General features: G+C 43.2%; 2 protein-coding genes across 5 annotated transcripts; one reads left to right on the top strand and one right to left on the bottom strand.

Annotated features, from left to right (window-relative positions):
- Nucleotides 1-47,277: 47,277 nt before the first annotated feature.
- LOC121289004 (prostaglandin G/H synthase 2-like) lies at nt 47,278-54,522 on the bottom strand. The gene is made up of 10 exons (XM_041207875.1): nt 54,375-54,522; nt 53,507-53,623; nt 53,265-53,408; nt 52,515-52,658; nt 51,976-52,157; nt 51,697-51,780; nt 51,306-51,552; nt 50,572-50,858; nt 50,128-50,275; nt 47,278-49,284 (listed from the first exon to the last, which is right to left on the bottom strand). Exons 1-10 carry the CDS (start codon nt 54,454-54,456, stop codon nt 48,866-48,868), a joined length of 1,854 nt encoding a protein of 617 aa, XP_041063809.1. The 5' UTR covers nt 54,457-54,522; the 3' UTR covers nt 47,278-48,865.
- Nucleotides 54,523-88,781: 34,259 nt separating this feature from the next.
- On the top strand, nt 88,782-269,875 carry LOC121288920 (cytosolic phospholipase A2-like). 4 transcript variants are annotated; one of them, XM_041207783.1, is made up of 19 exons: nt 88,782-88,918; nt 98,012-98,182; nt 155,191-155,272; nt 177,060-177,092; nt 180,972-181,120; nt 186,989-187,105; nt 199,350-199,387; nt 209,815-209,959; nt 213,486-213,622; nt 214,641-214,863; nt 223,873-223,987; nt 226,196-226,333; nt 228,172-228,267; nt 244,690-244,758; nt 246,093-246,335; nt 256,384-256,568; nt 260,019-260,214; nt 263,405-263,562; nt 269,408-269,875. In XM_041207783.1, exons 2-19 carry the CDS (start codon nt 98,150-98,152, stop codon nt 269,579-269,581), a joined length of 2,331 nt encoding a protein of 776 aa, XP_041063717.1. In that variant the 5' UTR covers nt 88,782-88,918; nt 98,012-98,149; the 3' UTR covers nt 269,582-269,875. The 4 variants fall into 4 exon arrangements, with proteins under 4 accessions (XP_041063717.1, XP_041063719.1, XP_041063718.1 ...); XM_041207784.1 differs by lacking the exon at nt 88,782-88,918 and adding an exon at nt 89,200-89,483; XM_041207785.1 differs by lacking the exon at nt 177,060-177,092.
- Nucleotides 269,876-288,358: the final 18,483 nt, after the last annotated feature.

The following is a 288,358-nucleotide window of genomic DNA, read 5'->3' as shown; positions in this document are numbered from 1 at the left end:
GTCTGTGGCTCTGACTGCATTTCTCATGGACAGAATTTATGTGTTCCTTTTTATTGCCCATAATCAATATGTTTGTATGTAAAAGGTGTGTGTTTTCTTATCCTCAGAGTGATTGTCCCAATTTAAATAATCCTGTAGCAAGTTTATTGTGAGTTTATGAGATAAAGAAGATACTTATTATCACATAAGTACACTGGAGGTTCATAAAAACATTTCACTCACTTGACTCAGCCACACCATTACACACACAAAGATTCGAAACAGATGGAAGTAAAACAATACAATTACAATTTATAATTGTCTCAGCCTCTTTCATGGCTAGCCTGTAGTTTTTTAGATGAGTTGATGCTTTGTTTGAAATGAAGGTCTTGTATGGCAGACAATTCTCAATTAACTGCAAGGCTTCTTCTAGGTGACTTTCCAGGAGGTTTGTTCTCAGGTAAATTCAAAGTTGGAACAGATTTGGTAGAGTCCTTCTCCTACTTTCAAGATATTGCTGATTATTAGCCGGGCTGCTCAGATTATTTGCAGCTGGTTCGATGGCTTTCCGATGGAACTCTTTCTGCAAAACAGCTTCTTGTTGTTATTTTTTAAAATTCATTCAAGTGATATGGGCTTCGCTGGCTGGGCCAGCATTTATTGCCCATCCCTAGTTGCCCTTGAGAAGGTGGCAGTGAGCTGCCTTCTTGAACTGCTGCAGCCCATATGGTGTAGGTACACCCACAGTGCTGTTTGGGAGAGAGTTTCAGGATTTTGACCCAGCAATAGTGAAGGAACAGTGATATATTTCCAAGTCAGGATGATGAGGAACTTCCAGGTGGTTGTGTTCCCATGTATTTGCTGCCCTTGTCCTTCTAGATAGTAGTGGTCATGGGTTTGGAAGATGCTGCCTAAGGAGCCTAGGTGAATTCCTGCAGGGCATTTAGTAGATGGTACACATTGCTGCTACTGTTCATCGATGGTGGAGGGAGTGAAGGTTTGTGGACGGGGTGCCAATTAAGTGGGCTGCTTTGTCCTGATGGTGTCAAGCTTCTTGAGGGTTGATGGAGCTGCACTCATCCAGGCAAGTGGAGAGTATTCCATCACACTCCTGACTTGTGCCTTGTAGATGGTGGACAAGCTTTGGGGAGTCAGAAGGTGAGTTACACACCACAGGATTCTGAGCCTCTGATCTGTTCTTATATCCACAGTATTTATATGGCTAGTCCAGTTCAGTTTCTGGTCAATGGTAACCCCCAGAATGTTGATAGTGGGGAATTCAGCAATAGTAATGCCATGAACATCAAGGGGCGATGGTTATATTCTCTCTTGTGGTAGATGGCCACTTGTGTGGCATGAATGTTACTTGCCACTTATCAGCCCAAGCCTGGATGTTGTCCAGGTTTTGCTGTTTTTGGACATGGACTGCTTCAGTATCTGAGGAGTTGCGAATGGCACTGAACATTGTACAATCATCAGCGCACATCCCCACTTCTGACCTTATGATGGAAGGAAGGTCATTGATAAAGCAGCTGAAGATGGTTGGGCCGAGGACACTTCCCTGAGGAACTCCTGCAGTGATGCCCTGGAGCTGAGATGACTGACCTCCAACAACCACAACTATCTTCCTGGACAATATCCAGGCTTGGGCTGACAAGTGGCAAGTAACATTCACTCCACACAAGTACCAGGCAATGACCATCTCCAACAAAAGAGAATCCAACCATCACCCCTTGATGTTCAATGGCATTACCATTACTGAATCCCCCACTATCAAAATCCTGGGGGTTACCATTGGCCAGGAACTGAACTGGACTAGACATATAAATACTGTGGCTACAAGAGCAGGTCAGGGGCTAGGAATTGTGCGATGAGTAACTCACCGCCTGACTCCCCAAAGCCTGTCCACCATCTACAAGGCACAAGTCAGAAGTGAGAAAGAACACGCTCCACTTGCCTGGATGAGTGCAGCTCCCACACACTCGGAAGCTTGATACTGTCTAGGATAAAGCGGCCCACAAGATTGGCACCACATCCACAAACATTCACTCCCTCTACCACCCACACACAAAGGCAGCAGTGTGTACCATCTACAAGATGCACTGCAGGAATTCACCAAGGGTCCTGTGACTAGTGACGCTGTGCTCTTGAAGAGCTCAGGTGCTAAAGGTGGACAAAGCATCAGATGCTTCTAAAGTTCCATAGCTGCATCTCTATGATATGACCCTGATCACAGAGTGCAAGCGAGCTGCCCTCAGCCAGATGGGAGTCAGATATTCTCAGAGGCAATGTGAAGATTTATGGAGTGTCCCCACTGCATGTCATCATCATCCTCCTCCAGCAATCGAGCGACTATTAGGAGCTCCACTGCGTCTCCATGACAGGAGCATTCTCACAAAGGTTATTCGCGCTGCCATAAGCCAGGCTGCAGTCAAACATTCACAACTGCGATGTGAGGATCTATGGGGACACCTCGCAGCATGTCATCATCATCCTCCTCAAACCTAGCAGCCATGAGGGCCTCCTGAGCGTGCCTACCTCGTCTGGCTGGTACACGGGCCTCATCCCTGTCATCAACGCCTCTGTGGACTTCTTCACCCTCATCCCCGTCGGTGTCCTCTCATCGGAGAAGACGTGCAGTTACTCCATCTCCTCCTCAGCCAAGCAGTCTCCCCATTGCACAGCAGATGACGATGATGCATGACACCCTCTGTGAACTGTATTGCAGGGCTCCACCAGACCAGTCCAGGCACCGGAACCTCATCTCCTCAGATGGTCTGCTCCACCAAGTTGTGAGTTGCTGCATGAGCCTCATAGCGCCGCTCTGCTGCAGTCTGAGGCCGCCACATGGGTGTCATCAGCCATAGCCTCTGCAGTCCTTGCGCCTGAGGAGCCATCCCTGCAGTTTCTGTCGAGCCTGGAAGTCTGCAGGGATCTGTGACCGACTGAGGATGTAGGCATCGTGCACACTCCCTGGAAACCATGTGCAGGATGTGTTTCTAGTGGTTGTACACCAGCTGCACATTCAGTGAGTGGAAGCCCTTGCAGTTGATGTAGTCCACCGAGTGTAGCGACGGAGACCTGAGCGCCACATGAGTGGAGTCAATCACACCCTGCACTTGTGGGAATCCTGAGATCAGGGTGAATCCAATGGCTCTTGCATCCTGGCTGTGCCAGTCCCAGGCGAAATGCACAAAGTTGTGTGCCATGGAGAAGATGGCAACTGTAACCTCATGGATGCATTTGTGGGTGGCAGATCATGAGATTCCACAGAGGTCACCTGTGGAGCCCTGAAAGGAGCCACTGGCATAGAAATTGAGCGCTGCAATCACTTTCACAGCCACTGGCAGTGGATGTCCTTCATGTCTCCTTGGCGCCAAGTCCTGCAGTAAGTGGCAGATGTGAGCGAGCAGGTCTCTAGACATGCGTAGACTTCAGTGATGCTAGTGAAGGGGCAGGGGGGCTAAGTTCTGGAGTGCTTGGTGGCACTTTGGTGACCCCACATTGCTTGTGTGGGCGGGCAGGCTAGGAGCCTGATCCCAATCCATATCACTGTGGCTGCGCCTGAACTGTCTCAGTTGCAGAGGAATGGTCAGTTTATACAGGTGTCCCTAATGCATGGCCGCTCCCCTCATCTGCCCTAACCACCTCAATTTCATCTGCGCAGGATCCTCTGCTACTGGGCCGCGTTGCCCCGGACAACCCACCCCAACAACAGTCACCTCAGAGGCTGGGCAGCATTGCCCCGGACACCGCCCCCCCCACCCACCCCCCAACAATAGTCACCCCTGAGGCTGGGCAGCATTGCCCTGGACACCCTCCCCCACCCCACAACCCCCCACCCACCCCCCAACAACAGTCACCTCCGAGGCTGGGCACAAGTTGCCCCGGACACTCCCGCCTGTGACAACAGTTGCCTCTGTGGCAGGGTGGCACTTCACCCTGGCCCCCAGGTGCCCCTGAATCCTGCTAGGCAACAGGCGACCCTGGCAAGCTCTACAGAACGATACTGTTCACGCACCTCCAGATCCCCCAAAGCAAAGGCCGCCAAGAGAACGTCACTTGTGTGCTGTTGTGAAAGACGTCGACATGCTTTCTCACCGACCTGGACGGACAATCCAACGGGAGTCCAAGAGCCTGACAGGATGGCCTATTAATGACCTGCTGATATATTACAATGAGCTCCCCGACACCCATTGGTGTGAAATGAGGCCCACCGTTGGCGAGCTGAGCGGATGGTTACAACCTACCTTCCAGCTGTCATGAAGCCGATTGTGCCATATTGTCCGCACACACCACCTATCGAGGCCGCTGCCAGTAGGCACGGAAAATTCCCCCCTATAGGTTCCAATGAGCACACCTCATTCTTCGAAACTTTGAAACTAAAGGCCAGTCTACTCAATCTCTCCTCAGAGGGCAACCCTATCATCTCAGAAATCAATCTTGTGAACATTTGCTTCAACTTCTCTGAATCAAATATAACCTTTTTTAGGATTGGAGGCCAAAGCTGCATGCATCACTCCAGGGGCAGGTTTTTAGGTTGGTGTGTGGACGCGATGAGCAGCCAGGGAACGGACAACCACCTGTGATCAACCTCTGACCGCGATTTAACGCTGGCTGGCCAATTAACATCCAACCAGTGTGCAGCACGTACTGAAATGCTCAGTACTGCCAGGTGGGGTGGGAGGAGGGCAGGCGCTAATGTAAACTCTTTGAAGGCAGAGAGCTGCCTCAGGGAGCTGAAGACATCAAAACAATTAAATAAAGATTTTAAAATCCAGAATAAAATGTCCACGCATCAGAATCAGTCACCTGAACATATACATGATGAAAATTTTGCCCATACATTTTTATTTTTGTTTAATTTAATGACGGAAACCTCATTCTGCCCTTGGATGAGGTTTCATCAAAAATGCAAAGTCCGCCTGGCAGATTCACCCATCTGCCAACTGTAAGGTTGGACGGACCACGAAAAATTGGGGACAATTGGGACTTTAACAACTTCAGTTGTCCTCTTAATTGTCAGCGGGAATGCTTTGACACTCGCGCATGCCCGCCAAATGAAATATCACACTAGCGCAGTACGCTCGCCCGATGTCATCTTGCGCAATTTCATGTCCGATAGGGTCAGGCACGCACCCGCACGCTGACCTAAAAATGTTGTTCCAGGTGTGTTCTCACCAAATCCCTGTATAATTGAAGCAAATCTTCCTTACTCTTAGACTCTAACTCCCTTTTGTAAAGGCTAACATTTCCTAGTTGGCGATTTAATTGCATGATGTACTGCATGTTAACTTTCTGCTCTTTGAGTGCCAGAACATGCAAATTCCCCTGAATACTGCTGGAGACGTTCAGCCCTACCAGCCTACTAGTTAATCAACATTAACTAGTCTCAGACTTTAAAAAAAAATGTTCTACTTTTCTATTCCTCCTATAAAAGATGATAATTTCACATTTCCCCACACTATACTCCAGCTGCCACCTTTATCCCCAATCACTTACAGCACATGCTTTTGCAGCCTCTGCATTCTCCTCACAGCTTATTTTCCCACCTGGCTTTGTATCATCAGCAAAATTGGATATATTACAAATGGTCCCTCCTCTAAGTCATTGATATAGGTTGTAACCAGCTGAAGCCTCAGCATTGATCCTTGTGTCATCCCATTAATCACAGCCGGCTAACCCAAAAATGATCAGCTTATTCCTACTTGATGTAACTTTTTTTTTACTGCATTTAACTTAAAGTAAGGTTTTTTTTTCAACTAGAGGCATTGGCAGGGCAGCTCAGTCCCATGTTATGTACCACCTGCAACATGTGGGAAGTCCGAGACACACCTTGCGCTCTGACCGACCACGTGTACAGGAAGTGCCACCAGCTGCAGCTATCTGAGCTCCAAGATTTGGAGCTTGAGCAGCAGCTGGAGGTGCATCCGCAAGGCTGAGAGTTTCGTGCATAGCACGTTTTTAGACATGGTAACCCCACAGCTTACCGAAGTGCAGACAGAAAGGGAATGACTGACCATCAGTCAGAAGAAAGGTGTCAGGCAGGTAGTCAGGAAATCCCCAGGGTGCATCTCACTCTAGAACCATTTTTCTGTGTTGGAAAACGGTGAGAGTGATGGTTTCTCTGGGGAGTGCAGCCATGCTCATGGCACTGTGAGTGACTCAGCTGCACAGTGAGGGGGAGGAAAAAGAGGGGAAGAGCAACAGTGGTAGGAGACTCAATAGTAAGGGGAACAGACAGGCATTTCTGCGGTCATAGATGTGACTATGCCAGGGTCAAGGATGTCACTGAATGCCTGCAGGGCATTCTAAAGGGGGAGGGCAAACAGACAGAGATCGTGGTACATATTGGTACCAAGGACATAGGTAAAAAGAGGGATGAGGTCCTGCAAGCAGAATTTAGGGAGCTAGGAAGCAGATTAAAAAACAGGACCTCAAAGGTAGTAATCTCTGGATTACTTCTGGTGCCACATGCTAGTGAGTATAGAAATAGGAGGATAGTCCAGATGAATGCATGGCTGGAGAGATGGAGAGCAGGATGGTGGGCTTTAGATTTCTGGGGCATTGGGACCGTTTCTGGGGGCGGTGGGACCTGTACAAGGTGGACGGGTTGCACCTGAACCAGAATGGTACCAACATCCTTGAGGGGAGGGTTTCTAGTGCTTTTGGGGAGGGTTTAAACTAACTTGGCAGGGGGATGGAAACCTCAAAGGAGATTTAGCAGGGGAAGATGCACAGCCAAAATTAGAAGAGAGAGCAAGTGAGCCTGGAAGGCATAGAAATTATAGGCCAGTTAAGGCACAAGAGAGTTTGGCAAGGTTGAATGGTATTTATTTTAATGCAAGCAGTCTGATGAATAAGGCAGATGAGTTGAGGGCACAAATTAAAACATGGAAATATGATGTTATTGCTGTCATAGAGACACGGTTGAGAGGGGGGCAGGATTGGAAACTCAATATTCCAGGATATAAGGTCTTCAGGTGAGACAGAGAAGGAGGTAAAAAAGGAGGGGGTACCGCAATATTGATCAAGGAATCAATTACAGCAGTAAGGAGGGATGACATCTTAGAAGGCTCCTCAAATGAGACCATATGGGTAGAACTGAAAAACAAAAAAGGAGCAATCACATTGCTGGGAGTGTATTTTAGGCCCCCAAACAGTCAGAGAGATAGAAGAGCAGGTTCGTAGGCAAATTCCAGAGAGTTGTAAAAATAATAAGGCTGTAATAGTGGGGGATTTTAACTTCCCCAACATTAACTAAGTTAGTCATAGTGTGATAGGTTAAGAGGGAGCGGAACTTTTAAAATGCATCCAGGTGAGCTTTTAAAGCCAGGACGTAGAAGGCCCTGCAAGAGAGAGGGCAGTCCTGGACTTAATTTTAGGGAATGAAGCCGGGCAAGTGGTAGAGGTATCAGTGGGGGATCATTTTGCAGATAGTGATCATAACTCTGTTAAATTCAAGGTTGTTGCGGAAAAGGACAAGGATGGGCCAGAAATCAGAATTCTAAATTGGGGGAATGCTAATTTTAATAAGATCAGATATGATACGGCCAGAGTGGACTGCGAGTGGCTACTTTTATGTAAATCTACATCACAGCAGTGGGACTCATTCAAGAAGGAAATAGGGAGAGTACAGGGCCAACATATTCCAGTAAAGATAAAGGGTGGGACCAACAAATGCAGGGAACCCTGGATGTTGAGGGATATACAGGACTAGATAAAGAGAAAAATCTGCTTATGGCAGATACTGAGGGCTCAAAACAGTGGAAGCCCTACAGGAGTATAGAATGTGTAGGGGGGAACTTAAAAAGGAAATTAGGAGAGCAAAAAGGGACACGGAAAAATATTGGCAGGTAAAATAAACGAAAATCCAAAGTTATTTTACAAGTACACTAAGAGTAAGAGGATAACTAGGGAAGGAGTAAGGCCCATTATGGGCCATAGTGGTAATTTGTGTGTGGAGCCAGACGATATAGGTAGGGTTCTAAATGAATACTTTGTGTCAGTGTTCACAAGTGAGAGAGATGATGTGGGTATGGAAATCAGGCAGAAGGATTGTGGTATAATTAAAGAAATTAGCATAGAAAGGGAGGATGTTCTAAGTGGTCTGGCAGGCTTAAAAGTAGATAAATTTCCAGGCCCAGGAATGTTTCCCAGGCTGTTGAGTGAGGCAAGGGAGGAGATAGCGGGGGCGCTGGCAATAATTTTCAATACCTCTCTGGCCACAGGAGAGGTGCCAAAGGACTGGAGGACAGCCATTATGGTACCATTATTCAAGAAGGGAGGAAGGGATAAACCAGGGAACTACAGGCCAGTCAGTTTAAACTCAGTGGTGGGGAAACTATTGGAAGCAATTCTGAGAGACAGAATTAATCTACACTTGCAGTGGCAGGAATTAATCATGGACAGTCAGCATGGTTTTGTTAAGGGGAGATCATGTATGTTCAATTTGATTGAATTTTTTGAAGACATGACCAGGTGTGTAGATGTGGGCAATGCATTTGACGTAGTCTACTTGGACTTCAGCAAGGCTTTTGATAAGGCCCCACATGGGAGACTGATAACGAATGTAAGAGCCCATGGGATCCAAGGCAATCTGGCAAATTGGACCCAAAATTGGCTGAGTGGCAGGAAGCAGAGGGTGATGGTCGAGGGATGTTTTTGTGACAGGATGCCTGTGTCCAATGGGGTTCCACAGGGATCAGTGTTGGGTCTCTTGCTGTTTATAGTATATATAAACGACTTAGACTTGAATGTAGGAGAGTTGATCAGTAAGTTCGCGGATGACAAGCAAATTGGTGGGGTGGTAAATAGTGACAGGATAACCTTAGGTTACAGGAGAATGTAGATGGGCTGGTCAGATGGGCTGATCAGTGGCAAATGGCATTTAATCCGGATGAGTGTAAGGTGATGCACTTGGCAGGACAAATAAGGCACGGGAATACACGATGAATGGTAGGAGCCTGTGAAGTACCGGGGATCAGAGGGACCTTGGTATGCATGTCCACTGGTCCCTTAAGGTAGCAGGACGGTAGATAAGGTGGTTAGGAAGGCATATGGTATACTTGCCTTTATTAGGCGAGGCATAGAATATAAGAGCAGCGAGGTCATGCTGGAACTGTATAAAATGCTAGTTAGGCCACAGCTAGAGTATTGAGTGCAGCTCTGGAATCCACATTATAGCAAGGATATGATTGTACTAGAGACAGTGCAGAGGAGATTTACCAGGATGTTGCCTGGGCTGGAGAGCTTTAGCTATGAGGAAAGATTGGATAGACTGGGGTTATTTTCCCTGGAGCAGAGGAGATTGAGGCGGGACATGATTGAGGTGTATAAAATTATGAGGGGAATGGATAGGGTAGACATGAAGGAACATTTCCCCTTTGTGGAGGGATCAATAACCGGGGGGCATAGGTAAGGGGCAGGAGGTTTGGAGGGGATGTGAGGAAGAATCTTTTCACCCAGAGGGTGGTGGGAATCTGGAACCTACTGACTGAAAGGGTGGTAGAGGCAGAAGCCCTTAAAACATTTAAAAAGTATTTGGTTGTGCACTTGCGATGCCATGGCATACAAGGCTATGGGCCTAGTGCTGGAAAATGGGATTAGAATAGTTAGGTACTTGCTTGACTGGCGCAAGCCCGATGGGCAGAAGGGTCTTTTTCCATGCTGTAGACCCCTATGACTCTATGATTGATGTTTTCAGTCCATTAACTAATCTTCAGTCCTTGTTAACATTATTACCCTCAGTCCCATGAGCCCCAATTTTGTGACCCAGCCTTTTTTGTGGCACTTTATGGAATATATTCTGAAAATCCAAATATAATACATCCACTAGTTCTCCCTGATTGACACTTGCTGTGCACAACAGGTGGCAGCTATGTGTCAACTAGCTGGCTGCCTGCTGAACTGCAAGTGGAGCTTTCTTGGACTGAAATGATCCTCCCTGCCAGTACTACCTTCACCTCCTGTTGCTGGCAGCCCACTCTGCTCACAAATGCTTTGTGATACACAGTACATGGCCCTCTAGCTTACTGTTTTACTTCCTTGGGGAGAACATCTCCATGCTAATGCATGGGCTCGTGGAGTGATGGCACATGCTATGGCGTCCTAGGGCTTATGCATTCTTCCTCAGTGTCATCTTGAGGAAAAGAAAGGAAGAATCCAATGATGAACAGAATCGACATGTAGCTCAGAGTACAAACAGTGATATGAGGGTTTCATATTATGATTTCTTGCCAGTAAATGCACAGCACATTCAATGAGATGGAAGAGAAGTAATGTTTTGTAGTGAATCCATAGCTGACACATACCTTCCTACTTCCCCCAACTCTATCACCAAAACGATCCTCCCTCTAGGATTTGTTTCATTAGAGGTTGACAGATTGGAGTTTTGGGATATGGTCCTCACCTTGTTATGGGCTTTCTTCCCTATAAATAGGATATAAAAACAGAAAATACTTTTTGTTCGTATAACATGCTGTGGAACACAGATACAGCCTATAGCAGATATGATGACAGCTATCTGCAATAAACAACAGCGACTACTTATATTTAACCAATCATTAACATAGTCAAACATCCCAAAGTGCTTCACAGGCACATAATGCTTTTTAAAACCTGTACCACTCCATTTGATTCTTTTGTAAGTCAAATGTTTGTAAGGATGTGAAGGGATGAGTACAAATTACTCTGGAGTCCTCCAAGGATCAATGCTTTGTCCCCTCCTATTTCTCATATTCATGCTGCTCCTCAGCAACATCATTCAAAATCAGAATTTCAGGTTCCATATATACACTGGAGACATCCAGCCCTACCTCATCATCAGCTCTGATAACATCTCCACTGTCTCAGCTTTGTCACACTGCATCCAACATCCAGTACTGGATGAGCAAAAATTTCCTCCAGCTAAATATTGGGAAGATAAACTATCATCTTTCAACCCTGCCTCCAATCCCATTTCCTAGCCACTGACTTCATCACTGTTCTTGGGAACTGCCTGAGGCTGACCCAGGGTGTTCACAATCCTGATATCGTGTTTGACCTTGAGATGAACTTCCAACCACATATCTGCTCCATCACAAGACCACCTACCCCCATCTCTGTGGCATCACCAAACTCCGCCTTTGCCTCAGTTCATCTGCTGCTGAAACTCTCAGACATGACTTTGCTACCTCTAGGCTTGACAATTCCGATGCTTGCCTGGCCAGGCCCCTGTCTTCCGCCCTACATAAACTTGAGCTTATAGAAACCTCTGCTGCCCATGTCCTTACTCATATCATGTCCTATTCACTTTATCAACCCTGTACTCACTGACCAATATTGGCTCACAGTCCCACAAAGCCTCAATTTCAAAATTCTCAGCCTGGCTTTCATGACCTCTTCCCTCCCTATCTCTGTAATCTCCTCCAGCCCACCAACATTCCAAGATATCTTCACTCTTCCAATTCTGGCCTCTTACCCATCCCCAATTTGAAAGCTCCACCACTGGTGACCATGCCTCCCAATGCCTAGGCATTAAGCTCTGGAATTTCCTAACTACATCTCTCCACATCCATCCATATTTCCTCCTTTAAAACACTCCTAATGCCAAGCTCTTGATTATCCATGCTAATATCTCTTTTATGGTTTGGAATCAAATTTTGTTTGATAACACTCCTGTGAAATGTCTTGGATGACGTAAGGCATTAAAGACACTATATAAATGAAGGTTGTTGTTTTGGGGGAGAGTAGTGAAAGTGGCAGAAATGTTTACAACTGTGTATTCTTGGAAGATGTGTGACTTCTGTTACTTTGGCTGACCTTACAAAGTCATTAAACACTTCTAGCTGAGTAGAGGGTGGTGGAATTTAACAGTTGTCTGATCTTGACACCTCCTTTAATTATCTCTAGGCTATCTACTTTGAGACCGTATAGCATTTGATGCCCAAGGATATGCCCTTCCTTTTATCTCATCTGCTGCAGTTGTGTTCTCATTGTCTGAGGGATTCCCTGCACTCCCAGAGACCTGGCTTGCACCCAATTAGAAAATCTGGGCTGTTATTGAGTTTGCCCAAATCTGCATTCACTTTCTATCATTGAGCTTCAACACCTATAAATTGGTGAGTTAGAATAAGAACATCAGAGTTTGCTTGAGATTGAGTTTTCTCAATAGATAAACAGTGAGCACTCTCACTTGGTGATAAATACTAAATAGCTAATCAGCTTATCCATCACAGAGGTCAAATTCCTGACCCTCAAGGAGGTGTAGTTTTTAAAGAAATGCTCTCTGTAGATTGGCAGAAATCAGTTTTGAAAAAAAAATAATGTAGCAATATTTAAACAACTTTTTAAAACATCTACTCCTGGAATTTTTAATGGAATTCTTCCAGTCTCCCGCTGTAATTTCAGTAGGAAGCAATGTACTCAGTGTTTCCACTGAAGTCATGGTGGGAGATCAGGGCCCAATAGTTCAAATTCTACCTCATAATATTTCTCTGATTTACTTCCATACTAACATTTTGTTATTTATCACCAACCAAAAGCTTTTCAAATATGATCTTATCCATTCTAAATCCTTTATCTGTAAATCCAAAAATTGATCACACCCAAAAACCATACTTGTTTTGAACTTCATCAACATTTAACATGGGAAGTCTGTGACCTGAGCCCACACGAACTTCGCCGACCACACCCAAGCTTTAATGCGGAAAATTTCTGACCCAAGCCAACACGACTCAAGCTGACACAAACTTTGCCAACCGCACTGACCTTTACGTGGGACATCCCTGACCCAAGCTGACACAAACCTCAATGACTGCATCCAACCTTTAGTGCGGTAAGTCTCTGACCTGAGCCGACATGACCCGAGCCGACAGGAACATTGCGCACCGCACACAACCTTTAGCATTGGAAGTGTAGTTGTTTGTCTTCACTGTTTACCTTGTGATTTTTGTCTGCACTGTTTACCTTGCAAACCCTTTCCAGCAAGCAGAATTGCAGATGGTGCCACGGGTGGGAACTTATTACAGGTACCCTGTATTTATTATTCAGTGGCACATCTTACTTTTCTAGCCATTTTATTTACTTTAGACTATAGCTAGCCTAGGATTCAGTCATTGTAATGTAAGTAGTCCTAGGGCTATATGTGGTTTCCGAAAACCAAAATTATCTGAAGCGCGATTGGCCCCAAGGGTTTCATATAAAGGATACTCGACCTGTACTGATGTAGGAATTTAATTACTGGAAGGCAGTGGAAATGAACTTTTAAGTCAATGAAACATTTTAATCAGTGATAGTAATATGAGATTAGGAGTTCACCAAAGAATAGCTTCATAGTTTCAATCCTCTAAATTGCATTATACAAAATGATACCGCTGTTCTAATTATATTGTAAAACGGTTGACTGTAAAATAGTTCATTTGTCCTCCCCGTGGATAAATATCTTGTGTGGTCTGACATCTTTCAGGCTGGAAGGTTCTTGGTTCATTTTTTTGGTGAGTCAAAAGTCAGCTGACAGCTAATAACCAATGTGTTGATAAAGATGCTGCAAATTGCCTCCTGGATGAAGAAAGAGAAAATGCAATGTGCCAAGATCCCTGATCACTGGTAAGTAAGTTTGCCTGGATGACAGACAAGGGCCAAATCACACTTGGCTGTGATGGACCCTGTAAATGATCATGAATTCACAAAATCATGAAACTTCTACAGTGCAGAAGGAGACCATTCATCCCATCATTTCTGCTCCGGCTCTCCAAATGAGCAATTTATTTAGTGCTATTCTCCTGCCTTCTCCCCATAATCCTGCACATTGTTCCTTTTCAGATAACAGTCTAATTCCCTTTTGAATGACTCAATTGAATTTGAGGCAATTGAATCCACTACACTCTCAGGCAGTGTGTTCCAGACCATAACTGCTCGGTGCGAGAAAAAATTTTTCTCATATTGCTTTTGCTTCTTTTGCAAATTACCTTAAATCTGTGCCCTCTCATTCTTGATCCTTTCACAAGTGGAAACAGCTTCTCCCTATCTACTCTGTTCAGACCCCTCATGATCTTGTATACCTCTATCAAATCTCCCCTCAGTCTTCTTTTCTCCGGGGAAAAAAGTTCCATCTTCTCCAATATATGTTGACCTAAGTTGATTTGCTTGACTAATTTTCTTTATTTTGACAATAACTTGAATAATTTTAAACATGCATCCTTATGTCGAGGCGGAGGGGTCTTTTCAAAAGCACCATCCATACAGGTCAGTATAGTTTGAGAAGAATTTCTGACCAGTGAAGAAATTAAGTTGTTGAACTAGTAAGAATGCAACTACCATGGTCTACACCAGAGCTAAATTGAGCTGTCAACACATACAAAAGATAATTGGAATTAAATAAATCTAAGTCACAATGTGCAAAGGTATGCAACAGAAAAACCAAATGCCCTTGCAAGATTCAGTGGGTGCGGGGGAGGGAAGATGTCTTGTAGGGAGTAGAGGTGCCTAGATGGGAAAAAATTATATAATCCATTGTGCCATTTGGCTAAAAAAAGGCATATTAAGAAGAGTGCATTAATGGCAAACAGCTCAGAATTAGAAGCCAGTGAAAAGCACCTTAACTTGAGTGGGTGGGTGTAAATGAGACAAGATGCACAACCAGGTCTGTCAACTCTCTCTCCTGTTCTGGAACAATAAAGAACTCCCAGGTGCAATAGCCTTCAATAGATTCAGAACCTGACCTAAAAAATAGCATCCCTGGGTTCAGTCAACCTCTTCACAAAGTTGTGATTTTGCTCTATGAACAATTAATGGCAGAATTGCACTCAGCAAGAATTTTTTTCTTACCATGTTTCAGAACCTATGACATCTAAACGTGTTCCTGTGTTTAGCTTATGTATCATCTTAAGTTAAATCTTTAACACATAAACCACAGTCCTGATAGAAATGAAAAGATTTGTGAAAGTCATGCTCTGTTCTGGATCAGCACCCTTTATCATTTGTGTTTAAAATAATACCACTTGATGAAAGGTGATATTAAAATGAAAGACAGACATTTCTCAATGCACAATGCATCATCAAGAATATCATATTAAGGCTGTTCTAAATCTATTCCCTCTTCCATTAACACAGTGGCTGCTGTACGTATCATTTACAAAATGCACTGCAAGCATGGTTTATCAATATTTCCCAGACCTCTGCAGGACATGAGTAGCAATAGGGGGACTCCATTACCCCCACAAGATCCCCACCAAGCGACACATCACCCTGACTTGGACATATCTCAACATTGCTTCATTGTCGCTGGGTCAAAAGCCTGGAATTTCCTATCTAATGCCATTATTAGCACATGAACTGCATTGGTTCAAAAAGAAGACCCTCACTATCTTCTCAGGGTGTAGAGAAATAGGCAATAAATGAAGCCTTACATTAATAAGAAATATCAAAGCTTGTGTGACAATGTTCAAATTTGTCTTTTATTTAAGCTTTTTGAACATCGTATAGTACAATTTTATTGTTAACTTGTGTCCCATTGCCCCAGGTAGGGCTCAAGTGCTGAATCTGCAATAGAAGACAGAGTGGAGTTGCTCAGTCTGTGGACTTGGCCAATGTCATTTGTGGTATTTGAGACCAAGCACTTAGCAGGATTGCTGACAAGTGTGCAGTAAGCTAATAACTTCTTTGAGCTTGGGACAATGAGTCAGCAGAATATACAGAAAAGACATCAATATTGAAAGTCATTCTGAGTGAAATGAGGGAGAAACCAAACAGGATTTCTAAACGTTCAGTGCTCAGCAAAGGACTTAGTTTCATATCCTTACACCCTCATCTCAGTGAATTTCGGGCTCGGCACGATGCTGAACTCTTCTTCCACCGCCTTCGTCTCCGTGTTCACTTCTTTGGGCAGGAGTCCTCTCCCCGTTCAATAGATCCTTTTAGCCACCTCCAATATTCTCCCTCCACGTGGATCCCTCCCTCTGGATTCTTACCTCCTCTTGATCTTTTCATTGAGAACTGTCAGCGTGACATTAGTCGTCTCAATTTCTTTGCTCCTCTCACCCATTCTAACTTGTCTCTCTCTGAACTTACTGCAATCCGTTCTCTCAGGTCCAACCCTAACATTGTCATCAAACCCATTGACAAGGGTGGTGCTGTTGTTGTCTGGTGCACTGACCTCTACCTCGCGGAGGCTAAGCGTCAACTCGCAGACACTTCCTCCTACCTCTCCCTGGACCGTGACCCCATCACTGAACATCAAGCCATTGTTTCCAGAACTGTCACTGACCTCATCTCCTCTGGAGATCTTCCTTCCACAGCTTCCAACCTGATAGTCGCCCGCTTCTATCTCCTACCCAAAATCCACAAACAGGACTGTCCCGACAGACCGATCGTGTCAGCCTGTTCCTGCCCCATGGAACTAATTTCTCGCTATCTTGACTCCCTTCTCTCTCCCCTTATCCAGTCCCTTCCCACCAACATCCGTGATTCCTCTGACACCTTACTTCAAATCAACAATTTCCAGTTCCCTGACCCCAAATGCCTCCTCTTCACTATGGACGTCCAATCCCTCTCCACCTCCATCTCCCACCGGGATGGTCTGAGGACTCTCAGCTTCTTCCTCAAACAGAGGCCTGAACAATCCCCATCCACCACTACTCTCCTCCTCACACTGAACAATTTCTCCTTAAACTCCTCTCACTTCCTCCAAATAAAAGGTGTGGCTATGGGTACCCGGATGGACCCCAGCTATGCCTGTCTCTTTATGGGCTATGAGGAACATTCCTTGTTCCAGTCCTACTCCGGCCCCCTCCCACAACTCTTTCTCTGGTACATCGATGATTACTTCGGTGCTGCTTCATGCTCTCGTAGGGACCTGGAAAAATTCATTAATTTTGCTTCCAATCTCCACCCCTCCATCATTTTCACATAGTCCATCTCTGACACTTCCCTTCACTTCCTTGACCTCTCTGTCTCAATTTCTGGTGATAGACTGTCCACCAATATCCATTGCAAGCCTACTGACTCCCACAGCTACCTCAGCAACAGCTCCTCATACCCTGCTTCCTGCAAGGACTCCATCCCATTCTCTCAGTTCCTTCGCCTCCATCGCATCTGTTCTGATGATGCTACCTTCAAAAACAATTCTTCTGACATGTCCGCCTTCTTCCTTAACCGAGGTTTTCCACCCATGGTCGTTGACAGGGCCCTCAACCGTGTCCAGCCCATCTCCCAAGCACGTGCCCTCACGCTTTCTCCACCCTCCTAGAAACATGATAGGGTCCCCCTTGTCCTCACTTATCACCCCACAAGCCTCCGCATTCAAAAGATCATCCTCCGCCATTTCCGCCAATCCAGCATGATGCCACCAACAAACACATCTTCCCCTCACCCCCATGGCAGCATCCCATAGGGATCGTTCCCTCCGCAACACCCTGGTCCACTCCGCCATCACCCCCAACTCCTCAACCCCTTCCTAAGGCACCTCCCCATGTGAACGCAAGATATGCAACACCTGCCCCTTCACTTCCTCTCTCCTCACCGTCCAAGGGCCCAAACATTCGTTTCAAGTGAAGCAGCATTTCACTTGCATTTCCTTCAACTTAGTCTACTGCATTCGTTGCTCCCAATGCAGTTTCCTCTACACTGGAGAGACCAAACGCAGACTGGGTGACCACTTTGCAGAACACCTTCGGTCTGTCCGCAAGCATAACCCAGACCTCCCTGTCGCTTGCCATTTTAACACTCCACCATGCTCTCTTGCCCACATGTCTGTCCTTGGCTTGCTGTATTGTTCCAGTGAAGCTCAACGCAAACTGGAGGAACAGCACCTCATCTTCCGACTGATCACTTTACAGCCTTCCGGACTGAATATTGAGTTCAACAATTTTAGCTCTTAAACTCCCTCCTCCATCCCCTTCCCTTTCCGTTTCTTCCCCCTCCTCCTTGTTTTTTCCAATAATTTAGATAGATATATCTTTTTCCACTTATTTCCATTGTTTTTAATATATTCCACCAATCATTTATCTATATCTTTTATGCCCTTTTAGACTTATTTTACCCCACCCCCACTAGAGCCACCTTGCTTGTCCAACTATCCATTCTTAATTAGCACATTCTTTAAGATAATATCACCACCTTCAACACCTCTTTGTTCCTTTGTCTGTGACAGCTTTTGGTTATCTCCTGCTTGCTTGCCCCAACAACCACCCCCCGCCTTCTCTCTCCCTACACCCTCCCCCCCTTAAACCAGCTTATATTTCACCCCTCTCCTACTTTTACTTAGTTCTGTTGAAGGATCATGAGGACTCAAAACGTCAACTGTACTCTGCTCCGCCGATGCTGCCAGACTTGCTGAGTTTTCCGGGTATTTTTTATTTTTTGTTTAGGATTTCTAATGTTCTTTTTACTTCACATTTTTGTGAAATTTTATTGGGTATGTGTCACTGGGTGGACTAACTGCACATAAGTGACTGGAAAGCTGGAGCAGGCTTTTTAAATTGTGATTGACTAATTGTGGGGCTAGGATGCTTAAAAAAAACTTTCTTAAAGAAATTAATTGAACACCACACCACACACTTCATCCCTTCTCTTCATTCCTTCCAATAGACTCCCTCTCCCCTATTTTTTTGATTCTTTCACAGGATGTGGGCATTTCTGGCTAGGCCAGCATTTATTGCCCATCCCTAGTTGCCCTTGAGAATGTGGTGGTGAACTGCCTTCTTGAACCGCTGCAGTGTATGTGGTGTAGGTACACCTACAGTGCTGTTAGGAATGGAGTTTCAGGATTTTGACCCAGCGACAGTGAAGAAACGGTGATATATTTCCAAGTCAGGTTGGTGTGCAGCTTGGAAGGGAACTTTCAGGTGGTGGTTTTCCTATGCATTGGCTGCCCTTGTTCTTCTAAGTGGTGGAGGCCACGGAGTTGAAATAATCTGTGTCTAGAAACTTCAATTTGCAAATGCAACCTACAACTACGCACGTGGAAATGCTGTAAATCCAAAGATGTTCAGTGCTGCTGTCAGTAATATAAACTCTCCCTGCAATTTGTAATAACAGAGCATTCAAGGCCACCAGCTGTCTTGCATGTCGCCAATGGAAGCAGCTGCCCAATATAATGCAGCCTGACTCACGTTTCTGCTTCCTTCAGAAGAAGTTGGGTCAGTACTTGCTATATTTGAGAAAATATGCAGAGGAGTGAGGTACTCAGTGCTATAAGGGTAAAGTATGTTGTGCAAAGCTTTCTGTGGCTCACCACAGAAATTTCTGAATTCAAAGTGTTAACACGGACTTGATATTGTAACTTGCATTGATAAACAGTTCTGCATGGGTGGTCCTATTTTACAGAAATTGCTTTAAGAAGTGTTTGCTGCTGTATTAATGAAGCTTCCAGTACAGTGCAGCTCGTCCATTGTAACGTGAATCCCACGGTTCCTGAACATCATAAAAACCACTGTATGTCTGTAGTTATGATATTGCACAATTTATAGTTTTACTGTCTGGCTACCATATATTCGCACCCCCCCTCCCACCTTCCCCTCGATCTGTAAATGACTTCTGACTTTCTCACCTCCCATTTCACAAATAATTGCAATGTCTGGGGAACGTACTGTTGTAATTTAATGCCAGCACTCTTGTGTCTTCTCTGAAAGGATGGTTTCCATAAGCAGAGCTGACACCTGCAGTATTTTACATATCCTGTGTCGGATGATGCACCAAGATTAAAAATAGCCACTCTCCAGGTATTGCAGCAAACACTGGAATGTTCAGAGTAATTCCCTAACCCTTCCAATTGATGGAAATACCACGCAGTCAAATCAATACCGACAGGCTAAAACTAAGACTTATTATCAGATTAAATACCATATATAACAAGAATAGCTCTTTAGCCCCTTGACCCTGTTCCCCCGTTTGTTTATATCATGGCTCAACTGCATCTTGACTCCATTTACTCATCTTGGTTCCATGTCTTTTGCCTAACTTGACTGCGTCTGACCAAATTGGGATAATTTCTGTGTTTTATCGATCTCTCATCTCACTTGAAAATTCCCTCGCCCATATGAAAAGAAGAGACATGTGAAACCTGTATGAAAAGGTAAGTCAGCTGCTGGACAACAGGACAGTCAGGGAGAGAGATAGCCATACTGCTTCCTCATTTGCTATTGCATCAAGCAATGTTTCTTGAATTGAAGAGAAAATTAGTGTGTGAGATTTATCTACAAACACTGAAAACTTTCACATCCACATTCATAAGGTACTTATTCTTATTCCATTTTCTAGCACAATGGGTTGGATTTTGGGGGGCCGGCGAGGATCTCACCCAAGGGTCAGAGACTCGATGGGGAACCCCTGCCAGTTCCGTGATGGAGGCGGTGATGCCCTTCAGGTATTCAAGGTGGCCACTGTAAAACCTTCCCCACAATTGAACTCAAGAGCAGCAAGCCAATCAGAGGCCAGCAGCTAAATTGCCGCCAGCGGGATTGGTGGCTGTTGGTGGCACTGCACCCATCAGAGGCCCAGGAACGTCTTGGACCCCAGACCAAAGATAAATGGTGGGGTGGGAGTCATGGGCATGAGAGAAGGCAGAGGAGACTGAAGGCAAGTGTATGGGTTAACTTTTAGCTCCCACCCCATTCCTGATGCTGGGTCCCCAATTAGACATAGTGCTGATAATGAGAGACCCCTTGGGAGGCCAGTGACAAACCTGACAGGGTTCCCTGGGCAGCCTGCCAAGGGTGCAGGAAGCTGTGTGGCCACCATTAAATCCATGAGTCATCACTAAATTTTGGGATAATGGGTATCAATTGGCCCATGAATAAACCTAACTGACAACCCCCAGCCAGCGGCCAGGAATCCTACATCAGTGCCTTCTGCCCTCCAACTTAGTCGGGGTGATCCAGGGCTTCTCCCACAATTAACTTAAGTGGTTGTGAGATTTGGATGTGGTATTCAGCAATTTGTTGGAACTGCTGGCTGACAGGTCTTCGGGTCCTGGAAAAGCTCAGCAGGTCTGGCAGCATCTGCGGAGAGGAGCACAGCTAACGTTTCAAGTCCGAATGACCTTTCAACAGAACTGAGTAAAAATAGAAGAGGTGAAATATAAGCTGGTTTAAGGGGGAGGGGTGGTGGGACAAGAAGAGCTGGATAGAGAGCAAGTGATAGGTGGAGATAACCAAAAGATGTCACAGACAAAAGGACCAAGAGGTTTTGAAGGTGGTGATATTATCTAAAGAATGTGCTAATTAAGGGTAGAAAGCAGGATGAGCAGGTACAGATAGCCCTAGTGGGCGTGGGTTGGGGGGAAGGGATCGAAATAGGCTAAAAGGTAGAGATAAAACAATGGATGAAAATACACTTAAAAATAATGGAAGTTGGTGGGAAAATAAAAATCTATATAAATTATTGGAAAAAACAAAAAGGAGGGGGAAAATCGGAAAGAGGATGGGGATAGAGGAGAGAGTTCATGATCTAAAATTGTTGAACTCAATATTCAGTCCGGAAGGCTGAAAAGTGCCTAGTCGGAAGATGAGGTACTGTTCCTCCAGTTGCATTGAGCTTCACTGGAACAATGCAGCAAGCCAAGGACGGACATGTGGGCATGAGAGCAGGGTGGAGTGTTGAAATGGCAAGCGACAGAGAGGTCTGGGTAATGCTTGTGGGCAGATCGAAGGTGTTCTGCAAAGCGGTCACCCAGTCTGCGTTTGATCTCTCCAATGTAGAGGAAACCGGATTGGGAGCAACAAATGCAGCAGACTAAGTTGAGGGAAGTGCAAGTGAAATGCTGCTTCACTTGAAAGGAGTGTTTGGGCCCTTGGATGGTGAGGAGAGGGGAAGTAAAGGGGCAGGTGTTGCACCTTCTGCGGTTGCATGGGAAGGTGCCGTGGGAGGGGGTTGAGGTGTAAGGGGTGATGGAGGAGTGGACCAGGGTATCCCAGAGGGAATGATCCCTGCCTAATGCTGTCAGGTGAGGTGAAGGGAAGATGTGTTTGGTGGTGACATCATGCTGGAGTTGGCGGAAATGGCAGATGATGATCCTTTGAATGCAGAGGCTGGTGGGGTGGTAAGTGAGGACAAGGGGGACCCTATCATGTTTCTGGGAGGGAGAGGAAGGTGTGAGGGCGGATGCGCGGGAGATGGGCCGGACACAGTTGAGGGCCCTGTCAACTACCGTGGGTGGAAAACCTCGGTTAAGGGAGAAGGAAGATATGTCAGAGGAACTTTTTTTGAATGTGGCATCATCAGAACAGATGCGATGGAGGCGAAGGAACTGAGAGAATGGGATGGAGTCCTTACAGGAAGCGGGGTGTGAGGAGCTGTAGCCAAGGTAGCTGTGGGAGTCGGTAGGCTTGTAATGGATATTGGTGGACAGTCTATCACCAGAAATTGAGACAGAGAGGTCAAGGAAGGGAAGGGAAGTGTCAGAGATGGACCACGTGAAAATGATGGAGGGGTGGAAATTGGAAGCAAAATTAATAAATTTTTCCAGGTCCAGACGAGAACATGAAGCAGCACCGAAGTAATTATCGATGTACTGGAGAAAGAGTTGGGGGTAGGGGCCGGCGTAGGTCTGGAACAAGGAATGTTCCACATACCCCATAAAGAGACAGGCATAGCTGGGGCCCATGTGGGTACCCATAGCCATACCTTTTATTTGGAGGAAATGAGAGGAGTTTAAGGAGAAATTGTTCAGTGTGAGAACAAGTTCAGCCAGACAGAGGAGAGTAGTGGTGGATGGTGATTGTTCGGGCCTCTGTTCGAGGATGAAGCAGAGAGCCATCAGACCATCCTGCTGGGGGATGGAGGTGTAGAGGGATTGGACGTCCATGGTGAAGAGGAAGCGGTTGGGGCCAGGGAACTGGAAATTGTTGATATGATGTAGGGTGTCAGAGGAATCATGGATGTAGGTGGGAAGAGACTGAACAATGGGAGAGAGAATGGAGCCAAGATAGCAAGAAATGAGTTCCATGGGGCAGGAACAGGCTGACACAATCGGTCTTCCGGGACAGTCCTGTTTGTGGATTCTGGGTAGGAGGTTGAAGCGGTCCGTCCGAGTTTGGGAGACTATCAGGTTGGAAGCTGTGGAAGGAAGATCTCCAGAGGAGATGAGGTCAGTAACAGTCCTGGAAACAATAGCTTGATGTTCAGTGGTGGAGTCTTGGTCCAGGGAGAGGTAGGAGGAAGTGTCTGCGAGTTGACGCTCAGCCTCCACGAGGTAGAGGTCAGTGCGCCAGACAACAACAGCACCACCCTTGTCAGCGGGTTTGATGACAATGTCAGGGTTGGACCTGAGAGAATGGAGTGCAGCAAGTTCAGAGAGAGACAGGTTAGAATGGGTGAGAGAAGCGGAGAAATTGAGACGACTAATGTCACGCCAACAGTTCTCAATGAAAAGATCAAGAGAAGGTAAGAATCCAGAGGGAGAGGTCCAGGTGCCACCTCAAAGGATATTGTAGAAAATAAAAGCTCATGATGTAGGGGGTAATATATTGGCGTAGATAGAAGATTGGCTAGCTAACAAGAAACAGAGAGTGGGCATAAATGGGTCATTTTCTGGTTGGCAAGATGTAATGAGTGGTTTGCCACAGGGATCGGTGCTGGGGCCTCAACTATTTATAATTTATATAAATGACATGGATGAAGGGACTGAAGGAATGGGTGCTAAATTTGTTGCTGACACAAAGATAGGCAGGAAAGTAAGTTGTGAAGAGGACATAAGGGGCAGAATTTTCTGTGCCCGCTGATGTTGGGTATGTTCAGTGGTGTGTGCAGACAATATGGTGAGAAGGCCAAAAATCAGTTTCACAATGTCGTGACCCGACTTGCGACCATCCACTCAGCCCGTCAGGCGCATTTGCCACCATCGGACATCAGGGACTTCATTACAATACATCTGCATTACATTATAAGGCCAACCTGCTGGAATCATTCCCTCACTGCTGGATCGTCCACCCATGTCGGTGTGATTGCACGCTGACATGTTTCACAACAGTATATAAAAGATGGGCTGCAATTTGAGGGGAACTGGGGGTGAGTGCACAGTAATATTGTACAATGCTTGTAAGAGTTGCCTGTTGGACTTCAAAGTTGAGGCCAGTTGTGTTGGGGGGGATGCAAGGGCTGACCTGCAGTTGAGGCAACTTGGAGGAGGGGCAAGGGCTGCCCTGTGGTTGAGGTATATTGAGGGGCAGGGCTGGGGTGGGTGGGGGGGTGGGGGCAAGGCCTGCCCTGTGGTTAAAGGTACTGCGCGAGCATTCGGGAAACCTTGTATAAAGTGACCATTCCTCTGCAGCTGAGAAAGTTCAGACGCAGCCACATTGACATCCGTGAAGTCAGGTCTCTAGCTTATCTGTCCACTCAAGCAAGCAGAGCCATGAAAGTGCCACCAAGTGCTCCAGAGATTTTCACCCCTTGGGCACAGGCTGCAAAATCATGAGCATTTTAGTGGACTGCAGAACAGTTGGACAACTGGGCACATTTTACAATCTCCTCACTAAAGCCGGCCATGGAGAAGCTACTGCTGGAGGTGCTCACAGCCCCTTGCAATGTTAGCTTCCCAGTCAGGGCCAGTCTCCCCCATGGTTCAAGCTAACAGTGCAGCCTTGCAGTGTGGGTTAGGAGAATACCTGCACCTGAGCTGAGAGCACAGCATCCAGTCCAATGGGCAAAGCTGCTGCCAACAGGTCTGGTGGAGTGGGATGGAGGTGGGTGGGGTTTCGGGCAGCCACGCAGCGCACTTAACTCTGGCCATCCAAGTGGTGCCAGCATTCTCGGGATGTGTTAAGGGGCCTTCAGACTTAACCTAGCGAGGTTCTTAGAATGCCCAAGCTAACTTTCATCCTACAGGAGTACATCAGGATCATGGAGCCTGGTGAACTAGCTGTGTGCCTCATAGCATACAGAGAATGAAAATGACAGAGAAGAGAGCGACTGAGGCTCCTGGCTGTGCAGAGGGAGGAGCAGCACCCTCAGGAAGAAGGGGTGGCTGGGGATCCTACACACACTGCTGAAGAGCCACAGCAAACCATCGCTGCTCAGTGGCTAGCTAGACCCAGGGCCTCTAGATGCCGCCTTTCATTCCTGTAGATGACTGGGAACCAGTGTCACCAAAGACTGCGCAAGTCTAGGGAACTGGTTGGTCACATCTGCCACCTACTGCAGGATTTGGCGCCATGGGGACATGGAGGGCATTCACTGCCAGTGGCTGTGAAAGTGACGGTGGCACTTAATTTCTACACCAGTGGCTCCTTTCAGGACTCCACAGATCACCTCTGTGAGATCTCACAAGCTGCTACCCACAAATGCATCCATCAAGTCACGGATACCATCTTCACAAGGGCACACAACTTTGTGCATTTCGCCTGGGAACAAGAAAGCCAGGGTGCAAGAGCAATTGCATTTGCCCAAATCTCGGGTTTCCCACAGGTGCAGGGTGCAATTGACTGCATTCATGTGGTGCTCAGATCTCCGTCACAACATGTGGTCAACTATTGTCAATGCAAGGGCTTCCATTGGCTGAATGTTCAGCTGGTGTGCGACCACCAGAAATCCACAAACTCATCTTGCAGGTCTGCACACGGTTTCCAGGCACTGTCCACAACTCCTACATTCTCAGTCAGTCACAGATCCCTGACGTCTTCCAGGGCCCACTGAGGCTGCAGGGTTGGCTCCTCGGGGACAAGGGCTACCCACAGAGGATGTAGCTGATGACACCCATGCGGTGGCCTCAGACTGCAGCAGAGCGATTGTGTAATGAGGCTCATGCTGCAACTCACACCTTGGTGGAGCAAACCATTGGGATGTTGAAAATGGGTTCTGGTGCCTGGACTGGTCTAGTGGAGCCCTGCAATACAGTCCACAGAGGGTGTCACGCATCGTCGTTGTCTGCTGCGCCCTTTACAACTTGGCGCTGCAACAGGGAGAGGAGCTGGTTGAGGAGGAGATGGAGGAGCTGCAGGTCTCCTCCGATAAGGAGGATGTCAATGGGGATGAGGGTGAGGGGGGTACTCAAAAGTGATGATGACGGTAATGAGGCCCTCGCACTGCCCAGACGAGGCAGATGCGCTCAGTGGGCCATCTTAGCCTACTGAGGTTTGTGGAGGATGATGACGACATGCAGTGAGGTGCTCCCATAGATCCTCACATTGTATCTGTGAACATTTAACTCCAGTCCGGCAGCACACACACTCTGTGATAATGATCCTGTCAAGGAGACACAGTGGAAGCCCTAATAGTGGCTCAATTGCAAGAAGATGATGACAACATGCAGTGAGGAAACTCCATAGACCTTCACATATCCTCTGAGAACCTCTGACTCCTGTCTGTCCAAGGGCAGCTCACTTGACCCTGTGATCAGGGTCATATCATGGAGACACAGCCAAGAAACTTTAAAAGCACCTGATCCTTTGTCCGTCTTCAGCACCTGACCTTTTTAGGAGCCCAGCATCGCTGGTCACAGATGCTGAAGAGATGGGGGCCAGCCCCACCTTAAGGGTTCTGAGAGCACACCGAGAGAATGAAGGATCTCTGTGATGCCTGCCCATGACATTCTGGCAGCAATGACAAGCACTGTCAAGGTGCAAGCATCAGTAATGTTTCCAGGGAGTATGAGGCTGGACCATCACTTTTGTTCAAAGGCTGCACAAAGCACAGGGCAGAGGCTCTGAACTGAGACACCTGCCTTTATCTTGTGCAGAAAGGTTTCACATCTGAGTGACACGAACACTGCTCTTCAGAACAAGGAGCCATAGGCAGGGAGACATTATTGGGAGTTTATTGACAATAGTGAACATTATGTACAAGTGATTAACATGTGTGTCCAGGCTGTGCATCTTCTTAACTTTCCTAACCCTGCTGCTAAGTCTTGGTGCACCATGGATATCCACAGCAGAGGCAGAGGCAGCCTGCTGACTGCTATGCCCCATCTGTGATGACCTTGATGGGCATCCTGTAGAGGGCTGCGACCTGGAAGATCTCGGCGTCTTGCTGAGTGGCAGTGCACCCTCCTCGGCCTGTGGAGCTGGAGCTGCTGGGGTCACAGAAAGAGGTGATTTGAATGGGCTGGACACTCCTAGAGACACTTGGGTGAATGGCCCCAGGGTGTGCATCTGCTGATCCTCCTCCCTATGGTTGCCCGAGGGCCCCTGGCTGACTCCTTAAGGAGCAGGGGTAGCTGGAGTGAGATTGAGCTGCCCCGCACCCCTTTCATGTTCACACTGTTGGAGGCCAACTATGGTGTCAGTGATGGAGTTCAGCCTACGCAGCAATGCAGGAGCGATGTCCTTGCCAAGGTCTCCATGGTTGACCTTGCATTGGCATGCCAGCACTATCATCTCAGACTGAAGGCAGATGGCCTCCTCCATCGTGCCTTGCAATCTGAGGAGTGCAGCAGACATCCATTCCTGATGTTCCCGAGCTTGCCTTTGCAGCTCCAACAAATGAGGTATGACTGAGTACAGAGGCTCGTCATCTGACTCAGGCTCTGCAGATTTCTGGCTTCCTGCAGTCTTCCGAGTGCCAGACACCTGGGAAGTCCTTGCCGTTGCCTGCTGTGGATCAGAAAGTGCTCACCAGATTGTGACCCCAAGGTTACTCTAAAGCTAGGTCCCATCGAGATGTGTGTCTCTGCACTGGTGGAGGTTGTGGGTGAGTGCTGTGATGGGACTTCAGGGAGAGTACCTTCAGGTTCCTCATCAGAAGTTTCTTCGGGGCTTGATTGGAGGCCCTGGATCGTGGATTCTGTTGGCTGTTTCCCAGATGTGTCTGCGAAAGCTATAGGGGATAATTAGTCCATGGCAGTGGCCTTTGAAACAGGACACATCACTCACAGCATGGTTTTCTACTGGATGTTGCACTGTTGGATCCTCACTTGGTAAAGCAGCGCTGACCTCACTGTCAGCACAGGAATGGTCCAGATTGTAGCCAGCCAGCTGGATGGCTCTGTTTTCAAAGTCTGTGAGGACCTTGATTTCATGCATTCCTCCACCGGTCTGCCACCTCTTCCTCTTGTTTTGTGTCAGCACATGACAAGCATATTTTGCAATTGCTCACAAAATTGTGCCATTTCATTTGCTATTGGAAAGTAGTCTTGAGGATGAAGATCCCTCTTTAAAATGTATCTGTTATCTAATCCCTGATCTCCATCCAAATTCCAAACTATGTTCTACTGCGTGAGATGCAGGAAACTCTTAATTCTACCAACAGAATCCATTTGCTAAATAAGGTAATAGATGGACAAAGACCACAAGGTCAGCTAAAAGACTCATCATCTACAACTGTAATTACCACAAGCATAAATGTCAAGCTTTACGTGTGTGTTGGAATTATAATTAAAGAGTTGAATGCTCTTTGTAAGAAATAAACACAGATGGATCAGCTATTCCATCATTTGACTCACTCCTGTGTAGACCAAAAGAAAAATTTTAGATTCTAAAAGTTTGACTCAGACCAGCGCACCATGGAAAAAATCAATTTTGCTTTCACTGTCTGGAATGAAAGCAGCACATGGATCTTTCAAAAAAGTTGCCAGACAAAAGAGATTGAAGCAACTTCAGAGCGGGGCCACAGCTCTTTAATATCTATGACCAATGGCAGCAAATTGCTGGTTTTGAGGTGTCTCATTTGCCAAGCAGTGATAATTTTGGTAAATTCTGCAGTTTTCACCTTTCATGTCTGTCTGATATTGAGAATGGTTACATCTGTAATGATTATATGACAACTTTATGCAAGATGTCCAATGAAATGGTAGATTATATTCAAAAATAAGTATTTTCTAGCCCTAAGTTTAATCGATTTATTTTATAATGTTCTCACTGACACAGGCCAGATTTTCCTGTTATTGTGCCTGGGCATATTGGAATAGCTCAAGTAAAATCGAAGAGAGAGGATTGTATGCTAGGAATGCAACCCATTCAACGTCTCATCCATTTAGTATATCTAGAAAATTGTTCAGGCTCTTTTACAAGTATGAACTCTTCCTTTAAAAAAATCTTATATGTGTTGTAGGGACCAACAGAAGGAATGCATTAAGAGAAAGATGGTCCTGGTTTTTGGAAGCCAATCATCTCAGTCCCAGGACATTGCTACAGGAGTTTCTCAGGGTACAGTCCAAGGCCCAACCATCTTCAGCTGCTTCATCAATGACCTTTCCTCCATCATTAGGACAGAAGTGGGGATGTTCACTGATGATTGCACAGTGTTGGTATCATTTGCAACTCTTCACGATGAAGCAGATCAAGCCCACATGCAGCAAGACCTGGACAACATTCAGGCTCGGGCTGATGTGACAAATGACCTTTGCATCAAACGAGTGTCAGGTAATGACCATCTTCACAAAAAGAGAATCTAACCATCTCCTCTTGACATTACCATCATTGAATCCCCAACAGAAAACATCCTGGGGGGTTACCATTGGTCAGAATCTTAACTGGACTGTGGATACAAAAACATGTCAAAGACTGGGTATTCTGTGGCAAGTGACTCCACGAAACGTTTTCCAGCAACTACAAAAGACAGGTCAGGATTGTGGTGAAATACTTTCCACTTGCTTGGACACATGCAACTCCAATACCACTCATAAAGCTCAATGCCATCCAAGACAAAGCAATCCATTTGATCAGCACCACATTCATCACCTTAACCATTTTCTCCCTCCGCCACAGGAGCACAATGGCAGCAGTGGATACCATTTACAAGATGCAATGCAGCAACTTGCCAATGTTTCTTTGATAGCACCTCCTAAACCCGTGACCTCTACCACCCAGAAGGACAAGGAACTCTACCACCTGCAAGCCCCCTCCAAGTCACTCACCATCCTAACTTGGGACTACATCACTCTCCCTTCACTGTTGCTAGATGGAAAGCTTGGAACCCACTTCCTAACAGCATTGTGGATGTACCCTCACAGTCTGCACAGCAGTTGTTCAAATGGTTCACCCAACCTGTAAGGGCAATTAGGAATGGGCAATGAATGCTGGCCTTGCTAGCATAAAGCCCAACATCTAAAGTGGTGTTTATATTATAATATTCCTTTCAGTCTTTGTAGATTACATACAAAGCATTAAAGCATGTTTTATCCCAGATGACTTTCTTCAGTCACTTGCTGTTTAATATTTCATTAAAGAAAATTAATTTTATTTTAATGTCTTAAATTAAAAAGAAAATCTCCCTACACTCTTCTTGGTGGTCAATGTAGTACTTGGTGCTACTGAGCCACAGGGCCAAGAATGTTCTACATTTCTGCTATGCTAACTTTTTATTTATTCATTCGCATAATGTGGGCATTACTTGCCCTTTAGCTTTAAATTATTCATTCACAAGATGTGGCTGTGGCTGGCAAGGCCCACATTTAGTTCCCATCCCTAATTGGTCATGGGAAAGAGGTGGTGAGCCACAGCTTTGAGCCACAGCAGTCCATGTGGTTCATCCAGTTTTATTCTTATTCTACTTTTTGCAGTGGTTTGATATGACTAAGTGGCTTACTAAGCCATTTCACAGGGCAGTTAAAAGTCAACCATACTGCTGTGGATCTGGAGTCACATGTGGGTAAGAAAGACCGCGGACTTTCCTAAGGGACATTAGTAAGCCAGTTGGATTTTTGCAACAATTTGATAGCCCCATGGTCATCCTTACCTAGAATAACTTTTCATTCCAGGTTTATTTAATTAACTGAATTAAAAATTCACCAACAGCCAACGGAGGATTTGAACTCTCCAGATTATTAGTCTAGGCTTTTAGATAATTAGTCAAGTAACATTACCAGTATGCTACCAGGTATCTCTAATTGCCCTTAGGAAGGTGATGCTGAGCCACCTTCTTGAACCATTCTAGTCTGTGTAGTGTAGGTATTCCTAGTGTTGTTAGGGTTTAAATAAGAAATGAGAATGCAGTTGTCATTTAACAGCGTAGAGAAATGTAGTTTGAAGATAAATGGAAATATTCATTTTAAAATATGGATTTTTGTCACTTTGATATACGTAGATGTAATTCAGAAACCAGGTTGATGATTAATGCAAACAGTTGGCGTGTAAAGACAAGGTGCATTCAGGGTTTTTGAAATGCACAGCATGTTTAATGTGCTGTCACTGTATTTACACATTACTACTTCATTCATTGGTTCCTCTTTTTTGGACACTTTTTATAATTTGTTGTTGGCACCATCTATGTGTACAGTTTGTGAAGGATTCCTAGTTAACAAAATGAGGCAGGTTTCTAAGGACTGATTTGATGCCCACAGAAAGTGTGTGGCTGGAAATCATAGATGCACAGCCTGAAATGAATTTTCCATCATACTATCCCTGGGAGTGTTGCTCCCTACTGAAATCTCAGAATCAGCCTTGAACATTAAAAACTTATTATACTTCTCAGAGCTTTCTTACTGCTCTTATGTTTTCTCTCATATAACAACCAGAAAAGTGATTTTGCATGTGAATCTTGTGCATATTATAATCAAAAGAAGAAAGGAAGACTTATACACCAACAGCATCGCTGAAAACCTCAGCATGTTTCATAGCATAGTACAGCTGATTAAGAGCTTTTGAACCATTCTAATATAGGAAATGGGACAGCAAATATATGCACAGCAGGTTCAAAAAGGCAGCAATTAAATAAATTATCAGTTCATCTGTTTTATCACGTCATCTGGTTGAGGGGATAAATGATGATAAGGACAACTCCCATATTCTTATTTAAATTGTGTTATCAGATCTTTTACATCCCCCTAAGAAGTTGGGTGGGACCTCAGTTTCAACTGAATGAAGGCACTTCTAGCAGTGCAGCATTCTCTCAGCACCGCAATGGAGTGTCTGCCTGGTTATGTATTCAACATCTGGAGTGGCACTTGAATGCTGAAATTTCTGTTGCAATCTCCGTAAGGACTTTTAAAAATAAATTTGAATTTCTAGTTGATAGCTCCAAGAACCACACAACAAAATTTTACTTTTTAAGACTTTTACTGTAACAAACAGAACTATTGACCAAAGACTATCTTTGTATGCAACTTATGTTGTAAACCATGAACAGAACTTTCCCCTTTTACTTTTAACTCAATCAAAAAAACAAATTCACAGGTATACTTTAAGCTGTCCCTTAAGTAGTTGTTTGATTTTGCTGGACCCAGTTCAAAGTGAGTCTTAGCTCCCAAAGGTTTAATTCTGTTCCTTCCCTTTCCCAGCCCGGTAACTTTTAACCACATAACTATCTTCCATGGTCAGGGTTTTTCCTAAAGATCCTCCCTCAAGTTCAAGCTAAGTGAATCTTGCAGTCTCATTTCAAATCTTCATGAATTTGGTCTTTTCAATCTGAGCATGAGCTTCCACCCATATTTCTATAGGTGAACCATAGGGACTTCAGTCTCTAGCTGCTCCCTCTCTCCCAGATCTTGGCAGGCTGCCTGAGTCTGAGAGTTTCAGAGATATCTTAGAAGACCTTCCCCTCTCAAAGCCTATCTCCATGTCAATGTGAATCATGCTGGCCTTGAATCCAGGCAGAAATGTTGATTAGCTATTCTTTAGATCCCAATTCTACTCTACCTTGAAAGCAAATAGACAGTTTAAAGCATAACTGCTTACACCCCAACATTCCTGACATCTTCCAGGGACTTTGAAGTGTAGTAGTCTAACCACTGTAAACACAGATGCTGCTGCCATTGTCTCCAAGCATGAACACCTTACACCTTCTTTCCAGCAAAACAACCTGGGCCTCCCTTCAATCTTTAACAGCGACATCACACCAGTCTGTTGTCAGGCACCATCTACATGTACAGTTTGTGAAGGATTCCTAGTTTACAAAATGAGGTGGGTATCTAAAGGCTGATTTTATGTTCACAGAACAGGCCACATTTTACCTTAAATTAAAGAACTAGTCCTAAAACATAACAATCTTATAAACCTCATATTTGTAATGCTTCATTTGTAACACTCAGAGGTGAGAGTGCTACCATTGATCCATGACATCAAACTGGGAGGAGACTGTCAATACTGAGAAGGACTGCAACAAATTACAGGAGGATATTAATAAATTTGTAGAATGAGCAAATAATTAGCAAATAAAGATCAACACAGATAAATGTGAGGCAAAAATTTTGTTAGGACGAAAAGTGAGATCACTTATTACTTGGAAGGCGCTGGTCTAGGTGGGGTGGATGAACAAAGGAATCATTAAAAGTTGCACCATAGGTTAAAAAAGCCACAAAAAAGCAAACCAAGCACTGGGCTTTATCTCTAGAGATATAGAATTCAACAGTAAGGAGGATATGCTAAATTTGTACTGAACTTTGGCTAGATGACACTTAAGAGTATTGTGTGCAGTTCTGGTCACCATATTATAAGAAGGATAGATAGAGAGGCACTGAGTGGGTGCAAAGAAGATTGACAAGGGTGATACCAGAAATGTGTGAGTATAAATATTGGATAAGGATTGACAGGTTGAGTCTCTTTTCTCTTGCAAAAAAAAGGTTGAGGCATGATCTCATAGAGGTGTTTAAATTAGGAAAGGTTTTGTACAGTGGATACAAAGAAAATTTTCTCTTTTTTGTGGAAGGACATAACTAGAGGCAATCAATATAAGATAGTCACCAAAAAATACAATAGGAAATTTCTTTACTCAGAGTGGTAAGAATGTGGAACTCACAATCACAGGAAGTGATTGGAGCAAATAACATAGATGTATTTATGAGGAAACTGTACAAACTGCATGAGGGGGAAGAAAATAGATTGGCATAATGGATTGGATTTTAATAGATGTCATGATCCCTATGCCCCCCTCCCACCAACTAAAAAGTCAGTGGGGAGCCCGCCCATGGGAAGAGTGGCTGCCTCACTGTTGTTTCATGGCTAAATGGCTGTTAAGAGGCTGGAGGCGGGATTTCTGTCCCTCGGGGTCAGGATGTCACACCTCAGAGATCTGCCGACCAATCACATGGCCGACAGCTCTGTAGTCTCAGCAGTGCCAGGTGGGAACAGTGCCCACTGCAGGGTCTACAAGCAGTCCCCAGTGGAGAGCATCTTTGGAGCAGGACACCAACGTAAGTGAGAGGTGGCAGGGGAGGGGGTGGATTTCACTGGAGTCAGGCCGGCAGACCTGACAAGTGGACTGAGGGGTTTGGGAGGTCAAGTGTGAGAGGCTGGGGGATGGGGTGGGCAGCCATGGGTGATGCAGAAAGGTAAATGGGTAAGTGGTGGGGGGGTGGGGGTGTCTCCTTTTGGCACAGAGGACCTGCAAAGGAGTATCCCCATCTTAGCACGTTCAGCTAAAACTAGTGGATAGACTGCTTGGATTGGGCTTCCCCATGCGTGGAGAAAAAGCAGTGGGGGCAGAATATGGGGCCCTTAAGTGGCCATTAACAGGCTCTGGTGAGTCAGGAGGTGAGATACTCACCTCTAACCTGCTCTTCTAGCCACAGTGTTTATATGGTCAGCTTAGTTAAGTTTCTGGTCAATGGTAGACCCCAGGGTGCCGATGGTGGGGTATTCAATGATGGAAATGCCATTGAACATCAGGGGGAGCTGATTACATTCTCTCTTGTTGGAGATGGTCATTGCCTGGCACTTGTGTGGCACAGCTGCTACTTTCCACTTATCAGCCTAAGTTTCAAAAGTTTGCATGCGGACAGGAACTACATCAGTGTCTGAGAAGTTGCAAATGATACTGAACACTATGAAATCATCCACAAAGTGACCTTATAATGTAAGGAAGGTCAATGATAAAGCAGCTGAAGATGGTTGGGCCGAGGGCACTACCCTGAGGAACTCCTGCAGTGAGGTCCTGGAACTGAGATGACTGACCTCCAACAACCACAACCATCTTCCTTTCTGCTAGATATGACTCCAACCAGCAGAGAGCTTTCCCTGATTCCCATTGACTCCAATTTTGTTTAGTCACTTTAATGTCACGCTCTGCTTTGATGTCAAAGGCAGGCACGGTCACCTCACCTCTGGAGTTCAGCTCTTTTGCTCATATTTAGACCAAGGCTGTAATCAGTTCAGAAGCTGAGTGGCCCTGGCAGAACCTAAAATGAGCAACAGTGAGCAGGTTATTGCTGAGTGGGAGCTGCTTGATAGCAATGTCAATGACACCTTGCATCAGTTTACAGATGACTGGGAGTGGAATGGTGAGGCAGTAATTGGCCAGATTGGATTTTACTTGCTTTTTGTGCATGAGACATAACTGGGCAATCTTTCTCATTAATACAAATTTGCTAGAAGTTGTCGCAATACATGTACATTAACTTAAATAAGATCTACCAATGTTCAGTGAGAAACTTTGCAGTCTCTCTCTTTCATGGCAGTTCAGAATTCAGCCATGAATTTATTGGGCACACAATATCTTAATGCAGCTTCAAGTATTTTGTTTGGGTGGACAACAGTTGTATGTTTTACTTTGACTTCAGCAGAGTGATTGCTAAAAATGTTGATTTCCTCAACAAGTCATGCCTGACATGCCCAAACTCTCTATCCAGGACGCTGTTGAATGATTCTTGCCCTTCAAAATAACATGCCATGCTGGAACTACTAGTTATTGCATCAATAATCTATTTTAGAGGAAGCTAGATCAATGCATGTGTGATGAAACTCAAATACTTAATCTGAAGTCGGAGGTCAGGAACTCCAGTTCCCAATGGGCCTTGGTCCTTTCGTGCATGTGCTGGCCGGGAAATGGCTGCACATTTACTTTACCTTCTTCGGGCTGGAAACCGACCCTGCATGCCTGCGCAGGAGTAAGGAAGGGCAAACAGCGTGAAAGACAGATCAGATAACCTGAACCAAGTAGGTGTCCCAGGGAGCAGGAGGGGGGCAGGGGACAGGGGGAATGCCCCAAACAAGGGTGGGGGCAATGACGGGTCCCAAAAGGAAGTCCCAGGTAAAGGACAAAGACAGGGATCAGGGATAGGTTCTGTTGAAACCAAAAGAAGGGAGCAGAGAAATAGAGTCTGAGTTAAAGAAAGAGCCCTAGTGAGCAGACTTGAAGTGAAGTGGGCTTGAGAGAAATCCTGAACACCTGAGAAGGCCGCTGAAGGTTGGTGACTCTGTGTTGTGGGCGATGAGGCAAAGGCACCCCTTTGAAGCAGTGGTGTTCGGCTTGGCAAGACCGAAGATCTGAAATTGTACTTGGAAGGTGACAATTGAGTATAGTTGGAAATCCAGATGAAAGAAATCTCAGAAGACAAGTTTGAAACCCTGCAAGGTGTGCCATTGTTGAAACTGTCCAATTGGGAGCAACGTTTGGAAAGAATCCCAAGGCCTGATCTTCAAATGTAGGGACTGGAAACCCTTGTGAGAAAGACAAAGTTTCAGTACGATTGGTTGGCTCACAAGGCGATAAACATCTGGGTGGGTTGTTAAGAGATCTATGGAATCTGTTTTGGTCGTACCTGTCATTTATTGGAGTTGTTCAGTGCGTGTCATAGAGTGAAGACAGGGAATTTAAACTCTCTGAGAAGAAAAAAAATACAAGGCTATTGGAACAGTAGTTAACTGAATATCAGATATAAGACTCAGTAAAATTATCAGTTTTGCAGAGGTGCTACTGGAAGACTGAGTTTAGGGAATTCATTTGTTTACTCTGCAGTTGAAGAAACAGTGAGTTTAGAGTGTGGTTTTTGGGTGTCTCAGGGAGAGAGATGAGTTGGGTGAGAAGCATCAAATGAAAGCTCAAATTCAAATGAAAGGAATTCGCCAGAAAAAAATCATTTGCAATTGTGCCAGTCCCAGGTGAGAAGCTTTTGTGTCAAGTTATTGATAACTCTTCACTGGTTTATGTGTCTGTAAAGATAATGCTGGGGTAAAGAAATAGTGGGAATTTATTTGAATCATCTTCTTGTGTTTGTACTGAGATGTTTCCAACCTCTTTGTGTAATATAGTTCACATTTCTTGTTTTAATAAATACTTTATTCTTTGTTTAAAAGTTCATCAGCAGATGCCTGTGAATTTGTTCAGTGATTTTCTTCCATTGTTTCTAAAAAAAAATTAGGATCTATCATGCCAGGTTTCACTCTGGGATCTGAATTAGTAGTATCAGTATTAACATCAGCTGGGATCGTAACACATGGGGAAAAAAGAATGAAAGTTTGTGCTGATAGGGTGGGACGAAGAGGGTGAGAGGAGGTTCCTGTGGAGCATAAAAGCTGGCACAGACCAGTTTGGTCAAATAGCCTGTCTGTGTGCTGTACATTTTATGTAATTCTATTGGTTGGGTTTACATATTCTGCTGGCATGCAGAGGTTATTCTGATTGTTAAGCTGATCATAATGACAGTTCCCCTCTCCATATCATGTTGTTGGTGTTTCCGTAGTGCTGAATTTTGCCCATTTCACATGGTGCTACACATCTTTTTAGAAGATAAAGAAGTATTAAAGGAAGTAAAGCACAGATAACAATCAAAAAATACTCTGACTCTGCATCTTTTCTTGCCACTTTACCTACAAAGGCAAAAAAAAGTGCACATGGACACACCTTGCGAATGTATGTGTAAATCACATGCTCACTCACACAGTGTCTATTACTTAATATCATGAATAACAAATGAAATTAGCTATGCATAGCTATTCGCTAATTTATTGAACAACACTAGCTTGGATGTTTTTGTTTATCTCAATTTAAAATAGCAATGGAATATAAAGCACTTGTTTGGTAAAGACACAATGGTCCAAGATTATATCATAACTGAGTTAGGGCTCAAAGAAAGAAAGACATTTTCATTATTTTGTTACATTCATGTTCTTAGAATGTCCAAAGATGCTTCTCAGCCGATCAGTTGTCTTTGAACTGTCTCTCTTGCCAGCGCTCAAAAGGAAAAACAAGAGTAGTTGGTTTTATTAAACATTTGTGTGGTTTTCAAAAGAAAGGCTAGACCAAGCCCTGTTGATAGATCTGCTACTATCAAGATTTATCTTCCTTTCTTGGCAAAAGCACAGGCGTCTCTGTTCTATGGAAAGAGAGAAAAGATTGTGCAAGAAAGATTTCTGTCAAGCACCAGCCAGCTAGTTCCAGCAACAAACCTGTCTGAATGAGGCAATGGCAATCAGTTTTGTTCGGCTGTGTTCACGGTAAATGTCCCATACATTGTGGTCAGGAAAGTAGCTGAGCAGCAGGAGACTGGGCCATGATAATGGACAGGTACTTTTATAATTGGCAGGATGTGACTAGTGGTATCCCACAGTGATCTGTATTGGTCCTCAACTATTCACTGTATTTACCAGTGAATTAGATAATGGGATAGAAAGTCACATATCCAAATTTGCTAATGACACAAAAATAGGTGGCATTGTAAGCAGTGTGGATGGAAGAATAAAATTACACAGATATTAATAGATTGAGTGAATGGGCAAAGCTATGGCAAATTCATTTCAATGCAGGCAGATGTGAGGTCACCCACTTTGAGCATGGAAATAATAGAACAGGGTACTTTCTAAATGGTGAAAAACTAGAATCAATGGAGGTCCAAAGAAACTTAAGGGTCCAATATATAGATCAGTAAAATGGAATGAACAAGAATGGAAAATAATCACAAAGGCTAATGGAATGCTGGGTTTTAGATCGAGAGGAATAGAATACACAGGGTGTACAAAGTTATGCTTTTGCTATACAAATGCATTGTTATATCATCCCTCGAGCACAGTGAGCAGTTCTGAGCACCACACTTTAGAAAGGATATATTAGCCTTGGAAGGAGTTCAGTATAGATTTGCCAGATATATACCTGGACTCCAAGGGTTGAATTATGGGAAAAGATTACACAAACTCAGGGTTTATTGTCTAGATATTAGAAGCTTTAGGAGTGATAGAGTGAAATTATTTCCACTGTTTGGGGAATCTAGGACTAAACATTTAAAGCCAAATGTTTCAGGAGTGAAATTAGTAAGCACTTCTGCACACAAAAATTAGTGGAAGTTTGGAAATCTCTTCCACAAATAGCAATTGATATTAGATCATTTGTTAATTTTAAATCTGAGATTGATAGAATTTTCTTAATGAAAGGCATTATAGAATATGAGGAAAAGGTGGGTAGATGGAGTTCGGTATCAGATCTGCCATGATCTCATTGAATGACAGCACAGGCTCAAGGGGCTAAATGACCTATTCCTGTTGCTATATTCCTATGAGTCATGTTTCACAAGCCTTGGTTCACAAGGTTCCTGGATTAGCATTAAAAAAATACATCAAAGTGAGTGTTCCCATATCCAAACTTACACCAAGTCCTGGCTGGCCTATATTGGCACATCTCAATTTTAAAATTTTCATTTTTATTCTCAAATCCCTCATCGCCTCAACCCTCCCTATCTCTGCATCTTCCTCCAGCTCTACAACCCTCCAAGATCACTGAACTCTTTCAATTCTGGCCTCTTGAGCATCACCAATTTTAATCATACAACTATTACTGTCCTAGCTCTGGAATTCCTTCCCCAAATCCCTCCACCTCTCCACCTCTCTTTCCTCCTAAGTTAAGTTACTCCTTAAAACCTACCACTTTGAGGAAGCTTTTAGTCACCAGACCTAATATCTCCTTTCATGGCATGGTTTCATAAAGTGCCTTTAAGATGTTTTTATTACATTAACAATGTTACATAAATGCAAGCTATTGTTGGTGAACCAAAATTAAAATGTAAATGGTTCTGTCCCTAAGGTACTGCAAGCCCCTTTCAAAACCATGATCAACACGTTCCTCCGATTCATAAGACCTGCCTTAACCCTTCCGTTTCAGTAAATTACCACCCACTTCCAACATCACTTTCCTCTCCAAAGTCTTTGAATTTATTGTCACGTTCCAAATCTGTACCATCTTCCTGTAACTCCATTTTTGATTCCCTCCAATCATGTTTTTCCCTTCCTGCAGCACTGAAACATAATGACATAAGAAGTAGGAGTAGGCCATATGGCCCATCAAGCCTATTCCACCATTCAGTAAGATCATGGCTGCACTTTGACATCAATTTCCCCACTTTCTCCCCTTACCACTCAGCATCCAAAAATCTATAAATCTCAGCCTTGAATATTATCAGCAACTGAGCATTCTCAGCTCTCTAGGATAGAAAATACCAAAGATCTAAAATCTCCTGAGTGAAGAAATTTCTCCTCATCTCGGTTCTAAATGGCCAACCCCCTATCCTGAGACTGTGATTCCTAGTTATACAGCCAGGTAGGAAAAGCAGCCTCTCAGCAACTACCCTGTCAAGCCTCAATAAATATTCTATGTCTCCATGAGATCACCTGTCATTCTTCTAAGCTCCAGACAATATAGCCCAATCTAATCAACCTCTCCACATAAGATAACTCTCTCATTCCAAGAATTTTGTTGCAATGCCTCCAAGGCAAGTACACCCTTCCTTAGATAAGGAGACCAAACCTGTGCACAACACAATCTCTCCAAGGCCCTATATGAGTCAAGTCGCAAATTACATGCTCTGTGTTAGTGACTGTGGGACACTATCAATTCCGTCCTACTTAATCTGTCTTCAGCCTTTGAATATTGTTACAACCATCATCCTGCAACTTTTCTCCTCTGTCACCCAGCTCAATGGTTCCACTTTTACCTATCCAATCATAGCCAGAGCAACTCCAGCAATGGCTTCTTTGCCCACTCTCAAACTGTTACCTCAGGGTGCTTTCTCCTCTTTCTGATCTATATGTTTCCCTTTGGTGACACCATTGCAAACATGGAGTTAAGTTCCTTATGTACACTACTTCTCAAGTCCTTCAGTGTCTCTATATTATCAGTTCACTTATCCTCCCTATCTCTGTAATCTTTCCCAGCCTTACAACTCTGTGAACTCTGCATTTCTCCAGTTCTGGCCAATGTGTTACCCATTCTCTACCGTTGAGGGTCGTGCGTTCAGTCACCAAGGCTGCAATTTTCCACCCCCTCACACCAGCGGGATCTTCTGGTCCCACCAAAGTGAATGGAGATGTCAAAAGCTTGCTGATCCCACCAAGAGGAACCCGCTGCGGGGAACCCACCATGGCGGGGCTACACTTCTCTGCCTCCCTTTCCTCCTTTAAGACGTTCTTTAAAACTTACTTCTTTCACCAAACCATTAATCCTAATGGCCCCTGTGGTTCAATGTCAATTTCTGCCTGAGTATAATTCTGTGAAGTGCCTTGGACATTTTCCTACATTTAATTATTGCAAATTGTTACTGCTGAATGAGATCATCGGTTTGAATGTTTTATTTATTTTCATCAAATTACATAGAATATACAGCACAGAAACAGGTCATTCAGCCCAACCAGTCTGTGCTACTGTTTTATATACCACATACATCTCCTCCCATGCAATCTGTCACATCTCAGCCTTTCAGCATATCTCCCTTTTCCCTTTTCTCTCATGCTCATCTAGTTTCCTTTTGAAATCATCTAAGCTATTTATGTCGACCACTTCCCATAGTAGAGAGTTCCACATTCTAACTATTCCCTGAGTAAACAAATTTCCCCTTGGTTCCCTTTTGTATTTATTTGTGCTTGGGGTGCAGAATTTTGACCTTGGTGGCGGGTTCAGCAGGGGCAAGCAATGGAGGTCAGGAAGCCACCTGCAATTGAGGCCGGAAGGTGATTTCACGCTGGTGGGCCATTTAGGGCTCACCCAACATGAAAGCCAGCTGCAGAACCTCCGGGAAGGGGCAAGCAATGACGACCTGGCGGCCGATTCAAAAGTGGCCCAGGCAGCCCCAGGGAGGCTGCCTGCGTCGGAGTTGCTAAATCAACATGCCTGTGAGCCAGGAAGGCAAACACATGCAGGAGGTGAGGTCAGCGGGGCAGTTGGCCCCGTGTTTCTCCGAGTGCCTCGATGCCCTCCTGGAGGAGCTGGCTGCCGGAAGGGATACCCTTGTCCCCAGAGGTGGGAGGAGGAGGCCACTGCACCTAACCAAGAAGGGATGGGAGGAGGTGCCAGTCCGAGTGAGCAGCCATAATATGGTGTGGCACACATGGGTGCAGTGCTGGAAGCACTTCAATGACCTGCTGCACTCAGGAAGGGTGAGTATGTGTTGGTATGGACTAGTGCGCTGAAGTGTTTTGGGCTGGCCATCTCCGTGTGAACTCAGGGGTGCTAGAATCTGAATGCCAACTGTCAATGATGCTGGAGTTGGCCAAGTGGCTGAGCCTTGGCTGCTTAGACTCAATGCCATGCAGCTCGAGGGCCATGACTCAGATGTGCCCTGCGAGGTGTTCCTCAGCTGGAGTTGGTCAGGCTGCAGTGGCGCTGCAGGTAGAGAACAGGCTAATCAATGCTCCTCTGTCCTTTCAGGAGAAGACATTTCATAACAATATTGAGAAGTCGCAGACTGGCTGGGGACCCCCTCACCTCCTCATCCTCTCCTACTATGAGCAGAAGGATTTGGAGCTTGAGAGGGGCCATGCACCTCGGTCAACCAGGTGTGGAGAGGCTGGGGTGTCAGATGAAGGTAAGAGTGCAGTGCACTGAGGTGAGAATTTTGGCTTGTACAACCATTCTAGTGTACTCTCTTCATTGATATGAGCCTTGAACATGGAGCCCCCATTGATAATCGGAAGGCAAGGGCACCATGATGCAGATCTCCATTGTCTCACCAGGGTGCCTGGCATGCACAGTGACAATGTGAAGACTTGAAATAATGACATGTCCTTCTTCTCCCTTTTAGGCTCACCAGCAGGTGTTCGCACTCCGGACACTGAAGGGCCACACCTGACCTCGGAAGACCACCATGCTCCGCTCTCTAGCACCAGCGCATATGCCAGCACTTCAGTGGGCATTAGATTGCCATCTAGCAGCTTGGTGCGCCTTAGTGAGGGCACTTCACACTGGCTTGAGGGGCAGGCTGAGGCAGAGAGTGCCCAGGGCACCAGCAGTCAGAGGACTGCCGATGACCAGGAACATCCTCAGTCGAAGGCTGATGATGGGCCCCTGGAGTTGTCCATTAGGTATCAGATACTGGATGTCCAGTGGGATGTGCGGGAGGATCTGGCGGAGATCCATGAGGGTATGCGTGCCATGGTCTCCGTTTTGGAGGAGTCCCTGTGGAGCATGACCACTGTGTTGACCCTCATGGCCGAGTGCATTGCCTTCTCCATGGAGAAACTGGCAACTCTCATGGAGAGGCTGCTCCAGGAACAGATTCAGGGTCCTTGGGGTTGCGCTCAGACCTGCAATCCCTCACACAGGCAATGACCTCAGCTGGTCAGTGTCAGTGTGGGAGATGGATTGGTCACCCAGTATCCCAGCTAGGTGCCCGCCAATCATTGGTGAGCAGGGAGGTCCAGAGCGACCTCACGTTGGTGCAGGAGCTGCCTGTCATCTCTGTGAGCTCCTCTCAGGGTGCTCTAAGTGACAGTAGCAGCTCCTCCACCTCTCTATCAGTGACCGTGGCATCTAATAAGGCTGTGGCGACTGGGTAGATGTCAGCTGTGGCACTGGATGTTCCCTCCCAGGTGGAATGAGCACAGGCTCCACTGGCCAGAGGACGCCTGCTGAGGTCATCAAAGCCAACCAGGCAGCAGAGTGAGCTGCCGGTGCCAGCGAGGGGGAGCACCTAGACGTAGCACCCGCAAACCTAAGTATAAAGCACCTTAAGTGCAAGAGGGGCTGGTCACAAGTGATCAGTTGCTCACCCATTTAGCTTTTCATTTTTTAAAGGTGTGACTACCAACACCAGTTAATGTTTAGTTCAAGAATCTGTGAATTCCAATGTTAACTAACATTTGATTTTGTGGTATTGGCCTGAGTATGCTTCATTTGTTCTGTAGATGCAGGGTAGGCCAGTATTTAATGCTGGACATGGATCTCTTGAGACTTTATTGCACAGGCACTGAGCGTATCTTGGGTGCCAAGGAAAAGGTCATTTCTGTGACCCAGGATGGAGGCAGCAGCCCTGGCATGAGGTGGTAGTTCTTATTTGGCAGCCTAGCTAAAGGAGCATTGGATCAAGGCATCCCTCGTATCCCTGCCTCCCTGGAGGTTACCAAGGTCTGCTTCCATGCCCTCAGTGTTCTCGTCACCTGCTCCTCTTCAGACTCACTATTGGACTCATCACTTGTTGCCCGTGGAGCTGCGTCAACATCCTCTTCCTCCAGTGGGTCCCTCCTTGCCACTTGCCAGTGCCAGATTGAGTGAAGTGCAGCATGCAAACATTATCAGTGACACCAGCTCTGTGGTGCATTGCAATGCGCCCCCTGAATGGTCCAGGCATCAGAAACTCATCTTGAGAAGGCAGATGGTTCTCTCTATCACAGCCCTTGTGGAGGCATGGCTCCTATTGTACCACTGCTCAGCCCCTGTTCTTATGTGGCAGAGAGGCATCATGAGCCACCTTTTCAAGGGATAGCCCTTGTCACCCAGCAGCCATCTATCCAGTCGGGCTGGAGCACTGAAGAGCTTCGGCATTTGGGAGTGTCTCAGGTTGTAAACGTCATAGGAGCTGCCAAGGTACCTTGCACAGACTTACCGAGTCTGCATGCTATGGTCACACACTATCCGCACGTACATGGAGTAGAAGCCCATCCTCTTGACCAAGGCACCGGGCTCACCCGCTGGCGCCTTGATGGCCACATGTGTGCAGTCTATTGCACCCTGGATGCGGGGGAACCCAGCAATCACTGCAAAGTCTCTGGCTCACTGAGCCTGGCTGGCCTCATCTGTACGGTAGTGAATGAAAGTCAATGCACGCTTAAACAGACCATCTGTCACCAGCTTGACACAACTGTGGACAGCTGATTGGAAAACTCCACACAGATCTCCCACGGAGCCCTGGAAAGAGCCGGACGCATAGATGTTGAGGGCCACCGTGACTTTCAGAGCCACTGGCATGGGGTGTCCACCCACACATATGGGCAAGAGAGCAGGGTGGAGTGGTAAAATGGCAAGCGACAGGGAGGTTTGGGTCATTCTTGCGGACAGACCGCAGGTGTTCTGCAAAGTGGTCGCCCAGTTTACGTTTGGTCTCTCCAGTGTAGAGGAGACCGCATTGGGAGCAACGAATACAGTAGATTAAGTTGGGGGAAATGCAAGTGAAATGCTGCTTCACTTGAAAGGAGTGTTTGGGCCCTTGGACGGTGAGGAGAGAGGAAGTGAAGGGGCAGGTGTTTCATCTTTTGCGTGGGCATGGGGAGGTGCCATAGGTGGGGGTTGAGGAGTAGGGGGTGATGGAGGAGTGGACCAGGGTGCCCCGGAGGGAATGGTCCCTACGGAATGCCGACAGTGGGGGTGAAGGGAAGATGTGTTTGGTGGTGGCATCATGCTGGAGTTGGCGGAAATGGCGGAGGATGATCCTTTGAATGCGGAGGCTGGTGGGATGATAAGTGAGGACAAGGGGGAACCTATCATGTTTCTGAGAGGGAGGAGAAGGTGTGAGGGCGGATGCGTGGGAGATGGGCCGGACATGGTTGAGGGCCCTGTCAACGACCGTGGGTGGAAAACCTCGGTTAAGGAAGAAGGAGGACATGTCAGATGAACTGTTTTTGAAGGTAGCATCATCGGAACAGATGCGACGGAGGCGAAGGAACTGAGAGAATGGGATGGAGTCCTTACAGGAAGCAGGGTGTGAGGAGCTGTAGTCAAGGTAGCTGTGGGAGTCGGTAGGCTTGTAATGGATATTGGTGGATATTGGTGTAATGGATATTTATTTTATTAATGAATTTTGCTTCCAATCTCCACCTCTCCATCATTTTCACGTGGTCCATCTCTGACACTTCCCTTCCCTTCCTTGACCTCTCTGTCTCAATCTCTGGTGATAGACCGTCCACCAATATCCATTACAAGCCTACCGACTCCCACAGCTACCTCAACTACAGCTCCCCACACCCCGCTTCCTGTAAGAACTCCATCCCATTCTCTCAGTTCCTTCACCTCCGTCGCATCTGTTCTGATGATGCTACCTTCAAAGACAGTTCCTCTGACATATCCTCCTTCTTCCTTAACCGAGGTTTTCCACCCACGGTCATTGACAGGGCCCTCAACCGTGTCCGGCCCATCTCCCGTGCATCCGCCCTCACGCCTTCTCCTCCCTCCCAGAAAGATGATAGGGTCCCCCTTGTCCTCACTTATCACCCCACCAGCCTCCGCATTCAAAGGATCATCCTCCGCAATTTCCTCCAACTCCAGCATGATGCCACCACCAAACACATCTTCCCTTCACCCCCCCTGTTGGCATTCAGTAGGGATCGTTCCCTCTGGGACACCCTGGACGACTCCTCAACCCCCACCTATGGCACCTCCCCATGCCCACGCAAAAGATGTAACACCTGCCCCTTCACTTCCTCTCTCCTCACCTTCCAAGGGCCCAAACACTCCTTTCAAGTGAAGCAGCATTTCACTTGCATTTCCCCCAACTGTATTCGTTGCTCCCAATGCGGTCTCCTCTACATCGGAGAGACCAAACGTAAACTGGGCGACCACTTTGCAGAACACCTGTGGTCTGTCTGCAAGAATGATCCAAATCTCCCTGTTGCTTGCCATTTCAACACTCCACCCTGCTCTCTTGCCCACATGTCTGTCCTTGGCTTGCTGCATTGTTCCAGTGAAGCCGAACGCAAACTGGAGGAGCAGCACCTCATCTTCCGACTAGGCACTTTACAGCCTTCCGGAATGAATATTGAACTCAACAGCTTTAGGTCTTGAGCTCCCTCCTCCATCCCCACCCCCTATCTGTTTCTTCCCCCTTCCTTTTGTTTTTTTTCCCAATTTATATAAATTTTTCTTTTCCCACCTATTTCCATTATTTTTAAATCTTTTAAGCCCCCCCAACCCCACTAGAGCTATACCTTGAGTGCCCTACCATCCATTCTTAAGTAGCACATTCGTTTAGATAATATCACCAACTTCAACACCTCTGTGTTCTTTTGTTCCTTCGTCTGTGACATCACTGCTTGCTTATCCCTACAACACCCCCACCCCCCCTCCACTTCTCTCCCCCCCACCTTAAACCAGCTTATATTTCACCCCTCTCATTGTAAAGAAAAATCAGTTCTGTTGAAGGGTCATGAGGACTCAAAATGTCAACTCTTTTCTTCTCCGCCGATGCTGCCAGACCTGCTGAGTTTTTCCAGGTAGTTCTGTTTTTGTTTTGGATTTCCAGCATCTGCAGTTTTTTGTTTTTATATATATATAAAAAGTTCTCAGGTGTTGTTCTATCTCCCTAGGAACAGCATTTGCTCTCCATCAGTCCTCTGCCACTCTTTCCTCTTCTATGGAAATATAAGACTAGGAAAGTTGGCTTGCTGGTGCATTCTGCTTCAGTTTAACAATTAATATTTCAACTAGTCCTCCTGTTGGTGCCATTCTTTAGTAAATGTCAGCCTGCTCCTGGTCATAGCCAGGCAAACTTTAGCACAATGGAGCTGCTCCAAGCTTGAATTACTTTAAAACCACACTGAAACCAAGTCATTGTTTTAATTTGTTTTTATTAGTTTGACATTCACCAAGTTTCTTTTTCCAAAAAGTACAAAAAAACATTTACGTATAAAGTGCAGTCTGTCAACAGGGTGTTTTTTTTTACAGAAAGGACATTTTGTAATAGCTGAAAGTGTTCTGAAACATAGATTAATGCTTAATTACAGTGCTAACAATAATCAAGTGTGCTGGCAGAGGTTAACAGTGCATCATTCCCAGTATCAAGGTCTGAACAATATTTTATCTTATTGCTAACATTCATTTCTGATCAGTTACTGTAGCTGCTTCTAAAAGCGAATCCTCTCCCTTGTATGTTCAAGAGAGATGCTGCTTTTGCTTGTGCTATGATGTATTTTTTGGTCACAAGTCTGCTGCACAGCAGCAAAGTTTTTGCTTTAAAAAGACGGACATATTTCTTACAGTCTAGGCACATCAATTTATATAACACATATATGATCAATTAAATGTAAAAAATCATTATAAAATTCATGAATTACGTTACAAATAAAACTCCACCAGACTACAGTTGGAGAATGCAATGATTTTGCCTCTTCAGGGCAAAACATGTTGGGGAAACACCCAATTTGGAATTTTTACTGTGCAACTACCAGCTACTTTAATAATTAAGAATATATAAACTTCAGAAGGCAAGAACACCAATTCCTGAGCCTTTGTTCCTTATCATCAAAAAAATAATATTTTATGTAAACTGCATTTGTTCCCCCATAAATAAATAAGTACAGTTCAGTTTGAATAATAATTACAAATGTTAGACAATAAATAAGTTTAAAATAAATAATAATAAATACAGGAAGTTATTGAAGCCATTTAGGGATGGTTATTGACGACATTCAGGGATAATCAGTTTGCCATTTCCACCCATTCTGTGTTGAAGTTGGTGACTCATGCTGAAGCACAATTCCACAGGCATCAGTGGCCCCGTGAATAAGTCTAGACTGTGAATGTTTGTGAGATATGTGGCTATGAAAAGGCAATCCTGGCAAAAACTGATGCCATTCTCACCAGATATCCACACATATGCCATTTCAGCAAGGGCCACTGACTTGTCATCAGGCATGAGAATCCTCCCCTACCTAGAACAAAGATGTTAGGGCCAATTGCAGTGCTGTTCTATCTGAATTGGAGGATGAGTCATTAAAATTAACAAATCTCATGTGTAACTAGAGATTAACGAGAAAGGAATCCAAAATGTCTGGTTAGAATGGGAGCTAAAGATTACATGGAGGACTATAGGCTGAGATGATCAAATAGCTCATGCTGCACATGGTTGCTGTGCTGAAAAGCATTCAGCTAGAGCTTCAGTAGTGGACATAAGGGGAATGAAGAAATATTCCAGCATTGTGCTTTTTTGCCATTTGAAATCAGGAAGCATTTACATCAAACATTCTTCGGGTGACTCGAAGTAAAAAGCCCTCTGAAGTGACCCAAATTGCTTCTCAGGGCCGCTAAAGAGAGGAATCAATTCCGCCTCTCTAACCCAGGGTACTGAAACCAACTGTACTACCTCCACCATTACTCTAGCACCTTTTATAACGCATTCATCCAATTAAAACAAAACATTTTAAAGTTCTGTTGATTGCTCTTTCAACAGTGCATGTCCCTGTGGATTAACATTGTCCAAGCCTGAACTGGAAGATTTGGTGCTGATAGAGCTTTCTTTGTTAGGTATAGATTCAGGAACACTGAACGAAACCATAGGGCATGGCCCTTTCACATTGTTGCAGACTAAGTTGCTTAGTGTTGCAGTGTTCACAATGTCAAAACCAACTTTCCCACCAAAGGTGCTGGGTTTCCAATATTCTGGGGAGCAAATGGCGTTCCCCAATAAACCCTTCAAAGAGAAAGGGGCCCCCATCTCAACCATTGTTTCTCCAAATATGGATCCAGGTCTTGGTTTTTCTATCATCAAAGCAGGATACATCTCTATTGCATCAATATCCCCATAAAGTTCTCTCAGTTCAGCTGCCATCTCTTTTTCTCCTGCAATATAAAAAAGATATTGTAATGAAATACAACAAATACTATAAATGTATGAACATATTTTAAATGCAATTATGGAAATGATGTCTATATGTTCTTGAACAAACATAAGTAAGCACATTTTAGGTGTTATGCATTCTCACCATCAAATGGTAATCTGTATTATAGTGGCTTTGAGAATGTTTATACAAACTCGGATGAGCACTGTTGTAACTTTAACGTAATCAACAAGCAGAGGCTAATGAATATTGTCAGCTCAGTGATGCATCTCGTCCCTTCATTCTACTCCCTAGGCAGCTGAGCTATGAACTGAAACAATTGCTGGAGGAAACCAGAGAATATAAAACTTCCAGTGGTGCATTTACCCACACAATGGTAGAGTTAATGGTTTGCTTCCACCTGAAATTTGTTTCATGGTCATGAGAATGAGAGATGTCAGTAGTGGAATATTTTCCAGCTTTTGTCCTCAGTGTCAGCTTCAAACACTCACAGGCCAGGTTTTGCATAAATCAGCAGCAGGGTAAAGGTGTATCTACTCTGCTCCAGCAATGTACCTTAATTCCCAATTTCAAAAGATGTCAGATCACGCCATTTTGATATTCTTATAATATTGATCCTGAAAGAGTTTGCTAATTTTAAAAGTTTGTTTGTAAATGGGTTAAGAACATTCAATGCTGCTGCATATAGCATGGCATCAGAGAGGATGCTTTCAAACTCAATCGGAGCTAGATTGAGTCCCAGAATTTATAGTAAAATAGCCAGCTCATTGACCTTTATCCCTTGTAGTGACACTTAAAGTGTATCAAATATTATTGAAATACAATTTACAGATAAAAACTGTACCTGTAAGCTCTTCAAAAGATTCATAAGGTTTCATTAAGAAGCGTTTCCTATATTCATTGAGAGACTTATATCGCATCTGACGAGTGTGCTCAATAGTAGAGATGGCCACTTTAATCAATGCTGCATTCATATTTCTACCCCCAGCAACCTGTAGAAAAACCAGGATCATTAGCTTAAAAGTCACATGGGATTTGTTTTATGAATATTATGGAAAATACTATTCCTTTTTAATCAAAGGTGCATTTAGTAAAGTTTCTATAGTTACTGAGTTAGCAAATTAGAAAGTGAAACAAAGCCAGTATGAATGGCAATATATGGTTTACTTCATGGAGTGTATACATTTGACACCAGGTTAAGAGTTAAAATCTCCTTCACTGTTGCAGCAGAAATTACTTCCTGTTTTTTGCACCACGAGGACAAGACTAAACATAAACTGATTCTTACCCTGCCAGCAATCTGCCTGGTGAATGAGGCCACCATGTTGGAGATGCCATGCTCCAACAATACTGAGTTATTGAAGAGGAATTCACGGTAACTGTATTCTCTGTCCTGGATGTTGAAAGTATCTGGCATGAGAGGATGCCAATGGTAGAGGGTATTGAACTCGGATGCAATCCGGTTACTGTACTGGAATTGTTGGTTGAAGAGGAGCTCTGGGTCAAATTTCAGCTTGAAGTGATAACCACTCAGATGTTGCACATAATCTTCAATTACAATTTTGATGGTCTCCCCTGTTAGTGTTAGTAAGATAGTTTGAGGATTTATTTAAAAACAGTAAGCTTTACATCAAAACTTTTATTTATTCAAACTAAACAATAAATTTTACACTAAAATAAAAGCAAAATACTGCAGATGCTGGAAATCTGAAACAAAAACAGAAAATGCGAGAAAAACTCAGCAGGTCTAACAGCATCTGTGGAGAGAAAAACAGTAAATGTGTTCAGTCCGTGGAGAGTTATGCGGATTCAAAACATTAACTCTGTTCTTCCTTCCACAGATTATGTTAGACCTGCTGAGTTTTTGCAGCATTTTCTGTTTTTATTTCAGAATTGTACAGTTCTATAGATATGCTGTTTTTCTGTTACATGCCAGTGCATTGTATCCGCATCTTAGTATAGGTTTGTCCAAAGGATCAGGAGCTATTTTTGAAGGCAGCTGGATGGGCTGGATCCACTCACCTATCAGTATAAGTCGAGTTGTCTGAAAAAGCCGTTCATCGTCCCAGTCAGGATGCTCCACTTTCAACACATCGCAGACTCGGTTGTGTTCCCGTAACCAGATTGTTGCATACATCATCAACCCTGGAACCAGGCCAAAGAATTCTTGTCCCACAGCAAACTGCAACTGTTCTGGGGTGTGAGGAGGGTAAGTCATCTCTACCCCTGCATCCTTAACAGTGGGAGGAAAGACTTTTCCATTGTGAACCTGCAAATAATTTTTGTGGGTTAGGTAAGATTTCACATAAAGCACATTGAAATAAAGCAATATAAATCAAAAATACTTGGACATTGAACATGCAAATATTACTGTGCTATTAAAATTTGATAACAAATTCAGATTAAAGTCTACCTGGTACTTAAGTTTTCCGTCTCTAAATAGTCTCAGTTTGTGCTGTCTGTCCAAAGTTTCTCCATAAACATGGCTCAGGTCAACCTGCATGATGCAAGAATACAAAACATAAGTAATTACACAATTTTAGAAATAATTAATTTTAGAATAGTAAATATCCCTTTTCATTTGAAACATCAATTTCTAAAAAGCAAGTATAATGGATTATTTTATTTACACCCAATGTTTGTGAATTATTGTTGAAATCCAGCTTAAAACAATTCTATGATATGTACTTACGCCATGTCCCAAACCCCTGGTAAATGCAGGGCCTCGGTTCTGGTCAGTCTTAAAAAACTGGTGGGTGAAATGCTGAGCAAAGAAGGCAAACATCATATTGGTCCTTTGGGGATCAGGCACAAATTTCTTCCTCATGAGGAATCTTTCTGCTAAATACTTGGGATCAGGCAGTGTTTTCTTTCCTGTGAGAGAAATGTACATCTTAAGAACTGTTACCTGGTTCGATTAAAGTGGTGTCATTCTTTCCCAACTCCAAGCAGTAATGCGGATTGTATTTGAATAACAAACCTTTTTAAGGAATGTCAATAGGGATTACAATATTACTGTATCTATATCAATGTAAGAAACACAGATGGAGACAGCACCACCCCAGAAAATATTATCTACCCATAAGTGACATGAATTTGATATCAGCTGTGTTGTTTATTTACTACCAGGGCTCTGGTAGAGCATAAGAAATAGGAGCAGGAGTAGACTATACAGCCCCTAAAGTAGAAGAGGGAATTGTAACAGTAGAGTTTGTTGTGCTATTAACTCACCAACTACTCCCATTGGAGTTGGGCAGTCTTCAGGAGTTGGAGGAAGAGTTCTGGTGTAGTAGGAGATATTGGCATATGCTTCCCAGCTCTTGTAGTCATACTCTGCATTGTAGGTAGGGGGGCTGTCAATCAAATGAGATCTGGCTGTTTGGGGGGAAAGAATTGTACATGTATTCAGATCCCACATGCCGCATACCATTTCAGAAACCACAATTAGAAACAATATATATGTAGTGTGGAACATTATATATATAAATAATGTGGAATGAATAAATTCACTCTTTAGTGAACCTTAAGGTAAGAATTCCTCTGCTCACTCTGTGTAGCAACATCTCAAACCCATGATTTACTTTCCCCTAACTACTTCTGGCAAAATCATAGATACATTTATTTTGTCAGAAATACTGAGCATGCCAAACTTTCACAAATACATTTACCATGTCATCAATATATAGCACCCAAAAGAATTCTCATCCTACGCTATTTTATATCTGCCCTTTGCAACTTCACAGAACTGACCGACATTGCATGGACTGCAGCGATTCAAAGCGGTGCTCACCACCATTTTCTCAAGGACAATCAGGGATGGGCAATAAATATAGTCTTGCCAATGATGCCCACATCCCATGAACGAATAAAAAAAACGATTTTACTAACAGTTAATCTCTAAGTTTAATGATGCCACTTTATGTTTAGAATGATTCAAAGTACTCCAAATCAAAATCATGAACATGGATCCATCTTACTTACACGTTAAGACGTAACGCATGATTCTGTCCCTTAGGAAAGGGATCTGATTAACTAAATTCCAAATTCCTTGATAGTGGGTCAGGATGTGATGGACTGTGTTAGGAGTCGGTTTCAGGCTCAGTTTCACCCAGGTCCAGAACTCGGCTGTTGGAGGGGGAATTTAATGAGAAAGGTGTTAGAGGTGGTCAGAAAGGTGAACAGCACAAGTGTACAATAGAAATGTTACTCGATAAAGAACTTACGTTTGGTGCAGTTTTCGCCGTAAAATCCAGTCCGAGTGCAATCGCACTCATAACCGTCGAAGCCGACTGAGGTGCAAACTCCCTGGTTCTGGCAGGGGTTGGAGCAGCAGGGGTGAGCTGGAAGGGAAATACAACAGGTTAGGCTCACACATCATTTAACAGGCTTGTTTCTTACAGGCTACATATTTTCACCCATTGGACCGCAACCTCGGCTAATCGCAATTGAAAATAAAAACTCAGTGAAAATCACTCATAGGCATTACGATTTATTTATATTCGGAATCATTCCAGTTGAAGAGAGTTACTATTACTGGGTGTGCTTCATTGAAACCCACCCAACTCTTGTTCAGACCACAACCTCCAAAGATCAGAAATAAAAACAAAAAAACTGCGGATGCTGGAAATCCAAAACAAAAACAGAATTACCTGGAAAAACTCAGCAGGTCTGGCAGCATCGGCGGAGAAGAAAAGAGTTGACGTTTCGAGTCCTCATGACCCTTCGCAAATTCTGTCGAAGGGTCATGAGGACTCGAAACGTCAACTCTTTTCTTCTCCGCCGATGCTGCCAGACCTGCTGAGTTTTTCCAGGTAATTCTGTTTTTGTTTTCCAAAGATCAGAATCCTGGATCATATCTATGGGAAGAAACGCTTCGCTCTCTAACGTTTCTGCACAGCTAACCTTTTGGTTCATTTCGTTTATGTATCCGCGGCGGTGATGCGCCTGAGGATTAGGAGTATGAGACCCCATTCCCTCTCCACACTCTGGACACACCCGGCACAAACATTTCCCGCACGCGCTTTCACAACTTAGACTGCAGCCTGAATGAAGCCTTTTGGAGACTGAGCCAGTTTGGCAGCTTCCGTTTACCTGCTTGGTTAAGAGGCAGCATTACAGCGAGAAGTAACAAAAACATCCCCCAGGTATTCAGTGCGCTGCGTTTTCCAAACATCGCTCCTCTCGTTTGAAGCCTGTTCTGAATCTGCTCACCAGCGTCCCCCTGCAGCTTTTAAAACTCTCTTTCTTCATACGTGACTCAGAAACTTGACGTCTTAGAAACGGAACCACGTCTTTGAGGGACCGCCCTCAAACCCAGCCCCCCCCCCCCCCCCCCCGCTGTTTCCTCAAATGGCCATGCATTTTTTTCTCTTCCACTATTTCAACAATATCTGAAGTTACGATTGAATTTTTCAGGCCGCGTGTTCCAGATCACTAAAATTCACTGTATATCAAAAAAAAGTCACCTGTGGCCTCTGATCCTTCTGCCAATCACCTTAAGTGTGTGTCCTCTTGTGATTAACTTTGCTGCCACTGGAAACAGTTCCTCCTTATTTACTCCATTAAAAGCGGTCATGATTTCGAATCAAAATTTCTGTAAAATACTGCGGAATGCTGGAAATCTGAAACAAAAACAAAAATTGCTGGAAAAACTCAGCAGGTCTGACAGCATCTGTGGAGAGGAAAACAGAATTAATGTTTCCAGTCCAGGTGACTTCTTCAGAGGAGTGGTTTCTCTTTTGAAGAAGAGTTATCTGGACTCGAAACATTGACTCTTTCTCTCCACAGATGCTGTCAGACCTGCTGAGTTTTTCCAGCAATTTTTGTTTTTGTCTCTGCTTAATCTCCAATGTACTAAAAGACACAATTCCAGTTCGTCCAGTCTCCCCAGCTAACTGAAGTCCAGCCTCCCTGTTGCTGTTCTAATCAATCTCTACTGGGCCACCTCAAAGATCTTGACATCCTTCCTAAAGTGTGGTGCCCGGAATTAAACACAATACTCCAGCCAAGGCCCGGGTTTCAGTACACATTCCTTGCTTTTGTACTCTATTACCCTTTGATAAACATAAGAATCTTGAGTACAATGTCTCAAGCTGGAAATGCACAGCAAGTGGGTCATCAGGATCTGCATAGAGAAAAGTTTCAGTTTGGACCCCCTCTACAACCTGGAGTGTTGACCCTTCCCACCCATTGTGTGTTTCGTTCATTTTAATTTATTTCAGGCTCCAAGCAATCTGTAATATTTTGCTTCTTGCATAAATTTACTAGCTGGGATCACTTGATAATGATTGGGGAGAAGCCTAACTTGAGCATTTTGGCAAAAACAGAATTACCTGGAAAAACTCAGCAGGTCTGGCAGCATCGGTGGAGAAGAAAAGAGTTGATGTTTCGAGTCCTCATGACTCAACTCAGTTCTGTTGAAGGGTCATGAGGACTCGAAACGTCAACTCTTTTCTTCTCCACCGATGCTGCCAGACCTGCTGAGTTTTTCCAGGTAATTCTGTTTTTGTTTTGGATTTCCAGCATCCGCAGTTTTTTGTTTTTATCTTTGAGCATTTTGGCGTTCACTTTGTTCATGTCACAAAGGTAAGTATAACATAGTGTGTAAGTTCTGACACAGTTGTAAGCAGGTAGTGTAAGATTCATGAAGCTGACAGCTCTGCAATATCTGTTCCTTCAATTCTTTCATTTTTTTGACATCTCCTGCTCAACTGTTTTGATTTTGTTGACAATCAACAGGGCATATCAATAGATACTGCTATTGCAATTTGGAATGTAAAAACAATGTTCAATGGTACAGTGAAGTCAACATTTACAGTGTAAACTTTACTGAGGATATAACTCAGGGAATTCCCCCCACCCCCACCCTGCCTCCATTCTGCAATCTACCCACACATTGTCTGCAGCCAGAGTGTAATAGGTAAACCTGTTAAAAGATCTTTACTAGCATTGTTCTCTGTTAGACATCATCCAGTTTCCTTTAAACCCCAACTTCTTTCTCCCCATTCTGTTTAACTGATGGACTGTGCCAGTCCATTGCCCTGCCCACTGCAGCACACTGAGATTACCTTATTGCCAGCAATGTGATTCAAACTGCCATGGCACCATACAATAATGTTCAACACATTATGCCACTGCATTCTCAAATGTTAACTCATTTAACTAGGCCAACAATCATAGGTGTAAATTGGTAACCATTTCAGATGCTAAATGATGTTTTTGTGTTGATTACTTTTTACCATTTATTCAAAGAAACACAGGGTGACATTAAGTGGGAGAGTTATATATCCTGTACCTCTGTTCCGTAATCACAGCTGTTTTGTTCCTTTTATTCCTCCAACTTCGTCCCTTTGTCTGCTAAAGATGCTGGCACTCACTGGAGGACACTGACATCTTTCCCAGGTTCTTATTATTCATGTATTTGTGTTTACAGTGTGTGTCAGCAGTTTATCTGACTGTATGACCCATCTCATCATATTCTTTAGTTGAGTAAGATTCAAATTTTAATAATGTGTATCACTGTAACTTATTTGAAATGTGGCATCAAGTTAAGGAACTTGTACATGGCATCAGAATCTGGACTCATTTCCTTTCTGTCTCAGCACATTAAAACAAAGGATATAGGTTGAGACTAATCTTGACAAGTCTGAACACTGGAAAGGAATTAATGATCACAGCTAATAGGTGAGACATGAGAGTGTAAGTGATGAAATAAGAATGGAAAATTAGATAATTTAAAAAGAAAGTAAGTCATGATCTCTTAATTACAAGTAGGACACATTGAAAATGATTGTTGAATGTCAGTTCCAATGAGTGGAAAAACATTTTACAGTTTCTGGTTTACCACTTTGAAAATACATAAAGGTTCAGATTTGTGAATTTCTTAACAACTATTTAATTTTTTAAATCCCCCCTTGATACTCATACAAGGGAAGGTGCTCGTATTTTCTTCTGAAAGAACCTGAATTGTGTGTATTATGCAGTAAAGGCACTGTTATGGGGTCTCATTAAATAGACATATTACAGCAGTCTAATTCAGCAACAAACATACGGTTACTGTGGAACTGCTAGAAATAATTTATCTTTCTGTTTATAAATATGAGACAAGACTGATCTTATTTCCATTGTAATAACACTGCTTACATGAGATACCACAGTTGACACTGGGGGTTATACCTCCTAACACTGTCAATGTCTCTATAATACAAGACTTTGAGTAAGGTTTAACAGCAACCTATTCCTTCACCACTTCCCAACAGACACTTTTAGGGCTTTACAGCTTTACTCTTTAGTAAAGAAAGATATGAATTTATACAGTGGTTTACTATAACTCTCAGGTTTCCTTTGAACTGTAATCGCTGTTGGCTAGGTAATCAAATGTGGCAGCAAAGATGAAGAGCTACAGATGCTCTCTTAGCAAGTGATGCAGGCAGTACTGGCCTATCATAGATATCTCACTAGAAGATGGTGTTCTGCTAGCCAGATCCAAAATAATCGTAATCAAAATGGTGCAGGAAGAACTTCCCCAGAAGATACATGAAGGCCACATGGGAATGGAGAAGTGGAAGCTCAGAGCCAGGTCAGCTATGGACTGGATAGGCATGTACAAAAACATTGGAAGAATGGTGTCTACATGCAATGTATGTCAGAAGTACAGAAATACACAGCAGAAAGAGGAGATGATATCTACTGGAGTACCACCCAGGCCAAAGCATACTGTAGGAGCTGATTTAGTCACACAATCAAGACTGGTATCTCATAGTTACAGATGACTACTCAAAGTTCCCTTTTATCCAAAGGTGAAATATTTGAGGGATACAACAATAATCTCAGCAGTACAAGTTCTGTCTGCTGAGCGAGGGATTCCTGAAAAAATATGTGACAACAGAACCCAATTCACCTCCAGAAAATTTAAGAAATTGACTGAACATTGTGAGTTCAACATCATCACCGCATCACCACATAACCCAAGAGGACACAGGTTTATAGAAAGACATGTCCAGACAGTCAAGAGAACCCTCATGAAATGCAGAGAGACAGAGAAAGACCCAAACCTTTCCATTCTGACAATGAAAACAACTGCAGAGCCGTTGAATGGAAGAAAGTATAAGATAACCCTGCCAAGCAAGTTTTCCCTCTAGGTGACCAGGAGACAGTAAGACAACGACTTACTGATGCACAGGTAGAAGGAGGTCAATACTTCAACAAGCATGCTAAATCCCTGCCTGGACTGTTGAAAGGACAAACTGTACATGTACAGGATCCAATCATGAAAACCTGGAACCCAGCAAAAGTTGTTAGTGAAGCTGAGACACCATAGGACCATAGGAATTAGGAGCAGGAGTAGGCTATTCAACTGTTTGAGCCTGTTCCGCTGTTCGATAAGAGCATAGCTGATCTGATTGTAGTCTCAACTCCACTTTCCTCTCTGCCTTCATAACCCTTAACTATCAAGGATCTAGGACTTTGTAACAAGGCAGGGTTAATTTGTAATCTCAAAGGGAAACATCCACTGGGAACTAGTGATCATGATATAGTTGAATTCCATGTTAAGTTTGAAAGTGGCACACTACAATCACAACCAAGAATCTTAAACTTAAACAAAACCAATTACATAGGTATGAGGGGAAAACTGGCTAACATCAAATGGATAAATAGACTAAAAAGTATGGCCACACACTAAGGCCATACATAATTGAGACCAAAACTGGTAAGCAAATGAGAAGGAACAGAGTCCACATTTGAACTACACCTGGAAAAGGAGAAAAGATCATTGATAATGTCAGCAACATCACTAACCAGCGAGACAACATTAACAGCATCACCAACAAGCGGTGCAACATCACCATTGTCACTAGCAAATGACACAATATTAGCCACAACATGCACAACTCTTACAACACCAGGAACAGCACATCAGACATCACCTGTGTCAACCCATTACTGAAAGCAATGAATCTACGAAATGGAGGCCCAACATCTACCACTTAAGTGATACCATGAATAATATATTTAGATAAGAAATCAAGCTATAAAACTTATAAGGTGTCCAGTTTATTTATGGAATTTGATCATTAATCTGCTTTAATTTTTTTAAAAAGTTAATGATTGGGATGGTTATATTGATATAGAGGCACAGTATACATTTTTCATAAAAGCGGGATATTATATTGTTATATTATTCATAAAGAGCTAGAGAGCTAGGAACTAATTATTATGCAAATATATATCCCGGGGTCCCACGTTTACTGCCACACTGTAGTCATGTGCCGAGTAACAATGGGCCAGTGGAGATGCTGTGCACATCGCTGCTGCCTATGGAGATCATTGTGCGCTCACCTTTTTACATATTTTCAGCTGACCTTCTGATCCCTGCTGCAATAACAAAACCTCGGCACAGCCATCCATGGAGACCACTGATGAAGGGAGCAGCTCTGGGAACACACCTTTTTATAGCTGCCATATTCGGTTACATTTTCAAGGGTCTCAGGGCCTTCAGTGGGTTAGTGGGTGGGTAAGTGGATGAATGAATGGGTCAGTGAGTAGATAGGTGGGTGGGTGAATGATTGAGTGGGTGATTGAATGTGAGAGGGTGGGTGGTAAATGGATGGGTGGATGCATGGCTGGTGGGACGGGAGTGCGTAGCCAGGTCAGAGGGCGGGTTGGATCAGGGGCATAGACGAGTTGGGGTGGTAGTTGTGTTGGATGATAGTCAGGTTGGGGTGGTAGTCGGGTTGGGGTGGTAGTTGAGTTGGGGAGGGTGAAGGTAGGCTGAGGTAATAGGGTGAGTTATGCTGTTAATCACTGTTACACCAGAGATTAAAAAGAGTAACAATTCTACAATAAGTATCCGGGTAAGTAGAGCGTATCCAGTCCAAGCCTCTGACACTGAGAACAGTACTTGCATGACAGAACTTCCTCAGGGTCCCAACACTTCAGCAATTTAAGTTCAGTGCATCCCCGCTTCCAATACTAGAAGATCTGGTCTATTGTATCAGTCTATCAGCCCACCAGTCAAACGGAGAGCAGCAAGAAACACACCCGATGAGGCCCCAGCATTTTGTGACTAAAGTGCGATGATTTCTAATTTATGGGAACCAGAAGACACAACACTGGTGGTCCGAAGTGGAGAGTAAAAAGAAATGCTGCAGTACACAGCAGTTAAATAAAAATCTGCATGAAAAGATAGCAGAATCTCTAAACTTCAGAAACCCAGGTCTGATCCACGGGGTCTACAATCTGAAACGTTCACCTATCGTTTCCCAAGTGTTCATGAATTTGCTGTGTATTTCTTACAATTTACATGCCTACAATTTACATGTCTACAACTGTGTGCCTTTTGTAGTGAAGCGCAGAGTTTGCCCGGACTTTCAATACATTAGCATTTTAAACAGAGTCTGAACACGTGTGTGTGTGTGTAGTATGGTTAGAGTTTCGAGTTACATGCGGCCCAAATCACGCTCTAGCAGCTCGGAGCACTTCTTGGCTTGAATCCAGTTTGCTACTACGTAAAAGTTTTTGAAAGGGCAAGATGCCTGGTTTGCCTAACCGCAATCAGCCCACCGCTACGTGTTAGAGGCGTGTCTGTCTGTGTACGTCAGCAGCGTGCCCTGATGGGAAAGGATCAGTCTGGCTCAGGTACAGATCACACGAGCCCATTGAGAATATGGTTGTGTGTGTGCACATGAACAAGGGGATATGTATGTATGTGAACGTGTATGTGAGCATGTACGTGTGAGAAAATCTCGTCCTATACTATCTGGAGTTTAGAAGAATGAGAGGTAATCTAATTGAAACATAAAATTGAGGGGACAAAAACAAAAGGTCTGACAGCATCTGAAAATTGAGGGGGCTTGACAAGATAGATACTGAGAGAATATTTCCCCTGGCTGAGGAATCTAAAACACGGAGGCACCGTATTAGGATAATGGGGGGGGGGGGGCGGGGATGATCATTTAAGACTGAGATGAGGACAAATTACTTCACTTTGGAATCCCCTACGCCAGAGGATTGTGGATGATCCATCATTGAATAGATTTAAGACTGGGATAGAAAGATTTCTGGTCTCACGGGGAATTAAAGGAAATGGGGAGTGGGCAGGAAAGTGGAGTTGAAGCCCAGAATCAGCCATGATCTTATTGAATGGCACAGCAGGCTCCACTGGCTGTATGTTCTACTTCTGCTCCTATTTATTGTGCTCTTGTGTATCTATATGTGTGAGAATAAGTGTGTGAAAGTGCAAGTTTGAATTGGCACCCATCTCAAAAAATAAAAGGAACTTTTTTTTCTCTGAGTGAGAAATGACACAAAGTATACCAAGAAGATTATCACCCTGAAAAATCACCCAGAAAGATCCCCCCCCCCCCACCCCCCATCTGTTTCCAAACACAAATCAATAACAAAATCACCATGTCACTTGTACTCAACCCCCATTTTAAGAGTGGGTCTGTTGTCTTCCAATACCAGAAACAGAAATAGTGCTGAATTCAAACCAGTTTACAGTCCAAATTGTAAGAGTGCTGCCTAGGCCTGTGATACTGATTGTCACTCAGACTGTAGGCTGCGCCAAAGAAGTTAGTCTTATTGCAGTTAACCTTCACACGTGTGTCAGCTAGGCTTGATGTAAGACATTCTCCTGGGAGTTTTTTCCGGCACTGTTTTTAATGTTAACAAGAGTTGATATTGCCATCTGCCAATATTGAAATGGACTAAGTGTCAGGAAGCAGGCAGTTTGCATTGCATTGCCACTCACAGGAGACTGACACTTATAGTAAGGCGATGCTTATAACATCAGGTAGATCTGAAGAAGCATGAGTGCTTTGAAATTTTGTCCCACTGAGCTTTTTTTGTATTACATCAGAAAGTTGCTGTTTTGTGTCCATTCCTTTAATGTAGAAGTGAAGGAAGTTACTAAGCTGTGCATTGACATTAACTCTATTTATGGCTTTCAGTTTAGTAATAAGCCTTTCATGAAGAAATTTAAATATCAAAAGCCTCCCAAATGTCCAGGCAAGCTATATTTGAAGTATAAACAATTGAAAAGTCAATTCAGACCAGATACCAGAAAGAATTTCTTCATGTAAAATGTGAAAAAAAATTCACCAAGCAAATTAGCAGAAACTTTGGAGGCATTCAAAGAACAAGGTTGGAAGAGTTAATGTACTACAGGGGAAAGTGTCAATAGAGAGGAGTGTTTCTTCTTATCCTAAATTGTTCTAATGCCCTTGTTGTGCAAATCAAACTGAAACTGTCTAATAGAAAAGGGGGATATTACAAACTGCTGGATCTCTTTTATATGATCCTGTATGTTATTCAAGAATTGTCACAACTGCTCACTGTCCTCACTATAAGACTCATGTCTCACAGTTGTCCATATTGTGTAGCCATCGATCATTTGGGCAGTAAAGAGGGCATGTTGAATCCCATTTTACACACCATGTTGAATCCCATTTTACACACCATGTTGAATCCCATTTTACACACCATGTTGAATCTCATTTTACACATCATGTTGAATCCCATTTTACACACCATGTTGAATCCCACTTTACCCACCATGTTGAATCCCATTTTACACATCATTCAATTTTCTTCTGAAGTCAATGGGAATGAAAGTTGGCCAGAGTTTAAATATGGGCTGCTTATTCATCATTGCCTGCTTTACACTGCTGCCCAATATAAACTTGTGCTCCTTGGTACTCGGAATACTACAGAGCTGGCTGAAAGGAAATGTGGGTCAGATAATTGGAGTTTTGTAGATCCCTCTCCAATTTACACTCTTCAAGTACAGCTTCCCACTGTGAGGGTGGGATTGGTGAATTTACTCTCACGTGATTTTCATTTAACTCGTAGAATGCCAGGTTGGATTCCCCATAATATCCATCCTGAGTGAGTTATTTTCAGATGTTTGCTGTGACTATGTGTTGTCATTTATTATAATATATGGATATAGTTGCTCTATTTGTGCATTTCTATCTCTGCCTCTTGTATTTTCTCTCTCTCTCTCTTTCTACCTCGCAAAATCTTCCAGTTTCCGTTAACACGAGGCGAACACTACCGAATAAGGGAACTTATCTCCTGTGGAACTCTTCAACTCCTTGATTAATATTCTCTGCCATAGTGTGCGGTTTCCAAGAAGCAGAAGCCATGTAGTTACATGCATGTGGGTTGGGACTCATTCCTCACACAAAACATCATGGTTAAAATTTCCACTTTTGTGCTGTGCTGGTGTCATTAATAATGAAATTATATCTTCTTGGAATTCTATATGGTTGGTTGTAAATTCATAATTATTTACTCACATCTTCAAAGACCCGTTCTAATTCATCTTCAAAAGGTCATATTCAGGTAATATACCCATGAATTGCTCAAGATATTGCGCTAAGCAGTTAAATGACCACTTCCACCTAATCCATTGGTCATAACCCTGTCTGGGATCTCCAGGCAAATGGATTCCCTAGTTCTGTTGAAGGGTCATGAGGACTCGAAAAGTCAACTCTTTTCTTCTCCGCCGATGCTGCCAGACCTGCTGAGTTTTTCCAGGTAATTCTGTTTTTGTTTTGAGAAAGACAATGTCAGCATCAATCCATTCTTATTGCAGATTTGACAAGTGTCACTCAATCGGCCTGACGGTCGCCCACGCTACCTGACCCAAAAATGTGACCTATTTTAGTCTCAATTATAAAATAAACACCACATCCGTGTCATTGTCGATGATCATTAAAGTCACTCAGAATATCTCCCTGAACCGGATAGTTCTTTCGAGAGAGTCCACCTGCGTGTTCCCACTTTCCGCGGGAACACAAGAGTTCTCGCCTCTCGTGGAACAAATCATTTGTTATTCTTCAAATCTGCTCAGAAACAGATATTTCCAGGGGTCTGGAGCTCTGTAAAAGTGAAATGGCGAGAATCATATGGATTTATACACAGTGTTAGAAATCTACAAGATGTAAACTTGTGGGCTTTACCTCAATGAGCCCCACTGACGGATCTATACTATTCAAGAAAACTCAATAAGAAACTCCTAAACAAATCAAATGCAATGTATTAAAATTTGTGAATATTTTGCGACAGGATTTAAAAAATAATATTTTACATAAACTTATCACTTGCTAATAAGATCTGAATTAATATAGACTGCCTCCTTTTAAGGCAGGTTATATTACTCATACAAACACATCAGCAATGGATCACCCTTTTCCCAACAGCGTAATAGCATTCTTAATCTGCAACGTTATCAAACAAAACTCTTAACTGTTGAAAAGGCAAAACCTTTGGAAAGGTGAAAGAAATAGCTGAATTTCATGATGGATGCACATAGATTGGGTCGAATGACTGAATTCACAGGGAGTGCTCCGAAAAGCGCGGTTTGTACCAGTGAGGATTTGAAAGAAACATTGCCATCTTGTGGTTACATTGACTTAGAAGCGTTTCGTGCGTCGTGTTTTCCAGCACATACGTCCCCGCCGAAGCAGCTTTCACTGCTAGTCAGTCCCTGTGATCATTCATCCCGTCATTTCTCCTTTGGTTCCCAAATGACTTACCTTGGGCGTTGCTGAATAGTTAAACCTATGCTGCCATTGATTTATAGTGAATACTTTCTTTTAAGATATGACAGCTTGCATAACCAGCAGACCTCTCAAAGCACTTTACAGCCAATTGATATCACTCAGTGAGTGAAGATGTCTGAGTAGCAACTCCAGCTCTGAAGAGTCATATGGACTCGAAATGTTAACTCCGTTTCTCTCTCCACAGATGCTGTCAGACCTGCTGAGTTTTTCCAGCATTTTCTGTTTTTGTTTCAGATTTCCAGCATCCGCAGTGTTTTGCTTTTAGCTCAAGCTTTGTGTTAGTCCCATTTAACCTTTGTAAATAGCATGTAAAAAAATGATTTTTGAACAAAGACCATCGTCCCCAACAAGATCTCTAGATTAAGAAGCTAACAAATCCTGAGACAAAACCCTGATAACAGGGCCAGGGCACCAGAGATAACCCTCCTGTTTTTCTTCAAGAGTGCCATGGGATCTTTTACATCCAACTCCAAGGACAGGCAGGCCTTGGTTTAACATCTCATCTGAAAGGTGGCCTTCTAACAGTACAGTACTCCCTCAAGAGTTAGCCTGGACTCCTGTACTTAGGTTGTGACCTTCTAATTCAGAGGCATGAGTGCTACCAGCTGCGCCACAACTAATACCTAAGCTTCTTTTGCATATAAAAGTGCTAGGTTGTTTAGATGCTAGAAGAAATAGGGCATGGTTTTACAACCAGGATACCACAAGCATTGCACTGTTGTGACTAATTTACCATAGTTTTGGTGGAGAGATACAGAGAATGGGCCATGCTCTGTCAACCCTGTAAGAAAATTCCAAGCAAAAGTCCGTCTTGGCGTACACTCTATCTAGTGGTATTTTAAAAATGGTAGAAGCAGAATAAAGCAAAACATTTTAGCTGATCACTTTGCTTTTCTCTCCTGGTTTTTTTTTTCTCTTCTGGAGGGTCTGATTCTTTGCTGCGTTCTGGTTATACAAGTCCTGGCACCCTTGGATCAAAATAGCTATTCTTCACGTGCAAGGCTGGGCAGTGAATGTTAATGGTATTAACAGTGGGGAGCGTAATTGATGAGCTGAATGCCATTCTCAAGTAACATCCATTGGACCAGGGAATCTTACAGCTGTTGTGAAGACATACTTTATGCCAAATAAGGATTCTGTTGAAGAGTCATACGGACTCGAAATGTTAACTGTGTTCCCCTCCACAGATACTGCCAGACTGGCTGAATTTTTCCAGGTATTTTTATTGTTATTTTTGTTTTTAATGATTTTTAATCCTCCAGCTGGAAACCCAAATTGAACTTGTAAAAGCAGACTTTTTAAAAACACAGAGACTAAAATGATTTGAACTCACAGCCCAAGATTGCTAACCCCAATTTGCATTGCTATATATTTCACATTCCAATTCATTGGAATAGACTCAGTCTGTCTACAAAGCCCATCAGAGACAATAACTTCAGGGGAGGGTAAAAGGCTCACATCTCCTGTCTCACTAGCAATCACCTGAGGTATTCAACTTTTAGAGACGGGCCGTTAAGACTAATCACTTGGACAATGGACAATTTAAGAAGCATTTGGATGTGCACTTGTGATGCCATGACATACAAGGCTATGGGCCTAGTGCTGGAAATGGGATTAGAATAGCTAGGGGTACTTGTTTGACTGGCGCAGACTTGATGGGCTGAAGGGCCTTTTTCTGTGCTGTAGAACTCTATGACTCTACGACTATGAATGGGACCCTGGCTCCATACATGAGCTAATCAAATCACCTTTGAAAAACATGGACAATGTCTTTTTTTTAAATTCCCTTGGCAGTTGGAGAAGGAAAATCACATGACCAGCTATCCCTCAGCAGAACTGAGCACAAGTAGCTTAGGGAGAAGACCTAAGTGGGGTCCCTCCTGTCTCCTTTCTCCAACCCACCTGGTGTGCTTTGAGCCCTGCTGACTGTGATCATCTAGGGACACTCTGCTGCAGACAGAGATTTCTTAAAAAGAATCAAACCCAGCGCTACCATCTCCCAAAGATCAATCATCTACATCTTTAAATCAAAAGCATCGAGACCATCGAATTCAGCTTGAAGCCAGCCGAGTTAGTGAACTATGGACAGTATACTTTAACTTTTTTATGGATTCTAATTCCAACCTACCCACTCTGTAATGTGTGTGTGTGTGTGTTTCTCTGTGTGTGCACATGTGTGAAAGTTGGTGCATATTTTCTTAGTTTACTTAGATCTGTTTAAGTATAATAAAGCCTACCTCTTTCATTGTTAAACTCAACTGTCCTGTTGGTTCTTTTATGATCACAACACATAAACAGTTAAGCACTCATTGAATTGTCAAGTATATTCATTTCAAATTAAAAACAATGTTGCAGTTAAACAAGGAAATGGCATAGGGAGTGCCATTTGACCCCTCCTCACCCGGCCATAACACAGCCAAGAAGTAGGCCATTTGGCTCATTGTGCCTTGGCTGTCTTGTTGAAGGAACTATCCAATTAGTTCCATTCTTCTGGTTTGACCATTGTACTTCAATTTTTTTTCCATTTTGAATATTTATTCAGTTCCCTTTTGAAAAGGAACAGATTGGTTTAGTACTGGTTGAAGGGATGGGGGGTCATAGATCATGGGAGGAGAGATGTGGAGTTTGTGGGAGTTGGGCCATTGTGGATATAGGCACCTGTGGAGACAATGGTGGAGGGGGTTGCTGATTAATGGAGATCAGGGGGAAATTGGAGAGTCAGTGATGGAGGATGGTAGGTGATTGCATGAGGACTTGGTTAATGATCATAGAGGTAGAAGGGATCAGAGTGATCATGATGGAGTGGAGGGTTGGGGTGGTTGGGCAGTGGTTTATCAAATTAACTTATTAGGCCTGGAGAAGAAGCTTCTGAGATTCCTGGACCACAATCAGTGCCGTAAAATCACTTACTTGATAGATCCAACCCTTCTTGCCTTATACCACCATGTTTCCCAAGGCCTGAGAGACCTGGCCAACATGAACTAAAAGCAGAAACCTTGTTAAAATATAAAGTTATGCATCTTCCTTAAACGGTTTCAACAACTAACTCACCTCCTAAGTATAGATTGGTTGCGTTCCCCGCATCATGTCTCTGTTAAAAGCAGAAGTGGGAAAGTTCAAGACAATTTGGGTTGCAATCGACATTTTAAAAATTTTAAATTCTCGCCTGATCCAAACTCACCCATGGTAAGATTACTCACTTTGTTTAGAAGGCCTCAAGCCTTTTTCCAATCTGCATCATTGATTCCAACATGGACCACGTCTCCTGGCTGCTCCCCTTCATCTGCAAAGTGTCCTGCACCCTCTCAGTGATGCCTTTTACCCTGGCACTAGGGAGGTAATACAGCTTGCAGGGCTCAGCAATTGCAGAAACTGCTGTCTACCTTCCCATTGAATCCCTATGACCGCAGCGCTTCTACACTTAACAGGTCCTTCTTCTCAGTCATCCACACATGCATTTTCCAGCAGGGCGCATGCAATCGTGATGAAGAGTAGGCAACCTAACTTAATTTCTTTTGACTGTTCCATAACTCACTGGCATTGAGGCTACTGCCATCCACCTGAGGTCAGCTGATAATTATGAACTTTGTAGATTGTTCAACAAAAAAAATGTTGAACTAAACACAGAACTGCAGAACATAAATTAATAAATTTAATCTGAGAAAAGGCAATTGAATAGATTTCTCCCCCTAAAGCAATGGACCTGGATAAAAATTTTAATTTAAAAATTCTAATTTAGTTTCAATCCAAATATTTGTGCAGCTCTTTTTCAAAAGTGTTGATTGATCCAGAACTAACAACTTATCCAGGTCCATGTTGTTACTACCATGCTGAGCCTATTTTATCAATTCACCATCGAACAAACATTTTATTTTAAGGTATAACTACTTTTTAAGTAACAAATGAATCAGGGCTATTGGTTTACCGTAATTGAATAAACTGAATGCTATTTTTTTAAAACACAAGTTACTGTTTTTTAAATGGTGATTGCTTAATTCACGATTCCATTCATTTGTAACTGGAGTTACTGCTTCATACTGACTTGAATAATCAAGAATTCAATTTTTACAAATTGTATTCCCCAATCTTTATTACTGTTTTATGAATCAAATTCCAGGATGCTCAGTTTAAAACTCAATTCAGTCACCCTGAAAACAAACAATAAAAAATAACATTTGAAGGAGATCCTTGCTACACAGGAAATGTGGCAATTCTGGAAAAACTGTTAGCATTAAGGAATCACTTTCACAAAAGTCTGACTCATTTGCTTTCTGTAACTTTTGTAGCTCTGCATTCCTGAATTGTCAGGTGAATAATGTCTCCTACACACCCTCCTTTTTGAACAATGGCCCATATTTTTGAATGGCAATGCACTTACTTCTTTGTTTAATTTGCTTGAAGGGATAGGCCTGCCACTGGGCCTGGGATTCCTATGATTTTGCTTCATATTTTACTGCGGCCAAGCCCTGATGGGGAGGGTAGAGCAGCAGCTGCTCTATCCTGGTAGGCTCTGAGTTAAACTTCTGCTGTACGCCTTGGCTCTTAGCAATCTGTGCTTAAATCCTCTAGGCTTAAGTAAAAGGAATGTTTTCCCACAGGGGAAAAGTATGTACTCCATATCAGCACTGGCCATATGGGAGATAGCTTCCTACTGCAATTTACAAATATTGCAAATTCTAATTTAGTTTCAATCCAAATATTTTTGCAGCTCTTTTTCAAAAGTGTTGATTGATCCAGAACTAACAACTTATCCAGGTCCATTGCTTTAGGGGGAGAAATCTATTCAATTGCCTATTCTCAGATTACATTTATTAATTTGTGTTCTGCAGTTCTGTGTTTAGTTCAACATTTTTTTTTGCTTCAGGATGTAATGATTTGGGTCATGTTCCCCTTATCTGGAATTTTCTGTGCCTGCTGGTGTCAGACATCATGGCGGGCATAAGTGGACAATATGGCAGGAAGGCCAAAAATTGGTTCCATGATGTTGTGAAACCAGTTTGCAATCATCCACTCTGCCAATCAATGCGGGTTGCGTTTCCCACTACTGTGCATCAGGAAATTCATTTTAATACATCTGCATATCATTATAAGCCCAGCTCACCGGAAGCATCCCCCCATGCTGGATCATCTGAGCATGTCGGCATGATTGCACACCAATGTGTTTCACAACTGATCATAAGCGATGAGCTCTTGGTGGGCTGCATTTCGCTTGGGACTTTGAGATTTGTTTGCCTACCTTGCTTTCAGCAGCGCCAGGCTTCACAGACAGCACCACATCACTTTTAGTGTTCATGGGCAGGCCTCTACCTATCAGACCTGCCATAAGGTGGGGCCAGGGCTTGCTTGGGGAAGGGGGAGAAGTGGCCTCAGGCAAAATAAGAGGCTGCAGGACGAAGGCTGTACTGGGGGGGAGAGTAACCCAAAGTTTGTGTGTGGGGGCACAAGTTGATCTGTGCAAATGGCCTCAAGAGGGTGAAGCCTGAGGAGGCAGTCTCCAAAGGAGATGAGGCCAGATGGAGATGTGAGGGTTTGTGTGAAAGAGCGAGTGGTGATATCCCTTGAGCTGGCAGTGAGTGAGTTGCCAGTGAATGTGTGATGGGCTTGTGAGTGTGTGAGTTTAGGGTGATGAGATGGAAGCCTTATCCTGGGGGAATGGATGGGATCATTTATTTATTTTCTGCACTGGATGACTGACCTCTTGTGTGCAGCATTGGCACTGACCACCTCTGCCACCGCCTCCCAAGCCAGAGTGGTGACACTGATGGGCCTCCTGCGGCCAGACCAGGGATAGAAGACATTGCAGCAGGCTTCAACGGTGTCCAGAAGGTGTCCCAGGGATGCAACATTGAATCGGGTAGCTGCAGTCTTCTTGCCTTTTGAGACCATTTCTTCTGTGCAGCAGTCCTGGGTTGGAAGGGCGGCTGCACTTTACATATGGCGTCCAGCGTGATGAAGCAGCGAGGTAATGGTGTGGTGGGCAAATGAGAGCCCACCTTCTATCAAAACGGCATATATCCCAGGAATGCATGATTAATGAGGCGGGATTGGGATGATCCAGCGTGAAAAGCAGCCATTGCAGCTGGAGGGTAAAACATCCTATTTCCCACCCACCACCGCACCTAGTGCAAAAGTGGGATGATTCTGCCCCTTGTTTTTTCTACTAAAGTAAGTTCAGCTCTGAGCTAAGTGAGTGAATGTGAGTTGTTGACACATTTTAATGACCCCCATTTTAATTTCTGAGTGCCATGCGCTCTCCAAGCTCCTGCTACTAGAATGGGATATGATGCCGTTGTGGGTGGGAATTTTCCCAATATTACACAATCTGGAATTGGTAACTTTCCATGCCAGAAACTTAAATTCAGCCTCTTTTTCAGCTGTCAGCTCTTTTTGAAACTTGGTCAGTTTTTGTTTGTTTTCTTGGTTGGTACCTGTTTTTCTACGACTGGTGCTGTTCACGCCTGATACCTGTCCTTTTATTCTGGGACCTCTGTGCTGACATGTGGCCAGAAAGGCCTTGTGATCCCTCACTTTTGATTCCTTTCTATGGGACCACATGTCAACATCTCCAGGTTTATCCCCAATTGTCTTTGGCATGCTAACTGGAAAGCAAAAATAAAACCGCAAATGCCTGAATTCTGAAAGGAAAACAGGAAATGCCAGAAATATGCAGTGAGCCTGCCAACATCGGTAAATAGAAAAGCCATTTTAATTAAAGCTTTGATTGTATAACCTTCTTCAGAACTGGAAACTGAGCAAGTCCCTTTATAGGGTAGAAAGCTGGGGAACAAGGGGATTCGGGAAGAAAAGAGACAACAAGCAATTCAGTCAATAATGGGTTTAAAGATCCTAAAAGATACATTTACAATGGTGATTACCCACATTAGGGAGTAAGTCACTTTGGGATGTCCTGAGGTCTTGAAGGATGTTACATACATGCAAGATCTTTCTTCTTTCTTTTACTCAATAGAGGAAATGGAGCATGTCAAATAATATAAAAAGATCAGAAGATCAAATGCTCAAAGTCAAAAATAGAAAGTACTGGAAATACTCAACAGGTCAGGCAGTGTCTGGGAAGAGAAAAACAAAGTTAACATTTCAGGTCTGTCACCTTTCCTAAAAGTTCAGTTCAGTGAGATGATTAAAGGAATTAAATGAGTAACAAACCAGCTGAATGGTGAAAGTCAAAGGAATGGTATAAGGTGTGAGGTGAAAACAGGAAATTCCAGAATCATTGTAGCTCTGCCAAACCCTAAAATTAGACTCCTTGGTGCAGAACCCTATGGCAAACTCTGACAAAACATCCACACCTGTGTGCCAGGCTGCCTCTCCACTCCTCACATATCACAGACAAAGTTAAAGCAACCTTTTATAAACAGATCTCCAAATAAACTGACCTGAGCTGAAATCCTTTTTTATTAATCTGTCTGAAAGATGACTTGATTCGGTTGAAAATGGTCGATTTGTTGGACTGGGTGATTTTGAGCTCACTTATTTTACCTATTCCACTGATTATCTTTTAGATGAAAAAGTTTTTCATTGTGAGATACAAATTTTATAATGCAGCCTTTACATGTTGCTATCTTCCTCTTTTCAATGCCGATGGGACAGCCCACTTTTACGCCTCCTTATGTCCAGCAGACCAAGCTCTGGGTTGTTTTCCTAGCAGATCCTCTGCTAATGGGGATAGGTCATTAATTAGACTGACTTATAAGTTCATATCAAAAGAAGTAACTAGATGTGATGTGGGTGCTCAGGGTCAGCCTTCCACTTCCATCTGCAAGTACCCGGCTTATTACCAACTTAGTATTCACAGGCTGATCTCCTGCCTTCCAGGGACCATTCCAATGTCAAAGTTTTGAAATTTTCCAAATGAATAGGGCCTATGAAGCCCCTTTGAAATATGTGCTCCAGCAAGTACAGGAGGTCACAGTAATGGGTACAAATTTCAAATTTCTGCCTACATTTCTACCCCAAGCTTTTTCCTCACAACTTGCAGTCTCAATCCCTCATATCAGGCTTTGTAACCCTCCGAATTACTTCAAATGCATCAAGATCTTTTGCAGAGTAGGACCCAAAATTTCACATAATATCCTGACTGTGTCATCACCAGTGATCTTAATGCCCACAAGCTCAGAATCATTAGTTTTGACTTAGAGTCCAGCACCTTTCACATCTAGTTTAGTGTTTGATCAACTTTGTTCATTGCAGCTTCACGCAGACTGGAATTTTCCAGTAGATAATCAAACATTGCACCCAAATCCTTTTCCTTTTCCATCTTTGCCAAGTTAAAATGATTCAGTTGCTGGGTAAACACTGATCTGATGGTGCTTCGATAAACTGAAGCTTTCCTATTGACGTGGCGTAGTAAGGCTGTTAGAGTTTGTTTTTAAGACCGAGGACACACATTGGAATGGATTGGTCACAGCAGGCTAAATATAGATAAAACATTAAACTACAGTGAAAAACAAATGTAACACAGGAAATTACAATAAAGCTATGTAAAGGGTAAGCGCAGTTGACAATAGCTTAAAGGACTCAGCAGTATTGTTGAAATTGTGCTGTAATTTATGAAACACAGCGGGTGATTACTGTTTGCAATTAAATGTAGTTTCCATTTGGTTGAGGCATTATATATCATTTATTATTTCAGTGACATAACTTGAAGAGCTAACTTAAAAATGTTTTTCAAATAGTTTTCAATATCTTTCTATTTAACGTTCACTGTATTAAAGGTGGTGTAAATAAATGAGCTGTCAGTTGAACTACAATAATGTTTAATATCTCCCTTTAAAGTATTTCAGTTTCAAGTAATAAATGGAATCATCCTTAAAAAAATCTTTATTAAGGTTTGCCCATAAAATAAACAAGATGTGCCCCTGAGGATGTAGAATTGCCCAAAATCCCATTTTACAGACCTGGGCAAACCATCTGTCAGCTTTTGTTAATTAGAGCTCGTGCTGCACAGACTGCAGCTTTAGCTGAAGATTTTGTGGTGTGAAGATCTCATTGCACGAGTGTGTCCAAGCTGTTAATGATTTCATCATCTTCTGTGGGTCTTCTCATGACTGAAGAGACCAATGGAGGACTGGCATGGATGTGACGTAAGAAGAAGGTTTTGTTTGGGCCTCCTTTTATCAGGACCTCTAATGGAAACCAGCCAGCTGTGCATCCCTAAAATAGGGCAACAGGCTCGTCACATGGTGCTGCCTGACACTGATACTGTTTTCGTGTACATCTAATGACCGACTATCATCTAAAGACCACTTACATGTAGGTTGAGGACAATGACTTCCAGTGTTTCATTTTATTTATTCTTTCACAGGATGTGGGAGTCACTGGCTGGGCCAGCAGTTATTGCCCATCCCTAATTGCCCTTGCAAATGTGGTGGTGAGCTGTCTTCTTGAACCGCTGCAGTCCACGTGGTGTAGATACTGTTATGGAGGGAATTCCAGGATTTTGGCCCAGCGACAGTGAAGGAATGGTGATATATATCCAAGTCAGGATGGTGAGTGACTTGCAGGGGTACTTGCAGCTGCTGGTGTTCCCACCTATCTGCTGCCCTTGTCCTTCTAGATGGCAAAGATCACGGGTTTGGAAGGTCCTGTCGAAGAAGCCTTCGTCTGTTGCTGCAGTGCATCTTGTAGGGAGTGAATGTTGAAGTTGGTAGGCAGGGTGCCAGTCAAGCAGGCTGCTTTGTCCTGGATCAAGTTGAGCTTCTTGAGCGTTGTTGAATCTGCATTAATCCAGGCAAGTGCAGCATATCCATCACACTCCTGGCTTGTGCATTTTAGATGGTGGGCAGGCTTTGGGGAGTCAGGAGGGGAATTACTCGCCGCAGAATTCCCAGCCTCTGACCTGCTCTTGCAGTCACTATATATATTTTTTTTTTCTTTATTCATTTTTGGGATGTGGGTGTTGCTGGCTAGGCCAGCATTTATTGCCCATAATTAATTGCCCTTGAAAATGTGGTGGTGAGCTGCCTTCTTGAACCTCCGTAGTCCATGTGGTGTAGGTACACCCACAGTGCTGGTAGGGAGGGAGTCCCAGGATTTTGACCCAGCGACTGTGAAGGAATGGCAATTTATTTCCAAGTCAGGATGGTGAGTTGCTTGGAGGGAAACTTCTAGGTGGTTGTGTTCCCATTTATCTGCTGCCCTTGTTGTTCCAGATGGTAGCCGTCGTGGGTTTGTAAGGTGCTGCCTAAGGAGCCTTGGTGAATTCCTGCAGTGCATCTTGTAGATGGTATACACTGCTGCTACTGTACATCAGTGGTTGAGGGAGTGAATATGGTGCCAATCAAGCAGGCTGCTTTATCCTGAATGGTGTCAAGCTTCTTGAGTGTTGTTGGAGCTGCACTCATCCAAGCAAATGGAGAGTATTCCATCACACTCCTGACTTGTTCCTTGTAGATAGTGGACAGGCTTTGGGGAGTCAGAAGGTGAGTTACTCTCTGCAGGATTCCTAGCCTCTGATCTGCTCTTGTAGCCACAGTATTTATATGGCTAATTCAGTTCAGTTTCTGGTCAATGGTAACCCGCAAGATGTTGATAGGGGATTCATTGATGGCAATGTCATTGAATGTCAAGGGGTGATGGTTAGATTCTCTCTTGTTGGAGAAGGTCATTGCCTGGCACTTGTGTGACATGAATGTTACTTGCCAGTTGTCAGCCCAAGCCTGGATATTGTCCAGGTCTTGCTGCATTTGGACATGGACTGCTTCAATATCTGAGGAGTCGTGAATGGTGCAATCATCAGCAAACATCCCCACACCTGACCTTACGATGGAAGGAAGATCTTTGATGAAACAGCTGAAGATGGTTGGGCAAATTATGCAGTCATCAGTGAACTCCCCACTTCTGGCTTATGAGGGAGGAAAGGTCATTGATGACCTTTTGGTGTGGGCTAGTAATGCGACAACTATTGTGCACTGGTAAATGGGCCCAGATTAATTTTTGCTGATGGTTCTCCCATTATTACAGGATCAAGGCCAAAAAAAAAATTGGAAAGTTTTCTGTGACTTCAGCAATCTCTCTCTCTCTCTTAGAAGTTTCTTCAGGTGACAAGATTCAAAAAGAGCACACATGGTGCTACTGGATGATATTGGCAACTGGGTACGCCTCATGTATTTTGCTCAAGTTACCCTTTGCGCAGTGAGATTGAAAGTCGTGGGATCTGGGAATTCCAGTATAGTTCTCCTTTATATTGTATCTGTTAATGATCAGCAGCGATTACACATAAGGAAGGCCCCAGAATGCCTAGCAAATTACATGTAGCCACAACAGCGTGTAAACCTGAAGGATATGAGTTATGCCCTGGAATCTGCCATCAAACACACTGATACACTTTCATTTTGCACCACAGACCCACCAAAAATTGTGGCTAAATTCAGGGCCAGAATATTTCTATCATACCTTCTTCCTTCAAAATTTGACTCACTCCTTCTTCCTGGAACAGTTTTATCCTCTGCTTAACCGCTCCTATTTTTCTGTTTTGATAAATGGCCTTACAATTCCCTATTATCTACTAACCATTTCTCACATACCTTTTTAGTTATTCTAATTACCCTTTTCATTTCCCTTCAACTAAGGAGAACAGTTGCTCCCGATCCACCCTGTCCATGTCCCTCATAATCTTGTACACCTCGATCAGGTCGCCCCTCAGTTTTCTCTGCTCCAACAAAAACAACCCAAGTCTATCCAACCTCTCTTCATAACTTAAATGTTTCATCCCAGGCAACATAGTGGTGAATCTCCTCTGCACCCCCTCCAGTGCAATCACATCATTCCTATAATGTGGCGCCCAGAACTGCACACAGTACTTCAGCTGTGGCCTCACCAAGGTTCTAGATAACTCCAACATGACCTCCCTACTTTTGTAAACTATGCCTCGATTGATAAAGGCAAGTGTCCCATATGCCTTTTTCACCACCTCACCAACATGCCCCTCTACCTTCAGAGATCTATGGACACACATGCCAAGGTCCCTTTGTTCCTCAGAACTTCCTAGTGCCATGCCGTTCATTGAATACTTCCTTGTCAAATTACACCTTCCAAAGTGTAAGACCTAACACTTTTCAGGGTTAAATTCCATCTGCCACTTAGCTGCCCATTTGATCATCCTGTCTATATCTTCCTGTAGCCCAAGACACTCAACCTCACTGTTAACCACCCGGCCAATCTTTGTGTCATCCACAAACTTACTAATTCTACCCCCCACATAGTCATCTATGTCGTTTATATAAATGACGAATAATAGGGGACCCAGCGCAGATCCCTGTGGTACGCCACTGGACACTGGCTTCCAGTCACTAAAGCATCCATCTGTCATCACCCTCTGCCTCCTACAACTAAGCCAATTTTGAATCCACCTTATCAAATTATCCTGTATCCCATGTGCCTTTGCCTTCTTTAAAAGTCTCCCATGTTGGACCTTGTCAAAGACTTTGCTGAAATCCATATAAACTACATCAACTGCACTACCCTTATCTATACACCTGGTCACCTCCTCAAAAAATTCAGTCAAATTTGTTAGGCATGACCTCCCTCTGACATGCTGACTATCCCTGATCAAACCTTGCCTCTCCAAGTGGAGATAGATTCTCTTCTTCAGAAATTTCTCCAATAGTTTCCCTACCACTGACGTGAGATTCACTGGCCTGTAGTTCCCTGGCTTATCTCTACAACTCTTCTTAAATAGCAGAGCCACATTAGCTGTTTTCCAGTCCTCTGGCAACTCCCCTGTGGCCAGAGAGGAATTAAAAATTTGGGTCAGAGCCCCTGCAATTTCCTCCCTTGCCTCCCTCAGCAGTCTGGGACACATATCATCTGGACCTGGAGATTTGTCCATTTTTAAGCCTACCAACACCTCCAATACCTTGTCACTCCCTATATCAATTTGCTTAAGAACCTGGCAGTCTCTCTCCCCAAGTTCAATACCTTCATCCTCATTCTCTTGGGTGAAGACGGATGTGAAGTATTCATTCAACACTCTAGCGATGTCCTCTGGCTCCACCCATAGATTGCCCCCTTGGTCTCTTATGGGCCCGACTCTTTCCCTGGTTATCCTCTTCCTATTTATATACTTTTAGAATATCTTGGGATTTTCCCTACTTTTACTAGCCAGAGCTTTCTCATATCCGCTCTTTGCTCTCCTAATTGCTTTCTTAAGCTCCACCCTGCACTGTCTGTCTTCCACTAATGCCTCTGCTGATTTGCTTCCTTGTACCTGCTAAAAGCCTCTCTTTTCCTTCTCATCGTGACCTGGATATCTCTGGTCATCCATGGTTCTCTAGGCTTGTTACTCCTTCCTATCAGCCTAGAGGGAACATGTTGAGCCTGTATCCTCCCCATTTCGTTTTTGAACACCCCCCACTGTTCCTCTGTAGATTTCCTCACAAGTAACTGTTCCCAGTCTACCTTGGCCAGATCCTACTTATTTTACTAAAGTCCAATTTCCCCCAAACCCGCCCGCAAGGATGTTAGTCACGCTCTGATTCAGATGTAGACTGTCCCGCTTGTTGAGGTCGCCACCTTCCCCAGAAATGGTCCCAGTGATCCAGGAATCTAAAACCCTTCCTCCTGCACCAACTGTAAGCCACATATTCATCTGTGCTATTCTCCTATTTCTGAGCTCGCAAATCACTTGCAGTAATCCAGAGATTACAACCCGAGAGGTCTTGCTCTTTAGTCTACTGCCTAACTCCCTGAATTCTTGATGCAAGACCTCATCCCTCTTTCTACCTGTGCCATTGACCTCTGCCTTATCACCCTCCCCCTTCAGGATGCCCTGCAGCCATTCAGTGACATCCTGGACCCTGGCACCAGGGAGGCAACAGACGATCCTGGAGTCACGTTGACAGCCAGAGTAGAGCCTATCTGTTCCCTTGACTATAGAATCCCCTATTACTATTGCTTTTTCTCTCTTCCTCCCCTCCTGTACAGACAGGCTGCTTGTGGTGCCAGAAGCTTGGCTCTGTCTGTACTCCCTCATCAGCCTCCAAAACAGAATACTGATTTGCGAGCAGGACCCCAGGGGACTCCTGAACTACCTGCCTGTTTCTCTTGGACTGCCTGGAGGTCACCCATTCCCTTCCTTCCTCAAGTCCCTTCTTCTGCGGTGTGACCACCTCTCTAAACGTGCTTTCCACGATGCTCTCAGACTCATTGATGTTCCATAGTGTTCCCAGCCGCCGTTCCAACTCTGAAACCCGAGCTTCCAGGAGCTGCAGCTGGACACTCTTCCTGCACACATGCTGGTCCCAGGCACTGGAAATGTCCCCGGCTTCACACATGGAGCACAAGGAGCACACCAAGGCTTTGAGAGCTCCTGCCATGACTTATCCCTTTAAATTAAATCTTTTAAGTCAATTATTCTAGCACCCTTCTTTCCAGATCCTCATTACTGTAGAGTACACAAACTGTAAACCACAAAAAGACCTTAAAATATAAGCAATTAAAGTATTAGATACCTTACCCACTACTTAACAGAGATACCTTTCTCTTGTAGCCTCTACTGCTGCAGCACGCTCTGAAGATTTGAGAATTTGGATAGCAAGGAAAAAATGCAAAGAGCACCTCATCCCCTATGCACCGAATACCCACTCTGGCTGTGCCCCAGTCAGGATGTGCTCACTCTCCTGTTCCTGTGCAAGCACACTGTAGCGTGCTTCTAGATAGTCCCTTTCTTAAATAGAACTGAGTTGACTCACCACTAGTTAAGCTTCAAATAGTAATTAACACCAAATCAGGCCCTAATCAGGCTTCAGGAGATTGACAGTTAACTGTCACTCAGTCAGCTGAGTCAGCTACCTTACCAACCTTTTAACTACACTACTGAACTTACAAAAATTAAAGAGAAATTAAAGAGAAAGACTTACCTGTTCAATTCCCACTTTGCACCAAATTCCGAATACCCAACTCTGGCTGTGCCCACTCAGGATGTGCTGACTCTCCTGTTCCTGTGCCATTTTTAAAAATCTTTTCCTCATTTGAAAATTTCCCAGTAGTGGTCCATTCATCTATTTGACAAATATCCTATCCAGTTAATTTGGTCCATTCCAACAACCTTCTTTAAACCCAGTGAGATTCTGCCTAACCAGAAAATCACCTTATGTTTGTCAGCAAGTATTACAACCCATGTCTGACTACGTCAGACCCTCAAAGTATGTGCCAGTAAATATTATGTAGTTTTATAAGACATTGTACCATGACTAGAGCTATGATTTAATCATGATTGAATAAGGCAAATTCCAATTTTACAAAATTTTCTGGGAATATTGCCAGTGTTTTGAGTGTTTGTATTCCACAATTCTGGTCATTTTTTAGTCATGGCAGGACTTGATAATGCATCTAAATATTATGCCCTCCAACGGAATCCAGGATGACATAATTTCCATAACTTTATTTACATAATTCTGCCTTCATGACATTCAAGGCAGGCTTTCCAGGAGATTTGTCGCTATTACTGCTCTTGTGAGGTCAGTCACATTGAAACGATATTTCCGCAAACTTCTCTGCAGGGGTGCAGAAGATAAAATTGTAAAACATTTTAATGATTGGAATTTAATTGACATGAACAGGCAAATTGGTAATTTTTTGTTTAGATGCAGACAGATTCCCACATGAAACTGTATGAATATGGTTTCAGAGAAACCCAAAGAACTGAGGTACAGTGCAATACCAGCCATTCTGTGGGGTACAGTGCTATACCAGCCATTCTAGTGAGGTACAATGTTTTACCAGCCGTTCCAGTGAGCCACAGAGCTACACCAGCCGCTGTAGTGAGGTACAGTGCTATACTAGCCATTCTAGTGCGGTAAAGTGCTATACCAGCCATCAGGGTGAGGATGAGAATGCAGACTTAAGGAACCTTCAGGGAAGCAGGGATACCAGGGATGCCTTGATTCAATGCACCTTCAGCTGGGCTGCCAAAGCTTGGCTTCCAACTCAATGCAAGGCTGGCTGTCTATCTTAAGGTACTGATGAGGCCTGCACCTATGGAAAACCTGACGGACACTCAGAGCATTGAAACAAAATCATGTAAAATCTTATATCTTTACCAGAGTTCAAACAAGGAACAAAACATAGTATGGTTGCCAAAGACACACAAAAACAATACATAGTACTGATGAAATGAGCATGTCACCTGTGAAAACCGCATCCCGTGCTCACTGTGAAGGAATGGCGATATTGTTCCAAGTCAGGATGGTGTGAGATGTGGAGGAGAAATTGGAGATGGTGCAGTCCCAGGCATCTGCTGCCCTTGTTCGTTGAGGTGGTAGAGGTCACAGGTTTGGAAGGTGCTGTTGAAGGAGTACAGAAATCTTTAAAGGTGTCAGGACAAATTGACAACATTGTTAATAATTCCTAAAGGATCCTTGGCTTTATAAATAAAAACAGAGCAGGCTAAAATGGTAGCAAGGATAAGAGACTTACATGGAGAGACTGGAAAAGCTAGAATTGTTCTCTTTGGAGCAGAGACGGTTAAGGAGTGATTAAACTAAAAGCATTCAACATCATGCAAAGTTTTGATAGATTAATTAAGAAAAAAAACACTTCCAACTGTCAGAATTTTCTACAACCATGGGACATAATTTTAAGGTAACTTGCAAAAAAAAAGAGGTGAGATTATGTTTTTTCTTCACTCAGTGAGTTGTGATGATCTGAAATGTATTGCCAGGATGAATGGTGGGTGCAGAACCAATTGTAATTTTCAAAAGGGGATTGGATTCATACTTGAAGGGGAGAGAACTGTAGAGCTATGGGGAAAGAGAAACTGAATAGCTCTTTCAGAGAGCTAGCATCAACATAATGGATTGAATGGTTTCCTTCTCTGCTGCAAGTGTCTGATACAAAGAAAAGGCTGATGGAATGCTGGCCTTTGCCTCAAGAGCGCTGGATTTAAAAGGAGTGGAAGTTATCCTGCAGTTATATAGAGCCATCTCAAATATAGCATTCAGTTTTGGGACTTGTACAACAATATGATCCTGAGAATTTTCAAAAATGTACTTGAGGCCCAAAGAATGAAAATATGCAGGCCTTACAGAGCTGAAGTATGAGCATGAACAGGGGAAGTGAGATTATGATATGATTAAGGCTCATCCTTAATCCTGCATGAGAAAACTGACATAGGGTGACTGCATTTACATGAGAATGAATACTGTTTAAATTCTGCAACATGCCGGGCAATAACATTAATTTGTGGTAACTGGTTCTTTCCTTGATAGTTGAGTAACTGGAGAACTTGTACCCAACTATCAGGGCATCAATTTACCTTTTTTTTTTGTCAAATGACTTCATTTCGTCCCAGAAACCTTCTCTCCATCATTGTCTAAAATGACACTCCCAGGGACTGGTGAAGAATGAATAACCATACCCTGATCATTGACTGCATTTGTAGCCACATTGAAACCCCAGAAATCAGCATCCTGTTCAAATTTGATGCTGCTCAGCATGATCATTAATTTTCACTTTATGCAGAAGAAATGGATAAAATTGTGAAAGGTGATCCCCAAAACATTAATAAAATTCCCACATAATGAAAATGAAACTTGACTTATTTAGTCACCATTAACTAACGGATCTGCCAATCAGTAGATGTCTGAATGGGAAAATTCCCTACTTGTTGAAGAACAGAGCAGTACTCAGGCAATACTGAATTGTTAGAAATATTTCTGAACAAAGTGAAGATGTTGCTGAGTTATTTGTCAGACTACTCATGAAAATGGTTTGATTGAAATATGGCCTATTATATATAGTGTGATGAAGATGTACTTTTTGCCAAATAATGATTTTTTAATCCACCGACTATAGACTTTTTGAAAGTACTGAGACTAAAGTGACTTGAACTCACAGCTCAAGATGGCTAAACCCAATTTGCATTAGTATATTTTCTACATTACAATTCATTGGAGTGGACTCAATTTGTCTGAAAAACTTATGAAAGACAATGGATTCAGGGAAGTGTGAAGGACTTGCATCTCCTCTCTTATTAGCAAGGCATCTACGGCATCAGCTGAGGTATTCAGACAGACCTTTAAAACTAATCAGTTGGACAATGAGACCCGGGCTAAGTAAGCTTCCAGACATGAGCTAATTGAGTCATCTTCTGAGTACGCAGATAATGTATATTTTTGAACCCCCTGGCAGTTGGAGAAAGAAGATCACATGACAAGCCAACCCTAGTATGTTTTAAGCAGATGTTTCCTCAGCAGAACCGAGGTCAAGCAGCTTCGGGAAAAGACTTCAGTGGGGTTCCTCCTGCCTCCTTCTTTCTCCAACCCACTTGGTAAGCTTTGAGCTCTGTTTGCTGTCCAGGGACGCTCTGCTGCAGAAATTTTTAAAAGAAACCAACCTAGCTCTACCATCTCCCAAGGAACAACCAATTCAGTTGTCTACATCTTTAACTTGGAAGCATCAAGACCATTGAATTCAGCCTGAAGCCAGATGAGTCACCAAACTACAGACTGTATACTCTTACCTTTTTCTTAATGAACTCTAATTTGGCAAACCTTTCTTTCCCCGCTCTGTAATCTATATTTGTGCATGAACTTTGAATGTGTGCATATGAGAAAGTCGATGCATATTTTATTATTTCACTTAGATTGGTTTAAGTATAATAAAGCTAACCACTTTCTTTGTTAAACTCAAAAAATCTGCCCTATTGGTTCTTTAATGATCATATGGTATAAATAGTTAAATACTCACTGAATTGGCAAGTATATTCTTTTCAAATGGAAAATTCTGTTGCGGTCAAATGAGGAAAGGGGAGCCATTCAACCCCTCCTCACCTGGTCCTAACAATAGCGTGAGGGAATCCTTTGTGTGCTTTCGGGACTCCAGCACAAGCACAGAGCATGGCAGGGAGATAGGCCATGCACGCTCCATTTCCAAGGGATAAATTTTACGTCCCGAGGGCGGGTGCGTGCCCGACCCGATTGGGCATAAAATTATGCGAGACGATGTCGCGCGATATTTTGCTCGGTGGACGCACTAAAAAGATCAGAAGCGCGCCCGCTTATAATTACAAGGGCAATTAAGCCCATTAGCGGCACAATTGTCTCTGATTTTTTGTGGCCCATCCAACATTACGGTTGGCAGACGGCCGCTACGTTTTTCATCAAACCTCATCTAAGGGCAGGGTGAGATTTTCATTGTGAATTTAAAAAAATACAAATCTGTGGATACCATTTTTATCAGGTATATTTTCAGGTGCTTGATTGTGATGCATGGACATCTTTTTCTGCTTTTTAAAACTTTATTTTAAGAGTTTCAGGTCTGCAGCTCTCTGAGGCAGCTGTCTGCCCTCAGGGAGCTTTCTCGCAGTGCTCACCCATTCCCATGGAAAAGTCATCACTCACCCTCTCCCCACCCCCATACCAGCAGCACTGACCTTTTCAGTGTGTGTTTCACGCTGGCTTAGAGTTAATTGGCCAGCGAGCGTGAAATCGTGGCCTGCGGCTGACTGTGATTGGAGGTCCGTTTCCTGGCCAAGGGTAAAATTAGGCCCAGATTTCTTTTGACAAATGCTTAAAGAAGCTGAAGGGCTTGGCCAGAAGCAGCAGCTTTCCTGTGGCGCAAAAACCCAATCCTGGAACCTGGGGGGTGGGGAGCGTGATGGTGGGGGCAGCGATACATAAAGAAGATACGAGTGAGGAGCAGCAGTCGTTAGCTCTACGCAGCTGGGAAACAGAGGCACAGGAAAAGCCTTGGAGCTGTGTCAGCTCAGTGAAGCTGAAGTGGTTGTCTGTACAGTGCTGGGGTGCAGCATTGTAAACCCAGTCTCGGGAGAAGAGTTTGAGCAACTGGGAGGTGAGCAAATTGAAGTAGTCTAGGCGGGAGTCCTGCTGCCTGACAAGTCATTGCAGGCGGAAGAAGCAATAAGGCCTCCAGGGTGAGTTAGAGCTGCTGTTGAAGGGAAGTCAGCTCAAAGGAGAAGAGCTGAAATCCTTTGTGATGAAGACAGAGTTTGGAGGATTTTTGTGACTCACAGTGATCACTGACATCTGGCTGGGCTGCTGAGAAAATTCATGGGATCTTTCTTGGTTGTATCTGTCCTCAACATTGACTGCAGACCCCATGAAATCTCATGGCATCAGGTCAAACATGGGCAAGGAAACTTCCTGCTGATTACCACATAGCCCCCTCCCTCAACTCTCCCAGCTAATGAATAAGTACTCCTCCATGTTGAACGCCACTTGGAGGAAGCGCTGAGGGTGGGAAGGGTGCAGAATGTGCTCTGGGTGGGGAGCTTCAATGTCCATCACCAAGAATAGTTCTGTAGCACCACTACTGAGTCTTAAAGGACATAGCTGCTAGACTAGACTAGGTGGTGAGGGAACCAACAAGAGACAAAAACATACTTGACCTCATTGTTACCACCTGCCTGCCACAGATGCATTTGTCCATGACAGTATCGATAGGTGTGACCACCGCAGTCCTTGTGGAGGGAAAGGCCCGTCTTCACATTGAGGATACCCTGCAATGTGTTCTGTGGCACTTCCACCATGTTAAATGGGATAGATTTTGAGCAGATCTAGCAATTCAAGACTGGGCAACCATGAGGCCCACTCATCAACTGGGCCACCAACAGCAGCAGAATTGTACTCAACCATAATCTGTAACCTCATGGCCCGGCATATTCCCCGCTCCACCATTGCCACCAAGCCAGGGAATCACCCTGGTTCAATGAAGAGTGCAGGAGGGCATGCCAGGAGCGGCACCAGGCATCCCTAAAAATGAGGTATCAACCTGGTGAAGCTACAACACAGGACTACTAGCATGCCAAATGGCCTAAGCAGCAAGCATAGAGCTGAGCCATTCCACAACCAATGGGTCAGATTTAAGGTCTGAAGTTCTGCCACATTCAGTCATGAATGGTGGTGGACAATTAAACAACTCACAAATATCCCCATCCTCAATGATGGGGGAGCACAGCAGTGCAAAAGATAAGGCTGAAGTATTTGCAACAATCTTCACCCAGAAGTGCCAAGTGGATGATCCATCTCAACCAATTTCAGAGGTTCCCAGCATCACAGATGCCAGTCATCAGCCAATTCGATTCACTCGATTCAATGTGATATCAAGAAACAGCTGAAGGCATGCATACTGCAAAAGCTATGGACCTGACAATATCCTGGCAATAATACTTGTTCTCCAGAATTGCTGCGCCCCTAGTCAAGCTGTTCCAGAACAGCTACAACACTGGCATCTACCCAGCAATGTGAAAAATTGCTCAAGTATGCCTGTACACAAAAAGCAGGACAAATCCAACCCAGCCAATTACTGCACCATCTGTCTACCTTTGTCCATAAGTAGAGTGATGGAAAGGGTCATCAACAGTGCTATCAAGCGGCACTTGCTTAGCAATAACCTGCTCACTGACGCCCAGTTTGAGTTCTGCCAGGGTCACTCAGCTCCTGACCTTGGTTCAAACATGGACAAAAGAGCTGAACTCCAGAGGTGAGGTGAGAGTGACTGCCCTTGACATCAAGGCCGCCTCAAGGAGCCCTAGCAAAACTGGAGTCAATGGGAATTGGGGAAATCTCTCCACTGGTTGGATTCATACTTAGCACAAGGGAAAATGGTTGTGATTGTTGGAGTTCAATCATCTCACTTCCAGGACATCACTGCAAGAGTTCCTCAGAGTACTGTCTTAGACCCAACCATCTTCAGCTGCTTCATCAATGACCTGCTTCATCATAAGGTCAGAAGTGGGGATGTTTGCTGATGATTGCACAATTTCAGCACCATTCATGACTTCTCAGGTACTGAAACAGTCCATGTCCATGCAGCAAGACCAGAACAATATCCAGGCTTGGGCTGACAAGTGGCATTCATGCCACACAAGTGCCAGGCAATAAGAGAGAATCTAACCATCGTCCTTTGGCATTCAATGGCATTAAGATCGCTGAATCCCCCACTATCAACCTCCTGCGGGTTACCATTGACTAGAAACTGAACTGGATCAGCCATATAAAGACTCTGACTTTAAGAGTAGGTCAAAGGCTCAGAATCAGGAACTCCACCACCTGGAAGTTCCCCACCAAGCCACTCACCATCCTGACTTGGAACTATATTGCTGTTCCTTCACTGCCACTGGGTCAAAATCCTGGAACTCCCTCCCTAACAGCACTGTGGGTGTACCTACACCTTATGAACTGCAGTGGTTCAAGAAGGCAGCTTCTCAAGGGCAACTAGGGATGGGCAATAAATGTTGGCCTAGCTAATGATGCCCACATCCCATGAATGAGTTAAAAAGATTGTTGTGAAGTTTGTGGTTTGTGTTTGATCATAGTTTTTCTGTTAATTCATGTTTAACTCATGTTAATTCTGAATGTTAGAATACAAGATAGATAGTATTGACTGTTTGCTTTATTGATTCTTGCATAATAAAAATTCTTCTGTTTGTTTAAAACCATGGAATCTTGTATTCTCTTAGTAAGTAACTGGGTTTTCAAATTTTATCTACTCTACAAAATAAGTTATTGGCCCTAACCATATTGTAACAATAGTGCCACCTAATGGCTTTATGAAGTAGTTGTGTACTTCAGAACAAAATACAACACCACACAGATTGGATGAATATCACCAGTATATTTGTAGTGGCTTGTGTTTGACACACAATATAATCAGGTGATGAACACCCATACATATCGATTAATGGCAAAAACCTTCTAAACTTCCTCCCTTGTGCTGACATTTTCTGTTAATTTCAAATATTTAAACAGTGCTGTAAATCCAATACTTGAAAACCACAATCATTATTCATGTAAAATTATAACTTTTTCCACTCCTGGTTATTATCTGGTGACCTTCTCCTGGAATGTATACTGTATTATGTGTGGATGTCATTGATGTGTAGAATTGGGTTTGGCTCTATCTCTAGGCTTCTGCATGATGAATGTTCCCTAAGACCCATCACCAGAAGTGTCAGGAAAGAAAATTTACAAAATAGATGAGAATTTAGATTGTTATTTTCTTCTGCTGCACAACCTACAACCAGTGAGTGTTCCTACACGGTGAATTCAACTGCTGTGAAGTTATATCACAGAGCACATGCCACCACACAAGAAATAGAAGCAGGAGTAGACTACACGATCTATTGAGCTGGCTCCATCATTCAACATGATCATGGCTGACCTTGGACTTCAACTCCACTTTCCTGCCTGCTCCTATCCCTTGATTCCCTGAGACCAAAACTCTATCTATCTTAGCCTCAACGATTGAGCATCCACAACCCTCTGAGCCAGAGAATTCCAAACATTCACAACTAAGCGTCACTTAAGTAAACTCAAAATTAGTCATCATGGCTACAAGCTAGACATCACAGATCTCAGTCATTCTCCATTAAATAACCCTAATTCTGCGTTAAATCACCATTGCTCTAATGAGATGTATATTCAGTGTTATTCATAGTTTATTTTGCCCTAATTCACTATGTGTCTTCCACTTATTTAGTAATATTGTTTAAACAATACCCAGTGATGATTCTGGTGCTAGTCATGCATGTTATTATGAATAGATACATCAATGTGGATCCGGGTAAGAACACAGATGGAAATAAATATGCATCTGGATCTAGCTTGTAGTGGGATTATGCAGAATGTATACATAAGTATAGTAAATAGATTATTCTGAGCATGAGAGGCGGCTGTGACAGGAATGGCGAGAGAAAAATGTTGAGTAGTAGATTCATGCTATATTAACAAAACTTTAACAATTTTCAAAACTAAATATTTCATGTCATAATGTTGTTGAACACTCATGTACACTTTGAAGGACGATCATGTAGGAGAATGACAAGTTCAACCAGCTCCCCACACCCACAAAAAAGCAGTGTAAACTCTTTTTTAGGCTGACCCCTTTCAGCACAGGACACACAAGCTGTGGCTTTCTGCCTCAGTGTGGGTAGGCTGCCTTGCTTGGTATGTGTGGAAGCGCCGCCTTCCAATGGGCTGTGTAATATCCGCCTGAATTCTCATCTTCTCTATTTTGTTCTTTTAAACGCTCGGAAAGAATTGTTAGAGGACGGGGTGAAACAGTCAATGGAAGCAGCCATCGTAAGAGGTAAAATTAACCCTCAGTACTTACTCCATAGTTTTGTTGTCGTGGGGGGGGGGGCGGTGTTGAAGGTGATGGTGGTGAGGTTCACAGTGTGTGATAAGGAGGAAAGACTTGGTTTTGTTTCAAAGTTTGCAGTGACGGCTCTACTTGTTCAGGAGCGAGAGCAAGGAAAGGCTATCGCTTTCTGAAAGTGACAGGTTGAGTCTGTGGCTGAATTGCACATCCGATTCAGAGAATTCCCTTCCGCTCACTTCCCTTGAGGGAGAAGGATGGCCGCAAACCAAGTTTCAGCCCGGCGCCTGCCTCTTCCAGGGAGGATTGCTGCTGTCTTTCATGTGACTTGCAGCGTTTCTGCTCTTGTGAAATTCCTTCTCGTACATTTCACTTCATTCCTGCACTTGGGGAATGGGAGTTAATTTGTACAGAATGTGGAAATGCAAACGAGTTTCAAAGATCGAAAAGAAGAGGAAACGGTGATCTGAATTTGTGCTAACAAAAAATTCCACCTTGGAACTATTTTAGTTTCTCATCCAACTGAAGGCGCCGAATCAAGAACAAATGGGCAGAGGTTGGAACTTTGCGTCTTGTGCATTTTTCTAGAAAACGAGAAGCAGAATGAAAGGATTGTTTTAATTAGGGCTTAATGTTATTAATCCGATTCTATTTGCACCATAAACTTTCAATTAACAGTAAGAACCTCCATTCCATGTGTGAATATAACGATTTATTGATATAGGAAACAAGTATTAAATGTCACTAATAATTACAGCATATTCTCTTTTTATAATGACTCTTGAAGGGATAACTAGATGCTGCAATTTATTCTACGGCCGTACTGTCTACAGAAGTACAGGTTGTAAAACATTCATTTTCCTGTCAACAATGGATTCTGATGCTTCTTCCTACAGTGCATGCTGGATTTAAAAAAAATCCTTTCATGGGATTTGGGCCAGCATTTGGGCCACCCTGAGAAGGTGGCGGTGAGTCACCATCTTGAACCCTTGCAATGTGTGCTGTTAGGAAGGGGATGGCAAGTTGTTGACCCAGGGGCAGTGAAGGAACAGTGATATAGTTCCAAATCAAGATCTTGTGTGATGGGAGGGAACTTGCAGGTGCTGCTTATGTGTTTCTAGGTAGTAGAAGCTTGAGGTTTGGAAGGTGCTGTCGAAAGAGGCTTGGTGAGTTGCTGCAGTGCATCTTGTAGAAGCTACATACAGTTGTCATTGTGTGCTAGTGGTGGAGGGAGTGATGTTTAAAGTGATTGATGGGGTGCCATTTGAACAGACTACTTTGTCCTGGATAGTGCTGAGATTCTTGAGTGTTGTTGAAGCTGCATTCATCCAGGCAAGTGGAGAGTATTCCATCACACTCCTGACTTGTGCTTTGTGGATGGTGGACAGGAGTAAGTTTGGCAAGTCAGGAGGTGAGTTACTTGCCGCAGAATTCCCAACCTCCGACCTGCTTTTGTAGCCGCAGTATTTATATGGCTGGTCCAGTTCAGTTTCGTCAATAGTAACCCCCAGAATGTTGGTAATGGGGAATTCAGCGATGGTAATGCTGTTGAATGTTAGGGGCAATGGTTAGATTCTCTCCTGTTGGAGATGGCCATTGCCCGGCACTTGTGTTGTGTAAATGTTACTTGCCACTTGTCAGCCCAAGCCTGAATGTTGTCCAGGTGTTACTGCATTTGGACATGGGCTGCTTAAGTATCTAACGAGTCTTGAATGGTACTGAACATTGTGCAATCAGCAGCGAACATCCCCACTTCTGACCTTACGTTGGAAGGAAGCATTGATGAAGCAGCTGAAGATGGCTGCACTTAGTACACTACTCTGAGGAACTTCTGCAGTGATGTCCTGGGACTGAGATGATTGACCCCCAACAGCCTGAACCATTTTCCTTTCTGCCAGGTATAACTTGAACCAACGGAGAGTTTTTATCCTGATTCCCGTTGACTTCAATTTTGCTATTGCTCCTTGATGCTGCATTTGATAAAATTGCCTTGATGTCAAAGGCAGTCACTCTGACCTGACTACTGGAATTGAACTCTCTTGTCTATGTTTGAACCAAGGTTGTAATAAGGTTTGGAGCCATGTGGCCCCGATGGAACTCAAACTGAGCATCCTTGAGCAGTCCATTGCTGAGCATGTGCCAGTTGATAACACTGTTAATGACACCTCCCATCCTTTTGCTGGTCGAGAGTAGACTAATAGGGTGGTAATTGGCTAGGTTGGATTTGTGGACAGGACAACCCTAAACAATTTCCCACATTTGTCAGCTGGATGCCAGTGTTATAGCAGCAGTGGAACAGCTTGGCTAGGGGCCGCAACTCGTTCTGGACTGCAACTCTTCAGCACTGCTACTGGGATGTTATTAGGAGCCATAGCCTTTGCTGTATCCTGTGCCTTCAGCCATTTCATGTGGGGTGAATCGAATTAGCTGACGACTGTTATCTGTCATGGTGGGGACCTTAGCAGGAGGCCAAAGTATGTCATCTAGTTGGCTGAAGATTGTTGCAAATGCTTCAGTCTTGTTTTCTACACTTATGTGTTGGGCTCCCCAATCTGAGGATGGGAATGCTTGTGAAGCCTGCTCCTCTTGTTAGTTGTTCAATTGTACATCACCATTCACAATCTGATATGGCAGGACTGCAGAGCTTTGATCTGATCTGTTGGTGATGTAATCCCTTAGCTCTGTCAGCATATGCCGTTTCCACAGTGCTTGTGTTCTGTAGTTCTCCAGCAGTTTTGTTCATCAATTATTTTAGGTGGGACAAGGTCCTGAAAAATAATATATAGTCTAGCACTAGAAAGCACACAGTTCACAGTGATACCATTGTAGCCAGAATACACCCTAGGGTGGAGGATTTCTCTTCCCCCATACATGACCAGAGCTCTTTAAAATTATCAAGGGAATTAAAAAATAGATGGGTGGGATTTTATGGCTCTAACACTGGAGGGCATCATCATGGGCGGGACAGGAAAATTTGGAGAACTGTTAAAAGACAATGGCTCTCCAAATTTTCCCATCCTGCCCGCAATGATACCTGCCACTGGCAGGACTGAAAAATCCCACCCAATGTGTTAGGGGGACAAAGACTAGGGGCCATAAATATTAGATAATCACCAGAACATCCAATAGGGAATTCAGGAGAAACTTCTTTCTCCAGGCAATGGTGAGAATGTGGAACTCGCTATCACCTGGAGTAGTTTAGGCAAATAGCATAGATCCATTTAAAGAGAAGTTATGAGGGAGAACAGAATGGAAGGGTATACCGATAGGATGACAGGAGGGCTTGTGTGAAGCATAAACATTAGCATAATCCAGTTTGGCTGGATAGGCTGATTTTGTGCTGTGCATTCTATATAAATAGATAAATCTGAACTGTATCGATTGAAGTGATGCAATGCTACATAGATTACAATAATTCTATTAAGGCAAGGGTAAAAAGTCATCTGAAAGTTAGCCAACCAGAATGAATAATGGAGACATGGATTCTGGATGATTTGTTTTTTTCAAGGGGGTAAAGGTGTTGGGGGAATCATTTATGAAGAAACTTCCCTTGAATGAATAGATGGGCTTGAATCCCTGATGGGATAGATTCTGTGGGCCATATGGATGAGCTTGATAAATAGGCTTTTTCTCTTCTGTTTTCTCATATTCCTAACTGCAAAAACAAAGATTATTAACATAAGATAGTAAAAATATTCTCAGGGGTGTCATTTGAGTACCAGAAATGTCTGTTTTGGGTACTTTAGTTGGCCAGGGACATTTGATCTTGTTGCTATGAAGTTGGAGTGATTGTTTTAGATTGGTATGACAAAATAAGCTGATTTGCTTGGTGAGCTAGGTGGAATGCAAGGCTTGTATGGGGGCCACTAAAATTATTTTAATAATTCCCAGATTTTACAAACTGCTAATGTGGGATTTATTTAAAGGTGGTAAATTCCATTCTGTAAGGGACAATCCAATGTTAAAGTACGGCCACACAAATCACCAGTTAACACCCCCAATAACTCCCTTCCAGTATTAACGAAGGAAAAAATTAAATTCTGCCATGCGTGTGTGTGCGTGTCTGAAATGTTCAAATTGGGAAAACTGAGTATTCATAAAATATATGCTAGTGGTTGTAGAATGAATTTGGTTTGTATTTTTTTGTTACTCCTGAGATTAATAGACATGTCCCTTTTGAAAGCAGACATACACCTTATTTAAGAAAAAGGATTTCAGTGGATTGTTGATATCTGTCCAATTGTCCTTTTTGACTACAGCATACTGCGCAACACAAATTATTTATCCTTTTTAGTATTTGCTGTTTGCGAATCTCCTTAAATAAGATGATAAACAATGCAGAAAGATAAATCTGCAACATTATATCAAGCTAACATGTCACAGTATGATATGGGAGGGAGAGGCGTGTGGTGGAACAGGGGCTTGGGTTATAAATTCAAGCTGGAAAAAGGCAAATTTGTGAGTGATGTCTAGATGTTTTTCACAGAGTGACCAACATATGAAATGGACTTCTTGTGAGCTGTTCCTTAAATAATTGTGAAGGTTTTACCTAAGTACTCAAATGGAGGGAACTGTAAATTCTTTCTGGATGGTAAACATACCGGAGCTATCTTGCCCACATCTATCCAGTGAATAGTTATGGTACGTTGTTATGAGATTCAAGCTTACCTTATCTTCGGGCGGAGGTTGGGAACTCCAAGTCCTGACAGGCCCCTGGCGTTTCCACACATGCACTGAGAGGCAGCTGCACGTGCACAACTCAACATTCGAAGTTCTTTGGGCTGAGGACATGGGCCCAGTGCACCTGCATGAAAAAGAAAGTGTTGAAAACTGGTTCATGTGACCCAGGAGTGGAGTGCCATATCCAAGAAGAGTCCCAGGCAGGGGATATGGAGAGGTCTGAGAGAGAGAGAGGGGAGCAAAGAAAGAGACTCCAAGTGTAAAAGTGCTGTGATTGGCTGGCTTTAAGCAGTAAGGGCTCAGGAGATCTGAGAAGGCAGCAGAAGGTTGGTGACCCTGTGCTGCAGGTTGTTGGGGCAAAGGTGACCCTTTAGAGCAGTGGTGTTTTGGCTGAAGAACTGAAGTTGTGCTTGTGAATGGGCATTGGAGGGCAGACACGGGAATCCAGGCGAACAGAGTCTCGGGAGACGAGATTGAAACCCTGAGGGATGAGCTGCTGTTGAGGCAGTCTGAGTTGGAGTGACTTTTGGAGAGAATTCCAAGGCCAGATCGTTGAAGATTTAAGACTGGAATCCCTCATGAGAGTGATAGAGTTTCAACAAGATTGATTGACTCACAGTGTTTACTGACATCTTGGTGGGTTTCTAAGAAATCTGTGGGATCTGTCTTGAAAGCATTTGTCATTTAATGTGTAGTGTGGGTGTTAGCCCACAGTTTTCCTGTTAATTCACATTTGCCTTACATTAGCCCTGAATGTTAGATATAAGGTAGACATTGTAAATTGTTTTATCTTTCTAACCTTGTATAGTAAAGTTTATTTTGTTTGTTCAAAAACTGTAGAATCTTGAGGCTTTATTCTCTTAGCAGGTGTCTTGAGTCTCAAGTATTGTCTACATTAAACAAAAATTATTAGCCCCTAAACCAGTCATACCAAAAACTTGGGGCTCTGGTCTAGGATCAAAACATAAATTGGGGACTTCTGTGGGATTTTGCATCCACAGACAGATATGAGTGCTGGTAGTTTGCTGAGGTTAAGGCTGATAAGATTTCTATGGTGAACTTTACTATACGACTGAAAAGCAGAATGGCTTTGTCAATTACTATGAGTTTTCTGGAGAGGGAAGGATTACTCCCGAGTGCTTTGCAACAATTAACCAAAGTTAGGTTAACCACATTGGTGGAAGAGAGGTTAAGAAAGCAGAAATAATTGAGGTATAAGAACGGCATTTGGAATTAGAAGAAGAAAAGCCCGTAATAGGTATAACACAGCTTGAGGGAGCTGGAATTCAGTTGCAGATGAAGCAGCTTGAGATAGAAAGAGATAGAGAAAAGCAGAAACTGAAACTTGGAAAAAGCTTGTACTTGAAAAAGATGGAAAAAAAAGAGAGACGTGAAAGCTTCAGTTTCAAAGAGAGAAAGAAGTAAGACAGCATGAACTGGCTAGAGAAAAGCTTAGGCTACTGGGTGAACAAGTGTCTAGAAGTTCTGATGAGGGATCGAGTCCCACTCCAAACTTTGAGATAACAACAGTCTTCACCTATTTCTTAAATTCACTGAGGACGGAGTTGAGAGATATTTTATCTTGTTTGAGAGAGCAAATAAAAATGGAAGAATTTCAAAACAGCATCCCAATAGCAATTAGGTCATACCTGGAAGACTGTAAGGTTTCTAAGTGGCGGTTCTGGCAGATGGGTATGATATATCACGTAGGCAGATAGAGGGCAATAGATCTCCATTTGTAAACCCACAGGGAAGTTGGAGGAATAGAAAAGAGAGAAGGCCGAAGCTGTTTCTGTTAATGAAATTATAGTATACGAGTTAAAAGTGATGCAAAGAAACCAGTATGCTTTTATTGCAATAAGACAGGGCATCTCAAACCCAATTGTTGGAAGCTGAACAGTAAATAGGTGGCAGCAATAAGGATGCTTAAAGAGTCCTCAGAAAAGATGGGATCAGTAAAGGGGCTGGATGTTAAAACAATGACACTGGTGCAAAAGATGGGAATTTCCACAGGGAAAGCTGCACCAGAAAGTGAAACTTGTGAGAAACTCAATGCTTCTAATGTTTTTACAGCAGCAATAGATAGAACTTAAAAGGATTGTAAGGAGTTTATATTGGAAGAGAAGGTCGCTCCATTTTAGTGCTGGAAGGAGTCTAGAAAAATTGTTATCCCGAGGGATACTGGTTTAACTAAGACTTAATTGTTCTTCAGAAAGTTCGCTGAATTGGAATGTATTAATATAGGGTATTGATGGGAAGTGTATTTCTTTCCCATTGCATAAAGTACATTTTAATTGTGATCTGATAATAGGGTCTTATGAGGTCGGAATTGTTTCTGAATTGCCCATTAAAAATGTAGACTTTTTATTGGGAAATGATATAGAGGGCAATGTTGTTTTTCCCCAATCTGGGAGTCACAGGGTGCCACAGTTCCGAAATTGTGTCTATGAATAAAAACAAGAAGCCTATTTGTGATCCAGTTGAGCCAAGAGTCGACTCAGGAAAAAAGACTGATGTATCTACCTTAGTAACAAAGGCCATACAAGGGCCTGCAGAATTGCCAAGTAAAGTTTTTCAACAGGAAAGACTAAGGTGCCAATGACCTCAAAGTGTTGACAACTCACTCCAAACCAAAATTGCTGGCCAGTGTTGAATACAAACATCAGGAATCCAGGCAAGTGGCCAGTTAACAAAAGACCTTTTAAAACCCCAAACAGATTAGAATGATTTGTTTTGTGTGAAACACTCATAGTATTGGAAAAAAAGATAAAAGTCTAGAATGGGGAAATGTTTGCCCACGCTCAAACAGACTTAAATAAGACCCATTCGGAACGGGATCAGGAAAAACTGACAGACATAGAAGCAGAAATACCAAATTCTTCTTTTGCGAATATAAAAAGCATTTCAGTAACATCCTTGAAATTGCTAAAACAGATTTTGATCAGAGGAGAAATGAGTTGCTGGTGCATAAAGATATCATTTTGACCTTTTTGTCTCAAAATGAGAATTTAGAATCTTTAAGTTCAGCAAATGAGTTTAAAGACAGAATTACGTATGTAGCTGATGAAAAGGGTGACAATTGGTCTGTGGATTTAACTGAAACTTTCTTTTCCGAGTTAAAGAACAGATGTCGAAAGAAAAAATGCAGGCTAAGTTATGATTGTTCTATGCCCTGTTCTCTGCTAATCCTGCTTGTTACATGAATTGGCTTTTGTTTTGTTTAAGCCTTTATAACTTTATAATTCAATATGTGTAACTGTAACAAAATGAAAACTTTGTACAGTAGGTGAAAATCTATTTGTTAGAAGCTTATGATAAGTATTTCTTGTAAAGAAATTGTAAAGCCATTGGAAAGGAACCTTCACTATGGTGAAGCTTTTTTTCTCCCAAAGGAAAAAGATGTTACCAGATCCAAACTTTACCTCGTCATTGGGCGCAGTTTGGGAACTCCAGGTCTTGACAGGCCTTGGGAGTTCTGAGCATGCGCTGACGGGGAGCCGGCTGTGCATATGCAGCTCAGCATTTGAAGTTCTTCAGGCCAAGGATAAGGGCCGAGTGCACCTGCGCGAAAAAGAAAAATGGTGCAAAAACCAGACCATGTGACCTGGGAGAGTAGTGCCACATCGGAGAAGAGCCTAGACAGGGGACAAGGAGAAGCCCCAAAAGAGGGAACCCAGGAAAAGGGGACTGGGAGACGTCCCAAAGAAAGAGAGAGAGAGGAGCAAGGGTACCCCTTTGGAGCAGTGATATTCTGCTCAGCAGCTGAAGGGCTGAAGTCTCACTTGTGAGTGGATGCTAGATTGCAGACCCAGGAATCCAGGGGAATGGAGTCTTGGGAGATGAGATTGAAACCCTGCGAGATGAGCCATTATTGAGGCAGTCCAAGTGAGATTGACTTTTGAAGAGAACTCCAAAACTAGATCTTCAAGGGTGAATATTGGAATCCCTCATGAGCAGGAAATAGTTTCAATGAGATTGGTTGACTCAGTGTTTATTGATGTTTGAGGTAGGTTGCTGAGAAATCTATGGGTGATGTCAGTCGCATTTGCAGTTTAATGTGTAATGTGGATATTAGACCACATTTTGCTTGTTAATTCAAATTTACCTCATATTACATCTGAATATTAGAGTTTAAGATAGACTTTGTAAATTGTTTTATCCTTCTGACCTTGTATAGTAAAGTTTATTTTGTTTGTTCAAAACCCATGGAATCTTGTGGCTTTGTTCTCTTAGCAGGTGGCTTGATTCTTAAATTTTGTTACTTTAAATAAAAAGTTATTGGTCTCTAACTGGATAGTACCAAAACTTGGAAGTCTGGTTAAGGATCATAACAACATATAGGTTTTAGCATTGATAGAATAATTGTTTGAATGAGTACTAACAGTTGCTTTTTCTATTCTTCAGGAATGGAAATAGACATTTGCTGAAAGTTATTTAATTTTTCACCTGGAAAGAAGAAACTTCAAATTTTGTTCAACCAGTGTTACTTGAAGCAATAAACTCATTGTAAGATACACCAAGATCTGTTTAGCTTAATTGAGAATGGCTTCTATAGACCCGTATTCTCACATAATAGTAAGTACAAAACTTCACTTTTAATATGACCTCATAACTTGATCAGGTTTTCCATTTACTAATTACAAAGTATTTTTAAATGTTGTGCTTATTCATGCTGGGGAATGGAACACTTCACATTTCATTGTCAACAAGCAAGTGCTCTCAGATCAGGTTCAACATAGAGTAAATTTTCTTCTACTTTACCTCACCAATGTTCTTCTGGCCCAACCTTGGAGCATTTTCTACTATTAAGTTTTCTCCCATTCCGATTTGGGTCTATCATTAGTACCAGAAGGCGAGTTCCTTTAGCACAAAAAGAACTGGATTGTAATGACCCAAACTCATTTTACTTTGGCTCTTGCAGTCAAGCACATCAAGACTAGATTTGGACCCAGGTCACAGAGGTGAACGACCCGGGGTCTAACGCACTGCAGCATTCTTGTAGTGCTAGTGCACCTCTATGATGTTATTCTTAACAACTTATGTATCTGTGTTCCCAGATCTCTTTGGAAGGTAAGAAACTACATGTAGCAATGGATAATTGGCTTCCTTATTCCTCCTACCAAAACTTTCTCCCCCAAAAGTCTTTGGATGCTGCGTCAATTGAAGCTTTGAAAACTGATATTGATAGATTTTTGCTAGGCAAGGATATCAAAGAATTGAGGCCAAAGGCAGTGGGGCAGGGGGGGGGAGGTGGTTAGTGTTGGTGTAATTGGAATGGAGGTGCAGCTCAGTCATGATAGGAACAGGAATAAGCATTTCTATGTTCTATATTTACTCTCTGTTCCTCCATCAAGTGCCCATCATGCAGCCATTGCTGCCCTCTTATGAGCAGAAATTCCCACAGCTCCATCCTCACTCACTGACCTTCCCATCCAATACATCCAGTAGTAGCTAATCAAGCCAATGCCATCCTCATCCAGCTCACCCTCCCCAATGATGTCCCCTCAGACACCAGCAGTGGATCACAAATGATCACCCGTCACTGCATTTCACCTTAGAAAGTCTTGCTTAAAAAAGAGACATGCCATTGAAGCTTTTCATCACACTCATCAGGATGGCTATGCAAGAAAATACCAATAGTAAAGGGAACAACAGTTTATACTGTATGAGAAAGAGAGTGCTGATTGGTTGGTGAGTGGACTCTGGTAGAGGCACATCCCTTTGGCTGTTCACAATGGGCAAAGTACTAACTGTACCCCACCAGCCCATGCATGCAAAACTCAAGTCATGGTGTTCCAACGTGTGATTCTTCAATTGAACAACATTTGCTAAACAGTCCTGATTGTACTAAGAATTAAACTGAAAACCAATTAAGAATATCAGTTGGGCTTGCAGTGTGGCTCACTTATTCATGCTAGAAGCCACATCTGACAATGTTAGAAACACAGTTCCATTTAAGAGTGAACCAGGACAAGTTTTAGAGTGAATTGAGAGCAGGTAAGGCTCATTGAAGTCTGTTTTAATAGCTGAGTTTTTCCCCGGTAGGGGGTTTTGCTTCTGTACAGGGAAAGGATCCAGGAGGGAAGGGTGGAAACTGGTATTTGTACTGAACTATCATTCAAAAATAAAACAGTTGTGATTCACAAAATGCCTTCTGCTGCCTGATTTGGTGAATGAATATCCATCTATTAAACACATATATTCCTAAACATGGTCCTGTCCTTTACAGACAGAAGGAGCACGTATATGTATTGCGCCTTTTTAAACTAAACATAAACTTGGGGGATAACCATTTCCTGGTTCTTTCTCCATGGCAATGGCTTGATTAATTAGAGTCTACCATTTGAACAGAAAAGCTTGGCAGTTAACTACTTCCTGCTGCTTTCCTCTACCAATCAGAGTCCACTTGCCAACCAATCAGCACTCTCTTCTCATCCAGTATAAACTGTTCCTTTTACTGTTGGTATTTTCTTGTGAGCTGTCCTGATGAGTGCAAGATGAAAAGCTTCAATAGCATGTCTCATTTTTTCCAGCAATACTCAAATAAATGCTGTAAAGTCTGTTCCTTTGTGAATGAAGCCACTGACATGTGAACTATTATCCCAGGTTTTGACAGAAACGTGGCTCGAATGGCTATATTTTGCCTCTTATTGAAACCAGCCTACCTGGCTGTACCAACCACTATCTACCCTGCGCCAACTTTGAGAGTGGCGGTGTGACAGTTAACATCAAATTCTATCATAGTCTTTCCTATGCTCCTCTGGTATCTTCTTTTTTGAACACCTCACCTTGTTCCACCATTCCTCTCCTTTGAAATCCTGTTCTTTACTGTCCCACAAAGCCTCACCCAAGTTTCTCTCAGGGATATCCTTCCTTCTTTTCTTCTCTTGGCCTTAGTGCTAAGTGACACCTTATCCTTGATGATTTTGATCTTCATCTCGACATTTGTTGCCCTTTTTCCTCTGATTTCATTCTCCTTTCCTTTGAATGCTCTCTCCTTTTTATATAAGCTCTCCAGTCCATATTCACATTCTCCTGGCCTTTGCCACCTCCTGTGGCCTTTCTACTTCCATGTATCAATCACAGTCTAGGCTACTTCTTTATATCTCTCTCCACCCATACGTCCCCAGCCCCTTTGAACCCTTATTCCAGAGGTGAGAGTGATTGCCCTTGACAGCAAGGCAGCATTTGACCGAGTGTGGTGCCAAGAAGCCCTAGCAAAATTGAAGTCAATGAGAATCGAGGAAAACTCTCTGCTGGTTAGAGTCATACCAAGCACAAAGGAAGATGGTTGTGGTTGTTGGAGGTCAGTCATCTCAGCTTCAGGACATCACTGCAGGAGTTCCTCAGGGTAGTGTCCTCGTCCCAACTATCTTCAGCTGCTTCATCAATGACCTTCCTTCCACCATTAGGTCAGAAGTGGGGATGTTCGCTGATGATTGCACAATGTTCAGCATCATTCGCGACTCCACAGATACTGAAGTAGTTCATGTCCAAATGCAGCAAGACCTGGACAATATCCAGGCTTGGGCTATGTGATGGCACAGCAGATGGTAAATGCTGAGCTGCTGAAATCCTAGAGGGAAACTTGAAACACCTACCACAACTGTTTTGCAATTTGTATTTTTATTTTGAGATGCATGCCTTGAATTTGGTAGTAATAGACCACCGAATCGTAGAGGTTTTTTACAAAAATAAATTAAATATTTATTGACAGAAGAAAAGATTTTAAGCACATACATAAGTCTACAAATTACTACTATAATAACTCTTAAATCCCCTAATTAATTTAGCTCCCAGGTACACCTCTGTTAATGCAATAGGAAAACAAGATAGATTTCAACAGATCCAGGCAAAGCATACAAAACCCTGGACAGGGATATTCACAATTCATTTTCATAGCTTCGGTTCCTATAGGCTGGAGGCTTTTCACGCTTGTTAGATCTTAGAATTCCTTCTCCTTACACATAACCTCATCTCCTTTATACAAGTTTTTCCCTTTTTAATTTAAATTCCGTTGTCCCAATATGTCTTTGCAACTTTACTTTTTCCATAAAATAAATCTTTTATAGTACTCATCAGTAGTCTTTGGAAAAACAAACTCACTGTTTGGCTTAACTTCTTATGGCTAGGTATAACATCGCATCATCTCTTTTTGAAATTCAAATTAATCTAGTTTATCTAAAAATGTAAATGTTCCTCACACCACATATCCTAAAACTTCAACCATGTTTACATATTTAGCATTTGAAACCTAGCTCCTCTTTTGATAACTCAAAACCTCCAGACTAGCTGTCTGCAATTCAGTTAAAACTGCCACACACACAACCTCAGAGAAACTAATCCAATCCAAACCCTACTATTAAACTACATTTACAATAAATCATAATATTATGAAAATTATTATATCTTCATGACAGCTGACATGTGGCAAGTAAAATTTGTGGCACACAAGTGCCAGGGCAATGACCATCTCCAACAAGAGAAAATCTGACCATCGTCCCTTGACATTCAATGGCATTACTATTGCTGTATCCCCCACTATTAACATCCTGGATGTTACCATTGACCAGAAACTGAACTGGACTAACCATATAAATACTGTGGCTACAAGAGCAGGCCAAAGGCTAAGAATCCTGTGGCGAGTAACTCACCTCCTGACTCCCCAGAGCCTGTCCATCATCTACAAGGCACAAGTCAGGAGTGTGATGAAATACTCTCCACTTGTCTGGATGAGTGCAGCTCCAACAACACTCAAGCTTGACCCCATCCGGGACCAAGCAGCCTGTTTGATTCGCACCCCTTACACAAACATTCACTCCCTCCACCACTGATGCACAGTAGCAGCAGTGTTTACATCTACAAGATGCATTGTAGAAACTCACCAAGGCTCTCTAGACAGCATCTTCCAAACCCACAACTACTACCATCTAGAAGCACAAGGGCAGCAGATACATGGGAACACCACCACCTGGAAGTTCCCCTCCAAGTCACACACCAGCCTTACTTGGAAATATATCACCTTTCCTTCACTGTAGCTGAGCCAAAATCCTGGAACTCACTCCCTAAGAGTATTGTGGGTGTACCTAAACCACAGGCACTGCAGTGGTTCAGGAGGGCAGCTCACCAGCACCTTCTCAAGGGCAATTAGGGATGGGCATTAAATGCTGGCCTAGCCAACGATGCCCACATCCCGTAAATGAGTAAAAATAATTAGCATCTGCAGCTGGTTAAAATATCTCTACCAATTCGCTTATTATTGCACTTTTAAGCCACAAAAATGCCGAACCTTTAGCAGCTTCATTCATCACCATATTTCTGCAGTTGCCATTTGCTCAGCTGTTCCCTTCCTCCATCTCTGATGCTCTTATGATAAGTCACTACTTCCTGTTTCCGGTCATTCCCTTGGCATAGTCCCCATCTTTGCTCCCTAAAGTTGAAGGGACAAGGACTTGAACATATCTGATACATAACTAGCTTAACCATCCTCAAGATCTGACTGAACTCTATCAACTGACACCAGACCTCACTCCCTTCGGCTAAAACTACTCACTTTTCCATGAGCACCTGAACGTGAAAAGATAGCACTGGCTTCTTTTCAGAACAACCAACCACCTGCTTAAACTCCTCATCGTGTCGGTACCTCCAAAACCTGTTCCCACCTTCTCTTGCAACTCCTTGCTTGAATCATTGTAATTAGATTTCCACCCTACAATATGCTGCGATGCACTACTGAAAGTCACAGGTAGCATTCTCTATAACAGTAACTACTGTATTAATCTCAATCCCACTGAAGCATTAGACAATCTGCTTGTCTGCCCTGCAGTCTTGGATAAGCCATGATTTCTCAAGTTAAATGTTGAGAACACGAAAGACATTGTCATAGACCCCTGCCACTAACTCCATAGCATTACCACCAATTTTATCCCCCTCATCAGCCAGTATCACAGCCTTAACCAGACTGTTTATTATCTTGGCAACCTATTTTATGGCCCAGACTCCTGCCCACACTCCTACCATTCTCAATAAGCTTCAGTTCATCCAAACCTCTGCTGCCTGCATGAAATTCTTCATCAAATTCCATTCATACATCATTCTTATTGTTGACCTACGCTGGTTCATAGTCCCCAATGCCTCCAATTTAAAATTTCCATCCTCCTTTTTACTTCCCTTCTTGGCCTCACCCTTCCTTATCACTGTAACCTTCTTCAGTGCTACAACTCCCACAATTCTGTATTCTTCCAAATTTGGCCTCTTTGCGTCCCCTGCTCCCTTCACTTCACCATTAGCAGGCATCCCTTTAGCTGCCTAGACCATACACTCCTGAATTGCTTCCCATAAGCTCCATCCCTCTATCACCTTCTCCTTTGAGACCTCTTGAAGAATTAACTCTTTGATGAGGCTTTGATCATTCTTTTTGTACCTTTTGGCTTGGGATCCTTTTTCTGTCTGTGCATCCGTGAAGCTCCTTGGGGTGTTTTGTTCTGTTCAAGGCACTGTATCACTGCAAGTTATTTCACTTCTTTCATCGGAATTTTGATGTTTTCCTGTGGGCTCCAGTCTCCCTCACTTGTCATGCTTCATGACTACTAAATGATGGAGAACTGGGAGGTACCTGTGATCACTGCCTCAGCATGGGCCAGGGACATAAAACTTACTCAGACCATTGAATATGAAAGTCAGATGCACTCAGCTTTGCCCATTTACTTTGGTATCTCAATTACTCCAAAAATGTATGGCAGTATTTTTTTTTGGTCCAGTGCCCTTCCTTATACTTGCTATTCATTGTTCATGAGCCCCACTGACTGATATATGTGACAAAGCAAATAGGGATAAAAGTACCATGGAAAGGAGCTGAGGGTTACAACTGTATCTTGTATTGCTTTCACAAAGTTGCCTATAGGATTATTACTCATACAAATTTTCATGTAGGTTTCAATTTTGCAGCAGAGGAGCAGCCTTGAAACTGAGGACAAATATAAAATGGTAAATATTCTGAATGATTACTCCCTCGAAGTATTCATAAAACATGAGTAACATTCCCTCCTCAATTGAAGTTAATCTCAGCAAAATCAAGGATTTTGACTACAAATGAGATGGGAGTCATAGAAAGCTTTAAGAATTCAAAATAAATAATTCCCCAGGATAGATGGTATTTATGCCAAAACACTAGGGAGGAGATTTGTGAGGCAATTACAATCATTATGAGGGAGTCACAGAACATTGAGGATTCAAAAGATGGACAAATGGTCACAGACAGTCTATCAATTTTATTTCTATTCCTTGCAAAGAAATGGAATCGATTATTAGGAGTAAATTTGAGGGTTAAATGGTGGCCTTTTAAACAATAGTCATCATGGATTCAGATAAGGAACATCCTGTCTAACTAAGTTACTCCATTACTTTGAGGAAGTGACACACCTGGTGGACAGTGGCAGGTCCACAATGTATGTACCATAACTTCAAAAAGACACCTAATAGAGTACCACAAGGAAAGCTCTTAATTAAGCTCAGACATGCCTGGGATTTTGGGTAAACTCTGGTAATGGTAAGAAATTGGCTGAAGGGTAGAAAAAGCTAAGTACCTGCTCGAGGAGTTAAGTAAAGGACAGGAAGATGAATTTTTCTGGTCCCACGGAAATGGGGTTGGAGGCAGGGATCAGGAGCAAAAATAGAGAATCTTGAGTGTGGGCACTCAAGGCAACCTCACCGTCAAGTGATCATACCAGAAGCAGAGTTCGACTGGTACCTGCTACCTGCCTGACAGCAGGGAAAGCCAATTGGGCTCAGTTAAGTTCGCAATTATGGTTAAATTAGTGATGCCTTAGTAGAGTTGCCAACTCTGGCTGGACATATTTCAGGAGGTGTTGGTGGAAATTATGTCACGGAAAGCCAGTGGTGTGGCGGAAGCAGGTCTGGTGTCCTTCCAGGCATGAAAACAGCTGGAAAAGTTAAGGCAATGTTACAAATAAGATTAGCAAATTATTAGAGAAATAAACCATGACATGGGAAGTGGAAAAAATCACAAGTTAGATGTAAGGAAAATTTCTGGAGGGAAGCTAACTTATATTGTACATTATCATACAGAATTGCAAAAAAAAAAGAGAGAATGCTCATCTTGAGGCACCTTGGCATCTTCCTAGCTACATTGACGGTGCCTACCTCTCCCAGCCGGGCATTACTGAGCTTGCCAGTTCCCTGGTCAGCCAGTGTCCTTAATTGGTTGGGTCTCAGAAGTGACTTTTTAATTGGCTTAATTTGTAACCTGACCTGGAATTGAGCCCGATCTCACGGTGCCAATGATCTTGGCAATATTCAGTCCACTGAGTGTTGTGGCCCAAGATGTTGGGGCCACCACTGTCTCTAATTTACATAAAGACAGATTTAGAATCTTGGTGAAATTTTGCAGGTTGTATCAAGCGAGAAGAGCTTCTTGCTTTGGAAGAGCCAGCTAATTTCTAAAGCATTTTTTAATAAATCTAATTTTCAGCTTGGACTTCATCATTTTAGATGCAAAGGAAGTCTGTGGAAATGCATCATCTTCCCTATAGAACTGTAGCTCTCTGTTTGCTCTCTAGCATTCAGTGGCTCACTATTGTTCTCCAAACTTGGTTTTTCACTTTTTTTTTTCCATTTTCCATCCATATAACTTTTCTTTCCCTTATTTCAATTCTATTTCAGTTTAATGTTTCATAGAAGTTAGCATCCCTCCAGAAATTTTCTTTACATCTAGCTTGTGTTTTATTCCACTTTCCATGTCAACATTTATTTCTCTATAATATGCTGATCTTTTTTATAATTTGTAACATTCCCTTTCCACGCTTGGACGGACATGCCAGTGCATGTGCTGAACAGAATTTCCCAGAATGAAGGAAACAAAGAAATATTTGCATTTCTGTGGGGTATTTTCCCAAGTGCTTTACTATCAATGAACCTATTCTTCTTGTTCAGGTGGGTGTAAAAGAACAATAACAGAACGTTTAGTGTGGCCAATGTTCCTTCCCCAAACAGCCCTGTCTAAATTCATCATTCATCTCATTACTGTTTGTGTGACCTTGTTATGTGGAAAATGGCTGCGCACTTGCCTAATTTAACAAGTTACAAGCTGTCAAAGTAATTAATTGTGATTGAGAATTTAATGAGCGAACTAACAAGGCACCAAACAGATGAAAGACGTTTTTTTCTTTTGTCTGTGGGCTTACATTGGACAATGTTATGTTAAATAAGGAATAGTATGGGAAGAGGAAGTATAATTTGATGGGTCTCTCGTGACAGCCCCGGTTACACAGCCAACATAATTATTATAGGGGGTACTGCCACTTTTCTCTACAGAGTTCATTGTGAAACATTGCCAATAATTTTCTGTGGTAATTATTGATTTTTTTTACTGTAGTGCAAGATTGCTTGCACCTTTTTTTAAATTCACCTCCCCTCCTCTCCTGAAGTTACTTAGCTACAATGGGATACAGCCTTCTGGAGGACACAGCACTCAGTGCCTGATCCCATTCTTGTGTACCCACACTGTACGCTCACTAACAGGCATCGCTTGCTCATGATCAAAAGTTAGAAGTTTGGCTAATATCCTTTGTCCCAGGAGCGAGTGGAATTTGAAAGCCTTGACCCTGATTCTGTAGTTTACTGACAATCAGCAGTGATCAAAGTTCATTTGTAATTCTTTATATTTTTTTCTTTCTTGATGCCTGTCCTACCTCAGTGGCTTCTATTCAAAGATACAGCTTGGCAGTTATTCTTCCATTTTGACTGAGGACTGCTTCATTTGTAAGAACGGAGCTGCTTCATCCTATGGTATTGTTTCAGTCACATTTCTGATTCAAGTCCACAGGTGATGCCTGTAAAATATAAGCAAAATACAAGGACAGTACAGTTAGTCTGCACTCCAGGGCACCCTCTGAAGTGTCCAGGCATCAAAAGTGCCCTCTGAAGTATCTAGATCTCAATTATAATGAGTTTGGTCATAGTGAGCCTGTATCGGTGGCCTTGAATCTCCATCACATACAGCTTCTTCTGATCTCAGCCTAGTTAGATGTGCTAGCCATGACAAGGTTTAATAAAATGGATGATCTTGAGCCACTTTGGCTCATTTTGATTGATGTGTCAGCCAGTATGGAGCTAAAAACCTTACGGACTGTAAAGTTTCAGGTTTGGGCCCTGTTCTTTGCTGAGTCCCCTGAGTTGGCCTTAACTGGCAATGTGGCAAGCGCAGTACAATTGATGTCATTAACCCCTGAGCCATGGCAGGATAAACTGATGCAGTTTCCTGCAGCTGATTATTATTCGATCATCCCTGCAGGAGAGTTGTGCATGTAGAGATATGGTATGGGGACTCTAGGGTTCAGCTGTGATATCCTCCGTCATTGGGCAGTCATCCTAGACTATCTGGACTTCAAATTTGATAAGGTCTATTTTTGAGGGCGGTGGTCATGATTTGTGATCTGCCTTACTCATTTCCATTAAGGCAGACAGCACACAGACTTTGTGCTGCCTTTTCACTTAAATTATTGTAGTGTAGGGCAGAGTAGGGCAGCACTGCTGGCTGCCTGTGTGATCAGCAGGGTGCCCAGCAGTGTGCTCCAATAGCAACTAGTGTAACTAGCCTGCTGCTTAAAGGGGAGCTGCACTCATCAGTTAAGAGGCATTTGGAGTCAATTAGAGATCACAATTGTCCCTTGAGATAGTTACAGATCTTCTGACGCTCATGGATTAAGTTCCTTTTTTAATGTGAAATGGGTGAATGCCTTTCTCTTTCCACCTGAAATCTGCTAACTACAAAATCACAACTTTTAAAGCCACTCATGGCCACAATTTCCTTAACAATTCCCCTGTGAAAAAGCTGCCTTTCATTAAAAAGAGACTCAGTAATGGGTAGGGTTTTTAATGGGTGATAAACTACAGCAATGACTACAATCCCAGGCTGGAGATATTTTTACTTATTACATATGCAGTCACACCATTGTTTCCAAAATGTTTAGTCATCAATTATGAACTTTTCTCGCATGCAGAAGTGAGTTGCATCTAGAAGTTTAATAAACATTAGATGTTTCAGTTTCAACCATTTCAGTTTCTGCTTCTATTCAATGCTCTAGGTTTGTTACTTATTTGAAAGAGCGTGCTGATATTCAGTTTACAGTGATATATTGAAGTATGTTTGGCCCAGCTGCTTTGGTCTCCCAATGTACTGTGGTTACTTACCACAGTTCCCCTGGGCATACTCAGAGTCATCTATCATGGTTTCACTCACTTCCACTTCGAAATGCTCTGTAGCCAGTTAAACTGTCCCCTGTTGTTCGGGGCTGACTTTCTTTCCAACCTTTGGTGAGGAAGCATAAGAAATTAGAAATGGGAACTGGTGAATGAATGAAACCAGGAAGGTATGAGAACAGATCATTCAAGAGGGAACTGGGTAGATATTTGGTAGAGAAAGGAGATGGCATTTCCTTTCAGATGTTGGCATTGCGCAATGTTATGCATTGTTTGTTACATTCCCATCTTCTCTGAGTTTGGTAGAAGATAACAATAAAATCATTTAATCATATTTTTCACTCGTTGTTTCTGCCATTTTACTGGAATTTTAGCATCATATCCATAGAGCCAAGTGACAATCTTCATCACCTGAAGAGTGTTGCAAAGAATCATCATGTTTGCTGAAGTTCCAACTCCAAACTGAATTGACCCATTTGCCATAGATCCTGCTCCCAAAAAGCCACAGCTTTTTCTTCTCCAGTTTTAGAGTTTTTCTTTGAGTGAGGTCTGTTTGATTAAAATGTAGAATAATCTTGGATATGGGAGTCTGGGTGAGGATGATTGGCCAACTGGGCACATGGACAACTTTGTTATTTGCTGTCTCAAATAATTTATTGCATTTTTTACCTCGGGCTTGTTTGAGCGATTTGGAACCTGTCCAGACAATGAGGTTGCATCACTCTGACAGCAGCGGCAAAAATCAGATTCTCCACCTTCCCCCACTCTGTACTTTTTTCTTACCTCATCTGCTAAAGGCATTGACTCAATAGGATATGCTCTGCTGCCGCTGGCAGCCTTCTGTATTCTATCCAAGTGGCCATCCTTCACAAAGGAGCAGACAGCCTACATTCTGCAGACATTATAATGATGGCACATTGACAGAAGCATCGTAGTGCGTGATCTCCTGACTTCCCTTGTAACAGGCTGAAATGATGTTGGTGGGACTTGATGATGAAAGGTGAAATCTGTGCACCAAGCAAAAAGATTTCACAGTTTATTGAGATAGATTGTCTATTCCTGATAATGAAAAAAGAGGTCATTGTAGAATATCTTAGCCCATGAAATAAAACTTGGGGAAGAAAATGACCAGTTTCCCCAATTATATTCTGGAAATAGCACTAGTTAAAATGGTTCTCGACCTGTGTATTATTATTTAATACATTGCTCCAATTTTGCTGAGTGGTTGAGGTCTTGTGAAGCAGGATCTCTTTCACTTGCCATGTTATTTTCTGCAGCTTGGGACAAGCCAAAAGATTTAATGAAGGAACATTCCTCACATTCACCCTCTCTCCCAGTGATTGCACCTATCCTGTTTGGCCCAAGCCTCACAATTACTTAACTGGTGTAGGCAGGTGACTTTTTTCTAGAGCTCTTCTTTTGGTAGGCACGAGGCACTATCTGACTTTTGGCCATGGTGACCAGCTGCCTACCATCAACAGACATCAGGAATTCCATTGAGGAGGACAGCTAGTGTGAGGTTGTGTCCTGCTGCTCCATGGGCCAGCACCCAAGGATACAGTATCACCTCTGGGATGTAGAATCTTTGCATCTCCTCTCAATAAAGTTGGTTTCAGTCTCTGAAGTCCTGCCTCAGGAACCTGTGTCATAGCAGTAATCAGTAGGCATGATTTGGCAGGAAAGAGTGATTGACATGAACCCTAATGTCTACAAATATATCTTAACAAAACCTAAGGTGATGACTTTTACCTTTTAAAGAAGTATTCTTAAATGGTTTGTGTGTGTGAACACTGAAAATCTTTGTTTTTAATGTAGTCAAGGGATTGTCATTTTAAAGCAGCCTCATAATCCGCAGCACAACTCTCTATTATACCAAGTTTGCCATGACTTGGCTAAAGGCTGGTGTTAGTATTATTGGGGTGCCTCTCATAATAGGTTTGTAAACACAACATAAGTTATTGCTTCTCATTAGGAACCATTTTCACACCATTTTTTGTAAGAAACTTTGTCTTTCTCCTTTCCTGTATGATACATTATTCCTCAGTTGAATGGGCTTGCAAGGTATTCCTATTCACTTCCCTATTGGTAGTGATTTGAAAGGGTCATGGTTGAACGTACACCCTGGCTTGTTTTGTTTTTGCCCCCTCTCTTCCATCCATGCCACCTCCACCACCCCCCACCCCCCCCGCCCCAAACCCCGGCCTGCCTGCCTGCATCGGAAGCCTGTGAATTGAGTGTTGTCATAACATCACTGATCCCTAGCAGCTGATTTGTGAATTCTGACTATGTAGGTCTATTCAATGCGTTCATTTGTCAGTCACAAGGGACATATGTTGAGTCTCAAGAAAGGTCCAACACTAGCATTATTTAAAGGGCAAGGCACCCAATGTTCTGCTAAGGTGATTTAGAATGACTTCTGTTTCCACAAAGTCTCTGGAAATACTCTGTGGAGTGTTTTTGGAGGTGCTATTGTGAGTTCACGGAATTGGCAGGAAGAGTTGCTGCATTCTCACAAGGGTAGCAGATGAGTAGGTGACCTGCTCTCACAAAAGCTGCAACAGGTATGAGGCCTACAGTGCTTCTGGGTCAGCAGGACAACAGGGAGATGGAGCAGAGGCTGCAGAGAGGGCAAGCTGTGTGTGATGCCCTTTGCTAAGTTGAAAGCCGGACTCCTCCATGCTCCTTGATAGTAACATGAGCCTCTCTGGCAGGCCAGCTAATGCACACAGCATATCATCATTCTCCTGTATACGGTTCCATTGAAATCTTCATTTGATTCCCATGTAGAAGAACTCATCTGCAACCTCACCCCTGGTGAGCTAGCTAGCACACAAACTATCCTTTCCCCCTGATCTTGCTGAAGCCTACTTGTGCCTAGTGACTCATCTTGGGCAAACCCCACCTCTACACTCTAAGGTATGGGCAGTCCCATTATTTGAACTGGTAGCTGTGAAGGTTAAGTGACGATGCCTCCTCATCAATTGGATGCTATTGCTCCTCCTCCTGGTGCTGGTCTGTTTGAACAGGCAGCAATTCTTGGGTGTCTGACAGCAGGAACCCAGAAAGGGAAGGTTGGCATCAGGGAATTGGGCTGAGGTGAAAATTTAGAGGTCCATTGTCACACCATCTACAGCTTGCTCATCAGGCCAGGCAGCAGGGATGAGGGTGTACTGGGAGTTAAAAAGGAGCATGAGGTGACATTACATCATCATCCTCAATGATCTCAGCATTATCAGATGCCACAGGCTCTGTTGCAGATGTGGAGAACGATATCCTCTGCTGGGCTCAGGAGATGCAGGCCTTGTTTCCCACCAGTTCTGCTCTGCTCCCTTTCATTGTACTTAACCTGCAAGAAAGGGGGCCGAATGTCAGTGATTGTATCACTCTGTGTTTAGATGATGTGCTAGAGGTGTGATGTGGCAACAGGAGGTTGGCATGTGAGGGTGAGGTGGAGTATCTCGATGTAGGCAAGTATTAGGGACTTCTAATGGGTGAAAGATGGGAAAGGGGCAAATGTCACCTTTAGGAAGAGCAGGCTGGCTGCACCACTTGCTATTAGCATATGCTGTCTGGCCCCTTGCTGATAGCTCAAGTAGCCAGTAATTAGGGCACCTCTTCAATTAGGTAAATGAGGAGACAGCACTAACATCCACAGTAACAGGCCCAGGCAGGTCACAAAATGTGACCCCCACATAATAAAAAGAGCACAGACTAATTTATAGCCCCTTCAGTTTTCCTTGTGGCCATGGGCTTTGCAAGATCCTCACAACACTCTATCAGACAGCCACTAATCCTTGAGAACCCAGCACATTGATTAGATTTTACTTCAGAGTCTGTTTGACAAGTGTTTCTCCTTCACTGCCTGCATTACCATTCTCTCTGTCAGACAGGGCCGGTACATGTCAGATTGTTGCAGTACCTAGTAAAACGAAAGGTCTTTCTAAAGCACTTTGACAGGGTTCAATAGCACAGATGCACATGGAGCTGTGAGTCGTCACATGATATTGCACACCTATGGCCACACGTGTCACCAGAAAAAGACAAGCATTTGCAGCTCCTTACACAACAACTGACTTAACCTGATGGCTGAAACTGTGAATTCACTCAAGTGAGCTATCTGTGGTTGCTGCATGAACTTAATCTGATTGTAAATCCTGCCAGTACCTTTTCAAAGGCTACTCTCATTTTAAAAGGGCTTTAGAGTAAATATAGTTATCAAATGAGATCCATGCTATAGTGAAAATAACCATCAATTGTCTGGAAAAACTCAGCAGGTCTGGCAGCATCGGCGGAGAAGAAAAGAGTTGACGTTTCGAGTCCTCATGACCCTTCGACAGAACTAGGTGAATCCCAGGAAGGGGTGAAATATAAGCTGGTTTAATGTGGTGGTGGGGGGGGGTGGATGGGTGGGGAGAGAGAAGTGGAGGGGGGTGGTGTGGTTGTAGGCAAAAGCAGTCATAGAAGCAGATCATCAAAAGATGTCACAGACAGCAGAACAAAAGAACACACAGGTGTCGAAGTTGGTGATATTATCTAAATGAATGTGCTAATTAAGAATGGATGGTAGAGCACTCAAGGTATAGCTCTAGTGGGGGTGGGGGAGCATAAAAGATTTAAAAATAATGGAAATAGGTGGGAAAAAGAAAAATCTATATAATTTATTGGAAAAAAACACAAAAGGAAAGGGGAAGAAACAGAAAGGGGGTGGGGATGGAGGAGGGAGGTCAAGACCTAAAGTTGTTGAATTCAATATTCAGTCCGGAAGGCTGTAATGTGCCTAGTCGGAAGATGAGGTGCTGTTCCTCCAGTTTGCATTGGGCTTCACTGGAACAATGCAGCAAACCAAGGACAGACATGTGGGCAAGAGAGCAGGGTGGAGTGTTAAAATGGCAAGCGACAGGGAGGTTTGGGTCATTCTTGCGGACAGACCGCAGGTGTTCTGCAAAGCGGTCGCCCAGTTTACGTTTGGTCTCTCCAATGTAGAGGAAACCACATTGGGAGCAACGAATGCAGTAGACTAAGTTGGGGGAAATGCAAGTGAAATGTTGCTTCACTTGAAAGGAGTGTTTGGGCCCTTGGAGGGTGAGGAGAGAGGAAGTGGAGGGGCAGGTGTTACATCTTTTGCGTGGGCATAGGGTGGTGCCATAGGTGGGGGTTGGGGAGTAGGGGGTGATGGAGGAGTGGACCAGGGTGTCCCGGAGGGAATGATCCCTACGGAATGCCGACAGTGGGGGTGAAGGGAAGATGTGTTTGATAGTGGCATCATTTAGGAGTTGGCGGAAATGGCGGAGGATGATCCTTTGAATGCGGAGGCTGGTGGGGTGATAAGTGAGGACAAGGGGGACCCTATCATGTTTCTGGGAGGGAGGAGAAGGCATGAAGGCAGATGCACGGGAGATGGGCCAGACACGGTTGAGGGCCCTGTCAACGACTGTGTGTGGAAGGCCTCGGTTATGGAAGAAGGAGGACATGTCAGAGGAACTGTTTTTGAAGGTAGCATCATCGGAACAGATGCGATGGAGGCGAAGGAACTGAGAGAATGGGATGGAGTCCTTACAGGAAGCAGGGTGTGAGGAGCTATAGTCAAGGTAGCTGTGGGAGTCGGTAGGCTTGTAATGGATATTGGTGGACAGTCTATCACCAGAGATTGAGACAGCGAGGTCAAGGAAGGGGAGGGAAGTGTCAGAGATGGACCACGTGAAAATGATGGAGGGGTGCAGATTGGAAGCAAAATTAATAAATTTTTCCAAGTCCCGACAAGAGCACGAAGCAGCACCGAAGTATTCATCGATGTACCGGAGAAAGAGTTGTGGAAGGGGGCCGGAGTAGGACTGGAACAAGGAATGTTCCACATACACCATAAAGAGACAGGCATAGCTGGGGCCCATGCGGGTACCCATAGCCACACCTTTTATTTGGAGGAAGTGAGAGGAGTTGAAGGAGAAATTGTTCAGTGTGAGAACAAGTTCAGCCAAACGGAGGAGAGTAGTGGTGGATGGGGATTGTTTGGGCCTCTGTCATTTTCACGTGGTCCATCTCTGACACTTCCCTTCCTTGACCTCGTTGTCTCAATCTCTGGTGTTAGACTGTCCACCAATATCCATTACAAGCCTACCGACTCCCACAGCTACCTTGACTACAGCTCCTCACACCCCGCTTCCTGTAAGGACTCCATCCCATTCTCTCAGTTCCTTCGCCTCCGTCGCATCTGTTCCGATGATGCTACCTTCAAAAACAGTTCCTCTGACATGTCCTCCTTCTTCCATAACCAAGGCTTTCCACCCACGGTCATTGACAGGGCCCTCAACCGTGTCCGGCCCATCTCCCGTGCATCCGCCCTCACGCCTTCTCCTCCCTCCCAGAAACATGATAGGGTCCCCCTTGTCCTCACTTATCACCCTACCAGCCTGCGCATTCAAAGGATCATCCTCCGCCATTTCTGTCAACTCCAGCATGATGCCACCACCAAACACATCTTCCCTTCACCCCCACTGTCGGCATTCTGTAGGGACCGTTCCCTCCGGGACACCCTGGTCCACTCCTCCATCACCCCCTACTCCCCAGCCCCCACCTATGGCACCACCCCATGCCCACGCAAAAGATGCAACACCTGTCCCTTCACTTCCTCTCTCCTCACCGTCCAAGGGCCCAAACACTCCTTTCAAGTGAAGCAACATTTCACTTGCATTTCCCCCAACTTAGTCTACTGCATTCGTTGCTCCCAATGTGGTCTCCTCTACATTGGAGAGACCAAACGTAAACTGGGCGACCGCTTTGCAGAACACCTGCGGTCTGTCCACAAGAATGACCCAAACCTCCCTGTCGCTTGCCATTTCAACACTCCACCCTGCTCTCTTGCCCATATGTCTGTCCTTGGCTTGCTGCATTGTTCCAGTAAAGCCCAACGCAAACTGGAGGAACAACACCTCATCTTCCAAAACAAAAACAGAATTACCTGGAAAAACTCAGCAGGTCTGGCAGCATCGGCGGAGAAGAAAAGAGTTGACGTTTCGAGTCCTCATGACCCTTCGACAGAACTTGCGTTCGAGTCCAAGAAAGAGTTGAAATATAAGCTGGTTTAAGGTGTGTGTGTGGGGGGCGGAGAGATAGAGAGACAAAGAGGTGGAGGGGGGGGTGGGGGTGTGTGGTTGTAGGGACAAACAAGCAGTGATAGAAGCAGATCATCAAAAGATGTCAATGACAATAGTACAATAGAACACATAGGTGTTAAAATTAAAGTTGGTGATATTATCTAAACGAATGTGCTAATTAAGAATGATGGTAGGGCACTCAAGGTATAGCTCTAGTGGGTTTTTTTATATATATAATGGAAATAGGTGGGAAAAAGAAAATCTTTATAATTTATTGGAAAAAAAAGGGAAGGGGGAAACAGAAAGTGGGTGGGGATGGGGGAGGGAGCTTACGACCTAAAGTTGTTGAATTCAATATTCAGTCCAGAAGGCTGTAAAGTCCCTAGTCGGAAGATGAGGTGTTGTTCCTCCACTTTGCGTTGGGCTTCACTGGAACAATGCAGCAAACCAAGGACAGACATGTGGGCAAGAGAGCAGGGTGGAGTGTTAAAATGGCAAGCGACAGGGAGGTTTGGGTCATTCTTGCGGACAGACCGCAGGTGTTCTGCAAAGCGGTCGCCCAGTTTACGTTTGGTCTCTCCAATGTAGAGGAGACCACATTGGGAGCAACGGATGCAGTAGACTAAGTTGGGGGAAATGCAAGTGAAATGCTGCTTCACTTGAAAGGAGTGTTTGGGTCCTTGGACGGTGAGGAGAGAGGAAGTGAAGGGGCAGGTGTTGCATCTTTTGCATGGGCATGGGGTGGTGCCATAGGAGGGGGTTGAGGAGTAGGGGGTGATGGAGGAGTGGACCAGGGTGTCCCGACTAGGCACCTTAAAGCCTTCCGGACTGAATATTGAATTCAACAACTTTAGGTCTTGACCTCCCCTCCATACCCACCCCCTTTCTGTTTCTTCCCCTTTCCTTCTGTTTTTTTCCAATAAATTACATAGATTTTTCTTTTTCCCACCTATTTCCATTATTTTTAAATCTTTTATGCTTCCCCCACCCCCACTAGAGCTATACCTTGAGTGCCCTACCATCCATTCTCAATTAGCACATTCGTTTAGATAATATCACCAACTTCGACACCTATGTGTTCTTTTGTTCTGCTGTCTGTGACATCTTTTGATCTGCTTCTATGACTGCTTTTGCCTACAACCACACCACCCCGCTCCACTTCTCCCCCCCCCCCCCCACCCACCGCACCACCACCACATTAAACCAGCTTATATTTCGCCCCTTCCTGGGATTCACCTAGTTCTGTCGAAGGGTCATGAGGACTCGAAACGTTAACTCTTTTCTTCTCCGCCGATGCTGCCAGACCTGCTGAGTTTTTCCAGGTAATTCTGTTTTTGTTTTGGATTTCCAGCATCCGCAGTTTTTTGCTTTACCATCAATTGTCTGTTTATCGTGCTTATGATATTAAAACAAAGACACTTGTTCATTTTAGTGAAGTTCCAGGACAAATCATTTTAGAATTATTGCTATAGAACAACAGTAGATAGGGCTGGAAGTTTTTGTGGCCTGTGTGGGCAGTCCCGACTCTGTCATGTTGCACATGATGACATTAGGCAGGGTTCCCGAGGTCATCGCACCGCATCGCAAGATTACGCTAGGTGGGAGTGGGCAAATGTTGGAGGTGTGCCTGCGGTCAATTAAAAGGCTGATTAAGGCAATTAATGGGCCAGTCAGCTGCAGTTTCAAGGGCCTAGGCCACTACCTGGGTTTGAAGCAGAGCCAGAATGAGGCAGCTTCATACAGCAAGAAGCAGCAACACAGGCACAGGTCAAACACTGAGGTCTGCTGTCTTCCTTTCCAGCCTTACTGTGCTGTTCTACAATGTCACTCACCAAACTTGAAACATCAATGTTTAACAAAAACTAAAAAATCATTTTTATGCTTGTCGCATGAGTGAAATAGACATGTGGAATTTGCATATTTGAAACTTTCTGGATCCAGGAGGAATAGAGAATTGAGGAGGTATAGTTTAAAAGTGAGTTGTGAGCCTGTGCATTACTGATTATTCAGTGAAGCTTCCTGTTCATTGACATTAGTTTAGGAGGCTTAAACCATTTCAGAGGCTTTTTGCAGAGAGGCCTCATCATAATTCAGGTCAAGCCTCTGCCAATCAAAATGTTTGAGTTGGGCATTGTTTATTCTGCTGGAGGGATTTCCTTAGATGAGGAGAAGGTAAGAAGGGAGAGGAGGGCAGTTGCCCACAGGCAACATCAGAGCCTGCCCTCAGACCGAGAGGCGCAACCTGAAGGGGTCGAAGGCCAGAAAGGGACGCAAGGGAGAAGGTGCAGGGGAAGGTGCTAGTACCCTGCTGGAAGAGTCTACAGGCTGAGATCCAGCTACCTTGACACGACTGAGGTGCAGAAGAAGGCTTTGCCTCTCAATGGAGACAGTGACCTCAAAATGTTGCATGATGGGCCCCGAGTTAGCCATGTAGGTGGCCACCCAATGCCAGTGGTGCTGAAGGTGACAGTTGCCCTTAATTTTTATGGCTTGGGTTCATCCCAGGGCTCTGTGGGAGATGTTTGTGGAGTGTCACAAACTGCAGTGCACATCTGCATAATGATCATGATAGATGCACTGATCAGAAGGGTCAACACCTTCATTCAGTACAAGAGAGTCGAGGCCAGTCAGGCAGAGTGAGCCAGAGGTTTCTCAGCAATAGCAGGATTTCCCAGGATTCAGGGAGCCATTGGTTGCTTACACGTCCCCATCAAGGCACCTGGTGGGAGCCAGGGACTTTTGTGAATAGAAAGGGTACAACTCACTGAACGTTCAGATAGTGTGTGATCACCAGCATGAGATCTTGCAGGTTCTGCCAGGTCTCCTGAAAGCTGCCATGATGCATACATCTTACGTAACTCTGAAGTGCCAAGGCTCTTCACAGTCCCAGCATGGTTGAACATAAGAGCATAAGAAATAGGAGCAGGAGTAGGCCATTCAGCCTCTCAAGCCTGATTTGCCATTCAATAAGATCATGGCTGATCTGCCCCAGGCCTCAACTCCTCTGTCATGCCTCTTCCTCATAGCCCTCAACTCCCCGATATTTCAAAAATCTATCTACTTCCTCTTTAAATACTTTTAGTGATCTAACCTCCACAACTCTCTGGGGTAGAGAATTCCAGACATTCACTACCCTTTGAGATAAGAAATTTCTTCGCATCTCAATGAGTGAACCCTTATTCTGTAACTAAGCGTCTTAGTTTGAGATTCTCCCACTAGCGGAAACATCTGCTCAACATCTACCCTGTCAAGCCTCCTCAGAATCTTATGCGTTTCAATAAGATCACCCCTCATTTTCCTAAACTCTAATGAATAAAGGCCTAAGCTGTTTAGCCTTTCTTGATAAGTCAACCCCTTCATCCCAGGAATCAACCTAATCTCTTTTGAATTTTTGAATCTCTTTTGAACTGTCTCCAAAATCTACCTGTTTTCCTTTGATGTCACACCTTGTCTCTGATAGATTGAAACAGGTCCTCCTCCCGCCCTCTCCTGTGGGCGCTGCTGACTGCCTGGCTCAAGTCCTCCTCTCGCATTCTCCTCTAGGTACTACTGACTGCCTGCCCCAGGGTCCTACCCTCGCACTCTTCTGTCTTTTGGGGGTAAAAGGATGTCTGCTCAAAAGATGACTGATGACACCGCTCAGACATTCAAGAACGCCCGTGGAGGAGAGATACAACTGGAGCCATGCCACCGCTAGGGCCATCATCGAGAGGCCTCCTGAAACTGAGGTTTTGCTGTCTGGACCACTCAGGAGGACCTGTGCAATATCCTCTGGGACCTGTTTCCCTTATAGTTGTTGTCAGATGTGCCCTTCACAATCTGTCTCCCTCAAAGGGAGATCAGATGGAGGCCGAAGAAAGTGACGTCCTTCCGGAAGCCACTGAGGAAGAATCTAGCACTGACTCTGAGGAGGAGCCTGCTCAAGTATAGGGTCATGAAGATGATCCAGCAATAAGGCAGCTTGTGGGAGCCAGTGAGACCAAGGAGGTCTTAATTCAAAGGACTTTCCAGTAGGCCTCAAGCCACTACTCCACACCTTTTCAAACAGACAGTCTTTTCACTGCTTGGGATTCATGAGGCCCTCCTGGCATCATCTTCTGTCCCTCCCTCTGAAATACACTATCCAGCCCAATCGATGTCTTACACTGATTTGCAGGCCTCCTCTCTCACTATCACATGAAGCACAATAAGGACATTTCACATGCTGTCAAATTTTAATAGTGATGTTTGACAGCTATATACAACATTACACAAGTGACAATGAAGCAGAATAAACCCATGAAAGCCCTTCTGTGATTATTGTAATTTAAATTTCTGCTTGTGAGTGTAACATCTTGGCGCTTCCCCCTCGCTGGCTGCTGAATGCCCCTTCAGCCCTGATGACTTTGGCAGCCTTCCTCGGGTTCCTGTGGCCTGTGTGGACCCTGACTGGACAGAAGAGTCCAGCACGATGCCTGGGCACTCCTCAGTCATCTCCTCAGATGCGATGGTCACTGGCAGAGGGGTGGAAGAGCTGCTGCCATCATCAGAAGCACCCAGAGAGGAGTCCCCAGATTCATGGAGCTGCAGGTCGTCCGCCAACATGAGGTTTGTGAACCTCACTGTGTACCATAGATGGACGAGCAGCTAGCAGAGTCACTGGATGCCTCATCCATCTCTCACATTGGCAATGACTGTTAGTGTGTGAGCTCACAGGTCTGAACACAACCCCAGAAACCCCTGACTGAGTTCCTGAAGCTGCTGCACCATGAGAGTCACTACTCTCTCAATGGAGGATGTTGTTCGTTCAGAGCTGTGGGTTAACGCAGTGCTCACAGTCCGCATGGACTCCTCCAATATAGAGACCATGGCACGCAGATCCTCAGGAATCTCTGCCAGGTATTCATGTGCATCCCACTGGACATCCTGCATTTGCCACCTTGTAGATGACTCCACAGGTTCATCATCTGCCTCAGGCTCAGCGTCATCCTGGCCTCCATCAATCCTCCGATCATAGGCGCCCTGGCGACTTTCTGCCTCCACCAGCTCCTCAGGCGAGTGTGACATGCCTCACCCAGTGTGTCCTACAATCTGTCCCAGAGTGCGCAAACCCACTGAGGTGCCTGTATCTGGAGATCTGGCTAAGCAATGGCTTCTAAGTGTACGACCATTAGGGATTACTGGATTTCACCTCTCAATCTTACAGCCGTTGCCCTACAATTCTCATACCGTCCCCAATCCCTTGTCTAATTGACTCTTACCTTCCTCCAAGACCCCTGCCTCTCTGCGACCAGTGGACCTCACACCACGCCCACACACCAGCGAAGAAGCAGATTCTGGAGATGGAGTTAGGAATGCCGGACTTGGTATGCCACCACCAGGTCATCTTTCACGCTGGGCATTGTGACTCCTCTTCTCCTGTAAGGACAGCTGTACTTTCACGAGTTCCCCCACCGCTCCTCTATGCGCCCAAACATTCCATCCTCCGTCCCAGTATTGCTGGTTTAAGTGCCGAGCACATTGCAGGACTCCCCATTTCCATACATGCCTGCCATCCTGTCTGGTCCCATTCGGTCTTTAAGGACACAGGGGGATGTGCCAACTTAAGCTCATGGCTTCACACCCAAGTGCCCCAACAAGTGCACATCCACAGCTACACATTTATTCAGGTTTACATAGAGCCTTAGTGCTCACTCTCACAGAGCGGAGAAAGCCATTAACCCTCTTCCCGCACTGCATCCAGGTTCTTCTGATGACCTCCGGCTACTGACTAAAGATGCCACCTTTGACCAAGTTGCCATTGTTAGGTGTGGAGGCCTCCTCACGGCAGCAATATCTCCTGTTGATCACTGACAGCATTTATTAGTACCCACAGGTAGTCATCAGAGAAGCAGGGGTCTGACTGGCTTCGACCATTTCCACTCCATTTGCCATGGCTTCCGGCTCCTGAGAATGTTGCTAATTTTGGGTACAGGTTCCTCCTCACTTTCAGACTTTAATTTTCAATGTCACTTTAAAGTTCCAAAAAGCTGTCTCCCAAAGTTCTTCCTCACCTAATTGCCTTCATGCTTCTGCATATAAACCTTCCGCCTGCAGCTGAACACATTCAGGCTCTCTTTCAGTGTGAGTTTCGTGCTGGCCGGCTGTTAATTGGCCAGCCAGTACGTAATTGCTTTCTGTCGCCATTCGCAGGCGGGAGTGAATTTCACATCCATTTCCCATCCCAACGATCATGCTCGCCTGATGAGCCTGAAAATTCAGGCCATGATGTACTCTGTTATCTGAGAAATAGTCAGTTCAGAACTTGATCTTGTGAGATAACTCATAGAACTAGCTGGAATGATCTGCCAATTGACCATGGTATCCTGCCTGTTCAAAAAAATAGGGAATCATGAAAAAAAGCCATTCAATCTTTTTAGCCTTGACTCAGACTCTGGCCAATCCATGTAATTGCCTGAAAGGACATTCTGCATAATGATTCAGTGATAATCACGGGGACATGAACCAAACCTGCGATATTTATTTATCCATCCCTCCATCTCTACCATTTGTTTTTGAAGGCCTGTTTAAGAGGTGTGGCTACTCTTTCAAGAGCTACTACCCTTCCAGCAGCAACTATTATAGTCGAGAGCTGAAGGAATGAGCTGTTGTCTGAAGATACTGGGGGCATGCACATGCATGTGTTGAAAATTTCAGAGTAAAATAATGTAAATGTCTGGTGCATTACTCATTGGCTAGTGTACAAAGACACAGCAAAATGCATAAGCATTTTGGTAAGAGTCAATTAGACAAGGGATTGGGGATGGTATGAGAATTGTAGGGCAATGGCTGTAAGATTGAGAGGTGAAATCCAGTAATCCCTAATGGTCGTACACTTAGAAACCATTGCTTAGCCAGATCTCCAGATACAGGCACCTCAGTGGGTTTGCGCACTCTGGGACAGATGGTAGCATTGTCAGTCATATTTAGATGGGGGAACTGACTATTTATCCATCTCACTGAAGTATTTAGGGACACAGTCTAAAACTTATTTTTATTCAAGCTTCAAGATAGGTATGCCTCTCTGTTATTCTCTCCGTGTCTGTCAGTCTCTCTGAGTTGTGTTTATTTCTCTTTTACGTACTCTTTCCTTGCATCTCTGTTAGCCTTCCTACTTAGCCAATTCTAGAATTGGGTTTTTTTCTAATGCTTTCCTCACCAAGCTACCAAACTCCTCCCACACGCTCCAATTTATCCAGAACTCATCCACTCACCTTCCTGCCTATAATTTCCATTGGCTCCCATCCCTCAGTGTATTGACTTCAAATTTGTCTCCCTGTCTGCAGATGCTTCTGCAGCCTCACTTCCCCTCCCCAGTTCCACAACATTCTTCAACCCTTTATCCTTGCTCTCACTCTCAGCATTTCCAATTCTGGCTTACCATATTTCTCCTGCCCTGCCCTACAGTTGGTGGCAGAATGTTCTGCTATTTTATCCTGACAATCTGGACCCCTCTTCCTTTCCCTGTACTTCTCTTTGCACCTCTGGCTATGTCCCTAAACCCCCTTCTGTTCTTGTTCTTGTCTGACCCCCAAGTTTGAAATAGTTTTGGGCTGTTTTTACTGTGTAAGTGCAATAGAGATAATACAGATACATTGTTTTCTTTCTGTTACTCTTTGTCCTTTTATTACTGCAGCCGTGCCTCAGTTTGCCCAATTCATTTTTGTCCTCTGATCTCTTTCACCTTATCAGTGAACAAGCCATATGAGCTGCATGCTGGTGCGATGCGGGAAGAGGAGGAATATGTATATCTAATTTCACCATCAAATCAGTCAGCTGATAATTTAGACTAGCTGAGAAGCAAAGACTCAAAAGAAAGGAAAACGGCAAAGAATTACACGGAATGTTTTAGAAGTAGAGTGGAGGTCCACCTACATCTGGAGAAGTTAACATTTTGAATACAGAATCTGCGTCAGCTTACAGTTTTTAATATAAATTGTGCCCAAATGCTGGTGGAACTACAGTGTACTTGCAACATTTTCTCCTCCTTTTTGCCGCTTTGTGAGCTTGTGTCCACTGGAACTCAGTTGGAAGTGTTCAAACCTATTATACATCAGACCCCTGCATACACAAGAGGAGGAAACCTTTCAAATCCATCCATCATGGTTAGATTTAGACCCAAGTTCCAGGGGTGATTAAAACAGTCTGTTAATGAATAGCATATTGGTTTTCACACACTTTTTTTAATTAAAAAATAAACTTCAGCTGAAATAACCACTTCCCTTTAACCAAGATCACTGGTTGTTCTATGTCCACCTATCATTGCTGCTCAATATGCAGTGTCACATTTGGTGTCTCTGTGAAATGCATTTCTTTCTTCACACTAACTGAGCCACATGGTTATAGATGGGAAAGTTTGAGAATCCCCAGACAACTCAATTACACTGGTGTAATTTGGAATTGCATAAACGGATCCTGTAATTCACATGAAAATGGTGATAGTTTTTAAAAAATTATTTTCCCTTCGAATTTTCTCTTGGCAGCTGCCTGCCGCTCTATGCTGTCAGGTGACTAGTGTCATCAGGCTATTTGACCATGAAGGGGACAACAGCCAAACCTGATGATAGTCACAAAATGGTGATTAGAAGAGCATATACTGGGGTTTTTCTCTTGCTACATGCTGAGAACAATTATGCTTTCAGTAGAATCAGAGAACCATACAGAACAGACTGAGGCCATTCAGCTCATCATATCTTTGCTAACTTTTTGAAAGCACTATCCCATTACACCTTCTTCCCCATAGCCTTTCTCCCTTTCAATTTTATATCCAGTTTCCTTTTGAAAGTTACTATTGAATCACCCTGCCAGGTAACAAAACTTTAAAAAAATAACCATTTGTTTTCAACCAAGGTATTAGTTGTTATGTGCTGCTAAATACAGGGTTAATGTGCAAAGTCAGCTTTTCTACTTCCTTGAAATGCATTTTTTTTTTGGCATGGATCAACCCACTTGTTCACAGTAGTCGGGGAGTTATGCAGATCCTGTGATGTTCAGTTCCCTGATTGCTATTTTAGGATACAACTGTTCAAAGCCAATGCAGCCACAGAGCAGTTTTACTAGTGATGTAGCGGAAGAGGCCTTAGTAAGATAACTTTGAAATTATGTTTGGAGAGGCAAGCCAAGTGAAGATGGATGTTCCTATCCTGGGTGCCCCTCCATGATTGCATCACTACCCCAGGACCTGTCTGCCTGCTGGCCAGCACCCTGGTATTGCATGGGCTTGAATCCGGCAAGCTGCACTGGGAAGCCTGTTTCTGCAAGCTGCTCACTGGTTCTAATTAAATACCTGGGATAGTGGCCATTGCCAGCCAGAGAAATCACTTGACAATCCATGCAGCTACTATCCCACTGCCCTGATCTCAATAGCATGTAAGGTCCTGCTAAACAGACTGAGTTGTACCCTGGAAGTAGCAATGCCCCTGCAACAGGCAGGTTTTCACACAGACCACAACTGCCCCAAGTAGGTCCTGACACCGACCTCACATATGGAAGCCATTTTCCAAAAAGACCTGCAGACAGGAGCTGCCTTTGTTGACTTACCTTGTGCCTCTGACAGTGAGGTCCACAGGCATGCTGCTGAAATGTTCCAAGGTCATATGCTGTGTGAAAACCCTACAGTTAATCAACTCCATGATCAGCAACTGACAGTCCAGTGTGCATCTTGGAGATCAATTCAGCTACCCACGCATAGCCTGCAAAGGGCTCCCATAGGGATTAGTCCTCTCACTAACCCTCTTCAACATATATACTAGTGACCTCCCTCCCAGAAAGTCACAGATCTTCATGTATGTTAACGACTTGGCCTTGATTTTCCAGACTAAAGAATTTCAGGACATTGAAAAAACACTCACTGAAGATCTATGTTCCCTGGAACCCTATTTCAGAAAATTGAGACTTCAACCAAACACTGCATAAATTGTCATTTCAGCCTTCCACCTAAACAATCCAAAGGCCAGGGAAGAACTTCATGTCCAGTTCTGTGGTCGACCACTCACCCATGACCCAATGCCAAAATACCTTGGTATCATTCTTGACCATACATTGAGCTACCAGCATCACCTCTGGAACTGGAGTCAAGGTCAAGACAAGTGAATCTCATATGGAAACTGATGGGTACATCTTGGCCAGCAGAAACAACACACTGCGCACTGCTTCACTTGGCCAGGTCTACCCAACAACAGAATACTGCTGGTCAACTTGCCTAAGGAGCTGCCACAAAACCTGAGAGATACCAACCTCCAGGAAGCCAAGAGGATTATTTCTGGGACATTGGGACCAACACAGCTCAAGTGGCTTCCTATGCTGGCACATATTGAACCTCCTGATACCCGCAGGGAAAACTTCCTCCTCAAAAAACATTACTGGCTGACAGCTAACGAAGCACTCCAATTGCCACAGGACCTCAAAAATACGACACACACTCATCTGAAACCCCATAGCCCCCACTGGAACACACTCTACAAACTGACTGACAGCAGCCCCACCTCTCTGGCGCACCTCCTGGTTAACTGCAAACTCACCAACCGCAAGCTGGTAACTGATCCGCGTGATGAAATCCTGGGTTTCAAACTTCCACAGAAAATCTGGACAACTCTCAACCGCTTGAGGACAGGCTGGGGAAGATGTAGACACTTACTCCACAAGTTGAACATGAGGAACAGCTCAAAGTGTGATTCAGGCCATTCAAGTCTCATTGCCCACATACTGTAATTCTGCCCTGAGAGAGCCATTCCTTGAGGCATCACAACCATTTGCACTGTGCCAGCTGAAGCCATTGAATGAATTTTTAACCTTGACCTTAAACTATAACCAGTTCCCCAGCCACACAAATTTAAAAAAAAACCCTGGGGCTGGATTTTCCCATTGGATACAGGAAATGCGAGTTGGGTCTGTTTTGGTGGCAGAAACCTGCCTACAGTAAGAACCTGTTCTGAATTTGGTTTTCCCTGGGGTGAGTCATTAATTGATATGGAGTCAGGTTCCATGTCCAATTAATGCTGGGAGGGGGCAGGAATGGAGGGGGGTTTCAAACACCTAGAGTAGCCATCACTGAGGCTGCTGGTTGGTCTAAGGTAGAAAGTTTATGCCAAAGCCTGCCAGTGCACCACAGGGACATGAGATGGCACAGGGGAGCTGGAGAACTGGCATCATGAGAGAGAGGAGCAAGACCCTCCTTCTGAAAGCTGGCAGGAGGAGGCCACCATGTCAGACAGCAGGAGTTACTTTCAGCACCATCTCCCTTTGCCTGAGGGGATTGCAGGGCACCATCTGGCTGCTCCAAACGTTAGACTAAATGCCCTCTGAGCCTGTGGTCCCTGTCAGATTTGATTCTAATGTGTTGTTCAGCAATAGTAAAGTGGGTATCTGTCACCTAAGTGATGCACTGCACCAGTGAGGTGCCGCAGAAATCCGCAGCTGACAAGGGCACGGATGTCTGTGCCCATCTGTCTCGGGGTTCGCAGTCTCCTTCAGCACTGGTTCTCAGTCATATTCAGGAGCTTTCACTTCTGCCCATGGATTGTCTGCTCAGGGTAGTGTCTCCTTCTCCTTCATGGCCCTTGTCCCTCTTTTCTGGCCTCCTAATGCCCACCATTCTGCCCTTCCTGTGAAGGCTTCTGTTCCTCATCTCCAGTGGCCTCGGTTTTCTGAGGGTGCAGTACCCATTTCCATCTACAGCCTTCCTGGTGCTCAGATCAGATGAGTCCAAACAGCCATACCAATTGTTCAAGTGCCCTCACAATGCCAGTAGATGCCTGGAAACTGAGAGCCCTCTGAGCTGGCAAAGTTCACAATTCTGGCTCCTCCCCTGACCTGTAATGGAACTTTATCTACAAAGAGATAAGCCCTTTAAACTTTAAAAACCATTTTCACTTGGCTTCGAAAGCTCTTTCTGCCTCCATGACATGTCCTCACCTCCTTGCAGCTGACCTGACACTGGGCAGCTATTGAACTCCAGTCACAACTCTGTAAATGGGGATACTTGCTGGAAATGGGCTTTTTAACAACTCCCAACAATGTTAATCTGCTCCTTAAGAGGAGTGGGCCTGTTCTGATGCCTGGCTCTCTAACCTGCCCTTGAAAGTGGCAGAGGGCAGAATCTGAGGCAGTACCTCCGGCTCCAGGACTTGGCTGTGTTGCTTGCTCCATTCTGTCTCTTGTTCAGATCCAATTTGGGGCCAGGAATATCAAGACCTCAAAATGGCTCTGGCCTCTTCATTGCCAGAATGGGTGCCTGAGCATTCCACCAGTCTGTCTGGCTAAAGGTGCAGTTCACTCCACTGTATTGACTAGTTGCATCATCTCAGGAGGGTTAGCTTCATAGATCCAGATCCTTTAATTTATTGATTCCTGGGATATGAGCATTGCTGGCAAGGTCAACATTCATTGTCCATTTCTTGAGAATGTTGCCCTTGAGAAGGTGGTGGTGAGCTGCTTTCTTGAACCGCTGCAATCCATGAGGTGTAGGTACACACACAGTGCTGTTAGGAAGGGATTTCCAGGATTTTGACCCAGCGACAATGAAGGAACAACAATATAGTTCCAAGTCAGGATGGAGGATGACATGGAGGGGAATTTGCAGGCAGTGGCGTTTCCATTGCATCTGCTGCCTTTGTCATTCGAGGTGGTAGAGGTTCTGGGTTTGGAAGGTGCTGTCGGAAGTAACCTTGGCAAGTTGTTGCAGTGCATCTTGTAATGGTCCAAACTGCTGCCGTGGTGGTAGAGGGAGTGAATGTGTAAAGTAGTGACTTGAATATCAATCAAGCAGGATGCTTTGTTACACTGGACTGTCCTGCAATTCAGAAGTTTTAACTTTAAGTGGCATACCTATTAGCTATGTGTACTGTATTGCTGGTACTTTGCATGCTTTGCTCGTGGTGTTCCACACTATATGATGCATTTGCTTCCCTCATATTGTGTGTTGCACTGTGCTGCACTAAACTGGTACATTCTAAGCTCCTAAATTATTGTTTACTGTGCTATCCTCCAGAAACACACACAAAAGAAAATTTTTGGCATCTGTTACCCTGATTTAAGTTTACCACTCTGAGCTAGGGAATAGGGCAAATGCTGAGTCTCTGACTGGATAGGTGGAGAATTAGTTTTAATTTCCCCTAGTTTTTAAATAAATTCAGTATTTTATTACTGAATTCCTCAAACTTACTGGTTAAAAACAATTCCAGTCTGTTAGCTAACTTTGGGGAAGGGTCCCTTCTGAATACTGTGTGCCATCACCATTCCACTTATAAAGAACCAGGTTACCAATTTGTTACAGAGAGCAACTTGGATCAGACTGTTCAGTATCAGCGCCGTTCCAAGTAGGAAATGTTTGGGGTGAGTCAATGGTTTTGTGACACTGACTAGGGTCAAATTACCTTTCCATTTATTTCCAGCTTCCATTCTTGTCCAGCTGCTTTAATTAGCATCTCTGCCATGTGGAGGGCTGGCTTCATGAACCACAGGAAGCTTTAAGAAAGACATTTCCTCCTATGGTTACAAAGCAGATTTGTTTATTGAAATAAGGCCCTGCCACATAAGCTTGTTAAGTCTTAGCGTATTGGGGTCAGTAGGCCATGCCTGTTACCTCTTTCTCAGAAACAGCAGTCCACTGCTTTCAGGTGTCTCACTATACCCTCGTAGGGTTGATACAACAATACATCATCAGATTTTGACAGGCTTGGGTAAAAAGAAAACATGGACAAGTGTGGAAAATCTGAAAAAAAAGTGTGTTCTAGAATCATGCAGTGTGTGAAATCAGGAAAGAGAGGTTGAACATTTGTGATTAAACTCTGACAGAACTGGTAATATGCAAACCACTCATCCAAAAAATGAAGGAAGGCCAAGAACAGGTAAAAGTTTCTGATAAAATATACTGACTGTGACCACAAACAACAATTAATGAATGGCCTAAAAATCTCTGCGCACCCATTTTTGACTGCTGGTTCAAAGGGGCACAAGGTACGATCCTTGTACCCAAGTGGTGAGGTCTGAGGTAGCCCAATGTTGGGACTTGCCTCATTTCCATGAAGCGGTTGACTCTGTTTAAACTTGACATGTCATACTGCTGCAAAGACATTAACAGCACACATATATCATTCCTATAGTGTAACTGAAACCATTATTATGTATTTCAAACTTAAATGTAGCCAGTTCTGATGAAAAGTCATTGACTTGAAACAGTAATTATTTTTCTGTCTTCACAGATACTGCCTGACCTGCTGAGCATTTCTGGCATTTTCTGTTTTTATTATTAATATCCTTTCCCCACCTCACTTATGGGGCTAGAGGAACAGGGCAATGTCATTAAACTTCAAGCCTGTTCACCATTAGATTATGGTTGATTTGTGTCTCAACTCCATTTACCTGTCTTGGTTCTAAAACCTTAAATTTTCTTACCTGATGACAGTTTTGAAAAAGAATTACTTTGTAACTTATAGCTTATAACTGAAGTATTTTCTACATCATTTAGTTTTCTTTTTACAAATTCATTTCTGCACTTGTAAATATATTTGTTGCCTCTTCTGCCTGAAAACAATCATTCAAATTATTACTCAGCCTGCTAACTTGACTAACTTGCCAACTTCCACACGCAGCCTGCCTATTCTAATTGCCCTAAGTCTGGCCCCAGAATGACGAAGGGTGGGACAGGGGACTCTGTAAGAAACAATGTCAAATAGTTCTGATAAGGAGTGCAATGCCATACTGGGTGGGGTGAGATGTGCTGAATGATCAATGCTTAGAACTCTGTGCTTCTAATCTACATAAATAACTTGGATAACCAAGTCAATTTGAAGTCTATCAAATTTGCTGCTGACACTAAACTAATAGAAATAGAGGGTGCCACAATAATATTGCAGAAGCTATTAAGTTGAATGACATTTTCCACCAATACCTATTATTGGTGGAAAGATATGCACCATTCGTATGCAGTAAATGGAACTGAATTGACAGTGTTCTGGGAGTGAAATTAGTTCATTTTTAAATTCCAGACAATGTTGTGAAGCAGTTAAAATATCTAAGTTAATTTTGGGAATGTTGCTAAGCAAAGATTGAACTATGGCACTGGTCAAGCTCATTAATTTGGAATATTATGTTCAATTTTGGGCATTGTGCCATGGAGGAAAAATCAACTTTATTGGGGAGGGTGAAAATAGTAGAACAAGGTTGATTCCAAGTGTTAAAAGGATCAGTTATGAGGAAATTGGGGGCAGGACCTTTAGCAGCCAGTGAGCACAGTGGTGGGCAGGCACAAAAATTCTCTCTGCCAGCTGGTGTGCTGCTTTTCTGGCTCCATCCCGCTCCCAGGCCATTTTCCCAGAGGCTGGATGGGCAGGCGAGGGGGTCAAATGCCACTGGGCTTCCAGGCACCCCTTCACAATAGTGGCCCAACTGCTGATGGGATTTTAAAAATTTAAATTTTAAGAAGTTGGAGAGAGTGCATTGCCATCTTGAGGCAGTCGCTCTCTCTCTCACCTGGACAGGCAGGATTCTGTTTCTTCAGTTCTGGAAGGCCTCTTATTGCCCTCAAGCTTCAAGAGCCCTCCCACCATCCTTAATTGGACAGTGAGCCCACCCTCTGGCCACTCTGGCCAATTTGGGGATAAACACTGCTGGGTTACTATTTCCTGTAGAATATGGGGTTCTGACCCCATTTGATCCTGAGCGTCTAGAAGTCCAAGGGGAAAATCTTGTCCTTAAGCTCTGCAGCCTTAAACGAAGGCTGTTAAGTTGGCGGCCTCATTAAGATTTTAAGTATTATAACAGAAGTGAAACATTTGATTCCTAATGCAGAACAAGTGATTTGTTTAGCATTTTGATGCAATAATTGATACTTATCTTAGGATCATTGTTCTCCCTTTCTATGCACCACTCCTGAGGTTGTCATTGTCCCCCAATGGGCATGTTACATCCGCGATATCATATGGTTATAAAAAAATATAAAAGAGAAGCATATATAAAATATGCTTCACACAGTATCGTTTCACTGATATAAAAACAAAAAACTGCGGATGCTGGAAATCCAAAGCAAAAACAGAATTACCTGGAAAAGCTCAGCAGGTCTGGCAGCATCGGCGGAGAAGAAAAGAGTTGACGTTTCGAGTCCTCATGACCCTTCAACAGAACTGTTGAAGGGTCATGAGGATTCGAAACGTCAACTCTTTTCTTCATCCTTATACTGATAATCATTTCTTTTGTTTCATTATAGCACTAACATTCAATCGATGCAAAATTTCAATTTTCCACCTTCTAAGCTGATATATGTTGAATATGACAAGTATTAAAGCACATAAGCTCACAACTACAGCAGCATGTGATAAAATCCTGACCCATGGATGTATTTGAACATTCGATCCCCAATTCCAAAACTTATCCCAGAACTCGGGGTCCCGTAGCAGTTCCTCAGCTTTATCAGCATGAGTTCTAATTATTTTAGTATGTTTAGTCCATTGATGAATTATCTCTGCTATTTGCGTCCAATCCGCATTCAGGTGCGGAATAGGTGGTAGTTCAGTAGGAACATATTCCTGCAGATCTTCGTCTATATCGGTACGTTGGACTGTGAGGTTTTTATTTATTACCATCCTCATTATTGGCTTAGGCAGAACTTGTCCACCGATAACCAGGTCTAAGGTCACATTGTTAATGGCCACATTATGTCCTTCTAGAGGGCACTGTTTCCATCCTTTGCTATAGTTCGTAGCTGCTGTGGCTATGTAATACGTTTGTCCCACAAGGGCATATTGTAAAAAGGACTGGCTGTTAACAGGCAGAATGGACATCTCTGGTATGAGTCACTACCCCAGTCAATATTCACATAGGTGTGGTCTCAGTGGACCATAATTTTACCTCGACCGTCGCTCCCCAATGGTCGCTCAATAAATGGACCCACAAATTGACTAATAATTTTTTCCTCTGGGATTACCGACAATGTCACCTCTAGAACTTTATTGCATGAAAACTGTACTCCTGCTCCCTCTGGTATACCCAAAGATTTTCCCGCGCACGTTAACCCATCCATTTCCATATAATACAAATTTAAGTCCTCTCTTTTCCCTTTGTTGGTTCAGACTGTCTTATTCTGTTCCTGGTCTCGGGATATCCCTCCTCCATAGACCCTGCTTCAGGTACGTTCATTCGTTGTGACGGTTCCGAGGCAGGTTCAACCGCAGTTCTAATGATGGTCAATCTGATAGCAACAAAATGCATTACCCCTTTCATTTTAGGCCAGACCTGTAATGAGCAAGTGTAATTTCTGCTCTTGTTTACAGTTTCTTTTGAGTACTATTTTAAGTCCAGTCTCTCCATGTACTGAGCCAAACTGTCCATATCCTGTTTTCAGTTTGTTTCAGATTCTAACCGTCCGTTTCTCCTAACCCACATATTCCCCCTCTTTGTCTTATTTTTCTTTCGTAATTTTTTTCCTGGATTCGCCTCTGCATGTGAACGGACAGTATCAAATTTGTTTTCAATCACCTCCTCTTTGATCTGTAGCTTGTTTTTGATCTCCCTGACCTTCAGGGTTCGGAGCATCATTAGCATCAAGCAGCACATGCCAATGGTGATTATCTTGTTTTTCTCCCACTAACTTTAGCTGATTAATATGATACCAGCCACTCTTATCTGGTGTCATTAATATCTTGTATACAGATGGGCTAGCTTTATCTACTATCTCATAGGGGCCAGCAAACTTTGGACTCAAGAATGAGGTGGGTTGATGTATTACTCTTTGTCCAGGGCTCAACTCTATCGGGCTAGCTTTTGCATCGAAATAAGCCTTGCTTTGCTGTTTCTTCTTTCCCTGTAAGTGAGCAGCTACATAATTTGCTTCTTGTACTGTTTCTACTAGCTGTTGTACCCATTTTTCTGATATAATGTGGTCTACCATGGGTTCGGACAAATCCAAACCTACCAACCCCTCCAATCCTTTCATGTCCCTTCCTGTTATGAGTCTACAAGGAGTGTAGCCTGTTGATGAAGCCACGGTATTCCTGATTATCATCAGCACGTAGGACAGAACAACCTGCCAGGATTTTTTATGCTGCAGCACCATTTTGGCTATCGTTTTTCAATGTCCGATTCATTCTTTCCCCAATTCCACTAGACTGTGGTCTATAGGGTATGTGGAATCTCTGTCTGATCCCGAAAAGGGTCATAACATCTTGCTTTACTTGGGCTGTAAAATGTGTTTCCTGATCCGATTCTATGCCTTGGGGTAAACCCCAACGGGTAAACACCTTCTCTAATAGAATTTTCGCAATAATTTTGGCTGTGTTTGTTCTGGTCGGAAGAGCTTTCACCCATTTGGTGAAGGTATGCACTATAACTAGAATATACTTGTATCCTCCTGGAGTGGGAGGAAGGGGTCCTACATAGTCCATCTGTAAATTAGTCCAAGGCCATTCTACTGGTCTAGTATGTCGGAGGGCCCCTTTCTTAACATTTCTATCAGGGTTGTGTTGTGCACAGATCAAACAATTCTTAACACAGTGTTCCACGTCACCTTTCATTTTGGGCCACCAGCACAGCTCCTTTATCTGATCCAGGGTGCTCTCCATCCCTTTATGTCCCCATAAGTCATGGTACCAGTAGATAATTTGGTTTCTTCCCCCCTCTGGCACCACAAATTTCCTTCACATAAAACCACTCCGTCTTGAATATAGACCCCCTCGTGCCTTTTATATGTGTCTGACTCTGCTCCTTCTATTAGTTTTTTTTCAATTCTCCGTCTTTCTTTTGCTCCTCCGTTGAATCCATTATTTTAACCTGCTTCTCTCTCTTTGGCCCCTGATTTCTACAACCGGTGGCTGCCATTCCTGTCCACTTACAGCACCTTGTTTAGCTGGTTCATCAGCTTTCCTGTTCCCTTCGGGAGATAGTTTTGAATGAGCTTTCACTTTTCTGACCCCAAACCCTTTCCCCTGTGCTTCTTCAAAGATGTACCGTAATAGCGGGGCCGAAGAAAGAGGCCTTCCATCTGCTGAGGCAAATCCTCCCGCTTCCCATAGGGGCAAGTGTTCTGTGAGGCTATTATGGACATACATGCTATCAGAGTATATGGCTAATCAAGGCAGAAAGTATTCCGGGTGACCAACCACATATGTTACGGCTGCTAGTTCTGCTGCCTGCGGACTCATGGTTTTAGGTAATTTCAAAGCCACACTATATCTTTCCTGTCCGTGTTCATCCTCCATTTATATCCCACAGCCAATTCTCCTTTCCCCATCCTGTACCAATGAAGAGCCATCCACAAAAATTTTAAAATAGGGTTCTTCCTTTCCTGTTTCCTTCGTTTTCCTACTTTCAGGCCCCGTCTTAATCCCTCCCTTTTCTTTTGAAAAAATGGGCCCTTGGGGTCATTTGCTGTCATCAATTGACATTCATGTTTTTCTCCCTGATAACCTAAGTTGTCTGCTAACATAGTAGTGGTTTTTACCCTCTTTATGATTATATTTCTCCCTTGCAGTAACAATGCCCATCTAGTGATTCTATTTTGGCTAACTGCACCATCTTTAATCCTTCCATCTAACAGTAGCTGTACAGGGGTGTGTTCTGTTAATATTGTAACAGAATATATAGATAAAATGCTGCACTGCCCAAAAGACAGCTAGCAACTGTTTTTTGCATACTGTATACCCCTGCTCTGCTGATGAGAGCATACGTGAGGCGTACGCTACTGATCGTAATTTCCCGTGTATCTCCTGTAATAGAACTGCTGAAGGGGTAGTGTCTGTGGTAGCCACCTCCAATGAAACCAGCTCAGTTGGATTTGGGGTTTTCAGAGCAGGTGTGGCAGCTAATGCTTGCTTTAGAGCGGTCATGGCCTGGGTTTGTTCTGTTTTTCACTCCCAGGCCACATTCTTTTTTAATAATTCCATTAGTGGGGCCACTTTTGTGGCAGAGTGTATATGTGGGTGTAGGCACATTAGAATTAATTTTCTTTCCTCAGCATCATCTAAGCCGTGTACCTCTCTCTGTTGCCTGACTGCTAGGAACAACTCCCTAGGATCATTCCCGGGTGCACATGTCCCAATATCTTTTGCAATATCCCAAGTGGGGTGGAATATGTCATACTCGGGCCAGCTTGCCCCTACCTGTGTTCTAGTGGTTACGGGGGGGGGGGGGGGGGGGGGGGGGGGGGGGGCATTGGGGCAGATGGTTTTTCCGGCTCTGGAATATATACCGGCGGTGGATCCTCTGGTGGAGGTTCCCCATCACCTTTGCTGTATCTATCTGCCCCGTCTGCTAAATCATCCCAATCTATATCCCCTTGACCACTTTCTTCACCTCTTCCGGGCGCAAAAGCACACAGTATGCCCCTCTGTGCAGCTAGCTGATCTTGCAGCTTCACTATCAGTTTCTGACACTTAGTGATCATCAGTATGGCTCCTTTTTTCCTGAGCTGCTCTGTGAATCACATTCATAACAGTTTTTAAATCACTACATTGTTGTTTCCATCCCTCCACCTCAGCTTTAGCTGCTTGGGCTTCTCCCTCTCTCTTATTCTTTTCATTAGCCAATTTTTCGCACTGTAATTGATATTGGTTCATGTACATCAAATCCGCACTTCTCTGTCCCTTTAGATCAGTTACCTTCTCACTAAGGCGGGCTATCTCCTCATGGAGTTTTTTATTCTCTTCCTCTAGTTTGTCTTGCTCTCCCCTAGCCTGCTGTCGGCATTCTATCGGTTCCTCAAATAAACATCCGATCGTTACGGACTTCTGTACCTTTTTAAATTTCTTATCTGACATCTTTGTTTGCGCAATTCTCCAAAGGGCCTCCCCAGCAGGTTTTCCCTCATCACCAATGTGACCCGCATATTCCCGGTATTGCGGCCATTTTCCTCTTGCATATTCTTGCAGGAGTCCCTTCCAGTCAAAACAGTCCAAGCTCCCAGAGCTTGGAGATTCCCTTTGATTCGTCATCTTATATTAACAGCTATGAATTAACCCAAACTCCTGTTCTCTGTGTACTTTGCCAACTCGGTTCAGCTCGAGTGTCCCACTAACTCAACAGAGAGATTTATCCTCAAGCCCACCCAGGGACACCAAATATGTGTGATCACCAGTAACAGTTACTGGCTTAGTACACAGAGGAGAAAAGTCAATTCTCCCTTAACTCTAAATTTGCTTTATTCACGTCGTTAGATCATCTACATATAACTTATACGTCTGGTTAAATATAGACATGCAGTTTACAGCAGGTTATACAGTTTTATACCCAAAACGCACACCCACTAAGTTTCTCTGACACACCCTGAGTGGTCACAGAATATAAAAGCTAATACTCGAAAAGGAGAGCTGACGCTGGCTAGGCGTTCCGTTCTCTCTTTTTTGCGTCTCTGTGTTGATGACATAGGTTCTTCCGCTTCTGCGATGGTTGGTCTCTGGAGTCTAGCTGCCCCATGCCTGAAATCCTCTCAGTATTATACTAAATCGTTTCTCTTCAAGCTGTGCTGTCTCTCTTCCCGTTGGTTTAGGCCTGCTTGCCTGATCTGTGGCATCTTCTCCAATGGCTCTGTTCCAAAACTTGCAATATCACCTTGTTCCCCCTTTTCTAAATAAGGACTCATCACATTTCCTTTGTCCAAGACAGTCAGCTATTTTAAAACCGGTTCCAGCCAGTTCGGACCCAGTGACTGGAGTCAGGTTTCAAAAGTTACTCAGGCCAGCAACTGGACTCAGGTTACTTCAGGTCAAAAGTTGCTTTTGCCTGAGTGAACAATTCAGCTGCAGCCCCTGGCCAACAACTGTTACTCCAGACTTCCATGCCTTTTAAATCACCTGCTACGGACAAAAACATCGTTCTTTAGACCCAAACCCTGAAATAAAAGCCGGCATCAAAAAGTATTCTAGAACAGATTTATTCACCAGTACTTCCAAAAATGCATACAAAACTGAGCTCTTCATGCATTCCTGTGGTGTCTGTTTTATGAGTGCCTTTTACCTGTCCTAATGCTTTCATGCAGTGCTACCCCAGTGGCTGCAACATAGCTGGAAGGCTGCATGTGGCCCAGGAGGATGACCTCGAGCAGCTTTGAGCTTAGAAGACCTGGCTTTGGACTGTTCCACTCCGTCATGTGCGGCAGCAGTCTGTGCTGGCTCAGAGGCGACAGCATAGGCACAGGTTGGGGTGGGGGCTGGGGAGAACAAAGCTGTCATGCTGAGAAAGGGCAGCAGGTTTATGATCTACTTCCCCGGGGCAGTGCCTCAACAATCCTAGTAATCTACTGGAGGACTGACTGCTGCAAGAGCCCCAAAATCTTTTTGAACACTGGCATTTGCACTATGTTGGCAGCAGTCTAAGCCTGCATGGCCACGAGCATCTATCTCTACCTCAGTCTGAGCTCCCTTTGCAGCACTCAAATGTCGGGTGGCTTATATCTGCACTGCAATGGAAGCTGAGACAGCAGCCTCCAGACACTGCATCACGGCTGGGTCCACCACTGCTGTCATAAAAGTTGACCACTACTTCATTGGAAAGGATGGACTCTAAGCTCTGCTTGAAGCCTTGCGCCAAGTTGGAATCGTAACCCTCCATGCTCCTTGGCAATGACAACAGGCTCTGTGGCAGGCCTGCCAATGCAGTTGATGCTGGGTTAAATGTGAATTTTAAATCTGAGATTGATGGATTTTTGCTAGCCAGAAGTATTAAGGGATATGAGGAAAAGGTGGTCATATGGAGGTAGGACACAGATCAGTCATGATTTCTTTGAATGGTGGAACAGGCTCGAGGGGCTAAATGGCCTATTGCTGTTACTGTGTTTGCACTGAGCTGCACACTCAACACACACATGTTGATGAGCAGGCAGCACAAAGCTTGCGTGCTGCTTGCCTCAGTGGGAATCAGGCGTGGGGTAATTGTGCATAGGGAACCCGGAGCCTGATACGAGGCCTAATCAAATCTCTTCCCCCGCCCCCCCGACAACTCTCGGGAATTTTACATTTAAAACCTGCATAGAAGAATGAACTTCTGACCATTTATGAGAGAAATTTGTTTGTTTATGTTATTAGAGACTACATAAGTGAACAATCTCCTTAATTGAGCACTAGATTTTCTGCTTTTATAATGTTACGCATGCATTGACTTTAAGAAGCACATGATTTAGGATGAAATGCTTTAAGATAGGAACATAAAGAAATGAACTTACTGAACATGGGAGCAGTTAAGTGGGGGAGGAGACCAACTAGATAGGAAGAAAATGAAGGAATAGTTCCTGATGCTTTGAAAATGATTGTTTCACCCCCACTTTTGAGGTTCCCCCCTTTTCCACTTCAATCAGATCAGATCAGATATCAGAAATCCCCAAGTTTCCTAGATTTTGACCCCTCTAATGTTCCAAACCTAAATCCCCTTTGCTGCTTGGAGCTAGGGTGCCCCCATCAGTCCAAGAATTCCATGCTGCATTCCCAATACTCCCAGATCCTGAGACCTCCATTTCCAGAGCTACCAGATTAGTAAACCCATCCCAGGAATTGCCAAAGTATGACTAGAACCTTCCTCTCCTGTGCTATCCAGATCCTTGGAGCCATCTCAAAACTGGACTAAGGCACCCTTTTTTCAGCACTCTTATACCCTAAGCTCCTAGATTCCAGAACAGAACCCAGTGCAGGTGCATTTGAGTCCCTGATAGCATCACTTGGCATAAGACCCACGTTGTTATAAAGTCTGAGACCTTGTTTTGAGCAATGCTATCTACACTGATAGATATATGAAAAAAAAAGGATGAAATTCAGTGTGTTGGGACAACAAATTCAAACTGGTGAAAGAATAATTTAGTGAAGATGTCAGGAAGAATTCTATCACAAAAAAAGTAATCAGCGCTTAGAATAGACATTCAAATAGAGGTGAAAGCTATCCTGTAACCCAAGAGCTATTTGGATGACATAATGGTAGGATTGTGGAAATCTCTTGTTAGATAAATCAGCTATGGTTGGCTAAATGGCTTTCCTAGACTGCGCTTTTGTTGTGGTGATGTGTGAAAACAGCTGTAATTTTGTATGCACTATTTAATCTAATAAAAAGTGAAACCATTAAAGAGAGTGAATGTTATGAAAACATAACTGCTTTTAAGTCTTATCACAACCATATAAAGGTAGCCTACCACACAGCCAACCACAATCAATTGTAGATACAGTGCATCTTTCCCGTAGAGGATAAAACAGACGCAGGCACATCTGGTGTTTCTTAAACATGAACTGTGATGTCTCTATGGAGCAGACAGGTTTCATCAAGAAACCGCAAAACTTTATTACAGAGACATTTTCAGTGATTGCATGCTTGATCAGATCTCTCATCAGAAAAGCCCCACCCCGCGGATTGCCCGCACTAAGAGCTCACTGGTCAGAGCCCCCACAGTGCATCACATGACCTGTGATTGCCAGGAGGGAGTGACTATACATCCAGTTACCATATTTCCTCCCCCTTTAGTTTTTCTTACAATTACTCTTTGCAGAAAAACATTTAAACAATCTAAAAAAACATATATACAAGTTCAGGTGATTATAAATCAAGTCCCTGAGGTGCTCTTCTAATATGGCTAGAAGAGTGTAGCTCTACCACTGGAGGTTCCTGAACAGGACTGACAGAATCTGGAGCTGCACTGTGAGACACATCATCGGAACTGGGCAGTTCAAGAATTGGCTAACTCCTCTGAAACATCTGGAATGCCTGTTCTAGGTCAATCACACACATCAGAAGTCGACGGTTCAACGTTAAAGTTACAGGTTGATCAGTTAATTGTTGGAATGTCTTTGACACGGATGATTCTACCTCCCACTTGTACTTGGTGCGATAATGGACCAGTCTATGAACAATGGCTCCAGGAGCCCAACAGGGCCACTGCCAAAATTTTGCACGTATACCGTGTCACCTACAGTGAATGTGCGAGCCTTACTGTGTATGTCATGGTTAAATTTCTGATTACTCTAGTCCTGCGCTACCTTCCCCTCTAAATTTGGAAACAGCAAGTGTAAACGTGAACGCAGATGGCGTTTCATTAATAACTCCAACGGTGTTGAATCCGTCGTCGAATGTGGCATTGTACGATAACTCAAGAGAAACTGGGAAAGTTGAGATTGCAGAGTGCCTTCTGATAACGTTTTCATACCAGACTTAAAAGTTTGTACGGCCCTCTTGGCTAGACAATTTGATGAGAGGTGCCAAGGGGTTGTTTTAATATGTTGGGTTCCATTCAGATCCATAAATTTCTGAGACTCGGTGCTGGTAAAGGCTGTACCATTATAAGAAATGACAAGTTCAGATAGGCCACATGTGATAATCTGAGACGCAATACACCTTTAAGAGAATGTGAGCACATTGACCACGTGATTGAATTGCTCAATTGTTGCGTAGTTTGGGCTACAATGTTAATCAGTAGTTTAGAATAGGGTCTGGTTGGAGAAGCACACATTTGTTAGTGCTCTGTGACTTGTGTTCATAAACAAAATGTGCTTCATCTTAACCAAAACAAAAACAAAAACATCTTACATTGGTCCCTGCATCTGCAGTATCTAGTTTACCCAACTCACTCACCAGTAGATAGGAGTGCAGCCATGCTCGCTGAGCTAAGAGACTCGACAGAAGGAACATAATACCACGTATGCTGAAACAGTGACGTAGCCTGTCAATAGTTGCATTCGACGTAGGCGATTTGACTTTGTACGCATCCACCCATTTGGAATGTGCATCTACAATTAAAAAGAACATGGTACCTAAGAATGGTCCTATAGTCGATATGTAGTCAAACCCTGGGTCGACCAGGCCCCTCCCACAGATGCACCGGTGCTGAAAGAGGCAACTTCTGTTGCTGCTGACAGTGGAGACAGTGTTTGACCATACTTTCAATGTCACTGACAATGCCTGGCCACCATACATGGTTTTGTGCAAGCATTTTCATCTTCAATATGCCTGGATGCGAACCGTGGAGCTCTGTCAAGAGTGGTTGTGATGGTACAACAATCTTGAACCCCACAACACAATTCCGTCTTGACAGCTTAATTCAGTGTTTCTGACATGGAATGGTCTCAATTCTTCAGATACAGGCGAGTTTGGCCATCCTTGCAAAACAAAGTCTCTGATTTTCAACAATATTGGATCTCTGTTCGTCCAATTTCTAATTTGTTTCACACACACACACACAAAGAATCTAAGAAATTCAGTAATAGCACTAATTCTTGTGGGACAGGAGTATTTACAATACTATCCAGTAACGGGAGATGACTGAGTGCATCTGCATTTGCAATATGTAGTACATAAACGTATACTCATACACAGAATAGTGTCAGAGCCCAGTGTTGTGTTGTTGCTGATACTGTGGTGGAATACTCTTATCCTTGCTGAATAATCCTGTTAATGGTTTATGGTCTGACACAATGGTAAAATGTCGTCCATATAGGTACTAGTGAAACCTTTTTACACCGAATACTGCTGATAATCCTTTTTCTAACTGAGGATAGCCCTTTTCGGCTTGGGAAAGGGTTATTGAGACCTAGCCAATGGGCCTTTCTGATCCATTTTCCATTTAATGTGATAACATGACTCCTACACCGTAAGGAGAGGCACCACGTGTTAATACCAGCTGTAGTGTACCACTAACCATGACAAATGCAGCAATTTCTTTGCTTTCACATAGGTTTCTTCCTGTTGTGAACCCCATGACCAACGGTGGTTCTTTTTTAGTAGCGAGTGTAATGGTGCCAAAACAGTTGACAGGTTGGGTAAGAAGTGGCTATAATAGTCAATCATACCCAGGAGGGACTTGAATTCTGTTACATTGGATGTTGATGGTGCATGTGTTATTGCCTGAACTTTATCTTCTACCAGATGCAAACCCATGGCATCCACCCTGTGGCCTAGATAAGCTGCTCGAAATATGCATTTTTCCTTCTTTAAACATACGCCAGTTTCCATGAATCTTCTTAGCACCACCTCCAGATTGGCCAAGCATTCAGTCTAGATTGACCCAGTGATGAGAACGTCATCCAAATATACTAACACTCATGGGAGTCCTTTCAAAAGACTCTTTATTGTTCTCTGGAAAATAGAGCATGCTGGCGAGATTCCAAAGAGTAGATGAGTGTACTGATAGAGACCCTTGTGTGTGTTAATAGTCACATAGTGTCTCGACGTGCTATCCAGTTCTAATTGTTGATAAGCGTGGCTCATATCCAATTTCATATAGAACTTGCCTCCAGCCAGATTGGCATATGTCGTCTGTGCTTGGAACAGGGTACTTGTCAAGTTGTGCTGCCTTATTTACAGTAACGGGACATAATACAGGAAGGACATAATTGCTCTGGAAGTAGTACAGAGGAGATTTACACAAATGCTGCCAGGCTTGAAAATTGCTGCTATGACAAAAGATTGGATAGGCTAGGGTTGTTTTCCTTAGAACAGAGGCGGCTGAGGGCTGACCTAATTGAGGTGTACAAAATTATGAGGTACTTAGATAGGGCAGGAGTAAGGACTTGTTTCCCCTAGCTGAGGTGTCAGTTACCAGGGGGCATAGATTTAAGGTGATTGGTAGAAGAATTATGGGGGATGTGAGGAAAATCTTTTCACGCAGAGGGCGGTAGGCGTCTGGAATTCACTGCCTAAATTGGTGGTTGAGGCTGAAATGCTCAACTCATTTAAAAAGTACTTGGATCTGCATCTGAAGTGCTGTAACCTGCAGGGCTATGGACCAGGTGCTGTAAAGTGGGATTAAAATGAGTTTAGTTACTTTTTCATCTTTTTCTGACTGGCATATATATGATGGGCTGAATGGCCTCTTTCTGCTCCGTAACTTTTCTATGGTTCAATCAGTTTATAGTCTCCACTGATGCTCATGGTATGGTCAGGCTTAACCACTGGAACTAGGGCACGGCCCACTCTGAGAGTTGGACAGGTTGGATGATGCACAGCTTTTCTAACCTGCACAGCTCTGCACCTTTCTCTTTCAAATGTATAAGGCACAGGCCTGGCCTTGAAGAAATGTGGTGTCGCCTGAGGATCAACATGTATCTTGGTGTGCATGCCTTTTAACTTCCCTAATTCATCCCAAAAAACCATGTTGTATTTCCTTAGATGTTCTGGGATTCCATCTGATTTTAGGTGAAATATCTCAGAGTTTGATCTCCTGTAGCCAATCCTGACCTAAAAGACAGGGTCCCTCTCCTTTCTCTATTATTACAGGCAGTTGGGTTGTCTGTTGCTTTTAAGAGACTGGGACAATGGCGATACCCTTTACTTGAATAGATTCTCCCATGTAAGTTCTTAATTTAGCGATTGCCCACTCCAAATTTATTGGCTGTCCTCCTTCATTAAGTGTGCTCTCCTAACACCTAGTTGAGGCACCTGTATCCACTTCCATTGTCAATGGCTTCTCATTCACTTGTACTGTCACTGTAATAGGCTCAGTCTTCACAGCAGTCACATTATATAAGGAGTAAATGTCAGAAGCAGCAGCTTCAGCCTTTGCTGTACCCATTACTTCTATCATGTTAGTTTGCTGTTTTGTAGACTGCTTCAACTTTGTCTGGCATTGCCTAACCATGTGACCCTTCTTATGACAGTAACGGCACTCTGCCTCTTTGTATTTACAGGTATCTGCTCCATGTTCACCTCCACATCTGTAGCAATTTTGTCTTGAAATCAATGACAAAGCGTTTCTGTTAGGCTTCTTGATGTTTCTCACAGTGGCCATTGAATCGCACTTTAATTCTGCAGGTCTTGCTTTCCCACCAAGCTCAGTGGCAGGTTCCTGCCCAACATGAAGTACGGTGCCAATATGCATGTGTTGCAAAGCCTGCAAGTCTCTTCACAGAATCTCACAGTGCAGAAGAGGCCCTTTGGCCCATTGAGTCTGCATCGACACGTGAGAAACACCTGACCTACTTACCTAATCCCATTTACCAGCACTTGGCCCATAGCCTTGAATGTTATAATGTGCTAAGTGCTCATCCAGGTACTTTTTAAAGGATGCGAGGCAACCGACCTCCAACACCCTCCCAGGCAGCGCATTCCAAACTGTCACTACCCTTTGGGTAAATTAGTTTTTCCTCACATCCCCCCTAAACCTCCTGCCCTTCACCTTGAACTTATGCCCCCTTGTGTCTGACCCTTCAACTAAGGGGAACAGCTGCTCCCTATCCACCCTGTCCATGCCCCTCATAATCTTGTACACCTCGATCAGGTTGTCCCTCAGTCTTCTCTGCTATAACGAAAACAACCCAAGTCTTTCCAACCTCTCTTCATAACTTAAATGTTTCATCTCAGGCAACATCCTGGTGAATCTCCTCTGCACCCCCTCCAGTGCAATCACATCCTTCCTATAATGTGACGACCAGAACTGCACACGGTACTCCAGCTGTGGCCTCACCAAGGTTCTACACAACTCCAACATGACCTCCCAACTTTTGTAATCTATGCCTCGATTGATAAAGGCAAGTGTCCCATATGCCTTTTTAACCACCCCACTAACATGTCCCTCCGCCTTCAGCGATCTATGGACACACGCCAAGGTCCCTTTGTTCCTCAGAACTTCCTAGTATCATGCCGTTCATTGAATACTTCCTTGTCAAATTACTCCTTCCAAGGTGTATCACCTCAGACTTTTCAGGGTTAAATTCCATCTGCCACTTATCTGCCCATTTGACAATCCCATCTATATTTTCCTGTAGCCCAAGACACTCAACCTCACTGTTAACCACCCGGCCAATCTTTGTGTTATCCGCAAACTTACTAATCCTACCCCCCACATAGTCAGCTATGTCGTTTATATAAATAACAAATAATAGGGGACCAAGCACAGATCCCTGTGGTACGCGACTGGCTTCCAGTCACTAAAATATCCTTCTGTCATCCCTCTCTGTCTCCTGCAACTAAGCCAATTTTGAATCCACCTTATCAAATTACCCTGTATCCCATGTGCATTTGCCTTCTTTATAAGTCTCCCATGTGGGACCTTGTCAAAGGCTTTGATGAAATCCATACAAACTACATCAACTGCACTACCCTCATCTACACACCTGGTCACTTCCTCAAAAAATTCAATCAAATTTGTTAGGCATGACCTCCCTCTGACAAAGCCATGCTGACTATCCAAGTGGAGACAGATTCTCTCTTTCAGAATTTTTCAGCACTTTTCATGGTGAGGGTGACTAGGGCACATTTAAAATCGATATTGACCTCGGCAAGGAATTGGCACTGAATGACGTCGTCCTTAACTCCACATACCAATTGGCCCCACAGTATATCGTTTAAATGTCTCCGAAGTTGCAGTATTCTGTTAACTGTTTGAGGTTCGCTGCATAGGTTGCGATGGACTCTCCGGAGCCCGAATTCTTGAATTTAAGCTGCATTATCACAGCCGGACCAGGTTTCAGCTGGAAATGTGTTTTCACTAGGTCCACTAATTTGCTATATGACTTGGAATTGTGTGCACTTGGGGCCGTCAGATTACGAATCAAGTTATATGTTGTACTGCCGCATACACTTAAAAGGATCACTTTCTGCTTATACTTGGTGATTATTTCAATTGCTACAAAGCAAAATCCAAGGCACTCAACATCTTCAATAGTGGCATCACATGGATTGATTCTTCCAAACAACGGCATGACTGGTGAGCATTTTTAAAATTTGATTTACCCTCAGTAACAGGGCAAGGTGCAGAGCCAAAGTTGATTTTACCCTCGTCGCCAAATGTGATGACTCTATGGAGCAGACAGATTTCGTCAGGAAACAGTAAGACTTCATTGAAGACACATTTTCGGTGCTTGCACGCTTGATCAGATCTCTCAACGGAAAAGCCCCACCCCGCAGTTTGCCTGCGCTAAGAGCTCACAGGTCGGAGCCCCCAAAGTACATCACATGGCCCGTGATTGGCAAGAGGGAGTGACTGTACATCCATTTACCACAACGCAACGTTGAGTCACAAGTAAATGGGTCAAGAGATACTGTTTATATTGTTATGGCAATGCAGGTGGTGCCTGCTGAGCTGTTCAAATCTCAGAGGGAAACTTGAGACAACTGCCACAGCTATTTTACAATTTGTATTTATTTTGAGATGTGTGCCTTGAATTCAGTAGTAACAAGACTACTGAGCCTTATAGGTTTCTTACACAACTAAATTAAACCTTTATTAATGAAAAAATGATTTTAAGCAAATACATAGGTTTACAAATTACTACTGTAACTCCTAGCTACCCTAGTTAATCCAACTCCCAGTTACACCTCTTGTTAAGGCAACAATAAAATACAGATTTTAAAAGACCCAAGCAAAGTAACACAATACCCTGAACAGTTGAATTCAAATTAAGTTTTCTTCACTTAGTTCATGTAAACAGCAACTTGAGGCTTAGAGGCTGGAGGCTTTTCACACTTGTTAGATTTTAGAATGCCTTCCTCTTACACACAACGTCATCTCATTTATACAGGTGTCTCCCTATTTAATGTAAATTCCATTGCCCCAATATGTCTTTTCAACTCTATTTTTCTAATAATAAAAATCTTTCATTGTACCAATTTTATCATTAAGCTTTGGGAAAAATAAACACACTTCTGGCTAAGTGTAAGATTTCACCACCTCTTTTCAAATTCAAATTACTCTGTTTTATCTAAAAATGCGAATTTTTGCTTTGCATCTCACATTCTGAAACTTCAGCCATGTGTGCCAATTTAACATTTCAAACCTAGCTTCTCTTCCGAGACATCAATGTCTTCAGATCAGCTGTCTTTAATTAAATTAAGTCACACACACACACACACACAGACACACACACACAGACCTCACTCTTCCTATCTTACAATAGATTTCAATACCATTATGAAAACTATTAAATTTTCCTGAAAAGATGTTGGTCCCAGGTATTGCTTTTGGTTTCTATTTCATTCTTTCTAAATGAGATTTTGTTATGTTAATTGAAGATTCTTTTTTAATCATAGAAGGTGATGAATTTAACCACATTATGGCTAATGTTTGAGATAATTTGGTTACAGAAGGTTCTCTGCAACATTGTTGGATGGACAGAGTCAAGGTCAGGTATTCCTTGCATTTGTTAGGAGCAGAGTAACATAGGAGCAGGAGTAGGCTATTCGGCCCATCAAGCTGCTCCTCCAATCAGTTAGATCATTGCTGATCATCTACCTTAATACCACTTTCCCGTGCTCTCTCCATATCCCTTGATGTTATTAGTCTCCAGAAATCTATCGATTTCTGTCTTGAACATGTTCAATGATTGAGCTTCCACAGCCCTCTGGGGTAGAGAATTCCAAAGATTGTTCACCCTCTGAGTGAAGAAATTCCTCCTCATCTCAGTCTTAAATGGCCTAGCCCTCATTCTGAGATTATGTCCCCTAGTTTTAGACTTGCCAGCCAGAGGAAAAATCCTATCTATGTCTACCCTGTCATGCCCTGTATTTTGTGAGAATTTTGTAAGTTTCAATGAGATCATTTCTCATTCTTTGAAACGCTAGAGAATATTAGTCCAGTTCCCTCAATCTCTCCTCATAAGACAATCCCGCCATTGCAGGGATTGGTCTGGTGAACCTCTGTTGCACTTCCTCTATGGCATATACATCCTTCCTTAGATAAGGAGACCAAAACTGTACACAATATTTCAGGTGTTGTTTCACTAAGGCTTTACACAATTACAGCAAGATATCTTTACTTCTGACTCAAATTTCCTTGCAATGAAGGCCAACATACCATTTGCCTTCCTAATTGCTTGCTGAATTTGCATGCTAGCTTTTAGTGATTCATGAACAAGGACACCCAGGTTGTTTTGGACATCAACACTTCCCAAAATCTCATCATTTAAGAAATACTCTGCCTTTCTGGTTTTTTTAATGAAGTGGATAACTCCACTCTTATTCACACAATATTCCACCTGCCATGTTATTGCCCACTCATTTAGCCTGTCGAAGTCCTCTTGAACCTCCTTGCATCCTCCTCACATCTACATTCCCACCTAATTCTAATTTTGTTGCTAACCTCCTGTGTAGAGCCTTATCTAAAGCCTTTGGAAAATCCAAATACATCACATCCACTGGTTCTCCTTTATATGTGCTACAAGTAACATCCTCAAAAAACTGCAAGGAGTTTGTCAAACATGATTTCCCTTTCAGGAATCCATGTCAACTCTGCCCAATCATACCATTGTTCTCCAAGTGTCCAGTTATCACATCCTTCATGATAAATTCTAACATTTTTCTTACTACTGATGTCAAACTAACAGGTCTATAGTTCTCCATTTTCCCTCTTTCTCCCTTCTTAAATAATGGGGTTACATTTGCTGCTTTCCAGTCTGCAGGAACCATTCCAGAATCTACAGAATTTTGAAAGATAAACACCAATGCATCCATTATCTCTCTAGCCACCTCTTTCAGTACTCTTTTTCAAGTACTGCCTCTTTATTAATACTAATTTATTTCAGCTCCTCATTTTGACAAGTCCTTTGGTCCCCTTTTATTTCTAGGAGATTTTCTATATCTTCCTCCGTGAAGAGAGATGCAAAAGTAAATTGTTTAGTTTTGCCACAATTTCCCTATTCTCCATTATGAATTCTCCTGTCTCTGCCTGTAATGGACCCACATTTGTCCTTGCTAATTTTTTTCCTTTTCAAATACCTAAAGAAACTTTTACAGCCTGCCTTTGTTTCTCGCTAGCTTGCAGTCGTATTCTCTTTTCCATTTCTTTATCAATTTCTTTGTCTTCCTTTGCTGGATTCTAAATTGCTCCCAATCTTCAGGTTTACTATTGTTTTGGCAACCTTTATAAACCATTTCCTTTGATCTAATGCAGTCTTTAACTTCTTTTGTTAGCCACGGTTGATTCAACTTTCCTGTTGGGTTTTTGTGTCTTAGAGGAATGTATATTTGTTGTTGACCATGTAATACATCTTTAAATTCTAGCCATTGCCTGTCTACCATCAAATCTTTTAATGTATTTTCCCAATCTACAATAGCCAACTTGCCCCTCATATCTTCATAGTTTCCTTTGTTCAGATTTAAGATCCTAGTTTCAGAATGAACTATATCACTTTCAAACTTAATGTAAAATTCTATCATATTATGATCAGCACTTCCTAAAGGCTCCTTTACAGCAAGTTTATTAATTAGCCCTTTCTCATTACATAATACTAAATCTAAAATAGCCTGATCCCCAGTTAATTCTTCAATGTACTGCTCCAGAATCCAGCAGAATCCAGAACACTCCAGCAATTCATCCTCTGCAGCATTAGTGCTAATTTAGTTTACCTCATCTATATGTAAAATGAAGGCGCCTGTTATTACAGTATTACCCATATTGCATGTAGCTGTAATTACTTGATTTACACATTACCCAACATTACCACTACAGTTTAGCGGCCTATAAACAACTCCCACCAATGTTTGTTGCCCTTGCTGTTTCTTAGCTACACCCAAACTGATTCTACATCTTGAATCTTTCTCACTAATGTATTGATCTTGTCCCTTATTAACAATATTATCCCACCTCCTTTTCCTTTTTTATCTATCCTCCCTAACTGACAGATATCCTTGAATAGTCAGTTCCCAGTCTTGGTCACCTTGTAACCACACTTCTGTAATGGTAATTAAATCATACCCATTTACCTCTATTTGTGCCTTCAAATCATCCACCTTGTTGCGAATGCTGTATGCATTAAGATAGAGTGCCCTTAACTTGTTTTTTTAACATTATTCGCATTCTGACCCTACTTGATACTTGCCTTCACGTTGTCTGTCTTCTGATTTTGCATACTACTTTTCTACATCCTGTTACCAGTTTTGCTTCCCTCCAATCTGAGTTCCCTCTCAGGTTCCTATCCCCTTGCCAATCTAGTTTAAATCCTCCCTAACAGCATCGGCAAATCTTCTTGCGAGGATGTTTGTCTCAGTCCTCTTAAGGTGTAACCCATCCTCCTTGTCAGTCCCACCTGCCCCAGAACCAATCCCAATGCCTCAGAAATCTGATTCCCTCCCTCCTACACAAATTCTTCAGCCACGTCTTCAATCACTCAATCCTCCTATTCCTATGCTCACTAACCCGTGGCACTGAGAGTAATCCTGAGGTTAATGTTTTTGATGTTCTGCTTTTTAATTTGTTTCTTAACTCCCTGAAATCTGCTTTCAGGACCTCATCCCTCTTCCTACCTACGTCATTGGTACCAATGTGGACCATGACCTCTGGCCGTTCACCCTCCCCAGAAGAATGTCCTGCAGCCTCTCTGTGACATCCTTGAGCCTGGCACCAGGGAAGAAAAATACCATCCTGGTCATATCTATAGCCAAAGAAATGCCTGTATGTTCCCCTAACTAATGAATCCCCTATCATTATTGCTCTTGCACTCTTCTTTCTCCCCTCCTGTGCAGCTGCATCACCCATGGTGCCATGGATTTGGCTCTTGTTGCAGTTTTCTGAGGAACCATCACCCTTACCAGTATCCAAAATGGTAAATTGGGTCGTGAGCGAGATCGACTCAGGGGATCTTGCACTACCTACCTGGTTCTCTTAGACTGTCTGGTGGTCACCCATTCCCTCTCTGCCTGCATGCTCCTAACCTGCGGTGTGACCACCTCCCTAAACATGCTATCTACCCAGTTCTCTGCCTTGCAGATGCACCACAGTGACTCCAGCCGACACTTGAGTTCCAAAACCAGGAGCTCAAGCTCCTGCATCCAGTGGCACTTCCTGCAATTGTGTTTTTCTAGGACACGTGGGGTGTCCATTACTTTTCACATGCCCCAGGATGCACATTCCACTCAGCCGAGCTCCCTTGCGATACCTTAACTTTACAAACTATTTACTATAAGTAGAATAACTTGCCAGTTACTCACCAATCAGTTTCTTCTCCTATACCAAAGTAAGAACCAAATACTGGAGGCTGAAAAAGGTAGAAAAAGAAAAGAACACCTTCTTCCCCTATTCACCGAACTTCCCCACTCGCTAAGTTCCCAGCTTCTCAGTCTCTATCGTGCTGCACACCATTTGAACTCTTCTCTCAAAATCTTGCAGTTTTAAACTCAGTCCCAAAGTCTGTTTTTTTTTTTAGGTGGAGAGTCTTCAATAATAATATCTTTAATATCTACTGACAGTTGGTATTGAGTATGTTGTGATGATCATGTGTAAATGCACACTGAGTTTTGCATTCTGAGGAGGGGAGAATGCTTCTTCAACTAAATCCCTTTTTGTGCAAAAGTATGGTGTATCTGTGCATCACTATGCATCTGTTAGATGGTGCAACCTCATGCATCACCCTCCAAAATGCAAATAATTCTAATAACTTGCATCTTATTTTATTTAAAATATTTAGAAGAGAGATTGAACAGTGATTTGTTTTCACTTTTCTCCTTTTCATAAAGAAATTGCATCAACAAAAATATGGTACTTTAAAAAAAAGTTCAGCAAGAAAGATTCATCCGTGGTTTACTAAGGAAGTTAAAGACTGTATTAGATTAAAAGAAGAGGCTTATAATGTTGCAAAGAATAGTAGTAACCCTAAGGATTGAGAGAGCTTTGGAAAACAGCAAAGGGTGATAAAATGTTGATAAAAAGGGAAAGAATAGAATGAGTAAACTAATCAGGAATATAAAAATGGATTGTAAGAGCTTTTATAAGTATATGAAAAGGAAGAGAGTAGCTAAAGTAAACATTGGGTCCTTAGAGGCAGACAGGAAAAATTATGATGAGGAAGCACAGAGTAGGGATAAATGGGACACTTTCAAGTTAGCAGACTGTAACTTGTGGAGTGTTGCAAGGATCAGTCCTGGGCCTTAACTATTTACCATCTATATTAATGACTTGGATGAAGAGACTAAGAATAATGTATCCATATTTGCTGGTGATATAAAGATAGGTGAGAATGTGTGCAAACTGGGAGGAGGACACAAATATACTGCAAAAAGCTATGAAGAGGTTATTTGATTGGGCAACAATGTGTCAGGTGAAGTACAATGTGGGCAAGTGTGTGCGTATTCACTTTGGAAGTAAGAATAGAAAGGAGTCTATTCTTTAGAAGGCATGAAACTTGTAAATGTTGATGTTCAGAGAAACTTTGTATTTGTACAAGGAACAGAAAGTTAACATGCAGGTACAGCAAGCGGTTAGGAAGACTTATGGTATGTTGGCTTTTATTGGAAGGGGACTGGAGTGCAAAGACAAAGATATCTTGTTACAACTATATCAGGCTGTGGTGGGACCACACTGAGGGGTTGACTCTCCGGGTTAGAGAATATGGAACATAGAGGCACACTCTGAGGCTAAGGCACCAATTATTTAGGGCTGAGGAGAAATTTCCTAATTCAGAGGGTCGTGCATCTTTGGAATTCTCCACGCCAGAGGGTAGTGAATAATCCATCATTGAATATATTCAAGGCTAAGGTAGATGGGTTTTTGATCATTCAAGGAACCAAGGGATATGGAGAGCAGGCAAGAAAGTGGAGTTGAGGCAGAAGATCAGTCATGATCATATTGAATGGTGGAGCATGGTCGAGGGACTGAATGGTCTACTCTTATTCCTTATGCACCTTATCATGTGTCCAGCTGATGATTAGTAGCTGGACTTTGGCAGCACAAATCAATTCTTGCTAGCCCTATGCCCAATGACCCACAGCTTCCCAGTCACAGCAAAGTTCTTTGCACTGTCTGCTTGATCTGGTTGAGCTGTCCCTGTTTAACTCCACCTCCTCAATTATCCCATTAAAATTACGAAAGAAGATTGAACCAAGCCTCTCAAAACACCTGTGGTGCTGTTTATCTACAAGTTACTGCTCAGCCTTGCTTGCTAGAAGGGAAGTGTCGTAATACTGTCAAGGGGTGACTTGAAAACCGTCATGCTGAATAATTTTCCATTGGATCTTGCGAGAATAAGACATTCAGTACCGTTATGCAAGGTGAGAATTTACATTATTCTAATCTGATATTGCTGCCTCTTGGACAGCCCTACTAGTAAATCAATCTTTATGTGGTAAATATGTTCTGAATCTATTCTTGGGACATTTGATTAGGTTTTTTTCCTTTCTGTGTAAGGACATTGAAGGATTTTGTGCTTTTCTGTGGTCCATCCAGGATTTTTAACAACCTGCATTGTTCCATACTTGACGTCTAGTATAGGCTGAGCATCTTAATTTTTTGGCAGCCACAGGTAGGGCTGACCTACAATATTAAGCAGATCACACTGTTCTTTAAAGTGCAACTGTGCTCCTGGACACTTTTGAGAAATACTCTTGCTATAGTTTTAACGAGTTTTTGATAGCTTGGTGTAGGACATCAAGATGAATGATTACTGCTGTGAATGTGGAAAGCCACTTATTGTATTCTTGTATTTAGGTCAAACGTATTAACTACTGTATCTAAGGCAATTTAGGTATTCACAACTGTGTAACTCACCATTTCAATGCGTTTTGGTGCTGTAGCCTGTCACTGGAAGCACTGCTGAATGATAAACGCATAATAACTGTGATTCAAGTGTAATGAGATATGCATGTTGGGAAGCTGCAATCAGCTTGTGAAGGAAGGAGGCGTGGCTTTAGAATTGCCTTGAACTGTTCAGAAAAGCTGTATGGAATTAAATCTGTTTTTCATTGTGGTGAATTTTGACCTGTGATGTAAAATTTCCCAACAATTCTGGCATGCTGTTGGAAAATTCACTATTTGTGTTTTTTAAGTGGAGAATAAAGTTCTTCTAACAGTATTGGAGCAATAAACCTTATCCAGTTCTCAAATCTGCCACTTGGACATATATTCCCCACCAATAGGTTAATAAGAGAAATATTGCCACTGCTTTAACACAAGGCAGTCAGCTGGGCCTGCTCCAGTCGTGTGGGCACCAGAGAAGTGTGGAACAAAGTACTATTGAAATTAAGTACTAACTGCTAACCTGGTGCTCCTGTAAGTTTGTAGTTCGACTTCTTGCGTTGTGGAGAATGATACCTGTTAGCTGCATTTGTATTGCTAAGACCCATTCCTGATTTAGCAATCAAAACATGTTTGAGGGCTGGTGGGCACAAATTTCACTCACTCAAGAACTGAACAACAGAAGCACTAAATATAAGAGACTCTTTTCACTATCATAAAGCAATGTTTATGTCATACCTTCACAGATTTAAGGGAGCAACTTGCACGTGACTATGATATCTCTGAAAACTGATTTGTGATTTGTATGTGGGTCCAATTTATACAGCATATTTCCTAACTTTGAAACAAACTGAGAAATTCATAGCCTGATTAGAGGGGCTCTTCATAGTTTTTAAACCCTGATTTCCAATCTCTTTTTTTAGGTTGAACATCAGGTTTCCCACAGATTAACTGTGTCCGTCCTAAGAGCTCAAAAGGTAACAAAGGGAACTTTTGGAGACCTACGTAAGTACATTTTAGGGAGTTTTCCTGTTCATTGTCACCTTTGGCTAACTTATTCTCCCACATGTAATTTGAAAAGTTGTTTGTTTGCATCCTACATCAGGGTGTGAGTATATGATCCAGATTGGCACACCCGTATAAGAAATGAGACATTAAACTGAAGCCCAGTCCAGCTCTGAACCTGTGATTCAAGTGGATATTAAAGATTTCATGGTACTATTTAAAGATCAGGGAGTTTTCTTTATTTTCCAGCCAACATTCCTCCCTCAATCACCAGCTAAAAGCAGGCTAACTGATCATTCATCTCTATTCTGAAATGCTGTTGGTGCTGAGTGACTGATGCATTTGCTGACATAAAAGCCATTGCAGGTTAAAAGTAACTCTTTATGTTCTTTGAGATTTTTAATATGATGAAGTGCTGTGTAAATATAAGAAATTACAAAAAATCTAATTCCTGTGATAAATGAATGAAGACATCTAAGGCACTGCTGACACTGTTAAGGGCATAAAAAATAGGAGCAGGAGTATAGCACACAGTCCCTTGAGCCTGTTCAATATAGTCGTGGCTAATGTTCTGCCTCAGCTCTACTTCCCATCTGCTCCGCATATCCCTTGATTCTCCCAGACCAAAAATTAAGGAATTTTATGGGCCCAGTGACGGACCATAAAATTCTGCCCCAGGTGTGGACTCACCAAAACTTCATACAGTCGTAGCGAGACTTTATTCTTGTACTCCAATCCCTTAACAATAAAGGCCAACCTGTCATTTGCATTCCTAATTGTTTGCTGTACCTGCTTGCTGACTTTTTGTGGCCAGGATTTTCTGGTGGCGGGCAGGCTTGGCGGGCAAGCCTGGGAGCAGGCGGGAAGCTGACCGTGATTTCACACTGGCTGGCCAATTAACGGGCAGCCAGCGTGAAACGTGCGCTGCAGTGCTCAGCACTAGCGGGGTGGGGGCGGGAGGAGTGAGAGCGCAGCAGTGTGTGTGCGCGTGGGGGCGCGCATATTAAAAACTCCCTGAAGCACAGTTCTGCCTCGGGGAGCTGAAGAATTTTGAAGATTAGAAAATAAAGAAGTTAAAAATGTTAATAATACATCCCATCATGTGACTCTGTCACATAGGCAGGGACATGTTAGAAAAAACAAAAACAGAATTACCTGGAAAAACTCAGCAGGTCTGGCAGCATCGGCGGAGAAGAAAAGAGTTGACGTTTCGAGTCCTCATGACCCTTCGACAGAACTTGAGTGAGTCCAAGAAAGGGGTGAAATATAAGCTGGTTTAAGGTGTGTTGGGCGGGGTGGGGGGGGGGTTCCTGATTATATAACAAGCATAAGAAACTGTCAAATAGGGAAAGAACAACTGGTCCATTTAGGCTGTTCCATGCATATGCAATGTCTTATACATCACATCAAACACACCTTAAACCAGCTTATATTTCACCCCTTTCTTGGACTCTCTCAAGTTCTGTCGAAGGGTCATGAGGACTCGAAACGTCAACTCTTTTCTTCCCAGCCAATGCTGCCAGACCTGCTGAGTTTTTCCAGGTAATTCTGTTTTTGTTTTGGATTTCCAGCATCCACAGTTTTTTTGTTTTTATAGACATGTTAGAAATGAGCTTGAAAATTTTTTTTGAATCACTGATCGAAACCTCATCCCGCGCATGGATGAGGTTTTGCAGAAAATCCAAAGGCTGCTTGGCCTTTTTGTCTGTCTGCCAACCATAAGGTTGAGCGGGAAGTGAAAAGTTTCATTTAATTAGATCTGTAATGGCCTTAATAGGCCTCTTAATTGTCGGCGGGCATGCTGCCGACTCCTGCGCTCGCCTGCCGACCAAAATATCACGTGAGTGCGTGATGATGTTCGGACACTTGCTTGACATCATTGCGCGTCATTTTATACTTGTTCAGGTCAGGCGTGTGCACCCACCCACTCGACGAGCCCAATATTCTGCCCTCTGTGTTCCTGATGCTGTTTTGGCCTATTCACAACTTGAAATTGAGTGAAATTGGTAAAATGCAGGTTGTTATTAGATTGTAGTCCTCCACCTCTGGATTTAAAGGCCATACTTAAAAATAAATCTGCGTTCTGAAAATTCCAGCACTGCAAAATAATTCTCAGAGTAGTAGCATAATGGTCATAAATTGGTGTGTTTATTGATCTGTAGATTGTGATGCATGTTACACTGTCTCATCGTCTACTTCAGTATAGAGTTATATTTACAGTAAAAGGCTCAAATTGAGAAGGGGCTCAGATTGGTCTTATTGATTAATTTGACAAGTGTCTGAATTTCACCCAGCTTGAACATGCCTCTTAAAAATGCATTGTGGTTGTTTGCAACAAAGGCTTCTTAATATTCAAACAAAGAAACTACATTTAATGCTAAACTGTTCTTAATTATAAGGCAGATAATGTCAAAATGTGCTCTCCTCTGTTATGTAGGAACCATTGGCAATCAATCAGATAATGGCGATGTTGTCTTACTAATGGTTTGTCGCCTTATTTTTCATTTGCAGCCCTTGCAGGAAATGCTTTAGCTTCTGACTTTACATTATCTGTCTAATATTTATCCAGTAAGTGAGTTTTACAGTTTGTGTCAAAATGGGGTTGTCAACTTTGGTTGCAGTGCTGGAGGTTATAGCAAATGACTTTCTACCACTGTGTTCAGTCAAGATAGACAACCTATTTCCCTATCATCAATATTTGACAACTAATAAACATAAGCGCTTGAAGAAGTTGGAAAGGACATCTGATTCTTCGTAATGCCCGGATGATTTGTCTCTTTGCTTGCTCCTAGCAGAGTTTAAAAGTTTAATCATGAATTCCTGGAGACTCCAGAACAATTCTGGGTGGATCTCAATCTTTTGCCAAATGGATGCTTCATTTAGAAACAACCATTATGTAAAAAGCTGGTCTGAGTAAGCAGTTCCACTTGCAGACTGTTCTATGCTAATTTTAGAACCTACATCTTCGACCATGTTTTTGTTAATCTGCCCATAGATCTCCTTATGTGGCTTGGTGTCATATTTTGTTTTATGTGAAGCATCTTGGAACATTTCATTATGGTAAAGGATCTATATAAATACATTTGTTGTTGATTATACTGCAGATGGGTCCTGAGAGAGAGTGAACAATAAAGTGCAAAACTCTCCTGTACTTTTTTTCACCAACAGTGCAGCTGGTTTCCACATAGCAGAATCACCCAGTTAATGTTTCCTCAGGCCTTATCAATTCTTTTCCCTGCATCTATAAATTCCATTCTTAACCTAATCAGCACATGTTGGAGGTTAGGAATCTGGGTATCACATCCACCAATCTTCGACGTTGCCCCAGTCGGCGACATCATCAACATTTCGAGATGATGCCTGCTCGTGGTCGCAGGTGTCTGCCATGTGACTGAACAGGCCGATTCTCGACCCACAAATCTTTGGGCTCATGGGGCAGGATATCCCATGAAATAGTGGGATCCGGAGTGCAGGATTTGCTTACTTTTCTTTCCTTCTCTTCCACCACTCCACCTCATAGAGAGGTAGCTGCCGAGGTGTGGGAAGTGCTCAACATATTCAAGGGTCTTTCTTCAACATATCTAGGAGGTGAAATATGTGGCTGACCAGTTGTGGGATGGTAGTTTTATTTTTTTGGCCACAAAGATGGTGATCCCACAGGTTGTGGTTCCCCAGCCAGGAGAAAGTGGGACAGACTATTTTTTGATCACCTTTTCTAGCCCCATCCTCATTTGGGGTGAGCAGGGGGTATCCTGAAGAGGACTGCTCAGTCACAGATACTGCAACCCAAAGACACCTCTATCCCAGCACTGTTGCCCAATGACATTTGTGCATCCTTATTCACCAACAGACTTGGCAAATGGACCTGGCAGAAAACCATGTGTGACTTTGTTTTACATGGGGATCTTAGAGGCATTGTCATCATCTACATGACGATCCGATTTCGGTGCCATGTCCAATTACAGTGACAGAGACCACCTTGCTGATGCAGGCTTCCGTCTTCGCAGCCAGTGAGACACACGCTCTGCCTTCGCCTAATCTGCCGTTGAGGACGTTTTGGAATGCACTTTGTCTAGCACCTGCCACCCCCCCCACCCAATCTTAACATCATGGGTGGCCCTACTGGAAGCAAGGGGCCACTGATGGTATTGCTCAAGTGATGTCAGAATGTACATGCCTCTCCACTATGCCTATTTGGTGACTGCTGACATCACCCTAGTCTTTGACATCAGCCCAATCGCTGATGTCACCCCAGTTGCTGACATCGCCAGATTATGTTCTGATGCCTAATAGCAAAACATTGATAAATACCAAGAATAAAAGTGTGCGCACTCTGCTCCTCTTTGTACAATCAGCCAATGGTGTCTACATGGATTTTAGTAAGGCATTTGACAAGATCCCATGTGACAGACTGGTCTGAGAAGTAAAAGCCCATGGGTTACAGGGGAATGTGCTGAGCTGGATCCAAAATTGACTCAGTGACAGGAAACAAAGGATACTGGTTGATAGATGTTTTTGCGAATGGAAAATGATTTCCAGTGGCGTTCCACAGGGCTTAGTGTTGGATCCCTTGCTGTTTGTTGTATATATTAATGATTTGGACTTAATTGTGGGAGGCTTGATTGGAAAATTTGCAGATGACACAAAAGTTGGCCATGTAGAGGATAGCTGTTGTCTCCAGAATTTTATCAGTGATTTGGTTAGTTGGCGGAAAAGTGACAGATGGAATGCAATCCAGAGAAGTGTGAGGTAATGCATTTGGGGAAGGCAAACAAAGCTAGGGAATACACAATAAATGGGAGGATATTGGGATATGTAGAGGAAGTGAGAGACCTTGGAGTACATGTCCACAGGGCCCTGAAGGTGGCAGGGCAGGTGGAAAAGGTTAAAGAAAGCATATGGAATGCTTTCCTTTATTGGATGAGGTATTGAACACAAAAGCATGGATGTAATGATGGAACTGTATAAAATGCTAGTTAGGCCACAGCTGGAATTTTGTGTACACACTTCTGGTTGCTACATTACAAGAAGGACATAATAGCTCTGTAGGGAGTACAGAGGAGATTTACAAAAATGTCGCCAGGGCTTGAAAATTGCAGCTATGAGGAAAGCTTGGATAGGCTAGGGTTGTTTTCCTTGGAACTGAGGAGTGATCTGATTGAGGTGTACTAAATTATGAGGGGCTTAGGCAGAGGAAGCAAGAAAGACCTATTTCCCTTAGCTGAGGGGTCAATTACCAGGGGGCACAGATTTAAGGTGATTGGTAGAAGGATTAGAGGGGACATGAAGAGAAACGTTTTCACCCAGAGGGTGGTGGGTGTTTGGAATACATCGCCTGGCTTGTTGGTGGAGGCTCAACTCATTTAAAAAGGCACCTGGATCTGCACCTAAAGTGCTGTAACCTGCAAGGCTATGGACTGGGTGCTGGAAAGTGGGATTAGAATGGGCAACTAGTTTTTTTTCTTTTTTCTTTTATGGCTGGCACAGACATGATAGGTTGAATGGCCTCTTTTTGCGCTATAACTTTTCTATGGTTCTTTATATATGCTATACTTTTTTACTTCTATGCAAAATACTCTGTTCATGTTAGCTTTTCTAGTTAAATTAGGCAAATTTGATTGCTTTGATCAGGCACATTCCAGCATTATCTTGAAATACCAATATTAGAAAATTCTGTGACTTTGATAGTTTTAACATTGGCAGGGGAAATCTTATAGGCTGGTGTACATTGATGTGAAACAGTTTGAATTGTGTATTAACACATTGAATCTGGAGTAACCTGGATCAATTTAGACAGTCATGTGTGTTCAGGACCTGACCTTGCACTAGATGCCTGCAAAAGGCAGTCTTTATCGCATGATGGTGTGAATGATCCATGTTTGTCATTGATCTCTAGTGGGGTGTCTTTTGCTGTATCAGTCAACAGATTTGGATCATGATCATGCAGGGTGAAGGGGAGACAAGAATTGGAAAGACCTGAACAAATGTAAGATTACTTTGAATGTGCAGAGAATAGATGTGCAATTTGGAGACTTGGAGTGAAAGTTTTGTGAGGTTCTAAAAGAATACAGGATGTGCATAGAATCAGCTGAAATTTCTAACACAATGCATGAGATCAGTACCGAGGACTGATGCCTGAAAATATTCATTTACTTCCAAAATATCTTTATCCCAAATCTATTCAAGTTTTAAATTGGCATGTGCATAGTTCAGCAGTGAGCTCCCTGGCAACAGATCCCTATTCCCTATTTCATATTGGTCTGTCAACAAATGATGCACATGGCAAAATAGGGTTTCTGACATTCAAATTCAAACTTATGCCTTACCAGGTTCTGTTGTGGGAGAGCAAGCTCTTCATGCTATCAAAGCTGCTGTAGCACAGAAACATTTTCAGAGGCCAAAGATTAGGTGGAGTGTTTGGGTACATAGGAAATCTATGGCATAATAGGCCCACTGAGTTAAATTTTACCATGAACCTCTAGACTCCAATATTGGATGCAGTGGGGTCCTGAGCCTGCACTTGCTGGCAGTCTGACTGCCCGGTGATTTTACTGCAGTTGGCCACTTAATTGGTTGCGTATTTGCCATTCAATTAAGGATTAATTCTGTTGAGGAGTCATATGGACTTGAAATGTTAACTGTATTCCTCTCCACAGATGCTGTCAGACCCGCTGAGTTTTTCCAGGTATTTTTAGTTTTGTTAATTAAGCATTATGGGCAGGCTCTGATGCTGCCTGTCCAATCAGAGGAGAGTTGGGTGCTGCTGAGGTGGGCAGGTGACCTTGGGGGCATCTCAAGATGGAGGTGCTCTCATAGATGTAAGTACAAATTAAAATTCGGGTTGCGTGAGGGCAGAAGGCCCTGCCAATTGTGTTTCTGTGTGTGTTTCAGAGTAGTTGTAATTCTTTATAATACGTAGCTCCACCCCCTTTGTTCAAATTTTGTTCATCAAAATTCAGCAATTGTTGCTAAATAGCCAGAATCTGAGGGGTTGTGGAGGGAGGGAATGCCAGTTTGTAACAAAGCCAAACTGAAGAAGCTATAATTTACTAACAGTTTGATCTGTGAACACAGGATTTGCACATTGCCTCTTTGGTTTTGGGTTGCAACCAGATAAGTTAGCAATTTAGGTGTAGGCCTTTCATCTGAAGTGGAAGAAATTGCAGATGAGCAGCATTTTAAAAGGAAGATGAAAAAACAGAAGTGATGGTGAAACACACACACATGCGCACACACAGACACGCATGCACACGCACATAGGCACAGTGCACAGGCACCACATGCGCACGCGCACATGCACATGCACACGCACACACACACACGCCATATGCAATCTCCCAAATCTAAACCCATGCGCTCAGCAGCTCCTCTTCATTGTCCTTCAAATTAAACATAGTAGACCAATATTCGAGGCAGTTTTTGAGGAAGTGGTGATCTGGTTGGTATGTTTGAAACCCAACAGTAATTTAGTTTTCTCTATATCTAAGGGCTGAATTTTCCCCCCATCGAGGAAGTTGTGTGGGGGCGGGCAGGAGTGAGCGCCGCTATTATCTAATCAGCACCCCTGATCAGATGCGTGCCGCTATTTTATGTGGGCGGGCCTTAATTGGCCCGCCCAGCATGATGCACACCTGGAAGCTCTAAGCGCTCCTTGTGCAAGCGGGGGGGTATTCCCTGAGTTGAGGCCTGCGCACGAAAGAGCACAAATCTCCCTGAGGCACAGAAGTGCCTCAGGGAGATTAGTTTAAGTCTTGAAAAATGTAATAAAGGTCAAAAAAATTTTTAAGGACATGTCCCCTCATGTGAAACTGTCACATGAGCTGGGACATATCCATTAATTTTTTCAAAAAGATTTATTTAATTAATGAACCTTTCATGAAACCTCATCCTGCCCGTGAATGAAGTTTCATGAAAAATGCGAAGGCTGCCTGGGTTCTGTGCCTGCCTGCCAACCTTAAGGTTGGACGGGCAGCATTCTTAACAGCTTCAATTACTTTGTTAATGGCCTTAATAGGCCTTTAACAGTTTGGCGGGTGTGCAGCTGACGTGGCTGTGCGCCTGCCGAGCTGACAATCTAAATGATGCGTGGTGACATCAGGACACCCACCCGACGTCACCACGCGTCATTTTACGCATCAGCCTGCAGGCCCCGTCCCCACTCGCCGACAGGAAAATTTTTCCCTGAATATACCTTAAAATTCTGTCAGTGGTGCGGTACAAAATTGTTTCAGCTTGACCATGATGAACTCTGCTCTTGTAACCCCAGCAGCTCTCCACTGAGGAGAATTAGGGATGGGTAATGAATGCTGTGGTGCTCATATTTTATGAACAAATAACATACACCAAGTTGTACTTATGTAAATCATGTCCTCTGGTTCTGGATCCTTCTGCTAATTGGAACAGTTTCTCTCCATCTATTCTGTCTAGACTCCTAATGATTTTGAACACCTCTATCAAATAACCTCTTTTTCTGTAAGAATCGCCCAACTTCTCCAATCTATCCACACAACTGAAACTCGTCATCCCTGGAACCATTCTCCGAAATCTTTTCTAACCTTCTCTGAAGCCTTAATTTTCTTCCAAAAGTGTGGTTCCCACAGTTGGATGCAACACTCCAGTTGAGGCTCTGTTACTTCAATGATTTATGCACATATACCTCCAGATCCCTCTGCTCCAGCACCCCCTTTACAATTTTATCTTTTGTTTTCTATTGTTTCTCCTCATTTTTCCTACCAAAATGTTTCAGTTAACACTCTTCTGCTTTAAATTTTATTTGCCATGTGCCCATCCATTGCACCAGCCTATTGTTGTTAGGTTGTTTGGTGTCTCACTAAGAGATTTGGAGGTTTTTGTGGTTGAACATAAACCGTTCATTGTTAACACACAACTGTACACATATCTCCAAGGTATCTATCTAGGTGCTATCTTCATGCCGACCCTCTCAGGTTCTCTCTACACACAGTCTACCATCATGTGACTCCTTACATTATCATGTGGGCAGTACTGCTTCCCCATCACACATTAACCCTTATTAACCTGAACACCCTTATACTGCACCTCTGTCCTTTTGAAGCCCGTCACTATCCTCTTCACAGTTCACTGTACTTCCACGTTTTGTGTCATCTGCAAATTTTGAAATTGTGCCCTGCGCACTCAAATCTAGGTCATTAATGTGGATTAAGAAAAGCAACGGTCATGGAACGAACAATTGGGGAACCCCACTGTACACCTTCCTCCAGTCCAACAATCAACCTTAAAGGAGGAAGGTGAAGTGGAGAGGCTTGGAAGGAATTCCCGAGCTTCGGGCCTAGCAGCTGAAAGCAAGGTCAACAGTGCTAGAGTGAATAAAATCAGGAGATGCTCAAAGGATGAGAGGATTGCAGCTATCTTGGAGGGCTGTAGGGCTGGAGGATATTACAGAGGTAGGGAGGGACAAGATCATGGAGGGATTTGAAGGTAGGGATGAGAATTTTAAAATTGAGGTATTGTTTTACTAGGAGCCCATGTAGGTCAGCAAGTACTGGGATAATGGTGAACAGAATTTGGTACGGATTAGGACATGGGCAGCAGAGTTTTGGGTGACCTCAGATTTACAGAGGGTAGAATGTCTGAGGCTGACCAAGAGTGCATTGGGATAGTCAAGTCTGGTGATAACAAAGACATGGATAAGGGTTTCAGCATAAGCGCTGAGAGAGGGGCAAAGATGGGCGATGTTACACAGATGGAAATAGGCAGTCTTAATGATGGCACAGATATACGTTTGAAAGCTCACCTTGGGGTCAGATATGTTGCTAAGGTTGTGAATATCTCGTTCAGCCTCAGTTTTTGCCAGAGGGGGGAATGGGATGGGTGACAAGGGAATGGAGCTTGGAGCAGGAACCAAAGACAATGGCATCATTATTTTGAATATTTAATTGGAGGACATTTCTGCACTGGAGATGGATGTCAGATGAAAAGTCTGATGGTTTAGAGACAGTGGAAGGGTCGAGAGAGGTGGTGATGAGGTAGACCTAGATATTGTCAGTATACATGTGGCAACAGATGTTGAGTTTTCAGATGATGTCGTTGAAGGGCAGCATCCACTTCAAAAATAGGAGGGGCTCAAGAATAAATTCTAGGGGGACAACAGAGGTAACTGTGTGAGGCCATGTGGACTGAACTCAGAAATAAAAAAAGGGGCAGCCACGTAGCTGGAGTGCACTATAGACCCCCAACTAGTGCGAAGGAGTTAGAAGAGCAAATATGTAGGCAAATTTCTGAGTTTAAAAAGAATAGGGCAATAAGAGTTAGGGACTTAATTACCCTAATATCAATTGGGCACAGAGGGCACAAAATTCTTGAATTGCATTCAAGAGAAATTTTTTAGCCAGCACGTAACAAGCCCAATGGGAGGGGGCACAATTCTAGATTTAGTCTTAGGAAATGAAGCTGGGCAAGTGGATGAAGTAGCAATGGGAGACCATTTTGGAGATAGTGACCATAATACAGTTAGATTTAGCATCATTATGGAAAAGGACAAAGATAGAGCAAGGATAAAAGTTCTAAATTGAGGGAAGACAAATTTTACAAAGCTGACAAGTGATCTGGCAAAATTGGACTGGATACAGCTACTTGAAGCAAAATCAGTGACCAATTAGTGGGAGGCATTCCAAAGTGAGATTCTACAGGCACAATGTAGATATGTCCCCACAAAGAAAAAGGGCAGTACTGCCAAATCTAGAGTCCCCTGGTTATCCAGAAGCATAAAGGGTAAAATAAAGCTGAAAAAGGCAGTCACAAAATACTTAATACTGTAGAAAGCCTAGAGGATTATAGAAAGTACAGGGATGAAGTATAAAAGGAAATTAGGAAAGTAAAGAGAGGATATGAAAAACTGTTGGCAGGTAAGATCAAGGGAAACCCTAAGGCGTTTTATCAGTACATTAAGAGCAAGAAAATAACTAAGGAAAGGGTAGGGTTTATCAGGAATGCATAAGGTAACTTATGCGTGGATGCAGAAGATGTGGGCAGGATTCTTAATGAGTATTTTGACTCTATCTTCACAAAGAAGAGAGATGAAGCAGACATTCTAGTTATAGAGTAGGTTTGTGAAATAGTAGATACAATAGCAAAATGAGAGAGGAAGTACTGGAGGGATTGGCATCCTTGAAGATGGATAAATCACCAGGGCCGGATGGATTGCATCCTAAGTTGTTGAAGCCAGGGAGGAAGTAGAATGCTCTAAGGATCAATTTCCAATCCTCAATAGATGCAGGCGAGGTCCCAGAGGATTGGAGTCTGCAAATGTTGTACCATTATTTAAAAAGGATGTGAGGTATAGGCTGAATAATTATAGGCTGGGCAGTCTGACTTCAGTGGTGGACAAATTATTAGAATCAATTCTGAGAGACAGAATAAACTGTCACTTAAAAGACAAAGGAACAACCAGGGTCAGTCATCGTGGTTTGGTTAAGGGAAGGTCGTGTCTTACTAATTTTGAGGAACGAATTTTATTTTAGTAAGGAATTTGACGAGGTCCCACATGGCAGACTGGTCAGAAAAGTAAAAACCCATGGAATACAGGGGAATGTGGTGAGTTAGATCCAAAATTGGCTCAGTGACAGGAAACAAAGGGTAATAGTCGATGGATGCTTTTGTGAATGGAAAATGGTTTCCAGTGGAGGGAAGCAACAGAGGCGGCTAATCAGATGACGTCAGTCTTGGTGACAGAGAAATCACACTTGTATTGTAATAAATAATATCGGACCCCACACCTCCCCACTCCTGAATGGTCTTGGAATTAATATTGATGAACATATCTGACAGACTTTCACTTCCTCAGTACCCTTCTGTAGTGCCAGCTTAGCCTACATGTTCTAGCCTGTGACTGGGGTAAGGACCCATACCTTCTAACTAAGACATGAGAACCCTGTCAATTGGGCCACAATATCATTTTAGATGGATTTCAAAACTGCTAGCTTGATTTAGTTGACAGAGTACTGAGTAAGTAGATTTGAGTAAGTTTGAATTCTGAGTAAGCAGGCTTATGTGGAATTTCTGGGGCTTGCAAACACCATGTGACTGATATTTCAGTGCAGTAGTGAGGGCGCTGAGCTGTTGGAGGCTCTGCTTTTGAAATGTTGCAATCTCAAGCGTCTAGTGATACTTCAATCCTAGAAATTGTCTACTCAGGCCCTGAGGTTGTGCATGATCTAAGCAGATGTTGACCTATATGTTCTGTATTTGCTTTTGGGTTCCCCAAAACTCTGCATCTGCCACATCTCCATTCCCCTCAAACACACCATCGATGTGTCGCCCGGGAGACAGTCTGGGGAACACGACCACATCACTAGGTCCAATCTAGATCTCCTTATCGAATGTACCTGTATCAGGGAGAGGCGTTGGTCCTGTTATTCGGCAGGGGATGGAGTGTAGTGACCTGAGACTCCTTTCCCTATCAGTCAGTCTGCCCATCCCTTTCTCGGTCTCTGTCTCTCTTTGGCTGCAAGATGGAGCTGCACCACAGTGACACAGCATTTTACATTGCTGATGTAATTTCTCTTTTGTTGTTACTTATTCATTTATACATGATTTTTAATGAACACGCAATGTGCCCACAATGAAATTCCGAATACATAATATTTGAATTGAATTGAATTTGGGGCTTCTTGTTACTTAAGGGAATCTGTAATAATCTATAGGATGCAAGCTCAGGGAGGCTGCTTCAAAGAATCTGATTTAAGGGAAAGCATTGTTTGAAGTTAAATATCTGCCTAGTCTGCAACAATCTCAATTTATTTTCCATCTGCATTGTTTTTGTACAATGTTGGCAACAAATTAATTGTTGGATGATTAATTATTCTCTGTTTTATGTAAACACAACGACTGGCTTATGTAAATACAACTACTGACAGTAAAGATAATTTATGGCAGTAAATCATCTGAGGGTGCATCATAAAGAAACAATCATTTCAGATGTTTTTTAATCTGCTGATAAAGGATTGTGTGTGCAATAAACTCATGTTGTTATTCTGATCAGAGAAAGCTGCAGTCCAAGGCCAACAATAGTTCAGATACCACACAGGTCTTTTAGCTGGTTCTTGTCCATGTTTTTAGGGATGTAATAATAAATAGAGGACTGTACATGAGTCACTTGTATTCAGAGCTTGGCCACCTTTACCAGGCTGACAACTACACATCCTATATAGTTTAATCCCTTGTAAGGCAGTGTTGTCATTCACTCAAGTTCCAATGTCCTGTGGAATCCTGATGAGAAGCTAGAAGTACCTACCTTGTTTAGTTTTTATGCACCTAAAAATACATTGTCATTCACACCTAAATCAATGAAACCTATATCTCATCTAATTTCCTGATCAGTGATCTTGCAATTTATGTAGATAATGAATTTCTTGATTTTTTTTTAAATCTTGAAATTTATTGAAGAAGCTCTTTTTTAAAAAAATATCATAAAACAGGTTCCCATCTTGTTGCAAGATGTTCTCAGTTTTCTTCCCCTCTTCTCCATCATCATTTAAAAATTGTTTCTAGCACAAAGGTGAAACTGTTATTTTACACATCTTCACAATTATTCAGGCAGGCTAACATGCTGAAAAATCTGTGCAATGTATTTTGGTGACATGCCCATACATTGTGCTGATGCTAGATCTTGAGGTTAAGTTGGCTGACCAGCAGTTTGCAAACAATTCAAGAGTTGACTTAAGCTAGATATACATTTGGATCCTAATGTATTTGGAACTCCTAAACCAGGCATACATGTCTGTGTTTAAAGTGCTTTGAAATGTGTGGGCTGCTGCGCAGATGATCATGTTCCATTAAACATCTATCTTTATACACAACTACATTAATAGAGGTCCAGCCTTGGCACATGTTTACACAGCACCACACATTTTTTATGTTGCTGGGCCTTGACCTGTTCCTTGCTTGGACTCCTCACTATAAATACAAAGATTGTGCATGAGCTAGGAATAAGTGCGTCTGGCTTCAGGAACAGCCTTGGTGTTTAGGTTTGGGAGAGTTAGTATGATGGCTGTCACAGGCAAACCCTAGGATACAAGCCTGCTCCTCAGTCTTTTGGAATTATTTATTTTTGGAGTATATTCAAATCCTCTTCCTTGCAAATTTGATATGTGCAAAACCCTGGCTAAGTCTGTGAAAGCATATTTCCCCAAGTGCCAACTTTTGGATTTTGCTGAGCATTCTCACATCTGAATCAGAAAGCTTTGGGTTTAAGGCTCACACCAAGACTTCAGTGCTTAATGTATGCTGTTACTTCAGTGCACTACTGACAAAGTGCTATGTGGTTAGAAGTCATATTATTTGAATGAAGTGTTAAATTGAATGCCATTGGTTCAGGCTGACATAAAAGATCTCATGGCACTATTTGAAGAGCAAGGAATTGCCTCATGTTCTAACCATCATTTCTCATTCATATCAATAGCACTAAAGCACCAAACTTGCCTCTGTGGCCCCTCACAACCTGCCAACACCTGTACGCTAGGCTACCACAAAATATTTCCCTATATTATACCCCATCTACCATCTTTTTATGCACTCACTTAACCTGTCCATATCCCTAGCAGACTCTGTGTCCTCCCCACAGCTTACCTTGCCACCTAGTTTAATATCATAAACGTAGATACATTACTCTGTCTCTTCATCTAAATTGTTAATATAGATTGTAAATAGCTGAGACCCCAGCACTGACCCTTGCGGCACTCCACCGCAACTCCACCGCTGCCTATCAACTTGAAGTCCCGTCCATGCCTACTCTCTGTTTTCTACTCTTTAACCAATCCTCTATCCATTCTAAAATGTTGCCCCCAACTCCAGGAGCCCTTATCTTATCGAAGGCATAAAAGTGGCGATGAGGATAAAGCATGAAAGAAAATAAATTTCAAGATGGGTGAGCAAAGCATTGGAAAGAGCATCTGTACTTATTTTGTCAAATGGGTAACAGCTGGCAATTGGAGCAGAAAGCAGTGCTGAGTTTAAAATAAAAAAACCCTGCAGAATTGCGATTGCGGAGATCCCGTCAAAACCTAAGAGGGCGAAACCTGGCAGAGAAAAGCTGACAGCTCCAGAGACAGACTTTGCTCACTCATCTTGAAATTTATTTTCTTTCATTCTTTATCTTCATCGCCACTTTTATGCCTTAGATAAGATAAGGGCTCCTGGAATTGGGGGTAACATTTTAGAATGGATAGAGGATTGGTTAAAGGATAGGAAAAAAAAGTGACCGCTCTTAAAGCAGCAATACATTTAAAAGGTAAATACATGAAAAATAGCTATGGACAAAAAATTTATAGGAAACCCCAGAGACAGGGTGACACCACAGTAAGCCAAATACCTAAATTTGTCATTACCTGGAAAGCCTGTCGGAAGCGCAGTCCCCTTACAGTTGTTCATGAAGCTGCAGTTCGGGCGTGTCAATCCATTCAACCCCATTTCTGATGACGTCTCAATATGTCAAACGCCTAGCGTTCTTTTTTACCGCTAACGACATCGCGGGAGAGGAGAAGAACAGGGTGATTCTTCTGACCTCACATGGGAGCAAAACATACGAGCTGATCCGCAGCCTCACATCACCTAGAGCCCCAAACTCAAAGACTTTCGATGAGTTAATAAAAATTTTACAGAGCCACTGAGACTAAAGCCCTCAGTTACTATGCAGTGCTTCAGGTTCAATTCAAGGAACAGGATTCCGGAGGAGACAATAGCTGACTACGTGACCATTTCAAAGGCATTAACTGAGCATTGCGCATTTGGAACATCCATTAGTGATATGTTGATTGATATGCAGGATTGCAGATGATACTATCCAAAGGCGTTTGATAGCTGAACCTAGTCTAGACTTCAATAAGGCATTAGAATTAGATACCGCGATGGAGAGTGCTTTTATATTGCAGTGAAAACCCACAAAATGAATGAGAGAAATGCATCCAGGCCTCCAGTGAGCGAACAACAACTCAAACAAGTCGAGTGCTTTCTCTGCCACCGCAATGGCTACACAATGCGCTGCACTGCAGAGAAAGACTAAAACAACACTATGAGCGCAGAAGTTAAAATCATGAATATGCCTCATGGAAGAGCCAGAAGAAATAGAATCAGATGTTCATTTATTATATAACCTCAAAGTGGGTAGAGCCACTAAGTAGTCATTACAGTTAACGGACAACCCATTAAGATGGAAGTTGATATGGGAGCATCGATGGCCATCATTGGAGAGTGTACAGTTAGACTTCTGAGCAAAGGAACCGATCCTTTGAAGCTAGAAGTTTCGTACACAAAGCTGAGGACATACACAGGTGAAGAAATAAATGTGAAAGGGGGTACGTCAAGTCAAGGTGCAGTATGAGGAACAGTTTGCAAAATAACCCCAATTTGTAATGTCAGGCAGGGGTCCGAGCCTCCTCAGAAGGAATTGGCTGGGAGAGATAAATATTGAGGGCCCGCTAAGTTCTCAGTTCAAAACCAGAAGTGTTGCTGCAAGAAAAAATGAGTACGCAAAGACCCAAAAGGAGAAGCCCGTAGAAGTGTTACACTTTGACAGAGTTCAAGCTAAGTCAGCATCCTTCGAAAGGAAATGGAAAACCTATTAACAGACTTTTGTGCATTACAAAATTCAATCAACTCCCAATTTGTGCCACGAAAAAAACATGAAGAAGAAAAGGAAGAGTTAAGCTTGTCTCTGGCTGAGTTAAGGAACAAATTAGCTGACGATATGCGATTCTCCAGGAAACTATTAACAAGAAAAGGAAAGAATTGGAAGAGCTGAAGCAGCAGCTGCATAAAAGCCCTGCAGTTTTAAAACAAAACTTTTAAAACAGGTTGTGAGAACTGGTTAATATACAATTTGTAACCTGAAAGTGTAACTATCTATCCCTTTTAAAATTCCCCAGAGCGAGTGGGTACACACACATGCACCTGCACGTACACACACATGAAGGACAAACAAATAAGATCTCTGCTGACATGGGAGGTTGAAGAAAAAATGTTATAAAAAGGACAAAGTTCACAGGGTTTTGACGCTGACAATCTGGTGATCCCTCATGTGAGGAGGGGTTGCTAGTCCCCGTAGATGTCTGGAGGTTCTTGCCAATGGAGCTTCACATGGAGGAAAACAGAGCCAGATCAGTCCTTTTTGTCTTAGCCTGTTGGGCTTCCAAATACAGACAAGTTCCCCTGAGATGAGGATTCCTAGCTGGATTCCGATAACTACACTGTCATTCAAGCAAGACAAGGAGAGTGGCGAGCTGGGCAGCTTTTCCACTTCTCAGTTCATTCCCAACTGAGTTCAAAACAACCAGTTAAAAACATAAAGCTCCTGAGTCAAGTGATTTGCCTTTGCCTCTAAAACAATTGTTTTTTCCCCCCATTAATTAAAGTGATTGCAGTTCAAATAGACAAATAGCTCTCCTCTGCAATTACCATGCTGGTCATTAAGCAGACATCATGTGATATCTTGAAAAAGTCAAGCTTGCTCCAGTCCAAAATGAACTTGAGTTTTTTTAAAACACATCCAGGTCAGCTCGCAAGTGTCCAAATAATGCAATGTCCTTCCAAATTTTGAAAGAAAATGTGGTTCTTGTAGATACGGCTTTAAAAATTTTAAATTCTTTAAAGAGCAAAAGTGAAATTTGAGCTCTCACTTTCTGGATTATTGGCCTAGGTCTTTGAATTACTTATTCAGTACCATAACCAGGGAATAATAGACCCCACTCATGTAGCCACTGAGGCACAAGAAAACAGGAAATATCACTACAGGAATGTCCAGCTGGTCTTTGATTGTTGTGAGATTTGGAGATGGTTACCACAATGACTTCATCCTGCACACACATCAATTCCCCTCACCCCACACAGACTCTTTCCACCTTCCCGGAATGTCAGAGAATGACTGCCTAGGGATAAGGCTAGCCACTGCACGTGTAAATAGTAGCGCCTCTCGGCAATTCCACCATGACGGAGCAGCTCAGCTAGCATAAGGGCTATGGGAACCACCATGAAAAGCACCAAACACACTATTAGAACATTGGAGCAAAGTTGAAGGCTCTTTGATTGACTTCGAGGCATGCGGCTGGTGACCATTCTTCTTGAAAAATAATAAGCAGGTAAGCTGAAGGAACTTAGTCAAGAATTCTAAATGACAGGATGGTTTGGCTTATGATAAAGAGCACAATTAGATCTGTGCAATAGAGGACTGAAATCAGTGGTAGACATGAGTACTCAACTGTCAACTGCAATCTTAAGTATAAGTGAAAATATAGAGATTCAGCAACCTTGAAGCCACTCAGAAAAATGGACCTACATATCTGCCACTGAATTGAGGCCCCTCTTCTGACTAATTGAACAATGTCAATCCTTTCATTGCATAGCAGAACCTCACACAGGTACAGACAACACTGGCTCTCAACACTGAATGAATAAAGGGGAAACCTGATGTTGCTGTCCTCAAACAGGAATTGCAAAACCTGCTGAAGAAAATGTCTTTAAATACAGATCCCTGAATTGTGTGTCTATTTGTTTGAATCTAAGTGTGCTAGATGTTGCTCGCCCATCAATGGAAAAAAATGTGCGCTGGCAATGCACAGCAGATTTGTCATCATCTGTTTAATGTTTCACCTATTGCATTGTCTAATTTTCTCTTTCAAATAGTAACCACAACTGTGCACTTCCAACACTATCTGGTATTAATTCAGGTTTGAATCTTTGCAGTTTTTAGTCTTTTAAAGTTGATCCTTTACTGTGGTTTGGCTGAGACTGCCAGTTCTATTTAGAAAGTGTCATCTGTTAATAATATGGTTTTGTTAAATCTACCAGATGTTTAATTTAAATTGTTGGAAGAATCCAAAGAGTGACAGACTGCCTGTATTAACAAATGGTCTTGCATAGAGCATGGCAAGAGGTTCATTTACCACAATTCTCTATCCAAAAACCGTTGAATTGCGTATACAAAGAAGATAGTCACAGAGAAAGGGAGGGAGAAAGCAAATCTGTTTTTCAAAACTGCAATTGTAATCAATCTGTGTGGTCAATGGGCAATATAATTTTAAATGTTTGGTAAACTTTTTTTAAAGTCACATAGTACATAATTGTTAATCTCAGCTTCCCATCACTTGCACCAGGAATCAGAGTTCTAAATTGGGGGAAGGCTGATTTTAATAAGATCAGATATGATTTGACCAGAGTGGACTGGGAGCAGCTACTTTTAGGTAAATCTGCATCAGAGCAATGGAATCATTCAAGAAGAAAATATGGAGAGTACAGAGCCAACATATCCCAGTAAAGACAAAGGGTGGGACCAACAAATCCAGAGAACCCTGCATGTTGAGGTATATACAGGATTGGATAAAGAGAAAAAGGGAGGTTTATGGCAGATACCGAGGTTTCAAAACAGCGGAAGTCCAAGAATGTGTAGGGGGGAACTTAAAAAGGAAATTAGGAGAGCAAAAAGGGGGCATGATAAAACATTGGCAGGTAAAATAAAGGAAAATCCAAAGTAATTTTACAAGTACATTAAGAGTAAGAGGATAACTATGGAAAGAATAGGGTCCATTAAGGACCATAGTGGTAATTTGTGTGTGGAGCCGGAAGATGTAGGTAGGGGTCAAAATGAATACTTTATGTCAGTGTTCACAAGTGAGAGGGACGATGTGGGTATGAAAATCAGGCAGAAGGACTGTGATATAATGAAAGAAATTAGCATAGAAAGGGAAGAGGTTTTATGGGCCGGCAGGCTTAAAAGTAGATAAATCTCCAGGCCTTGATGAAATGTATCTCAGGCTGTTGAGTGAGGCAAGGGAGGAGATAGCAAGGGCGCTGACAAAAATTTTCAATACCACTCTGGCCACAGGAGAGGTGCCAGAGGCCTGGAGTACAGCCAAGGTGGTACCGTTATTCAAGAAGGGAGGAAGGGATAAACCAGGGAACTACAGGCCAGTCAGCTAACTTCAGTGGTGGGGAAACTATTGGAAGCAATTCTGTGGGACAGAATTAATCTACATTTGGAGAAGCAGGGATTAATCAAGGACAGTCAGCATGGTTGTATTAAGGGGAAGTCATATCTGAGCAATTTGATTGAATTTTTCAAAGAGGTGACCAGGTGTGTAGATGAGGGCAATGCATTTGACGTAGCCTACTTGGACTTCAGCAAGGCTTTTGATAAGGTCCCGCATGGGAGGCTGATAATGAAGGTAAGACTGTGGGGTCAAAGGCAATTTGGCAAATTGGATCCAGGATTGGATGAGTGGCAGGAAGCAGAGAGTGATGGTCGAGGGGTGTTTTTATAACTGGATGCCTGTGCCCAGTGGGGTTCCACAGGGATCGGTGTTGGGTCCCTTGCTGTTTGTGGTATATATAAACGACTTAGATTTGAATGTAGGGGGCTTGATAAATAAGTTCGCTGATGCCACGAAAATTGATGGGGTGGTAAATAGTGAGGAAGGTAGCCTTAGATTACAGGAGGATATAGACAAGCTGGTCAAATGAGTTGATTAGTAGCAAATGGAATATAACCCAGATAAGTGTGAGATGATGCACTTGGGCAGGACAAACAAGGCACAGGAATACACAATGAATGGTAGGACCCTGGGAAGTACCGAGGACCAGAGGGACCTTGGTGTGGATGTCCACCGGTCCCTTAAGGTAGCGGGGCAGGTAGGTACGGTGGTTAAGAAAGCATATTGGATACTTGCCTTTATTAGTTGAAGCATAGAGTATAAGAGCAGGGAGGTTATGCTGGAACTGTATAAAATGCTGGTTAGGCCAGGGCTAGAGTATTGCACGCAGTTCTGGGATCCACATTACTAGAGAGAGTGCAGAGGAGATTTACCAGGATGTTGCCTGGGCTGGAGAGCTTTAGCTATGAGGAAAGATTGGATAGACTGGGGTTATTTTCCCTGGAGCAGAGGAGATTGAGGGGCAACATGATTGAGGTTTATAAAATTATAAGGGGCATAGAAAGGACCTTTTCTGCTTGGTAGCGGGATCAATAACCAGGGGGCATAGATTTAAGGTAAGGGGCAGGAGGTTTAGAGGGGATGTGAGGAAGAATATTTTCACTCAGAGGGTGGTGGGAATCTGGAACTCACTGCCTGAAATGAGGCAGAAACCCTCATAACATTTAAGAAGTATTTGGATGTGCACTTGCAATGCCATGGCATACAAGATTATGGGCCTCGTGCTGGAAAATGGGATTACAATAGTTAGACACTTGTTTGCCTGGTGCAGACTCAATGGGCCTAAGGGCCTTTTTCTGTGCTGTAGAATTCTATGGCTCCATGATTCTAGTTTCAAGTTGCAGATGGTCTTCAAGCCACTTCTCCCTTCCTAACCAAAACAAAAAGGTTTGCCAGACACTTTTCAAGAGAATACCCCTTTAAGGTTCTATTTTCACCAGATTTACATTCATTGTGCCAACATTGATTATCAGTATGTGATTCAATATTCAATGAACTATTTACATGTCAGGACTAGGCTGTAGCATCCTAAATGGTGGTAATAGCAAATGAAACTTCTCTTACCCTCTTCACTTTTAATCTGCAGATCTTACAAACATATTCATTATTGAACAATACAGTTTTTTTGGGCAACTGAACCATGTTAACTTCAGTGCCCTGTTTTCCCCGTTTTTGTATCTTGCTTGTTTTTTGAAATGCTTTCATTTAAATAGTAATGTGACCCGCAAATATTACTGTCAGCACCCCACCAATGCCGTATTACTTAAGAAAAGGCCATCATGCATTTGTAATGGTCATTTAAGTTGTGTGGATTTTTTTCAATTCTCTTGCAGAATCGGACTCCAACAAACTCATCAGCACTCAAGGTGATGCAAATAAATAAAAATATATAATTGATGATTCTACAGTGACATTGCACAAAATGGGGTTGAAATTGAACTACGTCAGAAGTGCAAAATGGGCTTCTAAATGTTAATGGTAAAGAAAATAGGGCAAGTTGTAAAGTGATTTGCTATGACCCCGTTTGGTGCTACGAGTTGTTACCATCCCAGCTGACGTTACTACTGGACAAGTTGGATCCCAGGGTGGAACCCAGCTTGATAGATCCTAACTTTTATTTTTTGTTTAGACACATGAAGAGTGGCTACTGTCACAGGAGACAGCTGATAAACTTTTAAGAAAAGAACAAAACATTTATTAAACTAGAGGAAATGAACTATATTACAGTATTCCTTCACCCATAGCTATATTTTTACAGATATATATACAGATTCGTAAGGATAACACAAGTTATACAAGCTATCTTATACTCTAAGGTTCACGGTAAATACACAGTCTACGTAAACTAAAAGGCAACTGTTATGACCGAGCAGTTGGTAAAACTGAGTTATTTAAAAAAAAAAGTCCCAGAGGGAAACTTTAAACAACTGTCATAACCTATAATTTTAAGTGTTATGTTTGCACTGCAACTCTAAATTCAGGAATCAGACCCACTTCTCTCGAAGTTTTATATTAAGCTAAATGAAATATTTTATTAATTTTCACAAGTTAAATATATACACATGGCCACAAATTACTAGGATCATAACTTTTAACAAATCCCCAAACTAACCTCCATTAAGGCAGTAGCAACCCATAGACTTAACCAAACACCAGGCAAAGCATTTTCACCTTACAAATTCAAAATAAGGTTCTTTTCGCTTTGGTTCCTGTGGCAACAGAGGCTAATGGTTGCTTTTGATCTCATATTGCCTCTACTCTACACACATAAAACTGCTAAAGTTATACCTAGCACTGCTCATTGAATGTAAATTCTCATTGTATCACCAGCCTCTTCTAACAATAAAACCCTTTCATAGTACCAATTTTATTAGGAATATAAACATATTGCATGGTCTCTACTCACTAGGTGCCAGAATTCACCCCACTTCTTGAATGCTCTGTTCAAAAAAATGCAAATACACGCTATCTCTCTTACATATCAAAACTAGTACACATTAAATCACCCAGACTAGCTAGCTTTAATCCAATTAAGACATACCCACAGGCTAAACCTCTATTTTAAAAGAAATATATTTTCCAGTAATATTATATACATTAATAGTTTCGTGACAGTGACCTGTGGTCAAACACACCACACTCTGAAACCAAGTGACAGATGCCACCCCAAACAGATGCTAGTGATCCTTCATCAACTCCCCCAGATGCTTGTCACACAGTGAGGCAGCCAGTCTCACTGAATTCTGTCTTTCACACAAGGGTTTCCAATCTCCACTCTCCAAGAACCATGTTATAATCTTCTCCCAAATGATGCTTTCCCTTGGACTCCTTCCACAAGAGTCCACCTCCTTCTCTTTCTCAGACTTAGTCATGCCAACAGAATGCCACTGCTTCACATACCCATAATAAGGAGTCACCAACTTTTGGCTGCCTTCTCGGATCTTCTGTCTTCCCACAAGTCTATTTTGTTTTAAGTCTGTGTGCTGCAGCTTTCTCTCTTTATGCTTGGAGTCTTCCTCTGCTCCTCACACTTAGCTTCACTTAAAATGACTTTTTCTAGATGCCTGTACTTTTCCTTTGACTAGAAGGCCTTCTTGGGACCCCACTTTTCTGTCCCACTCCTTGGCTTTGGGACCTTTCTGTTCTTTTGGGAAATCTGCTCTCTCTAGTTCCCTTTGCTGTGTCCAGTTTCTCCTGGCTCCTGGTTTCAACTGAACTAACACTATTTTTCTGTTTGTCTCTGTCTCTGCGGGTCTCCTTTTGCTAGGCAACAGCCCAGTTTTCTACTCTATTTTAACTTCCCTAAACCACTTCGAGTCATAAAATCTCATTAAAAATGCAGGTGCACAAACAAATCCTTCTGACTTGTAGGCAAATTTTAAAATGAAATTAAACTCAAGTTTCCCCCCTTAACACACACATACAAAAACACAAATTACATTTAAACTACAAGCTGAAACAGTTCACTGTCATTCCTAACAGCCACAAATACAAATGTAACTTACTTAAACTATCTCTAGTTCCTACATGAGTATAGGCCTGTGAGTCAGGTGATTGACCAGTTTATGCAGATGTTTTGAAGCCATGTAGTGCAGTATTGCTAGATGAAGCAGTGTCCTGTTAAGACCGCAATGTTTAATTGCTGTTGAGTAAATATTGGACAAAGTCCAATCATTCTCGTGGCTATCCATCACCACCATGTCTTTGTGACTTGAAAAGTCACTCTGAATTTCTAAACATTCTCAGCACTCTAGGTAAATAAGTTTCTTCTAAATCCTCAATTGAATTTTGTGGTGACTATCTTATAATGACAGCCTCTAGTTATGCTCTTCCCCACAAGAGGAAGCACTCTCTCTGTATCCACTCTATCAAAACCTTTTATAATTTTGAAGACCTCTATTAGGTCAGAGTGTGACGGTCCTTTTTCAAGGTAGGAAAGTGGAGCTGTAGAAGATCAGCCATAATTTTCCTATGTATTCAAAATGATGACCTTTATTTCTTTACTTTTTTAAAAAAAAAATGTAATGTGGAAATTTTGAATTAGACAGCGTGTGAATTCTGTATTGTGCTGGGCATACATAGCTATAATAATATTACATTTTTAAAAATTTGCTCCCAGTAGAGTAGAAGACAGCAGTAGTTTATCTTTTAACATCTTGCACCATGCAAGTTGATCTCATTGAAACATATAACATTCTTAAGGGGCTCAACAGGGTAGATGCTGTCAGGGAGTCTCAGAATAAGGAGTTGGTCATTTAGGACTGAGATGATATCATTTACAGGGTTGAGCCTTTGGAATTCTCTATTGCAGAGGACTCATCCATTGAGTATCTACAAGGCAGAGATCAATAGATTTTTAAATACTAAGGGAGTCAAGGGACATGGGGAGAGAATAGGAAAGTGGAGCTGTAGAACATCAGCTATTGTTTTATTGAATGACGGAGCAGGCTCGAAGGGACGAACGCTCTGATTTCTTATGTTATTGTGAATGGGCCCTCTCTATTAACCCTACCCCCTCACTGGGAACCTCTTTGCTTACATGAGGGCTGTTGTTCTCCCCCCACAACCACCTCCCATCACTGGTACTATCCTCTCTGCTTTATCGCACAAGTAGTTCTGCCTAATCTTGCCTAGTCTCCTCTTACATACTCCCCATTGTTGGAATAGAGTTGAGGAAGCAACTGAGGCTTGTTAATTTTCTCCTAAGAATGACGGATTGATGATGACTGCCAGAAGTGATAGTGTATCATCCTGCTCTATTGACATAGTTTAGTACTAGACTAAAAATATCCAATAGGGAGGGGAAATGAATGGCTGGCATGGCAAGTGGAACAATTTACTTTGGTATGGTAAGAGTGTTCTTTTGAATTTGGAGTTACTGTGCATGTTTAGGATGGGTTTTTGTCAGACAAATTGCAACTGACTTATTAGTACATATGGCCTATGCAGAAGTGAGAAATGTTCCATCATCTGAGATTATATCCCATTACTTGGTGAGCTCAAAATTCCAAAAAAAGGAATATTGAAAGGGAAGTTTTACATTCGCTAGCATGAAGATTTGTCTGAAGCTAAATATTTGCCCCCAAAATTAAACAATACAAATAAGTTACTCTGGGAATGCAATTGGTTTTCTGTGTTCCACGCTTTCGCAGTGAGGTGAAACTAAGGGATTAGGGATCAGAGATATGCTGTTTTGGAGGTAGGAATCTTTGTGCAGTGACATTTTTTATGTTCTGTCTGTTCAGTTGACACTCCTGATCCCTATGTGGAATTGTTCATTGCCACGGCACCAGAGGGTCGAAAACGGACCAAATATCTTAACAACGTTGTCAACCCAGAATGGAATGAGACATTTGAATTTCTTCTTGATCCAAATGAGAAGAATATTATGGAGGTAAAACTTACTCATTCAGATAATTGGATTTTGATATTCAATTCCACATCCATTTACATTATTGCTTATTATTGAAGCATATTAGAAGTATAATATGTTGTATTTAAATATCAAAATCATCTGTGAAAAGTTACATCTTAAGGAATCTCAAAATTATGTTGACAACACGTTCAAAACCTTACGAATACTTGTTGTGAGGATGCATCAAAGTCATTGCTATCTTACTTACATCAGATGATCCTGACTGATATGGCAACATGCTCTTCCATCTCTCCTCACCAATACTAGAAAAATATCTAAAACTAGTTTGACACTTTCTGCAGGAACATGGAAGTAGACAATTTTGACCCTTGAGCCTGTCCCTCCATTCAATGTGATCATGGTTGATCTGTGACCTAAATCCACATGTCTGCCTATGCCTCATATCCCTTAATAACTTAAATTACTAAAAAAACAATCACTTTCAGTTTTAAAATTAACTAATGACCTAGCATCAATTTGTAGAAGAGAGTTCCAAACTTCACCAACTCTTTGTATGTAAAAGTGTTTCTTAACTTCATTCCTGGAAGGTCAGCCTCTGATTTTTAGATAATGGCCTGAGTTCAAGCTCCCTAACCAGCAGAATCTATCTGCCCTACCTGCTTCTTTTAATATCTTGCTCATTTCAATCAAATCGTCACTTAATCTTCTAAATTCCAGGGAACAGAGTCCTAGTTCCCAACAATCTCAGCTCATAATTTAAGCCTTGAAGTTCAGGTATTCATTCTAGTAAATCCAAGCTGTGCTGCTCACAGCACTCCAGGTGTGCTATAACCAGGGCTTTGCATAGCTGAAGCATGACTTCTAGCCCCATACATGTATTCTAGTTCTCTATGAATAAAGGCTAGCATTCTATCAGCCACCTTGATTATTTTGTGTACCTGTTCATGACAATTCAATGATCAATGTACCTGGAACCCCCAAGTCTCTTTTGATCTCCACTGTTTTTAGCTTTTCACCATTTAGAAAACATCCTGTTCTAGCTTGTGGATGGTCTCATATTTGCCTACATTGAAATCTATTTCCCACAGTTTTGTCCATTTGCATCATTTATCACTATCTCTTTGTTATTTTATGTTTTTATCTGCACTGCTTGCAAAGCCCTGTGTTTTTGCGTCATTAGCAAATCTGGAAATGTGGCTTTCTATTCCATCATCTAAGTCATTACTAAATGCAGTGAATAGTTGAGGCCCCATACATCCACAAACATTCACTCCCTCCACCACTGACGCACAATGGCAGCAGTGTGTACCATCTACAAGATGCACTGCAGGAATTACCAAGGCTCCTGCGACAGCATCTTCCAAACCCACAACCACTACCATCTAGAAGGACATAGGCTGCAGATAGATAGGATCACCACCACCTGGAAGTTCCCTCCAAATCACTCACCATCTTGACTTGGAAATATATTGCCATTCCTTCACTGTCGCTGGGTAAATATCCTGAACTCCCTCCCTAACAGCACTGTGGGTGTACCTACACCACATGCACTGCAGCGGTTCAAGAAGGCAGCTCACCACCACATTCTCAAGGGCAACTAGGGATGAACAATATATGCTGGCCCAGCCAGCAAAGTCCACATCCCATGAATGAATGAAAAAAATCCTTTCAGACCAGCAGTAATCATGGGCGGCATTTTCTCCCCACCGGGGGTTGTGCGGGAGCGGGAGCGAGTGGGGGCCGCAATTTTACGTGAGCAGGCCAATTAAGGCCCGCCCAGCGTGCCGTGGGGCAGGGAAGTGCTATGTGCTCCCTGTGTTGGTGGGGGGTTTCCCTGAGCTGGGAGTGAGCTCTTTCACGCACGTGCACGAAAGAGTGTACAGATCTCCCTGAGGCAAAGTGCTATCTCAGGGAGATCAGTGTTACTTTTAAAAAGATAATAAATGATGTGAAAAAGTTTATTGACATGTCCCCTCATGTGGCCCCTTCACATGAGCTGGGACATGTCAATTACTTTTATTAAAAATGTAACACAAATTTTAAATCCCTCGTGAAACCTCATCTTGCCCGTGGATGAGGTTTCATGTGTTTTCTGAAGGCTACCTGGGCGAAGAGCAGGTTGGACAGGCAGCATTCTTAACAACTTTAATTAGTTTAATAATGGCCTAAATAGGCCTTTGACAGTTTGGCAGCGCGCAGCCGCGTCGGCTGCACGCCTGCCGAACTGACAATATAAATGACGCGCTTTGACTTTGGGACGCCCGCCTGACGTCACCACTCGTCATTTTACGTGTCAGCGAGTGGGTCCCGCGCCCCCACTTGCTGAAGGGAGAATTCTGCCCTGTATTCTGCCAATTGGAGCACCTGCCCATTGTCCCTGCTGTCTGTCACCTGTCACTTGGCCAAATTCCTAACCAGGTCAATAATTCAACTTCAGTTCCTTGAGCTTCAACTTTAGCTAATAGGCTTTTATGAGGAATTTTATTAAATGCCTTCTGAAAGTCCATATGAATAATATCCATAGACATCCCCCTATCCACTGCTGTAGTCATGTCTTCAAAAAATCAGATTCATCAGGCATGATCTACTATTTACAAATCCATGTTGGCTTCCTTTGATCAGCTAAAATATTTCAAGGTCACCCTACAATCACCTTGTCCTTAATTATAGACTCTATAATTTCCTGACAACAGATGTTAGGTTAACTGGTCTATAAGTTAGTTTTCCCCCTCTCACCTTTCATTTTTGCATGTGTAACTTTACAATATAAAGGAATGGTTCCTGAATCAAGTGGTGTTTGGAACATTTTAGTTATGACATCTGCAATGTTCTCACCTACTTCCTTTAAAATCATAGGATGGAAACCATCTGGTCTTGGGGTCTTGACATTCATTGGTGCCATTATTTTCTCATTACTGTTATTTTGTTTAAGGCAATATCAGCGAGTCCCTGTTCCTGATTCAATATTATTCCTTGGGATATGTGAAATAATGACTATTTCCTCCACTGTAATTATTGACACCAAGAAATTTTTCTGCATATCCAACATTTCCTTATTTTTATTGACAATATCACTGTCATCAAGGGGCTCAGTTTCTCCTAACCACCCTCTTTTCCCTAAGGTAATTAGATTTTTTTTGTGTGGATTTTCATATCCCTTGCAAGTTTTTTTTCTATACTCCTTTTTTGTAGCTCTTAATATCTGCTCTCTTACCCGTTGTTGTTCTTTCTAACTTTCCTATTTGCTCGAATCTGTGATTATTTTGTACTTTTGAATGTCTTTTCTTATAGTTTTATGTTGTCACTTACCTCTTTGGTTGTCCAGAGCTGTCCTTCTTAGAAACTGGTTCTGTATCACAAATTCTTTTTTGCTCACATGCCACTGATCTTCTGTCATTTTACCCATTAACACATTTGTTCAATTTACTGAAGACAGTCAGTATCTCAATGCATTGAATTCAGCCTTATCTTGTTCTAGAATCTTCATAAAAACAAAAAACTGCAGATGCTGGAAATCCAAAACAAAAATAAAAATACCTGGAAAAACTCAGCAGGTCTGGTAGCATCTGCGGAGAGGAACACAGTCAACATTTCGAATCCATTTCGCTCTTCAACAGAACTAAGTAAAAATAGAAAAGAGGTGAAATATAAGCTGGTTTAAAGGGAGGTGGGGGGGGGGGGTGAGGGTAGAGCTAGATAGAAGGCCAGTGATAGGTGGAGATAACCAAAAGATGTCATAGACAAAAGGACAAAGAGGTGTTGAAGGTAGTGATATTATCTAAGGATTGTGCTAATTAAGGGTAGAAAGCAGGACGAGCAAGGTACAGAAATCCCTAGTAGGGGTGGGGTGGGGTGAAGGGAAGGGATCGAAATAGACTAAAAGGTAGAGATAAAACAATGGATGGAAATACATTTAAAAATAATGGAAATAGGTGGGAAAAGAAAAATCGATATAAATTATTGTGAAAAAAGGGGGGGATTGGAAATGGGGTAAGGATGGAGGAGAGAGTTCATGATCTAAAATTGTTGAACTCAATATTCAGTCTGGAAGGCTGTAAAGTGCGTAGTTGGAAGAAGAGGTGTTGTTTTTGAATGTGGCATCATCAGAACAAATGCAACGGAGGCGAAGGAACTGAGAGTATGGAATGGAGTCCTTACAGGAAGCAGGGTGTGAGGAGCTGTAGTCGAGGTAGCTGTGGGAGTCGGTAGGCTTATAATGGATATTGGTGGACAGTCTATCACCAGAAATTGAGACAGAGAGGTCAAGGAAGGGAAGGGAAGTGTCGGAGATGGACCATGTGAAAATGATGGAGAGACAGAAATTGGAAGCAAAATTAATAATTTTTTTTTAGAATCTTCATATCTATTTCACTTTTCTCCCTTTCAAGCACTATATTGAACTTGATCATATAATGATCAGGCACTGTTAGGCTGTTCACTAAATCATTACTAAATCTAATATAGTTGGTTTCCTTGTTGGTTCTTAGACATATTGTTGCAGAAGACTATCCTGACACACTCAAAAAATTCATTACCTCTCTGACACGTATACCAATTTATATGAAAGCCTATTCTAATTTATATGAAAATTAAAACTCTCATGAAAACTACTATGCCTCTACGATATGCTTGTCTAATCTCTGCACTTATACAATCTACAACTTCCCAGCTGCTGCCAGGCAGCCTCTAGAGCACTTCCACAAAAGCCTTGAATCATTTCCTCTTTTTTAAATTCTACCATAAAGTCTCCACTACTTGTGTACCTCTCGTTATATACTCTCTTATCTTTGAAGTGACTTAATCATTAAGAAGATGCTTTCCCCACTGCCATTTTCCCTGTCTCTCCTGGGGACATTATAAGCTGTTATATTTAGTTCCTAGTTTTTACTGCCTTGCAGTCTTGCTTCAGTAATGGCTACCATGTAATCCCCTCCAAGTTGAATTTGTGCCTGCAATTTGTTCAATTTATGACTTATATTCTATACATTTGTGTAAAGAATGTTTATTTGGGCCACACACCCTAGCCCATCCTGCTTTAGTGTTTTACTCACATGTTTCTTATTTTTCTCTCGCGGCTTAATCGCTTTATATTTTTCAGTTTTCCCTTTGCCAATATAATGCCTTGATTTCTGATGGTTCCTCTACTCCAGTGCTTCCCAAAATATTTTCCAATGTGACCCTCTTTTAACACTTGAAAATTAACATGATGCCAGCAAAAACAAAACAGTAGTAAAGCAGCATAGTAACATTCAGTATAAAATATTAATGCATGTATTATAGATTAATATATAATATATAAAAATATGAAAACCTAAGTTTTTAAAAGTAGTTTACAAAATGTTATTGTTTCATGAACTCATGTAGGTTTCAGCCAAGCTCATTATGTCCCCTAGTGACAGAAGACCCTCTTTCCCACACCGATCGCCAGTCCCCTCCCCTACACACACCATCCTCTCTTCGCGTTCCCCCACACCCCATTCACTCACTAAGCAGCCCCTCTCCCCTCTTCTTTTTTTGCCTAGTTGCTGGTGCCTGTGCAGAGTGGCTGTCTTGGGGTAAGGAACACACGAGGCAGGCAAGAGCAGAAACAGTTTGAAGCCACCACTCACCTTCCTGGCTGAGTTACATGACCTCCCACTTTTTCCCGCACTCAGTCAGCTACTGAGTTACACTTACCTGCCCCCGCTTGTGCCAATTTGGCATAGAGACATCCCAGGCCCACTCAGCTGAAAGATGATTTTGCAGATTGAAAGGTGCTTTGGATCAGGAATCCTGTCCTGCAGGAAAGCTTGGGAAGTTACTGTGGCTTGCTGCTTGCATGTGGTCTATCTGGATTTTGCTGTGGACTCATGAGCTTGAATAATTTGATATGTGTTTCCATTACAGATTACCCTCATGGATGCAAATTATGTGATGGATGAAACCTTGGGCACTACCTCCTTCAATATTGGAGAAAACATCAAAGTAGGAGGGAAGAAGGAATTTTCATTTGTCTTCAATGTTGTAAGTTCTTTTTATAAATTGTATACAAGAATATTAGACTGAACAAACATATGCTATAACCCTTGATAACCCTGCTGACCATCTCAACATATGGCATCTTGCTTAATTCCTTCTTTCTTCAGAAATGCATCCTTTCTTGAACTAATTTATACTGTCTATCTCAATCTGCTTCCCTACTAATATATTCTACTACCCTGCACTTGGATGAAAATGTTCTACCTAATTTCCCCTTTATTCCCAACTTCATAAGATTGAACCCTCCAGCTTAGTCAACAACTTGTCTAAATCAGTTTTGTCAATTCTTTGAAACACCTTGAACATTTCAATTAGGTCACCTTGAAGTCTTTTCCAATATAAATCAAGATGTAGGATTAGACACCAATATTCAGACAATGTTTGATGGACCTTTCATTGTTTGATCTTTTACTTGGCTGGCCTTGTGTGGCTAAAATATGGGGCAGGTGAGAAATGAGTCAGGAAGCCATAACTTCCAAAATAGATCTGGGCCTGTTACACAAAGGAGCTGCTTGTGCTGCTTTCAATTTTTTTTCTTGTCTTGCTTTAAGCCGGTGAACATTTTAGGGAAAAAATGATACATGTTCTCTGATTTGGAAAATTGTTTACTTAGTGACTGTTTAAATGGTGATAAAACAAATATCTTAAATTTAGGATTGCTCAGCAAGAGGCCTTCAGTGCTTGTTTTAACTGTTAATGGTATGTTAATTATGTTGTTAAAATATACAGGCAAAGGGTGTTGTTTAATTACGTACTTAGAGCACTTATAAAGAGTATAAAGAGAGACTCCTGGAATACTGGGTTGATTGATACGGAGCAGGCATATGTAATGCTATGTATTGTGAATGAATCTATTGTCGAGAAAATTCTAGTTTCCTACTTCACCAATAGGCTTGGAATCAATGTAACACTAACCTGTATTTCAACGCAATTTTTAAAAATTCTTTCAATGACATTACAGTCAAGGCCAACATTTATTGCCCATCCCTAATTGCCCTTGAATTTAATGGCTTGCTAGGCCATTTCAGAGGACAGTTAAGAGTCAATCCCATTGCTGTGGATTTGGAGTCACATGTAGGCCAGACCGAGTAAAGACAGCAGATTTCCTTCCCTTAAAGACATCAGTGAACCAGTTGGGCTTATATGACAATCGATTACTGAGACTAGCTTTCAATTCCAGATTTATTAATTGAATTCAAGTTCCACCAGCTGCCATGGTGAGATTTGAACCCGTGAATCCAGAGCATTATCCTGGGCCTCTGGATTACTAGACTTGTGGCATTACAACTACACCACCATCTCTCCTAGTTCTGACTGGCTTACAGCAGCTGCTATTTTTTACTGCAAGTAGTATTAATCGTTCATTTCATTATAGTCATGGAGCAATTTCCCCCCTGATATGTGGTGCAAAAGAACCCCCCGAGGTGGCCAAGATGGAGTCTTGATCTGGAATGTTGGTTCACCTTGTAGCACAAGACACCATCTTTGTAAAGGAGTTGAAGCCTGCGCTATAAAGAGACCACCCCAAAGATCATTAAGACTCTGCCAATTAAATTGCCTGCTAACATTCATCAAAGAGGCTGCACACAATTTTGATAGCTTGTGCTTGATTTAATGACCTCTCCTCATAAGCAAGTCATTGCTGAAGATTTCTAGTGCTACTTCAGTGGAAATGTGTGCGTGCAGGCGACATATACTGCACCACCATAATTGTTTTTAATCAATACTTGAGTGCTAAGCCCTGTAGGTGTCTGCTTTAGTGCCTCTAGGCATATTTTAATCATGTTAATTATTAAGTAACCCAAAATTGTGGGCCAAACTTGAACAGACATGTCTTAATAACACAGTATCCAATTAGCCCTGTCTTCACCCTTTCACCAAAATAATGCCCTACCAATTCAATTCTTGCTATAAATTTGGAGAAGAGGAATTATGTTTTACTAGCCTTTGTATCAGTTACTTTAGAAGCCAGTACATAATGAATCTTTGTGTTCAGGCCTTAAGCCAGTGCAGACACGATGGGCTGAATGGCCTCCTTCAACACCATAACAGTTCTGAGATCATGTGAATTCAGTTGGTATTAATAGTTAGAAGATAAAGCAGCATGTTGTGTGCAAGAAGCAGGATGGCCATAGCACGTGGCAGGGTGTTGAGATCCTTTCTCAGAGGATTTATACCTAAGCTTCAGCCCCGATAGGCAGCTGGACTCCGGACCCCATTGATCAAGCAGGTTTCATTGCAGCTAAGTGCCTGGATGATGCACTTCATCTCACAAGACAGGGAGATTCGAAAAATTGTTTATTATTTCATTGGATGTGGGTGTTGCTGCTAGGCCAGCATTTATTGCCCATCCCTAAATGACCTTAAGAAGGTGATGGTGAGCCATCTTCTTGAACTGCTGCAGCCCACGTGATATAGGTACACCCACAATGCTGTTAAGTTCCAGGATTTTGGCCCAGCGACAGTGAAGGATCAGCGATATATTTCCAAGTATGGATGGTGTGTGGCTTGGACGGGAGCTTGCAGGTGGTGGTGTCCCCATGCATATGCTGCCCTTGTCCTTCTCAGTGGTAGAGGTTGTGAGTTTGGAAGGTTATGTTGAAGGAACCTTGGCGAGTTGCTGCAGTGCATCTTGTAGATGGTACACACAGTTACCACTGTGCGTCAGTGTTGGAGGAAGTGAATGTTTAAGGTGGTGGATGGGTTGCCAGTTGAGTGGGCTGCTTTGTCCTGGATAGCCTCAAGCTTCTTGAGTGTTGTGGGAGCTGCATTCATCCAGGCAAGCGGAGAATATTCTATCACACTCCTGACTTGTGCCTTGTAGATGGTGGACAGGCTTTGGGTAGTCAGGAGGTGAGTTACTCGTTGCAGGATTCCTAGTCTCTGACCTGCTCTTGTAACCACTGTATTTATATGGGCTAGTTCAGTTTCTGGTCAATGATAACCCTCAATATGTTGATAGTGGGGGATTCAGTGATGGTAATGTCATTGAATATCAAAGTGCGATGGTTAGATTCTCTCTTGTTGGAGATGGTCATTGCCTGGCAATTCTGCGATGCGAATGTTACTTGCCACTTATCAACCCTGAGTATTGCCCAGGTCTTGTTGTATATGGACACAGACTGCTTCAGTATCTGAGGAGTCACGAATGGTGCTAAACATTTTGCAGTTGTCAGCAAACATCCCCACTTCTGACCTTATGATGGAGGGAAGGTCATTGATGAAGCATAGAGGGAAAGAGAAAGTAGTAGGGACTGATCAGATCTTCTTGCCGAGTTTAGAGATGGATGTATTGATGGTTTGCTAGTTGGCAAGAATTAACAAATAGTGAGTGTCAATATTAAAGTGTAGAACCTACACTTACCAGATGTGGAAATGAGATATGAATATAAAATATGCTATCTAGCAGTCTGCAAATGACATGTTACAGCAAGACATTCGGTAGTGCAAGAATGCAATAGAGTCAAAAAGTTATAAAATTAGATTGTATGACTCTTTTATACTCGACCTGTTTCTCCGGTATTGCAGCTGCTCTTGGGCAAACCACAATTTATGATGTAATCCGGTAGGCCAAAAGATAAATATTTCTCGTATATATACAATAACAAGAATATGTTTCACAGAGGCTGTCTCCACATTTGAGCAACACAGCTACCCACCCTCATGCCAATTTCACAACTCTGCTGTCTAGCGTGATATCAATCCTTACATTTAGGAAAGGCTCAAGATTTAATTCTAAGAAACATACAAATTAGGAGCAGGAGTAAGCCATTCAGCCCTTTGAGCCTGCTGTGCCATTTGATAAGGTCATGGCTGATCTGATTGTGGCCTGAACTCAACTTTCTTGTCTCCCCTTATGACCTTTGACCCCCAAATTTATCTAACTCAGTCTTGAATATATTCAATGACAGTTCCCCCACTGCTGCCTGGGGAAGAGAATTCCACAGACTCCCTGAGAGAAAAAAGTCCTCCTTATCTCTGCTTTTAATGGGAGACCCCTTATTTTTAAACTGCTTTCCCTAGATCTAGTCTCTCTCACAAAAGGAATAGGTTCATTGATTTCAGTAAATCTTGGCTGGCCGCTGAATTCTCAGGGAAGGAAGAAGATCAGCACAGAGATTACCAGCCTCACCTGATCCAGTGAAGGCAACAGCAGACTTCACTGCGACACCCGACATGATCAGTAATCTGCTGATGCTCAGTATTGACGCTCGTACATAAAGTGTAGCCACCTGGGTGAAATTCTGGAGGACGACCCTTAGTCAAAGGGTCATACTGCAAACAGAAGACAATAAGTTCAGAGGAGAAGAGGAGAAAACTGCGGGTGAAAGAACTTTTTCATAAATATCTGCACGATAAGAAAAACAAGATAGGAATGAATGGGATGCCACTTTTATCAAAAGTCTGGAAATGATCACCAGATAATAATTCGACTCAATCCATCCTAATTAAATGGGAATTATTGGTCTCAGTTTGTTTTGTTCAGCTAAAGCACAGCCAGTGCCTACTGCCGATTAAATATTTCCTGACCTTAGAGTATATTATCAAGTATAGTGTGATTAGAGAGAGTGACCCACAAAGGCCACCCATGTTTATGCACTTAAGTAGGATTCTGTATTTTTTTTTTCATTCATGGGATGTGGGCATTGCTGACAAGACCCGCATTTATTGTTTATCTCTAAATGTCCTAGAGAAGATGGTAGTTAGCAGCCTTATTGAATCCCCTGCAGTCCGTGTGGTGTAGGTACACCCACAGTGCTGTTACGTAGAGAGTGAAGGAACAGTGATACAGGTCCAAGTTAGGATGCTGTTAGGATGGCTGGTACCTGCAGGTGGTGGTGGTTCCAGACGCCTGCTGCCCTTTTCTCTTCTAGGTAGCAGAGTTTCTGGAGCTGGGAGGTGCGATTCAAGCAACTTTAGTGAGTTCCTGCAGCACATGTTGCAGATGGTACACATCTGGAGAGTATTCCCTCAAATTCCTGACTTCTGCCTTTGGAGATAGTGGACAGGCTTTGGGGAGTCAGGCAGTTGATCAGTCACTCACCACTAAATTAGCAGCCTCTGACCTGCTCTTGTAGCTGCGGAATTCATGTGAGCACTGCAATCAGGTCATTGGTAACCGCCAGGAAGTTGATGATGGGGTTTTGGCGATGGTAATGCTGTTGAATATCAAGGGAGCTGATTAGATTTCCTCACTGGGGGAAACTTATGTGGCACAAATCTTGTCTTGGTCTGGCTGCATGCAGGGACGGATTGCTTTAGTATCTGAGGAGTCACAAATGATGCTGAACATTGTACAATCATCAGAAACTATCCTCACTTCTGATCTCATTTTAGAGGGTAGATCACTGGTGAAGTAGCTGAAAATAGATCTAGGAGACTGCCCTGAGGAACCCTACTGTGATATCAGGAGCTGAGATGATTAGCCTCCAACAACTACAGCCATTTTCCTTTGCGCAAGGTATGACTTCAACCAGCAGAGAGTTTTCCAATTTTGCTAGGGCTCCTTGCTGCCACACTCAAATGCTGCCTTGATGTCAAGGGCAGTCACTCTCACCCCACCTCTGGAGTTCAGCTCTTTTGTCCATGTTTGGACCAAGGTGGTAATGAGGTCAGGGGCTGAGTGGCCTTTGTGGAACACAAACTGGTGAGCAGCTTATGGCTGAGTAAATGCTGCCTGATAGCACTGTTGACAACACCTTCTGGCACTTTGCTGATTATTGAGGGCAGACTGATGGGGTGATAATTGGGTGTTGGATTTGTCCTGCTCTTTGGGTACAGGACATACCTGGAAAATTTTCCCCATTGCTAGGTAGATGCCAGTGCTGTTGGAATGATTTGGCTATGGGCATCGCAAGTTCTGGAGCACAAATTTTCAGCATTAACGCCGGAATGTTGTCAGGGGCCATAGCCTTTGCAGTATCCATTGCACTCTGCCAATTCTTGATATGGAGTGAATTGAATAGGTGGAAGATAGGTTTCTGTAATGATAGGGACCTCAGGAGGAGGCTGAGAAGGATCATCCAAATGGCATTTCTGGCTGAAGATGCAAACTTCAGACTTGTCTTTTACACCCATGCTCTGCTCTGCCATCATTGAGGATGGGGGATATTCATGGAGACTTTTCCTCCGGTTAGTTGCTTAGTTGTCCACCGCCATTCATGACTGGATGTGGCAGGACTGCAGAGATTTGATTTGATTCATTAGTTGTGGGATTGTTTAGTTCTACCTATAACATGTTTCTTCTATTTAGAATGCATGTAGTCCTATTTAGCTTCACCATGTTGACACACCGTTTTTAGGTATGCCTAGTGCAGCTCTTGGCATGTTTTCCTGCACTCTTCATTGAGCCAGGTTTGGTACCCTGGCTTCATGGTAATGGTAGAGTGAGGAAAATGCTGACATATGAGTTTGCAGTTTGCGGTTAAATACAATTTTTCTGCTGATAATGGCCCACAGCGCCTCGTGGCTAACTAATTTTGAGCTGTTAGATATGTTTGGATCTATCCCATTTAGGACTGTGGCAGTGCCACACAACACAATGGAGTGTGTCTTTAGTGTGATGATGGGACTGCATCTCCCCAAGGAATGTGCAGTTGTCATTCCTATCAATACAATCATGGATAGATGCATCTGCTACAGGTAATTTGGTGAGGGCAAGTCAAGTAGGTTTTTCCCTCTTGTTGGTTCTCTCACCCCTGCTGTAGGCCTAGTCTGGCAGATAAGCTCTTTAGGATTTGGCCAATTTTGTGGGTGGTGCTACCAAGCCAAACTTGGTGATGGATGTTATAGTCTTCCAGAATTTTGAAGCTCTTATCCCCAGCATTCTAACTGGCAAGCCGACAGCTTCAGGTCAGAAAGAGGGACGAAGGTAAGAGGGAATAGCGGAAACAAGCATGGAACAGAAACAGGGAAGTACAGAACATAAGATAAAATAAGATGTGATCAGATTTTGGCTCAGGATAGGAGAGCAGATCAATAAAATGAAGTGTCTAAGGGAGGCAAGGTACACCTAAATTGAAGACGGCACATGGAGAAAATGTTGGTGAAAAGTTGTATCAGTTTAAATGTTATAACTTAATTTTGCCAAAAGAATTTCGTATAACTTCTCTGCAATGAATTCAGTACATGCAAACCAATTTGTAAAGTGGGAAGGGAATGAACTAGTCTAACCCATGCTTCTCCAGGACTCAAAACTATGGAGCTCCTATTCCCCATAGCCCTATGATCCATTAGCGTTTAAAGCTAAGCTTGATATTTCCTAACCCTTAGCTCTGGATACATTTTATCTGCTCAGTGCTTCTGTGGTGGTCTTCATTCATGGCCATTGTCCTTTACCCTGCTATCACCAAGAAAATAGAGGAGTGAAGCTAGAAGAGAAGTTCAAGCTTCAAGAGAAAACCAGCTTGCTATTCTCTAGTTGACGTTTCGAGTCCTCATGACCCTTCGACAGAACTTGAGTTTGAGTCCAGGAAAGAGCTGAAATATAAGCTGGTTTAAGGTGTGTGTGTGGGGGGCGGAGAGATAGAGAGACAGAGAGGTGGAGGGGGTTGGTGTGGTTGTAGCGACAAACAAGCAGTGATAGAAGCAGATCATCAAAAGATGTCAACAACAATAGTACAATAGAACACATAGGTGTTAAAGTTAAAGTTGGTGATATTATCTAAACGAATGTGCTAATTAAGAATGGATGGTAGGGCACTCAAGGTATAGCTCTAGTGGGTTTTTTTTTATTTTATATAATGGAAATAGGTGGGAAAAGGAAAATCTTTATAATTTATTGGGAAAAAAAAAAGGGGGAAACAGAAAGGGGGTGGGGATGGGGGAGGGGACTCACGACCTAAAGTTGTTGAATTCAATATTCAGTCCGGAAGGCTGTAAAGTCCCTAGTCGGAAGATGAGGTGTTGTTCCTCCAGTTTGCGTTGGGCTTCACTGGAACAATGCAGCAAGCCAAGGACAGACATGTGGGCAAGAGAGCAGGGTGGAGTGTTAAAATGGCAAGCGACAGGGAGGTTTGGGTCATTCTTGCGGACAGACCGCAGGTGTTCTGCAAAGCGGTCGCCCAGTTTACGTTTGGTCTCTCCAATGTAGAGGAGACCACATTGGGAGCAACGAATGCAGTAGACTAAGTTGGGGGAAATGCAAGTGAAATGCTGCTTCACTTGAAAGGAGTGTTTGGGTCCTTGGACGGTGAGGAGAGAGGAAGTGAAGGGGCAGGTGTTGCATCTTTTGCGTGGGCAAGGGGTTGTGCCATAGGAGGGGGTTGAGGAGTAGGGGGTGATGGAGGAGTGGACCACCCCCTACTCCTCAACCCCCTCCTATGGCACAACCCCTTGCCCACGCAAAAGATGCAACACCTGCCCCTTCACTTCCTCTCTCCTCACCGTCCAAGGACCCAAACACTCCTTTCAAGTGAAGCAGCATTTCACTTGCATTTCCCCCAACTTAGTCTACTGCATTCGTTGCTCCCAATGTGGTCTCCTCTACATTGGAGAGACCAAACGTAAACTGGGCGACCGCTTTGCAGAACACCTGCGGTCTGTCCGCAAGAATGACCCAAACCTCCCTGTCGCTTGCCATTTTAACACTCCACCCTGCTCTCTTGCCCACATGTCTGTCCTTGGCTTGCTGCATTGTTCCAGTGAAGCCCAACGCAAACTGGAGGAACAACACCTCATCTTCCGACTAGGGACTTTACAGCCTTCCGGACTGAATATTGAATTCAACAACTTTAGGTCGTGAGTCCCCTCCCCCATCCCCACCCCCTTTCTGTTTCCCCCTTTTTTTTTTCCCAATAAATTATAAAGATTTTCCTTTTCCCACCTATTTCCATTATATAAAATAAAAAAAAACCCACTAGAGCTATACCTTGAGTGCCCTACCATCCATTCTTAATTAGCACATTCGTTTAGATAATATCACCAACTTTAACTTTAACACCTATGTGTTCTATTGTACTATTGTTGTTGACATCTTTTGATGATCTGCTTCTATCACTGCTTGTTTGTCGCTACAACCACACCAACCCCCTCCACCTCTCTGTCTCTCAATCTCTCCGCCCCCCACACACACACCTTAAACCAGCTTATATTTCAGCTCTTTCCTGGACTCAAACTCAAGTTCTGTCGAAGGGTCATGAGGACTCGAAACGTCAACTCTTTTCTTCTCCGCCGATGCTGCCAGACCTGCTGAGTTTTTCCAGGTAATTCTGTTTTTGTTTTGGATTTCCAGCATCCGCAGTTTTTTTGTTTTTATTATTGCTATTCTCTATTCTATCTTGATAACAGAATGGAAGAGCACATAGGTAGAGCTATACCTTGAGTGCCCTACCATCCATTCTTAATTAGCACATTCGTTTAGATAATATCACCAACTTTAACTTTAACACCTATGTGTTCTTTTGTATTATTGTTGTTGACATCTTTTGATGATCTGCTTCTATCACTGCTTGTTTGTCCCTACAACCACACCCCCACTCCACCTCTCTCTCTCTCTCTCTCCGCCCCCCACACACACACCTTAAACCAGCTTATATTTCAACTCTTTCTTGGACTCGAACTCAAGTTCTGTCGAAGGGTCATGAGGACTCGAAACGTCAACTCTTTTCTTCTCCGCCGATGCTGCCAGACCTGCTGAGTTTTTCCAGGTAATTCTGTTTTTGTTTTTGTTTTGGAAGAGCACATGCTGTGTTTGTATTGCATAAGGCCTTAAATCGTAGAAACATCAGCTGGAAGGATGTGTTAAATATGGTAATTGCCTTCAAAGTGATCTTATTTGAATGCCTGGCTGCAAAATGTTTTATCTCCAGGAACATTAGGTCAGGACATTTTTATTTATTTTTCATCAGAAAAAGGCATTTGTGAAATCACAAGCATTCACTTCATCTGCAAATGCTGATTGGCACAGTTCTTCGGTCTTGGGTCATCCATGCCAAAACTTTAATTCATTTCTTCTCATCTTTTATTATCCTCCTCCTCCAAAAATATTCAAACATGTTGATATCAGGGATCAAAGTCTCCAGTTATGAAAAGAGATTTGGAATACTGGTGTAATTTCCAATTGAAACAGAAAAGGCTATAAGACATGTAATTGGATGTTTTTTCAATTATGAAGGGTTTGGCAGGATGAAAAGAAACAGCTTTTGTTGGACTGGGAAGTCCATGACGACATGTCATTGATTTAAAATTGGCATTAAGAAAGTAATATGAGAGGTTAGTAGAAATGTCTTTCCTCAGAGATGTTGCACATTGGAATGCTTTGCTACTGGGCTTGTTGAAGCAAGTGGCTTTTACATTTTTGTAAACACTGAATAAACATTTGAAGCAGTGAAAAAGAGCAGGGCATTGAGAATAGTTTTGGATTTTCCTGGAACAGAAAAGACTTAAGGAAAGGGCCAAATGAGATCCTTCCGTTCTTTAAACTTGTTTGATTTTTATCCAACACTCTGGTGCCTTTCTGGGCCCTGCAGCAGGTATCTGAGAGAAGCTCTTTCTCTCTCTTTCTCACTCCAACATTCCCTCTCTCCCTCCTTCCCTCCCTTGCTCCCTCTCCCTCCCTCCCACATTTTTGGAAGCAGCTGGCCTCCATTCAGCAGCTTCGTCCCAGCTCTCCCTCCCTGATATTTCTGATGAGATTGAGAAATAAAAGCTTTCAAATTTTGCAACCTTTATTTGCAGATTCTATCTTTCCTTTGAGACTGGGTTTAAATTCAACCCACAAAGAGATTTTCAGGCTATTATTTTATTATCATGTCGCACACACCCTTTAGTCCTATGATCCATTAGCCTTTAAAGCTAAACTTTCCCTAGCCTTTACTTCTGGATACATTTTACCTGTTCAGTGTTTCTCAACTCCAGTGGTGGTCTTCATTCATTTTATTTTCTCAGCTCATTAAAACTGTAGCTTTATCACAGAATTGTTTTGCACTGACAAGTGGTAATGAAAGAAGGAAAGCTGAGGGAGGCAGTGGCATAGTGGTATTATCACTGGACTAGTAATCCAGAGACCCAGGGTAATGCTCTGGGTGCAGATGGTGGAATTTGAATTCAATAAAACCATTGTCGATAGTTTTAAAATCCCTGGTTCACTAATGTCCTTTAGGGAAGGAATTCTACTGTCCTTACCTGGTCTGGCCTACCTGTAACTCCAGACCCACAGCAATGTGGTTAACTCTTAAGTGCCCTCTGAATAAGAGCAATTAGGTAAGGGCAATAAAATGTTGGCCTAGTCTGCGACGTCCACATCTCATGAACAAATTTTTTAAAAATTGGATTCACAATTATAGAATGGTGTAACAATGACACGTAGCCTATGCATTGATCCAATTAGAAAAATAATGTCAAGTGATTTGACTTATTCTCTGTATTATAGAAAAAATTATAGAAAAATCAGCTCTTTATTTCCTTTTCTCAGCTCATTAAAGATATAGCAGTCAATATTATCACAAAATAATTTTCCCCTGACGAGTCGTAATGAATGAAGGAAAGCTGATCCTATACAGCTCCATAAGTGCTGCACAACCTCTTTTTAAAAGCTTCCCCTGATGCCCACAAACGTATTTTCTGGCAGGAGTCATGGGTCTCAATTGGGCGTAAGAACACTGCCTATAATTAGAAGTAAACATAACTAATTCTTCGGTTTTGTTTCATGATTGCAGCTCATTAATACAGACTTGTGGAGCTGATTATTTTTTGTCTCAGTTTAATCTGGTCAAGGTTTCAGCTGTTGATGGATCTACGTTCATGCTTGGTGGGAAGGCTTTGCACTTTGCTAATTCCCCAATTGTTAAGCAATAAAAGTTGGAAGCTTCTGAGATCAATTCCTGTTCTACTGAGTTTGCAGATTTCAGCCAGAGTAGCAGTAGAGAGCAGTACTGGCTTCAGCAGCCTGGTCTATGGATGTGAAACATCAATCAGTGTCCCCACTCTGAAGTAGCACTGAATGACTCCTGCTAGAAATGTGTGTGTCGGGTAAGGACATAATTGAGCATACCTCTAATGCATTTTGTGGTATGATAACACACCAAGACTTGCTGTCCCAGTTTACACTCCAATTTGGAAACCGCAGCTTTCAGGAAATGGGAAGAAAATTTTAAAACGCTTGTAATTTTGTTCATTTGCCTAATGGTTGGAGTCCAGATCCCGATATAGCTCAGTTGTGATAGGTGATTGTCAGGCTGCACCACTGACTTTAGACTCCATACTAATCATTTCATTTTATCTTTTCCAGGTGACCACTGTATTTTTGGAAATGTACTTAGAGGTTTGGTAGGTATCCCGGTGAAGCTGAAGATTCAGCTAAGCTCTCTTCATGATTGAATGTGAAACTAGGTGTGTTTGGTTTAAATATTTGCAACATGATGATTCCCTGATCTCAGGTTGTAACCTGGGCAGAAGCGCAACGTGGGAGAAATGGCAAAAATGGTCATTTATGCCATTTCTCCAAGGTTTTTGCCAAGGTTACGGCAGAAAATCAAGGAGCCCTTGTGGAAATTCTAACTCGTGCTCTATGAAGGATGCAAATACTTTGAAAGAACAGAGAAAGGCTTTTAAGACATAATAAACTTGACCTGCCCTTTTGGATTGATCTCAGTGCTATTTACCCATCTTCTTTCCACATGGAATGACCAGTTGACACTCAGTGCAGGCTCTTGTGAGGAACGTTAGCAAGGTATTAAAAGGCTAAGGGCAATATCCAGGGCCAAGACTGTGTCTTTAGGAGAGGCAGCAGAGAAAACTGGGCCAATGTATCATATAAGTCAATCTCCTGTGAAGACAAGTCCAAGTATATTCAACAGCTAGAGAGGAGTAGATGTCAGAATATTTAACTAGGGTGAACAGACATGATTCAGGCATCATTTTGAAGTCTTACATTTTGTCCTTATTTTAAGATTTCCTATGTCCAAGGAATAAGTATTATTTTGGTAATTACTTATGTGGAGAAGGTTGTGGAGGGCTCGGGGGTGATGGTGCATGGGGAAATGGCAGAAGGGAGAAAGAGATGGGGAGATAGCAGGAGAGAGAGGAAGTTTAGGGAGGGGATGTAGGGAAAGGGGAAGTGAGAGTGGGGAAAGGCAAGAAGATGCGGGTGCAGTGTAATGACCATGTGAAACAGGCTTGTGAGTGAGAGTATATGAGTCATGTTCCTCTATGTAATAAGCAAGGAGCTGGGGGGAAAAAATTCAATAAAAAGGAATAAATAAGAAATTGTTTTAGCAACAATTATTTTTGGAGGGGATAATATTAAAGTCCCAGATTTGGTTGTTTAAACTCAATATACCTGACAGACAACAAAAAATGAGCTGAAACTAAACATGTGCCTGGAATTTTTAATAACTGTTCCTGCTCCACCATCACAACTTCACTGGAAGAGACTGAAACAGGAACTGCTCCAAGGAAATTTCAGGGACTGGCCTCACGGATTAACTCCCCAGCTACCCTGTGGCCAAGTTGTGTCTTCACACAAGAAAGTGTCTTTACATAAGAAAAACCCATAGAGAGAAAAATTGGATAAGGCCCTAAGACAGGCATGGGAATTGTGAAGAGCAATTGACCCACACCCTTCTGATGCAGGCAGCACACAAACTTCGTGCACCCTAGTGCTAAACACACTGTTGAGTGGCTGGACACCTTAGCTAGAGGGCTAAGTTCATTTGGAGTTAGCCTACTTATCCAGCCCACACCTCCTAAAGGTGGGGTGGGGGGGTGCATTCTGGCTGTAGCAGGTATTGCAAGTGTCTGGGAAAGGCATCCTGAGCAGAAAGAAGTGTAAACATGGTGCAACAGGGCAAAGAGCATGGTCCATGTTTCTCAGTTGCAGCATTGGAAGCCTTGGTGCAGGAGAGAGACAGCAGGAGAGAGGCCCTCTATCCGCAGAAGGTCAGGAGGCCCTCCAGACAAACACTGTGAAGGAATGGGATCCAATAGCAATTGATTGATCAAGATCAGCGAATGCATCTTGAAATGCCATATCCTTACAACAGGAACATTTGCCTCACACAGTGCTCCATTCACCACATCCCTTTCACTCACCAACAATTTCAATCAAATGTGATGTCACACTCACAGCCTCAGTTCTTTCTCATACACTTAGCACCTCTACAAGCTGCACAGTTACAACTCACAACTTGCAAACACTGCCAGTTACTCAACTATGATAGGCACATCACCCGAATACATTGCACCACATCCACCCACTTTAAGCACTCCCTCTCTTTTGTAGGACAGAATGGTACAAAATGGCAGGCAACAAGAACCAACCAGCAGAAGATGGATACATGTCCTTACCCCCATGAAGGAGATGGTGCTCATTACCATTGGAGTGGTCACAACTGAGGCTGAGGCCAGCGGTGTGGCTGAAACCATTGAAGACACTGGTATCTTCCTAACTAATCCACTTTCTCAGATACCACTTATCCCTCATCCCACAATCTCTTCTGATCTACAAGATGCAGATGGTGTAAGCATGAGCCTATGGTTTACCCCTCATTTCCCTGACCGTAACCCTACCCTTGTGCTTTTCTCCTTTCAGAAGAGCTGCAACTTGGGCAAGCACTGGTGCAGAAGTCCAAGAGAAACAAGAGACTGATGATGATGAAACACCATCACTCAATCTGACACTGGCAGCCATCAGCACAGATACTGGCACTGGGCGTACTCAGGGTAACATAGAGGGGACATCTGCATGTGGTGACTCATCGGCAGAAGTGGCCTGCAGCCAAGGAAGAGGGACAGGTGGCTGACAGCTCCCTGGAGGGTGAGCTCACTCATGACTTCTGCTGCAGAAGGCTCAGATGGGGCAGCATACAGTAAAGGTTGATGCATATACACAGTGAAATGCTTGGTGCATTGACAAGTCTGCCAGAAACCTTACTGTTACCGACAAGAAGAATGGAGGAGATGGTGCCAGCTCGGCACTGGCCTTTGTGCAGAGCTTGGAGCCCAACAGCAGGGAAGTGACAGACCAACCAAAATGCAGTATCTGATGCAGTATCTCAGTTTTCACAAGCAGAAGCCTTCTGAGTGCTGCAGTGGAAGCTCAGATTAAGTCATGCAATCCTAATTTGTTGACATGCTGTCTTAGTACCATGCAGGGTCAGCTATTGTCATTATGGATGCAGATATCTGTGTTTACAGGGTCTTGCAGCAGTTCAGGAATCTGCTTTAGCAGATTGTGTGGATTGCTGAGGTGCTGCCAGGGGTAGTGGCAGTGGCTTCACGGAGTATGAACCTGCTATCCTCCCTCGGGATTACAGCATTTGTTCTCCCACCCCAGCCACTCCATCAGTCCTCTTTCTGTTGCCTGTCAGCTGACCAGCCCAGACTGCTGCCACCAATGCTGGGATGGTACAGTCTGAAGATGCATAGCTAGAGATGCTCAGGGGTGTCCTGCAAGGTCACCCGAAGTCTCCTCACTGGTCTTCCAGCAGCCATGCTGCAGTCCCTAGTGTAGCACTGTGTAGGAGCAATAGGCCAGGCAAAGTCATATGGAAGACAGGTGCCAAGAGAATGCACAAGGGTATTAGGTGATTTTTATGTGGAATATTGGATTTTCTTTGTTGATAAATTTGATTTTGAATGGGGTTATTTGGTGGCTTTTATTTTTGCATTGTGGATGCTGTGACAGACAGAAGGTAAGGTGTGGGATTCTTGTAAAATTGGGTTTGTGTTCACTGAACCTGTAGTTGCATATGCCAATCACAGGCAGCCCAGGAAAGGGTAAGTGTTGTTTTCCTCCTGATTCTCCTCTTCCTCCTCTTCTGCTACTTGTCATAAATGGTAGCACAGGCTGTGCCTCACTTCTGATGGAGTTGTGCAGAATACAGCAGACCGAGATGAATCGTGATATGTGCTGTGGTGAGCATGTCATGATTCCTCCAGAGCGGGTAGCAGACGTGATCCTTGAACAACTCAAACATTTGCTCAGTAATGCCTCTTGTAACAGTCTGGCTCTCATTATTTGATTGTGATTCATGAGCCAGATGGTCAGCAGACAGCCCTGGTCAATACTAGTGGAACAGCAGAATGACACACAATAAAGGCATCATGACTGCTCCCAGGATACATTCGCCAGCATGATGTGTTGAGCATGGCTGCACGCTAACTAAACATTCAGGGTGTGGAAGCCTTTGCAGTCGTATATATCTCACCATTTAGTTGCAGTGGCCACAAAGCCATAGGTGTGGCACTTTGCATCACAGGGAAGCCCACTATCCTGACAGAGCCACATGCACACTTTGCCTGCTTCTCTCTGGTTAGAGAGAACACAAAGCACTCCCCCTTCCTGGTTTAAAGAGTGTCTGTTACCTCCGTCATACAGCATTGGATGGCAAACTGGGGGATGATAGAAATGTCATTGAATTCAGCCTGGAAGAATGGTGATGTGAATAAATTCATGGCCATCGTCACCTTCACAGCCACTGCTAGTGCTGTCCTTGCCCTCCTCTGAAGATCGAATCTGCCTGACACTGGCAGCAGATTTCAGTGAGCACCTCCTTCATAAATTGGAGACATCATACATACTTCCTTGCTAGGGCTGAGGGAAGAAAAATGTTTTCTGAAGAACCTGGGTGGAAATGGCTTCCTGCTGACAGCCCTCCTCCCCGTCCCTGTGTGAGCAGCTTGCCCTCCTCTGTGTCAACTTTGTTCAATCTCCCTGTCATGCTGCAGAATGGTCAGTACAGCTAAGCACTGATAACTGGATAGCTGGAGAGATGGTGTAGGAGGGAGGGCTTTAGATTTCTGGGACATTGGGATTGTTTCTGGGAACGGTGGGACCTGTACAAGGCGGACGGGTTGCATTTGAACCGGAATGGGATCAACATCCTTGCGGGAAGGTTTGTTAGTGCTGTTGGGGAAGGTTTAAACTAACTTGGCAGGGTGATGGGATCCTGAGAGGAGGTTCAGCAGGGGGAGATGCACAGCCAAAATTAGAAGAGAGAGCAAGTGAGTCTAGAAGACATAGGAATTATAGGCCAGTTAAGGCACAAGGGAGTTTGGCAAGGTTGGATGGTATTTATTTTAATACAAGGAGTCTGACGAATAAGGCAGATGAGTTGCGAGCACAAATTAACACATGGAAGTATGATGTCATTGCTGTCATAGAGACATGGTGGAGAGAGGATTGGCAGCTGGATATTCCAGGATATAGGGTCTTCAGGCGAGACAGGGAAGGATGTAAAAGAGGAGGGGGTATTGCAATATTGATCAATGAATTAATTACAGCACTAAGGAGGGTTGACATCTTGGAAGGCTCCTCAAATGAAGCCATATGGGTAGAATAGAAAAACAAAAAAGGAGCAATCACATTGCTGGGAGTGTACTGTAGGCTCCCAAACAGTCAGGGAGAAATAGAAGAACAGATATGTAGACAAATTTCATAGATGCGTAAAAATAATAGGGTAGTAATAGTGGGGGATTTTAACTTCCCCAACATTAATTAGGTTAGTCTTAGTGTGATAGGTTTAGAGGGAGTGGGATTCTTAAAATGCATCCAGGAAAGATTTTTAAGCCAGTACGTAGAAGGTCCTACAAGAGAGGGGGGTCCTGGACTTAATTTTAGTGAATGAAGCTGGGCAAGTGGTAGCATTATCAGTGGGGAGCGTTTTGTAGATAGTGATCATAGCTCTGTTAGATTCAAAGTTGTTGTGGAAAAGGACAAATATGGGCCAGAAATCAGAGTTCTAAATTGGGGGAAGGCCGAATTTAATAAGGTCAGATATGATTTGGCCAGAGTGGACTGGGAGTAGCTACTTTTACATAAATCTGCATCAGAGCAGTGGGACTCATTCAAGAAGGAAATAGGGAGAGTACAGGGCCAACATATTCCAGTAAAGACAAAGGGTGAGGCCAACAAATCCAGGGAACCCTAGATGTCAAGGGATATACAGGATTGGATAAAGAGAAAAAGGGAGGCTGATGGCAGATACTGAGGGCTCAAAACAGTGGAAGCACTAGAGGAGTATAGAATATGTAGGGGGGAACCTAAAAAGGAAGTTAGGAGAGCAAAAGGGGGCATGAGAAAACATTGGCAGGTAAAATAAAGGAAAATCCAAAGTTATTTTACAAGTACATTAAGAGTAAGAGGATAACTAGGGAAAGAGTAGTGCCCATTAAGGGCCATAGCGGTAATTTGTGTGTGGAGCCAGAAGTTGTAGGTAGGGTTCTAAATGAATACTTTGTGTCGGTGTTCACAAGTGAGAGGGACGATGTGGGTATGGAAATCAGGCAGAAGGTCTGTGATATAATGAAAGAAATTAGCATAGAAAGGGAGGATGTTCTAAATGGTTTGGCAGGCTTAGAAGTAGATAAATCTCCAGGCCCGGATGAAATGTATCCCAGGCTATTGAGTGAGGCAAGGGCGGAAATGATAGGGGTGCTGGCAGTAATTTTCAATACCTCTCTGGCCACAGGAGAGGTGCCAGAGGACTGGAGGACAGCCAATGTGGTACCATTATCAAGAGGGGGGGAATGGATAAACCAGGGAACTACAGGCCAGTCAGTCTAACCTCAGTGGTGGGGAAACTATTGGAAGCAATTCTGAGGGACAGAATTAATCTACACTTGGAGAGGCAGCAATTAATGACAGTCAGCATGGTTTTGTTAAAGGCAGGCCATGTCTGGCCAATTTGATTGAATTTTTCGAAGAGGTGACTAGGTGTGTAGATGAGGGCAATGCATTTGACGTAGTCTACTTGGACTTCAGCAAGTCTTTTGATAAAGCCCCGCATGGGAGATTGATAATGAAGGTAAGAGCCCATGGGATCCAAGGCAATGTGGGAAATTGGATCCAGAGTTGGAAAGCAGAGGGTGATGGTCAAGGGGTGTTTTTATGACTGGATACCTGTGGGTTTCACAGGGATCAGTGTTGGGTCCCTTGCTGTTTGTGGTATATATAAACGATTTGGACTTGAATGTAGGGGGCTTGATCAGTAAGTTTGAGGGTGACACAAAAATTGATGGGGTGGTAAATAATGAGGATAGCCTTAGATTAAAGGAGGATATAGACAAGCTGGTCAGATGGGCTGATCAGTGGCAAATGGGATTTAATCTGGATGAGTGTGAGGTGATGCACTTGGGCAGGACAAACAAGGCACGGGAATACACGATGAATGGTAGGACCCTGGGAAGTACCGAGGGTCAAAGGGACCTTATTTTGCATGTCCACCAGCCCCTTAAGGTAGCAGGAAAGGTAGATAAGTTGGTTAAGAAGGCATATGGGATACTTGCCTTTATTAGGCGAGGCATAGAATATAAGACCAGGAAGGTTATGCTGGAACTGTATAAAACGCTGGTTAGGCCACGGCTAGAGTATTGCGTGCAGCTCTGGAATCTGCATTATAGGAAGGATATGATTGCACTGGAGAGCATGCAGAGGAGATCTACCAGGATGTTGCCTGAACTGGAGAGTTTAGTTATGAGGAGAGATTGGATAGACTGGGGTTATTTTTCCTGGAGCAGAGGAGATTGAGGGGGACATGATTGAGGTGTATAAAGTTATGAGGGTCATAGATAGGTTAGACAGGAAGGAACTTGGTGGAGGGATCAATAACCAGGAGGCATAGATTTAAGGTAAGGGGCAGGAGATTTAGAATGGATGTGAGGAAGAATTTTTTCACCCAGAGGGTGGTGGGAGTCTGGAATTCACTGCCCGAAATGGTGGTAGAGGCAGAAACCCTCATAACATTTAAAAAGTATTTGGTTGTGCACTTGTGATGCCATGGCATACAAGGCTGTGGGCTTTGTGCTGGAAAATGGGATTAGAATAGTTAGGTACTTGTTTGACCAGCGCAGACTCGATGGGCCAAAGGAGGGCCTTTTCTGTGCTGTAGACCTCTATGACTAACTGGGAGCCAGTCTGACTAGAACGCTTGAAGTGAGAACCAAAGCCTTCACCACTTGCAACACCATACCCTCATGACTTCTTCACCTTTACCTAGCAGTAGAAAACTCACAGCTCTTCTACAAACTCACACAGAGCCAGTAGAAATCAATTGGCAGCTAATCTGAAAGTAGTAATGGTCCCTTTAAATAACATTGTGAGGTCCTTCCTGCTGCTTAACCCATGTTTAGCTGTATGTGTTTAAAAGAGGGTGTTAGCCGGCACTTCAAGGTTGAAAATGGCACTGTTACCATCAAATCAGCATTTCACGCTAACTGACCTTACAATCTGCTTACTCTGCACCCCTCCAGCTCATGCTCCAAATGCCCTCACCAAAATGACATCCGACACTAACTATACTGGAAGTGTGATTGTGCGGTGAAAAACACGGCAAACCAAAACAGCACCCATGGTGCCAAAAATGTGAGGGTTATGTTGCCATGCGAGGTGGAAACAGGGAGCTACTGCTCAGTGATGATCATACAAATTTGTTGGTTCTCTTTATAGTAGCCTTGTCAAGTTCTAGAACTACACTCAAATCTGCTATGACAACATGTAATGCTTTGTATTTTTTTCTCAAATAAGATGCATATTCTAAATAACACCAAATTCTGAAGTATGTGTGCAGTTACTATGGCAGCCACCATGGCACCTTTTCCTGGGATTAAGGGATTGGCTTATGAGGAATGGTTGAGCAGGTTGGCCCTATATCTATTACAATTTAGAAAAAGGAGAGAGATCTGAATGAAACCTAAGATCTTGACAGGATGGATGCTGAGAGGATATTTCCCCTTGTGGGAGAGTCAAGAACCAGGGAACACAGTTTAAAAATTAGGGGTCTAAAATGAGGGAATTTTTTTCTTTCAAAGGGTCATTAGCCTGCGGATTTCTCTCCCCCAGAGAACAATGGAGACTGGGTCATTGAATATATTCATGACTGAGTTAGATAGATTTTTGATCAGCAAGATCAGCCGTGATCTCATCGGATGGTGAAGCAGGTTTGAGGGGCTGAATGGCCTACTCCTGCTCCTAATAATTGTGTACTTGTGAGTAAATGAACCAAATCCTGCTCTATAAATCTGTTACTTCTTTGTGTAGTTTGAACTGTCCCACCCACAGTCTTCAGTCTGAATCCTCACTCATATTCTCATAATCTGTGTAATTTTAAAAGCAGTTTCTGCTATTTTCAATGTATTTTGGTAACCTTCCTCTTTTGGAGGAAAGTAATTATTTTTTTTAACACCTAACAAGTAATTGTTATTTTTGGGTGTGCTACGAAATGTTTCAATTGTTCGAAAGTTTCCTAACCTAAATCTTGCAGGGCTGAGGAAGTTTTGAAAATTTTGTTCAGTTTTCTTTTGTTATTTTGGCTTAGGCCATCACTTTAGCACTGCTGGGTAAAATCTCACCACATTCACATCAGAGCATATAATATGTTGCTGGTCCATAATATGTTTTGTGCCAAAACTCCTGTTAAACTCCATTTTCTGCCCTATGATTTTATAAACCATCTGGCACTCATTCCTCTATCATATTTTAATTTCAGTTTCTTTTTTCCTTTTGAATGTCATGGCACCAGAAGTTGAGCCCAAACTGGCAGTCTGCTCTTAGAGCGCTACCCATGAAATTCTTCAAATGGTTACTTGGAGGTGTGTTATAATTGCCTGGCTATTACTCAGCCACTGATTTCTTCCTCGAGCCCTACGGTGGAACATGCTAACTGACTGCTCGGTGCCCTCTTTGAAAGATAATTAAGACTGATGGATCAAACTGTGCCCAAACCTGTGTCTCATCACCACAAATCTCAGGAGACTGTTTGCTCCCTGATCCCACATGCTGTCATCTTAGTCATAACTATGCATTAACTTATCAAAGGCCTTTTGAAAGTTCATGTATATTACATCCACTGCATTACCCTTGTCAATTATTTCTATTACTCCTTCGGAAAATTCAATCAGTTTGGCCAAGCAAGACATTTTCTATTGAAATCTTTGCTAATTATTCTTTATTGTATTTTTGGTTTCAAGATGTTCGTTCTATTATATCTTTGAGTAAAGATTTCAATATCGTTCTTACCAATAACAATAAGCTAACTGGCCCTTATTTCCCTGGATTTATTCTGTCTTTGCTTTTGAAAGTAGAAATAACGTCAGCTGTTTCGCTTGTTCTCTTTACTATTAACTTTAGTGCCTCTGTTCTGTCTTTCTTAGCTTCTCTGAGTATGCAGTGATTTAATCCATCCAGAATCAGGGATTTATCCCCTCAGATTGTCTAGTTTATCAATTTTTCCCCCCCTTTCTATCTTAAATGTCTTGATACCCCTTTTGACCCTTTCTTTCAAGATCATGCCCACCTTGTTAGACATTTTGGTAAAAACTGAGGCAAAGTAATTATTCGATATTTCAGTCATTTCACTGAAATTACCAGGAAGTTTATCTTGTGTGTCCCTTACTGTCCCTGTCTATCTGAATTTCCGTTTTGTTCTTTAAGGGGAGAATTTTCTCCCCGTCAGAGAGGCTGAGCAGAATCAGGCGTGGGTGTACCCGCAGCCGATCACCGTCCGTGATCGGCTGTGTGCCGCCATTTTACATGGGCGGGCCAATTAATTTTATGAAAATGCACTAATGTGGTTACTGTCAGAGGAAAATAGACCCCTGTAGATTAGGGTGTAATATAATTCGAGGGTCCAAAGGTTACTTAAACCATTTGAGCTTCTCCCTTGTTCATATCTAAAAGATTGTACTGCCACACACTCAATCCTCTGTTGCACTTTTTGTAATCATATTTCATTGCAATCGCTCCATTTTCCTTCCAGTTCTTCAGCTGATCTGAGATTCAGTATGGCACTGTGTGATGAGGAGAAATTGTTCAGGCAGAAGAGAAGAGAAGTAGCCATGATAGGAATTAAGAAGCTCTTGGGTCCAAATAATGCCATGAATGCTCCACAATCAATACGGGAGGTAAAGTCTGTTTATTACTGGGGGATTCGTCTTACTAAGGCTGAGAATTGACATTCGTTATGGAGACTAGGGCTGGGGTTATCACATTGCTGATGGGATTGGTAAATTTTCTAATCTGTACAGATCTGTATTCCATGTGGGCTTCACGTTGTGTGGAGATTATCACCAGCATCCTATCCCAGGTTTCTCGTCAGTGAGGATTCTTAAACGAAAGACTGTTTTTATAAAAAGCCTTTTTAATGGTCTCAGATCCTTTAAAAGCATTTAATTGGCACTTTTAAAGTTTAGTCATTGTTGGAATGTTTGAAAAACACATTTATGGTTATTTTCTTTCACAGAAAAAGTAAATCATTTCAGTTGAAAGCCTTTGAAATTTCACGAATAGCCACTATTCTGAAGTGCCGATTTATCATTTCTTTCCTTTATTGTTTCATGGAATGTGGGCGTCGCTGGCAAGGCCAGCATTTGTTGCCCATCCCTAATTGCCCTTGAACTGAATGACTTGCTAGGCCATTTCAGAGAGCAATTTAGAGTCAACTGCATCACTGTGGACCTGGAGTCACATGTAGAACAAACCAGGTAAAGGATTTAGTGAACCAGATGGGTTTTTACAACAATCAATGATAGTTTCATGGTCACAGTTACTGAGACTAGCTTTCGATTCCACATTTATTAACTGAATTTAAATTCCGCCTGCTGTCATGGTGGGATTTGAACCCATAACCCTGAAGCATTAGTCCAGGGCCACTAGATTAACAGTCCAGTGACATTACCACTATGCTACCATCTTCCTGTTACATAGAAGTCCACGCAGCCAACTCTCACAAACAGCAATGAAATAAATGACTAAATTATCTCATTCTGCTTGCCTGAGAGATAAATATTGGTCATGACAATGGATAAACTCATGCGCACTTCTTTGAATAGTAACTTTGGATCTTTTACATCCATCCAAGAGGGCAGAAAGGGTCTCATCCCAAGGACAACACCTTCAGAAGTACATTATGCCTTCAGTACTGTACTGACGTGTCAGTCAGGGTTACACGCCCAACTCTATGAGATGGAATTTGAACTTATGACCTTCCCAGGCCAAGGTGAGAGTTTACCTCTAGGACATGGCTGACACTTAATGCTATACTTTAACTCTCACAGACCTGAGATACAAGGCTTTAGCTGAATTGTTTCCCCCAGCAGCTTTCTTTTTTTTAATCCATTCATAGGATGTGGGCTTCACTGGCTGGGCCAGCATTTATTGCCCATCCCTAGTTGCCCTTGAGAAGGTGGTAGTGAGCTGCCTTCTTGAGCCGCTGTAGTCCATGAGGTGTAGGTACACCCACAGTGCTGTTAGGATTTTGACCCAGCGACAATGAAGGAAAGGCGATATATTTCCAACTCAGGATGGTGAGTGACTTGAAGGGCTACTTCCAGGTGGTGGTGTTCCCAAATGTCTGCTGCCCGTGTCCTTCTACGTGGTAGTAGTCATGGGTTTGGAAGGTGCTGTCTAAGGAGCCTTGGTGAATTCCTGCAGTGCATCTTGTAGATGGTATGCACTGCTGCTACTGTGCGTTGGTGTTGGAGGGAGTGAATGATTGTGGATGTGGTGCCAATGAAGCAGACTGCTTTGGCTTGGACAGTGTCAAGCTCCTTGTGTTGTGGGAGCTGTACTCAACCACGCAAGTGGGGAGTATTCCATCATACTCCTGACTTGCGCTTTGTAGATGGTGGAAAGGCTTTGGGAAGTCGAGGTGAATTCCTTGTCACATGATTCCTAGCCTCTGACATGCTCTTATAGCCACAGTATTTATAAGGCTGGTCCAGTTCTGTTTCTGGTCAATGGTAACCCCTAGGATGTTGATAGTGGGGGATTCAGTGAGGGTAATGCCATTGAACATCATGGGGTGATGGTTGGATTCCCTCTTGTTGGAGATGGTCATTGCCTGATACATGTGTGGCGCGAATGTTACTTGCCAATTGTCAGCCTAAGCCTGGATATTGTCCAGGTCTTGCTGCATTTGGACATGGACTGCTTCAGTATCTGAGGAGTCACAAATGGTGCTGAACATTGTGAACATCAGCAAACATCCCCACTACTGACTTTATGATGGAAGGAATGTCATTGATGAAGCAGCAGAAGATAGTTGGGCTGAGGACACTACCCTGAGGAACTCTTGCAGTGATGTCCTGGAGCTGAGATGACTGACCTCCAACAACCACAACCATCTTCCATTGGGCTAGGTATGACTCCAACCAGTGGAAAGTTTTCCTCCTGATTCCCATTGACTCTAGTTTTGCTAGGTCTCCTTGATTTCACACTCTGTCAAATGCTGGCTTGATGTCAAGGGCAGTCACTCTCACCTCACTTCAGGAGCTTAGCTCTTTTGTCCATGTTTGAACCAAGGCTGTAATGAGGTCAGGAGTTGAGTGGCCCTGGTGGAACCCAAACTGGGCATCAGTGAGCAGGTTATTGCTAAGCAAGTGCCACTTGATAGCACTGATGTCCCCTTCCATTACTGATGATCAAGAGTAGACTGAGGGGGCGGTAGTTAGCCTGGTTGGATTTGTACTGCTTTTTGTGTACAGGTCTTGCCTGGGCAATTTTCTACGTAGCCAGGTAGAGGCCAGTGTTGAACCTGTACTGGAACATCTCAGCTAGGAGCGCGGCAAGTTCTGGAGCACAAGTCTTCAGTACTATTGCCGGAATATTGTCAGGGCCCATAGCCTTTGCAGCTGTTTCTTGATATCACATGGAGTGAATCGAATTGGCTGAAGACTGGCATCTGTGATGCTGGGGACCTTGGAGATGGCCGAGATGGATCATCCACTCGGCACTTCTGGCTGCAGATTGTAGCAAACGCTTCAGCCTCATCTTTTGCACTGATATGCTGGGCTCCTCTATCATTGAGAATGGAGATATTTGTGGAGCCGCCTTCTCCAGTGAGTTGTTTAATTGTCCACCACCATTCACGACTGGATGTGGCAGGACTGCAGAGCTTAGATCTAATCCGTTGGTTGTGGGATCGCTTAGCCCTGTCTATCACTTGCTGCTTATGTTGTTTGGCACACAAGTAGTCCTGTGTTGTAACTTCACCAGGTTGGCACCTCATTTTTAGGTATGCCAGTTGCTGCTCTTGGCCTGCCCTCCTGCACTCTTCATTGAACCAGGGTTGATCCCTTGGCTTGATGGTAATATTAGAGTGGAGGATATGTTGGGCCATGAGGTTACAGATTGTGTTCGAGTACAATTCTGCTGCTGCTGATGGCCCACTGCGCCTCATGGATGCCCATGGTTGCTAGATCTAGTTCAAAATCTATCCCATTATTCAAATATCCATGTATATATACCACAAAATTGAACAATAATTCAGAAGTGGAATAACAATATTCAATCACCGAATAAAACCCAGCTAGTTACTGATGTACAATGGGTTCATTACATAGTTAAAGTAGGTTCAATTTTGTAAGATACCCATCTAGAATCATATCCAGTACAGCCACCGGAGTGTGAATTGTCTCGGTTATGTTTCAGGTGCCAACAATAGCAATTCTGGGTTCTGGAGGAGGCTTTAGAGCGATGGTAGGGTTTTCTGGTGTTATGAAGGCATTGATGGAGTCTGGAGTTTTTGACTGTGCAACCTATGTCGCAGGACTTTCTGGTTCCACTTGGTAAGTTCCACATTGAGAAATCTTTCTCAGACAATGTCTCATGCATAAAGTTGTATTTTGTGAACTATTAGAAATTTCAAGCCCCTCCCTGTGGCTGAGAGATAGATGCAGCATGAAGTCTGATTTTAAACTGTGCAGATCAGAGACCATAGGTTTGATCTCTTCTCAGTGCTGCTTTAGCTAATCTCAACAGGGTTATTGATGGAAGACTGCACTGTTAGCCTTAATATAAATAAGCTAAGACCATCTCTCCTAATTGCAATCCTGTCATCTCTGCTGGAAACATTCATATGTTCACTATTGGAGTCAGCTGTGATGAGCATCGCAGCCAAGAAGCCTATTAACACTCACCATTTAGAGTCATGCATGAAGAGTGGCTTCTGGGCAAAATATTAAAAAGATGCTGAACCCATGGACCCAGGGATTGAGTCGGAGACATTCTGGTGTCCATAAGCACTTTTATATTTTGGAAGACCCACACAAGCACTGCTATGGTTCTCAAAGTGCAAGGTTTCAGCCTAGAACAGAAGCACCTGAGAGGTGATTTTATAGATCTGTATAAAATAGTACGGCAAAGATTTCCAAACTGCTGCTGCTGTACTCACCTTCGGTGATTCATGTCCCATGCGCACACTGCTCAAAGGAAGTATTTTGCATAAGTCATGTTAGCATAGATGTTAGCACTGGTTTTGGTACTTTCGCTTTCTTAGTTCTGCTTCCTTACACTTTTGGTTTTGTTAAGAAGTCCAATCGCATCATTATAACTGATTGGCCAGAAAATCTCTTGGATTTGCTCCAAGATCCTGAGCTCCAAGAACCCGTACGTTCAGCCACATTAGGTTGGATATTTATGAAGGAAGTATTGGGGATCTATTTCTATTTGCTTGCTTTGGGTTGGATGGGAACAGAGAGGCGGCTGCCACTATGCATAGTGCCAATGGTGAAAGGAAGGGAACTTGGAAGCATTGAAAGGCTAGTGTGTTATTCTCTTGTTTACTTATCTCCCTTTCTCAATCAGGTACATGTCAGCATTGTATTCTCATCCCGACTTTCCAGCAAAAGGACCTGGTGAAATCAACAAGGAGCTGATGGAAAATGTCAGCTACAGTCCGATGTTCCTGCTGACCCCACTGAAGGTCAGAAATTACATTGAAGCACTCTGGAAGAAGAAAAGGTCAGGGCAGCCTGTTACCTTTACTGATGTGTTTGGGATGCTCATTGGTGAAACGCTGATTCGAAATGTAAGTTGAGAATATTTCCTATTTTGGATTATCAAGCCACGTAGCCCTGATGCATTTTACTGATTGCAGTGGTTTTTCTAGAGTGAAACTGAAGCTTCAGCAGGGACAGAGCTATTTAGTTTAGTCTGCACACTGATGTTTTAACAGACCTGGATAGAAGGGTGGGCACTAACAATGCATGAGTTTATTCTGCTGAAGATAATCCCAATTCTAAGGTCTTTCCCAAAACTGGAGTAAATCTCATGTCCAAAGTTACTGACTGTATTCCCTATTTATTAAAATTATGCTTTATGTATTAAAACAGTAAGAATTAATTGATAAATCTTTGTGTTATCACATCTATAAGGCACTGTAAGACAGGTCTGCACACTCACATATGCTGAGTGAGAAGGATTTTATATATTTCTGTAAATCTACTGCTTGCTGAGAACTTTACATTGTAAATTAATTACAAGGGAACTGGCCCTTAAAGTCAACATTGCTGGGTTTGATAAATGAATCTAAGATGAGGTGACCCTGGAAGGGAGATTGCCCAACCATGTCACCATCACTTTCTCACCCAATTCAAAATATTCATACCAGGTGTTTAGCCTGCTTTTAATTTCCCTTGCTGGAAACCATGTGCAATGAAATAGCTGAATTATGTGAGATCTTTATAAGCACATCAGTGCAAAAGATGAGGCTTAAGTATTTGTAGCCATCTTTAGGCAGATGTGCAAAGTGGATAATCCATCTTGGCTTCCTCCTGAGGTCCCCGCCGTCATAGATTCCAGTCTTCAGAAAATTTGATTCACTCCGTGCGATATCAGGAAATGACCCAAGGCTTGGACACAGCAAAGGCTTTTAAAAAATTAATTCATGGGATGTGGGCTTCACTGGCTGGGCTAGCATTTATTTCCCATCCCTAATTGTCCTTGAGAAGTTGGTGGTGAGCTGCCTTCTTGAACCCCTGCAGTCCATGTGGTGTAGGTACACCAAGTGCTGTTAGAGAGGGAGATCCAGGATTTTGACCCAGCGACAGTGAAAGAATGGCGAGATATTTCCAAGTCAGGATGGTGAGTGGCTGGGAGGGGAACTTCCAGGTGGTGTGTTCCCATGTGCCTGCTGCCCTCGTCCTTCTAGATGGCAGCAGTCATGGATTTGGAAGGTGCTGTCGAAGGAGCCTTGGTGAGTTGCTGCAGTGCATCTTGTAGGTGGTACACACTGCTGCTACTGTGCGTCAGTGGTGGAGGGAGTGAATGTTTGTGGATGGGGTGCCAATCAAGAGGGCTGTTTTGTCCCGGATGATGTCAAGCTTCTTGAGTGTTGTTAGAGCTGCAGTGTCCAAGCAAGTGGGGAATATTCCATCATACTCCTGACTTGTGCCTTGTAGATGGTGGACAGGCTTTAGGGAGTCAGGAGGTGAGTTACTTGTCACAGGATTTCTAGCCTTTGACCTGCTCTTGCAGCCACAGTATTTATCTGGCTAGTCCATTTCAGTTTCTACTCAACGGTATCCCCCAGGATGGTGATAGTGTGGGATTCAGTGATGGTAATGCCATTGAATTTCAAGGGGTGGTGGTTAGATTCTCTCTTGTTGGAGATGGTCATTGCCTGGTACTTGTTTCTTGGCGAATGTTACTTGCCACTCGTCAGCCCAAGTCGAGATATAGTCCAGGTCTTACTGCATTTGGACATGGAGTGTTGGACATGGACTTTTATCCTGTCAGCATCCTGGCTGTAGTACTGAAGGCTTGTGCTCCAGAACCTGCCACGCCTCTAGCCAAACTGTTCCGGTACATTTACAACACTGGTATCTACACAGCTATGCGGAATATTTCCCAGGTATGTCCAGCCCACAAAAAGCAGGACAAATCCAATCCAGTCAATTACAAGCTAATCAGTTTACTCTTTATCTTCAGCAAAATGATGAAGGTGTGGTTGGAGTGTTATCAAGCAACAACCTGTTCACCAGTGCTCAGTTTGGGTTCTGCCAGGGCTACTCAGCTCCAGATCCCATTACAGCCTTGCTCCGAACACAGAAAAAGAACTGAGTTCCTGAGATGAGGGGAGTGTGGTATCTCTTCTGTGGCACTGGGGTATCTCTTCCGTGTCTCTTTTGATTGGCCAAGTGGTTTAAATGAGGAGATGTTATTTACAGCTGAAGAGTACAGTTAAGAAATTCACTTTTAAAATATTTAACATCCAAATCAGTTAATTAAATAGAATAGAGATGGCTGGGCAGGCGATGTGTTGCAGCTGTAGTATGTGGGTGCTAGTGGACGTCGGTGCGATCCATATTGACCACATTTGCAGCAAGTCTTGGCTGCTCGAGGAACTTTGGCTCAGAGTTGATAAGCCAGAGGCCAAACTGTGGACATTGCAACACATCATGGAAAGGGGAAAGTTACCTGAGCACTGTGTTTCAGGAGACAGTCACACCAGTTAGATTAATTACATCAAATTTGGTCGATGGTCAGGGACAGAAGAGTGTGACTGTGAGTGAGGCAGATATGGGGATCCAGAATTTAGCTTTAGCAGAGCCTCAGCCGGTGCTCTTGTCCAGTAGGTATGAGGTTCTTGCTTCCGGTGTGGACAAGGGCACAGACTGCAGGGAGGATGAGCGAATTGACCACAGCACTGTGGTACAGAGCACCATTCAAGTGGGGGGAGAAAAGAGAAATGTAGTAGTAAAAAGGGATAGTATACTTAGGGGAATGGATACTGTTCTCTGCAGCAAACACAGAGAGTCCCGAAGGCCATGTTGCCAACCTGATGCCAAGGTTAAGGACATCTCTTCTGGGCTGGAGAGGAACTTGAAGTGGGAGGGGAAGGATCCAGTTGTCATAGTACACATAGGTACCAACGACATAGGTAAGAATAGAAAAGAGGTTCTGCTGAGGGAGTATGAGCTCGGGGCTAAATTAAAAAGCAGAACCATAATCTCCGGATTACTACCTGAGTCACGTGCAAATTGGCGTAGGATAAATAAGATTAGAGAGGTAAATGCGTGGCTCAAAGATTGGTGTGGGAGAAATGGGTTCCAATTCATGGGGCACCGGCACCAGTACTGGGGAAGGAGAGAGCTGTTCCGTTGGGATGGGCTTCATTTGAACCATGCTGGGCTAGTGTCCTGGTAAATCGTTTAACTCGGGTTGTAGATAGGACTTTAAACTAATTAGTTGGGTGGAGGGTTCAATTGAAGGGAAATTTAAATAATTAAAAAGAAATGAGAGAAATGAGCAGAGGTGCAGGGTTGTGAAGAGGTGAACGATAATCAAAGTGTGACAGGAAGGGGCAGAAAATATAAGCAGAAGAGTTCAGCAGAGCTTAGAACCAGAATGAGTAATAATGATAAAAAGTGGAAGCTTAAGGCTGTTTATCTGAATGCATGCAGCATTTGTAACAAACTAGATGAGTTGATGGCACAAAAGAAATAAATGGGTATGATTTGATAGCTATTACAGGGACATGGTTGCAGCGTGACCAAGACTAGGAACTCATTATTCAAGGGTATTCAATATTTTGGAAAAATAGGCAAAAAGGAAAAGGATGTGGGGTAGCTTTGTTAATAAAGGAAGGTATCAGTGTAGTGATGGGTAGTGATAGAGGTGCCATAGATCGTGATGTGGAATCAGTTTGGGTAGTAGTAAGGGATAGCAAGGGGAAGAAGTCACGGGTGGGAGTTGTCTATAGGCCCCCGAAAAGTTGCATCACTGTAGGACAAAGTATAAACAGGGAAATAATGGAGGCATGTAAGAAGGGCACTACAATTGTCATGAGTGATTTTAATCTGCATATTGACTGGACAAATCAGATTGGTAGGGGTAATATGGAAGACGAATTTTTAGAGTGCATCAGGGGTTGTTTTTTAGAGCAATACATTGTAGAACCTACCCAGAAACAGGCTATTTTAGATCTAATATTGTGTAATGAGACAGGATTAATAAGAGATCTCATAGTTAAGGATCCTCTAAGGGGTAGCGATCACAACATGGTAGAATTACAAATTCAGTTTGAGGGCAAGCAACTCAGATCTGTTGTGTTCTCAACTTAAATAAGGGCAATTACAGAGACAAGAAGAAAGAGTTGTCTAAAGTGGGCTGGGAAAATAGACTAAGGGGAAGGTCAATGGATGAGCAGTGGCAGACATTTAAGCAGTTATTTCATAAAGCACAGTAAAAATTTATCTTGGTCAAAAAGAAGGACTAGATGAGAAGGATTTTGGTCAAGGTGAGTATCCAATCAAAAACTAAGGCATTCGAAGCTATGAAAACTAGTGGTAGGCCAGAGGATTGGGAATTTTTTAGGAACCAGCAGCGGATGACTAAAAAGCTAATAAAGAGGGAGAAAATTGATTTTGAAAGTAACTTGGCAAGAAATATAAAAACAAGCAGCAAGAGCTACAGGTACATAAAAAGAATGAGAGTAGCTAAAGTGAGTGTGAGACCCTTGGAGGATGCAACTACAGAATTGATAATGGGGAACAGGGAAATGGCACATCATTTAAATCAATATTTTGCACCAGTCTTCATGGTGGAGGACACTATTAACATTCCAAAGACATCAGATAAGCAAGGAACTAATGGGAGGAAATATCTTGTAACAGTCTCTATCATGAGGGACAAATTATTTGACAAACTAATGAGACTAAAGACAGACAAGTCACCAGGACCTGATGGCCTTCATCCAAGGGTTTTAAAGGAAGTGGCTGCAGAAATGGTGGAGGCATTAGTCAAAATATTCCAGAACTCGTTGGATTCCAGGAGGGTCCCAGCAGTTTGGAAAACTGCCAATGTGATGCCCCTGTTCAAGAAGGGAGGAAGACAAAAAGTAGGAAACTATAGACCAGTCAGCCTAGCATCTGTCTTTTGGGAAAATGCTAGAGTCCATTATTATGGAAAAAATAGCAGGGCATTTGGAAAAGCTTAACACAATCAAACAGAGTCAACATGGTTTTGTGAAAGGGAAATCATGCTTGACAAATTTGTTAGAGTTCTTTGAGGATATAACAAGCAGGGTTGATAAAGGGGAACCGATAAATGTAGTGTACTTGGATTTCCAGAAGGCATTCGATAAGGTGTCACATAAAAGGTTATTGTACAAGATAGGAGCTCACGGTATTGGGGGTAATCTATTAGCATGGATTGAGGCTTGGTTAACACACAGAAGGCAGAGAATCAGAATTAATAGGTCCTTTTCAGGTTGGAAAGACATAACTAGTGGAGAGCCACAAGGATCAATCCTTGGGCCTCAATTATTTACATTATGTTAATAACTTGGAGGAGGGGGCAGAATGTTATGTATTCAGATTTGCTGACAATACAAAAATAGATGGGAGGGCATGTTGTGATGAGGACATAATGAATCTGCAAGGGGATATGGACAGTTTGAGTGAGTGGGCAAAAAGTTGGCAGATGGAGTTTAATGTAGGAATGTGTGATGTCACGCACTTTGGTAGGAAAAATCAAAAGATAGACTACTATTTAAATGAAGAGAGACTCCAAAAAAGTGCAGCACACAGGGATCTGGGTGTCCTTGTGCATGAAACACAAAAAGTTAGAATGCAGGTGCAGCAAGTAATTAGGAAGGCAAATGGAATTTTGTATTGATAGGGGGTTGGAGTTTAAAAATAGGGAAGTCTTGTTACAACTGTGCAGGCTATTGGTGAGGCTGCACCTGGAGTACTGTGTACAGTCGTTTTGGTCCCCGTATTTAAGAAAGGATATACTGGCATTGAGACAGTTCAAAAGAGATTAGGCCAATCCCTGGGATGAAAGGGTTGACTTATCAAGAGCAGGGGTTTAGAAGAATGAGGGGTGATCTTATTGAAACGTACAAGATTCTGAGGGGGCTTGACAGGGTAGATGTTGAGAGGATGTTTCCACCAGTGGGGGAATCTCAAACTGTGGGACAGAGTTACAGAATAAGGGGACGCTCATTTAAAACTGAGATGTGAAGGAATTTCTTCTCTCAGAGGGTAGTAAATGTCTGGAATTCTCTACCCCAGAGAGTTGTGGAGGTTAGATCACTGAAAGTATTTAAAGAGGAGATAAGTAGATTTTTGAAATATCGGGGAGTTGAGGGCTATGAAGAGCTGGCACGAAAGAGGAGCTGAGACCTGGGGCAGATCAGCCATGATCTTATTGAATGGTGGGGCAGGCTTGATGGGCCAAATGGCCTACTCCTGCTCCTATTTCTTATGTTCTTAACGATTGTAATGACTGAAGGTGTGTAATTTTTAAATATGCGCATAGCTCTGAGCAACCCAAGAGACCAAAGATAAATTGAGTCTGGTGTTTTTATTATTGCATGCAGTCTGTAACTTATCATCGCCAGCAGCTTAACCTATGCGGTATTATATTGCAGAAGCATTCCTTAGAGAAGACCTCATCGATAAACAGAAGCTTGCAATCTCATAGGATGGTCTGCTTCACAGACATCCCTGCTCTGTCAGCCCATTGAGCCAGAGCCAAGCCTGATCCATTCACATTGGGGCCTCCTCTTCAGCTGAATTCATATTTGAAATCAGGGCACTGCCAACTGATGGCTGGAACTTCTTTCCCTGACAGAAACTAACACCGTGTCAGCTTAGAATTAAAAGCTCAGCTCTTGCTCACGTACTGGCCTTGTTACAGGGACTGAGGTTCATTTTCATTCCTTATTGATTGCACTTATGATGAAAGTCATTCAGCTGAGTTATTTACACCATGTCACACCAGCAAAGTTTACACAAAGAACTCCTGTAAAGGGAGTGATGCATTACCCCATGTTGCAATAAGTTGTGAGTTTAGACCTGCAGGTCTTCTCTGTGCTGAGTTCATGACCTTGGCCTTACCTTTGTCTAAATGGTGCACAATAGCCAATCAGAGGCAGGATTTATGTGGGAATGAGTCAGTCATTGGATCAGCCTGATAGTCATGGTCGGTAGAGGGAGGGTTACAGAGTCAGGATAGGAACCCAGTATGAATGTTGGAACTGTTAGCAGTGTGGATTCATACAGTCAGGAGAAGAATTTCTTAATAGCATTGGATGCGAAGGAATGAAGCTTTGTAAAAGTCTGGGAATTAGCTGGCCGGGGTGGGAGGGGGCTGAGGTCGGTGGAATGTGGTGAGGGCAGCATCCATTCACAAATTAGTTTAAGACCTATGTAGCAAATCTCAACCTGGCCTGGAGTTTCAGTCTGGCCTTGTAGGAGTAGAGCCTCAGACTGCCCCAAACAAGACCATTGAAACTGGGGGTGGGGGGTTACAGTTCCCATATTGCCTTCTGTCTGAGCACTGACAAAGTGTCAGTAGCCTGTATGCCTGATGAGACTTGACATTCCAAGAATATCCTAAAGTGTTTGCAGTCAATCGACTGTAGTCACCATTGTAATGCAGGTAAATACATCTGCCAATTTGAGCACAGTGAGATCCCACTAACAGCAAATGAGATGAACAACCAATTAATCTATCTTGGCGGTATTGGTTAAAGGAAGGGAAGAAAGGCTTGCATTTATATTGTGCCTTTCATGTGCTCAGGAACTTTTCTATGAAGTATTTTTGAAATGTTGTTATTGTTGTAATGTAATACTTTTGACTAACAGACTGAGAGAAGTCCCTGCTCTTCTCTAAATAGTGCTAAATATCTGCCTTAAAGTTACACACACAAGTTCACTAGTTTGAACTGTTAGTTCCCCTGTCTTGCTATTGTGCTTTAATTTTTGGTGATTTACCTTTTTTGTACTGTTTGCTATCTTATATACATTTAAAGGGTATCTTCCAAATTAAAGGTTGTTTAACTTGGTTGGTTAGTTTAGAAGGATGATATTGTTTGTGCTTTAGTGTTGCCAGTAGGGTAAATTGGTCTGGGCTCAATGCACAAAGTACCCCTGGTGTACTGGCTCATGGTCTAATTCAAGCTAAGGTCCATGGAACGCTTGTGGCCCCTGAGCCGTAGTAGCTTTGTCCACAAATCCCCAGGGCAGTCAACTTCTATTTGCCTTTATATTTCTCGCTCACCGATTTGTCCTCTTGAAATTTGTGCAGCCGGAGTTTAGAAAGGATTTTTGTTGCGATACCAAATTAACCCCTAATCAAAGTACAAAAATTTGCTAGTACCAGTAACCTGCCATACCAATTAATGGGAACAGTTAAGCAGGTTGTAAAGATAACTTGAACACCTCTGGTCCAGTTAATAAATTGTTGTGTTACTGCTCTGTTTTGCAGTCAAATTGTAAAGTGAATTTGTTCCCTCCCCCAACCAAAGTGCAAAGGTATCTGGAAGTTTATAAGCATATATCTCAATAAATTAAAATATTTATCCAGGAAGTACACAGTTGAAGTACAACATCCTGTTTCACAGCAAGGTGCTGTTTAAAGTCCTGTGTATGCATTCAATATGTTGTTATATGTCTGTTATTCAGCAGTATGTACAGGCAGAAGGCAGATTCATTTTATTTTCTAATTTTTCCCTATTCTTCCCTGAAGACTCACTCAGCAACAATTCCTTGCGTATCATCCAGCGCTTCACCCAAGTAATCATTCTACGTGCTCGAGTCGAAATAGTAACAATCGACAGACAGCTCAACAGTGAGAAAAACCCAAATGTATCAAATAACTCAGACCTTTGACACCAGGAATAGGATTGTGGTTCTTCTCTACACTGTCTCCAAGACTGAAATAGCTATAATTTACTCATATATTTTGTTTGTCATTCACCCCATGTGATATTAGCAGTAGGGCGGAAAATGGAGGAGCTGAAGGCACATCGTGTGTGCTGGCCAATGAGAGATAAATTGCCAGGAAAATAAACTCTGACTGAGTCTGAAAGTGAAAGAAAATAAGTGAAGGACAGAAAGTTAGATTTAGGAGAAGAAACCTAACTGATGAAACACCAGAACTTAATGCACTGTTCAGTTGATTGGGTTTGAAGTGGGGAATATGATATTCAAACCATTGGTCAAGAGGAATCCATTTTTAACTGTGAAAAGCGTTTGATCGCAACAAATGTTTTTTTTAATGCATTCTTTGGTCTGCTGTATTGCAGAGAATGAACTTCAAGATGAGTGAGATGAAGGACAAAATAAATGAAGGTCATTGCCCCATGCCCTTGTTCACCTGTCTCCACGTAAAACCTGATGTGTCTGAGCTCATGTTTGCAGGCAAGTCCTTCTTTCTTCTTATCAACCATTGTAGTTGAATTATTCTTACAATTAGAGTTAGGAAGTCCATGCAGAGTTACATTCCAGAATCAAGAAGGTGTTGCTTTTTATGCCCAGGCTTGTTTATCAGCGTATATTCCAATCTGTGCTTTGTCATTTGGGGTTTTCAGTGTGTTATTTAATTTTATTACTAATCCTCATTTTTTTCTTCTGTGTTGATCTTTTCTATTTATCTACTTTTTCTGGTTATAGAAAAGATCATTAGTTTGGGTCCGTGAAAAAATAGAGAAAGCCATGAATGTATTCCCCAAACTGACAAAATAACATTCCCAAATCCTATTGAATAAAAATATAGTTCAGGAGCTTCTTCCTTGGATGCAACCCTGACAACACTCCCAATTTTGCATTCATTTTTCCAACACCAAGTTACATCCAAGTCTCCTTCCAATTGCATTAGAATACACCAGTCTTAAAATGACAAAAATGGGCAAAAATCAGCACAAACAAGGAAACATTGAATTCTCACAGCTCTGTTTTTCCTTTGAGTCTTAATATGTTAACTCACTTCAGCATCAATCATGCGCATCAACCTGTTTAGGAAGCTTTTCAATTTTAAAGTGACCGATACTTATAAAAATCCATTAAAAGAATGAGAAAATATGTTTCAGTGGGTGTAATTGTTTTAAAATTCAAGAATTTGTTTCTAAAAGATCAGAGAAATGACTCTGTTTCCTTCTGGGCCTGAAAATGTGGCCACAGTGTTGAGTCACCGTCCCTGCTCTCACCCCGAAGATGCTCATTTGAAGGATGGCCATATTTGAGAGTCAGGGGCTTGTGGTCAGAGTTCTTTCAGATGGATGGTTTAATGGATGGATGTAACACATCAAGGAGACTTATGACCATTGGAATTATATGAGTAACTCGCAAAATCCGAACATCTTTTAAGCCACATAATTAGTTTGGACCCAGATTATGGAACTATTTGGGTACGAATGTCATAATTTATTAAATCATTGTGAACCAGGAGACCTGATTCTATTGGACAAACAGTATGCTGCAATTTCCAGTTTGCCAATAGACCTCAGGCTTCTGTCTGAATGAAATGTAGGGCAGAATTTAATGGGCCCCATCCGGTGCACAGGCAAAGGTGCTTGTAAAATTACCCAGCCCCAACCTATTCTCAGTTTTACAGGGGGGGTGGTGGGCCAGGTTCCTTGTGGCCAATTAAGGACCGCTCCCTGCCCGGCACTTGGGAGAGAAAGTGGGTGGGGTGCCTTCCTCACTGACCCTGTTTCCTGATTGGGGGCACCCTCACTCCCCTTACCCTAGATGCTCCCTTCCCCCTTGGCCTCTCTGTCAACATCCCCACTCCCCTCTGCCCTGCTTCCAGTGGCGCTGCTGGAACTACAGAACTGCCAAACAATCATATTGGCCAACAGCGCTCTGAGGCCGGACTTCCTGAGTGAGGGGCAGATGGCTCACCTCCAGCTAATTAATGCACCTTGGAGGCTAAATAGCTGAGGGGCAGCTAGCATCAGCGGGGATACATTCACCACCTACTTTTCAGGTGGTGAGGCAGGAAACCCACTACCTGTTAAATTCTGCCTGCAGTAAAATATATATATTTAATATATGTCAAACCACAGCATCTGTAATCTGGGTGCAAACCAATTGAGGGATGGAGGAATTTTGTTTGACATAATATAAACATCATATTAGAGATGCAAGACTCTCACTATAAAACAAATACTGCAGCCTGTGGGCCGCTTAACCCTCAATGCCCGAGAATCCAGCTGCTGAAGCTGGAGCAATTCCAGTGTTTGTGCTTTGATTTCTGATTTGTTAATTTGATTTTATGGAGCTGCAGGTTTTGAAAGGGGCTCTTTTGAAGGATAAATCCAAAATCGGAATTTACGATTGGTTAGCATCAACTAACTAGAGATGCACACAAATTAATAGGAACATGGTTTTCAATTTTACATGTGGCCCTGAGACTCCATTAACGTGCCTGCATGGCCACAAAGATAGTGCACCCTGACATCAAACATATTCTCCCATGCTGAAGTGAAAGATCTGTAGTTACATTGGTGTGTGACGTTGACTCTAAAAGGAGTGCTTAGAATTTATGAATCAGTGATAATGTCTTGAACAAACTGAGAATCATTCACACTGACTCTCCCTTTGTTTATTTATTTCTTTAATTCACAGACTGGGTGGAGTTCAGTCCATATGAGATTGGAATGGCAAAATACGGAACGTTCATGCATCCTTCCATCTTTGGCAGCAAGTTCTTCATGGGAACAGTGGTGAAGAAATATGAAGAGAATCCACTTCATTTCTTAATGGGTATTTTTCATCAAGGAACTCATAGTAAAAGTGATCATTCAATTTCTCTTTAGATTAAACAGACAAAGAGAGTTGTTACTAATCAGTGTTGGCCTGGATAGTCCAGTTTTTAAAAAATTTCCAAATTTATTAATCAGATTAAAAAGCAATCTTTTTAAATGAGTCCACGTTTTTCACTTGCTTCGATCCCTCCATAGCCTCTGACTAACATCCAGTCATGGATGAATCACAATTTCCTGCTGTTCAACTTTGGGAAATTTCCCAATGGTTCTCAGCACCCATCACAAACCCTGTGCCCTTGTCACTGATTCCATTCTCCTCCCTAGCCACTGTTTCAGGTTCAACTAGACTGTTCACCATTATGGCATCATATTTGACTTTGAACTGAACTTCCAATCTCATATCCTCTCCATCACAAATATAGCCTGCTTTTGGGTTGGGTGAGGAGTAAGTTGGGAGGAAGGTCGTAAAGAATATAAATATCAGCATCGACCTATAGCAGTAAATACTATTTTGTTCTGTACTGTAACATTCTGTGTAATTCTATGTTAAAGGCATCGTATAAGTGCATGCTGTTGTAATGGTTTATCCAAATAACAACAAGACTTGGATTCGCTTGGTAGGCACTGCTCTTATAGTAAACTTGCTCACCTTTCTCTCATTGGATCACCCTGACTGACCACTTCATCTTCCACAGGAAATTAGTAGCTGATCTGGCAATTAAAATCCCTCTGCCCTTGAGTGTAGGTTATTGGAAACTATATTCTGCTATTCTTAAAATGAATGGGACCATCTTCACAAAATGTTGGCAATTTTGACTGAGTGTAAAATGGGCAGTATCAATTCAGCGACCCATTATGTACCTCTCCCCATTCTCATTTCCATTGAAGTCAACTGACCTTTATTGATTAAGTTCAAAATGACAACATTCTGCAAACTGATCTGTCTAGTACACATCTCCCCCCTTCCAATTATCTGGCTGCTGTGATAGTTTTAGTTCCTTATGAGCTGAATTTAACCTGAAGGTAATACTTTTGATATAAATTATCCCAAGACAATATGGTAGTAGCCCCCACCAGCCAGAGAAGACTAGAATTAGTAATATTTACTGTAATATTAGTAATATTGATACTGTATTATTGCTTAACCTGTGCCATTAAAAGGGAAGGATGAGCAATTCCCTCCCTTTTCCCTTCCATCCCCATGAATCTGAAACATTTATTACTGAAATTAAATTCTTGGAATCAGTACAGCTAGTAGACAGCCAAACAACGCTGATTAAAAAGTATATCCATTCTATTTCACATCTAACCACACAGATTTATTCCATTAGATAATTTAATTGGGTGAGCAAAAGACAATGCCCTTGTTGATGAACAATTGCTAGTTGTGCTGGGAGTTGTGCTGGGATAACAGTCAGATTTGTATTTTAGAAAGGTAAGACCAAAAGGATCCCTTCATCTGACTATATCTAACCGTCTGTATGACATGTGATTAAGTCAAATAGCCTGCTTTGGCTCCTGGCATGGAACAGGCCCTAGTGCCTCTACATATTCACAGAATCATAGAATTGTTACAGTGCAGAAGGAGGCCATTAGCCCATCATGTCTGCACTGGCTCTCCGAATGAGCAGTTTACTTAGTGCCATTCTCCCACCTTGTCCCTGTAACCCTGCATACTGTTCCCCTCGAATAACAGGTTAATTACCTTTTGAACGCCTTGATTGAATTTGCCTCCACCACATTCTCAAGCAGTACATTCCAGTCCTTAACCACTCACTGTATGAGAAACTTTTTTCTCGTTTTCATTTTCACCGTTTTTCCCTCTTGTATTGTTAGGTGTTTGGGGCAGTGCTTTTTCCATATTATTCAACCGAGTACTTGGAGTTACCAGTTCCAACAATCAAGGCTCCACCACCATGGAGGAAGAGTTAGGTATTGTACCCCTATATATTCTTCAATCATTAAGATCAAGCCTTAAAATTGTGCTATTGTACACTTATTCAGACTTTTCCCTGTGGGGCTCCCCTCCAACTGTTGACATATGCCCAAGTTTTCAATTTAATCGCCTTCAACATTTCGATATTACATTTCTATTTTTTTTAACTAAAATTGAATGTGTTGATTGATGCATTATGCTATTATATTAATTATATTACTGCTTAATATTAATAATAAGGAAATATTGGGGGTTCCTCGCTTTTCATATTGCAACAATATTACACCAGTTAAGTTAGGGAAAAAACAATTAAGCCTCTGCAGTTTCACTAGACATTGTGATATTTACACAAATTCTGATGTGGGGAGAAGTCAGTAAGATTTTGCAGATGTTTCCATTGGGGTAGCTTTATTATAATGAGGACTAGTTTGAGCTTATTTTAAACTCCATTCCTTGTTCACAAATTCATCCGTGTGTGCTCTGCCTAAGGACAGGCCCTTGGTTCATTGTCTGTTAATGCTTCATCCTGAGCTGTTACCTTGGCAGTTTTTGGCCATTGCCTTTCACTGTCAGGGGCAGGATGAGGAGTCAGGTCCCAAGTCTACCTCAGCTGGAACGGGAATCGAACTCACGCTGTTGGTGTTATTCTGAACCACACACTAGCCATCTAAGTTAACCGGCCCCCCTCATGGGTGGGAGTTTTCTCCCCATCGTGCGGGCCGAGCGGGAGCCGGCATGGGCGGGCACACAGCCGATTGCCGCCCGCGATCGGCTGCATATCGCCATTTTATATAGGCGGGCCCATTAAGGCCGCCCAGCATGATGCACACCCGGAAGTGCTCAGCGCTCCCTGTGCAGGCGGGGGGAAGAGGGCGAGTCAGGGCCTGCGCTCTTTTGTGCATGTGTGCAAAAGAGCGCAGAAATCTCCCTGAGGCACAGAGATGCTTCAGGGAGATTAATTTCAATATGAAAAACGGAAAAAAAGGATTTAAAAAATTACTCAGACACGTTTATGTATTTCAATAAAAATTTTTATTTAATTTATAAAGCCATCATGAAACCTCATCCCGCCCCTTGGTGAGGTTTCATGAGAAATGCGAAGGACTCCCGGGCTCTTCGCCCGCCCACTAACCTTAAGGTTGGACGGACAGCCCAGGCAATCAGCTCAATTAGTTTAATAAAAGTCTTAATAGGCCGTTGCCAGTTCGGCGGGTGTGCAGTCGACTCCAGTGTGCGCCTGCTGAACTGAAGATCGGAATGACGTGCGGTGACGTCAGGACACACGCCCGACATCACCGCGCCATCATTTTACGCGTTGGCGAGCAGGGTCTACTCCTGCACGCCGACCAGAAGATTCAGGCCATGGTATATTGTCATAAAATGCTATCAACGATTCTTGTTGAACTAAAATAAGGAAAATGGTGTGTCGTCCTGGCTAATGAGAGGGAGTTGGCATAGGCCACATGTTGCTAAACTGTGACAATTTACTGCTGAAGGAGGAAAAAGATAAATGCGGGAGGGGATAGAAAAAATAATTAACTAAAATCAACAACCTAAAAATTGAAACAGGGACCTTCCCTGGCTTGTTTGGCCCAGCTATTGACTGGAATGTCCTATTGTGCCACCAGGGGAGACTGAGCAGGGAAGAAGCTAAAGGGAACATTTGTTCCATGGTTTTAAGATTTTAAACTATGCAAGGAATCTCCTGGCCCTTGATTATATTTGGTTCCCTTTGCCTGGTGGTTTAAAATTCTTTATTTGAAGAGCTTTTGTCATTACACACTTTCTATTTGCAGTCCCAACAGAGCCAACTTTTTTGAAACATAAGATTGCACATAAGGTGCAGGTTGTGACCACAGCCTCCTACTCTAATTGGTCAGGAAAACTGGAAACAGGATGCTAACACTAAAGCTGAGTTAAAGTATCAAGCAAAACACAACCCACAGCCTTCGGGCCTCTACTCCTCTGTCAGCCTCCCCTGCTGCGAGCAGATTAAAAACTTTAAATTCTGCCCTGAGAGTCTAAACCAGGAAGTATAAATTAAAATATTTAATTTGATGTAAAGCTATGCATGGAACGTGAAATAAAATGAGGGAAAGAAAGATGGAATTATCAAGGAGATGAAAGAGGCAAAGAAAACAAAAAAAAACTTAATAAAAAAAAAGTTTCACCAATAATTCAATTCTGAAAGAATTATATAAATAATTATATAATATAAAATTAAATTTTCAGAGCGAAAGAGGTTTTTTGGTAGCAATTTAGATTTAACATGTTGTTAAAAATATATTTGCACCTGAATGTAGCAGTTCTAACTTTCCCTGTTGTGCTCCGTGAATACCTAGTGGGTCAGTAATGCAACTTTACTCCCTTCATGTGTTTGAATGCTGAGTCTCTCAGTGAGGTACCATTATAGTGAAGCTTGTGGAGAAGTGGAACAACTCGAACAGCAACTTTCAGAATTCTGTATAACTGCATGTGTGTGGGCATGGGAAGTTGCTGTCTGATCTACTCCACAATAATGGCGAGTTCTGAATCTCACCACTGTCCTTAAACGCAAAAAGCCAGTAAAGCAACCGACAGTAAATTGCTGGTTAGGACAAAAATCTTGAGATTTGATGACAGATAGGAAACTAATGGTCATGGTCTCCTTGGAATCATTTTGTAGACCCAGGTGGGGTCAGGTGTGGAAGCCCTTTCTTTAGTTTCCCACTTTTTAAAGTAGAACTGGATACTTATGACTATAAATATCAGCCGATTGACTTGACACATTTAGTTGTTTTTAAGTGTTCCAGGATATGGAGGGAGTTTCTTATGTGGAGAGGTTGAGTAGGTTGTGCCTGTACTCATTGGAGTTTAGAAGAATGAGGGGCAGCATTATTGAAACATGTAAGATTCTTAGGGGGCTTGACAGGGTATATGCTGAGAGGTTGTTTCCCCTTGTGGGAGAATCTAGGACCAGAAAGCCTAATTTCAGGGTAAGGAGTTACCCATTTAAGACAGAGATGAGGAGGAATTTCTTCTCTCAGAGGGTAATGAATCTGTGGAATTCTTTACCACAGAAGACTGTAAGGGCTGGGTCATTAAGTATGTTCAAGGCTGAGATAGACAGATTTTTAATCAGTAGGGGAATCAAGTTATGAGGAAAAGGCAGGAAAGTGGAATTGAGGATTATCAGATCAGCCATGATCTCATTGAATGACAGAGCAGACTCTATAGGCCGAATGGCCTACTTCTGCACCTACGTCTTAGGGTGAAAGGGAGAGACTTTTATTTGTAGGACATGTGATTCCATCACACATGACTTCCCAACTGCTTCACACATACCGTAATGTTTGTGAATTGCAGTCACTTTTACTTTGTAGGTGATGTAATAAAAAGCACTATGCTATTTCCAGTCTTTTCTAAGCCTCTAGTTTAGAGGCTCATAAAGAGTGACGCACATGTTTATCTGTATCAGACAGCGCCCAGTAATTTACAACATCAATTTATGGAGAGTTTCCTGTGTGCAAATTCAAGTTCAAACAGTTCAGTGTGTGAAATTAAACAGTGACCGCTAGTGAAGAAATATCTAAACTCTCAAATTGAAACTGAATTGTAATACTTTCTGTAATTTTATAACCTCTATATTTACAATGAAACAACATTGAGATTGTTATATTTCAGGGCGAGTTAATGACTTACCCTACACGATATTGAATCTCACACTCTCCAAAGGTTTCAGGTTCATTTGAGAGTCTGTGTTAATTTAGACCATATCAAGTAAAGATTGTGAAAGGGGTGCTAGAAAGTACCTTTAGTGCCCCTGGGATAAGGAGAAAAATTAGTCAAGGTTCCCACTCTCTGTGGCTATCCAGTGATTTCTATCGAAAAGTACATGTTATGTGGGGTTCAGGTGAGGACATGTGACAGAATTGCCAGAGGTTAAAAGAGATCAAAATAGCATATTCTAGTTTTTTAATTTTTTGGGTTACTTTTCTGCATCGCTTTTGGATGATCTTATCAGATTACCAAATAAGGTATTTTCCCCCCTTGGTCACTTGATCTCATGTGATTAGCAAAAAGTTGTTCTCTGATTGTTTAAGTTTTATTTCTTTCTTTGTTAGGTTTATTAGCACAAAATCCCACATGAGAACTTCATTTAACTTTTTTTGTGTCAGTCATGCTGCTGTTTCCATTTTCCTCTCCACGAGCCATATTTCTATTACTTCTTCCTTACAGTTGAAATTCCCGCCCGCCATTCTGCTCCTGATGATTTATTACTAGATTAATAAAAAAGATCCCCTCACTGATGAAACCAAACAAGTAGAGTCTACCTCTTGAAACAAACTCTCTCCCCTTAAAATGGCAAAAGTCACCCACCAATTCTCACACCAACACTTAGTTGGGGAAATTTCTTTCTGAAATAAAATTGCTGAAGTGCCTTTCTGAAGACCAGCTGGGACAATGAAGCTCAAAGGAATGTAAACCCCAACTCAGCAACGCTGAAAGGAGCCAAGAAGTCTGAGTTAGCATTAAAAACATGAAAGACTTGCACATATTAATAGGTGATCTTCTGAATCATTATTTTTGAGAAATACAAATTACTTATATTTTCTGAAGAAATAATGGCCTAGATTTCACCATCAGTGCTGATGCAAGAGCCCACACCACTGACAGTGAAAAAAGCTACTCATAAAGATCTCTGTGGCAGCGATTTCCCCTTTCTGAATGTTAATTTGAATCAATTTGAATCTGGCACCAAATCAAGGAGATCACCAGACATCCAGTAATGGTGATGTCATCAAGCAGGGTGAGCTGCCAATTATATTGAAGTATTCTCACAGACAGCAAAGCAGAATGTAAAATACATTGAATTTTTCATTTTTCATGAAAATTTTTACAGAAAGTGAAATAAATGTTTGGGACATATACATGGAATTACTGCAGAAGCTGAAATGTCATAAACTGTTTTTAAAATAATTATCTTAATGTTTAGTTTTTTTTAATCATAATGGAGAATGATATCTTACAAAGATAAAATTAGATTTCATGGGCACCCTGCAGGGAATCATAGAATTACTGACAACTTCTGGATTTCCATGTTTACACCGAGTAAGGGCTGCAAAATCATCCCTGCAGATCTCATCTTAACCACTTAGAATAGCCTGCAATCATTCAATGGTCTTGCTCACATATCTATTGTTACTGATCAGAAACCAGTACAAGACTGACAGTACAGACCTGGTCAGCTGGCACATGCCTCACTTTATAGTCCCTCTCGTGTCACAGTGCCCAACTACAGATTTGTTAGATCACCCTATGTGATTACATTAGCTGTTATGCATCAGTTGATAGCTCCATTTTTACTGTGTTCTTTAATGATCCCCTAGTGTAGATCTAGATCTTTTTTTCCTTTGTCTCTTAGGAAGCTAAAGATGATTTTGAGCATTAAGCAATTCAAGACTATTCAGTCTGCAGATATATTGGCTGCTTCTATATCAGTTCCACTATGCAACAGTGAAGTTAGTTAAAAACAAAAAAATGCAGATGCTGGAAATCCAAAACAAAAACAGAATTACCTGGAAAAACTCAGCAGGTCTGGCAGCATCGGCGGAGAAGAAAAGAGTTAACGTTTCGAGTCCTCATGACCCTTCAACAGAACTGAGTGAATCTTAGGAAAGGGGTGAAATATAAGCTGATTTAAGGTGGGGGGGGGAGGGAGAAGTGGGGGGGTGGTGTGGTTGTAGGGACAAGCAAGCAGTGATAGGAGCAGATAATCAAAAGATGTCACAGACAAAAGAACAAAAGAACACAGGTGTTGAAGGTGGTGATATTTTCTAAACAAATGTGCTAATTAAGAATGGATGGTAGGGCACTCAAGGTACAGCTCTAGTGGGGGTGGGGTGGAAAGGCTAGCAGGGCATAAAAGATTTAAAAATAATGGAAATAGGTGGGAAAAGAAAAATCTATATAAATTATTGGAAAAAAACAAAAGGAAGGGGGAAGAAACAGAAAGGGGGTGGGGATGGAGGAGGGAGTTCAAGATCTAAAGTTGTTGAATTCAATATTCAGTCCGGAAGGCTGTAAAGTGCCTAGTCGGAAGATGAGGTGCTGTTCCTCCAGTTTGCGTTGGGCTTCACTGGAACAATGCAGCAAGCCAAGGACAGACATGTGGGCAAGAGAGCAGGGTGGAGTTTTAAAATGGCAAGCGACAGGGAGGTATGGGTCATTCTTGCGGACAGACCGCAGGTGTTCTGCAAAGCGGTCGCCCAGTTTACGTTTGGTCTCTCCAATGTAGAGGAGACCGCATTGGGAGCAACGAATGCAAGTGGACTAAGTTGTGGGAAATGCAAGTGAGTGGGGGATGATGCTGGTAAGTAGAGCTTATAATGATATGCAGATGTGTTATACTGAAGTTCCTGACATGTGGAGGTGGGAAACTCGGCCCGCCATTGATGGGCAGAGCGGACGATAGCAAAAATTGTGAAACTGATTTACCAGTGGGCACGGAAAATTCTGCCCTCAGTCTTGTGTCAAATTGGTTTCATATGCAGTATAAGTGGATCCTATGTCACCTATAATCAGGAGTTTACTATTGCTGCCCAACTTCAAATCCAATGATAGCATAACCCAAGGGACCTAAATGGTGAAACTCTTGTCATACAAGCTGAATATACTTCAATCATCTGAAAGGTAGACTGATTTATATCTAGTGAGATGGAGAAAAATGTAAATTAAAAATCTGATTTATTTTCTAATTGTCAAATGAGCAAGTATAGTAACAGAGTAAACCTTGTACTTTGACTTCATATCACTCCAAATAGCGTGGAACATCAGCAAAACAAGTCACACTATTCTGTTAGGAAGCTAAGTACTACTCTTCTGGCTAGCCATTTATCAGTTTCTTCTTGAGAGGCACTTGCTCTGTTCCAGCTGCCTCCCTCTACATGTCTTCTAAAACTGAACTAAGACATCCATTCCTATATTCCTATCTTTGTGTTTAGCTGGACAGGAATTAGCAGTTTGATGTCTAACTCCCAGCTCTCCCTGTCCAAGGGTTAGCCAATATGGATATTACTATCTGGGTTTGGTCCCTAGAAGCTAACTTGTTGTTCTTCTTGGACAGTTTATGGCATCAATCCAATATTTCCATGGATCTGTCCAAGTTGTATCAGGCGCTCAAGGGAGCCTTTGCAGAAATTCAATCCTGCATTCTTTTGCACATGATCTGAGCCTAGTGAACTTTGTCAAAGTGGAAGTGTTTTCTTAGGAGTACTTGGGAGTGAACCCTGCAGATTCTTCTCCTTCAGACCCCATGAAAAAGCTTTAGATCTCCCCTCCCCTAGGCTCCCCACAAAACCCTCCTGAACCCTTTCCCTGCACCTTACTTTGGTATAGCAACTATCCCCTGATACTGGCCAGCATCCTCTTCTTGCCTAAAATGCCACTTGCAACCGTTGGCTTGCTGCTGCTTAGCATGCAAATGAGGCCAACGGTTTAAAATTGCCCAAATTGCTGCTGAGTAGAAGGTGCACAGTGGTTTGGTGTTTACCATCTGGTATGAGGGTGAGAGACAGCATAGGACAGGATGGGACAGCATGGAGGGATGAGGCATGGCATGGTGGATGGGGGAGCTGGATTACACGGGACGTATGGAATTGGGGATGGAATAGGAAGAAGGGATGAGATGGATGTGTGATGGGGATGATATAAGAGGAATGAAAGGAATGGGATGGGTAAGGGAAGGATGGAATGGCATGGGAAGGGAATTTAAAGAAGTACAGTTGCAATAAAGATCCTAATTGCACTGCAAATGCCTTGCAGGTTGCTAGTTTTAAATAATGCACAGATAGGGTGGAATTTAATCCAGGCGATGGAGTTCTCCTTTGGAGAAGATCCGCCAGTATTGAGTGCCAAACTGTGGGTCTTCCCTGGATCAAAGGCCCCGGGGGTGGAAGATCCCTGCCCCCCCAGCACCATGTGTTGCTGGCCAATCAGAGGCTGGCAGCTGTTAATGCCGGCAGTGCCAGGGAGAATGGTGGCAGCTGCCAGTAATGCACCCAGGGAAAGTCCAGTGAGGGACCTGGGACAGGGGTTGTTGGGGAGGGGAGGCTGTGGGGTTGGAAGAAAGGACAGGAGTTTGGCTCTCGGCAGGTACCTCCTTCCCATTGCTTAGTCCCTCAATCAGGCACTAAGCATCTTTGAATGAGGGATTCCTCCCTGGGAGCCCATGAACAAACATGGAAAGCTTCTTTTTTGAGCTTCCTATGTGGATACTACCTCATCGTTGCTTATTGAATACCAGCGGCAGTGGGGTAAGGCCCTTAGGTGGACATTAATTATCCACTTAAGGGCCTCAATTGGTGCTGGGGCGTGAAAGCCGTTCATGAGCCTTCATGCCCCAGACTTAATTGGGGCAGAGGCAAGAAGGCAGCAGGGTCTCCACCCAGCACCCTGCTGCCCAATGAAATGTTCTCCTGTCTTCAGACTCACCTTGGGATGGTCATTACATTCAGTCCATACTATGTACTATGTACATATGTCATCAGGCAGTACAAATGGAGTAAATGCAGATATGTTTGGGAAGGGGAGAGGCTGAATGGCCTATCTATTGCTTTCTCTGTTGAAAATTTCAATTGACCCAGTATTAACACCCTTTTGGGGGAAAGAAACTCCAGATTTCCACTCTGTGAACAAATACTTCCTGATTCCAGTCCTAAATAGCCCAGCTCTAATTTTAAGGTTGTCCGCTCTTGTTCTGAATCCCCAGCAGATGAAATAATTTCTCTGTCTCTTATTGAATTCCTTCATCATTATGAACACCGCAGTTAGATCATGTCTCAAGTTTTAACCACAAGAGGATATAAACCCAAGCTAATGCTACCTGTGCTCATAGTTTAACCTTTTAAGTTCTGGTATTAATCTAATGAATCCACTCCAAGACCAGTTCCTTTTTCTTGATGTACAATGCCCAAAAATGCACACGCTGCTCCAGATGGGGCAAGACCAGGACTCCATACAACAGGAGCATCACTTCCGCAGTTTTAAATTCCAAGCTGCTTGAGATAAGGTCAATATTCCATGAGCCATTTTGGTTATTTTTTGCACCTGTCCTGTGGGAAATGGAGAAAGAAATATGTTGGGCATGCTGGGAGATATAGGTGACACTTCTGCTAGTTTATAGGGGATCTTGCAACATCCAGGCGGACATGACCATTCCTAATTGAACAGAAGCCAAATTTCGGACAGGTCTCAAAATCATACTTTGGAGGCACCATTCTAATATAAATAAACCAGCCTGTGTGCTCCCAGAAACCCACCTGAGGAGTCTTTGAAATGTTCCCACTACTGACTGAAAATAGCCTCACTAACTTATTGTTTGTGGAGAATTTCCCACTAAGCTATATAACCTGTATTAAGTTTGAAGTGTGCTGTTTAACTTGCGAGGTTGCCTTTGAGGCTGAGGGTACTGCCTAAGTCCCATGTTGGAAACAACATGGAGTTCATTGCCACTGAAGCAGTGAACTCTGTCCTTGTTTTAAGTTTAACTATGTGTCACCAGATGTCCAATGCCATGAACAGGCATACATTACCACTTGTGTTGACTCTGTCATGTTAGTCCTGGCACCATGAAGATTGTTAGCTTGTACCGACCTTGCTGTAAGCTGTGTTCACAGTGTGGCAGTTCTGCAAGTGCAACTTTTGTGGTGGCGGCATTAGCACAAGGTTGGTAGCAGTCTTGTGGAAACACTTTGAAGTAAAAACATGGTGAATTTGGTACCAAGGGAATGGATGTGTAACCTGTTGGAAGTTATTCATTGAGGAAATGTAAAACAGGAAGTTTCATCCCTGCCAATTGTAATAATGCTGGAGGTATGAAGGAGGGGGTAAGAATGAGTTGAGGAGGAGCAGACCAGTGCAATTTTGCTAAATAACGTCAGTGAAACTCATTCCTAGAATTCTCCAGTTGCATACGTTAAAAATCAAGACAGTTGTTGAAAGCTGGAGATGTTTGTGTGACTCAAAAACAATGTTGCAATCTCCCTAATCATGAGAAACAATCTAATTCAAACAGGAAGCTTGGTCAATGTAAATCTTATTTTAACATCAATGCAAATGTTGCTTATGCATCAAGCCTGAATCAGCTTCTATTTTGCCTAAGAGAAAAAAGCTTGACAGCTTCTCTATTGTTTGCTCATTTCTTCTAGCCTTCAGCGCTGCCAATGGGTGCATTCTGACACCCTGGAGATGTTTAAAGCAGTGTTAGCTGCTTCCCGTTGATGTGTACTGACCTGTTCTTCAAACAGCCTCTCTTCTATTTAATTTACAACACTGGTCAAACTAACTCGCTGTGCTGAATCATAACTAAACGCAATAGTCACTCTGTAAATTTCAGTTGAAAAGTCCTGTTTCGATTTTGCAAGCCATAGAATTTCTGTTTGTTATAGTGTAAAAAGATTAAATAGCATCTTCTGATTTCAAGCATCTGGCATCAGTATTGAGTACTCCTAGGTCAGGTACATGTGTTTAGGTACAAAGTAGAGCTCCCTTTTGATCTGCCCAGCAATGTACCTCAGCCCCATGTCTAGCATGACATGGCAGAATTGCGGCCATTGTCTCCCCCAGAGTAAAAACACAGTTTTATGAGGTAATTTTTATTAGTTTTGTGATCTTAGGCCACCAAAAGCGTCAAAGAATTTGATCCCAAAAATACAAGCCAAATTTCAATGGATTTAAAACAGACTTTGACCCACTCAGTCAAGGTCGGTAAGGTTTTAGATTGCAGAGCAACTGGCAAATTGTATTAAAACAGAGTGATTTGTCACTACAACTTCCATGTAAATAAAATTTTAGCAGCAGTGAATTTTACATCTCATTTGTAGCCTGCTTCAAATGAGGGTGTGTGACTTTTGATACAAATGTTCTTAGTGCAGCCCATATCTGATTAAATCAAGCCTTCTGGTTTTGACCAATCTCAAATGAGATGATTTGTCTGTCACACATAGAGAACAGAGGCAATGCTATCGGTCTAAACTGAGGCTGAAATTCTTAATATTGCTAAACAGTCTTGTTTCTCAGAACATAAGAACAGACGAAATAGAAGCAGGAATAGAGCATACGGCTCCTTGAGCCTGGGCTCCGTAATTCAAAACAATCATGGCTGCCTCAACTTCACCAACCCCCCCCCCCCAACCTGTTCCCCATACCCCATGATTCCCCAAGAGTCCAAAAATCTGTCTATCCCAGCCTCAACAGTGGAGCATCCAATACTCTCTGGAGCAGAGAATCCCAATGATTCACAACCCTTTACGTTGAAAAATTTATTCTCATCTCCGTCCTAAATGATTGGCCCTTTATCCTGAGACTCTACCCTTGTGTGGCACCATTGTGTCACATTGCGGTAATTGGAACTTCTAATTTGCATGCCAGAAATATCTTTCCTCATTTCCCAATGCAGTCCCCCAACGTGCCCCCCCCCCCCCCCCCCCGCCACCCCCCCACCGCCCCCGGTGCTGAATCATGCTGGGGTAAGAGGGCACTGGCTATCATCAGTATCTCGCCCAAGTGACCATTCTTAATAAAGTGACCCCAGGCTGTTCAACTAAGAAAATGACCAAACCCTGCCTTTATCTGATCTCTATATACGTCCACTTTCCAGCAGGATTTGTATTCAGGAATATGGACTCTGGCTGTCATCTCCCAAGTCCAGGTTACTGTGGGCATCACAGCTGAAATCATCTAGCCTGCTGTAGACCAAGAACCAAACCTGGGACCTGTATGAGTTACATACTGACCAGTGCCTCTAATGGGATCTAAAAGGCTGAAGTACTTGATGACACACTGGTTATCCAATAACATTTTCATATTTGCGATTCAGCCTCTGAACCCCAGCTGTGTTGGTGTCCCATAGCTGAGTATATGGAGCAGGAAATCTACGAAAGTCTGAGCTGAAAGGAGAACAGGGTGGGATCACAAATGGATCCAGGGTGATAGAATGAGCACCACTGCTATAATGTCATTGCAAGGTTTAAATATTGAACAAAAATCACTTTACTCATGTACATCTCCCCCCCCCACCCCGCCCTCCATGAGCTCCCTCTTCTGTAATGTGTTCTGTTCAATATATTGATATGCAGATATCAAATTTCCTCTTGATGAACAACTGGTAAACCTAAAGGAATTTTGCCTTGGCTTTCGTGTAGCATGCACCACACTTTCTCAAATATTTCCCTGTAATGCTTAATTATTGTCCAACTTATTGTATCCCAGTCACATTTATTGTAGGCAAGTTTCTTGTATCTGATTGATTCATCCTTCCACATGATTGACTCTCAACTCTGGTCTATGGGGCCATGCTGCCCACCATCTGAAGTATCGGTTACCAAACATTTTCTCAATCCTCCCATGTGATTCCATCATTTTGTTACCAGTCCCAGACCCACTGACTCTGTCACCCCCAAGTCCCAAGCATGGCTCCTGGTTGGCGATGTTGTGTTGGTGAATTTATCTTGACAATTTCTATAAATGTATGAATAAATCATGTATCCTGCAAGGTAGTTAGTTCAAAAGTAACTCTTTAAAAATATGGAACACGGTGGGGGAAATGAGCTGTTATCATTGCTATGTTTAACAGAATGCAAACTGTCATTTCTCATTTACCATCTAACTGAACATGGTGTACAGTACCCCAGGCCACTTGGTTGAGCGGAATGAGGAGTGGTGAGCACCAAACCATCAACCTGAATGAGAATTTAAAAACATGAATTAATTCCTATCGCGAGATATATTCCCACTCAGTGTTTAGTATTTACAACCATGAACTGCAAAGTTAATGTGTGAGAACAAGTAACAAAGAGGATGATTAAACTTTATCCTATCTCCTCATGGTGTTGACTAGTGCAGGGGATTTTCAGTTATGAAGATAGATTGGAGAGGTTGGGACTGTTTTCCTTGGAGAAAAGAAGGCTGAGAGGAGATTTGATAGAGGTGTTCAAAATCTGAGGGGTCTGGACAGAGCAGATAGAGAGAAACTGTTCCCACTCACAAGAGGATTGCAAACAAGAGGGCACAGATTTATAGTAACTGACAAAACAAGCAAAAGAGATATGCGAGAAAACTTAATTGCAGCAAGTGGTTAAGGTCTAAAATGCATTGCCTGAATGTGGTGAAGGCCAGGTTTAATTGAGGCATTCAAAAGGTAATTAGACAGTTATTTGAAAAGGAACAAGGTGCAGGGTTATGGGGAAAGGGCAGAAGAATGAGCATTTTATCTGGTGCCATTCAGAGAGTTGGTGCAGACATGATGGGCTGAATGCTGTCCCCTGTGCTGGAAAAATTCTGAGATCCTGTGAACTTGGGGAGGAGTGGTGTTAAATATTCTTTCTCAGAATATGGAGGCTTATGAAGAAACACTTTTTGAATATGTTGTTATGTACCACACCCTTGGACAAGGATGGAAAGGTTTATTAGCAGAGTTTTAGAAAGCCATGTATAACCCTGTTGCCATAATATAATCTCCAGACGAATGAGGTAATGGTGCTGTCATAATTGAAATTGTATGCTTAATTTTCAATAGAGTACCACACAAGTGTTACATAAAGAGAATTACCGACTTGAAAATGATGAGGCTTAGGAATAAGACTTTAATTGCTGTCCTTTTTATTCATTCATGGGATGTGGAAATTGCCCTTGAGAAGGTGGTGATGAGCTGCTGCCTTGAACTCCTGAGGTCCATATGGTCTAGGTACACCCACAGGGCTGTTAGGAAGTGAGTTCTAGGATTTTGAACTAGTGACACTGAAGGAACAGTGATATAGTTCCAAGTCAGGGTGGTGTGTTCCCAGGTGTCTGCTGCTCTTGTCCTTCTAGGTGGTAGAGGTAGCAGGTTTGGTAGGTGCTATTGAAGAAGCCTTGGTGAGTTATTGTGGTTAGTACACAGTGCTGCTATTGTGCACTAGTGGTGGAGGAACTGAATGGTCAAGGTGGTGTATGGGGTGCCAATCAAGCGGGCTCTATTAGGGCCCATGTAGTTACTATTCAGAATTTGAGTGATATCTTCCCCGTTACCCCCCATGAATGCTTTCACCATCACCAGCCATTTATAGTTACAGTGCTATGTACCTTATCTGTCCTTCAGAGTGTGAGTAGTTAATACTTGCCTGAAAAAAGAATCCATTATATGAGTTACAGGAAGTCACATTTGCAGACAAAACTGGTGATATAAAGCGTTTCCTTTGACAAATATCGTTACATGCTTTGATCTCCTTCTGGGAGTGGTTGTGGGCTGTATAATCAGGCAGGAAAGCACAGGGCGGAGAGCCTGTCACCCTTCCAACTCCCCCGCCCCGTCCTCTGCTCCAAGCCCACCAATTAAGTGAGAGGTGGGGAAGGTCACTTGCAAGTCTCATTCCATTACCCACTAGTATTCTCCCAGCAGCAGAGGGGCGAAGGGGGGTATTGCCGTACGCCACATGGGGAGGCCAGCAGGTATACCCTGGCAGTCTGTGAGGGTGATGAGCCGGTAGGGGTGGGGGATGTGCAGGGTGGGTCTTGTAATCAAGTACCCTGTGCCTGATGGAGGGTCCCTTCGGTGGCAAGGGCTGCCCCACTGAAAGAGCGCCCTCCATAATGACCCCACCACCCCTTGGCAGGGCCTGTCTGACCTTGCCTGCCCCATAACTTTTTTCAGGGTCTCCTTCTTGGCTGCTGTTCAAGGGCCTCCTACAATGGTCACATCTCCCAGTGTCGCTGCTGGGACCAAGGAACTGCCCTTTGGCCAGTAGCTTTTGAAGCTGGGGTCTTCACCTTTAAAGGCATGGGAACCCTGACAGCAGGTGGCAGTCAGGGTTAACTGTCTGATTGACATTGAATCCTCTCGAGGCTCCCAAAAATGTCCAAGGTGGGGCTGCCACTGGCTTTCCAGCCTGAGAATGGGGTCATCACTGTGGCTATTAAATTCAGCCCAGGGAAAGTGGACCAAGTATGGTCTTCAAGTGAAGTCAACCAGAAGGGCTGGGAATAATTGGATTGCAGATTTAATTCAATCCTCATTTTAAAGTTATCCATTTGGCTCTTACTAATGTATTTCCATGATAAATTCCTACATCCGCATAAATAGCGCAAATTCTTAATTTTCAACTTGTAATGGCGCCACCTGCCAGTGGTGGTGTTGTATTGATTTCACAGTGGAGTGGGGAAGCTATGCCTTATAGATCCTGACAGAGGAATTCATAATGCAAAAATATTGACAGGAAGAACTGCCAATGTAATATTTTGAATGCATATTAAAAATGTAATATACCAGGATGATTAACAAGCATCCCAGGTTTAAGCTTTTATTTGGCCTGAATCAGTTGATCGCTAGGGTAGGAGTAGGTGCAACAGTTATCTCAATGTGCATGGACTAAAAAGGGGTAAAATCAGGTGGAATTCTCACTCCTGATGACTATCCATTGTCCCCCGTTGCTGACTGAGGACAGAATTATGTCAGTTGTGTTGCACCCACAGTTGAATAGAAGTTGTCACTTACACAAGAAAAGGAGCACTCAGTAGCTGGCAGTATCTGTTGATTTAAATAATGAAGAATTTGAAAGAGAGCCAAGGGTCTTATTAAATTCAGTGCTCAAAATGTCCAAAAAATCCAAAGTAACAATTGACAAAGGTTGAACTACATAATCATAACACTAGATTAAAAAGTTAAGGGAAGTTATGGACAAACTGCACACTGCTCTAGTCATCCTGTACTTTGAGTGTAGTGTCCAGTTGTAATTGCCAAGAAAGCAGTAAGATATTCCACTGCTGTAGGTAGTGCAGAGAAGCCCCACAAGGCTGAACTGTGATGTCAGGGCTCTGAGTTAGGATAACAAGACTGGAGACAGTTGAGCTTTTCACCTTGGAGATCAGGAATCGGAAAGTTGCTCTTATCAGGGTACATAGGATAATCTATCGTATTGAAAAAGTCATTCAAAACAGGTTCAAATTCATAAAAGGTAACTTTTGGACTAATATCCAGGAGGCTCTTCTCTGTGTAAAGAGTACTAAACGTTTGGACTAGAGTTCCAAGCTGAACGGTTGAGCTAAAAATCCTGAAATCATTTTAAAAGAACAATAAGATGGAGCAATGGGCTGAATTTGGGCTAATCCTACATAGATAAATTAAGATGAACTGAATGGCCATCTACACTCATAGACCATGACAAAGAATCCTATGATCACCTGAGTTGCTCAATTCCCGCAGGTTGCTTTAACCCTGGCTGTATATGTATCTGTCCTCTGCTCGGGCAGACATTGTGAAATCCTGGAGCTTTTGTTTTTGAGCAGAATTGACATATGACCAGGGACTCAGCATGAAATAATTCAAACAGCTGCTCCATCTCAATATGCGTTCTTTTTCTCTTAACCATTGAAGAGTGTGATTTGTTTTTCTGTTTATATTACAGCACAAATTCAGGCCAAGCATTTAATTGGAAACGACAGCTCTGACAGTGATGATGAATCCCAACCCAAAGGTAAGAGTAAAGTGTGGAGTCACCCCACTGCCATATCCTGCTTATAGTTAAAGGAAAATGCCCATCCCAAACAAACGCAGTGCTTTTCAGACTGTGAGGTTTGGATGTGCCTCTTTAAGCAAGCAAGATCCTTGCTCATGGTGGGCTGGACGCTTGGGAGCTGGAGGGTTGGGGGTGGTGGTGGCAGAGGTGGGGCATGTTGAAATCTGGGAGAAAATTAAAAGGAAATGTGGACACATATTGAATATTTAGGAGACAAAGGATATAATAATTTATAATGGTTGCACGAAGGAAAACCAGTGACTACCAAAATATTTAATAAAGGAGACAATAGGATCCCTGGACAACTGATGGGCTTTTACAACACTGGCTTCTGGGATTGGTGACAGTTGAGGTGGAGAATGAAAAGGGATGAAATGCATAAGTTTCTTGTTCCATGCATCTCAGAGGTGCCACTGACTGATAATTATCTGTAAGCTGACACTGGAGAGAGGTAATGGCAAAAATAATTGAGTATACTGTTAAATTCAGCTGCTGCTAGCAATGCTGCCACTGTGATACAGTGCAAGCAGGAACAATGGAACAATGTAGTTTTGTCAGGGAGCAGATAAAAGCATTTCCCACATCGTCCAGTTTACTGGGCTCTGCTTTCCTGAATCCTGCTGTTATTTATTGTTCGGAAAGATTTATTTTGGTCATCACTGAAAGCAAAGATTAGCCCAGGGTTCCTGTTGCCAATTGCTATCCAGTGATCCTTGAAGCAGAATCATGCATCGACTGTGACGCCATCCTTGTGGGAACTAACCAACACTTGAGCTGGGAAAGAACATTGTGGGGAAACTGAACCAGCAATATATGATGCATATTGTTATATCACAGGCATTAGTTTCAGACTATTAATTATTAAGAATAACAGAGGCCAGCTGATTTCCATTCGCCAGCAGACTCACTAAATTATAATAGTCACAGTGCACCAACAAGCCAGCCAATTCTCTAATAACAAAGAGATAAAAAGTTCCAAATGCATTTTGCATCAATTACAATTATGTAATAGCAGCTATAAATCTGAAATGGTGCCATCTGGATCTTGTGGGTGGTCTCTCTCCAACTTTAGTTCAGATAACTTCACACACAAATTTCTGGTACAGTTTCTATCATTACAAACTGAAACTTTTCAAAGCCTGTAATGACAATGTCTCCCGGAGGTCACTGGATATCAGACATAACACCGAGTGTTTTGGGAATCCTTAGAATTATGTGTGCGCTTCAATAAATTGATGGTGAGATTTACTAGAGTTCAGATAATTCACAGAAGTTTGCCTTCCTTGTGACAGAGGACCGGCTTGGCAGTGAAGCAATTGATGCAGAAGAGGAGATTCAGAGGAATATCCAGGACAGCTGGGTACAGAGGATGTTAAAGGCTCTGTTCTGTGATACTGCACTTTTCAACACCCGAGAAGGTCGTGCTGGCAAGGTGCATAATTTCATGTTGGGTCTAAACCTGAATACATCATACCCACTCTCCCCTCTCTGTGACTTCATGCCACAAGATGAAGAAGATGAAGAAGTTGTTACAGGTTAGTCATGGACCGAAGGGTTTTTGTGGACTGTCAGGCTTGTATTTAGCAATCAAACCCTGCCACAATGAATAATATATTTCTTATTGTTGAATTCAACCTCTATCTGAACCACAGCCTAGAAAAATAAACATTCAACAATATGGAGACCAAACTCTGGCTGGCATCCAGTACTCAGGATGTATAAACATCAATATTACACAGTCTAGTGCCCAATCTAACACCCACAACACCAGCATTACACAGAAGTACCCAGATTAACACATATAGCATCAACGTAACACAGGTTAATGCAAAGCCTAACACACATAGCATCAGTATTGTGCAGACTGCTCCAAGTGTTTCAATAAATTCCAGCTCCAAAGTATCTTTTTCTCACTCATTCTCTTCCCCCTCTCCCTTACCATTTTTGCAGTCAGTTTTCTTCTTTCTATCCCTGTGGTTTACAGAGCACTGGAACTGCAACACATTGTTCCTAAACACAAGCAATTTTGGGGAATTAGAATTCAAAAATGTAAGACTGCTTAAAAAGTTCACTGGATATGAACTAGTTCAAATATGGCTGCTTATATAAAAATTGTAAAGGTGAAATAGGGCTGAGAAGTTTGTCACTTGACAATGCAAGGATCTCAAATTTTGTTTTTATCTGCAAACATTTGATTCTTATTGTAATGTCCGGTCTTGTGAGACTGGCAGAAGTGCAATCAAAGTTAAATCATCTGGTCACATTTAAACCATCTGTGCTCTTCATGTTGAACAGCTGCAATATATTCATTCTGAGTTTTCCCTCAGAGGTGAAAACAAGTTCAGACCATGTACTTCTCATTGTAGCTTAGATTTCTACTTCAAAGTCACCTTTGACTATTCCAAAATCTGCTGTCTCTTTGGAAGCAGTTTGCCCGATCTTGAGTGTACTATATCAAAGTTGACCCGGTGAATGAATCTCAATTGTTAGTCCTTGTGTTGCCTATCAGTTCTTAATCCATTAGCCTGCTAATTTTCAAAGTTTTTGTTCTGAATTCCAATTTTAAAATATAGTTAAATCAGCCAGTAACTTACGCATGCTTTCTGAGTCAGAAGTAAAACTGAACGCTTGCAAGCTGGGATAACTAAAGTCAGTAGTAAATGGTTAGAAATATGTTCACAAAGTATATTGGTAAAGGGAGTTGATATGCACAGTTAGCTTCATTTTCAGTGCTTCATCCCCCATTGTTCTTCATATTTAGCTGTCTATTATGATGCAGCTGATCGAAATGTGCTCTGTGATAATATGCACACCAGTGTAGAGATAGAGTGAGGAGCTCCCTGTTCCACACAAGGAGAGCAGCTGCAGGAGTCACCCCATGTATGCACGGAGTTAATGCACGGAGAATCTGAAGCACTTCCTGTGCTACACAGCGATAGCAACTGCAGGGATCATCCCATGATTGCAGTACACAGACAAAGAGATTTCTGAATATTAATGTTGGACCCTAATGTTGGAATTTATCTTGCAAGTAGTAAGTCATATTTATGTTTATTGCTGGTGAATATTCCTCAGTTGATGATCATACTCATAGGATTTTACTGACTATTCTGATTTTTTTGTGGACATCTTGACAATTATGCATGCTTCTTGTTTTCTGTTCCAATATGATAAATATTTTCTTTCCTTTTCCCTTTGTAATAAAAGATGAACTGGTAAAAATGGAACAATGTGCATACTGTGAGGAATGTTACCTGTGTATGTGGAATAAACATAGCCCCTCAAGCCCATTCCAAAATTCAGTTGGATCATGGCTGTTCTGTGTCTTACCTCTATCTGCTCACTTTAGTTCTACAACACTTAATACCCTTGCCTAACAAAAATCAATCAACCTCTGTTTTAATATTTCCAGTTAGCCTTTTTTGAGGGAAGAAGGTTGCAGATTTCCACTATTTTATTTTGCTCTGCTGGCCTTGGGATAGATTATTTAAAGCTGTTTTTACACTGCATGAGACTCTTGCTATCTCAAAGACTATCAGCCAGATAAACCCACTAAAAACTGGTTTTCATGCCAATAAGCACCAACAATATTGTATTTGAGGTGCTGCCCTCCCGCATCTGGGAGCTGGGGGTACTTGTACAAGTTTCACACAATACCAGGCCAGCATTAGGGGCACAAAATGATGAGGTAGATGCAGACGAAGAAAGTTTGCTAAATAGCGGGATAGCGCAGAGAAGCTGGTTTATCCACAGCACTGTCTGTTATTTTCTGCGACATACTTTATGATCTAGGTTGTCTGTGCATGATTTGAAAGATAACTTTCTTGTTGTACTTGCTGCCTCTATGTTTTATGTTGTGATTTTTATTAGTGCTGAAAATGATGAGTGGCAGAAAATCCTGGTCCCTTTCCCCAGTGACTCTGTGTAAAGTCATCCTCATTACATTGAAACGCCACACGGACCAGGAAGGACTCAATCCCGAGATTTATCTGGATTATCTGACCTTGACACCCTGACATTAGGAAGGTGGCAGAGTTGGGGGGCAGTGGGTAGGAAAATAATCAGCCAATGTTCCCATCCTCAATGCTTCCTTCTAAATCCTGCCAAAATGTATGGTGGGGTCAAGATAGGGCTCTAACTGAACAAGCTGACAGTACATGCTGTCTAGACTCTCAGTGGATTGACTAGTAGGGTGGAGTGTAGGGTAGAGCAGCCAGTGCCCTTCAGGGACTGGCACTTCAGGACAGAAAAGAGAAATGTTGGTCCAGCCTAATGCTATAATGTGTCACAGGAATTTCTATAAGCATTTTCTTGTATAAAACTTAAGCTACACAGATCTCATTTTAAGCCTTCTTTGTTGTAAGGTTTTCTTTTTAATATCATGTAAATATAACTTCATTATTTAAGAAAGGGATGAGCGAGCAATCAGGGAATTATACATCTGTTAGTCTCACATCTGTTGTGAGCAAGTTATTTAAGGGCAGAGTGACTGTACACTACAGAGGTTTGAGCCGATTTGAGACCACCAAATGGATTAGGTAATGGTAGGTCATAGCTTAATGAACCTACTTGAGTTTCTTGAGGAAGTAACAAAAGTAGTGAACTTTACATATGGATGAAGTTTATATGGACTTGCAGAAGACATTCAATAAGATTCCAGCTAACAGACTTTTGACTAAAATTAAAGCTTGTGAAATTGAAAGCAAATTATTGAACTAGCTAGAAGTTTGGCTATGTGGTAGAAACCAATGTAAGATTCATGGGTATGTACTGGAATTGGAGGGAATAGACTAGCAGTGTCCCACAAGGATTTGTGCTAAGGCATCAACGATTCCCTATATCTATTAATGACGTAGATAATGCAATAGGGAGCCCACATATCCAAGTTTGCCAAAAACACAATGAATGGTAGTACAGTAGTGTGGATGGGAGTGCAAAATTGCAAAGAGATATTCATTGTTTAAGTGAGTGGGCAAAACTGTGGCAAATGAATTTCAACACAAGGTGAAGTGTGAGGTCAGCTATTATGGACCAAAAAGGAATAAATTCAAGTATTATTTAAATGGTGAAAAGCTAAGATTCGGGTCCAAAGAGATTTAGAGATCCAGGTATTTAGATCACTGAAAAAAATCATAACAGGCTAGTGAAATGTTAGCCTTTATAACCGGACAAAATCCTGGAATTCCTAACAGCACTGTGGGTGTACCTACACCACAGGGACGCAGCGGTTCAAGAAGGCAGATCACCACCATCTTCTCAAATGCTGGCCTAGCCAGTGATGCCTGCATGCTGTAAATGAATAAAGAAAGAAAGAGAAGGGCGCTTTGCTGCCCTGATTAGACCATATCTAGAGTGCTGTGCACTGCACCTTAGAAAGGATATATTGGCCTTTGAAGGGGTGCAGTACTGATTCACCAGAATGTTACAGGGCTCAAAGGGTTAGCTAATGTGGAGAAATTACATGAACTAGGCTTGTTTTCCCTGAAATATTTAATGTTAAGGGGTGACTTGATATTCTTAGGATTTTGAACAGAATTGCTAGGGTAAGTAGAGATGAGGAAATCTAGGACAAGGGGACATAACCTTAAGATCAGAACCAGGCCATTCAGGAGAGAAGTTAGGAAACATTTCTTCACCTAAAGAATGGTAGAAGTGTGGAATGGTCTCCCACAAAAATGCTAGATGCTAGCTGAAATTAATAATTTTAAATCTACAACTGAGATTTTTGCTAACCAAGGATATTAAGGGATATGGAGATAAAAACAAAAAACTGCGGATGCTGGAAATCCAAAACAAAAACAGAATTACCTGGAAAAACTCAGCAGGTCTGGCAGCATCGGCGGAGAAGAAAAGAGTTGACATTTCGAGTCCTCATGACCCTTCAACAGAACTGAGTGAATCTAGGGAGATGGGTGAAATATAAGCTGGTTTAAGGTTGGGGGGTGGGGGTGGGTGGGGGAGGGGGTTGGGTGGGGGGAGAGAAGTGGGGGTCGTGGTATGGTTGTAGGGACAAGCAAGCAGTGATAGGAGCAGATAATCAAAAGATGTCATAGACAAAAGAACAAAAGAACACAGGCGTTGAAGGTGGTGATATTATCTAAATGAATGTGCTAATTAAGAATGGATGGTAGGGCACTCAAGGTACAGCTCTAGTGGGGGTGGGGTGGAAAGGCTAGCAGGGCATAAAAGATTTAAAAATAATGGAAACAGGTGGGAAAAGAAAAATCTAAATAAATTATTGGAAAAAACAAAAGGAAGGGGGAAGAAACAGAAAGGGGGTGGGGATGGAGGAGGGAGTTCAAGATCTAAAGTTGTTGAATTCAATATCAGTCCAGAAGGCAGTAAAGTGCCTAGTCGGAAGATGAGGTGCTGTTCCTCCAGTTTGCGTTGGGCTTCACTGGAACAATGCAGCAAGCCAAGGACAGACATGTGGCAAGAGAGCAGGGTGGAGTGTTAAAATAGAAAGCGACAGGGAGGTTTGGGTCATTCTTAATTAGCACATTCGTTTAGATATCACCACCTTCAACGCATGTGTTCTTTTGTTCTTTTGTCTGTGACATCTTTTGATTATCTGCTATCACTGCTCGCTTGTCCCTACAACCACACCACGCCTCCCACTTCTCTCCCCCCACCCAACCCACCCCCAACCCCCCACCCCCACCTTAAACCAGCTTATATTTCACCCCTCTCCTTAGATTCACTCAGTTCTGTTGAAGGTTCATAAGGACTCGAAACGTCAATTCTTTTCTTCTCCGCCGATGCTGCCAGACCTGCTGAGTTTTTCCAGGTAATTCTGTTTTTGTTAAGGGATATGGAGTTTGGTGGATGGATGGAGTTAGGATACAGAGCAGTGATGATCTAATTGAATGGTAAAACAGGCTGAAGGGGCTGAGTGGCCTACTCCAGTTCTAATGGGCAGACTGTTCGGGAGCGAGCAGCATTGTGTTCTGGAACTGATTGCCGCCCGCGATCGGCTCTGTGCTGCCACTTTACACGGGCGGGCCAATTAAGGCTCGCCCAGTGTGAAGCACGGCTTCCGAGGATAGCTGAAGTGGTCGGGCGGCAGGAGTGCAATGACCACCGGGTCCAATGGCGACCCTGTTTAAATGAAGCGCTAGCAGTCTTGCAATGGCTAACAGAAGGGCTCCCCAGAGCGCTGCTGGAGAGCAGGCCAGGCCAGAGGGTAGGGCAGCGGGGCAGTGTGCCCCTTGGTTTTCTGATAAGTTCCTAGCTCCCTCCTGGAGGAGGTGACCGGCCGACGGGAAGTCCTCCTTCCCAGGGACAGGAGGAGGAGGCCGCTCCCCCCCCCACCCCCGACCTGACCAAACATGCCTGGGAGGAGGTAGCCGAGACAGTGAGTTCCCATGACGTGGTGCGACATATGTGGGTCCAGTGCCGCAAGTGATTCAACGACCTCTTGCGTTCGGGAAGGGTAACATGTTAGCAGAGGTCACTTAACACGGCAGATAGGCTCTCCCCACAAGGCAGGCCTGCCACCACCAACCCCCCCACCCCCTCCCGCCAACTCTGAGTGCAGTTACAGCATTGAATCCTTCACTGTATGTTTCCCTCGCTAGATGGGCCAGCAAATATTGCCCATGCCCGTTTCACCCTGTGAGGGTTGTGCTAAGATGGGTTCTGCACTGCCAGCACGTGTGACGCTGACACCCAGAGTATAGATTCGGGGGCAAACTCAAGGATCTGCACCTAGGCACAGTGCTGGAACTGTGAAGCATGTCAAAGTCAGAGTGCTGACATGCTGGGAGGGAAGCTTCCAGGTGGCTGGACACCAATCGATCTGCTGGCCTTGGCGTTCCACGTGCTTGTGCCTCCTTGATTTGAAGGTTAGACCATGTGGTGCCAAATGTGACAGAGGCAGCATTTGGGCAAGGGAGGGGTGCAGGGGGGTCAGCCCTGGCTTCTTGGTGTGAGTGTGAGGCAGCTGAGGGGTGATGAATCACTGACGCCCTGCAATGCCCCTCTCTGTTTGGGGTGGCAGGTATGCAATGGGAATCTAGGTACAGGATGGACTAAGCAATGCTTCTCTCTCTCCTTTTGAGGAGAAGACTGAACACAATGCTGCCGAGCGGATGCGGACTGGCGGAGGCCAGGCCCCGTTGGCCATCATCACCAAATACGAGCAGGAGGCAATGGATCTGAAGAGGCTCCATGCCTCCAGGTCCACCGGTGGTGGTGAGACTGGGGTACCACGGAGAGGTATGTTTGCCAAGCACTGAGGTCACCATGTGTGTCCCAGCAGCCATGGCACTGCTGAATGCTCAGTGATTGAAGTTTGCAACATGGGTTGACCATTGATTATGGAAGGATGAGTGCATACTGACCCAAGGGACAGGGATGCACATTGACATTGTCTCCACTTTAACTAATCAAATGTCCTTGTTCTCCCTTTCAGCATCACCAGAGCAGGGCCGGGAGGAGGAGCAGCAGAGGCCCCCTCTCACACCAGAGGGTCCTGAACAATTGGACTCACCAGAGTCACACCATCTCTGCCAGGCAGACACCAGTGCAGATACCAGCACCTCAGTGGGAATTAGATCATCAGCTAGTGTCCCGGGGCACAGCGGTGAGGGCACTTCACACTCGCTTAAGGTGCGGGCAGAGACAGAGCGTTCCCATGGCTCCACCAATCGGAGTACTGCAGGGGACCAGGTACATGCTCAGTCGGTGGCTGATGATGTGCCTCTGGAGTTGTCTGTGAGGCAGCAGACACTGGAAGTGCAGCAGGGTATGCGGGAGGATCTGGCGGAGATACATGAGGCTATATGTGGCGTGGTGCCCATGCTGGAGGAGTCCACGCGGAGCATCACCGATACAATGAGCCTCATAGCCGAGCGCCATGTTTCCTCCATGGACAGAGTGGCGACTCTCATGGAGAGGCTCCTCCAGGAGACCAATCAGGGCTTCCTGGGGATGCGCTCGGACCTGTAAACCCTCACAGCAGCAATGACCTCAGCTGGTCAGTGCCAGTGTGGGAGATGCTTTAGGCACCAAGTATCCCAGCTCGGTGCCCATCCATCAACAGTGAGCAGGGAGGTCCAAAGCGACCTCATGTTGGTGCAGCAGCTGCCTGTCATCTCTGCGGGCACCTCTCAGGGTGCTCCAGATGAGGGCATCAGCTCCTCCTTCCCTCTGCCAGTGAGCGTGGCATCCAATGAGGCTGCGATGACTGGAGACGCCAGCAGGCAGGGCCAGCACAAGCTCCACCAGCCAGAGGATGTCCGCCAAGGTCATCGAGGCCACCAGGACAGCACAGTGAGTAGGCTGTCTCAGATGCCAATGCCAGTGAGGGGGATCACCAAGGCGTAGCACCTGCAAGCATAAACTTAAGGCACCTTAGGCACACTACAGGTTTCTAACTGGTGGTTTTATGTTGCCCCGCTATTAGTTCATGACCACTTGATGTGATGCGCAACCCTTTTGTAATTTTTTTTTTGTACTTCATTTTGTAAAATCATTAAATTTTGATATGTGAGCATGGCTCAGGGTGACTCATTACTTCTGCAGGTGGACGGTTACCCAGTGATGTTATAAGTGACTTGTTTGTCATTGAGCCCTTAGTAATGTTCCTATCCAGGCTGATTTAGCATTCAGGTATCGAGTATGGAGCCTGCAGCCCTGGCGTGTGTTGGAGGTCCATCTGTGGTGGGCTAGCTGAAGGTTCGTTGGATTAAAGCCTCTTGGGTGTCCCTGCCTCCCTGGAGTATGCCCGGGGCAGAGTCTACACCCTCAGCATTTCCCTGTGCGTGCTCATTCTCGGACTCACTACTGGACTCATCTTGTGCATCTGCAGCAACTGCGTCCCGGTTTTCATCATCCACTGTGTCCCCCCTTTCCAGCGCCAGGTTGTGGAGAGCGTAGCAACCACTATCAACAACACACGTTCTGGGGGCTACTGCAGTGCACCCCTTGAACGGTCCAGGTATTGGAAGCGCATCTTGAGAAGACCGATGGTTCTGTCCACCACAGCCCTTGTGGTGCCATGGCTCCTATTGTATCGCTGCTCAGCTTCAGTTCTTGGATGGCGGAGAGGCATCATGAGCCACCTTCTGAGAGGATAGTCCTTGTCACACAGCAGCCATCCATCAAGCCAGGCTGGAGCACTGAAGAGCCCCGGCACCTGGGAGTGTCTCAGGATGTAAGCATCATGGGAGCTGCCAGGATATGTTGCACAGACGTAAAATCAGCATTCTGTGATCACACACTATCTGCACGTTCATGGAGTGGAAGCCCTTCCTGTTGACAAAGGCACCGGGCTCACCTGCTGGCGCCTTGATGGCCACATGTCTGCAGTTTATTGCACCCTGGACACGGGGGAAGCCAGCAATCGCTGCAAAGCCTCTGGCTTACTCAGCTGGCTTGCCTGGTCACAGCAGTCATGGATGAAGGTCAATGCACACCTGAACAGAGCGCCTGTAATCTGCTTGACACAAGTGTGGACAGCTGATTGGGAGACACCGCAAAGATCACCCACCAACCCCTGGAAAGTGCCAGAGGCATAGAAATTGAGGGCAGCCGTGACTTTTAGCGCCACTGGCACTAGCACACAAAATTGGCACAGATCTTAGGGCCTATCATCTAACAGATGGAGGTGACTGTCTCCCTTGAGAGACAGAGCCTCCTTTGGCACTGCACCTCAGACGCATTGAGCTAGCTACTTAGCCACCTGTATACCCTGGCAGCAGGATAGTGGCTTCTTCTGCGGCCTCTTCTGCCTTGGACTTCCTGTTGGCCCTGTGCCTCTCCCCCCAAAGATGGCTCTCCTGGAGGCTGAATGTGGATTCCGGGCCTCCTCCCCTTTCAGGCCCTCCCTTCCTCCTCAGATGAGGTGCCTCCAATGGAGAGTTCAGCTCCCATTCCCAGGCAAAGGGAAGGCTCTCTGAAACCTGCAAGCCCCAGAAATGATGTTTACTCAAGAGTCCTGACCTGAGGCCTGTTACTCCTGTCCAACAGTTATGAAGTAATTTGAAGTACTCCTCCTCACACAGGCAAGTATCAGTAACATTAACAATTAAATGCCTGACAAATAACACTTGTGATCCCACTCACCCGTCTTATCCTGCCTGTGGATGAGGTTTATACAAATGTGGCCTACCCGCCTGCCCATTGCGCCCGCGCGACGACCTGCAGATTGCACGGGCCCAAAAAATCCCTGACAATTGCTGCCTCAAGGGCCTTAAGTGGATCATTAATTAATGGCGTGTGTGCATCAGAGAACATCGCACGCCAGCCCACCTAAATATTGCGATGGCGCACTGTGATGTTGGGACGCTCGCCTGATGTCACTGCGCATCATTTTACACGTCAGTGTGTGGGCCCCTCCCCGCACGCCAACGGGAAAATTCTGGCCAATGTTCTTATTTGTATTTTATTGACTTCAATTGTTTCTATTGACTTCTTTTGCTGTGACGACAACTTAGCATTGTTTAACATAATTGTTGAAATGGTTCCTTGCTATATTCCAGCATTGCTAATTGATGGACTAGAAGAGAGCGAAAGGCAACTTCAGGGAGTTTGCTGTTTGAGTAATCTGAATTTATGTTTCCCTCTTCGATATTCCTGCAGATCCAGATGAGTTTGAAAGAATTTATGAACCACTTGATGTGAAAAGTAAGAAGATCCATGTGGTGGACAGTGGGCTGACTTTCAACCTGCCCTACCCACTAATACTGAGGCCCCAGCGGGCAATCGACCTCATCATATCCTTCGATTTTTCTGCCAGACCAAGTGACTCCAGCCCACCTTTTAAGGTTAAAAAAGTTAACTTTTATTGAAATGTATGGCTATTTTGTGGGTCAGTGTCTAAGAATAACTCTCTTCATGCTGTCTGCAAAGCCGATACTTGGAAGAACTTGAATTATTTTAGAAAGTGTTGTCTTAATGTGAAATTTCAAGATCAGTTCATCAAACTGGCCTTTACTTTTGGGTCAAGTAACTTCTACTTCCTGTTTTTCTGCAATTTTTGCTTAATTTATTTTGAAGATAGAGGGTGTAAAAATGAGTAAGAATGTTAATGTGCTGTCTCACACGATGTCATCGTGGTTGGTTCATGACAAACCAACATCCTTGGCCAACCAATCTGCTGATGGGAGAAAGGTGTTGGTTTCAGCTCTGCAAATGCTTGGACGTTGCTCTGCCACTAACAGGATTACATGTACCTACTAGTTTGTCTGCGGTAGATAACTTATCACTGTTCCCTCCTCTGTACTGTTCCTTCCTTCTGATCCGACACAACTTGGGGCCTTCTGATTGTTTCCGTTTTCCACTGTTTTTACCTCACTGGATTGAACATTGGGTAAGTCAATGAATTAGAGGCAGGATAAAACTAAAGTCACTGCAAACTAAGGCCCAGATTTTTGCTCCCGGGTCGGGTGCGTGTAATGGGAGAATTCCCAGCTCCGTGAACCCCACCTTTAAAAATGGCTGCCCTGACAACAGATTTTCGGTCCAGCGGGAAGCAGGCTGGGTTAGAAGTACCGGCGGGTGACCTGGGAAGAGCTGAGGAGGATGCTGGGTTCGGAGGTGGGGCTCCAGTACCGTATCCAAAAATAAAAAAAAACATGAAACATCCATCCAGTCCTTGCCACTCAACCCCCTCACCACTCTGTGCCCCACCCATGCCAACCATATCACCTCATGCCCCCCAGTCACCTCCATGGCCCTTCATAGCCAACTTATATGCTAAGTTAGTTCCATATGCCAACTTAGTTCCAATTGATGCCCTCCACCCACCATCCTTTGTCCTTACACCTACCATGCTGACTCATCTATTGTCCACCATTGGCAGACCTCAGGATCCATGCTGAGATGAGATAAAATGAAGTTCTGTGAAATGAACTGTCTGTTGTCCCTATATTGAAAAATCGTTCTCATTCATAAAACGGATTTACTGTATTTACAGTCCCTCAATTAACTAAAGCCTTATAACAAAAAGCATTTAATTCAAGTGGACAATCACTGATGACAACGAGCATTGGAACTCATAGTCCCACATCAAAGAGCCTATCACCACGTGGCTGTCAATCAAACTGTGAAATGGCAGGCACCTTATTCAGATACTGGATGGTTGTGAAATCAGTCATCTAGTAATGGAAGCCCTCAGCTTTATGTTAACAGACTGACTGAAATAGCAAGCTGTCATTTTTTTAAACACTCCAGAAATAGCAAGCAATCAATTTTTATTAAACATTCCAGACATGTTTCTCAAAGTTTTAATGGATAGGACGGTTAAATGCCTTCACATTTTTGACAGCCCCCTTTGACAGTTTTGATAGGTGCCTATGATGGGTTCTTCTGGCAGACTTGATAGTTGATTTTGGAAAGCCTGTCTGTTGTGGTAAAAATCTAAGCATCCCACTGGAACAGTGAAAGGTCTTGCTCAAGTTACACTGCTGCCTGTTTACATATTTAGAGTAAATATTAATCCCATTGTGTCAGCCAATGAGTTGGAAGTGGGACAGCATTGGTGGTTTTTATTTACTGGCGTCTCTGAGCTCATGACCGAACCAACAGCAAACGGTCTCCCAGATACATAAAGATTATTTCTCCAGCAAAATGTAGTGTGGCGGATAGTTACATAATCCAAATGGTGTGGGGCTGGATTTTCCATTTGGGTTGGGACTAGACATCGGGATCAAATGGAGGTCCCAACCCTGGATCATGTTGGGAATAGTCACCCAACAACGATTTATGTTGGATTGGCCAACTAGTGGTCAGAGGGCATGCTCGGCATCTATATAAGGATGACAGGCAAGCTCCAAAGGGCTAATAGAAGCGATGACAAATCAGCAGCACCACCAGCCTAAAGGGCAGCTACTGATGCCTGCAATTAGAAAGAGAGCAGATTAAAAAAAAGTAACATTCAAAAAGCTATAGCTGCCTGGCCATGAATGTGGAGAGGTTTTCAGGCATGATTGACTGGAGAATTACCCAACCATTTCCATATTAACTGGGACTTGAGGTGAGTGGGGTATCCACCATGCAGGATGCTCAAAAAGCAAAATCTGGTATGTTTGCTTCTGGCTTTCAGGATTGGAGGGTGGCGGGGGGGCTCCCACTCTGTGCCAGGTTGAGGGACCCAGCATCAGGAAGGTGGTGATGGGTGGGGTGGCTGCAGGTCATTGGGAGCCACCACCCTGCCCCCCGCACCCACCCCGCAACCCCCAATCTGTGACACCCCTCCTTCTATCACTCACCTGTGCCTGGGTCCTTGATGATCTTAGGCCCCAGGTGGGTGAATTACCGACAGCAGCCACCGCCTCCTGGTGGTGCAGCTGATCAGTGCACAGCTGCTGGCCCTTGATTGGCTGGTTGCTCTTGACAGGCAGGATATCTACTCCCAGGATTAAGGAACCCGGAAAGGCCCACCACTGCCCAGTAAAGTGCATGATTGGCACTTAATGCGGTGGGTTTCTCCAAAAGTAGGCAACGCAGGGCTCCTGCTGGCTCTGCGGCTGGTGGGGGCAAGACCCCTGGCGCCTCCATTAAATACCGCACCAGGAGTGTGTTCATGCACGGTGTCAGCAAGAGTTCCAGGGGTGTTTCTCACACAACTTATTAAAGAAGTGTCATGTTGAATATGCTTTCTATCTGTCTGGCTCTTCTTCTTTCTCTCTCTCTCCCTGCCTCTCTCTCTCTCTCTCTCTCAACCCCCCCACCACCCGCCCATTAACACACCCCCCCCCCCACCCATCACCCCCTCCCAGCTTCCTCTGAAGATAGATATAGCATAACCCTATAACAGGAGAGCAACAAAGGAAAATTCAGCGCGAAAACTCCTATCACCCACATTCTGCTGATCGGCTCAGGGACAACATTTGTTGAAGGTGAGGAGCAGGCTGCTGTTTACCAATCTTCCAGGCAACATTGTGCAGCAGACCTAGGGAGAAGAGGGAGGCAAACTGAAGAGAATGATTTGAACACAGTTGTGCTTACAAGGCAGTTATCTATTTGAGGGATTCAGATGAATCATACGGAAAATCATGGATGTTCGGGAGGGTGATTGATGGGAGGTCAGTTACGTATGTGTGATGTCAGAAATTGTGAATGATCACTGGAGGTTGATGGACTTAATTCTGTGGAATTGAAAGAAAAGCCTTGTGGGATTTAACAGCCTCGTGGTGAAGTGTTAAGTATTAGTTTATTTATTATTACACTCTCTCTCATGGGAAATCTCAGCATCAGTCTGTATAATTTGACAGGAGCTCCTGCTTGCAGAGAAGTGGGCAAGAATGAACAAGTTGCCATTTCCTAAGATTGACACCAAAGTCTTTGACCGAGAAGGATTGAAAGAATGCTACGTCTTCAAGCCCAAAAACCCGATGATAGAGAAAGACTGTCCAACCATCATCCACTTTGTACTGGCAAACATCAATTTCAGGCATTATAAGGCACCAGGTAAGGGACTTCATCAAAGCTGGACTGAGAATTATTGACTGACTTCACACAAACAAACACCAAAATTATGGACAATTCTTTCTTTCAATTTTTGATGCATTTTCTAAGGGACCATCTTTCATGTTTAAGCCTGGACTTTGAATGTCAGCAATCTATTTTACCATAGAGGGCACTAAAGCAAAACCTCGTGCTTTCCTCACTCAACAATCACATGCATAATTACCAAGAGGCACCTTGGAGGAGCCCATTTCCCTCCACTGTACAGAAATACTGAAGTTGGTTGTAGCTCCTCTATTTCCACCTCGCTTCTGAGATCAACCAACTCACCACAAAGGACTGAACCAAGGGCCTTCTATTCTGTATGGCTGCTTTCCACTTCAGGCAGTTCACTTACAAGTAGAGGTTTTTTTTATATTCTTAATGGGATGTGGGTGTCACTGAGTGTCGCTGGCTAAGCCATATTTATTGCCCATCCCTAATTGCCCTTGTTTAGCGGGCATTTAAGAGTCAACCACCTTGCCGTGGTTCTGGTGTCACATGTAGAGCAGGACATTACCAGATGGTTTTCATGACAATCAGCAATGGTTTCATGGTCATCAACAGGTGACTCGTGTGAATGAAGCAATTCTCTCATTCTGCTCAATGAAATTGAACACAGTAAATTTGTCATCTATGGATTTTGCAGATAATGGTAGATAATAAAAGTAGTATATTTTTTAAAATGAGAACATTTTCTTTTCTGTTTACTTCAGCCAATTTGATTCACTCCACATGATATCAAGAAACGGCTGAAGGCACTGGGCTTCAAACCATGGTTCAAACAGGGCTATGGGCCCTGACACTATTCTGGTAATAGTACTGAAGACTTGTGCTCCAGAACTTGCCATGCCCCTAGCCAAGCTGTTCCAGTACAGCTGCAACACTGGCATCAATCCAGCAATGTGGGAAATTTCCCAGGTATATCCTGTACACAAAAAGCAGGACAATTCCAACCCAACCGATTACTGCCCCATCAGTTTACTCTTGATCATCTGTAAAATAATGGAAAGGGTCATCAACAGTGCTATCAAGTGACACTTGCTTAGCAATAACCTACTCACTGATGCTCAGTTTGGGTTCTGCCAGGGCCACTAAGCTCCTAACCTCATTACAGCCTTGGTTCAAACATGGACAAAAGAGCTGAACTCCAGAGGTGAGGTGAGAGTGACTGACCTTGACATCAAGGCTGCATTTGACCGAGTGTGGCATCAGGGTGCCCTAGCAAAACTGAAGTAAGTGGGAACCACGGGGAAAACTCTCCACTGGTTGGAGTCCTACCTAGCACAACGGAAGATGGTTGTGCTTGTTGGAGAGCAATCATCTCAGCTCCAGGACATCATTGCAGGAGTTCCTCAGGGTAGTGTCCTCAGCCCAACCATCTTCAGCTGCTTCATTAATGACCTTCCTTCCATCATAAGGTCGGAAGTGGGGATGTTCGTTGATGATTGCACAACGTTCAGCACCATTCGCACCTCCTCAGATTCGGAAGCAGGCCATGTCCAAATGCAGCAAAACCTGGACAATATCTAGGCTTGGGCTGACAAATAGCAAGTAAACATTCGCACCACACAAGTACCAGGCAATGACCATCTCCAACACGAGAGAATCTAACCATCGCCCTTGACGTTCAATGCAATTACCATCACTAAATCCCCCACTATCAACATCCTGAGGGTTACCATTGACCAGAAACTGAACTAGCCAAGACTGGCTACAAGAGCAGATCAGAAGCTGGGAATCCTGCGACAAGTAACTCACCTCCTGACTCCCCAAAACCTGTCAGGCACAAGTCAGGAGTGTGATGGAATACACCCCACTTGCCTGGATGAGTGTTGCTCCCACAACACTCAAGAAGCTTGACACCATCCAGGACAAAGCAGCCCACTTGATTGGCACCACATCCACAAACATTCACTCCCTCCCACCGACGCACAGTAGCAGCAGTATGTACCACCTACAAGATGCATTGCAGGAATTCACCAAGGGTCCTTAGGCAGCACCTTCCAAACCCATGACCACTACCATCTAGAAGGACAAGGGCAGCAGTTAGATGGGAACACCACCACCTGGAAGTTCCCTTCCAAGCCACACACCATCCTGACTTGGAAATATATTGTCGTTCCTCCACTGTCACTGGGTCAAAATCCTGGAACTCCCTCCCTAACAGCACCATGAGTGTACCTACACCACATGGACTGCGGCGATTCAAGAAGGCAGCTCACCACCACCTTCTCAAGGGCAACTAGGGATGGGCAATAAATGCTGGCCCAGCCAGCGAAGCCCACATCCCATGAATGAATAAATAAAAACCTTGAATGCTGTCCCATTAATCTCAAGGACAAACCTAAAGTCTGGAAATTGCCGTCATTGTAGCATGAACAAAAAGATGGATTAAGTCTAAGATTTGACTTCACCTTGGGTGTTCTGAAGAATGGAAAGAGCCTCCTCTCAGCCCAACTTGATGATTCCCCTTCAAAAAGCAAGCAAGGAGGGGCTTTTTTTGATTTGATCACCCATTAACAATACCTTTCAGAATTTGAGACCTGTTAAAGACATTCAGAATCCAAAGGTCAATCTACGTTGAGTGATATGTTGAGTTTAAGCAAGGAACAGCCTTGTGTGATCCTGAGATCAGGAAAGCCCCAGGTTCAGCCTCCAGTCCTAGTGAGAGTTAAGGCAGCAATAGCTGAAAGAGCCCTGTAATTGGCCCAAACACACAGAACTAGACAAAGCAAAGCAGTGATGCGTTATTCCACCTTCACGTCACTGTACCTTAACCTCCTTCTGGAAAGTGTATCAGTGGGGACTTCAGGTGAATAGATGGTCTTGATCATCAAATATTGTGACATCACTCAGAGCCTAACCATACACCAAAGAATGGTTGAAATATAAACAGAAAATGCTGGAATTACTCAACAGGTCAGGCAGTATGTGTGGAGAGAGAAACAGAGCTAATGTTTCTAGTCAATGACCCTTCATCAGAATGGTTGACTATTTGGGCAAGGATTGGGTGTCAACAGCACCAGGATAACTTCACCCCAGCTTGACTGAGTGTGTTTGAAGAAGAGGGAGGATGAAAATAAAATAAGTCATGGAAAGTAAAGTGCCAGTACTGACAGTTGTACTGAAACAAACCTTGTCTTTGCTGAAGGTGTTAAACGAGAAAGCGAGAAAGAAATGGAGAATGTGGACTTTGACATCTTTGATGATCCTGACTCCCCATATTCTACCTTCAACTTCCAGTATTCCAACAAGGCGTTTACACAGCTTCATGACCTAATGGAGTTCAACACACTTAACAATATTGAGGTACGTTTGAAACTGCACATTTGGTTGAAGGACAAATTTTTCAAGCCCTTTTTAAATTTTGCATTGGACTCCCTGGTTGTAAAGATAAATAAGCTAAGTGTATTAAGCTCTAAAATCCTGTTTTATGTAAAAGATTATAAAATATGAAGGATGACCAATCATAAATGACACAGGTGTAAGGATTCTTCAAAGGTTTTTCTTTTAACCTCAATTTATTTGACCCTCTTGTTACCAAAGCGTAGGGATTATATTAAAATTATTGAGAGGATACAATGGGGACTAAAATCAGTAATTCCAGACATCAGTAAGTTAAGTTAACAGAAAAAATCCAATAAGAGACTTATGGTGTCAGTTAAAGAAAAATTATTAAATCAGATGTACAAATGGTTTCAAGAGAAAATTAGATGCATTCCTGGAGAGAGAAATGATTGAGAGGGGTGAAGCAGAGGGTGAGTCAGAAGCAATCTGTCAAGCATGTTCGCTCCCATGCCATTTATTGGCCCTAAAAATTTTTATGTTGCACTGATAAATTATACAATGGCATTGGATGATCATGTGATGAAAACAATTATTTGATAATCAAGCTAGCAATTAAATTGAGAAACAGACTTCAGAGCCACCTAATGGCCAGAGTATGCATGTGCATGACAACAAAATTGGAATAAATTGACATGATTTACAATGGCAAATGTTGACAGAAAAGCATGATCAAAAATTATGGCAACAGGAAGTGTGGTTTTGTGAACAGGAATTGCATGCATGTATAACATTTGTAATGATATATAGATAGATATTGGATTCCACTCAATAGACAGGAGGACAACCTAATTCCAGGTCCTGTCAGTGCCACTCTGTAAATGGAGGTGTGAGAGGACTGTTTAGATTCAATCTTCCTCTGTGTATTTATCAAGTGACTGATAATGATTACATGTAAGTTATAGGGTCAGCTTCTCCTCTGTTTAGATCTTGGTGTATCACAATCTCTTTGAATAGCCAGAATTGTCAAAAGAAATCTGAATTGACTTCTGCGCATGTGTAATTGGAGAGCTAAATGAATGCAGTAACAACTAGGCCCAGATTTTCACTCCTGAGGAGTGTGGAATGAGTCAGGAAATTTTCTAGCTCGTGGAATCCACCTCTGGGGGCACTCCCCCAAACTTCGTTCCATGAGAGTGGGTGCGGGATGGAGTCAGGCTGCCACCCCCTGTCACAGGTTGAAGGCAGCCACCAGGGCTGCTGAGTGCTAAGGCTGGCTGCTTAAAAGGCCAGCTGGTTCTCTGGGGCTTCATCCCAGTTGTTTGGTCATACTTTAGGCCCTCTAACGCTCACTTCTCACACTTACTTACCCCCCCCCAACCTACTCCCCATGCCCCCATTTGTCAACTCATGCCCCCTAGCCACTCCCAATGGCTCCTCATACCTTGCATATCAACCCATGCCCCACTACCCACCCCCATGGTTTCTTATAGCCCCCAGTGCCAACTTAATGACAGCTCATGCCAACACACTTGCCACAATCTTCTCTTATACGCTCCATGCTAATTCACCCAGTATCTACCATGGGCAGACCTCAGGAATCATGCTGAGATGAAATAAAATAGAGTTCTAAATATCTGTTACAACTTATATTAAAAAATGCTCCCATTCATGAAAGCCCATTCAAAACTTTAAAATCCACTTAAGCACATAATCCCTCATAAAAACAGACTTGTATTCATAACCCCACATCAAAGACAGCCAATCCTTCAATAATCTCCTTGAGCTGTCAATGAAACTGTGAATTTAGGATCCCCTGCTGGGATAATTATACATTGTGGAAAGCAGCCAAGCATTAGTTAAGACATAATGATAGCTCTTAGAATAATGTCAACAAGTGATCAGATTTTTATTACCTCTCAGTGACACAGAAAAGGATGATTCAGTTTTTCAGGGTTTTTTTAATTTTTAAAAGGCTGGAGATTTAAATAACTTCACAACTTGATAGTTCAAAAGACCTCATTGGCCCTTCAAGAGCATTTATGTGTACTAAAAAAATTTGTGACTCCTACAGCAAAAATGGGGCCTATTTGTACTCAGTACTGAGTTCAAAAAGCCCTGCTGAGTTTGGGTTTTCCTCATGTGGATCACGTCTGACCCCCATTCCCCTACCGGCAAAAGTGTGATTTTTTGGAAATAGCTCGCAACCTCTAGATCCAGGTCCCAGCAGCCAGGTTGGAAGATCCATGGAGTCTCCACTACTCTGCTAGATCCAGGCCAAAGTCTTTCACGTGTTCTTTTGTATATATTGGCCAGAGCTGGATGAAATCAGATTGGCTGCTAAATTGGATACATTTCCAACAGAGTAACTCTTTGAATTTTGAAAGGAGAATTAAGAGCTTAATAATCTGATGTGTATAGGGTGTGAAAGCACAGTGTCTCCTCCAAAATCTTGAGTTTAATATTGCATCTGTTTATATTGCTTTGGGCCTTAGCTTTCTAGTTCCTACATCTGCAGATGATGTTGAGCTTTGTCTTTCTCCCTCACCTATAGATCCCAAGGCTGCTTCTCACCTCTCCAACTACTTGCCTACCAGCTAGCCTTAGATGAGCCAAAATTACCTCCAGCTTAATGTTTGAAAAACTGAATCACCCTTTATTTGCACGCACCCCCCCCCCCCCACCCCCGCCACCCCATACACACCGTAGACTTCTTTGTGCCTTTGCTCCTTAACTTCACCAACTTCCTGACTGTTACCTCAGCTGAAATCCTGTGGCACAGAACCTCAGCCTGCCACTTAATTGTAGCTGTTTCCTTCCCTAGATCCATTCTGACATCAAAACTGTCTCTTTTTGCCTGTATTCACCCCACCTCTCCCCCATTACCTATGAAATTCTTATTTGTGCTGCCATTACCTCAACTTTAACTTGACTTTCAACTGCACTCCTTGTTGGCCTTCTGACACCTAACCTTTCACATCCTTCAACACCTGCAAAATGTTGCTCATTGTGTTCTTACTTGCTTGAACCCCTGCAATTCTATTATCCCACTCCTCCTCATGTTGCATCCCCCCACATCTCGCTACCCCTACATAATAACTTCAAGATCATCCAGAATTACAGCATAGAAGGGGGTCATTTGCAATTCATCTGGTGCCATTCCCCTGCCTTCTTCTTGTAACCCAGCACATTCTTCCTTTTCAGGTAATAATTTTCTTTTGAAAGCCTCAATTGAACCTGCATTCACCACACTCTCAGGCAGTGCATTTTAGATCTTAACCAATTGCTGCGTGAAAAAGTTCCTCCTCATGCATCTATTGCTTCTTTTGCCAATTAATTTAAATCTGTGCCTTCTTGTTCTTGATCCTTCCACCAATGGGAATAGTTTTTCCCTATCGACTCTGTCCAGACACCTCATGATTTTGAATACCTCTACCAAATCTCCTCTCCGTCTTCGCTTCTCCAAGGAAAACAGTCCCAACTTCTCCAATCTATCTTCATAACTGAAATTCCTCATCGCTGGAACCAATCTTGTGAATCTTTTCTGCACCCTCTCTAATGCCTTCACATCTTTCCTTGACACAATATTGAAGCTGAACCAGTGTTTTCTACAAGTTTAACATAACCTCCTTGCTTTTGTGCACTATGGCCCTATTGATAAAGCCTAGCATGCTGCATGCTTTATTGACTGCTTTCTCAATCTGTTCTGCCACCTTCTGTGATTTATGTGCATATACACCGAGATCTCTCTGCTTATGCATCCCCTTTAGAATTGCATCCTTTATTTTATGTTCTCTTTCCTTGTTCTTCCTACCACTTCATACTTCCCTGCATTGAATTTCATCTGCCACATTTTCACCCATCCCACCAACCCGACTGCGTCCATTTGGAGTTCTACATTATCCTCACAGTTCACAATGCTTCCATGTTTTGTATCACCCACAAATTTGAAATTCTGACCTGTACACCAAAATCTAAGTCAGAAATATATATCAGGAAGACCAAGGGCCCCAACACTGGGGACTCCACTACAAGCCTTCATCCAATCCGAAAAATATCCATCAACCAATCTTTACTATCTGTTTCTTGTCATTAAATCAATTTTGTACCAACGTTGCTACTATCTTTTTTATTCCATGACCTATAACTATGCCCACAAGTCTGTTGTGCAGCGTTTTATCAAATGCCTTTTGGAAGTCCACATATACCACATCAACAGCATTAGCCTCATCAACCTTCTCTTCAAAAAACACCAGCAAGTTAGTTAAATATGATTTGCCCTTAACAAATCTCTGCAGGCTTTTTTTAATTAACCTGCATTTTCCCAAGTGACTTATAATTTTGTCCCAAATTTTTATACCTAGAAGCTTCCCCACCATCGAAGTTAAACTGACTGGTCTGCAGTTGCTGGCTTATGTTTACACCCGTTTTTGAACAAGGATGTAACACTTGCAATTCTCCATTCCTCTGGCACCACCCCTGAGTCTAAGGAAGAAAGATTAAGGCCAGTGTCTCCACAATTTCCACTCTCACTTCCTTCAGTATCCTTGGGAAGCATCTCATCCGGTCCTGGCACTGTGTCAACTTTAAATACAGATAACCTATCTAATACCTCTTCCTATCATTTTTAAACCCCTCAAGTGTCTGAATTACATCCTCTTTCACTATGCCTGGGCAGCATCTTCTTCCTTGGTAAAGACAGAAGCAAAGTATCCATTAAATACTTCGGCTATACTCCCTTCCTCCTTGCATAAATCCCATTTTTGGCCCCAATCCTCCTTTTACCATCCTTTTACTATTTATTTGCCTATTGAAGATTTTGGGATTCCCTTTTATGTTAGCCAACAGTCTCTTTTAATATCTCTCTTTGCTTCTCTTATTTGCCTCTTCACTTCCCCTTTGAACCTTCTATATTCAGCCTGATTTTCAGTTCTATTATCCACCTGACATCTGTCTTAAACACACTTTTTCTTCTTCATCTTAATCTCTATCTCTTTCATCATCCAGACAGCTCTGGAATTGTCTCTCCTACCTTTTCCCTTTGCAGGACTCTACCTTGTCTGTGCCCAAACTATCTCTGCTCTAAAGGCAGCCCATTGTTCAGTTACCATTTTGCCTGCTGACCTTTTGATTCTAATTTATCTGGGCCAGATCCATTCTTACCCCATTGAAGTTGGATTTTCCGCAGTTAATCAATCTTACTCTGGATTGCTCCTTGTCCTTCTCCATAGCCAACCTATACCTTATGATACATTGATCACTGTCCCTTAAATATTCTTCTGGTGATACTTGATCCACTTGGCCCACCTTATTCCCAAGAATCTGGTCACACAGTGCCTCATTTCCTTACCCCAACTTATCTCAATGATCTCCCTGAACGCTATGCAAGGGTCCTCTCCCTTGGCTCCACAGATACTGGGCCACTCCTTGGTGCCCGTTTCACCTCGCCTCACTTCTGAAACTCCCTTCTAAAATCTCTTGGCCTTGTCTCCTTATTCTTGTTTTCAAAAATTGAGAGTTTTCTTCTCAACTACAACCTTAAGTCCATTCTAACTACTCATCTACTCCTCACTTTTCATTTACCTGATCTGTAAAGTGCTTTGGGACCATTCTGGTGCTATTGATGCTAATCAAATGTTAGCTGTTACTCAAACACAGACTCCTTGAGTTTGCGTAGCAAGGCTGTGGTAAAACAATGTTCTTCTGTGCCCTTAATAATTTCACTTCTCAACGGGAAATGTCCACTTTTACTGTTCAATCAAAGAACTGGGCTGCTTGATTGGAACTGTTACATTTCAATATCGAATCAATCACACCCTCTCTGCTAAGTGTTTAACAGTCTGAATTATTTATTTCCTTTTCTGAACAGGTGATTAAAGATGCCATCATTGAGAGTATCAAGTACAGGCAAAAGAACCCATCTCGCTGCTCTGTGTCCCTCAGTGACGTGGATTACAGAAGACTGAAAAAGTCACTTAGTTTTGATGGGCTTCAGTCCAGGCGGAAGCGACATGCTGCAGAGGAGCAGCACAAACAGCTGTAGGAACAACAATTATATGCAGCATTATCACAGAAGGAGACTGGCATTTCCAGACAATGGCAGTTAAATCTCATCTACCCGGGCCCTCATCATTCAATGGCTTGGACTACATGTAGGATCTTTTGTAATACCCTGGCTGTACAAGGCAAAACAAAATAATACCGAAAGGAAAAGACAAAGCCCTAGCTAAAAGAAAAAGTGATGGTAGTGATGTGATGGACAAGCTGTGAAAGATGGAGCATATCAAACTCACAAGATTTTTATTGTAACGGTTAAAATACATTCCATTTCACCTCTTTTCTTTGTTTTATTGGCCTTCAAGGGTAATGGGCATGATCCAGCTCTACATTAATGCCATTCTAAATTGACCAATGTGTTATGTGGATGAGCACAAACCAGTGATGACTGTTTTGCTGGTTCCGTCTCTTCCCAATCCACTTTGTACCCAAGTTCCAACAGTAACATGTCTGAGATCAGGAGTTCAGTGATGTAACCGATTTTAAATTGAATGATGTCCCACACTCTGTGTAGCTGAGGGATTGAATTTAAAGTTTAACCTTTTAAATGGGGTTGTTTGTATGGGATCTGTACCCCAAAGGTCTGAGTGATGACAATCCTTCTCCATTCTGTTTTTAATTGAAAGGAGTAGAAGCCATTAACTAGTGCAGTATCTGTTATCATACTCAGTCATTTTTGACTAAAAGGACAGCTTCCTTGCAGTGTTGCATTTGCAGACACACCTGTTGATTATAAGCTGAGAATACCTCATTAATATTTTGTCTGTCACATCATTTTCTGGCTCATGGATGAATGGATTCTGTTGTTACTGAGACGTAAAACCCAGGAAGACCCAGGTTCTGATCCTCACTAGGTGTTAAGTGGGCTGGTCAGAGAAGGGGTGGCATTGAAACACTTGAATAGACTTCTATGTTCCCTGACACCTCCAAATTAAATGTAGCAAAGTGACAATGGTCCCCTATCAAACCAAAGCCACAGCTGGGCCAGTTCCATATGGAATACCCACCATTCTCTAATTTCCCTCCTCCTCCACAATATCAGAAGTGCTGCTGGTTTGGCTTCCAACATTCCGTATTACACTGTTTGCACCAAGTCAGCTGATCGCTACCCAGCTTTCCTTTTGTAATGTGTGTCATTTCCTGACTAGATATTCAAATATAAAATTGGTAAGCTAATTCTTCAGAAACACCTTAGGGAATTGTATTTAAGGCTGAAATTCAGGAAAATGGCCCAGGCATACAACGTTCCGCTTAATTGAAGGTATAGTCAATGTGGATATTTATACACTTTTCCTGTTGTTATCGTTATTCCTCCTAAGGCCTCTATTATCGCTTCCTTCAGACTGAGCTGCACACTTTTGCTTTGTCACTGCCCATCAGTGCTCAGGAAACATACTAATGTGTTGAGTTTGGGGCAGTGTCGGCACTTCCTTCCTCCCACAAAGAGGAACAATCTGCTTTGGCTGGGCGTTTCACCTAGTGCAGCCATCAAGAATGAGTAAAACTCAGTTGCCAAACAAGCAATACATGATTCTACAGTTCAAAGTATGACCACCAAAATCACTATAATCATCAGTTTCTTTACCAAAAATTTCCATCCACATAATTTAGCAGGTAACTTTTATATTCGTGATTCTTAGGGCAAAGCTTGCTATGCTTATTGTTGGTTTTTCTCAAAGGTAGCCGCACCTTTGTCTTAATAACCACTTTTCATCTGCTAACCCCTAGAGGCAACACCATTTCTGCCTATATATATTAGTCATTTTAAATGATGTGGTGACTCTTCATTACATGTACATGCACGTTATACACAACATTAGGATGAATAAAAGCCCAATGCCTTCCACTTCCTCTTTATTAATATAAATGCAGCCTCATTTTCAAAAGATTATGGTGCACCTACCCAAGGCCTACAGTGATGAGTCTTGAAACCTTTTCAGGTATGCGCCCCATTTAAATTTATGGATGTGCAGTGGTTACCACCTGGGTGCTCCCTGCATTTCACCAGTTTAGTGTGGCAATTAGTTGGCAATGAACCAGCCTGCAGGTGGAGCCTGCTTGGAAAGAGCTCAAACGTTGGGGTGGGGGAGGGGTGGAATGAGGCAAGACACGCCAGCAGCTCCACCTCACCCCACAGAAATCTTTTTAAAGCAGCGACTTACTTTTTCTGAGCAGCCAATTAACACAGAAATACTGGGATTAACATGTACTATGTATGTTTATCCCATTCCTCCATGAAAATTGCAGTCAAATTCCTATAGCTGGTACAGAGTCCAATCTGTATATTTTAAATGGTCTCTGTTTTGGCTGAGAAGTTCCAGGTGTCACTTAAAGGTTAGACCAAAATATCAGTTTGGAAAATGGGTGTCCAAGGCCTCCTCCAGATTCCCTTCCTCCAGGATGATATGGACAGTCTAGTGAAACGAGCAGACACATTTAACTCTGAGAATGTGAAGTGATAGATTTTAGAAGGAAGAATGAGGAGAGGCAATGTAAACTGAATGGCGCAATTTTAAAGGGGATGTGGGAACAAGGAGAGCTTGGGGATGTTTGGACACAAAGCTTTGAAGGTGGCAGGACAAGTTCAGAAGATTGTGTAAAAATCATGGAATCCTTGGCAAAAACAAAAATACCTGGAAAAACTCAGCAAGTCTGGCAGCATCTGCGGAGAGGAACACAGTTAATGTTTCAAATCCGAATGACCCTTCAACATCGCTAAGTAAAAATAGAAGAGAGGTGAAATATAAGCTGGTTTTAGGTAGTGGGGGGACAAGAAAAGCTGGATAGGGGGCCAGTGATAGATGGAGATAACCAAAAGATGTCATAGACAAAAGGACAAAGAGGGGTTGAAGGTGGTGGTATTATCTAAAGGAATGTGCTAATTAAGGGTAGAAAGCAGGACGAGCAAGATACAGATAGCCCTAGTGGGGGTGGGAAGGGATCGAAATAGGCTAAAAGGTAGAGATAAAACAATGGATAGAAATACACTTAAAAATAATGGAAGTAGGCGGGAAAAGAAAGATCTATATAAATTATTGGAAAAAACAAAAAAGAGGGGGAAAATCGGAAAGGAGGTGGGGATGGAGGAGAGAATTCATGATCTAAAATTGTTGAACTCAGTATTCAGTCCGGAAGGCTGTAAAGTGCATAGTCGGAAGATGAGGTGCTGTTCCTCCAGTTTGCGTTGAGCTTCACTGGAACAATGCAGCAAGACAAGGAAGGACATGTGGGCATGAGAGCAGGATGGAGTGTTGAAATGGCAAGCAACAGGGAGATCTGGGTAATGCTTGCGGACAGACCGCAGGTGTTCTGCAAAGCGGTCACCCATTCTGCGTTTGGTCTCTCCACTGTAGAGGAAACCACATTGGGAGCAATGAATGCAGTAGACTTAGTTGAGGGAAGTGCAAGTGAAATGCTGCTTCACTTGAAAGGAATGTTTGGGCCCTTGGACGGTGAGGAGAGGGGAAGTAAAGGGGCAGGTGTTGCACCTTCTGCGATTGCATGGGAAGGTGCCGTGGGAGGGAGTTGAGGTGTAGGGGCGATGGAGGAGTGGACCAGGGTCTCCCGGAGGGAACGATCCCTGCGGAATGCCGCTGGGCGGGTGAAGGGAAGATGTGTTTGGTGGTGGAATCATGCTGGAGTTGTCAGAAATGGCGGAGGATGATCCTTTGAATGCGGAGGCTGATGGGGTGATAAGTGAGGACAAGGGGGACCCTATCATGCTTCTGGGAGGGAGAAGAAGTTGTGAGGGTGGATGCGCGGGAGATGGGCCGGACATGGTTGAGGGCCCTGTCAACCACCGTGGGTGGAAAACCTCGGTTAAGGAGGACATGTCAGAAGAACTGTTTTTGAAAGTGGCATCATCAGAACAGATGCAACGGAGGCAAAGGAATTGAGAGAATGGGATGGAGTCCTTACAGGAAGCGGGGTGTGAGGAGCTGTAGTCGAGGTAGCTGTGGGAGTCGGTAGGCTTGTAATGGATATTGGTGGACAGTCTATCACCAGAAATTGAGACAGAGAGGTCAAGGAAGGGAAGGGAAGTGTCAGAGATGGACCATGTGAAAATGATGGAGGGGTGGAGATTGGAAGCAAAATTAATAAATTTTTTCAGGTCCAGACGAGAGCATGAAGCAGCACCAAAGTAATCATCGATGTACCAGAGAGAGTTGTGGGAGGGGGCCAGAGTAGGTCTGGAATAAGGAATGTTCCACATACCCCATAAAGAGACAGGCATAGCTGGGGCCTTGGCTTTATTAATCAAAAGCAAGGAGGTTATCCTAAACCTTTATAAAGCACTGGTTAGGCCTCAGCTGGTGCATTGTATTCTATGCCTGAAAGAGGGCACAGCAGAGATTTACTCAGCTGGTACCGGGGATGAGGGACTATAGCCAGGGTTGTTCTCCTTTAGCAAAGAAAATCAAGAGAAATAAAAACTGAGAATGCTGTCAGCAGTTCAGGCAGCAACTGTGAAGAGAAAAACAGAGTTAATGTTTCAGGTCAGTGACCTTTTGTCAGAACTGTCCAGTTCTGATGAAAGGTCATCAACCTGAAACATTAACTCTTTCTGTCTCTACAGTTGCTGCTGAGCATTTCTAGTATTCTGTTTTTATTTCAGATTTTCAGCTTCTGCAGTACTTGTAGTTTGAAATTAAGCAGAAATTTGATGGGGGCGTTCAAAATCATGAAGATAGAGTAAATAAGGAGAAAATGTTTCCAATGGCAGATGGGTTGGTAAGCAAAGGACACAGACCTAAGGTGATTAGCAAAGAATCAGAGGAAATTCTTTTTACACAGTGAGTTATTGTGATTTGGAATACACAGCCTGAAAGGGTGCTCAAAGCAGATTCAGTAGTAGCTTCCAAAAGGTAATTGGATAAATATTTGAAGGACAAAAAATTACAGGGCTATGGGGAAGAGAGAAGGGGAGTGAAACCAATTGGATAGTTCTACCAAAAGGTCAGCACAGGCATGATGTTGTACCATATGACGATACGATGAGTTGCCTGTATTTTAAGCAATCAATGAAAGCTGTGTGCTGAAAATCCCCCTCCCTGCCCCGAACTAATGTTCCCTACCTGTTTCAGATCTTGTTCCTTAAGACTGTATTAGCTGTTTCATGTTCCCGTCAATGTGGGAAGCTGAGTGAGCTTGACTGCACCATTGTGTTGAGTGCCTGATTCATTGTTGTATGAGGCTGGCAATGGATATGGTCATCACTGAACTGTAATAGTTTACAGTACATTTTGTGGTACTTTGCTGATAAAATAGCTGGTCATATCATCTTATGTTGTCTAAACTTTCCATCCTGCCTTGCATTGTAACCCTCACTTCCAGTGTACTATACACTTAGCCAAACCAACCAACAATCATAGACTTCAGACAATGCAGGTTTCTATTGGGTTTCATTCATATCACAGCAGCCTCTGAGATGCCAGTGAAAGTTTACCAAAAGCTCTACCAATTCCACCAGCACCCACTTCCTCCACCCCAAGCCAGATGTCCCTGTTGTTTCAAGTTGCTGTGTAAACAAGAGGAAATATTTTGAAGGATATACTTCCTCCATTTGCATTGATTACAATATATGCTGTCAATTTCTGCCTGAGAGAAACTGGAGCAATTAAAAATGGTAGAGGAAGCAGCAGAGGATGCCCTCATGCCATAGTTCCATCAAAAAGTCCACAGAGGGGGTGGGTATCATAGCCATTTCTTAGTTCTGCATGTTCTTTTGGATGGTAGTGGTTGTGCTGTGTTCCTGTGCAGGAAGAACTGGTTTATAATCTGCGAGTGAACTGAATGTGTGTCCTGCAGAAATGCTGCATTTCATCCAAATCACCTGAAACCCTTAGTGAGGGTTATTTACCAGGAAGGGTCCTTGTTTAACATCTGTTCATTCCGTTAATTCCTGGATTAGTTTAGTAAGTGGAGAAACTTATGTGAAGTAAAATTGTTTTTTATAAAATTAAGGTTCAATGCTAAAATTCTTTCAGTATCAATAATGGAATATTTGTATGGGATGGGTGATGTACCATTTCAAAGATCTCATTGTAGAAGTATAAATTAATTTAAATTCCAATTGTGTCTCACATTCTCTGATTATACAACCCTCCATTACACTGGAGCAGAATCACTGTTACATAGATATCAGTCCTTTTGAAGGGATGGTAAATAAACCGTCCTATATTGTTTTATATAATAAGTAGCCCATAATCATTTATGTTTTGTTCTTTAATTGAATGTTGATTTGGTTTCGATAGTAATAGCAATGAAATGATCAATTCCACTCCATTGTGATAAATAACCAGGGGAATAGAGGTCAGCACCCTTCTAACCAACTGAAAAACTCACTAACCCATGGGTAAAAAAATCTGTTTGAAGATTGATGTCCAGTATTCTGTACAATGGAATAGTGCTGGGTGTTAATGTGTAAGGTAAAGGCAATACCTAACTGCTGCTGAGCCACACAGACTAGGACAGCCCCATGTACAGTCACCAATCTGAGCTGACTTGACTAAGTTCAGCCATGCTAGTGGTAGGTAGGGCACCTACAAGTGACTTTCATTTCCCTGGGGTGGGGGCAGGGAAGATCAGCTATATTTCTTGCTCCTGAGTGCTATCTAGCAAATCCTGCAAATGTGAATGTCAGTTCTAATTCCTTCTGTGGTTAAATGGTTTGCCTACTTTCACTATCAGGGCTGATGATGCCATAAAGGAAGTCAGCAGCCACGGAATCATCTAACATCAATCAGCAGAGAAGTGGGGAGAGGGAAAAACAGAAAAAAAAAACATACGGATGTTAATGAAATGTATTTCTAAACCTATTTAATTTAATCTCATAAATAGATTCTAAAATATTTGAGAATTCCAAACTTATTGCTCAATGTGGCTGGAATATTATTTTAGTCATAAGATGTGTTAAGTTTTAATAAGTATAGGTGAATAAATATGAATGTCACATTGTAATTGCTCTACTTATTCTGTCAGTGGGGTGCTATGGGAAATTCTTTAAATTTAACAATTTAAAAAACATTGCAAGCAGTTATTTAAATAAATAATTATTGTCATCTGCTCATTTTGATTTGTATATAAAAAGAGTTCTGCAGTAATTTCATATTGTAACGTGATACAGTTTGTGTGTTTATAACTAGGGGGAAAATTTTCCCCCTGTTGGGGAGGTTGGATGGGGGTGAGTGCAGGTGGGTGCATAGCCGATTGCCGCCTGCAATTTTACATGGGCGGACCAATTAAGGCCCGCCCAGCGTGACACGCACCCAGAAGTGCTGAGTGCTCCCTTTACGGGTGGTGGGAGTAGGCTGAGTTGGGGCCTGTGCTCTTTCACGCATGCAAAGTTTGGATGGGCAACTTAGTTAAGTAGTTCAATTGCTGTTTAAATGGCCTTAACAGGCCTTTGACAGTTTGGCAGGCATGCAGCCAATTCCGGTGCGTGCCCACCAAACTCAAGATCTGAATGACATACAGTGACTTCAGGATGCACGCTCAATGTCCCCACGCGTCATTTTACACATTCGGCGAGTGGGCCCCTGCTCACCGACTCGAAGATTCTGCCCTAGGTGATTGTTCACTTTTATTGAAACAGTGTGTGCTGGTTATGTACCCATATTTATAAATCACTCATATCTCCACCTTTTCCTTTTGTTTTTCTTCCCTTGCTATTAATCAATGATCTATCTTTTCTCTGTTTTACTAATACTTCTATGGCCACTGTTCCTCTGAAATTACCTCTTTCATTCCTTCTAAGTTCTAAATGTATAATCTTCTTCCTCCTTGCTCCTTCACTGTAAAATGAAATTAATACTCAACACACCGTCTCTAGCGTTTTCATTCTTCATTGAATCCAAGGTTACCACATAGAAGCAGGCCGTTCAGCCCATCATATTTATGCTGGCTCCCTGCGAGCTCCATGGTGAGAGCCAGTTAGGCAGGTCCCTTCGCGAGGAAGCTGGGGGAGGGGGGTGGTATTGCCGCTGGGGAGGGCCTCCCATGGGCTGTGGAGTATCTGATCAGAAGAGCACCCTCCCCCACACCCGCACAGCGTGCAGGGAAGCCACCAGGGTTTACTTGACAGTCTCCCCATACACCAAGGAGCCCACCTCCTGCTGGCAAAGTGCCACTGCAACAGAAGGAGGCCCTTAGTTGACCACTTTGTTGGTCATTTGGCCTCATGGCAGGAAGATGACGGGCACCCCACGACACCACCTTCTCAATTATTTTTGGCACCCCACCCCGGCCCACCACCTCCCAGCCTGCTCCTTCAGGTCCCGTAACATCCCGATCAGGCAAAGTATTACAAATCTGAACCACCTGCAGCATTAGAAAATTTCTTCTTATGCTGTCATTGGTTCACTTGGAGTCTTCAGGCATCCCTTTTTCCTGCAGTCTTGTAAAAGCTTAATTATCTCCTGATGAATCTTGTGGAAAACTGAGTTACCCTGTTGCTTTAAGAGAATGCAAGTGTATCATGTGACAGCACTGATGAATCACCGTACAGCGCAGGCAACTGGGAACTGTAAGTCTAGTTCTGGAGGTTTCTGGGTGAGCACATATGATCTGGGGCTCTATCCTATGTCTCAATAAACCATTATTATTTATTCCTACATCAGTCGCTCCCCATTATTTGCAGCAATTGATGAGAACATAGGAAGACGTGCAGTTAGAGTTCAGTTGGCCAACAAACTCATTTACCCAAGACATAAAAGTAGTGATGAGGACAAAGAACAGAAGAAAATAAATTTCAAGATGGGTGAGCAAAACAATGGAAAGAGAAAGAGCACCTGTACTTACTTGTAAAATAGGCGACAGCCGGCAATCGGAGCAGAAAGCAGTGCTGCAGTTTGAAATTTTAAAAACCCTGCAGAATCGCGGGGATCCTGCCAAAGCTCAAAAAGAGCACAAAACCTAGCAGAGAAAAGCGGACAGCTGCAGAGACAGAGTTTAAAAAATGGTGACTGCTCTTAAAGCAGCAATGCATTTAAAAGTGTAAATACATGAAAAATGGCTACGGCAGAAAATTATGAGAGATACCAGAGAGAACACAACTCCACAGTAAACCAAATATCTAAATTCATCATTACCTGGAAAGCCTACTAGAAGTGCAGTCCCCTTGCAGTCGTTCACAATGCTGCAGTTCGAGCGTGTCGATCCACTCGACCCCATTTCAGATGACTGGAATGCCTAGCATTCTTTTTTACCGCTAACAATGACATGGGAGAGGAGAGGAAGAGGACAATTCATTTATCCTTGTGCAGGAGCAAAACGGACGGGCTGATCCACAGCCTCATGTCACCTAGAGCCTCAGACTCGAAGACTTTTGACGGGTTAATAGAAATTGTACAGAGCCACCTGAAGCCAAAGCCCTCAGTTGCTATGCAGAGATTCAAGTTCAATTCAAGGAACAGGATTCCGGAGGAGACAATAGCTGACTATGTTTTAAAGGCATTAACTGAGCATTGCGAATTCGGAACGTCCAATAGTGATATGTTGAGAGACCAGCTGATATGCGGGATTAGAGATGATACTATCCAAGGGCGTTTGCTAGCTAAACCTAGTCTAGACTTCAATAATGCATTAGAATTAGATACCATGATAGAGAGTGCTGGAAATTCCGAAGTTATAAAAGATACACAAAATGGCGCCATCCATCAAGTCGTGCAGAATAATCCGGCAACAAAAGGTGCGAAAACTTCAGACTCCACGGAAAGGCGGGAAACGATCTCTAGCTCCAGACCATTGAAAAACAATGATAACTGCAGTGAAAACCCACAAAATGAATGAGAGAAATACATCCAGGCTCCAGTGAGCAAACAACAACTCAAACAAGTCGAGTGCTTTTTCTGCCACCGCTATGGCCACATAATGCGGCACTGCAGAGAAAGGGTAAAGCAACACTATAAAGGCAGAAAGAAAAAAATCATGAAATATGCCTCATGGGAGAGCCAGAAGAAATAGAATCAGACATCCATTCACTATATAACTTCAAAGTAGATAGAATGAGCCAATTCAAGTAGTCATTACAGTTAACGGACTTGAGATGGAAGTTGATATGGGAGTGTCGATGACCATCATTGGAGAGTGTACAGTTAGATATGCAAGTTAGAAAAGCAAAGGAACCCATCCTTTGAATTTAGAAGCTTTGGACACAAAGCTGAGGACGTATGCGGGTGATGAAATAAGACTGAAAGGATTATGTCAAGTCTCAGTGACGTATGGAGATCAATCTGAAAGGTTGCTTTGTTAGTGGTAGCTGGAGAGGGCCCTAGCTTAGTAGGCCATAACTGGCTCTAAAAGCTTAAATTGAAATGGACCGAATTTTTTCAAATTACAATGGAAAGCTTACAGGAATTGCTGCAGAAGTTTCTTCCGTTTTCAACGACGGGTTAAGAAGGCTTCGAGGGCTACAGGCCAAGATCCATGTAGACCCAAACACAACCCCTTGATTTATAAGAGCCAGACCAGTCCCTTATGCTCTACAGGACAAAGTTGAAACCAAACTGGACAGACTGGAAAAATTGGGCATCCTACAACCAGTGCAATTTTCTGAATGGGATGGCACCCATCGTACCTGTACTGAAGCCAGACCAAAGCATGAGTCCATGCTGTGACTATACATTAACTGTCAGTAAGGTGGCCAGACTTGATAGACACCCAAGACTGAGGAATTGTATTCAAAGTTGGCAGGGGGCACCACATATTCAAAATTAGATATGAGCCATGCCTACGGGTGGGTAATGTTGGAAAAGGACTCTAGGGGGTTCTTCACCATTAATACGCACCGAGGATTGCATCAATGCACACGTCTACCATTTGGGGCCTCATCTGCATGTGCTATTTTCCAAAGAGTGATGGAAAGCTTGTGTCAAGGATTGCTCCATGTTATCGTTTAATTGGATGATGTATTGGTCATGGGACTGACTGGCAATGAACACTTTTATCAAATCTAGAAGAGGTGCTCAAACGCTTCGCACAAGCAAGGGTACGTAAAGATGATAGAAGTGCCTGTCCCAAGCTAAGCAGGTCGTTTACTTGGACCTGCATCCTGTGGAAGTAAAAGTCCAGGCCATTTGGAAGGCACCTGCCCCGACTGATACCACAGAGCTTAAGTCGCCTTAGGCGTGGTAAACTACTATGGCCAATTCCTCCCAAATCTCTCAACTGTGTTGGCCTCGTTGTATGGCCTGCTTAAGAAGAACCAGAAATGGAGTTGGCAAGCCCTGCACCAGGATGCCTTTCCGAAAGTGAAGCGATTGTTAAGATCATCAGCCTTGTTGGTCCACTTTGACCCCAAGAAGGTATTCATTTTAACATGTGATGTATCCCCTTATGGAATAGGGGCTGTCCTTTCACATCAGATGCCGATGGCTTTGAACGACCCATTGGTTATACATCTCGCACACTCAGTGTCACAGAACAATGATATTCCCAGATTGAAAAGGAGGGCTTATCTATTGTGTTCGGTGCCCAGAAGTTTCATCAATATCTCCACGGTCGCCGTTTCCATATTATAACCAACTACAAGACTCTACTGGGATTATTTGGAGAAGATAAACCGATACCACCTACCGCATCGGCTCACATCCAGAGATGGGCACTAATATTAGCCGCCTACGAATATACATTTGTTCACCATTCGGGAACTCAAATCTCACATGCCGACGTACTAAGCCGCCTTCCCCTGCCAGCTAATAATGGGGAGGCTCCGATTCCCCAAGAACTGGTCCTAGTGCTAAATTTTCTGGATCCCTCCCCTGTTCAGACCAGACAAATCCATGAGTGGACAAGCCCGGGATCACTATTGTCTAATGTCCCAGAGCAGGTCTGGAATGGTTGTGTCAGGTGGATCTAAATCCGAGGAGATGAAGCCCTATTCTGATCGCAAATATGAACTCTCCTGCCAGGACGGCAGACGGCTCTGGGGAGCAAGGGTTATTGTGCCTTCGAAGGGGCAAAGGCCATTATTAGTTGAGCTACATAGCACTCACCCAGGCATTAGCAGAATGAAGATGCTCACACGCAGCTATTTGTGGTGGCCAGGCATGGAATTGGATATATTGGAGTTATTTTGAAACAAGGTCCATTATAGTCAGTCCAAAAGGACTGACCTAGTTACAAATAGTAAAGCAGGTAAATTGATGGCTGTCACTGAATTGCAATTATATCTGAAATGATATTCTTTCTAGCATTCATTTTTGCTCCTTTTATCCATAATACATGAACCATTTCTGGCATTGTTTGACCTTACAGTAATTATTCTTACAAGAAATCTGCACCTTTACAATGATTTACTTCATTGGAACCTCCAGCTAAGATGGGCCATGCAGCATTGACAACACAATCTAACACCTTCATTCAGTTATAATAGTTTTCTGGCTCCCCTCTATGACTCTGCTGGTGAAGAGAACTGAGTCAGGCTGATTAGGACATTCATGAGATAAGTAATGTATTACTGCATTGTCACAAGACTATGCCCCTTTATTTTTGAAAATATAGCTTTTCAACTCTCAACTGACTGGAACTTATACAATTTGAACTGAGACAGAGCAAACTGCTTAAAAAATGCAAGGTGGAGGTGAGAAACCAGCAAATCCCCCTCAGGAGAGTGTGAAGATAGATTTTCTATAATCCATACACCCATCAAAACATATAACTGTCTCGGGAAGAGACATTAAAAATGCAAATACTAGAGATTGAAAGAATGGCTATCTCAGATAGTTCCACCCAAAACCTCTTGGAAATACACAATGGTGAAGTATTTCACGGCAAGGCTGCCAGCCACTAGAGAGAGATTGCATGTGACACAAGCAGTGTCCAGAAAGCCTTCAGCAGAGGAAACAAGCTGAAGGCCCCTTGCGCTCCCTCACTCTCTTTTGGAATAAGCATGTTGCCTGGTTCGAGAAGTGAACTCTACCAGAAATCTACCAGCAATCCAAGATCTTAGAATAAATGCAAAATTTTCTACATCTGAAGACATCCAAGAAAGCAACTAACCTAAATTGGCTTCACTGCTAATGAATCTGCGCCTCAAGGACAATCAAAGAACAATTTGTCGTGTGATCTTTTACTGTATTTTAAATTGGGCTCTTAACTCCCTTATTTCTAATGCCTCTGTGTGCATGCATGGGTATGTGCGCGCGTGCGTGTTGCTGTGGGTGTCTGTGTGTGTGTACGCATTGGTGTGTGGAAATTGGTGTGTGTACCTGTTTGTGTATGTGAATGCATGGGCACATGTGTGAATGTCAGCGTGAATGTGTGTGTGTCTGCATGTATGTATGTTTGCATGTGTGTATGAATATCTGTGTGTCTGCGTGTGTGTGAATGTATGTGTCTCTGTGTGTGTGTGCATGTGAACATCTGCATGTGTGTGCGTGTGACTGCCTGCATGTCTACTTGTGTGTGCGTGTGACTGCATGTCTGCGTGTGTGTGCGTGTGACTGTGTGCCTGCATGCATATGCGTGTAACTGTGTGTCTGCATGTGTGTGCGCGTGACTGCGTGTCTGCGTGTGTGACTGTCGGTGTGCGTGTGTGTATGTGTGACTATGTGCCTATGACTGTGTGCGTGTGACTGCCAGTATGCGTGTGACTGTGTGTGTGCCTGTGTATATGTGTGCATGTGTGTGTGTGAGACTGTCTGTGCATGTGTGTGTGTGTGTGTGTGTGAGACTGTCTGTGCGTGTGTGTGTGTGTTTGTGTGTGTGTGTGTCAGACTGTGTGTGCGTATCTGTGTGACTCTGTGTGTGCGTATGTGTGTGTGAGACTGCGTGTGTGTGTGTGTGTGTGTGTGTGTGTGTGTGAGACTGCGTGCATGTGTGTGTGTGAGACTCTGTGTGTGTGTGTGAGACTGTCTGCATGTATGTGTGTGAGACTGCGTGCGTGTGTGTGCGTGTGAGACTCTCTGCGTGCGTTGTGTGTGAGACTGTCTGCATGCGTGTGTGTGTGTGTGAGACTATCTGTGTGCATGTGTGTGTGTGAGACTGCGTGTGTGTGTGTGAGACTGTCTGTGTGTGTGTGTGTGTGAGACTGTCTGCGTGTGTGTGTGTGTGAGACTGTCTGCGTGTGTGTGTGTGTGAGACTGTCTGCGTGTGTGTGTGTGTGAGACTGTCTGCGTGTGTGTGTGTGTGAGACTGTCTGCGTGTGTGTGTGTGTGTGAGACTGTCTGCGTGTGTGTGTGTGTGAGACTGTCTGCGTGTGTGTGTGTGTGTGAGACTGTCTGCGTGTGTGTGTGTGTGAGACTGTCTACATGCGTGTGTGTGTGTGTGTGAGAGACTGCGTGCGTGTGTGTGTGTGAGACTGTGTGCGTGTGTGTGTGAGACTGTCTGTGTGCGTGTGTGTGTGTGAGACTGTGTGTGTGTGTGTGTGAGACTGTCTGTGTGCGTGACTGTGTGTGTGTGTGTGTGAGACTGTCTGTGTGCGTGACTGTGTGTGTGTGTGTGTGAGACTGTCTGTGTGCGTGACTGTGTGTGTGTGTGTGTGAGACTGTCTGTGTGCGTGACTGTGTGTGTGTCTGTGTGAGACTGTCTGTGTGCGTGACTGTGTGTGTGTCTGTGTGAGACTGTGTGTGAGACTGTGTGTGTATCTGTGTGAGACTGTCTGTGTGGGTGTGTCTGTGTGAGGCTGTCTGAATGCGTGTGTCTGTGTGAGGCTGTCTGCGTGCGTGTGTCTGTGTGAGGCTGTCTGTATGCGTGGTTATGTGTGAGGCTGTTTGTATGTGCATGTCTGTGTGAGAATGTGTGAGACTGTGTGCATGTGTTTGTGTGAATATCTGTGTATGCGTACATGAATGTTTGTATGTGTGTGAGTGTGTGTATGTGAATGTCTGTATGTGTGTGAATGTGTGTGAGTGTGTGAATGTCTGTGTGTGAATGTGTGTGAGTATGTAAATGTGTGTGTGTGTGAATGTGTGTGAGTATGTAAATGTCTATGTATGTGAATGTGTGTGAGTGTGTGTGGGTGAATGTCTGTGTGTGAATGTAGGTGTCTGTGTGTATTTCTGTGCCTCTTTGTGTGTGATTATGCCTGTGTCTGTGTGAATGTCTGTGTGTGGGTGTATGTGTGCATGAATGTCTTTGTGTGTGTGTGAATGTCTGTGTGTGTGTGTGAATGTCTGCGTGTGTGTGTGAATGTCTGCATGTGTGTGTGAATGTCTGTGTGTGTGTGAAAGTCTGTGTGTGTCTGCGTGTGTGAATGTCTGTCTGTGTGTAAATGTCTGTGTGTGTTTGTGTGAATGTCTGTGTCTGTGTGTGTTTGTGTGAATGTCTGTGTCTGTGTGTGAATGTAGATGTCTGTGTGCATTTCTGTGCCTGTTTGTGTGTGAGTATGCCTGTGTCTATGTGAATGTCTGTGTGTGGTTGTATGTTTGTGTCTGCGTGTGAGTCAATGTCTGTGTGTGGGTGTATGTTTGTGTTTGTGTGTGAGTCAATATCTGTGTGTGGGTGTGTGTGAGAATGTCTGTGTGTATGCATGTGAATTTCTATGTGTGTGTGAATGTCTGTGTTTGTGTGTGAATGTCTGTGTGTGTGTGTGTGAATGTCTGTGTGTGTGAAAGTCTGTGTGTGTCTGCGTGTGTGAATGTCTGTCTGTGTGTAAATGTCTGTGTGTGTTTGTGTGACTGTCTGTGTCTGTGTGTGTTTGTGTGAATGTCTGTGTCTGTGTGTGAATGTAGATGTCTGTGTGTATTTCTGTGCCTGTTTGTGTGTGAGTTTGCCTGTGTCTATGTGAATGTCTGTGTGTGGTTGTATGTTTGTGTCTGCGTGTGAGTCAATGTTTGTGTGTGGGTGTATGTTTGTCTTTGTGTGTGAGTCAATATCTGTGTGTGGGTGTGTGTGAGAATGTCTGTGTGTATGTATGTGAATGTCTGTGTTTGTGTGTGAATGTCTGTGTTTGTGTGTGAATGTCTGTGTGTGTGTGTGAATATCATGTGTGCGTGTGTGAATGCCTGTGCGTGTGAATGTTAAAGGGTGTGTGTGAATGTATGCGTGTGTGCGTGTGAATGTTAATGTGTGTGTGTGAATGACTGTTTGCATGTGTGTGTGTGCGAATGTATGAGTGTGTGTGTGAATGACTGTGTGTGTGTGTGAATGTCTGTGTTTCTGTGTGTGAATGTCTGTGTGTGTCTGTGTGTGAATGTCTGTTTGTGTGTGCGTGGATGTGTGTGTGTGAATGCCTGTGTCTCTTTGAATGTGGGGGTCTGTGTGAATGTCTGTGTGTGTGTATCTGTGTGTGTGTGTGTGTGTGAAAGTATGTTTGTGTGTGTGTGTGAATGTCTGTGTGTGAGGATGTCTATGTGTGTGTGTGTGTGTGTGAATGTGTGTACTCTGTGTGAAGGTCTGAGTGTGTGTGAATGTGTGTGTGTGTGATAATGACTGTGTGCGTGTGTGCGAATATCTGTGTGTGTGCGAATGTCTGTGTGTGTGTGTGTATGTCTGTGTACATGTGTATGAATGTTTGTGTGTTTGTGTGAATGTCTGTGTGCCTGTGAATGTGAGTGTGTGTGAAAATGAGTGTTTGTTTGTGAATGTTTATGTGTGTCTGTAAGAATGTATGTGTGTGAGTATGTCGGTGTGTGTTTGTGTATGAATGTACGTGTGTGAGTATGTCGGTGTGTGTTTGTGTATGAATGTAAGTGTATGATTTTGTCGGTGTGTGTTTGTGTATGAATGTCTGTGTGTGAGTTTGTCGGTGTGTGTTTGTGTATGAATGTCTGTGTGTGAGTATGTCGGTGTGTGTTTGTGTATGAATGTCTGTGTGTGTGTGTAAGCCTGTGTGTGTATGTATGTCTGTGTGTGAATCTGTGTGTGTCTGTGTTTGTGAATGTGTGTGTGTGAATGTCTGTGTGTGTGTGTGTGTGTGTGTGTGTGTGTGTGTGAATGTCTGTGTGTGTGTGTGAATGTCTGTGTGTGTGTGTGTGTGTGTGAATGTCTGTGTGTGTGCGTAAACCTGTGTGTGTATGTATGTCTGTGTGTGAATCTGTGTGCGTCTGTGTTTGTGAATGTGTGTGAATGTGTGTGTGTGTGTGTGTGTGTGTGTGTGTGTGAATGTCTGTGTGTGTGTGTGTGTGTGAATGTCTGTGTGTGTGTGTGTGTGAATGTCTGTGTGTGTGTGTGTGTGAATGTCTGTGTGTGTGTGTGTGTGTGAATGTCTGTGTGTGTGTGTGTGTGTGTGTGTGTGAAAGTCTGTGTTTGTGTGTGTGTGAATGTCTGTGTGTCTGTGTTTGTGTGAATGTCTGTGTGTCTGTGTTTGTGTGAATGTCTGTGTGTCTGTGTTTGTGTGAATGTGTGTGTGTTTGTGTGTGTCTGTGTGTGTTTGTGAATGTCTGTGTGTGTGTTTGTGTGAATGTGTCTGTGTGTGTGTTTGTGTGAATGTCTCTGTCTGTGTGTGTGTGTGTGAATGTCTGTGTCTGTGTGCAAATCTCTGTGTTTGTGTGAATATGAGTGTGTGCCTGGGAATGTGAGTCTGTGTGAAAGTGTGTGTGAATGTTTGTATGTGTGTGAAAGAATGTATGTGTGTAAGCATGTTGGTGTGTGTGTGCATGTGAACGTGTGTGCATGTGAATGTCTGTGTTTGTGTGTGAATGTCTGTGTGGGTGTGAGCCTGTGTGTGTCTGTGTGTGAATCTGTGTATGTATGTGTTTGTGAATGTGTGAATGTGTGTGAGTCTACGTGTGTGTGAATGTCTGTGTGTGTGTGTGTGAGTATCTGTGTCTGAGTGAATGTCTGTGTGTGTGTGTGTGAGTATCTGTGTCTGAGTGAATGTCTGTGTGTGTGAATGTGTGTATCCGTGTGTGTGTGTGTGTGAATGTCTGTGTGTGTGAATGCCTGTGCACGTGAATGTTAATGTGGTGTGTGAATGTCCATGTGTGTGCGTATGAATGTTAATGTGTGTGTGTGTGAATATCTGTTTGCATGTGTGTGTGTGAATGTCTGAGTGTGCGTGTGAATGTCTGTGTTTGTGTGTGTGAATTTCTGTTTGTGTGTGTGTGGATGTGTGTGTGAATTCCTGTGTCTGTTTGAATGTCTGGGTCTGTGTGAATGTCTGTGTGTGTGTGTGTGTGTGTGTGAAAGTATGTTCATGTGTGAATGTCTGTGCCTGTCTGTGTGTGAGAATGTCTGTGTGTGTGTGAATGTCTGTGTGTGTGTATGTGTGTGTGCTAATGTGTGTATATGTGCGTGCAAATAACTGTGTATGTGTGTGCGCGAACATCTGTGTGTGAGAATGTCTGTGTGTGTGTGTGCATGCATATATGTGTGTGTGCGAATGTGTGTGTGTGTGCGAATAACTGTGTGTATGTGTGTGTGATTTTCTGCATGTGTTTGAATGTCTGTGTGTGTGTGAATGTTTGTGTGTATGTTTATGAATATTTGTGCGTTTGTGCGAATGTCTGTGTGTGTGCAAATGTCTGTGTGTGTGTGAATGAGAGTGTGTGTGCCTGTGAATGAGTGTGTGTGTGTGTGAATGTCTGTGTCTGTGTGTGTGAATGTCTGTGTCTGTGTGTGTGTGAATGTCTGTGTCTGTGCGTTTGTGTGAATGTCTGTGTCTGTCTGCAAATCTGTGTGTTTGTGTGAATGTGAGTGTGTGCCTGTGAATGTGAGTGTGTGTGTGAATGTGTGTGTGTGTGTGTCTGTGTGTGAATCTGTGTGCGTCTGTGTTTGTGAATGTGTGTGAGTCTATGTGTGTGTGAATGACTGTGTGTGTGAATGTTTGTGTGTGTGTGAACATGTGTGTGTCTGTGTGTGAATCTGTGTGTGTCTGTGTTTG

Source organism: Carcharodon carcharias, chromosome 16, assembly GCF_017639515.1.
Source record: "Carcharodon carcharias isolate sCarCar2 chromosome 16, sCarCar2.pri, whole genome shotgun sequence".
In the NCBI taxonomy this organism is placed as follows: Eukaryota; Metazoa; Chordata; class Chondrichthyes; order Lamniformes; family Lamnidae; genus Carcharodon; species Carcharodon carcharias.
The sequence above is the reverse complement of the archived record's forward strand: the minus strand, read 5'-3'. Positions and strand labels throughout refer to the sequence as shown.

Bases quoted from the DNA above. Each gene is read 5' to 3' on its own strand.
- LOC121289004 (XM_041207875.1), bottom strand. From the start codon at position 54,456: ATGTTTGGAAAACGCAGCGCACTGAATACCTGGGGGATGTTTTTGTTA. The intron at 53,624-54,374 runs GTAAACGGAAGC...TTTCCCTTCCAG, and splicing joins GCTGCCTCTTAACCAAGCAG to CTCACCCCTGCTGCTCCAAC. The intron at 51,553-51,696 runs GTAGACTTTAAT...AATTATTTGCAG, and splicing joins ACGGAAAACTTAAGTACCAG to GTTCACAATGGAAAAGTCTT.
- LOC121288920 (XM_041207783.1), top strand. From the start codon at position 98,150: ATGGCTTCTATAGACCCGTATTCTCACATAATA. The intron at 199,388-209,814 runs GTAGGTATCCCG...TTTTCCTTCCAG, and splicing joins GAAATGTACTTAGAGGTTTG to TTCTTCAGCTGATCTGAGAT. The intron at 260,215-263,404 runs GTAAGGGACTTC...TCTTTGCTGAAG, and splicing joins CAGGCATTATAAGGCACCAG to GTGTTAAACGAGAAAGCGAG.